Consider the following 264,693-nt stretch of genomic DNA (forward strand, 5'->3'; position numbering starts at 1 on the left):
TCCCCCTCCCCCTCGTCTTCACGCTGCCCCACGAGCCCCGGTCTCCTCTGCTTCCCTGCACCCCGCGTTGCCGGAGGCGGGAGAGGCCACAGGCAGCCCTGCTCTGGCTGGGCAAACCGAGGGAGATCCCGGCCCTGGCAGCAGGAGCTCATTTGAGTCGGGTGTCGCAACTCCCAGAGCCAAAGCTTGGCCCCATTTGATGGGGGTGTTGCCCTGACACCAGTGCCAGGGGTGGGAGAGGTGGCCGTGACACCTGGGGAGGCTGAGGCCAGCTCAAACTAGTGCCAGGGTCTGCGGACAAAGGGAGAGTGAGCTCAGTGCCAACATTTACAGAAATACCCAGATTTTTGGTGTCACGTGTTCTGCACGAAGCCCACGCAGCCTGGGCTGCGAGCACAGCGGAAGATGGGCAGCGTCGCGGTTAAGGACGAGGCTTGCTCGTGGCTCAAAGGCCAGTTTTTCTTAGTGCAGCCATTTAGATGTTCCTGAAAACCGCTCTGCCTTGCGAGGCTCTGCAGCCAGGCTAGCAAGTCAGACAGGGCCTTCTCGCGCACGGCTCCCCGTCCTGCCAAGCCAGGTGCCATCATAGAAGAGCCACGTCGCTTTTTGGTGCACAGTGTGGGTGGATGCAGGATTTTGAACAGTGGGGTGTGACGCACGTTTGTGTCTAGTTAAAGAAAAACTAGAGGCTTAACTAAGATGAATATACCTCCTCTGCTCGCACTTGTAGGGAGGCAGTTAGGCGGGCCAAGGCTACCATGGAGCTGAGGATGGCAACCCAAGTAAAGGACAACAAGAAATTGTTTTTTAGATACATAGGGAGTAAAAGGAAGGCCCAGGGAGGAATAGGACTGCTGCTAAATGGGCAGAAGCAATTGGTGACAGACAGGGGGGACAAGGCTGAACTCCTCAACGAGGTCTTTGCCTCAGTGTCCCTAAGCGAGGGGCACGACAAGTCTCTCACTGGGGTTGCAGAGAGGCAGCAGCAAGGCGCCAGACTGCCATGCGTAGACCCTGAGATGGTGCAGAGTCACTTGGAAGAACTGGATGCCTTTAAGTCGGCAGGCCCAGATGGGCTCCATCCGAGGGTGCTGAAGGCACTGGCCGACATCACTGCAGAGCCACTGGCGGGAATATTCGAACGCTCATGGCGCACGGGCCAAGTCCCGGAGGACTGGAAAAGGGCTAACGTGGTCCCCATTTTCAAGAAGGGGAGGAAGGAGGACCCGGGCAACTATAGGCCGGTCAGTCTCACCTCCATCCTAGGCAAAGTCTTTGAAAAAATTATCAAGGCTCACATTTGTGAGAGCCCGGCAGGGCAGATTATGCTGAGGGGAAACCAGCACGGGTTTGTGGCGGGCAGATCGTGCCTGACCAACCTAGTCTCTTTCTATGACCAGGTTACGAAACGCCTGGACACAGGAGGAGGGGTGGATGTTGTATACTTAGACTTCAGGAAGGCCTTCGATACGGTATCCCACCCCATACTGGTGAACAAGTTAAGAGGCTGTGACGTGGATGACTGCACGGTCCGGTGGGTGGCGAATTGGCTAGAGGGTTGCACCCAGAGAGTCGTGGTAGATGGGTCGGTCTCGACCTGGAAGGGTGTGGGCAGTGGGGTCCCGCAGGGCTCGGTCCTTGGACCGATACTCTTTAATGTCTTCATCAGCGACTTGGACGAGGGAGTCAAATGTACTCTGTCCAAGTTTGCAGACGACACAAAGCTATGGGGAGAAGTGGACACGCCGGAGGGCAGGGAACAGCTGCAGGCAGACCTGGATAGGCTGGACAAGTGGGCAGAAAACAACAGGATGCAGTTCAACAAGGAGAAATGCAAAGTGCTGCACCTAGGGAGGAAAAATGTCCAGCACACCTACAGCCTAGGGAATGACCTGCTGGGTGGCACAGAGGTGGAGAGGGATCTTGGAGTCCTGGTGGACTCCAAGATGAACATGAGCCAGCAGTGTGACGAAGCCATCAGAAAAGCCAATGGCACTTTATCGTGCATCAGCAGATGCATGACGAATAGGTCCAAGGAGGTGATACTTCCCCTCTATCGGGCGCTGGTCAGACCGCAGTTGGAGTACTGCGTGCAGTTCTGGGCACCACACTTCAAGAAGGATGCGGATAACCTGGAGAGGGTCCAGAGAAGGGCCACTCGTATGGTTAAGGGCCTGCAGACCAAGCCCTACGAGGAGAGACTAGAGAAACTGGACCTTTTCAGCCTCCGCAAGAGAAGGGTGAGAGGCGACCTTGTGGCTGCCTATAAGTTCATCATGGGGGCACAGAAGGGAATTGGTGAGGTTTTATTCACCAAGGCGCCCCTGGGGGTTACAAGAAATAATGGCCACAAGCTAGCAGACAGCAGATTTAGATTGGACATTAGGAAGAACTTCTTCACAGTTCGAGTGGCCAAGGTCTGGAACAGGCTCCCAAGGGAGGTGGTGCTCTCCCCTACCCTGGGGGTCTTCAAGAGGAGGTTAGATGAGTATCTAGCTGGGGTCATCTAGACCCAGCACTCTTTCCTGCTTATGCAGGGGGTCGGACTTGATGATCTATTGAGGTCCCTTCCGACCCTAACATCTATGAATCTATGAAGATGCCAGGGACCTAGCACTGTGTTATTCTGTTTAAGATTAAAGCAAAAACAAATGTCATTTTTCCATGATTTAAATGAAACACCACTAATATATAGGTAGCTATATATTAGTGGTGTTTCATTTAAATCATGGAAAAAATGTTGATTTGGGGGTTGGTTTTTTAACCGAAAATGGGGGATTTTTTTTAAATCAGTGAAAACCAGGATCCCTGGTCATTAGTCTTGTAGCTTTTATAGTTAAATATGCATTTCTTACCCAGATTTGTAAAACAACATGTAGTATCCCTGAGCATCTTAACATCGTCTCCAGTACTTCACTGTGTCAGTCATTTCTAGACAAGTCAATCGCACTACCTCTGAGTTAAAATTTTCAGCTTGAACTAAAAACAGCCTACAGGGCTGCAAAATGGGAGAGAAGTTCCAGGAATGGCTAACAGGCATCAGTGCTGCAGAAGGAAGGAGAGTTTGAATAGTGAAACCTCAGGACTGTTCACAGGGAGAGAGTGGTTCACACCTGTGGAATGAAGAGCTATTAGGAGAGTATAATGGGCCATGAAGTCAGTTGATTCCCTCAGCTCTGCCAGAGGAGAAATGCCTCTGAGCTACCTGCAGCTACAGCCCTCCCCGGCCTTGCATCAGTGGAGGCAGGCTGGGCTCACTTAGTCCAGAGGCAGCTCAGATGCAGCCCCCTCTGCCCAAGGAAGTGACTGGGGAAAGCGCCACTCTGTGCCACGTACGTGCTCTGGGAGCCCAGCACGATGGTGCTGCCAGATGGGACAGGGAGGCTGGTCTCTGAGGTCATTTGATTTAGTGGTTCTCGGCCTTCTGCTATGATCAAGTATGACTGGGGGCATCCGATCCCCAGGCCTCCTGGCTCAGGACTTGTCTGTAGCTTGGCCACCTGGATACGGGGAACATCTAGACTCCCAGGTCTATGGGTCTGGGGGAGGTTGTCAGTGGGTGGCCCATGGATCTTTGCAGACAGTTACTGAGACGCAGAACTGAATTGGCACTTGGATTAGATTAAGAACTGGATTCATTTGCCCCCCCCTCCCCCCCCCGACACACACATTACACAAGGTCTCTGATGCAGGCGCCTGGTGCAAGGTTCTGCAGTGTGGTTGCAACCAAGGGGGTGTCAGATCCAGCTTCCTCATTGGGAGTTGATTTTCTGGTCACCTGTGCCTGGTGAGCCAGTCTGGAAGCTGGTCCCCCCTCCATGGGCTGGGTGGGGAGAGTGGGTTGGGGGTGGGAAGGAGGCAGGCCATGCTTCTCAGAGCACCTCCGAGCCTCCCGGGAGATCAGAGCGGCATGTGCTCTCCGCTGCAGAACCTGTGTGTGCCCCTCCCACGCCAGGGAAAGTGGAGGCTGGGGCTCCTTGGCTGGTTACCAGTCAGTGTTTCCAGGTCCCCCGGACTCCACGTGCTGACTCAGGCTGGGGCACTGCCTCGTGGCACCCTTCCCCCATGCCCCGTCCGCCCACCCACCCTCATTCCCAGGCCCTTCTGGCTTCACCGGGGGCTGAGGAACCAGCTGTGCCTTCTAGTCCTGTGCTGCTCTCACCTCTTCCCAAGGCACAGGGGAACTGAGAGCCCAGAGCCTCGGTGAGCGCTGAGCTCGGGTGTTGAGCATGGCTTTGCCCCCCAGGGCAGTCAGGGCACTTGGATCCCAGCACCGGAGCCAGGAGCTCTGCTGCTCTCTGCTGTGCCAGCTCAAGGCAAGAACGGCCTGCCGCGGCTCCCTGGACAGGTATCATGGGCTGCGGCTGCGGTGGGCACGAGGCTGCCCTGACCCCCAGCTGGCTACGTCTGGTGTCTGCTGCCCCAGGGACTGCGGGGCGGCCAGGCGTTCCCAGCCCTGCTGACACGGCCCTGGGGAGACGCCGCCTGCACTGGGCTCCGTCCTGCCGTGCTCGCAAGGGCCCACCGCTCAGCCCAGGGCACAGCCTGTGTGTGCCCCGTGCCCGTGTCCGTGTCCGGGCTCGGCTGCCCCATGCCCTGCCCAGGGCCAGGGCACAGCTGCCCCGCTCCCCGGCGTTCAGGAGCTCCGGCCCGGAGCCCCCGGCCCCGGCGGCCGTGCATCGGGCTCCGGTTCCCCTGGCGCGGGGGCGCGAGGCTGCGGCGGCCCCCCGGGCGCGGGGCTTTCCCCGCCGGGCGATGAGCTCAGCGCGGGGCGCAGCCAATGGCAGCGGCGGCGGAGCCGGGGATTTCCAGCGCCGCCGCCTCCGCGCTGCCCCCGGCGCGGCCCGGCGCGGCCCGGCCCGGCTCGGCGCGGCACGGCGCGGCGCGGCGCGGCTCGGGAGGCGATGCGGCAGCCCCGGGGGCGGCAGCAGCGGCGGGAGCGGGGGCCTCTGCCGCCAGGTGAGGCGCGGGGCCGCTGGGCGGCGGGCGCGGGGCCGCCCCGGGCAGGCGCGGGGTAACGGGCCTCGTGTCTCCGCAGGAGCCGCCGCCCCGGACCGCGGCCCGGCCATGGCGCAGGCGTCGCACGCGGACGGTGAGGGCCGGGGGCTCCGCTTCGCGCCGCGCCGCGCGGCCCCGTTTCACAGCAGGGGGGACTGAGGCAGGCAGCTCCCGGGGCGGAGGAGCTTTTGCTCCGGGGCCGCGGGCATCTCGGGCCCTCTGCATGCCCCCTGGCCCCCGCAGCAGAGGGATCCTGGGGGCTTCCTGCGCTGCCCCACGACAGCCTCAGCCCCCGTCCCCAGGAGCTCTCCCAGAGCAGGGGCAGCGCCGGGCGCTGGGCTTGGTGCCCGGGGGCTCCTGCCAGCCCTGGGTCCTGGCGGGTGGCTGGGCTCCTGGGCAGGGGGAGGGAGAGCAGCCGCCTGCGCCAAACTAGAGCCAGCCTCTCCTTTCTCTTCTGCAGAGGATTTAGGTGAGTGACCTCTGGGCGTGGGGGTGCGGCAGGAGCAGGTACGTGCAGCCCTGGGGCTTGCCAGGGCGGTCGCAGCCTGCGGGACCCGCTGGCTGGCGTGACGGTGACAGGGGACGGCGGTGCAGTCTGTGGGGTCGGGGCAGCTTCCAGCCCCTGCGCCCCCCTGCCCAGAGCCCAGGCCAGGGGACCCGTAGGTGCTGCCAGCTGCTGCAAGGCCATGGAGACGGGAGAAGCTTGCCGGCCCCCGCGGAGCCCTGGGGTCTGGGCAGGAGTGATTCCCCCGATGCGGCTCCACCTCTGCCTTCGGGCCTGTCCTCTTGGTGCCATGATGCAGGAGCTGGGCTGGGGCAGAGGAGCCCTACCCTAGGCAGACACGGAGCAAAGGCCACTCGCTGGCTGCCGCAGGTGCTGGCAGCGCCCTTTGCTGGGCGCTCGGGGAAGCGAGGCTGTGCCCAGCCCCTGCCCCTTCTCCTTCCACATCCACCTGGCAGCAGAAGCCTTGGCCGACTCAGCCTGGCTCCCCTGGGCTGGGTATGCCCTTGCCTGCAGTTCAGGCCAGCGACCCTGGCGCGCAGTTACTGACTGCTGTCGCAGGGCTTCATCTACACTAGGGGAGGAGTGTCCTGCTGGGAGGTGTTGGGTGGGGCCCGGGACTACTTCTAGCAGTGCCCTGGGCATGCCCATGCTGCAGCAGCCAGGCTGGAAGATGCCCCCCTCCCTCCCTCCCTGAGATTGAGTCCCTGGATCAGCTCCCCTGCTGCAGGGGCTGGGTGGTGCTGGAGCTCAGGCCAGCGGCTTTGCCCACATCTGTTACCTGGCAGCAGGCACGTGCCGGGAGGAAGGCGGGCATTGTGGCAGTGTGTGCAGGGCAGGGCTCAGAGGCCAGGGTGGGCAGCCCTGTGCATGGCTGTGGCTGGCAGAGGGCTCCTGCCACCACATCCCAATGCTGCCTGTGACTCGTGCCAACCCCTGGCTGCTCCCGCTGCCCCCGGGCAAGTCTCTGCAGCTGTGCCCTGATGGTGCCCCCCCCACCACAGAGATCATTGAGGAGCTGATGAAGGAGGATGGATTCCAGCCGGATGCCCCGTCCTTCCTGCCCAGGCCTATGCCCAAGGGCCCGGCCAAGTTGGTGCCCCGGGGCTCGAGCCCCATGGTGCCCACGAGATCGCTGCGCCACTCACAGCCTCTGGGGTCCGGCTCGCTGCCAGGGACTCTGGGGCCCTTTGGAGACTCCCCCCTGCTGCCACCTGTCTCCCGGGGCCCCCAGCTCACCCAGAGCCTGGGCAACCTGACGCTGTCGCCGAGGCTGGTGCCACGGGGGACGCCGCTCCCGTCCACCGCCGCGCCCGCCCAGCACCACTGGTCCATGCCCACGGCCAAGGAGCAGCTGGAGGACATGCTGGAGCCGCCCAAGCTGGTGATCACAGAGCAGCCGAAGCAGCGGGGCATGCGCTTCCGCTATGAGTGTGAGGGCCGGTCAGCTGGCAGCATCCTGGGCGAGAGTAGCACTGAGGCCAGCAAGACCCTGCCAGCCATCGAGGTGAGGAGGGGGCAGGGCACTGGGCAGGGGCCCTGTGCTCACCCCCTGCCCCCAATAGCTCCTGCTGGACAGCCAGGCAGGCCTGGCTGGGTTACCCCTCCTCCCCTCCCACCCCCACGATGGGGTAGGACCCTGGACCCAGGCACCATCACATCTCCCCCAGCCAGGGGCAAGTGTGGGGGCACCTCTGGACCCTGTGCTCCACTTTCTCGTACAATGAGAACTGGACTTCCCGCTGGAACAGGGCTGAGCTGTTTGGCCTGGCCTGGCCGCAGGGGACCCAACCTGCCCTGGGAGAGGGGCTGGGAGCCCCCTGTCCAGGGTGGGGGCCTGGTTTCTCTCCCTGTTATCCCTGTATCAGCCTCCCCCACCCCATCCCCCTGCAATGAGCCTCTGGCGTCTCCCCAGTTGCTGAACTGCCAGAAGATCCCAGAGGTGAAGGTGACGGCCTGCCTGGTGTGGAAGGACTGGCCGTTCCGTATCCACCCCCACGGCCTTGTGGGCAAGGACTGCAGCAATGGGCTCTGCGAGGTCACCCTCAAGCCCCAGACCAACCCCAAGCACAGGTACCAGCCGCGCAGCCCTGGGGGTTGGGAGACTCCTCCACATGGCCCCGTCCCGGGGGTGGCCTAGGCTCGGTATCTGGGGCCCTTGGACAGTCGTGGCCTGACAGCGATTTCCCAGTGCTGTGGCTTCTTCCTCGCTGTTCCCTGCCCTTGGGCTAGAACGGAGCCCCTGGCACCCCAGCCCCTGTCTGCTGGAGGAGCCGGAGCTGCGGTGCCCCGGGCTCCGTCCCGCTGGCTGGGGACCAAGCACCTCCCAGGAGCTGCTGCCAGGGGTTGGGGTGGGAGAGCCAGGTGGTTCGGGGTCCTGGCCCTGGGACCAGAGCAGCCCCTCCTAGGTTGCAGCCTAGGGGCACACACCAAGCCAGGGGGCCCCATGCGGAGGTGGAGGCCTGTCCAGGCAGGGCAGAGGCATGGGTACAGGGTCGGAGGGGCCTGGGGGTGTCCCCGTGAGGCCTTGGTGGGCTCCCAGATCCCCTCAGAGCTCCTCCCACCTGGCCTCTCAGCTGGCTGCCATGTGGGGAAGGTGAAGGGGCCCTGTGGAGCTGGGGCCAGGCAGAAGGTGGGGACTGGGCATCCCCGTGTCTCTCTCTGGGCCTGGGAGAGCTCTGAAGGAGGCAGAGGGATCGGAGGAGGAGCCCCAGGGGGAACCATGCTCAGTAGTGGCTGGACCAGTGGGGCCAGGGCTGGGGCTGGCATGGCCCCTGGGTGCTACATGGCAGCACCCCATGCAGTGGTGCCCCCTCCGTGGCTGAGGGCAGGGAAGGAGGGCAGCTCATGAGCACAACGGAGCTTGGCCAGCCTCCAGCCCATGCCCTCTTGGCCCTGGCAGCTTCAGCAATCTCGGCATCCAGTGTGTGAAGAAGAAGGAGATCGAGGGAGCCATCGAGAAGAAGCTACAGCTGGGCATCGACCCCTTCAAAGGTGGGTGACCCGGGGGGGGGGGGGGGGGGCACACCCGCTGCCTGCAACCCAGCCCAGCCCAGGAGCTCCGAGGGGATCTGGGAGCCCACCAAGGTCCCATGGGGACACCCCCAGGCCCCTCTGACCCTGTGCCCTGCATCCCAGAGCTCCTCTGCTGGCCTGGCCCCACCCCGGGTTTGCAGGGGGTGTTGCGCACCTGGTTCTGGAGGCAGGATGTGGAGCGGGTGGGTGGCACAGTCGAGTCGTAGCTCAGGGCTTGCAGCTGTCTGGATTGGGACCATGGGGCTGGACAGTCTCACTCTCCTGGTCCGGAATTGCTTTTTCCTTTGCGGGGAGGAGGTCCCCAGGCTCCAGAGGGACCCACGGCCTCCCCTCCCACTGGAAAGGGGGCAGGGACGGTCACGTTGGGGCCATCCAGGGTGGGGGGAGACCCTGTGCTGCAGCTGGGGGTGGGGGCACTCACTCAGCAGCCCCACTCGCTGCGTCTCCCCCCACAGCTGGCTCCCTGAAGAATCACCAGGAGGTGGACATGAACGTGGTGCGGATCTGCTTCCAGGCTTCCTATCGCGACGCCAGCGGGCAGACACGGCACTTCAGCCCCGTGCTCTCCGAGCCCATCTTTGACAAGAGTAAGTGGCCAGGGTGGGGGCTGGAGGGTGGCTGGGCAGGCTAGGGGCTGTGGCCGTGGCCTGCCTGGTACCTCGGCTTCTTGTGTGGGTCCCACGCGCAGGCAGTATCTGCTCGCCTGGCTGGCAGCTGCTTTCCTGTGTGTCCTGGCCCCCATACTGCTCATGGCAGACAGATGCTCCCATGCACTGGAGCACAACCTGGGGGATCGTGGTTCGCCACGGGTTTTGGACAGGCCTGTCCTGGTGCGGCTGGGGCTGCTCCCTCAGGCTAGGCTCCCATGCCATACCGCTGCCTCTGCTTGAGCCTGTGTTGGTGCACACAGAGTCCACCAACACGTCGGAGCTGCGCATCTGCCGCATGAACAAGGAGTGCGGGCCCTGCGCGGGTGGGGAGGAGATGTACCTGCTCTGCGATAAGGTCCAGAAAGGCAAGTGGGGGACTACAGCTCAGCCTCGCTGCCCTGGGTGGGGGGTCCTGGCGGAGGGGACAGCTCCAGCTGCAGCTCAGAGGAGGGGTGGGAGCCCGTCGAGGGGGCCTGGAGCTGGGGTCAGGAGGGTGGTGGGGTGTGGGGGGTGAAAGGGGGTCCCCCAGCTGCCTGTGAGGGACTTGGGGACTGCAAAGCCCCAGCTACAGCTGGGCGCAGGGAAGAGACGGGAGGTGTCCGAGCTGCCTGCATCTGGTGCCCAGGCCTGGACCCGTTCCTGGGGGGGCCGGGCCAGCCCCATCTGCTGGGAGGGGTGCAGAGGTCCATGTGCCCCTGCCCAGCCTGGCCCTGTTGCCCCCTCACCCCACACCCCCTGCAGAGGACATCGCTGTCATCTTCCGGAAGGATACCTGGGAGGCCAAGGCCGACTTCTCGCAGGCCGACGTGCACCGCCAGGTCGCCATCGTCTTCAAGACACCCCCATACCAGCACCTGGACATCCCTGAGCCTGTGGAGGTGGCCGTGTTCCTGCAACGCCTGACTGACAGTGTCTGCAGCGAGCCCTTCCCCTTCACCTACCTGCCCAAGGACCACGGTAACCCCCGCCCTGGGATCGGCACCCCAGTCACGGCCCCCTGAGAGTGGGAGAGGGGCACAGAGCCCCCGTGCAAGGGTGCTAGCATGCAGTCCCTGCGGGTAGCAGCCTCCTGCACTCGGGCAGGGGACAGGCTGGGTCTGGCTGACACCCTGCTCGGCTCCGTCTTCTCTGCAGATGCCTACGGGGTGAATGTGAAGCGGAAGCGGGGGATGCCTGACGTGCTGGAGGAGCTGTCTGGATCCGGTGGGTGCCACGGGGGCTCTGGGCTGCCTGGTGGAGGCTGGGACCCTCCCCTGCACCCAGCAGGGTCCCCTCAGCTTTCCCCTCCCTGCGGAGGCATCGCACCACCCGGGCCCCTCTGCGGAGCGGTGCTCCCAGCCCACGTGGGGCCAGGGGCTCTGAGGCTTCCTCTTCTCTCTCCCTTAGACCCTCATGGGATCGAAGCCAAGCGGCGGAAGCAGAAGCCAGCCTACATGGACCACTTTGTCACGCCCCAGGTTGCAGGTCAGTCCAGGACCAGAGGACGTGGTGCCCATGGGGCCTGCCCGGAGCCCCTGGCCAGCTGTGCCGGGCACCAGAACCCTCCCCTCTGCGAGGACGCAGCTCTGCCATCCCGCTCTGCTCTGCTCTGGGGCGCGACCCGACTGGGTCTTTGTGCTCTGGCTGCAGAGGACGCGTTCTCCCTCCTGGCCCCCGCGGAGCCCATGCCGATGCCGATGCCCGAGGCCTTCGAGTACTGCCTGCCCCAGGACTACCCCCCCTACGGCTGCCCCAGCCTGCGGGACGTGCTCCTGCCCTCCTGCGCTGTCACAGACTTGCCCGCTTGCCTGGACCCCGAGTTCCCGCCGGACATGTATGGCCCCCCGGCCAGCAGCGCGGCCCCATTTCTGGTGCCCAGGGAGGTCCCTGCGGGGGACACCGAGGGCACGGCCAGCCTGGTGGGAAGCAACATGTTCCCCAGCCAGTTCAAGGAGGCCTGCGAGCGGGCGGAGCTGGAGCTGCGGCTGGGGGATGCATGAAGGTGGACGAGCCCCAGCTCTGGCCTGGCCGCGGATGGACTGGGAATGGTCTTGGCATCAGAGCAGGGAAGGGAAGGTTCTCCCCGTGGTGGCTGCGGTGGGGCAGGGGGCGCTCAGCTCCGGCAAGGGGAGCGGGGAGGGAGTGACACCCCCAGCTGTCCCCCCCACCGCCGGGGGTGGGTGAAGGCCCCGGCCCCGCAGCCCTTCGGTTGGAGCCCGGCCCCAGGCCGCGGCGCCGGCTGGGTGCAGCAGTGGGGCGCAGGCCCCGGGGTCATGCTTTGCACTATATTTATGGGGCTGCGCAGGGCCCCCGCCAGGGGAGAGGGGCCGCCCCCACCACCCCGGCAGCAGGGGCTGGTCCCGGATGGGTCGTGCCAGGAGCCTGCGGCGGGCCCGGAGCAGCCGGGTGCCAGGAGGGGCCGTCCCGGCGCCTGCTCCCGGTCCGACTTCACCTCGTGCCTTGTTTCCCGACCTGCAAGACGAAGACACTGCAGCCCCCTGCTCCCCCCGCCCCGCCCCGCCCCGCCCAGGGCGCTGTGATGGGCATGAATAAAACTCCTGCAACCGCTTGCTGGTCCGCGTCGCCGGCTGAATGGTCCGGGCCGCCCGGCGGGGGCACCCGCAGGACCGGGGTGGGGGGAGCCTGGGGGCCGCCCCGTTCCCGGCTGCTCGCTGCAAGCAGCCAGGCGCCGGCGGGGGCTGGGGCGCAGGTCCCGGCCCCGTGCCCGCCCCAGCGCGAGCGGGGCCAGGACTGGCTTTTGCGGCGGTTCAAGGACGAAGCTTTGCGTCCGAAGCCAAACCAGGCAAGGCAACGCCAGAGCCGTGGGCGGCGGCGGCTGCGCCCACCCGGGGCCTCACGTGTCCAAGGCCCATGGCAGGCTCCGAGGCGGGGCCAGGCCCGGGATGCCCCCGAGGCTCGCCCCACGGCCGCAGCAGCCAGCTGGGGACGAGTCTCCCCGGACAGCCGAGACCTCCCCACTCGGAACACGACCCCGGCGGGCCAGGAAGGGGCCACCCCTGCCGCCGGGGAGCCGCCTTGGCGGTCGCGGGGCTTCCCCCGCCACGACAGGCTGGGCCGGGCCGGTCCCAGGGCTGCTCCCCCGAGTCGGGGCGTGGCCCTCGCCGGCCCACGGGGCGGGGCGGGGCTCCTCTCCCCCCGCCCCACGGCGGACACGTGGCGCCCCCTGGCGCGCCGACCGCGCCATCGCGCCCCGGGAGCGGCCGGGATTGGCTGAGCAGGCAGGCGCCGCGTGACAAGCTTCAGCCTATCACGAGGCAGCGCCGCGTCTCACCCAGCGTCCCCGCGCTTCCGGTTCCGGGTCATTGAGCGCGGTGGTTTCCGGTGAGTGATTAATGGCGCCGCGGGTACGGGGCTGTTGTCCGGCGGGGGGCGCCGCGCCGTTGCTTCCTGCCCCGGTTCCCCTCGGCACCGTCCCGCTGCCTGGGTCCGGCCCCTTACGGGGGCGGGGCGACGCCGTGCACTGAGGCCCAGGGCCCTTCCGTGACCGCCTGGCCCGGTCCCTGCCCCTGCCCCTGCCTCCGCCCGGAGCCGCCTGCCCCTCGCGCGGCCCTGGTGCTGCCCGCACAGACCGGCCCGGCCCGGCCCCGAGCCCCCGGGGCGGAGCACTCATCGCCCGCGCCGCGTGTCTCGGCAGCTCGGCGCCGGCAGGATGTGGCACGAGGCGCGGAAGCACGAGCGCAAGCTGCGCGGGATGATGGTGGACTACAAGAAGCGCGCGGAGCGGCGGCGCGAGTACTACGAGAAGATCGTGAGCATCCCCCGCGGCCCCCGCGCGCGCCGGGCAGGGGGAGGCGCCCCGGGGCTCGTCTGGCGCTGCCTCCCTCGGCCGCGAAGCCCTGGGCCGACGCGCCCTGCTTCAGCCGACGGCGCCGCGCGCGTCCCCGGGCGCGTCCCCGGGCGCCGCAGGAGGGCGCGCGGCGGCGTTGTGGGGCTCTCCAGCCCCCCCGGGCGGGACGAGTGACGCCCGTGTGTCTCTTGCAGAAAAAGGACCCGGCGCAGTTCCTGCAGGTTCACGGCCGGGCCTGCAAGGTGCACTTGGATTCTGCGGTGGCTTTGGCAGCGGAGAGTCCTGTCAACATGTGAGTAGCTTTGCCGCGTGGCCGGCGCAGCGGTGCCGGGTGGAGCAGACTCGGAGCCCGCGCTGCCCGGGTTTTCCCCCCAGAAGGAGAGCATGTCCAGCGGCCCCCCCTCGCCCCCTGCCTCCCCTCGTGCAGCTGCCTGGCTCTGGCTCCTTTCCCTTCGTGGCTTTGCTGCTCGAAACAGCGCGCAGGGGCCAGCTGGTACAGGGCACGCGTTCCCTCCTCGCAGCTTCGTTTAAAAATAGAATCAAATCTGGGCCGTTCCCTGCGTGAGGAGCAGGGCCCCACGTGCTGCAGGCTTCTCCCACAGCCCTTCGAAACCAGTCCACGTCTCATCTCCCCGCTGGGGGAGAGCCCACGTGTTCTGGAGGCTTGTTGTGCGAGGAGGAAGGGCGAGGCTCCGGGCAGGAGGAGCTGAGCTGTGGACCCTGGCAAGGACCACGTGGGGCCCCGTTGCGTGCTGTGGCCCAGAGGCAGCTCCCAAAACCTCCTCCCAGGTGCCCAAGGACTGGGAGCGCCACTGGTCTCCCTGGAGCTGCAGAGGTAGTGTCCTAGCCCCTTTTTCGTGCTGCAGCTGTAGCTCCTAACTGCCCCGGCTCTCTCTCTCTCCCTGCAGGATGCCTTGGCAGGGGGACACAAACAACATGATCGACCGATTTGACGTGCGTGCTCACCTGGATTATATCCCCATGTACACCCCGCCACTGCTGAACCCAATGTAAGCCCCCTCCTCACCCTTCCCCCCAGCCTGTGGGGACCAGTGGCTGCAGGACCACCTGCGTGAGGCAATGGGGCTTCAGAGTTCCCTGTTCTTCGTGCCCCTGCGGGTGGAGCTGGCTCCCTCAGGGCAATCGCTGGGTTGTGGGAGAGAAGAATTCCTAAGAGCTCTTACAGCGGAGACTTGCTTGGGGTCTAGGTGGCCTGGCTGCCCTGTCCCACATGTGCTTGTGGTATGCAGTTGGTTAGAGATCTTTGCAGTCCCTTGAATTCCCCCCTGCCCCTCCTCCAACCTGACTTGGACTGTGCAGGAGTCCCCTGGTACGTTCTCCCCGCAGGGCCCCCGGGCATCTTGGGGCTTTCCCAGACACGGTGCCTTGACACACAGGGAGTTGTGCTCCTGCAGGGTGAGAGGACTGAGGTTCTCTGCTCCCCTGGTTCTGGAGTCCTTAGAGCCACCCTTGTGCAAAGTCCGCAGAAGCCAACTGTACGGAGGAGGCTTCCTTGTGCTCATGGGGTTTCCTTCTCTTGGAGCAGCTGCTCTGAATCTGGCACAAGGGGTTGGGCATTGGGGGCACTGCAGCATAATTGCTGTCAGCTCCGTGCTGCCCCTCTCCCCACGCCCTGTGCAGTTGTCGTCCCCCCACTTTCCCCAGCCCCGTGGCAGAGCTGGGCTGATGGGTCGGTCCACAAGGTGCGCTTGCTTGGTAAGGGGCCAGTCATCTTTCTCTTTGCCCGCTGTTCTTCCTCCCGTGGACGTCCTTCCAGCTGTACCAAACCAACAGGGGACTAGAAACTGCTTTAATCAATGGGGGTTAAACTTCCAGCCCCTTTGCGCCCAGGCTGGATGAGAAGTGGGGGCTGTTCCATGCAGTGGCCCCAGGTGCCAGCCTCACTGTGAACTGCCAACATCACCTGCAAGGCTCCAGAAATTAGGCAACAGAGGAGCAGCAATTAATGCTGCCGCTGTTTTCCTGCCTCAGTCTCCAAATCTGTAGGGAGCACTGTGCACAGGGCAACACAGCCCTGGGGGCAGGATCTGGCCCATGGGCTAGAGGTTGAGCACCACAGGCTTTAATAAGGGAATTCCACCAGCCAGGGCCCCCAGTCACAGTGTTGAGCATTTTCGAGCCAAACAGGAGCTGAACCTGCCCCCAGGCGTCCTGAAGAGGTCCAACCCAGCCGGCAGGGCCCCAGTGATGCCTCAGGCCTGGTGGGGTTTCATAGTTTCATAGTAGCTAGGGTCAGGAGGGACCTGAACAGATCATCTCGCCTGACCCCCTGCCACAGGCAGGAATGGATGCTGGGTTCACAAGACCCCAGACAGGTGATTGTCCAACCTCCTCTTGAATTTGCACAAGGTAGGTGTGAGGACCACTTCCCTGGGAAGTTGGTTCCAGATTTTGGCCACCCTAACTGTAAAATATTGCCTTCTGATCTCCAACCTAAACCTATTCTCCATCAGCTTATTACCATTGTTCCTCGTCACCCCAGGTGGTGCAGGGGAGAAAAGGGCTCTGCCTATTTGCTGATGATCTCCCCTGATGAGTTTGTAGGCAGCTACCAGGTCCCCCCTCGGCCTTCTCTTGCTGAGGCTGAACAGGTTCAGGTCCCTCAGTCTCTCCTCGTAGGGCCTGTCCTGCTGCCCTCTCGCCAAGTGAGTGGCCCTCCTCTGAACCCTCTCCAGGCTGGCCACATCCCTTTTGAAGTGCAGCGCCCAGTACTGGACGCAGTACTCCACCTGCGGCCTGACCAGTCGCATAGAGGGGGAGGATCACCTCCCTGGACTGGCTTGAGATGCATCTTTGGATGCATGACAAGGTATGGCCGGCCTTGCTGGCTGCGGTCTGGCATTGGTGGCTCATGTTCATCTTGGAGTCAGTAATGACTCCGAGATCTCTTTCTGCTTCTGTGCTTTCAAGAAGGGAACTCCCCAGCCTGTATGTGTGCTGTGGATTCCTTTTCCCAAGGTGTAGCACCCTGCATTTGTCTATGTTGAACCCCATCCTATTCTCGTCTGCCCACTTTTGTAGTCTGTCTAAATCTATTTGCAGCCTCTCTCTCCCTTCAAGTGTGTCCACCTCGCCCCACATCTTAGTGTCATCAGCAAACTTGGACAGCATGCTTTCCACCTCCTCGTCTAAGTCGCTGATGAAGATGTTAAACAGTGCAGGGTGGGACAGGGTATGTGAGGGGATGGTTTCAACAGCTTCAGTCTTGTTGGGAGACAATTATGGAGTCAATGAGTTGAAAGGACCCTTAAGGGTCACCTGGCCCCATGCCTGGGAATTCCCAGTAGGCTCCAGTAACAGCTGCCTGGGACAGCCCACAGGTGCTTGAGTGACCAGGTCTGTGGATAGCACCACTGTTGCTTTCTGGTCCAGCGTCCCAGAGTGCCTGGGACATCAGACTCACTCTGGGGATGGGCTGGTGGCTGCAGAAGTAGCCTGTGTGCAGCTAGGGGCCCCTGGTGCCAGCATGCGCATTCTCTCCCCAGCTCCCCCGAGCAGGAGTCAGATGAGAGGAAATGTAACTACGAACGCTACCGTGGCCTGGTGCAGAACGACTTCGCTGGCAGTAAGTGGGTGGGTGGGGAGGTCTCTGAGCCCAAGGGAGAGCAGCAGCTCGTGGCAGCGGGGTGAGGTTCCTGATGGAGCCCTGTTCCCTCTATGGGGAAGGAGTGGGTGTCCCTGTGGCCCACCCGGCTCCAGGCCTTGACTGGGATGGGGAGAGTTGTGCTGGATGGCAGCTGAGGGGATGAGCATATGTTTCCTGTGCCAGCTGGGGACAGCAGCGTTCAGCTGCCTCTCCCTGGGCTGCCTCTATAGGACTCCCTCGTTCCCTGCTGGCCAGCTCTGCTGCAGCCTGCAGGCCTCCCCTGGCCCTCACGTGGCTGCCAGGTTGTAACTTTTGTGCTTGTCTGTGTGTGCCTCAGTCTCAGAGGAGCAGTGCTTGTACCAGATCTACATTGATGAACTCTACGGCGGACTCCAGAAGCCCAATGAAGACGAGAAGAAGAAGTGAGTGTGGGCTGGGGGCAGAGGAGGCCCTGGGCGCGATGCTGGGCTGCTCTGTCGCAGGGTTCCCCAAGGGAGCCCCTCAGGTCATGCGTGGCCACAGTCAGGCTTCTGCTCTGTGGGGTTGGAAATGCATCTATTGCTTCAGGGGGAAGCAATTTCCCCAGGGAGCAGTGCCACTGAGCAGTCCATTCCCTTACTGGCCAGGCAGGACGTGTCCTGGCTTCCTCCATAAAGACCAAGACTTTTTCTGTGCCATGGGATGCTCCTATGGCTGTGACAGCTGTGCTTGCTCGAGCACCAGCAGCTCGTGGAAGCCCTTGTTGGGCCTGAGTGGGAGAAATCTCTGCCCTGCAGGATGGGGATTCACCAAGGGGAGGAGAAGGGAAGGAAAATGCCATGACAGGCCAGCCTTGGGCTTCCCTGTGGCTGTGGTGGTCTGTCCTAGCATGGACATGGGTAGGGACAGTAGGTCTGTGCTGAGGCTGGAGGGGGAGGAGGAGGTGACTGTTCTTCTGGAACAGTTCTCTGCTGATTGGCAGTGGTGAGTGTTTGGTGACACGGGGGTTCATCGCCAGCTCTTGGAGGACAGGGGTAGTCCCAGCCTCCAGCTGCCCAATCATGGCAAGCACAGAGCAGCTAGAAAAGGGGGTGCCTGGCACCAGCTGGCTGTGCCCCAGCACCGCGTGGTAACAGGCAGCATCTCTGCAGGCTGGCAGAGAAGAAGGCCTCTATTGGCTACACGTACGAGGACAGCACAGTGGCCGAGCTAGAGAACTCCTTGGAGAAGCGGGGGGATGAGGAGGACTCGGAGGAGGACAGCAACACGGACGAAGACGAGGTCATCCCCGACATTGGTGCGGCTCGACAGCCCTACCTGGGGTTCTACTTAGCCAGGGGAGACTTCCCCTGTGCCTGTGGGCATCCAGCTGCTGGTCCTGGCTCCTGTCACTCCTGACACCTGTGTTGCATGCAAGGAGGCCTGGGGGAGCGCTGTCTTGCAGGATGCTGCCTCTATATGCCTGCCCCAGGAGCCTCTGGCCTACTCTTTGAATTGGGGTTTGTGGGGGGGTCTCAGTTCTGCCTGTGACGCGTCGTCTTTCCCTGGAGTGGAGTAGTCATGGGCCCCATTGCAGTTGCTCCACCCAGCCCTGGTGGCTGAAGCTGCTCTGTTTCAGGGAAGGGGGCTCAGCTGTGCTCCTGGGTCCTATGTGTCACGTCACCTCCTCGGTGCCAGAGACGAACCCCTACTGTATGGCCAGCAGCCTTCAGGCAACGTGCCTTTTCCCTTGGCATGGCATGGCCTGGCAGCCCTCTTGTGTGGTCTGCGACTGTGTGCTGACCCTGTGCTCTGCTTGCAGATGTGGAAGTGGATGTGGACGAGTTGAATCAAGAGCAGGTGGCTGACCTGAACAAGCAGGCAACCACGTACGGCATGGCCGAGGGGGACTTCGTCAGGTAGGGCCAGTGAGAAGGAAGGTTGGCAGCTCCTTGGGCCCCAGTAGTGCTGGCTGGTGTAAAGTCACTGCTGCCTTGTGGGAGTTCAGATGTGCAGGGCCGGACAGGCTGGGGTTGGTGGGAGGATGGTACCACTGTGGCCAGCCCTGCTGGGTTAGCAGGTGCCCTTCACATGGGAAGTGCTAGCTGTGGGGGGGGCTTGGCCCTCCTGGCATGGAGAGGTTGGTGTTACCCCAGCTCTTTGGAGTGCAGCCAAGACCCCACTGCTGCTGTAGGGGCTGTGCTGGGTTGGAGCACCATTTGTCCTGCCAGCACCCAGTGCTTGACCCTGGTGGGAGATCCAGCAAGAGCACGATTCTCCTGTTGAGAAGCCAGGTGCTTGAAGACAGTGGCCAGGACCAGGGAGTTGGAGGCATTTGCTTTCCAGACCTGGGTCAGAAGGAATCAGCCAGCCCAGCTGGGACTGTTCAGGGGAGGCTCTGCAGTCACTGGCCCTGTTCAGCATCTCTCCATTCCTGGCAGGATGCTGCGCAAGGACAAGGAGGAGGCAGAAGCCATCAAACACGCCAAGGCCCTGGAGGAGGAGAAGGCTATGTACTCGGTACGGAAGCCCTGGGGGTGTCTCGGGTGGGCCACAGCCCCAGCCCTGCGTGTCCCGTGCCCAGAGATGCTGTCATCTGCAGTGCCTCGGAGCTCTCTGAGGGGTCCCACTTCAGGAGTGCAAGCAGTGCGGTGGAAAGGGGGCTTGGGCAGACCTGGCTGGAGTAATCAGGCCCACCCCTCACCCATAGCCTGCCTGTGCTGAGCTGGAGCAGATGGACTTCTGCCTGCTGGCTGAGCACAGGGCTTGGCAGCCTTTCCCTTCTGGCAGCTCAGCTCTGGGCCGTTCCCTTCCAGGGCCGTCGCTCTCGCCGCCAGAGGAGGGAGTTCCGGGAGAAGCGGTTAAAGGGAAGGAAGATCAGCCCTCCCAGGTGAGGCTGTGAAGGTGAAATGCTCTCCTAGCAACAGCCCCAGGCTTGTTGGAGAGCAGTCATGGCCTGGCACTGCCTGGGGCAGCCCTTGTGCAACACTGGGGCAGCCTCCTCCATACCCCAAGCCAGGGGCCTCCTTGCTCTGCAAACGGTTACTTCACGCCACTGGCTCAGGCCACGTGGACTGCCAGGGCAGGCTGGCCACAGGGGCCTGGACAGGGCTGTGCTCTGTGCCCCTGGAAGCATCCCGTGGCCAAGGGCTCAGCTGAGCCGGGGCCTGTTTTACAGGTAGGTGCCGCATTTGCTTTCAAAGCTTCCGCTCCTTCACGTTCATCTTTTCCAGTGCACGTGAGGTGTGGTAAAGGGGTCCCCTCAGGGCAGAGTCTACTCTGAGCCCCAGAGATATGCTCCCCCTTTTCCTCTGGTCTTGTCTGGGAGCCTGGTACCTTGCTGTTCTCTTAGTCCTGCTCTTTATTCTTCGGCCAGGAGGCCGACACTCAGGCAGGGGCTCTGAGGGTCCAGGTCTGTGTATGGGGAAGCCGAGGGGAGAGGACTTTCCCATGGAGAGGGAGGGTAGGAACGTACTGCCCCACTTAGCCTCCCTCTGAAGGGAGGCCTCCAGCCTGATGCTGCACCACAGGTTCCCTGATGTGCTTTCTCTTTGCAGCTACGCACGGAGGGACAGCCCCACCTATGACCCCTACAAGCGGTGAGTGGTGGTGGGTGGCAGGAGTGATTTCTTGCACCCCAGGCAGGAGGGTGCAGGGCAGGTCCAAGGGGGCCCACTGGGGTTCCCTTGGGGTGCAGCCTAGGCAGGGCCCAGCTGGGTCTGCACACGTACGGTCAGTCAGGGGCATCTCGCAGTTCCACCCCCACAGTGAATAGACCCTCGCTCCTCCCTTTCCCTGTAGGTCGCCCTCAGAATCCAGCTCGGAGTCCCGCTCCCGGTCCCGCTCACCCTCCCCGGGCCAGGAGGAGAAGATCACGTTCATCACCAGCTTCGGGGGCAGCGACGAGGAGGCGGCGTCTGCACAGGCCGGTGGTGCCCCCGGGAAGGCAGCCCCCCCCGGCAGACAGCGTGCCAGCCAAGCGCAGCCGGGTGGCGCTGCGGCAGGTCATAGCGCCTCCTCCCGGTCGGTAACTCGCCCGCCCAGTGTGCTTCCCCCAACCTTAACTGAGACCCAGCGGGGCCGCAGCCCATCGCCGAGGCCACCTGCCCCCTCGGGCACTGGCCCAGGGAGCTCTCGGCATCCAGTCCTTTCCAGCTGCCCTTTTGCTGTCCGCTCTGCCACAGCCTGGCCAGGCCTGTGCTGGGGGCCCAGTCCAGGGCTCTCCAGGATCCTGAGCAAAGCAAGAGGCTGAGGCCCTTGGAAAGCTGGGCCCAGTCCTAGATTGGACATTGGGGGGAGCAGGGAAGCAGCCTGTCCTGGAGCTGCAAAGAGGGGCTGTGCCCCATTGGGAGGGTGAGCTCTCAGGCCACGTGGGATCCGGCAGCTGGAAAGGGATGCTCTCCTCTACTTGTCCCTCTTTCCTCCAGCCCTGCACTCCCTGCCCTTCCCCTCTCCACCCAGCCCTGAGGGAGGAGCCAGGAGCCCTTGCCCCCCTACCTGATGCCCTGTCTGCTGCAGGGCAGCTGGGGCCAAGAGTCCTTTTTCAGCGCCCCTCATCCTGTGCATGCCTGTGGCCCAGGGCCACAGCACAGGGAGGCGACAGCCCTGGTCCTTGGTGGAGGTCCTGCAGGCCTGACTTGCTGGGTGGGGGTAAAGTGCAGACCCTGAGAGGCCACCCAGCCTTGCTCTCCCTGGGTCTTCCCTTGCGCGGGCTGTGATCTTGAACTGGATGCTTCCCTGTTGGAGCTGGATGTGGCTGGAGCCAGACCCACATCCTCTCCTAGTCAGCCAGAGGCCCAAGGCCTGCTTCCTTCCAATAGGGCAGGGAGCAGTGGCAGTCTCTAGCCTTCCCTGTGTGGTTTGCAACTGAACTGGGTGGGGGGTCTCTCGGGGGTGTGTGGAGCAGTGCGTGGGGCTGAGGTGTGGTGTCACCTGCTCCCCAAGAGAATCCAAGCCCCTGCAGCCTGATCCTCATGGCTCTGAGCACAGGGAGTGGGTGTGTGGGGGAGCTGTGCTGCATCCTTGGGACCATGGTTCAGCCGGACGTGATTTCTAGTCCCAAAGAGCCTGCAGGCAGGGCTGGCGCAGAGTACACTTCCCAGCTGGAGGTGGACAGGACAGGACAAGACAGGGCTCTGGGTGACTGGTGCCAAGTTTGCTAACTCCCTTCTCCTTCCAGGCTGGTTCAAGTCTCTGGCCCCTGCTGTGCGCTGCAGGCAGGACCCTGGCTCACCCACCTGCCTGAGCTGACCCCGCACTGTGTTCTGTCCCCTACAGGAGGCGCTCATCCTCATCCTCGTCCTCTCCATCCTCGACCTCCTCCTCCAGTTCACGCTCCAGCTCCCGCTCACGCCGCGGGGGCCACTACCGCTCCAGCCGCTATGGCCGGTCCCACAGCCGGCGCTACTCACGGTCCCGCAGTCGCAGCCACAGCCGCAGCCGGCGTTACTCTGGGGGGGGCTCGCGGGACAGCCGTCGCCGCTCCCGCTCCTACTCCCCTGACCGGGGCCGCCGCTACAGCTCCCGGCGTCGGTCCAGGTAGCACCACGGGGCGACGGTGCAGCTTGCAGCAAGGCCCCCTCCACCAAGGCAGGGGAAGCAAAACTATGGCACTGCCCTGGGCTTGGGGAGGATGCCAGGTTGGATGGCACTGCCTGTCCCCACCGGGATGGGGCAGGAGCTGAATCCTGCAAGGCTGAACCCATCGTGCCCACAGGAGCCATTCCCGGTCCGGGGAGCGCTATCGCCGGGGCAGCCGGATGGGCAGGCACTGGAGCAGCAGCCGCAGCAGCCATAGTCCCAGTGACTCGCGCAGTCGCAGCAAGTCGGTGTCTCCGCCACGAGAGAAACCGCTGCGGCCTGCAGCGTCGCCGGCCGTGGGGGAGAAGCTGAAAAAGTAAGTGCGGGGGGGGAGGCTGCAAGGCCCTGACAGGTAAGGGGGGTGGTGATCTGTCGTACCTGTGCCATGACTGCTGATCAAGCTCCTTGTTCCCCTCCAGGGCCGACGCTGCTGCCGGTAAAGAGACAGGAGCTGCCAAAGTCAGTAAGAATTTAATCTCACCTGTTTAACTCACATCACTGCCGAACAGATGCGGGGAGCGAGGAGGTGCAGGGCGTGGCCCAGCGGGCGGCCCCAGGCTGGAGAATCGCAGAGCCGCAGGCTCTGCTCCAGCACCTGGGGGTTGAGCCCGGGTAGTGGCGGGGCTGCTTGGAGCAGGCCGTGCTGGTGGCCGGCAGGGACAGTCCCGGGCTGGGCTGTCGGGTGACTGCTATGGGGAGGCAGGAGCCTGGAGATAGGCCCCCCCCTCCTCCCAGCTCTGAGGAGCTGCTGGGGTGGGGGCTTCCTTTGGGGGCACCTGCAGAACTGTCTGCAGGGCTCAGCCGCGCGGGGCTGGGAGGGGTCTGCCTAGCTCGAGAACCAACCCAGTCGTTCTATCTGTCTGTGTCTGACACCTCAGCCTCCGCCCACCAGCTGCTCCCTGGTGGTGGAGCTGCCCTGCTCGGGGACCTGCAGCCTCTGGGGCGCAGGTTAAGGGGAATGTGGAGCTGAGCGCCCCCGGGCACTGCTTCTCCCAGGCCCTGTCTTGGGCAGCAAGGAGCTGCCCCGAGTTGCCAAGGGGGTGAGATGGGGCCAGGGCTCAGCTGCCTGCTAGGCTCCATCGCAGAGAGCAGCCAGGCTCAAGACCAGCCTTGCTGGCTGCTGGGAGCCCTGTTCCTGCGGGGGCATTTCAAGGCCCTGGCAGATGGCAGGTCCCCTGGAGCACGAGGGCTGTGCCACGAATGGCTCAGCCCCAGCTGGCAGGGACTCCCCACCGGCCATAGATACAGGCTACACTGAGGTCCTGGAGCTATCCTTTCCAACGGGTGGGGAGGCTGGGCTTTGTCAGGCTCGGGGCCCAGGCTTGGTAATGTCCAGTGGGGGGTGGAGGTTCTTCCCAAATGCTCTAGGAGCTCGATGCATTGCTTGAAGGGCTGGGCTCCTTCGCACCCTGGAATATCAGTTCCCACCCCTGCGTCTTCCCACTTCTGCTCCTTCTTTCCCAGGGGCCAAATCCCTGTCCTTCATGAAGGAGGATCTGGATTGGTGTCCCTGCTGGGCTATGCTGAGTCTGAGTGGTGGGAGAAGTGCAGAGTGGGCGTGGGGCTGGGGCCAGAGGCTGAACTGCCGCACACAGCAGCTGTTGGCCACGTGCTGCCTGTGCCAGGCTCTGCCAGGCACAGGCTGTTCTCCCCTTGCAGACTTCACCCCCCACTGGTAGCTGGGCAAGCAGAGCAGGCCAGGCCGCAGCACTCAAGGAGGGGCTGAAGCTGTAGTGATGCAGCAGAGCACAGTGCCCAGCACAGGCAGCTGGGATCTCCTTTGCGCCCTCCCTGGGCTCCCTCAGCCCTTCTCTGCTTGCCAGCATGCATGGGTGGGAGGCTTCAGGGGCACGGACTGAGCTCTGCTCCGTCCAGTTTGGCCACCACCTGAGCCCCAGCTCTGCACAGGCTGTGCCCGCTTAACCCCGCGGCTGTGGCTGAGTGCAGGAAGCAGGGCAGGGCCCGTGCAGCTCACAACCTGGCCCCCTGGGCAGGCAGGGCTGGCCCCATCCCACAAAGTGACTCCCGGCCTGGATGGACAGTGTCTGGAATGACCAGGACTTGGAGCCCCAGGGTTCAGGGAGATGGAGAGCTGGGCCCATCCTCCTGGGGGCTGATGGCACTCCAGCAGGGCAGGCTCCATCCCCCCTGTCCCCTCCCGGTGGGAGCAAGGGCAAGTTCCCCAGAGCAAGGAGGCTGCTGGGTGTGTGGGATGCTGCCAAGGGGGTCCTGGGCACCGCCCAGCCGGGTGAGTCTGGTGTGTGTTGCCCAGCCTAGCCCTAAAGGCCTCCACGTTTGCTTCTTTGCAGCCCAAGCTAACCCCGCAGGAGAAGCTGAAACTCCGTATGCAGAAGGCGCTTAACAGGCAGTGTAAGCAGAGTAATCATCCCCCAGTCACTCCCTCCCTCATCTGCCCCACTGCACCTGCCTCACCCCTGCTCTCGCTCTCTCCTCACTCTAGTTAAAGCTGACAAGAAGGCAGCACAGGAGAAGATGCTACAGCAGGAGCACGAAAGGCAGGTACGGACCAGTGCCTGCCCAAGCTGTGGAGCACCCCCAGGGAGCCGTTGGCCTCTGTGGGGCCTGCTGCCCAGTCACTAGGTTGCTGCTCTGGGGTAGGGTGGGGAAGAAGAGCTCAGGAGCATGCACTGAGCTTGGACTGTCTCGCCCCTTCTTGGCACCCTTTGATGGTGCTGTGCACTGTGGGCTGTGTCCTGCCTGGGCAGGAGGCTTCTGAGGCTTGATCCGGATCCATTTTGCCACAGATGAAGCTGACTGCCACAGACTCCAGGCTGCAAAGCTCTGGGGAAGGGGGGGGGCGGGCTCCAGACTGCCTGGAGTGCGGGGAGCGAGAGGTCTGTGCCTGGGGAGGGTGTGGAAGGGGCTGTCCCTGTAGGCAGGCAAAGGCTGAGGCCTGACTGGTGCATGGGTCTTTTTTTCAGGAGCGAGAGGACGAGCTGCGTGCCATGGCACGGAAGATACGGATGAAGTAACTCATCCCTTCCTTTCCTGGGGACCTTATGGGGTGGGGGCTGCATAGGCACCCACCTGATGCGAACTGTTTCCCCACAGGGAGAGGGAGCGGCGGGAGAAGGAGCGGGAGGAATGGGAGAGGCAGTACAGCCGGCAGAGCCGCTCCCCCTCACCGCGATACAGTGAGTACCGGGGGGGGGACTTGGCTTGGTCCCTGGTCCAGGCCGTGCAGGGATGTTGTGGCATCTCCCCTGTCCCCTGCCTGTCCCCTCCTGCATGGCTGCAGCACTCCCGGGAGGGTGCTGGTCTCCAGAGGGGAGGGGGGGTGCGAGGTGTTGCACTTAGCACAGTTTGGCACAGGTGCAGCTCCCACTCTGCAGGCCAGACCCAGCCCTGGCCGCAGCCCTCAAGGGCCCAGCTGGTGCCTTTGGAGCCTCCAGCACAGCTGCCCTGCAGTGCCTGCTGCCTCGTGGGCTCCCATCCGGCCCCCAGTCTGCCTCATAACCCTTGCTCTTTGTCTTGCAGGTCGGGAATACAGCTCCTCCAGGAGGTACGTTCAGTCTTTTGCCCCCTCCTTTCCCCTGGGCAGCGCCAGGCCTAGCGGGGTAGGGGCTGCTCCTTGCTGGGCCTGGGATGCAGCAGTGGTCCAGGCATCTTCTCCCATGGAGCTCTGCCCCACTCTGGTGCTGGGAGCTGGTGGCATAGGCCAGACCTCCCCCCACCCCCGGCTTCTGCTCACTCCCCACTACTGGCTAAAGCTGGGGCAGGGGGTGGAACAGCTTTGCATCCATGGGATGCATCGCAGGAAGCCCCACGGGGGTGCATGGCCTCTTGGGTTCCTCTGTGTTCCTTGCACAGCCTGACCCCTGGCTTATGCCCGTCTTCTGCTGCACCAACCTCCCCTTCTTCCTCCTCCACAGGCGGTCCCGGTCTCGGTCCCGGTCCCGATCCCGGTCACGTTCCCGCAGTCCGCACTACCGCCACTAGCATCAGCCCTGCTGGGTGGAGCTCTGCATCACCATCCTGCTTCCTAGATGCCATTCCTCAATGAAGCAGAACCCTCTGTTCCACGAGCAGCCTGAAGCCTGCGTGGGCAGCAGCCGCAGCTCCTTGACCTCCAGGTGTGGGCGAGAGGGTCTTTGCTTCTACCCTGTGGTATTCCATGGGACTAGAAGCAAGCGGCTCCTGAAAGACAAGGGCCATGTGCCCCAGCTGAGCTGCCCAGCCCCAGGGGCAAGGCCTGTTCTGCCTTTCCTCCACCTTGCTGTGCCCTGCTCTTGTTCCAGGCAGTGAGAGCCTGGCTGCCCTCCAGGTCGTACCTTCCTCTGCACAGGCCTGGCTGTACCTTGGTACCTTTTGGGCCCTGTGATTGTAGAGCTGCTCTGAGAGTCTAGGCTTCCTGGTCTGTGCTCTCAGCCTCAGGCTGTTGGCCCCGTGCCTCTGTCCAGGTCAGTGCAGGCCCCTGGACTGGATGGTAGCCTGTAACTGGGTGCCTTGCTCCTGGTGCCCGCTGAGCTCCAGCTGAGGCGTGTGGAGCCTGTTCACTCCACTCTGGACCTTGCTTAGGCCCCAGATGTGCTGGTCCTGGCCCCTTCCCCTCTTCCCCCCACAGCACAGTACCAGTGGTCCTGGGTGACCTGAAAGGGCAGCGCAGGCCTTGGCCCCAGCCTGGCTCTCCTGTGCTCTGTGTCTGGCTGGGAGAAGAGGGAGAGGCCTGGGCTGTGCTGTGAAGTACAGAATAAATGGGAGGAAGTAGAAATGTGGTGTGAGTCTGGCCTGTTTCTCCAGGGACCCAGAGGGGTGGGGGGCACATGGCTGGACTGCCCTGGGGAGGTGGGGGATCCAGGGGTGCTGTTACCTACCTTGTCTGCATGCCCAAGCCCCAGGTGCCTCCAGGAAGGGCTGTGCACCTGCAGGGCCAGGGTCAGACCTCCTTGGAGCCACTTTGCTCCTCAGGTGGGAGGGATTATGGCTGGCTGGTGCCTGGGGGTGTGCAGCGCACAGGCCCAGGAGGTGCATGTGCCTCTCTGGGAGAGGGCAGAAATAACAAGAAGAGAGAAAATGTGCCCAGTGCTGGCAGAAGTGAGGTGTGGTCCTGGGACAGCTGACGAGAGATGTGAAAGCAACCATAAAACACCAGCAAGGACCAACCTGGGGTGCAAGGAAGCTGATCCCTTCTACTGTGTACTTGGGGCTAAGAGCTGTGGAGATAAGTCTGTGGCCTGTAGGGTGAAGAGGACTGCAAGGGACTGTTCAATAATGAGCAAAGGCAACTGGGGGCTGAGCTGGGGCCAGAGGAGGAAGCTCCATGCAGCAGCGGGGAGGAGGCAGCAGCTGCCAGGCATGGGGCTGAGGAAGGGTGGGGGGGGCCCAGGGAGCCAGTGGGATGCAGGCAGCAGTTTGCCAGCGCCAAACCTGCCAGCTCCTGCGGAAGTGCTGCAGGGTGAAAACCGGACTGCTGTGGCCAGAGGGCTCTGGCCCCCACTGCCCAGGCTTCCCTGAACACAGAGCAGCTCCCTGGGTGCAACGGCAGGGGCGAGACAGACCCTGCCCCAACAGCGCCATGGTTATCAGCGCTGGTTCAACCATGTGGGAGGAGCCCTGGGCCCTGCCTTGTGCCAAGGGGGGCAGGAGCCTCCAGCTCTAGGCCAGCCCTGTGCTCTGGGGTGCACGGGGCAGGGCACAGCATCAGGATCAGGCCTGAGGCCCTCACACAGACCAAGTGGGCAGCGTCTCCTGGGAGCCAGCACCAGGGAACTCACTGGTGTCCCCTGCCCCGAGGAAGAGAAACCCCAGCTGGGACAAGCCCCCAGCAGCCCACGAGCCACAGCTGGCTGCAGAGGGGCCGGTCTGGCTGGGGCAACCTCTGTCCAAGACAACCTCAGCTCGTTAATCCCACTCCCCCGCCAGCACGAGGCCAACCCGGCACCGGCACCGTAACCCGCTCACATGCTGCCTTGGGGCGGCGGGCAGGGGCACACGGGGCGGCACAGCGAGGACTTCCATTTTATTGAGGCAGTCTTGCCAGGCCAGGGGGCAGCAGCACTGCTGTCCTCCCACGTGTCCGGGGCAGGGGCGGCTGTCCCCCGCCTGCGAAGCCGCGGGGCACCGAGCTGCCGCTGCAGGTCCAGGGGTCCAGCGCGTCCTCGGCGGTGACTGAAAGCCAAAGGCTGGGGCCGGGCCGGGCCGGGCCGGGCCGGACGCGGCCGCCCCGCCGGGCTCAGCTGGACGGCGCGGGCAGCTCGAAGCTGTAGGCGATGATGTCGGCGCAGCGCAGCAGGGCCTCGCGCTGGACGCCCAGCGGGGTCTGCAGCTCCGACACCTGGAAGTTGAGGATGTCGCGGTCGGAGGCGCCGAACAGGGCGGAGACGCCGACGCGCTCGTGCAGGGCGAAGCGCACGGGGCGGCCGGCCATGGCCAGGAGGCTGCGCAGGTACCGCTCCCGCAGCGCCACGCGGCCGCGCTGCTCCCGCTCCAGCTCCGCGCCCGCCGCCACGGGCCGGGCCGTGGGGCCCAGCGCCCGGTACCGCGCCGAGCTGGGGTCGAAGCCGCGGCTGCCGCCGTCCGGGCCCCGGGGCAGGCGGGTCACGCCCACGGGCACCGCCATGGCCGCGGCGGGACTGTCCGGTCCGTCCACGTGGCCCCGTCTGCACCCCACTTCCGGCTCCCACTTCCGGGTTCCGGTCCGGCAGGGAAGCGGGTCCGGCCGGCGGCGCGGCGCGTGCGCGCGCGGGGTTCCGACCTCGCCCCTAACCCGGACTCGGCGCCCGGCTCGCTGCCCGGGGAGGACGCGGCGCCGAGCCCCTCCTGGGGCAGCAGCCTCTCTCTGTCTCTCGTCCCACAGGCCACGGGGGCCTTTATCTGCCGAAACCGCAGCTTTCCATCTCCTCCTCCTGTGCCACCCCTTCCGCCAGGTCGGGGCTGATGCGGGCTAGGTCGGGTGCCCTCACGGGGATGTCCCGAGCAGAATGGTTCCCCCCCCTTGCTCCAGGTGCCAGGGGGGGTTAAGCCCCGCGAGGCGCTGGCGCTGGTGCAGCCGGGGCGGGGGCTGGGCTGTGCCCGTGCTCCTGGCACCAGCCCGCAGGGTCCCGGCCCGAGGGTCTCGCCCCTCTGCTCAGGCTGAGCCCCCGCTGCACTGGGCAGGGAGGGAGGGGTTTCCCCCTGCTCTCTGGTGGTGCGGGGGGTTTTGCCGCCTCGCCCTGGGGTCCCTGCAGCGCGTGCTGACAACACTTCGCAGAAGCAGGACGTCGACGGCCTGGTCCCCTGCTTTCCCAGGGCGATGTCTGCGCTGTGTCGGGGTTGACGGTCGTACGCAGAGTTCAGGCGATGGTTTGTCTGGGCTGGTTCGGACGGGGCCGATCCCGCCTCGGGCAGGGTGCACTAGACGTGCCTCCGGAGCTCCCCCCAGCCCCGCGGCTCGCAGAGGCTATGAATAATGCAGCCCTTGGCTACCAGCTTGTCAGGACAGCCGCTTTCTTTGCAACTTGACGGGAGCAATCGTGACGATGCACCGCGTCCTCTGCAAAGTCCTAGAGCTGCCTGTGACCCAGCGTCTCCGTCCCCTCCAGCCCTGTCCCACCTGCCAGCCCAGCACGCCTCGGGGGAGACGCTGGCCCTGGCCCTGGCCCAGCGTGCGGGGAGGCCTGCGTTGGGAGCAAGCCGGCACGTTCCTGAGAGCGGCAATGGTGACCAGCTTCCTCCCAGCCCTGTTTACAGCTCAGCGCTGCGCTCGGTCCTGCCACGTGCTGTCAGCCCTGTGGACCGCGCCAGCCCCTCTCTGGCTTGGCCGACGGCCCTGCTTCCAGCCAGGGCGATAAGGGCTCGGGGCAGCCCTGCACTCGGGCTGGGGGAGCTGCTTCTGAGCGTGCGTGTCCTGGCTGCAGGCCGCGTGGGGCGGAAGCAGGCTTGGTGCCAGGGCTCCCGGCCCCAAAGGATTGTCTCGCCTCGGTCGCAGCCAGAGCGGGGCCGGACGGGCGTGCGCAGCTTCCTGAGAGATAACCCCGCTCTCCCAGCTCTGCTCCAGCAGGATCCGTCCTGCAGGGAAAACGGGCTTGCAGCAGCCAGACAAACAAACCCATCCCAGATAAGCACGGAGGGGACTTTCCACCACGCCTGGTGGGGGCAGGGACGGTGCTGGATGGAGTGGCTGAGACTGCAGGGGCCTCGATGCTGACAGCTCCTTATCAAGGAAAACAGCCCTGGGCCATGGTCTCTGCAGCCCCAGACAGGCCGGCAGCCTCTTCCCCAGCTTCCTCTCTCCCTTCCTGTAGATGGGACCCAGCCCCAGAAACGCCCAGGGGCTGCAGGCGCCAGGACATTGTGCTGCCTGCCTCGATGTCCCTGCTCCAGGGACTGCTTTGGGGGCAGTGTCTTCTGGGTGGGTTTGACAGCCCAGGGCAGCTGCCTGGGCAGCCCAGAGGGGCTGTGGGGCAAACCCAGACGGCCAAGCCTCCTGGAGACTTTGGGCCTGGGGTGCAGCTGAGATGAGCTGAACAGGGCCCAGCCTGGGCTGTTTAGAGCCGCTGTCTCCAGCTGCTTCTGGGGCTGGAGCAGAGGGCAGGCAGGGCCTGGTAGTCAGCCCTGGGCACCTGCCTGGCAGTTGTCCTGGCCAGAGGCAGAACAGAGGCATTCATTGCTCCCCCGGGATGAGGTCCGCGGGGCAGCCGTCTGCAGGCGAGCGAGCGGTTTTAGCCTGGCCGGGCCCTGGCATGTGGGGAGCAGAGCAGAGAGGCCGCGGGACAGTCATGCTTGGTGGGGCCGGGCCAAGAGTGCGGTGCTGCACCGTACGGCTTTGCTGACCTCCATGGCCAGCGGCAGTGCCAGCAGACCGAGTCCTGTGGCAGGCAGCTGGCCTGGCCTGGCCTGTGGACGTCTGCCCTGCTGCCCTATGGCCCCGCAGTCGGGGGGAAGGGTCCAGCCCTGCTGCCTCCGGCTGCCTGTGGCTGCAGCAGGGTCCCAGGGCCCTGTGCCTCCCCGGAGGCCGCGACCGTCCTTCCCAGCAGACGCCAAGGAGCATGACCATGTTTGCCAGAGGATTTGGGGAGTCTGGATCCCAAGACCTGCCTGGCTGCTCCTGGTCTCAGGGGCTTTGCTCCCAAATTTGTCTGGGGCCCAGGGCGGTGCAGCTGGATGGTGCAAAAGTGCCTGGTCCTTTGGAAAGGGGCAGCGGAGGGGACGGCACCTGCTCTCACCCTGCGCCGGGGGGGGGAACAGAGGTGAGGCTGCCTGAGCCCGGCCTGGGGGTAGCAGGGGATCCCCATGCCTGGAGGAGGACCCGGGACTTGGGGTTTCCCCACTGCCTGGGCAGGGTCCAGGAGCCAGGCAGGGAGAGGGGGCAGAGCAAGAGCTGTTTGTTCTGGCACAGGACACGGCGCTGACCTCACGTCCTGCAGCCGCGGGACGCTCCGGGGCTTTGGCTGGTGTCCCGGGGAGGTGCTGCGGGGCAGGCAGGTTCCCAGCGCCAGGGGTGGCAGGGCTGGGCCTTCTCGTGGTGTGGGGGCAGCCCCCAGCACCCAGCGGTGGAGACTCCCTCCTGCAAGGGAAGGGGCCCGCTCTGCCCTGCATCACCGGAGGAAGCCAGAGACTGCCCTGTGGCCCCAGGCTCCGCCGGTAAGCACCTGCCCTTGCCACCCAGCTCCTCGGGGGGACTACATGGGACTGGCAGCACAGACCTCACTGCACCCCATCGCTGGCCCGCCCCTCCAGCCCTTGCAGCCACTGCCCTGCCCCATCCCTTGGACTCCCTGCTGCCCCCAGGAGCCTGTCCCTGCCCCCACCCCTTCGTGCCCCCTGCCTCCCCTCTGGTTCCCGGAGCTCCTGGTCCCCAGGCCGCTGCTCCCAGCAGCTTGGAGAAGGCCTGGGGCAGAGCTCGCTCTGTGCCCAGCCAGTGGCACATGGCCCCTCCGCCTCCAGCGACATCCTGCCCCCTCCGGGGACCCTGCTGCGGGCAGAGGTGGGGTCCCTGCATGGCCTCCCCTCCAGCGCCGTCAGTGTCGTGCAGCCAGGGAGGTAGGTCCTGTTGCACCACGGCATCCTATGAGCCCAAGCTGCCGCATGGGGCAGGCTCCAGGGCCCCGTGCTGGCCTCAGGCCCTCTGTGGTGGCGGGAACCTGGGATGAGCCGCTGCCCGGCCGATCCGAGTCCGCTGGGGCTGGTGGCAGAGGGAGCAGAGACCAGGGCTGCTGCTGAAGGAGAGGTGATGGCCTCGTCCGTTCCCAGCACCAGCAGTGGATGCAGAAACCCAGTCCGGCACGTCCTGGTCCCAGCCCCGGGGCTCCTGTCATTGCAACCAGGGTCAGGCTGACCACAGCTGTCCTCAGAAATAGCGTCACCTTGGGCACTTCACTGGTGCGTCATGTGGGACAAGGGCTTGTAGGGTCCCAGGATAAAAGGCTCTGTCCCAGGGGAAACCTGATGTGTTCTCCCCTGCTTCCTTCCTACTGCCCACCCAGTCTTTGGCCAGCTCATCGAGTGCAAATCAACCCTGCTTTATCCTTGTAGGCAAGGGACGGTGATGTGGCTGCAGAGCCAGGAGACCCCATCGCCCGCCCACGCCAGCCTCCCCCATCACTACCGCAGTGCGTGTCCAGGCCCTGGGGCGGCGCAGAGTGGCCTGGGGGGGGGAAGCCCCCGACAGGGGGTCGGCGTCTCACCAGCTGCTCCCTGCCCCGGCTGCTGCAGCTGGCTCGGGGGGCAGCCTTGGCTCGGGGAGAACTGCGCGGAGGTGCCCCCGTCCAGGCTGATCTGAGGAGGTGCATCCCCCCACGCCCTAGCCAGGCTGATCTCTGTCTCCTGCAGCTCCATGATGGTGCCCGCTTGCCTGCCTCTCCTCCTGATTCTGCTGGTGCCACCCATGCTGCTGGGGACCGAGGGCACCCCGGGTCCTGGGACGGCTTCTCCGGGTGCCGCCAGCACGGCTGTCCAGCCGGTCCCACCGCCCATCCTCGCCTGGGCCCCGCAGGCGTTCTGGGGGAGACGCCTGGGACCACACGGCTGCCCTGAGCTGCGGCCTGCCCGGGCTGTGCCCCAGTACCTGCTGGACCTGCACCGGCACCGGCACCGCTCGAGGGCAACCCCCTCCCTTGGTGGTGGATGGCTCCCATTCCCGGGGGGGCGCGCAGGGAAGGCCAACACCGTGCGCGCGTTCCAGCACCGGGGTGAGGCCCTGGCTCGGCTTCCCAGTGCCCTCCGGGGTCTGCCGCGTGCAGGGCTGCGTGCTGGGACAGACCTGCTCTGCTCGGCCCTGGGGAGACGCGTCTGGTTCTGGGCCCCACGTGTCCCGAAGGAGTTGGACAGGCTGGGAAGAGTTGGGCGCAGGGCAGTGCACGCGATTGGGGGTCCGGGAACCAGGACTTGCAAGGAAAGGCTGAAAGAGCCTGCGGGGGGGAGAAGAGTGAAGGGGGATTTGATCCCAGCCTTCAGATCCCTGCAGGGCTGTGGGAGAGGGGATGGGGACGGCCGCAGGGGACAGGACTAGGAGCACTGGCCTCAAGCTGCAGCAAGGGAAACAGGCTGGAAATGAGGAGGGACGTCCTGGCTCTGAGGTGGTCCAGCACTGGAGCAGGGCCCAGGCCGGACTGACCGGTGGCTGAGATGGTTGAGTCAGGGCTGATCCTGCCCTGAGCAGGGGCTGGACCGGACGTGACCTGGTGGGTCCTTGCCAACCCGATTTCCCTGATTACCACAGGCGCTCGCCCAGTCTGCAGCCAGGGGAGAGCAGGGAGGGAACAAGCAGGTGCTGGGATGGACCCGAAATCAGGCCAACTGGGGGGCAACGCTGCATTGTCGAGACAGCGCCGTCCGGCCAGGGAAGCTGGCCCCGCTGGGTAGCGCTGGGGACAGCCCGCGCTCGCCTGCTGCGGCCCCGACTGCCGCTAGGAAATGGGCTCAGGGGACGCGAGCTCTCTGGACACACGGGGCTGTCCAGGGACCCGTGGCAGCTCCCCCCTTGCTCTGCTTCTGCTGAGGGGGTTTCTCCCGGGGCACACGTGGGTGACTCACCCGCTCCGGATGTGGCCTCCCATGTCGCACGCGCGGCCCCAAGCTGCAGCTGCGAGTTCCCCTCCAGCCCGCGCTGCTTGTGTGCTTTGTGCAGGTGGGCAGCAGCGGGGCCCTGAGGACGGAGGAGCGGCAGGATGGTCCTACGTCTTGTTCAACATCTCGGGCCTCCCCGACGAGGAGGAACTGCTGGCTCTGGAGCTGCGCTTCTCCCGCCAGGAGATGGTGGCCCAAGGCTCTCGCATCAGCCTGTACCACGCGCCGGACCCCTCCGAGGTGGCTGGGGGCCAGCACTGGCTGCTGGAGCACCGCGTCGTGGCTCAGGACCAGCCGAGGTGGCAGAGCTTTGACGTCACAGCTGCGGTCCGAGTGGGGAAGCGCCAGCTCGGGTTCCTGGTGGAGGTGGTTCACAGAAACAGCAGCTCGCTGTGGGACCTGCACCTCCGAGCAAGACGCTCCCCCAGGGAGGCCGAGGGGCGGTGGGCCCCAGAACGGCCTTTGCTGGTCACCTACAGTCACGACCAGAGGAGCAAGGCCCTGAGTGCCTGGGGCAAGCGGAGCAGAGGTCAGGCCACCAGCCGAGATGGGAGAGCAGGCAGGAGGTCTCCCAGGCCCCGGAGCAAGCGGAAGAGCCCAAAGACCAAGAAAGGCCCGGCCTGGTGCCACAGGCACCCCGTTTGTGGACTTCAGGGACATGGGGTGGGATGACTGGATCGTGGCTCTCAGTGGCTACCATGCCTTCTACTGCCACGGGGAATGCCGCTTCCCCCTGGCCGCACACATGAACTCCTCCAGCCACGCCATGGTGCAGACGCTGCTCAGCTCGGTGAATGCCAGCGTGCCATGGACCTGCTGCGTCCCCACCATGCTCAGCCCCGTGGCCCTGCTCTACCTGGGCCAGCACGACGTCGTTGTCCTGAAGACCTATGAGGACATGGTGGTGGACGGCTGCGGGTGCCGCTAGAGAGGGCAGGGAGCCGTTGCAGGCAGAAGGGGCTCCCTGCACGTGGGCCCGCATACTGCCCACCCCAGCTTTGCTGCACCAGCAGCACCCGCACGGGAGCAGGGGCAGGCAGGCGGGGCTGTGCGGCCGTGGGCCGGTGCCAGTGGGGAGCATTCGTGGAGCTCTGTGGCTCCTGCCTGCGCTGAATGAAACGAGTGGAGAGAAGTGGCTGCCCTTTTTGTGGGGGAAAAGGGTCTAAGCTAGAACCCAAATACGTGCTCGTCTCTCCCCGAGCCGCGCTCCCCCCAGTTTGTGTGCTTCCTCCTGGCCCCAAGTGGGTCCGATTCAAGCAGGCTGGAGAAGAGCCTGGCAAATGTGTGCCCTCCAGCCTGGTGGTCCGAGGGCTGTGCTTGAAGTCAGAGACGCAGTGAGGAGCTGATATAGACCCTGCATCTCGCAGCTTCTGGGTGAGTGCCCAAACCACTAGGACAGGGGTGTCCAACTCAAAATGAGCTAGCAATGCGGATCTAGACTGCCGGGCTTCTTGCCACAGCCACCAGCCCTGCCGTGTTGGTGCCAGCAGCCAAGAGGCTAATGCAGCATTTGAGAGGCCTGATCTCATGCTCAGGTCTGCACATGCACAGCCCCGTGCACACCCAACAACGTGCAGCCTCCTGCACGTGCTCCATGGCTGTGCAGACCGATACACGTTTGTGCTGCACGTGTAACAAAATTGGAAGCCAGGCCTCGGTGCTGGACATGCTGCTCATGCAGCTGGAAAGCTGCATTTTGGGTGCATTGAGGGTAAGAGAATTCCACCGTCTCGCTACTGAGCGCGTGCCAGCTATGATCCTTCCAGGCTCGTAACCCGGCCAAATCTGAGCAGGTTTGGACGGGGACGGCAGAAGACACATCCCCGAGGCAAAGTGCACCCTGCTTTCAAGACCCTCCTCTCACGAATGCAGGTGCTGGAGTGCTCCAAAACCCCCATTACCGCTGCTTTTTATTTAACAGGCAAAAAAACCTTATTTCACCCTAGCCTCATGCTCAGAAACAGCTGTTGTAATTTAGGCTGTAATTTTCTACAGGAAATCACAGCCCGAGCAGCTACGGCTCGACAAAGACACAAATCACTGAAATCAGGGTCTTATAATGGGAACCTCAATAGCGGGCAGCGCAACCAGCCCTGCCCGAAGCCACAGCAAGACACAGCAATTGCTACGGCTTAACTCAAGGATGGCTTGAACACTTTAACGGCACCTGTGTGTGGATTTGTGTGTCGTAGAACTAACCGGGAATGCTGAAAAACCAGAATTATTCCATTATGAAGGTTATTCAGGAGAGAAAAAAGCCACCTCATGGTAGCTTTCCTGAGGTATTCAGTTTTTAATTACTTATAACTTATATATAAATCTGCTGTTGATTTCTTGAAGTTCTTTATTAATCCATTCTCTTTACCCAAAGTGCAGTAAGTTTGAGGAGGCTATGCCATCATTTTTAATCAAAACCAGCAGGATGAATCCCAGTTTTCGGTGCAAAATGGAATTAATTCACTCTAAACTATAGGGTTGTGACCAGCTGCTGGAATTTCTGCACCAGGCTCGCGGGCTTGCTAGCAGGGCACAGGTGCCAGGCAGGTTTTTGCAGTGCTCTTAACAGGATGCATCTCCCTGGATGGGTGCTGCGGTTGTGGCGATAACGTAACCGCTCTCTATTTTGCAGACTGTGTTTGCGGGCTGAGACCAAAAACACGCCAGGTCAAGGCAGATCTGTGCGCCAGACATGCTTTTGGTGTGCCACTTTGTAGGACATCAAGTTAACCCGCCTTGTTCTGGTCTGATGTGTTCTCCAATGTTATGATGCAGCTTCATGGCTCGTGGGTCACACGTGATAGGACCTAGCCATCCCGGTGCTGGACAAGTGTTTCATGTGGGGTGCACTGGTCTCTGCATTTTCCAAATTGCAAAGTGGCCAGCTGAGACCATTTCTGGCTCAGCCTGTTGTTGCGGCCAGCACAGCCCCTTACCGAGGAAGCTGGAACAGAGCAGGAGCGGAGAGTTTGTGACCAAAATAGCTTTAATCGCGGTCAGGCAGCTGGTCCGACTGCTGCCTGGGGGATTAACACTGGGATACGTTAATTCCAGCGTCTCTTACACAAACCAGGGATTTCATACATTTTACCTTTTTAAGTCAGAGCATGGTCGGATGACGCAGAGCTGCGCCGCGCGCCCCCACAGCTAGCAGTAACCCCCTACCCTCCTGTCCCAGTAAAGCCTGGCTCCGCACCCAGAGCAGCCTGTAGCTCTGCCCGTTCGGTTCCTTCGGGTTACTCCTGATCCTGCTGGTGACCGATTCCCCTCATTACTGTATTCACCTAGTTTGCTCCCTTTCAGGGCTCGGTCCGGTTTGCTTCGACGCCATCAAGCGGGCCGTCTTCTTCGAGGGTATCGGGCCTGTTGGCTTGAGCAGCTTTAGCTGATTCCAAGTTTGGGAGGAGTTTTAGCAACTGATCTGTTCCAGGCCAATCGGGGCCATCTTTCAGTTCAAAGCGAGGCCTTTGGCTGAGACAACCCCTCTCATTTCATACAAGACATCAAGAGACTTCCCCCTCCCTGCTCAACGGACAACAGGCTTGGTGACCCAGTTATGCAATTGTCCCGCACGTCCCCTCGCGCGCACACGACGAAGGTTGACGGGAGCTCACGTCTAGTCCAAGCCCCGCTCCAAGCAGGCCAGCCCCGACAAGGCTTTGTTGAGCTGGGTCTTCAACGCCCGCGAGGACGGCGATCCCACCGCCCCCTGGGCGCCTGCCCCAGCGCTTCCCCACCCGCCGCGCCAGCAAGCTTTCCCTAAAGTGCAGCCTGAACTCCCCCGGCCGCGCCGCCCCAGCCGCCGCGCTTCGTGTCCCGCGACCCGCTTCTTCCGGCCCCGCTTCGCGAGGAGGAGCTGGGGCTGGCCCTGCTCGGCGCAGGGGCCGGACTAGACGTGCCCGCCGAGGTCCCTTCCCTCCACCCGGCCCGTGCCCCCGCTTCATCCCCTGGAGCCGCATCTGCTCTGCGGGCTCCCGCGTCGCGGCGTGCGGGGCCGGCCGGCCAGGCTTCGCCTCCGGCAGCGGGAAGCCTGGTGACCCCGGCCGTCACCAGACCGGCCCGACGGATGCGTTTATTTGTCGGGTCTCGGCGGCTACAGCTGTGTGAAGTCGGAACGGAAAGGACTCGGATGCAGCCGGTGCCGGGGCGACGCGCGGGTGTTGGTGCCTTCGGCTCTGCCCGGAGAGGGGCACGTTCACGGCGGGAGCGGGGACGCCCCTCGCCCGGCCCGCGCACCCCACGTGGCCGCCCAACCCGGAACTGCCGCCCCGGCCCGCGCGACGCATGCGCAGAAGAACGCCAGGCACAGCCCCGCCCCCTTCCTTAAAGGGCCCCTCCGGCACCCGGCGTCGGCGTGCGTGACGTGTGCTTGCGTGAGGCCGCGTGTTCGCGGCAGCGGATTCGTGCCTTTTTTATTTTTTTTCCCTTCGGAGCGTTGCTGCTGTCGCGGGGCCGCCTCGGGCCTGCCCCCGCGCGGACAAGCGGCGGAGCCCTCCATTCGCCTCCGCGGGGCGGCAGCGAGCCCCCGCCTCCGCGGCGAAAGTGCTGTGCCGGAGCGCTCGGCTGCCGCGCCGGGCGATGGCCGCCGCCAAGGGCTGAGCAACCGCCGCCGCCGATTCGCCACCAGCCGCCTCCGCTCCCCGCGGCCGTCGGGCCCCGGCCCCGCCCCGCCCCGTCCCCCCCCCGTCCCCCCGGGGCGCCGCCGGCAGCAGTGCGGCGGGGCGCGCGGCGGCGCGGGCCCGCGTGGAAAGTGCGGGCGCGGACGGGCAGGCCGCTGGCGCACTCGCTGCGGCGCCTTCCCGGGCCCGGTGCGGACGGGCCGCCACCCGCGAGCGCCGCCCCGCGCCCGGCCCCGGCCCCGCCATGCCGCCCGGGCCCGCCTGAGCGCGCACAGCCGGCGCCGGCCATGGAGGGCGCGCGGGGGCCCCCCGCGCAGGGGGACCGGGCCCTGGGGGACGCGACGGGCCCCGAGGAGCCCGCCGCCGCGCCGCCCGGCGACGACTTGCTGCTGCTGCCGCTGCCGCCCGGGGAGGGCGAGGCGCCGGTGCGGGGCCCCGGGGGCTGGCGGGCTCTGGGACGGGGTCGGGGTGAGGGGGCTCCCCCAGGGGGGTGGGGGGGCTCTGGGATGGGGTCGGGGGTGCCAGGGGGTGCGTGGCCCCAGGCGGCTGCCGCCGAGGGGTGCCCCGAGGGTGAGGAGGGAGCTCGGTGCCAGCCCCTCCGCCCCGTGCGTCTCTTCCCCCCAGAACTGTTCCCCGGAGGCGGAGAGCCCGGGCGCGGACCCGGCCCAGCCGGCCCAGGCTTCTCCTCCCGCCGAGGACGGCAAGCTCAAGCCTGGCGCGAAGCGGGTGACGTTTCCTTGCGACGAGGACATCGTGTCGGGGGCCGTGGAGCCCAAGGACCCCTGGAGGCACGGTAGGGTCCCAGGCTGCCGAACCCGGCTCCAGCGCGTGGCTGCTGCAGCCCTGTCAGAGGCTGCGTTCGTCTCCGTGGTTGGGTTCAACGCACAGCGGGGCACGAGCTTCCCAAATTGTTTGTTAGAGCCGGAGACTTCGCCGGGGTGCTAGAAAACGTTGCAAGCGCTTTGTTGCTACACGGGACGACGCAGCTTGAGGCTTGTTTTAGCTGGTGAAAAAACGGCCGGGTTTGTTTGTGGGGCCGCGCGCAGGCTTTGTGCAGGTGTGCCCAGTCGTGCGGCTTTAGCAGTCCCAAGTGCACGCCGAGCTGGTGTTTGCTGGCGGCGTGCTGAGCTTTTAAACAGAGGTGGATGTTTTATAAGTTGCATTCTTGCGTCCGGACAGAGTTGTCCAACTTCTGTTGTAACCGGTGGCTTGTAAGAATAAAACCCCTTTCTTAAGACCGCTCATGCCGGTCTCTCTCTCTCTCTTCCTGTTTTTCTTTATTTTGCTTAGCTCATTTGCAGAAAAGCAAACATCTCACTGACCTTCCAGATTTATAGTTATTGAACTCAGTCAATGCTACAAAAAGAGATACTGCTACCATTATTAAAAGCCAGTGCACTTACCCAACAGTCACTGCTAATACCTCAGTTTTGTAAATTAGTTTGAAGTCATGTAAAGCTAATGTTACCTTCAAGTAATGTGTTGCATGGTTTTAACTTTTAAAATAATTTTTGTCAACTGGATGGTGTATACGATGTAGTCGGTGCCCTTACTGTTTGCTTCCTGCATGTGCTCGGTGTTGAAGGAATGTCAGTCTGTCTGACCAGGATTACTTCACCTCCTTGTTCTGGGAACGGATTTTGAGGGAAGCTGTTGAAGCAGAGGTGCAAAAGATCAGGGTGTTGCGTCTGAGAAACGGTGGCATTTTGAACCGGTTACAAAGAAGTTGTATTCTCTTCCTACCTTTGCTTTTTAAAAAGCAGTCTTTCTGAAATGCTCTTTACCTTTTCTGTTGTTGAACACTGACGGCCTCTGGCTAATGAATCAGTATTTCACAAGCACCAGGTTTATTTCCCCAAATTAAATGGGACTGCTTGGTTCTTGATGTGCTCAGGTATGTTGTCCTGTGCTGCTTGTTACTGGGCATGCTCCGTGAGGGAAGTGCACCAAGCAGCGCCGCTTAGAGAAACTCTGTCAGCGTTTCTAAATGTAGGTTTAACGAGAGAGGGACAGAGACGGGTCATCCCGTACAGGGGTGGTACTAACAGTACTGAATTCTGCTAATCTCTGTTGTGTTTGCAACAAAGAGGTGGATTGGTTCCTAATGGCCTGAAACTTTATTTCACCATGTATGTAATTTTATTGACATTCTTTGTATTCTTCTGCCATAGTATGGAGGAGAGAAATGTTGAAGACTTATTCTTCCCTAAATAAAAGTATTACTTGCCTTTTGAAAATTGGGTCAGATGCTAGGAGGGGATAATGATACTTCAGGCCTGAAGATATCTCTTGCTTTTCATAAATCCTGCTGTATTTACATAAATGTGAATGGGTAACTTGCCTTTTGAGTGACAAGCTTGCATTTACAGATGAAGTATTTAATTTCTTTAGTTACTGCAGCAGCAGGCATAATTATGAAGAACTGCAATGGGGGGGTGAGTAATGCAATGATCTTAACATTCTTTTTACAACAGAAATAATCAGTACATTTTAAGTGACCGTTCCTTTTAATTTACTGTGTATAATAACTGTATTCCTGGGAGTCATGTTAAAATGAAGGTTTTGTTTCTGCTAACTTCTGTCGTGCTCAGTAAAGTGGTGAACAGGAAACGGATGATGGTAGAGTACAATAGAGCACGGGGTGGATGGATATGGAATGGCCAGCTGTTCATTTCCCAGCTCTTGTCCTGGCACGGTTGGGTGGGCAGCACTGCGATAGGGATATGATGCTTGCACTGGTGCCACTGTACTGATAGCGAGGGACTAACAGTTAAGTTTAAAATGATGTCAGAGCATATGGTGCAAGAGACCTACTTAGGGCAGATAAGTTGTCTTTGGCTGGCTGAACTCCTGACAGTCATGGGGCAGGTTGGAAACACGTGCTCCCTGTGTGTCACGGGCACAGAGAGCCAGGTTCACACAGTGATCCGGAGTGTTGCTGCCCCAGGCTCTTGGGTGCCCGGCTCTAGGACTGTACAGCGAGTAGGGAATGTTGGATGCTTTAATCAAGGGTGAAATGCGTGAGGAGGCTTAGGGGCCAGGCCAGAACCCAGGACTCCTTCCTCCCAGAGTAGTGCCCTCGTTACTGGTGAATCGTGCTCCCCTTGCTGCACCGGCTGGCCTTCTGAATCTTGCGTTCCTTTCTGCACCACGGAGCAGCATCAGTCAGGAGAGGTGGAGCGTGGCTCATCCCAGCCTACCCTGCAACTCATAGGTTAGAGGCCTCCCACTGCAGTTTGACCTCCCGTTGGGCTGAGGGTCTCTATTGAGGGGCTGCCACTTCCCGGGGAGCACTCAAATCCTCAGGCTGTTATGTGCAAAGGAGATTCTGCTGCCACCTTGTTTTGTCCTAAATGCCAGTGCTCTCAGCAGGTGCTAAGCTGTTCAGAGGATGCCTAGTGGGTCTGATCCTTTCGGAGACTTAGGCATGGGGACACAGTTTGTGAATCCAAACAGATGAGAGAGGTACGGAAACGATCTGCTTGGCTGAGGGGACAGGACCTCTGAGCATGTGCAGTAGCAGAATCTTTCTGGCAAAAATGTAGGTGCATCAGTGATTAGACAGAGGTTTGGTGGATCACTTGTTTGGATTTAGGCACTTGTATTCTGCCTCTGTGCTTCCTTGGACCTGGCCTGTAGCGCTGGGATGCAAGGGAGGGAAGGAACCCTGCTGATCTGAATGTGATGGCTTGTATCTTTCAGGCCTGCTGTGATTATGCACAAGTGTGCAAAGCCTCTTTCCCTGCTGTAGTCTCTGAAGTGAGTTAGGAGCTAATATAGAGGCTTTGGATTTGCTCACGACTCCTGCATCCAGCTGACAGGTGCATTCCTCACACCTTTCACTTCTTCCCATTGCCTGTGCAGCCTTAATGAGCCGAAAAGTCGAGGGAGGTCTGAATTGGGAGGGGGGTGTATCTTGATCCACCCTTGCTACCTGTTAGGAGGGTTTAGCTCTGCCTCTTCCAGAAGTTGCAGAGTAATGAAAGTGACAGTTCTTCTGGAGTTACTGCTGTGTGGGAGGTTCTGCCTTTATTGGCCAACGTCCCAACTATTCCCTGTCAGAAATCATAGGACTGTATCCTTCCTTAGCATTAGAAGGACGGTGAATCCTCTCTCAGTAGTGGGAGGAAGCGTGGGGAGTGAACAAGAACAGCATAAGGGAAACTCTAGAGCCCTGTCTTGATTAGGATCCAACCTGAAGTTGGGCTGGGCTTAGCAAATGCAAGCTGGATAGGTCTGACCACTGTGCAGAAGTGGGATGATGTTTGACAAGTTGATGGCTTTAGCGCTGGTTCTAAAGGATCCCGTGGCACCCGGTAACGTGACTGAGCGCTGTGGTGTTTCCAGGTAATGAGCTAGCTGACTGGCATCTTTACCAAATGGTCACTGAACCAACAAAAAGGCAGTGCAATTTTAGGAAACAGTGAGGATTTTATAGAAAATCTGGCTATAGAAAGGGATCTTGGATCAAGTGATCATTAGGTGAGTCAGTTAATTTAAAATGGATGCAGAGACAGAGAAAGGTCTGTAACTAGGGTCCATGAGTTCAGAAAAGCAAACTTTCAGAAACTGCGGGAATTGGCTAGGGAGGGTGACTGGACTGAGGAGCTGGCAGATTTGAATGTGAATAAGGCATTGAATTACTTAAAGTCAACAGCATCAATTTTATCAGGAATTTGCATCACAAGTTAGAAGAAAAAACCTGGAAGGGAAGGGCTGTCACTCTGCTCTGCTTGGATAAATATGCCTTTCGGACAGGATGTGGAGAGCAAGTGGGGAACCTGCAAGGAACAGACAAAAGGGCCAAGAGATGAGGAGAGCTGTGTCCTGTGGGCCATTGGGCCTTGTGAAGCTACCTTTATGAGAAGAGGGGCTTGTTTAGTCTTGAGGGGTGTGAATAATGCCAGAAATATGTCCAGGGGATAAATGTTGGGGTGGGGAGAACTGTTTAATTTGATAGGTAGATCTGGTATGGATGGAGCCTGCTGACACAGAGCAAGGGTAAGGGGAGCAGAGGCTACAGTTGGGGGGTGGGTGGGGGGGGGATGGGGCAAGAGGACTGGGGTGGGGGAATGGGGCAAGAGGGTGGTGCGGTGTGGAGGGAGGGGGGAGGCAGCAGCTGCAGCTATGACCCCAACCCTGGGTAAGGGCAGCCTCCTGCCCCACCACTCTCGTACTCGATTCGAAGAGGGGCTTTTCCCCCTTGTTAAATGGGAGCCAGGGGCGTATGTTAAAAACGAGTAAATGCAGTGTTTAATGCTGCGTTTGGCTCGTGATCAGACCTGAGGAAGAATGTCTTGTATTCAGAAGCTTGTCTAACTCGACCCCAACTACGTAGTTGACCCAATGAAAGAAATCGGCCTAAGAGATCCTTGCCTCTGGCATTGTTTCTGGACCGTCCTGGCTACATCGCTCTTACATTACCGTTTAAAAAGTGTCCTGTCATCTTTTGTTGCTTTGGCTCATTGCTGAATGAGTAACTTGCTTATCTGTACATCTCCTGGATCTTAAATGTTTGTCTTTCCTGCTTCCTCCACTCCTGGTCTTCTAAGAGCAGCTGTTTTTAAGTAGTAATGATGTTGAGAAATTCTTATCCTCCTAGAGTGACTTTTCCTGTCTTATGATTTTCTTCCCTCTTTCCACCTGCTCCTCCTCCATAAGTACTTGATACCAAATTTACTTAAACTTTCTTAATTTATTCTTTTCATGACATTCTGAATTCTGTGGAAGGATCTTCTAATCTGAGGCATGGTGCAGAGTTTGTATGGGGCAGATTTTCCCTGCCCCTGTGACACTTCCCTTTCTGGGTGGCTTGTCGGATTAGAGCATTTTTGTTTTAACTTAGATACATCAGCAAGAACAGAGAGATGTTTGATTTAGTGGATATGTAGGCAGACCCTATCCCTCTTGCCCATAATCAGGGACACTTGTGCTTTCCAGAACAGCATGACCGTTAACCAGCCTTTGTTTCCTTACTTTATTCTGTTTATAAATACCAAGATGTGTCCACCCCAAGCTGTAAAGTTGTGCATCTGAAAAATGGTAGATGCCCAAACAGGCACTATCCGTGAGACTCTTCCACTACGCTGGCAATAATGACCTTCTCTAAGCCAAGACAGCGGGGAAAATAGGTCTTTCCCTCCCACTGGGGATCTTTACAGGGAAGCTCTGTAACCATATGGCCAGCGCCACTGAAAAGAGTAGTTTTAGGCATTTACTCTGTGTCTTCTGGACTGTCCTTGCGCTATTGGGGAATACCAGGCTGTCACTTTAGGTGTTTATATGAGAGGGTTGTACTGGTTTAACCAAGTAGGAAAGAGAGAGACTTGTGCTAAAAGAGCCGTCAAGTGTCCTTGAAGTGAAACAAATAGCCGTAAGGCTTTTTTGTTCTCTTTTTGCTTGAGAATACCTGGTGGGCTTGTTTTCTGATCCCAGCCATTAAGAAGTTCTCTAAGGTTAAAGGTTATCCCAGGAGATGTTCTCTTAAATGCCAGTTTGTCTAAAATAAGCTCCTTGAGAACAAAGATGATTGGAATTGATCAACATACCTGTTTTGTACAAACACTTGTGTCTGCCAAAGTGCCTGTAGGTTACTGCAGGAAAACGACAGTAGCAAATGAAGGTACCTTGTGAGAGCAGGCCACTGGGTCTTAATCTTTTCTGACCTTCCTAGCAGGCAGCATGTCAGCAAGAGGGTTTGGTCTCTGGTGTCTCCTGTCAACCTTTCCCAGCCCCTCCGGTATCTTCCTGTCTGGCAGCCTTTTCCAGGTTCTCTAACACGTCTTTATTTTACCGTCTTACGGCTGCTTTCTGTGTACTCTTGTGTTTCAGTCCTTGGGAGGGATTGCTTGTTTCAGGCCATGTCTGTGGAATGTGTTGCAAGTTCTTCATTGTTATAATCACTAATTTGGTACCTGAACTCTTGCATGCATTTTTCTGCAGATGTGCTGCATCCTACTTCCGGGTAACCACTCCCTGCATTCTGACTCCTGCTTGTTCTAACCTATTAATTATACTTCTGTGATATAGCTGTCCTGGCTGGAAGAGTTGAGATGAAGGCTAGCTTATTCCCAGCTTCGCAGGGCTCATAACTTTCTTGGTATTCTGCTCTAAATAAAGATCAGTGCTAATTTGACAGATCACACACCTCTGTTTCCAAAATTAATTTATGTCTTAGCTGATCACATCTGCTTTGTATTGCATGTGTAGAGGTGGCCTTGTATGTAGCTAAGGAACAGATTATTTGGTGCTTTATAGCTCAAAACCAAGACTTTGAGTTAAACTAGCTCCGTCTTGTCCAATGTTATGATGCAGCCGAAAGGTAGTTAGCGATTCAGGTCAGTGTAAAGGCAAACGCTTATTTTCATGCTGAATTCAACAAGATAATGCCATCATTGCAGTAAACACCTTATGTTCTATTGCCACAGTTTTCCCCTTTCAAACTGTGCATAACAGTTTGTTTTGTGCATGGTCTTATAGAAGTTTAGCTACTTTGGGGGCTTTGACACGCCTGGAGATGTAGGAATTTGGAAATACGGAATAAGCATGAGGAGGGTGGTGAAGCACTGGAACAGGCTACCCAGAGAGGTGGTGGGATCTTCCATCTTTGGATGTTTTTAAGACCTGGGTGGACCAAGCCTTATCTGGGATGATGTGGTTGGGGCTAGTCCTGCTTGGAGCAGGGGGCTGGACTAGATGTGACCTCCGGAGGTCCCTTCCAGCCCTTGCTTTCTGTGATTCTATGAAATGCCAGCTCTTAATTTTCACTTTTTTTTTTTGACCCTGGAAAATTACAAAACAATTTTTCTGTTTCAGAGTACTCGGAAAACTGCAACAGGTCAGAGTGCTTTTAACAATAAGGATTCCCCCTTGAAATCTCTGGGTTATCTCAAGGTGTCATGGCACCCTGGTTGAGAATCACTGCTTTAAATCTAGTCCTTTCCTGGTGTTGTGAGAGTGCCTGTACCTGTCTTGCTATTCTTCAGGTAGTTTTTCCTGTATTTGAATTCTGTGGGAGCGTAGGCTACTGATATTTAGTTAACATCTTAGGAAATGAGAACACTAAATGAGGGGGAGAGGGGAAAAAGGTGGGAAGAGAGAGGTCACAGGTGGGAGATAGTTGAATGAGATGTAGAAGAAATGGTAGACCAGTTAGTCTTTGCAGTGTGGCCCCACCATCAGATGTTATCCAGGAGGGTCTTACGATATGAAAACATATCACTGCCTCAAAAACAGGGCTGGAAGGGATCTGCGGAGGTTGTCTAGTCCAACCCCTTGCCTGAGGGAGGATCATCCCTATCCAAACCATCCCAAGCAAATCCTCTATTTCTCTAAACTATTATTAAAACTACACGGGTGCCCCTGTTGCACAACCACAAGGCATAGCACCCCAACCTGCCACGGGAAGCCAAGGGAAGACGGTGGCCAATGTCCTGTTGTTGCAAGGATTGCTAAAATACCCTGGAGTAATCCGAGGAGGAGGGCTACTCCCCCCAGCTACGGAGAAAGTACAAACCCCTGACTGTCCCTGGCAGTCTGACCGTGGGATAAAATTCCTTCCTGCTTGTATCGGCTTGTCTTTTACTTTGGCATCTCCTCAGACAAAGGCTGCCTGGCACAGTCAGTCCCTGGTGTCAGGGAACCTGGGCTGTGCGTCGGTACCCCGCAAAGAACTGGATTCTGTGCCTCTGCCATGGAGTAGCTGTAGGAACCTGAGCACGGTGCCCCTGGGGAGGTCCCTGCTTGTCATTCTCAGTGTGGTTCCCAGCTTGAGGTGGGGTGGAGCGTACAGTGCACTGTCAAGTGCTATCTCTCCGTTGGGCGTGACAGGGTGTGTACCTCTGCCAGTAAGGGTGGACACAAACCTCGCCTCTGTGCTGCCATAAACATAAGCATACAGATGTCCGTGCCCCTTGTTGCGCCACAGATGTGGCCGTGACAAGCTGTATCCGTTTGTGTTGCTGTTCAGTGGCAGGTGTCTGTTTACTTCACGGTCCCTCAAGGCCTGGGAGGACCTGGCACCCCTTGTCCTGCAGCATCAACAGGTGAGACAGCAGGTGATGTGCTTCAGTGTTGGAAATGCACATCTGCTGTCCTTGGGCATGTTTGGCCACAGCTGATGCCACTTCAGTTAGCACATCTGTTTCTGCCTTCAGACAGTTCTCCTGCAGCCCAGACTTTCCTCCAGACTACACCAAGGCAGCAGCCACACAACCAGTGGCTAATGTTGATAAAAACTGATAGCTGCTTTACCGCCTGAACAATGTCCTCACTGAGCACCGAATGAGTATGTGATTGGGCAGGCTAGAAAATACTGTTGTACCAGAGGGAGCAGAGTCAAGGTGGTACAGCTGGCCTTGAGAATGTAGTTCTGACTCTCGGGCCCTGGGCTTTGAAGTTTGTAACTTGACAGATTTTTTTTTTCCATATGTCACTAGAAGCATCTCCAGTGTGACTCCAGCTCTGGGTGGCATCTTTATCTTCTGTAACTGATCGCTTTTAAAGTCACAGTTGGCTCTTTTATGGATGTTAGGGCAGGTTGTATCTGAGGAGGGCATTCAGGGGGTGTGGAGACATAATTATCAAGTAGTAGTTAAATTTTATTTTGGTTGGGAACACACTTTTTATTTGTAAACTTTGCTTCGAACCATTAAATTCCGCCCTGTGGAGTAACATCACTCTTAAATCACTTTGCTCATTTTTCCTGGCACTGTTTTATTTACCTACCTGGTCTATAAACCAAACCAGAACACACCCTTAAATCTGACTCCTGGTTTAAAATCAAAGAGTTTCCCCTGGGGTGCTAGCTCTTAATTTTTTTTCCTTGTTTCCTGCTCTTTACACTGATAATATGGCTGTCTCTGTACTTTATTTTAATTTCCTAATGGACGGTGGAACTGTTATTGCTTGATGAAGGTTTAATCTGGGCTCAGTATGAACATCTGTCTGGACCACCAGTGTAATGCAAACTGGAAAACTTCACCAGTGACTTTGTGTCCAGTGTTGCTCAACCAGGATGCCACTGCACGCTAGGGTGCCTTGAGATCCTTTCAAGGCTGCTACAAGGCGCCACGCAGTGTCAGCACTGTTAGGTGTACAAACATGATTCACCCTAGAGATGCCTTAAAATCCATGGTGGTAGGGTCCTATTCTGACCTGCTGTGGTCTTTCTGAGTTATTTGCAACAGAAGAATTGCTCTGTTGTTTTTTCTACGCTCAGAAAAACGAGTGAAAACTAAGAGCTGGCATTTTCTGAGGGGTGCCTTAAGTCTAGCAAGGAGTGCCTTGAGTCTAAAAAGGTTGAGAACCACTGCTGTAGTCCGTCACACCTGAGCTCCTAAATAAACAAGTAAATAAATAAACCCGGTATCTTTGGGAAGGGGTAGCCCATTTTGTTTCTCTCAGCCTCAGTATGCCTGCCTACTTCGTCAAGAATACTAGGTGCATCAAGCTGCAGAGACTTCTTAATATAGGTTTCATGCTTCATGCTCACGTACTCTGAAGAGGGAAGTCTAGGGCCTCTTCGCTGTCATTACTCTGAGAGTCCTACAGAATCGTTAAGCAAATAGTCCTTGCTGTACTTGGTAGCCCCATGTCCTGTTTCTCACTGCAGTGGTACTTGCAGACCACGATCCAGTTGCCTCTCTGGTCAGTTGAGTAGACTGGGTGCCTCCAGTTTCTCGCTGTAAGGCCTCGTCGTTCTGTGAAACCCCACCACTTCACCATCTTGCTGAAGCGTGGACAACAGAAGTAGGCATAGTGTTCCAGGCGTGTCCTCTGCAGTGCTGTATGCAACTATACTGTCATCACCCTCTTTCCTGCTCAGTATTTTGGCGCGTAAACAGGACTGCACTAATTGTTGTAGCGACTACATTGTGCTGGGAGTTCATGTTCAGCTGGGCATCTCTAATGCTCTTAAAGTCCTTTTCAGTTGGTTTTTACCAAGACATTGCCCCCCATTCTTCGTGGATGTTATGTCTCTCCTTTCCTAGATGCGTTCCCTTGCACTTGACTGTGTTACAATGCATACTGTTTGATTGATCTGAATCGATGTATATTAGTTGCCTGACCCCCGTCAATTTGTCACCTATTGACTTGATCAGTGAGGTTTTTCTGTTAGATTGGTGGAGAAAAAAATGAACAGAGCTGGGCTACAAACTGGTCCTGGAATTGTTGCTGGAGAAATACCATTCTGAGATTCATCAGCCCCCTTTATCTTCCTTTTTGTGGTATTGATTTTTTTTTTTCATGGTACAGATTCATTACTCACTGTCATGTGATTCTGTCTCTCAAGTGCACTGTGTCAGCACAGTAACCTTTTCCTAACCAGATGTAATCTTGTCAAAAGAGATCATTTTCCATGAAACCTTGGCATTAATTATTTTGTCCTTTAATTGTTTATTGATAGACTTTGGTATCACTGTTCCATTAATTTGTCTAGGATAGATGTCAGGCCGAATTACAGGAAAGCTTCTCTTCCATCCACTTTTTCTCTAGCAGGCATATTCAGGTTTGACCTAGAAAGATTGCTCTTATGCAGCTGGAGGTCTAGTTTAAACACTGTTGTCTCTACCACTGGCTGGCCTCTAAAATCTGTATTTCACGTCTGTTTTATTAAAAAAAACATAGCGCTGAAGTCTAGTCCCTGTTGACTTGGGAACGAAGATGCAGTTAATGATGTAGTCTAAGAACTTGGAGATAGAGATTTCCATGTGCTGCCTGTGGAAGAATCTCCCAGAAGTCGGGGAGCTTTCTGGCTCCCTCATTTCTAGATTTTTGGTGTGATGCAGATTAAATTAAGGTTACTCAATGGTTTTTCCTTTATGTAAGACTCTACTTTCAGTTGCTTGTAATGTTGAGACACACGGTTCATCTGGACTGAATGTTTTTTGAAGACTCGGCTGCATGTGTGGACACGTTGTTTGTTTTTTTTGTTTAGATGTCCTCACACAACGGCGTGGGAGCCCATGGGTTTGCAGCTGGCAGGGGGGCAGGAGTTGGTTGAATCTCCCGAACCAGCACTTGCAAAATGCACACCTTGGGGTTCCTGCACTGGTGGTTTTGTTACTAAGATCTGGTTTCCGATCCCGTTGTGCCGTTAAATGAACGTTTTTGCCAGTGCCTTTGCTGTGTCTACTCAAAGTTCCTTTTTCAGCACCTTGCTTTTGCTGGTGATTGATGCCTGTGCTTCCTAGCAGCCTGCGGCAACTTCATCTGAGCATCCTCATAAGCGTGGAATGTGTGCTAGCAGGTTTTAGGATGAATGACTTGGTCTTTGCTGGAGCATATCTGGCATCCAGTGGGGACCCCTCTGGGGATGCCTGCTGTACGTGGAAGCATCATCCGTGCAGCTGGATAGCATGGTTTCAGCTCTGTTGGTAGACTGGGGCCAGCTTTCATCCCGATAGGTGAGGTGCCTTAGCTGTGGTGATGTGAAGGCCTCGACTTTGGCGTAGATGAGCTGCCCCAGGATCCCTGTGCTAGCCATGCTGGAGCTGGCATTGCTGTTTGGTACCTGGGCTTGCTCACATGCAGCAGTTGTGAAGAATGCTGCCTGGATCTGAAGACATGACAGGGCAGGCTTGGACATGATGCAGTGACCTGCTCTGGTGAGGGCAGGAGTTTGCTGGTCTTGGGACACACTTCTCTCTGAACCCCTTTTTCCTGTCCCCAAGTGAAGGATGTGGAGCTGCTGGTGATTATCTTGCAGTATTGTGTGCACCTTGCTACGTGACTTTGAAGGGTTGATCACTTCTGGAGTGTGCCCCACACCCCAGTCACCAGCACCTTGCTGGCAGAGCTGGTGTTGTGGCATTTCCTGTCCTGTTGCTTTGATGCCAGGTATTTTCTCTCTCCTTTTTTCAGAATGAATTTCTGCCTTGGGCTGGTGCAGTTTGCTAGGCAAGTTTGGTCTTGCAAGATGGCCAAAGGGAAGCAAAGAACTGGAGTTGTGACCACGTGAGTCACTGCTTCTGGCTTTTTGGGTGGGGACAAATGTTGTATTTGCCCAAAGTTCACTGTTGATCCCAGAAAGTCTTGTCAGCTTCTGCAACTTCTTATCTGTCCCTTCTACCACCAGGCAGTGCCTGGTGCAGGACTGGCTCGGAAGGAGCAATACCAGTTAGTTGCCAGCCGGTGTCTTTAATAGGCTTGCTTGTTTTGTTTTTGCAGAGAATAAAGTAACTTTTTCCTCCCCAGAGAAGTGCTGTTCCTCTTGTGTGGGAAGGCAGTGCCTTTATGCTTAGCCTCTTCAATGTTGACTGGAATAAGCTGTTGAGCAGTGGTCCTTTGTGGGATACCCCTGTCCAGAATAAGTGATGTCCTCCTAGCTCCCTGAGTGTGGGAAGTATTATAACAGGTTGCTTGCTCCATGTACAGGCTGCATTTGACAATACTTTTTCCTGAATACATTTAATTTGTGTAGTGCGTAAGGAACTCTGCTATTGTTTAAGTGGCAATCCTGGAATTTGATATGTTTGATAGCTTCCAGAAGACCAAATGGGACGGCCTTCCAAAATGTAGCTTTCCCATTTCATGTTTAACCATTAACCTTGTCGACAGGCTGTTTCCCTGTAAAATGATACCCAGAAATATGTGATTTAAAATGAAAACCAAGTTGAAACCATCTGGCAGCTCGGGATTACTTTGCAGATGCTGTGCCCAGAATGGCTTGCTCCTTGTGGCAGGCCTCTGAGACCTGTTCCTGGCTACCTGCTCCTACGTCTTGTCCTCCCCTTCCATCTGGGTGTGTGATTTGCTGCTTCTGCTACATTGGTGGGTGGCTTGTGGCTTCTGACTTTATAGCTTGGGTTTTATGGAAACCTTAAATACCTCTTGGAGACGTGTCTGTGCTGTACTTGCACTGTGAAAAGCCTGCGCTTGCACTTGTGAATGAAAGCTACGAATTTCCTTAACAAAATGAGAAGCAAAATGTGCATGTTCAACATCTGGCTGCTTTGCATTTTTTTAGATAACTCCTGGTGCAAGCACTTTTCTGCAGCTTTGATTCCTGGTTATTCTCTGACTCTGTAAAGATCCACAGAGTTTAAGGTCAGAAAGGACCCTGAAATCCCCCAGTCTAATGGCCTGCGCTGCTCAAATTAGTGTCCCCGAGGCACAGCTCTGGGCCTAATGATCTCGGATTTGGGTCCTTGGGAGGCTAAATTGTTCTCTGCCTGTGGCATACAGGAGGGGCTGAAGTGATCAGGGGACTGAAAAGGCAAGATGTGCCCAGATGTGGGTTGTGAGGCATACCCAGTGTTGCTCAAGGATGGTGACCAGTCTCAGCAACAGCTGCCAGGCTGATCGAGGGTGGGAATTCCTTCCCAACCTCCACTCGGACTGGTTCCTCTGAGACAGCCAGACAAGGACATCTCTGTCCTGCTTCAGAGTGGTAGTCCGCCCCCTCAAGTCTCCTTTCTCTCCACAATCATTATATCCCTTCACCCCCCACCTCCACCGTCTTGTGAAGCATCAGGGAAGAACACATCTGGAGCCATGCAAGTGACTGGCTGAGGCTCTGAAGCGAGACTAGATTGTAGCAGCTGTCAAACAGCAGAGTTTGGATGTTCTCCCAAGGGCTCAAGATTTCAAGGCCAGAAGACTATCGGGGCCACTCAAGGCTTCCAAGCCATGTACACGGGCTGGAGAATTTCTCCCTTGTTAAAGAGTAATAATCCAAAACGCATCCTAGTAAAGCCAAGGGCAGGTAACACCTGCCATTTCTCCCCTGCAGGTGTACTGTCTAGGGAAGTGGTAACTGTCTGCTGCCCATCCTCCTGCTTCTGCTCGACTTTCCAAAGTGTGGAGGGCCAGAGGAAGGACATGGGGTCTTGTAGGAAGATCTCTTTGAGGGTTTTGGAGGAGGAGAGGGTATTTGGGGGAAAGGCTTGGTTTGCAGCCATTGCGATGGTGAGTCTCAGGAGTGAATTTCAGGCTGTGGAAAAACTTCCTTTGTTTGTTTAAACTTTCTTTTGCCAGGCTTGTTTGCATTTGTGTGTCCTTGTATGTCCCCTCTGTTCAGCAAGGTGAGAGATGGCAGCTAGTGGATTCTTCTTTACTTTCTCAATGCCACCCATGATTTTATAGACCACTAATATCTCTCCCCATCTTCCATGAGCTGAAAAGTAGCTTATTTAGTCTCTCCTGGGTATGCCATTGCTTATCCTTGTCACTCTTCTCAGGCCCCCCCTTTCCTACTTTACTGTGTCCTTTGAAGTTGTGGGGGAGGGATCAAAACTGCATGTGATGATATTAGAGGTATGGGAGAGGTTTCTTTGCCTAATGACTTTGGAGGAGTAGGAATTTGGGGAAAAACTCCATCTTTTTTATATGTTGCAAACACGCATGCCTGCCACATTGAATAAATGCAAGCTGCTTCTTTCTTCCTTGCATCATTTTTTTTCTAAAGGCTTTCCAAACATGCTCTTCCAGTTCTGTAAACACCCTTCCTAACTGAGCCTGCCAAAAAAGAACCTTTCCAGAATTAAAAGGAAATACTGCATAGGTTTAAGCCTCAACAAAATTTTTTGCGTTGATCCTCAGAGTAGACTTTGTGTTGCAAACATTCAGTGGTTGGGAACATCTAGCAGAGGGAGATCAGCTTGCAGGAGCTGTACCTGGCCGTTGGCCCAGAGCGGCTCAGCCACACAAAGTAAAGTACATCTGGGAGTATTTTATGATCCAGAGAGGATATGTCATGGTAGAACTCTCCTGACCATCACTGCAACAGGTGTACAGGGACTTTACAGCCATCCTTGCACTTCAGTTTCCCAGTGCTGTCTACTGCACAGCTTTTGCATTATGATTTTTTGAGACGCTCCAGTTTTGCAGCAGGCCCTTGGAATCCCTCAGGCTGGGGAAATGCCCTTTCTCAGCCCCACAAAATTCCTTCTGGGATTTTCCGAGTTGTCAAATGTTGCTGTTTTCCTTATGCTCCTTAGGAAGGTTGTGGTCGCTTGCTACCATGTGTGAGGCTTCTAAAGTCAGGCTTATGCCAGTGCCAAAGAAGGCAATGGACCAGGAGCTTCCAGATTATCTGTACCACAGGGTGACATGGGTAGCAGAGCTAGGATGGGTTTTCTGCGTCTCAGTTACTGCTGCATTTCAGTTTCCATCACATGTATATTGTGTGGGCCAGGAGTTGTCCCCATCCCCTTCCCCTCTGGGTAAGTTTTCCCCCCCCCCCCGCATTTGTTCTTGGATCCAGGAGTGAGCTCTTTCTGGGATGACACTTGTCTCCTTTTGGCAGATGAGGTGCCTAGTCCTGGAGCTCAGGTGGCTGAGGGTTGTGCTGCAGTGACAAAAGTTGTTCCCCATCATGAACTCTCCTCCAACATCTTGAAAAAGGGGAGAGGCTGTTTCAGTGGAACATAATGCAGTTGAACTTCTTGTTCCTTCAACACCCTAAGAAATTGCATTCAAAGAAAGTTTAAAAAGAGACCTCTTTACATGGTAGGATCAAGCCCTCAAGAATTAGGACATGGGGGGGCTGAAATGTGCCTCCGTAACCTCACCACGTGGGGATGAGCTACCTGAACTGCAAGGGTGGACAGTTATTTGATCGCACACTGTTTCCACAGAACACCTGCGTCATCCAGTGCACACGAGAGGCACCTGCGGGTGCACAACCAAGGTTCCCCTGGCAACCCCGGATCTGGCATTTCCTACCTCTGAATGCTTGACTTTTTTGCAATCTGCAACGTAGTCCTGCTCTTTCCTCGCTGACCGCTTGACATACTTGCCTGATCTGGCTTTTATTTACCTTTTCCCATAGAAAACAGAATTGCAGACTTCCTGCTAACGTGCTTTCTAGTGTTCACATCATTTCAACTGTTGTGATCACCCAGTGGATTTACTGGATGGGTCATGACAGGGAGCAGTACTGCAGGCCCCTGGGGGTTCACAGACTCTGTCTAAGGGGTCCACAGAAGACATCTGTGATCAATCAGAAGTATGTGAGCACCCGCACTTACCGTTCAAAGGGGTCTGCACCTCCATTCAAAATTTTTTTGCAGTCTACAAATGAAAAAAGGTTGCAAACCACTGCTCTACAGAACTAGAAAAAGAGTTTCCTGTCCTGAGATTTCTTCATCTTTTCCTTGATGCGCAGAGTCTTTGGACATCAAATCAGGCTGGGTGGTTTGTCGTCTTTCTTTAACAAGCTGCAGCTTCCCAAGGCAGCAAGGAACTCTCCTTCACCATGTGCTTGTCACAGGATCAGCCGTGTCCTTTCAGGGACAGCTGCATTTGCTCTGGGAGCTTGTTTGAATAGTAGAAACTCTCATGCATTAAAAGCAGCAGAAAATATGGTGAATACAGCCTTCTTCTTGGGGCTTAGAGAGGTTGGGCCTGCACGTTTGAAATTCACTGGAGCAGAAGACTGACAATGATTGCTGCAGTCAGTCTCGTCCAGCGAAGGTCGGTCACATTCAGAGTTGAATTTACCTTGGCCCTGCCTGGGCTGGAGCCTGATCAGCTCTAGCTAAGGCAAACAGGGACCAAGGTGGGCTCTTGAATCTGCCTCTAATCAAGCCTGTGCTTCTAATGCAAGCCCTGCAGGCTGCAAAATGGGGATTGGCAGGATGCCGGGATCTATGAAGGGGCAGCCTATATGGGAGCTAGCAAGAATTTAGAAAGAGCTTAGGGCCAGACTTCAGAGATGTTTTCCTGCCTTAAGTGATGAGTAGATGGGATGGGCTCTTAGTTTCAGCTGTCTTCAGCTTTGTGGAATTGGGAATCTACTGGGATTTTACCAAAGCACCTAGGCAGACCAGGTACCCATCTGCATCTTTGTGTATCTAAATGTCTTGGGGTTTGGCCTGCTGGCTCTGGTTCTGACCAAAATTAAATATCTGGTTCCACTGACAGTGTTGTGTAATTATTTTCCTTTGCAGTACCACAGGCACCTGCTCTCTCCATATGACTTTTAACTCAACTGCATCCATTATCTTTTGTTTCCCCTTAAAGAAAGGCAATTCTTAAGGAAAGGTTTATATGAGTGAGGGTACTTGGCTCCTTTTCTAGTTCTGTCTATGCCAGATTTTTGTTACAGGAAGATCAGAAGGTTAAAGGTGATGATGCGCTTGATTGTTTTCAAGCCTCTCCATACACGGGGATTGGATTTAGTCTGTTTAGAGTTACTGAACGGGGCGGGAGGGGGGAGCAGGGTCTTTCCCTCCATCACTCTAAATTCCTGTGTATCGACATAACTTAAAACCGAAGGTGGCTGAGAAATGAAAACTGCTGTAGACCTTGATCTTGCAAATTAGTTGATGTGGCCAGATTCTTGTGTCCCTGTGAGCCAGTTCACTTCCTTGAAACAGTAATGGACGTGCCTTGTGAAGTTTGAGAGAGGCGGTAGACGCATCTAGGGCTACAAAGAGAAACCAACTGCTTAACCGTGTGCTGTGTTTCTCCTTAGTATCTCGTTACTAGTTGAGGGCTTCGTAATACCTAGATAAGTTAGAAATGGCAATGCAGGCTAATCTTATTTTTTAAGTTGGCTTATGAGTAGTGAGTGCCCTTCTTTTCTTCCTATAGAAATGTGTTTTCAAAAGTTGTTCTTGTGCTACCGTGGTAAGAGGTTGAGGGGCTGGTGGAGTCTAGGTCTTTGAGAGAGTACAGGCATCTCCCAAAGAACAGCTGCTTGCTAATGAGAAGGTAGAGGTTGCTCCTAGCACCCCTGGGCTAGGAGGATCTTCATCGGAAGACGCTTCTGATCACAGAAGGCTCCTGCTTCTAGCAATGAGGCACGGCAAGATTGGGTGGAAGCTAATGCTAGACAGCTAGAGCTAAGTGAAGTTCATTGCAAGCTAGGACTTGAAATCTGCCACCTGAAGCCTGTGTGGTGTCTGGCAATGGACCTGGCACCCAGGGACATGCTAAGATATACAACAGGTTTCCCAAATGCATGTAACTTTTAAAGGGATGAACATAGCGTGTGTGATGACTGTTGTGTCAAATGCCATTGACTTGCTGAAGTAATCCTGGTAGCTTCATTCTATTATTTAGTTCCCCGCCCCAATCCTAATAGACATTTGCAATGACATTTGCTTGTTTTGTTTTTCCTTCCCTGCAAATGCATTGCAGGGTTTAAAAACCTTTCTCCTCCTCCCTGCTATTTGTACTTGGGCTTTTAATTTGTTGACTAAAAGGGCTCTTCATTTCAGGAAGGATTTTCCCCCCTTCCCCCCTCCCAATGTGGTGCCTTAAATAATAAGGGACTTGGATGCAGAAAATCATAATTAACTCTGGTTTAAACTGAGGTACAGAGAAACCCTCAAACCTTTAAAATGTTGCATCTACTTTTTATACATGTTAATATTGATATTAAAAACAAAGCAAAACAGCTTGCTCAGCAGTATGAACCTTTTCCTGCTAACTGATGTTAATCGGTAAATTTGTTTGTATTGCGTCTTGCTAATAATTTAAGGCATTCCTAGATTAAAAGGGATCGTTAGGAAGCTTTAGTCCAGTAATTATTGCATCAGTGCTTAGTGATATCTAGTACTAGACATCCGCAACACTTCCAGAGTGAATTTGTCTCGATTAGTTTCGAGCCACGACATCGTTCTATGCTTCTGTCAGATGGTTTCAAGAATCTTCTGCTTTCCATCCCTTCCTTGTGCAGAGACTTCTAGCCCTGTCCTGGTCATAGGTTGAGTAGTGTCAGTGCATTTACATTTCAATTTACCTTTGAAAAAGAGAAATCTGCTCTCGCTGAGCCACAAATACCGTACAGTTGGCTAATGGCAATGGGGGGCCCTTGGAAGAACTGCAAGGACTTTCTGAGATTATTTGTCACTGAATCGGTGGCGGTGCCTTGCTCCCAGTGTTTCTGAGAACTTTAAAGCTGTAGAATCATTGTTATGATCGTGGCAAATATTTGCCATTAAGCCACAAGACTGAATGCAAGCAGGAAATGTACTTGTCAATATTGACATTGGGCTGCTTTGCTGCAGATAAACTCTCCTTCGGTTTTGCATCTAGAGAGTAGCCCTTGGCAGGGAAGGGAAGGAGTGAGCAAACCCTCCAAGAATAAACAGGTAACTGAGCTCTGTCCAAGTAGCTCTGCCTCAAATAAAAGAGAAACTGCTCATGTACTTCAGAGACTCTTGCAGTGTTTTCCACAGCTCCAACCCAAGTAGACTTGCTGTTCAGACAAATGCATTTATTTTCTTCAGTAGCTCCTTGATGCACATTTGGGTCTCAGAGAAATGAATGACTTGGCCTTGAAATGAACTCTTAGCCTCGTCGGAAAAGAAAACACTACTCCAGTGCTATAGTCTTTAATTTCTTAAAGCATTGGTTAACTGGAATGAAAACGTAAGCTAAAATCCCAGCGGTTTTGTAGCAGGCAGTTGCTTAGTCCTCTCCTGGATTATGCTTCATCCCTGGGTAGCAGAAGGGCTGCTGCAGTGTCATTAAGAGATTCACAGAAGGCAACAGTATAAGCACATCCTATAGTCTGAAAATTTGAGGTAAAAGGATCAAATACTTGGATTTAAATGGGCAACTGGGAAGAAGCTGCAGTGATGATGAACTGGAAGCAAGTCTTCTACAACTGGTACAGAAGTGCTGGTCTTTGTATGAGCCAGGTTTTTGGCTGTTTAAGAAGTGAGGTTTGTGGAGGGTTCCCAGTAAGGTAGATGGGGAGGGATTGCCTCCATCCTATCTGTGATCTGCAGATGGAGATTGGGCATTCACGCACTGCAGTTCTGCTCCGCATGGTGACTATTGCTGACCTTGGGATTGCTCTTTTCGGGCAGAAAATTTTTGAAAAACCAGTTTGAACAGGACATTGCAGAACAAGAAATAGCCACAAAGTGGGCGGTGCGGAGTGTGGATTGAGCAGGACTGCAGATTCTTATCTCACACCTGGGTTGGCTTTTGCAATTCCTCGGTTCTCTGCTTGCATACCTCCCTCAGCGCTCCCCCTCCCTCCCTCCCTCTCCCTGGCGCTTTCCTACCTATTGTATTCGAATTCCTCATTCCTCTTTGTACTCTGCTCTGCTCTGTCCTTTCACAGCCTCTGATGAAGTGAACTTGGGGTCACTAAAGCTTGTTATCTGTCCCTCTACTTTTACTCAAATGTTTTTAAAATACTGGAACAATACCATCTCTATATTACATAGATAGCATTGATTCAGTCCTTATTAATGGCTGTGCCTTCATAGTAATTGGAATGACAAGCACTTTATCAGTAGTTACAACTGGGCTAGCAAGGGAGATTCTAGCTGCCCCATACTGGCTGGCGCCAGCAGATCAGCTCACGCCAGCACAAAACACCCTCTTTTTCTTGCTTCATTTTATCCCTTCACATTTCTTTTTGTATCTTCTTCTGATTTCAGATCCCATTGAAACCTTCTACACATCCATCTTATTCCCAGTACACAATCGTCTCACTTTTTTTATTTATTCTTGGCTAGGAGGAAACCCACCCTCTAGGAGCCAAAAAGTATGGGATACCGATCTCGTCCCTGCTGTACTGACACACTTTTTCTCCTATATTAAAGTGTGGTGAGCCACCAACATGCTGTTGACATTAGCATTTTGTACTTGTATTTATTTTTCTTGGGAGTCTGCAGCTGACTCTCCTTAAAATAGAAGTATTTAGTTCAACAGCAGGGAGAAGACATGTTGCGAAAACTGGATTGTAAAGCAGTCTGTGTGCAAGTACCTTGATGGTACCTCAGCTGGCTTAACTGCTTCAGACCTCCCTCTTCATCTGGTCTCCTCAAACAACTCCCTTCATCTTGCAAGGCAAGAAATACTTTTGAACTATTATAATCCTTTTGTTCAGTCTTCCTGGGCTGTGCCTCTTCTGGACAAACTGCTGGTAGTTTGCAGTTGGCTAGGGAGGGCATCAAACTTGCAAAGCAGACAGTTCAGTCATTGTCTCTTGACATCTCCAATGGTTGTGAGTTTGCTGGCGAGGCGCTGAATCCGTGGAAAAATTTGGGAGCTGTTTTTGTTTGGCATTTGGAACAAAGCTGGAGGATGTATTCCTCCTCCTCCTCCCTCCCTTTGTGTGAGGATATTGCCAGAATAGAACATTTGCCACCTATAACCAAAGGAGGATGCAAGGCAGAATCTGTTGTAACCTTTTTGAAGAAACAGACCCAGGTCACTTCTACCCAAGAGTCATAAAGAAACTATCGGAGGAGCAAACCGAACCACAAATGCTAATAATTAACGCATCTTGGAAAACTGGAAAATTCGAAAAGCTTGGGTGCCTGCCAGCGTTACAACGTATGTAAGAGCAGGATGACTTGGAGCACTGTAGGCTGGCTAACCTGACATGGGTCCCAGGTGAAATAAAGGAATCGTTAAGCCAGGACTCTTATCAGCACAGAAAGGCCAAAAGTATAATCAATGCCAGCCCACATGAAACGGTGGAAGGTGGAATTTGTCAAACAAGTCCAGCCGCCTCTTTGATAGTGCTACTGGTCTGTTTGATACAAACAGCTGTGCTGATACTATGGTACTTGGATTTCTCCAAGCCATTAGTTTTAGTACCATGTGACATTTTGATTTAAAATGCTTGTAGTATATGGAGTTACCCAAATAATCAGATAGCTTGAAAGCTCTCCAAGTGTAGTTGCTGGGGAGTCCTGTAAGGACTGGCTCTTAGTCCTCTGTTTTAATAAATGTATCTTCTTAAATCAGTGATTTAGGAACCTCTAATGTCTTTGGGAGAGCAAATAGCCACCAGTAATACTTTCTTCCCTTGCTGTCTGCATCGCTTGCTTACACGGTCACAAACCAGTAGAATGCATTTGTCGGGTAACGCGTCTGGAAAGAGTGCAGCTTATCCCCGCAGGCTGGAAGGTGCGGTCTTGGAAAGCAATGACTCCAAGATTTTATCATCAGCCGTAAGTCCCTTCTTAGCTCTCTTTGCAATGCTGTGGCAAAAGTGGCTAGTGCAGTTGTTGATTGTATTACAGCGATTCTCAACATGCTTAGATTCCAGGCACACCTGGTCAGACTCGAGGCAGCCCCTATAGCTTGTGTGAATTGAGCAGCACCCCATTTTAAAAACCAGTGAATGTATTACTGTGCTTATGTCCTTGCAGAGGGGCCTGGCAGTGGAAGCTGAAGAGCAGCCAGGCATGGAGAGCCTGAACCTGCCCTCATCTGCTTTTGCATCATTTATCTCCTGGTGCTTCCTGAGGCTCCCTTCAAAGGATCTTTTGGCACCCCAGGGTGCCTCAGCTCCCTGGTTGTGATTCACCCATGTATACGATGGAAGATAACAATTAGAGTGTTGTATCCAGTCTGGGGATCCGCACCTCAGGAAGGATGTGGGGAGTTCTGAGAAGGGCTGCAGAAATGATTCGAGTGAGCTCAAGGAGCAAAACTTTATCAGAGGGAAGGGAGAGGTAATTGGACAAATTAAATCATGAAACGAGAGGCAGTTTCTCAGCAGTGAGTGTAACTAAGCTGTAGAGAAGTCTTTTTAAAACGGGATTGGAGAGCTCTCTAAACGCATGTTCTGCTCCCGCTCTTGAGACGCGGGACTTGCGGGCATGGGTGGGGAAACTTTGCAGGACAGTGATAGGACCTCAGCTGTGATGCAGGAACCTAGCTGTATCCAGCCTGCCCTTGTCCTGCTAGGTGGTAGGAAAGGCAGGGACCTGTGTGAGAGGGAAGCCCCGGGCAGTTGTAGTGGGACAGACGAGCCCAGGTCACCAAATGGCTCTACCTGTGCCTCAAAGAAGGCTCATAATTCCAACAAACTTCCTCTCCTCTATCTCCCAACTCTGTGCAATCTCTCTGACTCCTATTGCCAGGTGCTTCTCCTTGCTCTTAAGCTGCTGGCAGTCCCCCACCTTTGCTTTAGGACTCTTCAGAGACCCCAGCTCTGGGAACAGGGCTCTTCAGTGGATGGGTAGATTCATAGATGCTAGAGTTGGAAGGGACCCCAAATAGATAATCGAGTCCGACCCCCTGCATAGGCAGGAAAGAGTGCTGGGTCTAGATGACCCCAGCTAGATGCCTATCCAACCTCCCCTTGAAGACCCCCAGGGTAGGGGAGAGCACCACCTCCCTTGGGAGCCTGTTCCAGACCTTGGCCACTCGAACTGTGAAGTTCTTCCTAATGTCCAATCTAAATCTGCTCTCTGCTAGCTTGTGGCCATTGTTTCTTGTAACCCCCGGGGGCGCCTTGGTGAATAAAACCTCACCAATTCCCATTTGTGCCCCTGTGATGAACTTATAGGCAGCCACAAGGTCGCCTCTCAACCTTCTCTTGCGGAGGCTGAAGAGGTCCAGGTGCCCCAGTCTCTCCACATAGGGCCTGGCCTGCAAGCCCTTAACCATACGAGTGGCCCTTCTCTGGACCCTCTCCAGGTTATCCGCATCCCTCTTGAAGTGCGGCGCCCAGAATTGCACGCAGTACTCCAACTGCGGTCTGACCAGCGCCCGATAGAGGGGAAGTATCACCTCCTTGGTACTGTTCGTCATGCATCTGCTGATGCACGATAAAGTGCCATTGGCTTTTCTGATGGCTTCGTCACACTGCCAACTCGTGTTCATCTTGGAGTCCGCTAGGACTCCGAGATCCGTTTCCGCTTCCGTGCCACCCAGCAGGTCATTCCCTAGGCTGTAGGTGTGCTGGACATTCTTCCTCCCTAGGTGCAGCACTTTGCATTTCTCCTTGTTGAACTGCATCCTGTAGTTTTCTGCTCACTTGTCCAACCTATCCAGGTCTGCCTGCAGCTGTTCCCTGCCCTCCGGCGTGTCCACTTCTCCCCATAGCTTTGTGTCATCTGCAAACTTGGACAGAGTACACTTCACTCCCTCGTCCAAGTCGCTGATGAAGACATTAAAGAGTGTCGGTCCAAGAACTGGGCCCTGCGGGACCCCACTGCCCACACCCTTCCAGGTTGATACCGACCCATCTACCACGACTCTCTGGGTGCGACCCTCTAGCCAATTCGCCACCCACCGGACTGTGCAGTCATCCACATCACAGCCTCTTAACTTGTTCACCAGTATGGGGTGGGATACTGTATCGAAGGCCTTCCTGAAGTCTAAGTATACGACATCCACCCCTACTCCTGCGTCCAGGCGTTTTATAACCTGGTCATAAAAAGAGACTAGATTGGTCAGGCATGATCTACCTGCTACAAACCCGTGCTGGTTTCCCCTCAGCATAATTTGTCCTGCCGGGCTCTCACAAATGTGAGCCTTGATAATTTTTTCGAAGACTTTGCCTAGGATGGAGGTGAGACTGACTGGCCTATAGTTACCTGGGTCCTCCTTCCTCCCCTTCTTGAAAATGGGGACCACATTGGCCCTGTGGGTAAGACAGACCACAGGAAGCTGAAATGTTTCCCAACAGTCTGGGAAGTTCTGGTGTTGCTAATTCCAGCTGGGAATGATTGAGAGTCATGATATTTGGTGGCTTTTTTCTTAAGGCCCCTGCTCCACAAGCATGTGATTACATGGAAATCTCAGCTTTCGTTTATAGAAGAAGAAAGCCTGGGGAAACGCCTGGTTGCAGAGGAAAACATGTAAACCCTTGAACTTAAAGGCTTTGAAAGGAGAAGGCAAAAGGAACCCAAGCTTGTTTATTAAAGTCGATTTTTTTTGGAAGTGTTACAGACTGCAGGTTTTGTTGTGATATTTCTGTGGTAACTGTGTTCATGTTATTGCAGGATTGTGTGATTGTTTGCCTCCTTAGCCTGTGCTCAAAAAACATAGGAGTAAGTGCAGGGCTGGCTGAGGGGTGGTGGTAGATCTTTAGCACCAACAGTCTTGAATGGCTTTGACGTATCAACAGAAGTGAGATGCCCGGTACCCAGGAGGTCTCCAGAGAAGAACGTGACGATGGGAGAGCAGGCTGGGGAAGCAGCCTATTCAGTCCTGGGGAAAAGAGCCTGGGGGACTGAAGTGGAGGAGTTTGGGGGAGCTGGACAGCCTGGAAAGGGAACGGCTGAGGATCTTCAGCAGAGCTTGAGCTGTATGGGCTGGACTGGGGGCAGAGGAACTGCCTAACTCCTTTGGAAGGGACCTAGAACCTATGGCAGTATGGCTTTTGTTCCAGTAAATGCCCTCATTGAAGAGACCTGTTGTGGTGCTCGCTACTTTGGGTTGTCCTCAGTCCCCGCCCCAGCCCCCAGCAGGAGGTGACGCCCCTCTCGGGAGCAAAACTAGATGCTAATTCATGGAGTCAAGGCTGCAGAGAACAAGGGAAGGTGAGAGCCTGAAAAGCTGGGGTCTCGAGATGAGTGGGAAGGAGCCCTGGGCTGCCCCCCACCCCTGCCCTAGAAGCCTTGGCAGCAGAATAGGGACTGAGCCTGGGACCCAGATTCCTTCGGTTCCCCGACTGCCACAAGACCAGTGCTTGATACCCCGGCTGCCTTTATCTCATTTGAGGTAGCGTTGGAGTGATTTCCCACTGCTCAAGCTGTCTTTTCTTCTGTTAATTGGTTGTCTGCTACCCCTGGGAACTTTTCCCTTCTCCAGTTTCACAGCCCTCCACAGTGTTATTAATCGTTGCTGTGCCTGCTTCTTTCTGCAGACCTATGAAGCATGTTTAGCATTCAGTAGCTTGTCTAGGTCTATCCCACCACGCAGTTGGCCTGAAGGTCCAGGAAAAGACTTCACTCACAAAAATCCTTGCCCTTCACATCTAAGAAAGCACTGCTTCAGACTAGAAACTGATCTTTCAGAGAACTCTGACCAACTTAAATCTAACCCAAAGTGAAGTCCAAACCTGATTTCTTCTGCTGTTTGAATAAAATAACTTGTTTTTTTTAACACGTGTCTGGAAAGTATGGGTGTGCATGTGTCTCCAAATTGTGTGCAAGAATGCCAGTCCTCTGTGAAGGCACCTTGACTTGTTCAGGGTTGGGAGACATGTAACATGAAAACCAGCAAGCTGCCTGAGGCTTTCATCAGCGGATGAGCAATCCAAACCATGCTAACGGCAGTCTGGGGAGAGGGGACATGTTTACAGTACATGGGTTTAACCTGTGCGAACACTGATTAGATGTTGTTACAAACATCTTTACTCTCTGTGCATGTAGCAGTCTACTCTTGCTCAGTCACGAAGTCGTGGAAATTTTGGAATATAAATAGTTCATTGTGGGGGAAACTGAATCCTGAGCTCTCCGGATATGTGTTGTCATTCAGGCTTTAGTCTTGCTCTCTCACTGCAGAATATCTTTAACTCCCTGCTTGTTTTGGGCAGTGATACAAGCGTAATGTACCATGCCACTGCTGTTATCACGATGCTGTAAAATGACTTTTTTGGGCTCTGGGGAAATGTATTTGAATGTGCATGGCAGATGTGACTGGGGATTTCTGGTGCTTTCTCATAATTGCGTTAGTGGTGGAATTACTCTTTTTATAGCCGTGGTTCATTTTTGCCCTAGTAATTCACAGTGGATTAATATCTTGTAATTGGATCCATGCAAAATAACTGTTCTTTAATGCAACGCTCTTGTTCAGTAACTCCTAGTGCGTCCAAACCTGACGTACATTTGCTGCATTTTTAAGAACTGAATCTTTTGTCCATTATAATACTTGTGCTGGGGCCTGTGTTCAGCCACGCTGTCATTTAATCCCAGGGTTTTGAGAACGTGCGTGAAATAGCTCTGCTCGGCTCTTGGTGCCTTATTAGGTTACCCTTTCAGTTTAATAACATGCCCATAATTGCTGCCTGCCCATGAAATGACCTCTTGAAAAGCATCCTTTGCAGATAAGGGCTAGTAAGAATCCTCCTAACCAGCCATTACTAGTTATGTAATTCCATAAATGTTTATGTTCATAAACTGTGGTGAGCCTTGCTGCAGTATTTCATCGGGAAGATGTCCCTTCTTATTTTCGTGTTTGGCTGCTGCTGTCCGTGGTTAAGTTGTATTACCCGAGACAGTGAGATTTGTGCACACCACTGGGTGTCATTAGATCAATTGTTATCAAGTTCTAGGGATGTTCTATTCCCCAGGCATACGAGGGAGCTGTTTTGACTATTGGAGACAGGGGCGAGAGCATTTTGGGCTAGGCAAATGATGTTCTTCTTGGGAACTTTACAGTTAACCTCACTGATAAGAGAAAATCCACAAGTGGACAGTTATAGAAGAGATGTGGGCAAAATTCAATGGCCTGTACTATACAGGAAACTAAATGGGTGCATCCAGTAGTTCATTATGGCCTAAACAATCCATGACTGCTACACAAACCTGGCCAGTAACTCTGTTTTTCTCTAAGAGAGAAGTGGCGGATGGCATTTGCTCTTGTTCTTGCAGCGAAGTTACTTAGGCAGTTGAGGCTTTGCAGGGCAATGAATTTATTGTAAACCACCTGTAGCATTGCAAAGGGAGGGACAGAATAACTGACATGGAGGTAATCAGCAAATGGGATAAAATGGTATCAGGTTCCCCCAGGTTTGTCTGGCATGATCTTGCTTCACTGTTCAATGTTTTGATCACCACTCTACAAGGATAGATAAAAGCATGGCTGAAGTGCAACTGATAGACGGAGCATGGTAAAAATGGGGGAAGATTCTGACTGGACACCTTTTGTAGGGTGCATGCAATCAGACACATTTCGACGTGACACACTGGTAGGTCTCAAAACCAAGGATAACGGTTGCCGTACTTTATAAGATGGGCGCTAGAAAGCAGTTCCCCCGAAGATGACTCTTGATGGCTGTAGATTGGCAGCTGAGCTAGAGTTCCCCATGTGCTGCTATCTCAGGAAGGGCCAGCATTGTTTCTGCATCTAATAATAGTGAAATACTGAGCAGGACAGCAGCAATGACATGCCTTCTCACTGCTAGTAGTGAGAGGCTGTTGTGCCTGGCTCTGGTGTCCCCACTTTAAAAAGGAGATGCAATCCTTAAGGGGGTTTAGAAAAAACAGAGAGATTTGTGGCCTGTAAAACAGGCTTAAGGAGCTTGGCCCGTTGAGCTCAGTGGTTCTCAACTGTTCTAGACTCAAGGCATCCCTCAGAAAATGTCAGCTCTTCTTTGTGGCTAGAGAAATAATAGAGCGTTCTTTCATTGCAAAAAGCTCAAAGTCTAAAACAAACATTTAACACCAGGAATTCCTGTTGGAAGTCTCTGGGTTTAACTTGGTTTGGCGGCACCCTGGTTGAGAATCGCTGATTTAGCTTATCAAAGAAGAGGTTGGGGCAACTCCCAGGCTGTCTTCAAAGAGATTTCTGATAGCAGAAGGCTCCTCAAGTGGAAGACTTGAGATGGTGAGGAGCTGGAGTCTGCTGCATTCACAATGAAAAGCATACGAAGATGTGTAACTCTGGGGTAGCGACCGCGGGAGCAGCTTGCTTAGCAATGCCTCGGGTTCTCTCGCTTCCTCTGTTTAATGGTGGCTGTCTTGGTCAAAGGTGGGCTCTCCTTCCAGTCCAGGTTGTTGTCCAGGTACGTCAGTCACTGCACAAAGTTCTTTGGCTTTTGTTCTGCAGCAGGTCACAGCAGATGACCACGAGGACTGTCCTTGCCAGTGGATCGGACTAGCTTTGCTCTTGGGAGCATTTAAAAAATCTTCGTTAGCTGAGCCTTTTAGCCTAGCTGCCATCAGGAATTTCCTCTCTCTTTTTTTTTTTTGGAATTACCTTCAAGAGTTCTGCCACGCAGCTACCTTTTGCTGATGGTGTGAACTAGAAGCAACTAGGCTGTACTCTGTTCTATTTTTTAATCATTTAAAAATATTTAAACAACCTCATTGAAAAACAGATTTATGAACAAACGAGATGGTGCAGAGACAGCACTTGGCGGGTGTACGGGGTTATGCAATTATCAAACACTTGGCAGTAAAATAGCAAGTGACATTCCTGTCCTGTGCCAGCCTCAAAGTGTCCAATTTTCATATTGCTGCCACTTGCAATGGCTCCAGGTAGGACGCTACATGACCCTCATGCTCAGATTGCCCATGTATGCGCCTGTCAAATAGTAGAAGCTTATGGAGGAGTTTGATTACATTTATTTATTAATTTTTGGTGAATGTAAATGTAACCTGAATTTTTACTCCTTACATTTTTTTCAGCTCAGAATGTGACTGTTGAGGAAATTATCACTGCCTACAGACAAGCCTGTCAGAAATTAAACTGCAAACAGATACCCAAACTACTGAAGCAGATACAGGTATAGTGCCTATTTTTCCATGGGCAGCCCACAAGTTTAATGCTACCGGTTCTATAAGTGACGTGGAAACATTAGACAAGTCGGTTCGAGTCCATCCAGAACTAAAAATATAAATCTGCTTTATATGCTATGCTGAGACTTCTGGAATAACTCGACAGTGTTTTGCATGCCAGGCAAACGGGAGAAAAAACAAAACAAAACAATAGCATTGCTTTCTGCCAACAGGAGCAGGTTTTCTAACAGATGAAATAGTGATGTGAGGTGATAATACCCGGAGAACAGTGTCATGCATATTTAATAAAATATTAACAGTCTGGATATTTCCTTTTAATTTGTAGTGTTTTATTTCCTACACAGTGCTCGCAAGCAAGTCTCCCCTTGTGTTCAGTGTCAGTAAGATGTGTTGAACATCTCGCATGCAGTTTTATGTCACTTTCTACTGCAAGTTCCTCTTTAGAGTTGTTTTTAAACGTCGTTTCAGGGAGACCATTTTCATGCTAAAATTGATCATGGTCTGCGGGAGTGAACCACAGAGTGATTAGTTGCTTGCATTTAATGCTGGACTAGTGCAAACTCAGGTAAACTTCTTCTGAGACTTTTGGCACTGTAAGGATAAGGAGAAGAGTCCGTGCCCAGAGAGACTTGCTGACTGAATAACTGATGTGAGAAGCAGAGGAGCCAAGGGAAATGACAGGCTGCCCTTGAGGGAGTGAGATTGCGCAGGGGGGTGCTGCAGAAGTGTCCTAGTCTTTCCAGGGCAGAACAGCTCTAACCCATCAGCTTGCGTTCTTGGGAGCGTTTTGTGCAGAGGGGAGTTTATGTAAGTCTTAAGTAGTACTGCACAGAAGAGGCTGCTAGACTTACGTTGTTGTCTTGTGGAAATTCGGCACGAAACAGAAGACCGGGCTAGATTTGTGTCCTAGACCAAAATATTTAGATATTTAAGTCAGTTTTCTGTTCTCCAAACTTGCTTGCGCTGGTATGTGTGAAGAGGAGAGAATGTGACTGCTTCCAAAATAAAAATTACTCATTTGAGACTTTCTGAACATGCTCATGAATTACTGAGTTGATGTGCTGAGGGTGCTCAGTCTCTTGGTAAAGCTGATTTTTAAGCTACCCTTCCAAGAGGCTTGCCCCCTTGACAGGGTAACAGTCCTTCTGATCAGCAAAAGTGCAACTGTCTTTAAAAGAATTCACTCTCTCTTTTTCGTTTGACAACTTGGGCCTCCCATGTGTTTCTGGATCTGTGGGAGCTTAGGGGACTTGTTCCACAGGCTTTCATTTTGCAAAGACAGACTGTTCTTTCCAAGGTGCCCTAGACCAGTGGTGCTGAACCTTTTTGGCCCCATGGGCCTGATGAGTGGTGTAGGGTCGGTCTGTGGGCTGGATCTGCAAGGATGGTGTCCAGATCCTGTGCACCTGGATCAGGCCCCATGCCTGATCCGGTGTGCTGGGCCATGCTATCCAGCCTACAGAGCTCCCTGTGGGTCCAGAAAGTTGGCAGCAGGGGAGTGGCAGTTAATGCTGCCATTGCTCCCGCTCTATTGCGGGGAGGCCTGCTGGCTGGATGACATGGCTCTGTGGGCCAGATCGCTGGGAGTTGAGCAGGGTTGCTCTAGACCCCGGGCAGACATTACATTTATTGTGCAATTAACACAATGAAGTGTACCATGCCACACATTCAACCAGTTTATCAACTGATAATAATGGCAAGCCAGCCGCAGATGTTCTGCATTGCATGTGGAATGTCTTTGTTCCTGGCTTGTATCCTGCTGTGATTTGAACGTGCAGCATAATAGTTGAAAGGGCACCTGGGAGCCTCTCTCTGATGCTGGGCTCCCTGGGCCCTGGCAAGTTTGAAGGGGATGCATGGGAACCTGGCATCAGGGAGCTGCTCACTGGAGCTGGGTTCCCTGAGCCCCATCAGATACGTGATGGGGTCTGAGCAAGCTTTTCCCAGATCCCAAAAGTCGCATGTCCTGACATGGCAGGCTGCATTAGTTTTGGCACCTGGGATGAAATTCCTCTGATCCCGTTGCACGATTAATGTCTGCCAGGGGCCCCAGCGTATACTCTGCTTTAGGGTTTTTCTCTAAAATGCATCGACTTCTCATGCCGCATTCTGATACCCAGATGCAACTACACTTCGTATGGTGGGCCAGGCATGCTGAGCTGAAGGCTTGTGCTTATAGGTTCTTCTTGAAGTAATTAAAATGTGAAGACTTCAGAAATTACACCTGGTATTTTTAAGCTTAGAGTCAAAGCAGCCATCTTACTGATGTCTGTTTTGCAACAGTTTCTTTGGGTGACCTAAGAAACCACTTTCTAATCTGCATTGATCATCATCCATCAAAATAATTCTCCTTACTAATTTGAGCGCTATCAAATACAGACCCTACATTTTTGGAGCAATAAAACCCTTGACGTTACCATAACTGTTGCCTGTGTATAGAAGAATGTAAATCCACTGTTAGCAGAGCAGTTGGATAAAAGCTTTGTGGCTTAATCGGTCTTTCCCTTGCATCTCCTTTTCAAAGCAGCCAGAGTTCTTCCTAACTGGCCACTTGTTCTTGGGCATATTCCCTCTGCATACCTCCATCTACAAAGACCTGCCTCGCTGCCTTTAGAACACAGTAGGGGATGCCACAGGCCCATGCCCTTTCCCTTTAAGATTTCAGTGATCAGAGTTGAAGGAGAGAGTAATTCCGCTGCACCTCCTGCCTTAGTCCCATATGGCTCTACTCTAGGGGTTTTTAAGGAAAGGGGGTCCATTGCACTGAGCAGTGGACCGAAACTGCAGTACCCTCTGCGCCTCTGCTCCCACCCCCAAGTATTTACAGCATGAGTGGACCAAACAGACAAAGGGTGAAGTGAAAAGGGATAGAGGGGCTGCTGTTGTGGTGAAAGCTTTCCCCACTCCAGCTTTCTCTCAGTGCTTTGAGTGGGGCTTTATTTGGGAATGGATTAGTGCACAAGTAAGAAGAGGGCTGGGCCCAAGAGAAATGGGCATGGGAGTGTAAGGATGGGTGCAGTGAGGTTGGGCAAAGCCCCAGTGAGGAAGGGGTTGCGCAGAGCTGCCAGTAGACACTGGGGAGAATAGCCAGGGCTAGAACTGCACTTGTGGCAGGACCTGCCCTGGCTACTTTTATGACTGGCTCCTTCCTGGAAGCTTTCTTCAAGCTGCCCATGGTTAAGGGCAGGGATTTGCCCCTGGTGCAGGAGCAAAGAATTCCTCTCCTCACAGATAGCAGATGGAGGGAGGGGCTCAGATCTGACCTGCCCTTTCCACCCTCCCATGTTTGTCCCGTGATACCTGCTGGGACTGACCGCTCTGTCAGATGTGAGTGTCTTTGACATGGTGGCTCCATTGAGCCAATCCCAGCCATAAAAATGTGCTCTGCTCCCCCACACCTCCCTTAGCATCCCTGGGAGGGGGTTAGCACAGTGCTGTGGCCTTCTGCTTCTCTGTTACCTTTCTTACTCCAGAGTATAACCTGATGCTGTTTCTTTTAACAGGAGCTTAAGGATCTGGCTCCCAGGATAGACTGCTTGGACCTCAAAGGTAAGGCTCTTTCTCATCACCTGCATGACTCTGTGTATGTTCAGACTGGTGGCATGCTGGGCAGAGCTCTCGCTCCTGCACTGATGTGCAGCCCATTTCCTGTGCTAACAGCTCATTAGAGCATGAAGCAAGGGGAAAAGTCATACAATAATCTGCATCTGTCAACATCAGACTTCAAGTTCCCTCAGGGTGCTGCTGCATCTAGCTTGATTCAACCCCTCCTCATACTGCTCTCATTTTGCGAAGGTGACTAACCTGAACAACTTGTCCATTAGATAGCAGCAAATCCTGTTATCTCAGTTCTCAGCCCTCTTTCCAGGAGTTTAGTTCAGTAAGCAGTTGTGTGAGGAAAGAATGTACTGAAGCCATTTACTAAGGCAGGAGCTCTATCAGGAGTAAAGAGCTGATTATTCAGCAGTTGTGTGGTGATTGTCTGTCTCTGCTAATTCAGCCCTGACCTCTACCTGCTCTTGAAGGCTCTTCCCACTTGTCACTTGTGTTCTACATGCGGCTCCTAGAAGCTGAGACTAGCATTTTTCTTATGGATATCTTGCTGTTTCTATGGTCAGTTTTTACATCTGCCATTCAAAAGTGGCAGGAGAAAAAATCTAATTATCCAAAGAGATTGCTGTTGATGGATTGATCTTCTTGGTTGTGGTGTGGTTATCAGAACAACAGCCTTACTCGTGTGTGTGCACAAAGGTGTGTTCCCAATAAAAATGTTCAAATGAAAGTAACTCAAAGCTCTTGCTTTTCATGCTTTTTTGCCAGGAGATGGAGGGTCCTGGGTTAGGAGTCCTGTTTCTCTTCAGTAGCTCTTCTGAGCACAACAAAATTGTTCATTCCAACTTTATAATTAAACAAAGGACCAAAAAAGCTCACGGCACAGCCACTCCCTCTCTGACCTCACTATCCGTGTGCCCAAGGGAAATCTACCCAACAGCTTTATAAAGTGCAGTTGGGAACAAAAGTTCATAAGCTGGAGACTTGGAACCAAAGGGTGAGACCAAAGGCCCCTTGACAAAAGTCTAGGTAGTGGAAGAAACATTGCAACCTGTGAGCAGACAGCTGTAGAGCTGAGCAGCTGCCTTGGGGAATGGCATGTCACAAGGTCAAAGGTAGTTTCCAAAGCATCTGCTGACTCGGGGAATCAAGTCCCATGTTTTTGTTTTCCTAAGTCACTTAAGGCTCGTTTAAAAATTCCTCTGCACAGTCACGACTGCCGTTTGAATGGGGCCCATAACTGATAAAATGCAGCCAGAAACCACGCATCTAGATGAGGCTGAAGAAATTGAAGGGCGTATCCCCGAGCTCTTTTAGCCAAGTAGATCCAAGACCATTGCTTGAGGAGAAACCTAGCTAAATGAGCAAGTTTTGTGGCTTTTTCTCATCAAGACCAGGTGACTTCCTGAAGTGACATGTACCACTGGAGAGGTGCACACCTTGCTGCTTCTCTGGGCCAAGCCAACTTCCCCATAGTCTTCTGTGGCTTCTAACGTAGTCTCTCACCCTTCCTCACAAGCTCCCTGGCCCCCTTCCTTGCCCTCCACCACAGTTCTGTGCCACGCTGCTCCCCACCGTCTTTATTTCTTTTCCTTTCTTTCCATCCTAAAGATAAGTCATTGTCAGTGTCAGCATTGCCTGCACTGGAGGAGATTTGTCATGCTGGAGATGTTTGCTGCTGTACATCACCCATTCCTTTGGTTCTAGACTATCACAGCAGGGAGTGAAACTGCTGCTCACCTGGTGCTAGGGTCTCCCTGGTTCCTCCCCCACCCCCAAAGTTTTCAGGCTTGTCACTGAAATCGGTAGGATCAGTCCCACTCAAGCCCAGACTGTTTCCTGGTACGCTGGAACTGATTAGATGCGACATGGGAAAACCAGCACTCTAAGCAGTCAGGCAGAGAAACACCATAGCTGTGAGTAAAATCTTGCTGGGTCTTTGATCAGAGCGGAGCAGACTCCCTGGCAAGGCAGACCTACCTTCAGGTCAGCAGGTGTAAGTCACGGAGAGCTCTCCCCATGTGACCTGTCTCTTGCCCCGCTCCCAGGATTTGTTGGCAGCTGGTCTGCACAGCTGCAGGTTACACAAACAGTCAGAACCCTTTGGTTGACACTGCCTGTGGTTTTGAGGACGGGTCCCAAGAGAGATGTAAATAAGGAAGTGGCAGTAAAGCCAGAAGCCTCAGAAACTGCATTAAACAACTGACGGCAGCAGTTCTGTGAACTGAAACACAAATCATGTGCTGAATGGGGTAAAACCTCCCATGTGTATTTACAGGGCTCGTGGAGAGACAACTGAAATGCATGCTGATTTATGCACCAGAGAACTGGCCAGGAAATTCGTCACTAGAGAGAGCGCTGTAAATGCACCAGAATGCCAAGCACTGCAAAGCCTGCTTGGCTGCGGGGCGGGGCTGTATCGTTTGGTACTGGGAACCGGAGCAAGGGTTGGAGTTTAGATAGTCGAGGCATGTGGCTGGGTGGGAGGTAGAAGATGATTCATGCTTTGTAAACTCCTACATTAGTTTTCAGTGTGTCCCCAGGGTGCCTCTAGCTTCTGTTAACATGGGTTGAAGTGGAGCTCCTTTTACACCGAATCCTTAATGTTCTAGCACAGTGGCTTTCAGCCTGTGGTCCATGGACCCCTGGGGGTCCGCGGGCGGTCTAAGATGACTCTGAGCAGTCAAAAGTATGTGAACACCCACACTGACGGTTCAGTTTTTTTAGGGGTCTACAGATGAGAAGGTTGAAAACCACTGCTCTAGAATAGACCACGCTTGCATCAAAGAGCATAGGAAATTAGTGTTTGAAAACTATGTGGCCATACAGTCATTTAAAAGCTGTGAACATAAAGTATAATTACCAGGCAGCAGTCAAGGCAGATACTGTAGTCTTGACTTCTTTTTTTTTTTTTTTAATGTCCAGTATAAGTGTTTTGCCACTCAGCCCTCAGTGCTGTGGTTTGTTTAGGCCAGTATTTTCTAATGTATAAATGAGGCTCTCTGACTTTCTTACTGGGACCTTTTAATTTCTTCCTCTCCCAACTATTACCTGGTTTCTCGTGGTGCCACATGTATCCCTTGGCCTTCCTGTGTCTTCCAGTCTGCTGGTGGTAGTGGTTCTTGTCTGCTCCCTGCTTTGCTCCTCTCCCCTCCCTTCCCCCCGCCCCTTGGTGTGGTTGATTTTCCTCTGCTTCGCTCTCCTGCACCTTGTTTCTTTTGCCTTCTCTTCTGTCTGGGTTTATTCTCCCATCTCGCAGCCCTGGCTCCTCCCCGAGCATTGAATTTTTCTGCTCCGGCCTGCACTCTGAGGAGCATCTTTGGTAGAAGTCCCATGACCAGACTGATTTCCATTGCTACCTGTGGTTCTCCCTTTTCAGTTCTGCCATCTTAGCATCTGACACCATAGACTATAGCCTGCAAAAGCTCATACCTCTCCAAACCAGCTTGTCTCCAAGGTGCTCCCCCACTGCCCCACCCCCCATGTCCTACCTTCTGCCTGACTTCAGGCTAGCCTGGTGAACTACCTCTCTGCCATCTTTCTGGTATGTGGCTCTATCTGCTGTTTAATCCAGTCCCAAATGTCTCTCCCTGCACAAGTTCTGGCAGGATTTTCTTCCTGGAGAAGAATGACATAATATGATGTGAGCTTCTGTCTCCTCTCAGCCAGCCTTGTTCTTCTGCATTTTTCTTCTTGGATAGAGAGGATTCATAGATTCATAGATGTTAGGGTCAGAAGGGACCTCAATAGATCATCGAGTCCAACCCCCTGCATAACCAGGAAAGAGTGCTGGGTCTAGATGACCCCAGCTAGATACTCATCTAACCTCCTCTTGAAGACCCCCAGGGTAGGGGAGAGCACCACCTCCCTTGGGAGCCCGTTCCAGACCTCGGCCACTCAAACTGTGAAGAAGTTCCTCCTAATGTCCAGTCTAAATCTGCTCTCTGCTAGCTTGTGGCCATTGTTTCTTGTAACCCCCGGGGGCGCCTTGGTGAATAAATACTCACCAATTCCCTTCTGTGCCCCCGTGATGAACTTATAGGCAGCCACAAGGTCGCCTCTCAACCTTCTCTTGCGGAGGCTGAAAAGGTCCAGTTTCTCTAGTCTCTCCTCGTAGGGCTTGGTCTGCAGGCCCTTGACCATGCGAGTGGCCCTTCTCTGGACCCTCTCCAGATTATCCGCATCCTTCTTGAAGTGTGGTGCCCAGAATTGCACGCAGTACTCCAACTGCGGTCTGACCAGTGCCTGATAGAGGGGAAGTATCACCTCCTTGGACCTATTCGTCATGCATCTGCTGATGCACGATAAAGTGCCATTGGCTTTTCTGATGGCTTCGTCACACTGCCGACTCATGTTCATCTTGGAGTCCACTAGGACTCCAAGGTCCCTTTCCACCTCTGTGCCACCCAGCAGGTCATTCCCTAGGCTGTAGGTGTGCTGGACATTTTTCCTCCCTAGGTGCAGCACTTTGCATTTCTCCTTGTTGAACTGCATCCTGTTGTTTTCTGCCCACTTGTCCAACCTGTCCAGGTCTGCCTGCAGCTGTTCCCTGCCCTCCGGCGTGTCCACTTCTCTCCATAGCTTTGTGTCGTCTGCAAACTTGGACAGAGTACACTTCATCCCTCGTCCAAGTCACTGATGAAGACATTAAAGAGTATTGGTCCAAGGACCGAGCCCTGCGGGACCCCACTGCCCACACCCTTCCAGGTCGAGACCGACCCATCCACCACGACTCTTTGGGTGCGACCCTCTGGCCAATTCGCCACCCACCGGACTGTGCAGTCATCCACGTCACAGCCTCTTAACTTGTTCACCAGTATGGGGTGGGATACCGTATCGAAGGCCTTCCTGAAGTCTAAGTATACAACATCCACCCCTCCTCCTGTGTCCAGGCGTTTCGTAACCTGGTCAAAGAAAGAGACTAGATTGGTCAGGCACGATCTGCCTGCCACAAACCCGTGCTGGTTTCCCCTCAGCATAATCTGCCCTGCCGGGCTCTCACAAATGTGAGCCTTGATAATTTTTTCAAAGACTTTACCAAGGATGGAGGTGAGACTGACTGGCCTATAGTTGCCCGGGTCCTCCTTCCTCCCCTTTTTGAAAATGGGGACCACGTTAGCCCTTTTCCAGTCCTCCGGGACTTGGCCCGTGCGCCACGAGCATTCGAATATTCCCGCCAGTGGCTCTGCAATGACGTCGGCCAGTGCCTTCAGCACCCTCGGATGGAGCCCATCCGGGCCTGCCGACTTAAAGGCATCCAGTTCTTCCAAATGACTCTGTACCACCTCAGGGTCTATGCATGGCAGTCTGGCGCCTTGCTACTGCCTCTCTACAACCCCCGTGAGAGACTTGTCGTGCCCCTCGCTTAGGAACACTGAGGCAAAGAACTCGTTGAGGAGTTCAGCCTTGTCCCCCCTGTCTGTCACCAATTGTTTCTGCCCATTTAGCAGGGGTCCTATTCCTCCCTGGGCCTTCCTTTTACTTCCAATATATCTAAAAAACAATTTCTTGTTGTCTTTTACTTGGGTTGCCATCCTCAGCTCCATGGTAGCTTTGGCCTGCCTAACTGCCTCCCTACAATCACGAGCAGAGGAGGTATATTCATCTTTAGTGATCTCACCCTGTTTCCACTTTTTATGTGCTCCCCTTTTGTCCCTTAGGCTGCCCTGGATTTCTCTGGTCAGCCATGGAAGCCTCCTGGCCCCTTTCCCTTTTTTGCCTCGCATCAGGATCGTCTTGCTTTGTGCCCGAAGGATCGTTTTCTTTAGGCACAGCCACCCTTCTTGGGCTCCCATCACTTCAAAACTCCTACTCTGCAGTGCTTCCCTGACTAATCGCCTGAGTGCATTGAGATCAGCTTTCCTAAAGTCTAGCACTTTCACCCTACTAGTTACCTTACCCACTCGCCGTCTTATGTTGAACTCTATTATTAGGTAATCACTGTCTCCCAAATGGCTACCGATCTGGAGGTCCCCTATCATGTCATCCCCTGTTGCCAATACCAGATCCAGTATGGCATTCCCCCTAGTGGAACTGTGTACCTCCTGTGTCAGGTGGAGGTCCTGTACACAGGTTAGAAACCTGCGTGAGCGATGGGACCTTGCTGTCTGCGTCTCCCAGCAGATGTCCGGGTAGTTTAGGTCCCCCATGACTACCGCCTCTTTAGCTTTTATGGTCTCTGAGAGTTGCCTCAGGAGCCCCGCATCTATTTCTTCCCCTTGGTGTGGGGGTCTGTAGCAGACCCCTACCACCAAATCCCTTTCTCCTTGCCCCCCATGTAGCCTAACCCACAATCCTTCTACTTCCTCAACCTCAGATTCCGTTTTGATGAGGGTTGATGTGTATTGCTCACTGACATAAAGTGCAACCCCTCCCCCTTTCTTCCCCACCCTGTCCTCTCTGTACAGCCTATAACCCCCAATATGTACCGCCCAGTCGTGGGATGAATCCCACCAGGTTTCTGTTAGCCCCACTAAGTCATAGGTGTTTAGTGCAAGCAGGAGCGCTAGTTCATCCTGCTTGTTTCCCATGCTCCTAGCACTAGTATATAGGCACTTGAGCCCTGCGACTGGTGCCTTTGCTGCCCCCCCGCTCCCAGTCCCATGGGGCCCATTGTTTCTTACCTTCTCGTTTCTTACCTGTTCTGTAGTGCTGGCCTCCCCATGGCTTTCAGGTTCCCAATGTTCTCCTTCTTCAGGCTGGGCTGTCCTTGTGGGTGCCACATGGTTTGGTGGTCCACAGCTTCCCCCGCCCTCGTACTCCCCTCCCCCCGACGAGCCTAGTTTAAAGCCTGCCGGAGGAGATCCGCCAACCTAGTAGAAAACACACGCTTACCTTTGGGGGACAGGTGAAGCCCATCCCAGCTGAGCATGTCCCTCGTCGTGATGTACGGGTCATTGTCCAGGAAGCTGAAACCTGCCTCGAGACACCACTGCCGAAGCCGCCAGTTGGTCTCTCGGATGCAGTTCTCCTGCCGTCTTTCTCGTCCGGTCACTGGTAGGATGGAAGAGAAAACCACCTGTGCACCGAACTCCTTCAGCACGCCGCCCAGAGCACTGTAGTCCGCCATCAGGTGATCGGGGGTTCTCCTGGCCGCATCATTAGTACCCACATGGACTAGGACCATGGGGTAGTAATCGGTGGGCTTGATCCTGGCCTGGATTACCTCCGTCACATTCCGAATCCTTGCTCCAGGGAGGCAGCATACCTCTCGTGCCGAGGGGTCCTGCCGACAGATGGGTCCTTCCGTACCTCTCAGGAGGAGTTATCTGCTCCATTTCACCCCTTCCCTTGTCTAGGTCACTCTGTTCCACTTCTCTCCTGATCTAACACTCAAGTCCCCTCCTTACTTTCCTCCTCAACCCTTATAACATGCACATGCTTTAGCCTCCTCTGTGTTTTAATAACAAACCCCTGAATAGTGCTTCCTTCTCCTTTTTACCCCATACCTGCTAGAAGTGCTGTCTACAACTGCTGTCTAGTGTGCTCTATGCCAGCTCCATCCTGGGGCCTGCCCTTTGTACGCCGTTGAAATAGTCCTTCCCAAACCAGAACCAGTCCCTTCTTGACTCCTTAGTTATGGTATTTACTTGAACACAAGATGAGGGGCTCTCTCCCATGCTGATTGGTGGGGGAAAAAAAACCTCATCTGGTAATTGCATACAAGGACAGTCTTGCCTGCAAGCACAATTCAGCTTCTGTCTCTGCAGGTATTTTGCAGACTTACCTGCCTGTGTGTAGCCAGATTGGAATCTGGGCCTGTTTCTGACCCTGTGGTTTGTAGATGTGTCTAGCTGTCAGCTCAAGGACAGCATGGCTCCTACTCACTCCTTGTTATTCAATTTCTTGATTTGCTGCGTGCAAGCACCACTATCCTGCTTGTTGCTCAGATCCGTAGCAGGCCTGGATCCTCTTAACGCACCCTCTGGTCAGAAATGAAGTCTTGCAGGTGCCTTTCACTTGACTTCTGGAAGGCTCAGCGCTGTTTCCATCCAGAGAGGTGAAACTCGAACATAAGCTGCTCCTTGTCCTCTCTGAGGCATTTCAAGGTCCCTCTGCCTGCTGTTTCTCACTCCATCAAAGAGCAGATGCCCACAAGCTGCATCTCCTCCTGCCTCCACGCAGGAGGGAGGAGCTTCCGTTCACCTCTGCAGAGCTTACGCGCTTCCCTTCAAATCCATTCTTGCTGCTCAGGTTTTCTAAGGCAAAGACAACAGGCTGCTATTATCCTGAGATTGGCCTGTTTTACCATGTATTCCCTGGTCTGCCTACCTTCATCTGTCATCTTTTGTCAGCCCCGGGGAGCAGGATCTGTTTCATTAGTTTGGGTAGCACCTTACCTGGTACAGTGGGACTGTGATTTGTGGCTGGGACTCCTTGCCACTGTGATGATATGCATATCAGTGGTGTGGAAATGTTCAGCTACTCCAGTAATCAGGCCATGGTTTTGTGACTAAATATGGCTTTAGGAGTCTGACTTCAGACTTCTATTTTTGAAGCACTCGGCCACGTGCATTTTTAACCGTAATTGGAGTTCTGGCTTTTTCTGCCTGTTCAGATTGCGTGAATTGCGGTGTTGATGGCTTCCTCTTATGCTGCTGCGCGTCCTGGTTTGTATTAGATCCAAAACTAAAAATATGAATGAGAGGCCTTGCTGCTACACTTGGATGTGAGCTGTGCTGCTCAGTGCATGTGTGCCAGGTCATAATGCAGAGAGTCAGATGATGGGATTACTAAAAAAAATGACGTGGTTTTGCCTACCTCCTTTGCTTATGATGACCCGACCAAAGGATCCTAGGCATTGGCAGTGGCAAACATGTCAATTCTGTGTCCCTGTCAGTGGAGGATGATCTCTAAGGAATATTTGTATGTTCAACCTGTATGGTGTGGCCTCCATTGATACCTTTGAAATGTATTCAACAGTTGGTCAGGGGTGTTGCTGTTCCTTGGTCTAAAATCAAGAAATGAATGTTTTTGCGTTATGCTAATGAGCCAGCATAAGCATTCGTCTTGTGTTCGTTTTCCCCAACATCTGCGTAATCTGTAGAATTCCGGGTTGGTTGGTTGGTTGGTACATGCAACGTATGCTGTTGAGGAACGGAAAACACCTTAAAGAGTTCTCTAGTCCTAGGTGTGTTTCCATTTATGTTTATAATAAAAAGTCTTTTTAATACTACTTTAAAGTCTTATCTGGACAAACAGTAGCTGGCTAATCTCAAATGAAGGAAGAGGAGGATCAGTCTCTCCTACCGGTCCTTGCCTTCTGCGTCCCAACAGTTCAGAGTCGTATTGTGTTTGGTGCTGTTACATGTCAGTCTACAAAAAGCTTACCGTTGGATCTTCTAATCTTTGGTTTTGTTTTTGGGTTTTTTTCCAGGAGAAAAACTAGACTACAAAGCCTGCGAGGCGCTGGAAGAGATTTTCAAGCGGGTCCAGTTCAAAATTGTTGATTTGGAGCAAACAAACTTGGATGAAGATGTAAGTTACAGTTCCCGTTACCTCACTTATCATAGCCTTTTGTCTCCAAGCCTGAGGGAAGTCTGCCTCCTTTCTCTGTGTTGTCCAGCATTGTCCGGTTCTGAGCTCTTATGCACACAGGTTAGTGAACAGCTGGATGGGAACATCCAAATTAAGACCATCACTTGACATTATATTGCGCTTGGTATTATCCCCTTTCCTGTTCTCATGTACACATTTTCTTGTTCTTGCTGTCTCTATGCTTCCAGAGTCCAGATGGCCAGGATTCAAGTGGAGCTCAAAGTAAGATCCCAAATCATTGTGAATTAGGGATAGGTATGAACATTCTTTTCATATGATCAAAGGTGACTGGAAGGCTCTTTCCTGGCTGGAAGCTGAGTTCAGATTTCTCATTCCGACCTTTTGTGCTGCATTAGCTTGCAGAACAAGCTCTTTGTTCATGGTCTGTGCATTGTCTAGGTGTGATTAGGAGATGCCCCTCACTGCAAAATTATCCTGTAGGTCCCAATGGGTAAGTGAAGGATGGATGCATCTTTAGCTGCTTTGGTACAGTGGGACCATGCTGCAGTAACCCTTTAAGGTCAAGACCTGGGCTTATGCTCTTAGTAGCTTATTTCACCACTGACCCATTTGGTAATTTTGCTCTTAAAGATTGGGGATCGAGTCCAGCTTTGGGCCACTTGGGTATACTTCTGCTTTGGGCCACTTCTTATCTCTGTGATCACTCCACCCGACTCTTCTGTACAGATGTGCCCAAAGTTCATGCCAACCTCGCACCTCTTAAAACAGTGAGGCAAGTGAAATCTCCCAGATGCCAAGCTGCCGTCTCAGCCTTGTTCCCTCGAAAACGGAGCTGATTCTTTACTACCACTTCAGTCCTTTGCATCTTTTCTCTGTAGTCATTAGTATCTAATCTCCCAAAGCTTCCAGGTTACCATGGGTTGTATTTGGGGTTGGGGGGGAACTAATTATAGGTCCCCTCACTTTATAAGTGGCTTTTCTTGCGAGTTGAAATTTTACTCCTGTTGGTCACGATGAAGCCTGACTGACTATGGAAAAGTGAAGATGTCCAGAACTCTTCAAAGTTGGCTGCTACCAAGGTCTTAAATGGTTAAAGGAAGGGTGGGTGTTAATATTTCATTGTCTTTAGAAGTACAAATCATCTTTATTAGAGTATTTAGAGTATTTTTTTTCATGCTCTAGATGCTTAGGACCAGTGATGCTTTCCTGTATCTACTAAAAATACTTCTGATGCAGTCTAGGATTACATTGGTCTCTCTCTTCATGGCTGTGTCGTGCTAGCAGTTCATACTCACCTGTGATCAACTGGTACATCCAGGTTTTTCTCCTGCTATTCTCTCAAATGGATTAGTTCCCAGTTAAGACGAGGAAATTATTGGTTTTAGCCTGTGTAAATGACCTTGCACTTGGTACCATTACACTTCCTGTGGATGGGAAGAACAGAAATGAGATGATCATCCAATGCTTCTTGCGGTGTATGATATGAATGCTGTAGACTGGTTGATTGGTTTTTCAGGCTAGTTACTTGGCATACTATGTTTCTGGCATATTTCCTCATAAGACAAAAGGGGGGTCATTTAACAGTGTTTACATTACTAAGAAGCTTTTGCTGGTGCGTCATGCTTCCTTGGAATCCCTTCTTCAGCTGTGACCAGCCTTTTTATCTCCATGGTGGATTTCTTAATATAGTTTAGGCTACACGTTAGGTGACTTTCTGATGGAGGTTGGTTAAGCCATGAGCTCCCAAATGATGTGCTTAGAAACATTGTATTCATCATCCTAAAACTAAGCAAAATCCACCTAGCTCTCTAGGGAATCCTCCTGCCTTGTTTCTTAGGTATGGACCAAATGAACTCGTAGATGTTTTCGGTTTCCAGTTTACATATGTGGGTGGTGTTGATCCTTTGGCCTCTTGGTGTGATGTGGATGAGGGATAAACTCAACAATTTTTGTTTCAGTTAGGGCAGGTGTTTTGTGAGAAATCTTTCTTATTTATAAAGTGAGAGCTTACTACAGGGTGTTGGCTTTGCCTGTAGCTGATTTGTCGGGGTTCATACATGTTCTTGTGGGCTAGAGCTTCCAGCCCATAGACGTCTAAGTAAGTCTTTCCTCGCCCTTCTTAGCTGCTGTGGACAGAGTCTGAAAGGAAACAGCCAACAGCAGCTGGTGTCAAGAGGCAAGGTGAAAGAGAGAGCCACATCCTACTGCAGGCTACCGCAGCTGGCCCAGAGGCCGTTCTGCCTCCTTTGCTATGGCCATGCTTGTAGCCCTTCATGGATATAGAGGGAGTGTTTTTCTGTGCTGGTCAAGCTCTCTTAGTGGGGACACGACAGCTGTGCTGAGTGAAACTGTTTTGTACCAGTCAAGTAAAGATCTCCCCATGAGCAAGTTACGTGGTTGAGCTGTGGCTTTGCAGGCATAACTCTGCTAGTGCTACAGGGAGTTTGCTGACATGGTTCTGTCTGTTGGGGTTCATAGCTCTGACATGAACTGCCAATATAGCTGTGCCAGCAGACAGCTGCAGGAGAACCCTGGCCACCGTTTTTCTTCTGGGAGGTGGGATGTCAGAGAGCTATTCATTTGTCAATGTTGCAGTGGGTTTATACCAGGATATTCCGTTCTGGTAATTGGCTGAAGTAGCTACACTTGCTGTAATCCAGTTAGATCAGTGCAGGATTTGCACCAATTTTAACTCAAACCATTTTAAATCAGCTTTTTAATTAAATTGATGCAACTCCCATGTTTAAGCAAGGCTCCAACTCTGAACACCTCCGCTCAGTTTCTGAATGAAACCTCCTTGTTGGAGTCCCCACATATAGTTTTTGGAGGAGAAAGTAGTGGCAGTGAGTGCCGTGTGTGCCCCATGAAACTGAGGAACTTTGTTTCGTCTGTAATCGGAAGAATGCATTAACCGGTTCACTTGCGTCTGAGTTTCCGAAGTGGACAGGTTGGAACTCTGCACTGCCTCTGGAGGTCAGGCTCGTTGGCAGAAGACTGATAGATGGCACGTCTGTGCTATTTGTTGCTGGTCTGTTCATGTTCCCTGGACAAACAAGCTCCACGTCTGACATTGTCATTTGAGTAACTTTCAACAGGACACAACACTTTCCCCACATCCCTCCAATTAATTGGACGGAGTAACCCCATCTCTCTGGATGAAGCTGACCCAACCCCAGCCCCTTCTGTTGTTCAGTCCCATGTAATATCCACAGGGCTCAGTCCTGTTCCCTTTGCAGTCACTGAAAATTTTGGCTTTGTCATCAATCCCACCCAGAGCCACTGGAGCCTGTACAGCAAGGTCATTTCATGTTTGCATTGGGCTCCACTAGCTTCTTGTCCATACCTAGGCCACTTACTTGAATTTGAGTCTCAGCTGAGGGGTCAGAGTGTCTTGAGCTTCCCCGAGCAGCCTGCCCAGGGGCCGAGGGGAAAAAGGAAACGAAGTAGAGCAGTGTCAGATGGCCCAGACCCCAGCATGCTGGAATAATCCACATGAGCTTCAGGGGAGCTGCAGAAAAGTGTCCCAGGGTTTTAGAGGAATAATCAAGTGCTGCTCGTTGCTTTTCAGAAAGGAATGGCTGAGAAAAGTGACCTAACCACAGGATTAAATCCCTTGTGTGCGTTGGGGGTGGGGGGGATTCTCTTCCCAAACGTCCGTCAGTATGAAGCCTGCTTACTGAATGGATCATTTCTAGGCAGGTCACTTCCTGGAGATAAAAAGCTGGCACTTGTCTGCCAGCCTTGCTGCTGTATCGGCTTTGCTGTGCTAGCCCAGCTCTATGTCAACTTTCTTGTTCTCTCTCCACCCCCTTCCCTCTTGTTTTCCAGGGTGCCTCGGCGTTATTTGACATGATTGAGTATTATGAGTCAGCAACGCACCTCAACATCTCGTTTAACAAACACATCGGCACCCGAGGCTGGCAGGCAGCCGCACACATGATGAGAAAGGTTGGTGCTAGCTCGAGTATTTTTAGTATTTGTTTTTTAACTCATTGCTTGGGATTGTCCATAGAGACTAACACAGTGGGTCAAGAGAGGAAACCATTATGGTACTTTGGAAGAGGCAGAGGAGGCTTACAGCAGTCCATCTGGGTGTGTGACAGCTGCTTCCTTCATCTCTCTAGCCTATCCTGTGATGAGCAGAAGATGAACCAAATCAGTTTGTCTGTGTCATTCGCCCCATTTAATTCAGCCATACATTTTATAGCAGTTCAGCCTCACTTGCTGTGGGATTGAAGCAGACAAACAGAATGGTTAAAATGGACCAGCTGACACAGGCTGTAAAGTGGGAAAGTACCTCCCTCAAGACCATATCATTATTTGCTGGTCCATGCACATAGCTACAAGTCATTGTAGTGCCAGACTTCAGTGCTATTGAAACTTGGTTGACCTGCCAGTTTCTAGTGCGTGCACATAAAACATTACAGGTCTGGTGTTGAGCTTTCCTGGGAAGTCCTATCTGATATTTGCAGAGTTGTGGGGAAGGCAGAAGATTTGTATCATGACTAAGGCTCTGCCTTGTGATTTGAAAGACCTTGGCCCAGCTGCCAGCCTTTGTGTCATCTGAGCATACCTTTAATATCTGTCCACTGACACACTGAATGAGATTAGTCTGGGAAAACCCCAGCTCTGCCCCCAGGGAAAATATTGTGACCACATGATGCAACCTTTGAACCCAAGTAAAACTACTCTAACCCCAAAAGCTTAACCCTGATTCCAGCTCAGGGTGCCTCCCTTTCCAGTCAGTTGTTAGCACACAGGCCATCTCCAAGAAGGAGTGTCCTTGTTTTTATAGCTGAGCTATTTAAAATGGCTTCCTTAAAGTCATGAAGGAAATGTGTAGCAGAGCTCTCGAGTTTATGGAGCTCTGCACCCTAAGTGATCTTTCCTCTTAAAACTCCTGTAAAGCTTGAAGCCAGGTGACAAAGACTTTGTTCAAAACAACCCATGAAGTATTAATAGTGCCCCCCACCCCCAGCTCAAACACCTTTCTTAGCAGAGTAACTGATATACAGCAATGTGTATGGAGCTGTTGTGTGAAGATGATGCAGTGAGTAGTGAAAAGCTTCTCCCACGCTAACCTTGCCTGGGTGTACTGTACAAGGTTAGGTAACAGGGACGATGCATGCCATGCTCGTTGGGCAAAGTATTTGTGTTCACCAAAATAATGTGCATGTTTCTGTCATGGAGCCGGGCTCCTCGACAGCCTTCAGCTCTTTGGGTAATGGAGACCGGCAGGAATATTCTGTGCAGCATTCTGTTATGGTGTGCAAGGGATCTCACTACCCACTCACCGCAGTATCACAGCAGCACTTGGTACCTTAGAGCTTCGCACTTTCAGAGCGCTCTACAGACACCAATTCCTTTTGACATTTATGACTCCACCTTGTTTCTACTCCTGTAACATGATAACATGAGCAAGTAGAAGTCTGCTCGCAAAATAAGATGAAAGTAGAACTGAGGCAAATCCTTCTACAGTTCTGTTACAGCGCAGCAGAATCACGTTGTGCCCATGGTTTTGGTCTAATGAGTGCCTGTGGTAAACATCAGGACTCTGGAAATCCAAATTCCAGCAAACAGGGTTAGCTGGTATCTGATACCTATCCTCTCTATTACTCAGGCTCTGATGTGAGGACTGCTTTCATAGCAGGGTACTTTGCAAAAGATTGTTGTTCTGCCACCGCCCCCTCTTCCCAGTCACTTTTTGCACCATGCAACTGAAGTGAAATCAGGACTTGGTGAAAGGTGCCATGGTAATTGTGCCAGAAATACTGTTTACAGATCTGCCCCTTTTCACACTTTTTTTTTTTGAGCTTAATATAGTTTTAAAAATCCTATGAAGTTTTAATTAGGTTGCAGAGTCAACATTCGCATCGGGAGATGCCAGACTTCACTGTTGCCTTAGTTCTGCCCCCTGTGCGTCCAGCCTCTGTGTGGAGTGAGGCTGAGGTCCTGTGCGCGCGATGGTGTCAGTGTAAGGTCAGTGGAATGCACGCAGGTCTAGAGCAGGATTAAGGCTGCACCAGAAATCACAGGCCCAGCATTTCTTAAATTCCCTGAGCATTAGTGTATTGATGGATGGGGTGTGAGCCACAGGTACTGTCTAAGGGTTATGTCCTGTCTAAGGCCAGAGCAGTTTGACACCCCTGCCCTACTGCCTTGCTTTTGTATCAGGAAGCAACTAAGAAGAATCCATATTCCCTCCCCCATCCCATCCCATCCCATCCCACATTGTTTCCTGCCTAGGCAGCTCCTGATGCAGTGTCTGGTGCCATGTTTGCTGGTGCTCTGGACCCATCTCCTTGGAATGTTCCTATCACCATATTTTAGCTTGTGGCCAAAAGATCCATGAGACACGAATAACATGAGGGAAATGTCCCTGGTCTTCTCTGTGCCAGGGACTCATCTTCAAAACAACAGTATGCCTGGCTGCTTTTCTTGTGAGCATTCAGTAATGTTTATGGCGTACCTTGAGGCTCGTTGATCAAGGCAAGTTGGACAAAGGGTCTTCAAAGCTGATCTGCAGTTGGATTTTTCTGTTGGAATATGTGCCTGCTTTGATGGCGTGCAATGGCTCTGTGATGTGGCTGAATAACAACCATCTCCCCTCTGCCTTTCTTTTCCAGACCAACTGCCTGCAGTACCTGGATGCTCGCAACACGCCTCTGCTGGATCACTCAGCACCCTTCGTGGCTCGTGCTCTACGCATCAGTAGCAGCCTGGTCGTGTTGCACTTGGAGAATGCCAGCCTGTCTGGGCGCCCGCTCATGTTACTAGGTGCATAGCCCGAAGAGATGCATTTTGAGCCATGGTCCTGGCCCTACTCCTAAACTGACCGCATGTTCTAGGAGGCTGCACTTGTGCCTCTGGGTGCCTTGTGCCACGGTGCCATAATTCTGCCTCCATGGAAGTACAGTACAGCCTTTCCCATCCTTAGCAGCCTCGGGGCAGGGGTCATGGCTCTGTCAGGTCGCAGAGTTTGCAGGGCCCCCTGAGGAGGTTTGCCCTGTGGGGACCTGATTGCTATGCTCTCCCAGGTGAGACTGGCCAAGCTGCAGCATTGCAACAGTCCAGCTGGCTTGAAACATCTGTGAAAAGGTTTTAGACTTACCATACTAACAGGTCTCATGATGCTGCATGCTGACCTGGTTGAAAGGGGTACAGCACTGCTCTCTTAAGATTTGCGTAAGCGAGCAGTGGAAGGAGGGGAGGGGAAGGATAGGGGATGGATGGGAGTCATCCACACACCTGCAGTTCTGAGCGTTCAGAGGTGTGCTCAGACTCTCTCCTGACAAAATATTAAACCACTTGGAGCAGCCGTGGCTGTTTGGGCAGCGAACCGTCATGGGCTGGAGCTAGGCCTTGTACTGAGAGCAAGCATGGGTTGGTCACAGAGGCAAGCCAAGAGGTGGCTCTCAGTAATAAGTTGCTGTAACTACCCATGCAACTGCTGGCATCAGAGCTGTGTTCTTGTGTATCTGATGGGTTGGACAGCAGCTCCCATGGTAAATAGCTCCTGGATAGCCATACAGGTGTGATCTTGATGTGAAATATTGAGCTTTACCCTGCCTGTAGTACCCCTGCTGGCCAGGGGATCTCTAGTATCAGGATTGCCCTGGTTAAGGGTGTGACTGCACAGCCCTTCAGCTAAGTGCAGAAATGGGGGAGGGCATAAGGGGCAGAGTACAGGTTCCCTGCCTCCAGGAAGCCACAAGAAGCATCCTGGGATGCATGTCCCAGGTCCAATGTCTCCTGAGCAGAGCCTAGGCTGGTGTGCTGCAGCTCTGCTCTGCTCTTGCATCAGTGGCTGCCTTTCAGACATGGAGCTCTGCCACTTTCCAGCCTCAAGCATTTAGACACTCAATGCTCGAGCTCCTTTCCTGGAGGTTAACTGTATTGTTGTCATCCTCTTCCCCCTCCCCCCCCCCCCCCCCCCCAGTTGCCTTCATTGTTCTCCTGATTACACCCTGATGTTTCAGGAGAAACACTGCAGAACATGGTGTGGTGCTAAGAATGGGCTGTAGGGACTATTTGCCTACAGTGCATGGCCCTGCACACCATCCAGAATGAATTAATAATCAACTGGGAGCAGTAGAAACTAACAGGCCCACAGCAATAATTTATGAAGCTTCAAGTCTTGTCATCTCCTGTTACATGCTGTCCCAGGCGTGCCGTGTTTCTGTGCACAGCTCCCCTGCTCCGTGTGGTCTTTTGTTCCTTTATCTGAAGCTTTCTTTTCTGCTCTCTTGTTTTTTAGCAACAGCTCTGAAAATGAACATGAACCTTCGGGAGCTGTACCTGGCTGATAACAAACTGAATGGCCTGCAGGATTCTGCTCAGCTTGGCAATCTGCTGAAGTTTAACTGCTACATACAGATACTGGACCTGCGGAACAACCACATCCTGGACTCAGGTGCAGAAGCCTTGTCTTTCTGCTTTCCCTTCTCAGACTTGTTGCAGAGAATAAGCTCCATTGGAAGTTCCGTGCGAGATGTGAGAGCTTGTCAGCTCCAGTGTCGTGCTCCAAGCTGGCTTGAAATATCTGTCCTTTAAAAGCACGCTAAATCTTCCTTCCTCTCTGTCTGAATGTTTTTCCCCAAGCCATCGTTCTAACCCCACTCTCCAAACAGGGAATGTCTAAATCCTCAACTCTTTTAACAAAGTTAGTTTGAGCTCTCGCTTGAGTCAGAGCACAACCATGGAGAAGCGAAGCCAGGTGGAATGTGCTTGGGGAAGACCAGGGCAGATGCTACCTTAGGCAGTTGCTGTCAAGGCAGCGCTCACTATGGTAGAATCCTACGGTTGGAAGGGACCTCAGAGGAGTGCAGGTAATGCCCAGTGTTATGACCTGAGCAGCACCAGTCAGTAGAAAGAAAGAGTTGTAGCTGCTAGGCGACATCACATCTCGATAAGTGCAGTCTTCTCTTTCCACAGGCCAGGAGTTAGTTTGAGGTTTTGAGCAGCAGAAGAGGCCTCAGGCCGGGCAGATTTGACAGAGGTTTGTGGAAAAACCTTTTCTGTACTTCACTGAGAACACCTGTAGCAGGCAGCACCAGCACTGGCACCCAGTGGAAAGTGGAGATGAGCTGCGTGCTTCCAATTTCAGAGTTGAAATAAGTGTCTTTGAAAGCAGCTTAAGTGTTTTTAAGGTATTGTAGCAGTCTGAGCCACGTAAACCTCTCCAAGTGCTTAAGGGAGCTTTTGAGCTGCCTAGATCCCATTAAGGAACCTGTTATCCTGATGGTGAAGTGTCACTTCCCCATTATACAAAAGCCAAGATGTTGCAAAACATCTGCGTAGTTCTGTAATATGGGGACCTGTTCCCTTCTTGGTCAGCTGAGGTACCTCTTCACATCCCTGGGCACTTGAAATAGCTGTGACTTAGTGTTGCTGAAATAGCTTTCTGAATTTCCTGATTGGAATCTGGCCGTTCTCAATGAGACCTGCTGACCCTTTCCAAGATGGTTACCCAAATGCTGTTTGCTAACGCAGATATTGTTATTGCCCATGTCTTTTGTGTGTGCGCATGTTTTTCCCGGTAGTGAGATAATCCTTGGACCACAACATCTATGTGAAAGGCAAGGATTTTGGGGGGCGAGCCTTTTTCTTGAACTAACTTCCTTTTTCAGACCTGATGAATACATCCCTGTACACACATCCTCTACAAAGCAACAGCAGAAATATACCTGTGCTTACATTCTGCTGTGTCCTGACCTGGCCCAAGCTACTTTAAAATCATGCCATTTAAAATTAATATGTAACCGTCCTTTGGACGGGTCAGGCCTGGGCATTTGGCTCTTAGAGGCAGGTTTTAATTCTGATTCAGTGACTATGTTAAGGGCATCTTCCCCTGCAGATGCCTTGCTCCCTGAAACAAATGAGAGCACCGCATGCCTGCTGCAGCAGTTAATATGATATCCCCTTGGTGCTGCGCAGTATGGGAAGTTCCATTTGTGTTGCTTGCCTCCTGCAGCAATCGAAGCCTGAGCAAAAGACTGGATTAGATGAGGCAAGAAAAGTGCTGTTCAAGCCTGTTAGCATCAGGCTGCTGGCACCGTGACTCCAGAGGTACTGGTCTGCAAGTGCTGACTGGTGCTTGTTCCCTAGGTTTGGCGTACGTCTGTGAGGGGCTGAAGGAGCAGCGAAAAGGTCTGATCACTCTGGTTTTGTGGAATAACCAGCTGACTCACACCGGCATGGCTTATCTGGGGATGACACTGGTGAGTGGAACTAATGGTGTTGGCATGGCCTTGCTGACAGAACAGCCTGCAGCTGAGCTGGGGTGGGAGGGAGGTGGGTGTAAGCTGGCCCATTTGCTTTCCCCGTTGTCTGGTGTTTGGACCCAGACCTCTGGAGTACCCGAATCAAGGAACTGGAGATCAGCAATGGGCAGGGCAGAGCAAGTATAATGTTCCCAGAGACCTGTTTCCATTGTCTCAAATCAGAGAGAAGCAGCGCGCCTGTGGCAGAGGGGTCAGGGCAGACGGGGACACTGGGTGGAGCAGAGAGCCCATTTTGGCAAAAGGATGAGAATTGGTGGGGGTGAGAGCTGGGGTCTGCTAAGCAGAGGATCCCCTTTACCTCCTGCATGCCTTTTGCTGCCTGCCCTGACCCTGCTGCTGCTCTGCTCCCCCTGGTCCCTGTCTGGATTCCTGCCTCTAGCCTCTCACTCCTGGGTTTTCCAGTCTTCAGTTTTCACTCGCTAGAATTTTCTTCCAGTTTCTCACCTTCTCCTTTGCTCGTCCCCGTCTTTCAGCTGCCTTCCGTTACTCCTGTCACCCTCTGACCCGCTGCCTCTTCCTTACAGAGCAGGCTTGCTTTTGCCCCCAGCCACAAGCTAGCAGCCACTTCCTGAAGCTGGGAAGGTGAAAGCTGTGGCTTCTGGCCTCAGCCTGGCCAGCAGCCACTCTCACTAATTATGCCATGGCTGAGCTGCTCAGGGCTTTAGTGCGTGGTATTCTAGGCAAGACTTTGTGCAGGGAGAAGGTCTGACAGTCTGGGGGCTCACACGGAGCAGAGGGGTGCTGGCAGTGTAGTGATTCAGCTTGTGACAGGTCGAAGGAGTGGGCTGGGAGCTGGGCCATGTTTGCACTCTATCATCCCAACGTTGGTTTCACCAGGTCAGTGATCCAGGGCCCCCTTCAGTCTGCAGGGGAGATTAAACTGCTAGTGTCTGTCAGACCTGGTGATCCAGGCTCAGCTCAAAATTGGTCTCTCTCCCTGACCTCCATGATGTAGTTGTGATTGCCAGAGTCCGCTCCACAGCAGAGGCATCGTACTCCTGCCTTCCTGCTGCTATAACATACTGTTTGGCTTCACTTTCCTGTCTTGCCTGCAGCCCCACACGCAGAGCCTGGAGACCCTGAACCTCGGTCACAATCCTATTGGGAATGAAGGGGTTCGCAATCTGAAGAACGGACTCATTGGAAACCGCTCCGTCCTGCGGCTGGGCTTGGCATCCACCAAACTCACGTGTGAAGGTAAAATAGGTGTTTGTTATGCTAAGTGCGTGCTGCTTTTAGGGCTATCCATCTGCAGGTCCCAAATGCCGTTGCAGCGGGTGGTGGTATTTCATTACCGTCTCTCCTCTCCACTGAAATCCTTTCAACTCTAGGCAACTAGTGACTTTGCTCCCCTCTGCTAACTGGATAAGCACATCAGTGGTGACTGCCCTGACAGCCGGATTATGGAAGAGACCTCGGCCCAGCTTTCTCAGCCCATCAGGTTTTATAACTGCACAGGGGTTCGTTTTATAGAGGGCACTTGCTTGCAGCTAAAGTGATTGCTGCTTCTGAAATCATTTTATCCACAGACCAAGCCAGGACTTCAATTCAGGCACTTAACACTGATCTAGCAGGTTGTTTTGAAGCTGTGCTGCGCACGTATTAAAACCAATTCCTCACAGGAGAGTCCATGACATGGACCTTTACCAGTATGTCCATTTTAGAGGAGGAGAGGACAGGTGATTAGGCTACACCTCCTCCCAGCAAGTGGGACTGGAGGTGTGAAGCCTTACTTCCAGATCCTCTTTTACCATACTCGCGCTGTGTATGAACATTTAAACATTGTTCTTAGTTAAGATTTGGGAAAACCCACAGGGTGTTTCATAAAAGAAATGACAGCTGACATGGGAGATCCATGGGCTATTCTTTTTCTCTTCCTACATGACAAGAAAGTTTCATTTGTCCCTTAATTTCAGCAAATAACCCCTCTGCGTCGCACTGGCTTCATGGCATCCCACACATCCAGTGAAGCTGCCAGCAGCTGCAGCCTCAGCAGCAGCATTCCTGCTGCAACACTCCTGTGGCTGCAGGGAGTGAAGATTAGGCCAGGAACAGCATTTCTTCTCCCTCACCAAACGGCCCAATTCTTCTGTAGTTAATAAAGTCTATTTGTCGTAGCCTCTTTGTTTTCAGGGAGGAGGGTCACACTGGAGTGGCCCACAGCCACATTGTTTAACACCCCCTCTGCAGTGGGAGAGCTGAAGCTACCTGCCCTTGCTCGTTGTCAGTGGCTGACGTCCTGCCTGTACAACAGCTGATCTGGGATTGCTGTGACTTCCCACTTGGAGTCCTTGCACTTGGTGTCTCTCCTGCCCCCCCACGCCCCATAGCCCTGGCTGGTCCAAGGGAATCTCTGCTGTGGTTCCTCCTGCAGGATGTCTTGGTAATCCCTGGGCTTTCTACAGGAGAAGTGACTGGTCTGTCAGCACCAGTGGTTGAGAGGGGCCATATTCCAAGAGGGTACTTCAGTGGCTGAAGTACCATGAGGCACTGCATCTAGCATGGAAAGAGCAGAAGCCACCAGTCAGCCTGGGCTCTTGTGTGCTCCCAGGCCCTCTCCCTGCCCTGCAAGCTTCCCTCTCTTTTGTTTCTTGTTTTAACAATCTGGCAAGTCCAATCAAATGTGAGGAAAGTAAAACCCCAGAGGTGCTGCCCCTGCACACAGCCCAAGCCCCTTCCATAGCTGGCTGTGCTCCTGCTTCCCATTCCCCCTCCCCTGGCGCTTGCTTTGGTTACAGCCTGCTGCAGGGACTGCCCGCAAGCATGTTCGTGCCCAATGTGGACCCTGCTGCCAGGTGGGAGCCACAGGGACCCTTATGCCCACGCAAAGCCTTGATGAAATCTGGTCTCTGCATCACCCCATCCACCTGTCTGGGTAGGGCAGAGCTGGGGTCTAGGGCTGGGGTCTCGAAGGTCTGGTCCCTACTGCAAAGAATCTGTGATCTCCTCGCTTATTAAGTGCCTACATACTGTAACATGCATGTGGTAACTGGTGTGGGGGTGAGGAGGAGGAGCAGCAAACTTGCAAATACTTGGCTAAGGGTATACAGAATGAGCAAGTTCCTTGTGAGTTGTACATTGTCTGTCTGTCCTCTCTGTCTCACTTTTACCATGTCTGTTTTATGTATATTGGGAATCTGTTGGCCCACATCTGAAATGCAGATATTTCTGATTAAGAAAATGTGTTTATAAACGCATGCGAAACAATACATAAAAGCATGCATGTGTTAGGACAAGGAGTGGAGAAACCCCTCTGGGGTATACCCACTGGTGGCGTGATGGATGCCAGAAGGGGGAGTATCTGAACTGGAATATACTCAGGGAGCAAAGTGAATCCCCTCGCTGGGCAGACAGTGCTGTGGGGGGGGCAGAAGGATTTATTACAGGTGTCCAAGGCGCCTTTGTCACACTGAAGACAAACGGAGCTAATGTGCATAGAGCAGAGTCCCCAGGTGTCAGACTTTCCCTGGACAGCCTTGTGAGCCCTTCTCTTTGGTCCACACACACACTCATGTTTTTGCCATTGTTCAGGGAGAGCTTGCTATGAGCTGTTGTCTTTCATGGCTCATCAGAGGCTTTTTGTCCCCTGCAGGTGCTGTGGCAGTAGCGGAATTCATCGCAGAGAGTCCCCGGCTCCTTCGACTAGACCTGCGAGAGAATGAGATTAAAACGGGAGGCCTGATGGCGTTGTCCTTGGCCCTCAAGGTCAACCACTCACTGCTCAGACTGGACTTGGACAGGGAACCAAAGAAAGAATCGGTGAGTGGCCCTGCACAATTGAGACAAGCTGCCCTGCCCTGTCTGCCCCCTTTGCACTGCAGTGCTCCAGTAGGAGCTTCCCAAACTCGTGCCCAATGGTGGTGGGCAGAGGTGCTGCCTGAGGTGGTTGTGCCAGGCTGCCTCAGCAGAAGGTAGAACAGCCCCCTGGCTCGTTCACTGGGGCTGTGGCTTTTGAAACCTTCCAGTTCCAAGCTTGCTGTGTCATGGCACGTTAATGGGAGTCTTGCTGTGCTGACAGCAGCTCCTCTTAACTGCTTGAGGCGTTCTTGTTCCAGTTTCCTGCATGCAGGCTCGCTTCCTGGTGCCGCTGACTCAGCTTGTACCGGAAGGGAGCAGCCTGTGGCACCTCGAACTACATGGATATGCCCTCCAGCAGGCTATGCCATGATGCTGGCGATAGGATCTTGCCATCCTCTTTTCTTCCCCACATACCTCTCCAGGAGATTCTCCTCCTAAGCTGCCACAAGGGTTTGTGATGCAGAGGAAGAGCTTGGGCAAGAGCTCTTGTCTTGCTTCCTGCGAGCTCAGTAGTTTTTGCTTTCCAAGGAAGCTGCATGCCTAACTGGCTGCAAGGTGAAGTGTATGGCACAGATCCGCTCCAGCATTAGGCTCCTGATGAGGTTCCCCTAGCTGAGCTGTAGATCATTGCTTTCTCTGGGCTGATGCTCCCCATGGCAGTGCTTCTTAACAGATGCTGTTGTTGCCTTCGCTGGAGGCTGGAAAAGGTGCTGCAGCAAAACGGTAATTTCGTACCTGTAACAGTTCTTTGTGACCATATCCCCAGTGCCTCGTGCCCACCAGGGGATTCCCAGAGCTGGTGCATTGGGAAAGTGACTGCTGTCAAAGCCCTACATCTGCAGGCCGGATCCAGTGGCTCCATGGGCTTGGATCCAGCCTGTGACCTGTAGGTTGCCGATCCTTGATCTACAGCCGTGTGCAGCAGAACAGTGAGAAACAGATACAGGTGAAAGTTCTGACTGCACTCGGACGGGAAGCTTCAGAGAGCATCTACACTGGTTCTCAATCCTGTCTATCCATAACATCTATGAATCTATGGATAGACAGGATTTAGAACCAGTGTAGATGCTCTCTGAAGCCTCCCGGATACCCGTCCGAGTGCAGTCAGAACTTTCACCTGTATCTGTTTCTCGCTGTTCTCTGCAAATTGGAAAGCCTATAAAATTGGTAGAAAAATAGATACTAGAGCACATTTTGCAGCGATCCAGGATTCTAAGCCCTGCATAGGGAGAGGTGTGAATATTGCTGCATGCATCATTTTACCACCAGCTGCAGTTTCAACAGTGGTTTTTCTCTACCTGACAGGTGAAGAGCTTTATTGAAACCCAGAAGGCTCTCTTAGCTGAAATCCAGAACGGCTGCAAGCGCAACTTCATTCTGGCCAAAGAGAAAGAGGAGAAAGAACAGAAATTGCAGCAATCGGCCTCTATGCCAGAGATTACCATTACTGAGCCTGTCGAGGAGGGATTGGTGACCAACTGTCAATCTGACAGCACATCACCCCCGCCGGAAGAGGGAGAAGAAGTTGCGGAGACGTTGATGTCCAAAGAGAACGGGGATACAGATGAGGCCGCAAACAGCGACAAGGACGGAGTGACGTATTCGGACTCTGACACAGACGAGGAGGTAGAGATTGGGTTGGTGACTAAAGAGTTTAGTAAACCAGAGAGCCCAAAGGGTTCTGATTACGTAGCTTACTCACCTCAACCGCCACTTTCTCCTGAGAAAACTGAGGAAACTCTTAGCTCAGGGGGCAGAGCGCCCCCTTCAAACACTGCAGAAGAAACACCATGTGACCCCAAAGGTGTGGGGAGCAACCCAGGGACCCCAGCACACACTCAGTCTCAAGGGAACGAGAGGAGGATTTCTGTTTCCAGCCCAGGCCGAGGCCATAAGATCTTCGTGGTGACACGGGTGGAAAGTCTGCCAGAAAAGCTGGGCGAGAACACTACAAGCCAGGAGAACCCGGTGAAACCTGCTAAGCCCATAGCCCAGATCCTGCTGGCAAAGACTGAGTTCTTGGACTCGCAAGCGAATGGGACGGTTTCCAAGCTAGCAGCCAACTTGGAAAATGCCGTGTTGTGCGGAAGCACTGGAGCCAGCTCAGAGCGGGTCTCCCCTGGGCAGTGTGAGAGCACTGTCCTGGACACCCTGCTTCCCAACGGGCTCAAGACAGAGTTTGTTCGTGCGCTACCAGATGCATCCTCCGGTGGCGACGGGAAAATGGGGAGCTGTGCCGTGGAGCATGGTAAGAGCGCTCTTCAGTCCTGCGTGCTGAGCTGGGGTCTCCACAGGCGAGTTTCCTCTGACCCCTGTTTCCACAGCACATTCTCTAAAGACGGGGGAACAACCAGGGTTATGAGCCTCTCCTAGGGGGCAGTGGCAGGCTCCAGGGCTGCTCAGTCCCCCCTCAGTCTTCTCTTCAGACTCAGTAAGCCCAGTTCCCTCAGCCTCCCCTTGTCAGTCCTGTGCCCCTGTTCTTGGAACTCTGCAGTGCATCCACATCCTTCGTGTGGAAGCCACCAGTGAGTGACTGGCCAGAGCACTTACCCCATGCTAATATGGCCACACCTCAATGGGAGTAGCCTGGTGCTGGTCTGGGTGGAGCTGGCCACTCCTGGGGCAGCAGTGGCTGAGTGTCCTGTGTGGCCGTCCACATGGCTGCTGCTTGCTTTACGGTGTGCACCTTGCTCCGCGACGGGAGGGCCTTGTTAGCTCTGCCAGGGAAGTCTCCTGGATGGTGCCCTCACCCCACTTCTGACCTATCGAAAAGGACGCGCATTTTTTCCAGTGCGTTACTAAGAAGGCCGGGAGCAACCAGCTGATGAGAGCTCAAGCATTTTTTTTTTTTTTTTTAATCTTGTAATAACTCATCTGCTGATGACTCTTCCACTGATGGTGGAGACAGTTTGTTCAGCATGGGAGATACTGACTGCAGGGGGAAGTAGCAAAGCTCGCTGCACACACGTGTCAGATGAGATGCCCCTGGTGAAAAACCTCGTTGTCTCAGTTGCGGAAACATTGTCCTGAGCAGACGCGCTGAACTTGGAGGCTCGTATGCTTCAGGGTAAGGGTGCGTGAGCTTCACAGGCAGTGCCGCTTGCTGTCACCTGCAGTGTCGTGGTTTCAGTGATGTTCCTTTAGCCTGAGCTCTCGCAGCATCCGATGAAGTGAACTTGGGTTCATGAGAGCTGGTGCTCCATATGCATCTCGTCTAGTTAGTCGATCTAGGGACCCATCGGCCCTGTCTTCTGACAGCTTTGGAGGAGACGGTGGGAGCTTGTTTGTTCAGCCGCTGAGCTGGCCCTCCCGCGGGTGGGCTATCTGAACAGAGAGATTGTTGTAAGCATTCATTTATCTGTGGGGACTTGACGCGTGGTTGGAGTGACAAACATTTACTGGTAGGACTATCGGCTCCGCGTCAGGTGACCAGGCAGCTGACGTTCACGTGGCTTGTTCCTGCTCCCTGCTGGCATGACCTACCGCACAGCGGGAGGGGGAGTCGGTTTTTCTGCTCGCGAGTTGCCCACAGATGTTCGGAACTGTTTGTCTCCTGAGGAAGTAATTCTGGGCCTTTCAGCAGGTGAAAGCTGTGCAAACAGTCCTTGCCGCTTGTTTGCTCAGTGCGGTGCCCACAGCTAGGCACGGCCCTGCACCGCAGCTTCCCTGGCGCGGAGCCGCGGGGAGGAGTGACCTTCAGGTCTGGCGAAGGACGCGCTGCTCAGCGCATCTCCGGAGGACGTTTGCCCTTCTCACCGCAGCATCGCGTTGGTGACTGGCACGCAGATCTGCCACCTTGTCGCTGTTGTGCCTTGGTGGGCCCTGGAGTGTGGAGCCGGATGCCCAAGGGACCTCCTCCGGCCAGTGCTGTGCAGGAGCTGAGCCAGGGAATCAAAGTCTCTTTGCCCTTAAAAAGCTGCTAATTCTTCCTTCTTTTTAAAGAGTATTAACCCCCTCGTTGCATCCTAGTGTGGGCAAATTCCCCATCCCGAGCTAGCAGATGCATGAGGCAGGTCCCCTGGAAGGAGGTTGGCCATCTGAGATGAACTGACGTGACAACGAGACCCTTTTCAGTGGCAAAAACATGGCCTCTCGGCCCCTCTGGCCTCGCTGCCTGCAAGTGTCTTGTTGCTTGGTCCCGTTGGCTGTCTGTGATCTTTCCCTAGAGTACTTGACATAAGACAGCTGCGTCCCACACACGTCAGACCAGAGAAGGTGCTGGGGGCTCCAGGTAGAGAAAGGATCGCATCCCAGCTGTTTTCGTGGCCCACAAGATGTGAGGCTAGCAGACCAGCCCATTCCACCCTCCAGGTCCCAGCCTCCAGGTATCCCCTGCTAAAGACCTGGGCAAAGAGCATGATGTGGCCTCCTCATACCAGCAGCCACATGGCAGGAGCTCCTGCTCGGCCTGTCTGATTCTTGGGTGAAGAGGCAACGCGCCCAACCTGGAGGAGAAGCAGGAGAGGCTTGGGAGTGAGCTGCGCCCACAGATCCAAGTCCCTTTGGAAGCACTGTACAGATTTCCTGGGGCTGGAGCTTTCCCTGATGCTGGATTCAGGAGGTGTTGGGGGAGAGAGCCACGTGTGCACACAGGAAAAGGTGTCCTTTGGGATAGCAGCGGAGAACGGACATCCTGACCCAGGGGGAAGGGGCAAGCTAGATCCAGGCTGCAGAAATCCCCATGCTGGAGACGCTGGTGTGAATGCCTGGGAGTCTAAGAGCTCTGCCGCCGTGTTGGACGCACGGTACCTGTTCCAAGTGCTGGCACGTGGATAGCTCCGGTCTGCTGTAAGGGAGACCAGACTGGAAGTTGGGTCCCCTGCTGCTGCAGCAAACACACCCTGTAACACCTTCGGTAGATGCATTAGATGGAGCTTCACACGGGGGCTGGCTAGGTTTCTTCTCCCTAGGACTGGCTGCAAGGTGGCTTCAAAGCCTCCATCTTCTGGCTAGAATCTCTTTCCAAATTTCCAGCAGCGATTGGCAGTAACTGTACGTAACCTTTGAACACAGAGTCTGGGAGCCCCTGTCTCAATGCGTGTGGCGTGGAACTTGCTAGGCGTTCTTCCTTGCACAGCTGGGGAGAGCTTGCAGCGAATGGTTCTTACGGCCACTGGTTACTGACTTTCCCTGTGTCTGTTTTCAGAACTCAACTGCTCCAAGAATGAGAAGGAGCTGGAGGAATTGCTCCTAGAAGCGAGTCAGGAGACCGGGCAGGAGCCACTGTGACACTTTAGGTAAGGAGGCTTTGCTCTTAGTCCGGGAGCAGGGTACAAGGAAGCTGGAGACTGCACAAGCTGTTGTTGTTGCTGTGCCGAAGCAAAGAGATTCCTCCTCCCCGCTCCAGGATCTACAAACCCCTGGTCACCAGGATCATTGCAGTATCTGTGCTGGGTTAGTGCCATGTCAAGCATATCTGTACTGGACTGGTGCTGGCCTTGTGCACGCTCAAAGCATTTTCCCAACAGAAACCAATATGTGATGGTGTGACGAGACTGCCCCCTCGTGCACGCGCACTGTAAGACACGTTTGTGGGTGTGGAGGCATTTCTAACGGCAGAGCTCTTCTTCCCAAGCCGTCCTGTGGGTCGTAGATCAGTACTCTACGTGCAGGGTTTGGTTTCGAAACGAGCAGGCAGCACGGCTGCAGTGGGTGCAGGCCCCTGGAGGGAAGGGGGAGGCTTTTCAGATGCAGATGCGGTAGATTCGGCGGGGCGGGGGGGAGGGGAGGGGAGGGTGCCGAGCGACTGGCCGTGAAGCCAGCAGCAGTGCTTTGTTCTGAAGCACAGCGTGCTCCATGTCTGCAGCTTGTGCCCATGTGCTCAGGAGCACGTGAGATCCCACTGTCCTAGGCGCCTCTTCGACGCGTGCGTGTGCTGCACTCTGAACTCACCAGAGCAGTGCACTTCAGTAGCGGGTAGACATTTTCTCCAGAGCTTTGGATCCCAACGTTACTGAGCAGCTGCTGTGTTCAGACCCAAGCATGAGGGATACCAAGTGCAGGGCACACAGCATCTAGGTGCTGCTTGTGGTTTTGTTTCAGGAAGGTTTCCTAAGAGGAGCCATACTCGGGTCCGTGTGTATCTGTTCTCAGACAGATGCGGGGGAATGGGTGGCTTGGCCAGCTGTCTGTTAAGCACGCGATTGAGGGGGGATAAGAGGCCTGTGTGAGGTTTGGGCAGAGCGGCAGCTGCTCCGATGCCTGGATGTGGAGTGCTGTTAAGATGAATGTTCTCTAAGGAAAAGAAGCCTTTCGCCTCGGGGCGAGCTAGTTGGTGACTGTGGGAGTCGGCATGGCCCTTCCCTCCGGGGCTGACTGTTTCATTGGGGTCACGGCCCACAGGGACCGTTGGCACGGTTCTGGGGAGGACGCAGTGTTGGCACTACTGGACGCGATGCCAGGTTGCTCTTGTTCTGACTCGGTTTTCTCCTCTCTTGCAGATCCTCTGGGTCGTTCTGCGTTGAGCTGAGATTGCCCTGGGAAATGCCTGTGTAGCTTTATTCCTTCCCCACTCCACGTGATTAAGAAAAACCTTGCTCTGCAGCACAGAGGTTATTTTTTTCCAAACCATTGTGATATTTCCTGCCCTAGACACTCTCCCGCACTCTTGATCCATCTTTCCTGTGAGGAAGGGCTCTGAGACCTTCAGGGCAATTTGGGAAGGGAAGGAGAGCAGATAAGAATCTGACCAAGAGCAATTTCCTGGCTGGACTCCAACGTGAGCTGTGGCACTTGATGCCAGTGGCACCTACGATTTCATTCTCTGACACTATCCGACACTGTGCTTTTCTGTCTGTGTTCCTCTGGAATCACCACTGTTCCTGAGAGGGGAGAGACCCACGAGTGGGCAGTGGATAGGAATAGCTTCCTTGGTCCCATGGGAGACTTGCAACCCAGTGCCTTGTAGGTCAGGCCTGGGTTTGCTTTCCATACACTAAAAGTGCCCCGTGTTTCTGAAGGACAGCTTGCAAGAACTGTCCTCTGGTTCACATGGAAACCCAAAAGGGGAACCATTGCACACGACAGCGTCCCCAAAAGAAAGGCACTGACAAGCTGTTGAGGAACTGGTATTGCTAACCAGACTGTCCAAGACCGGCTGCATTTGCAGCCATGATGGTTATTTATTTTAAAGTCCCTCTTTCCATATATATTTATCATGAGCTTGCAAAGTACTGAACAGGATCTAATGTAGACAACAGTGGCCGTCTCAGTCCAACCCACCACCTTTTTGGAACTCCTCCTAGGTTGGAATGCTCTGCTATCAAACACTGTCAAAAGTCCCCTCCCTTGCAAGACATGTGCAGACCTCCACAGTGAGACAGCTCCTCTGTGCGCGTGCCCTTGCGGACCTACATTTCAGGAAGCTCCCTGCCTCTGTGCTGGAATTTTTGGATGACAGTGACACCGATAGGCAGAGTTGTTACCCTCAAGGAGCATCATCGGTGGGAAAGGAGTCACTGTGGTGCAGAGTAGTCCAACTTCTTGACTGTGAAACCTTCAAACAAAGGTAAATGGGACCTTCTGCAAGGTTTTTCAAAGCCATATAGCACAGAGCTGTCAGTGCGAACAGGAGGGGATGGGGATGGACATGCTCCAGAAGACATGGTCTTCTCCTTTTGAAGACTCGCCCAGCAGTCTACTGTGGAGCAGGGGGCACCGGGGCAGAGCAGCAGCTGGATCCGCTGTAGCGTGACACACTAAAGGAATTGGGGGGTTGCCTCATTCAAGTTTCTGCCCTCCCTCTGTGTGGGGCTTTGACCCGCATGCCCTTGGCCATGAGGAGGCTCCGGGGGAGAATTGAGGTAACACGTAAACAAGAATTTTACTTTTGGGACTAAGTAGCTTCTGTTAGCTGGTCAGCCATCCCTTTGATGCTGTAAAGCCTCACTTCATTCAGAGAACCGCGCCTGCCCCTTGACCAAAGTCTTTCCTTTTGGATATGTTTTCAATTCCTGCTGAAGCCCGCTGGGCTGTGCTCCATCCCGTAGGCTGGCTGCCGGACCGTTTTGTCGCAGACTTACCGAGAGAGGTGCCTTTCCTTCACTCTTCATGCCAAGGGAAGGAGTCAGGTTGTTTGGAAAAGGGGTTAAATTTCTCAGGGAGGGGCTCTTGAGGCGTCCCAGGGCTCTCATGATCCTGCTGGGCAAACACGCTGGCACGGGGGAGTCTGGAACATGCCCTGTCCCATGGGACGCGGTGCTGGACAGGCTGGCACTCCGAAGTCGCTGCTGTGGTGGAAGCCGGGATGTGAAGCACCTTGTCGTGTCTTAATCCAGATGAACGGAGAGTGCTTCCTGCTCCCCTTGCCAGGAAGAAGGGCCGGCGAGGGCCCAGCTGCTCTGAGGGGACACGGGTGGCAGGTAGCGGGCTTCACCAGAGCACAGCACATACAAGAGGAACAATCACAGAAGGGAAACAATTATGCAGTAATTTTTTTTTATTGTGTAGCAGGACATGTTCGTACACAGTCTGCCTGACATGCGCCAGGCAGGATTGGACCACTGCTGTCCTTGCTAGCAAGGGGCCTGAGCAGGATTGAATAGCTCCTGCCTGCCTTGTTTGGGATCCCTGAGGAACGGCAGCCTGCCCCCGTCGAGAGCAGGGAGCGCTGTTTCTGTCGGGCACCACCCTGCTGTGAAGAGATCTCTGGCAGAGATAACGGTACTAGTCTGTAACTTAACACACGAACTGACTGGAGGAGCAGCCTGCCGGGGGCTGCTGCTGGGGACAACTTAAGCTTCTTTTTCTTAAGTGCAATAAATCTATCAGGGAGCTATGAGGGCACTTCACTGCGTGGGAACCCAGGCTGAAGAGGCAGAACCGCGAGCTCTTCATGCACTGAAACCGAATCACATTGGGAGCTTGCTGCATTGACACTACGTACAGAAGATGGTGATTTGTTTGCTAACGTTCGTCATGATTCCTTTCTGTTGTGTATTTTGTTCACACTTTTCTATTAAATGAGCGCTGCATTCATCACAGACTCCTCCATCTATTTGGTACCTGCCTCTCGTTTGCTGCCTCCATGGCAGAGAAGATGACGTGAGCTGTTGCAAGAGCCGAAGCAACACCCTTTCGTGGCACCTGTGCAGGTCTCTGGCTGTTGTGGGGAGGCAGAGGTGTCGAGGAGCGTGGCGGGGTGCCTGCGGGCTTGAGTACAATGGCACAATCGCTGTCTGAGCCCCCCTTCCACAAGAGCCCCATTCAGAACCTTCCTGGGCTTCTGCTTGTTTTGACACACACAACCCTGCAAAGCAAACTGGCCAAGCGACGCCAAGCAGCAGAGTACCTGATGACGGGACCCCTGCTACTCTGTCACTTGGACACTTCTGAAGCGTCCCACCTGGTGCCTGGCAGCAGGACAGTGCTCCTAGAGCGCCCCGGGGCTTTGGAAACCCTTCTCATTGCTTCCAAGAAGCAAGTCCATACCAAGGGATTACTTGCAGGAGGGAGATGCGGGAACATCGCAGGTCCCACGGATCTTCCCGACTGGGGGTGCTGACAAGGACCAGCTGTTCGACCACAGTCTCTAGGCTCTTGGTAACAGGCTAGGGCCTAAACATCTTGGAACACATTTCTGCCCCTCTCCCCTACTTATGCTGCTCCTGACCTGGCTTCTCCCCCAGCAGGCACAGGGCCCGGCAGTGCTGGCAGCCTCCAGCTTGCTCCAGAAGGGCTGTGGCAAACCCTTCCAGCAGAAACCTCTTCGACCGCATGCTGTGTGCACTGCCCTCACAGGTGGAGCTGGGCTTCCCAGTGCCTGTGCTGCTGTCCTAAGAAGAGGAGCGCCAGAGAGGCTGAAAGGCGAGGTCCCCTGGTGCAGGGCGGCTTGGCGGTGCCCTGCTGCTGTCAGACGTCCACCCCAGAGGCAAGTTGAACCTGCCAGTGAGGAGGCCGCAGCCCTCGACTGAACACTACTATGGCTGTACAGCGAAGACACAGCCGTGATACCGGACTAGTTCACACCCACTCCTCAGGATTTCTGAAACCAGCCCAAGCACCTGACGGCATGGAGCCAGCAGCTGGGGGCTCTCACTTCCTGCGTGTGGAAAACCAGGTGCGTCCATTGAGTTGAAAATGTCGTCCAGCATCCGACCCAGTTAATGACGTTGGACAGCTGGATGCAGATGCTCTTGCCCACAGGAGATGCGATGCAGGTCACAAGTGAGAAGCAGTCACCTACCAAGGTTTGGGCTGTCCTTGAATGAAGCCGTGCCGTCAGCCATTGCCCTTCAGGGGTAATAGGAGTTCACCTGTACTTCTACATAACACCAGCCCCTTTGTCTGTTCTCGTAGGAGACCTTTTGGAGCCGAGTCCGAACATCCCTCATGTTGCTTTGTCATCTGCGTTCTTGTCTAGGGAACATCCTGGAGGCAGCTCTCTGCTTCCTGGCAGCTGCCGGCCTGGACCCTGCGTGGTCACATCCTTCTGTGGTGACTAGACAGGAATCGCCCCACAGCCAGGGGCAGGGAAGCTTGAGCATCTGCGCTGAGATGGAACGATGGTCTAAGCGCTCTCCCGGGTTCATTGCCACGTGGAAGGTGACTGCTGTAGAAGAGGGCCTGGCTGTCCGTGCTTGATGTGCGGGGGCAGTGCTGTAGCAACAGCCTGCATGTTCCTTGGTGTCACCTCAAGAGCGTCTTGGAGGGCACGGACAAGACAGGTCTTCCATGTCATCTCAGGGCTGCCCTGAAATCACAGCGGCATCTTAGCTCCTGCGGGGTCTCTGAAACAGCAGCGCTGGCCCTGGGACAGCTGCTGGGCCTGTTGCTGGCCCTTGCCTGGCACCACCTCTTCAGTCCCTGGGCTAGTGCTTGAACCCAAGCAGGGCTTTGGGAAACCCATGCCTCTTCCTGCAGGGAGCCGCTCCAAGAGGCTTCCATCCAGGCACCAGTCCCCCCACCTGGCACTTGCCATCCTGGTCAAATCATGGCCCTTGTCCGCAGCGAGGGTTGGTAGCATGCCTGGTCTCTGAAGATCAGCCCCTTTTATTGGGGTGCTCCTCTTCCAAACTCCAGCTGTGAGACCACTGCATGTGGGGTCCAGTCACCATAAGGCCTGAGGGCTTTCTGCAGGGATCCCAGGAGTACCGGCCACCTCCAGCTTGGGACTCCCACGCTCCATCCGTCTTTGCGGGGTCTCGGTGGGGAAGGCACGTTGCAATGAATCTGCGAGAACCCAGGTGAAAACTAACGCAGGGCAGCACAGACCTCCAGAGACTTGCTAGGGCCCGTGTCTTGTGTCTACCCCCCACTCTTCATTAAGGAAGAATAGGGGAATACAGTCTTCCTGCGTGCCACCACAGTGCACCGTACCATGGACCGGCACCTTTCCATAACCTGTCCTCCAGCGTGGAGTGCACCAGGGATCGCAGGGTGGAGGGTGGCAGGTCAGTAACTGGCACGGCAGAGGGGAGCCGGGACCAGGAGCCAGTAGGGAATAACCCTTCTCCTGCCCCACTGCCAAGCTGGGAGCAGTCGCGTTACCCTGCCTACGCTGGGGCAAAGCCTGGTTGCCCGGATGTGCTCCCAGCGCCTTGCTGGTAGTGGTGTAGGTACCAGCAGACCGTGTGTGTCCATTATAACCTGCCTTGAACAGACTGTTGACATCTGTCTCCTGGCACTTGGGGATTATGAGTTGATATATCCCATTTCTGTTGATTGGGAAGGTGTGTCCGGGCCAGTACTTGCTCTGTTATCAAACCCAAGAGGATTTGGACGTGTGTTTTACGCATTCATGGACTTATTGTAATACTCTTGGTTTGAAATAAAGGATTTCCTAATTTAGTCTGGGCTACCCCTGGCCACTTCCTCTTCCCCATCCACGGAGGGTCCCTGTGGGTTGCCTGATGCAGGCTTCTTGCCTCCCTTCCTCAAGGCCGTGTATGTGTGGCAGTTTGTGGGTGCCCCTGCCCACGTGTGCAGAGGATGAGAGCAGGGGTGACGCCCCGTTAGGCTGAGGATGTGAATGGGGACATGGGCTGGTGGTGCTGCCCCAGCTCAGCCAGCTTGGGGAGGACTTCCCAGAGGAGCCTCTGTCCTCATCCCTTGTGCGGGTGGGAGGCAGGTGCCGTTCCCAGGCCACAGGAGCCGGCTGCACAGCTGGGACCCCTCGACTTGCCCCACCAGCGCAGGAGGGGCCCCGGCATGATGCGCTCCAGGCCCTGCTCTTGCTCCCCATGAGCCCTGGGTCCTGTGAACAGCAGTGTGGGGGGGGACGCCTGGGCGCTGGCAGGGGCAGACAAAGGGGATCGACGTCTGGCTGTACTCTCAGCTAGAACCGGCCCTGGCCCCGGCGCAGGGGCCTGGTCCAGACCCACGGAGCTGCTCTGGGCAGCGTCTCCCTCTGCCGCAGGCCCCGGGGGAGCTTGGTGCACGCGCAGAGCTGGGTGGCTGCGCCCAGGGGAGCTGCGGCAGGCCAGGTTGGGCCCAGGCCTCCCTCGGGAGTCGGGGAGCTCTGTGCAGAAGCCACCTCCTTCCAGCCACTGTTTGGAAACACTTCCTTGCCTCGTTCCAGCTCTGCTCTGCCCTTCATGGGGCAGGGGCTGGGGGGAAGGGGGCAGGACTGTCTGGCCTGATGCCCCAGGTGCCTTGTACCGGGAAGCATTCCCTGCTCCATGGGCTTTATACACTTCCCTCGGAGCAAGCCCACGATCCCAGACCTCTGACCACACTAACACCTGTGCCCCCCCGGGGCAGCGGGGGTCTGGATGCTGTCCTAGGAGCCTGGCGAGGGAGGTCCCACACCTGGAGGCAGAGGGCAGAGCTGAACCTGGGTCTCGCCCATCCTCTGGCTGTGTCTAGGGCTGGAGCCAGCCCATGTGCTCTGGGGCAGGCTCCTGCGCCCTGCAAAGGGACGGTGGTGATGGAGCCTCGCTTGGCCCCTCTGGCACCAGACCGGGAAGCTGTGCAGCTGGGCCAACACAGCCTAGCGCAGGGTCCCCACGGTCTGGTTTGGCGGGGTGCTACCAGCACTGCTCCTAGGAAGCCCGCAGAGCCCAGCAGCTGCAGGGCACAGTCCCAAGGGGAGCACCCACAGCCCGGAGGGGCCCCGTCTCCAGCCATCACCGTGAGTCTACAGCTGCACAGGGCTGGGGGCTGTCGAGCTGGGGGCGGCTGCCGCTGCCTCCTGGAACCCGGGGGCTGCAGAGGTGGGTGCGAAGCTGGAAAGGAGGGGCTGGGGGGCAGCCCAGCCTGGGGAGAGGCCCGTGGCACTGCAGAAGCTGCCAGTCTTCCCTGCCTGGCAGCCATGGCCTCCCCCTGCCGCAGGGAGGCTCCATGGTGCTCAGCCCCGTGCCGCAGCCAGCCTCTGCCCACGTGGGGCTTGCTCTTCCTCAAGGAGGGCGATGAGGCCCTCCCTGCCCAGGCACGGACAAGGCGGCCCCCTAGGTCTGAGCCTGTGACCCCCCGCCCCCACCCTGTGCTGCAGAGCTGACGAGACCTGAATCACTGACCAAGCGAGATGTTAACTCATTTATTGTTCATCAGGGATGGAGGCCCCAGCCTTGACCTTCCTCCCGGGCACCCATCACCTGGATGTGCTGCCCCTCCCCAGAGAAGGGCAGGCGGGAGGCACCTCTTCCTGCTCTAGCAGGGCATTTTCCCAGCTCCCTCTGCAAAGCGTCGGCGGGGTGCTGCTACAGCGGTTTGGGAGCTCCTCAACACGTGGTCCCCTCGGCCGGCTCTGTCCTAGCCCACAGCAGCCCTGGTCCCACACATCGCTGCACTGCTCCCCCAGGGTCAGCTCAGGGCCGTGCCCGCTGCCTGGCCCTGCCCTGATGCCCCCTGCAGCGAGGGCCGCGCTGCCCTGGAGGGACTGCTGTTTCCTTGGCGGCCGTCTCTCCAGGGCCAGCACCCAGCTCAGCTTTGCTCTGCCAGCGGCTGAGCTGGCGCCCGTCCGTTGTCTGTGGGCGCAGAGGACGTCACGCTCGCCGCACTCAGACCCTTCCTGATGGCTGCGTGCGCCGCGCCACCCCCCAGCTCAGCGCCTCTGATGTAACCCAGCGACCACTGGACGCCTCAAGCTGCAGCCCTCGCGTGGGAGCTGCTCGGTCCTTGGCAGGCAGGTCTGCTCCATCGGCGTCGTCGTAGGCGCCCCGTGGCAGCGACGCTGGTGCTGACGGAGAAGCAGGTACAGACGCCCGGGGAGGGGGGGGGGGAAGAGGCCCTGTGAGAACGCAGGAACCCAGCCCCAGCGATCGGGGCCCACGGCCAGCACGCCGCCCTGCAGGCCCCAGTCCGGGCAGCACGGCCTACGCGGGGTGCCGGCTGCAGGCTGCCCTTCTGCTGCGGCCAACCGAAGGTATTTAGGATCTCGCTGGTGCTGGCAGGCAGCGGTAGGAGCTCAGTGCCCGCAACCCCGGCCCTCGGTTCCCGAGTCCTCTTGCCCCGCGGGCAGTGGGGAGCAGGCGGTGGAGCCCCAGCGCAAGCCGGCTCTCCCGGCAGAAGCGGGGTCCTTCCTCCGGCCGCGCTCAGAAGAAGAGGCTGGCGCAGGCCACCTTGTTGCAGCAGGGGCAGGTGTAGAGCTTGTCGCCGGCGTGCGTGCGCTGGTGCTGCGCCAGCGTGGAGCTGCGGGTGAAGCTCTTGCCGCAGCGCGCGCAGCGGTAGGGCTTCTCGCCGGTGTGGGTGCGGCGGTGGCTGGCCAGCGTGGAGCTGAGGCCGAAGGCCTTGCCGCAGTCCGGGCAGGCGTAGGGGCGCTCGCCCGTGTGGCTGCGCTGGTGCCGGGCCAGCGTGTAGCTGCGGCTGAAGCGCTCGCGGCACTGGGGGCACTGGTAGGGCTTCTCGCCCGTGTGGGTGCGGCGGTGCGTGACCAGGTGCGAGTTCTGGTGGAAGCGCTTCCCGCAGACGGCGCAGCCGTAGGGCTTCTCGCCCGTGTGGATGCGCTGGTGCGTGAGCAGGTGCGAGCTCTGCGCGAAGCGCTTCCCGCAGGCCGCGCAGGCGAACGGCTTCTCGCCCGTGTGCACGCGCCGGTGCTCGGCCAGCGTGGAGCTGCGGGCGAAGCGCTTCCCGCAGTCGGCGCAGGCGGCCGGGCGCTGCCGCTCGTGCGCCCGCTGGTGCCGCGCCAGGTGCGCCGCGCGCCCGAACGCCTTCCCGCACTCCCCGCACGCGCCCCCGCCCCGCCGCGCCCCCCGCGCCCGCTTCCCGGGGCCGGGCGGGGGCGGCTCGGGCTCGGGCTCGGGCTCGGGCTCGGGCTCCGGCGCGCCCGGCGGCGGCGGCGGCGGCTCCTCCTCCTCGCTCCCGCTCATGGGCCCGCACCTGCCGGCGAACGGACAACAGGCCCGGGCCGCCGTCAGCCGCCCCGCCCCGCCCCGCCCCGCCCCGGGCCGGCCTCCGCCCGCCCGCCCGCGGACAGCCCGGCCCGGCCCGGCCCCGGCCCTGGGCAGAGGCGGAGGCGCGGGGGGGCCGGCGAGTCCCGCCTCCTCCGCGGGCCCCGAGCGGGGGCGGGGCCGGCGCCATTGCACGGGGGGGTCCGCCCCTCCCCCCGCCACTCACCGCTGCCTCCGGGCCTGGCGGCGGCGGCCGGACCCCGGGGTGGGCGGACCGGAAGTGCTGGCGGCCGCTCTGGGCCGCGGCGGCTCCAGGACTCGATGGTGTTAACCCCCGCGGGCCCGGGGAGCGGAGTGGGCAGTATCCCCCGGAGCGGGCGGGCTGCGGCCCCGGGGCAGTGCCCCCCACTGCACCCCCCGGACTCCAGCCCCGTGAGACCGGCGGTCCCGGCGGCGGCCCCGCCCCGGTTCAGGAGCTGACACGTCGGCTGGAAGTTCCCACGGGACATTTAATACTTGCGCGGCGCGGCGCGGCGCGGCGGGACAGTGCCGCGCTAGAGAGCCCCGCGCCCCGCACTGCATCGGCACTGCACTGCACCCCGCCCCCCCCCCCGCTGCAGTGCCGCTAACACCACGGACCTGGTCCGGCCCCCCCGCTCCGCCCGGGCCGCGGCGCGATGGGCGACCCCGGAAAGCAGCGGCGCGAGCTGGGCTGGGCGGTGTGGGCGCCGGGACGCCCCCGAGCCCTGAGGCCCGTGCGTGGGGAGGCGCCGGGACAGCGAGTGCCCGCCTCTGCCCAGGCCCTAGGGCTGCTGGGCCGCGTCCGGGGGCTGCGTGGAGTCCCGCGCCTGCTGCAGGGGGGTGGCGGAGCACTGCACGCCCCTGGACACGGAGCTGGCTCGAGCTAAGGTCGGCTCCTTCGCGGCCACGGCGAGGGTGTTCAGCGCGCGGATGAGCGCCAGCTTGTGCTTGATGGAGTGGTCCAGGTTGACGGTGTTCCTCAGGAAGGTGTCGGCCTCCTGCACAGTGAAAGGGAAGTCGCCGGAGAGGAACTTCTGGAAAAGCTCGGGGTCGGCGTCCAGGTCCAGGATGTTCTTGATGTCCTTGTGCATGGCGTACAGCTCGGCGCAGTGCTCTGTGAAGACGCTCCACAGGGTCTGGTGCCTGAAGTCCTCCGTGGGCTGGAGCTGCTCCTTGTCCTCGACGCACTGCAACACCCAGCTCAAGCGGCACGGCCACTGGTTGGCCAGCACCACCCAGGCGGCGACGGCCCTGGGCGCGATGGTGTGCCGCGTGATGCTGCGGTGCATCATGAGCCGCAGGGTGATGGGCACGGTGTTGACGATCCGCCGCATCTGGGTGATGCTGTCGGGGATGTAGCGATGGAGGCAGTCCGAGTCGTCGTGCACGCAGTGGAAGGCTTCGTGGATGTAGCGCACCGCTTGCGCGTCGAGCTGGCTCAGGTCCGTTTCGCCAGCGGGCTCGGCGCTCTCCACCATCTCCACCCTCCACCTCACCTTCTTGACTTCCCTTTCCACGTTGCGCGTGATGATTTGGTACATCAGGTCTTCCCGCGTCTGCACGACGCTGTGGAGGCACTGCAGCTTGGACTTGATGCCCATGAACGGGACGGAGAATGGCAAGGTCACCGTGCGGTTCAGGAAGAGGTACCCGTTGTCCGCGATGCCCTTCATGCAGGACGTCTGCTCCAAGCACGGCACGATCACGCTGGGGTCCACCACCAGGATGAAGATGAAGGGCGCGTTGGTGTCCGAGAGCAGGGTGTTCATGGCGTTCAGGACCCCGGTGATCCTCTCCGGGCAGCACGTGTCCAAGCAGGTGATCTCCATCACGATCCGCAGCCTCCGCCTCTCGTAGATCTCCATGAAGTTCATGAAGCCGGTGAGCGACTCGATTTCCCTCTTCACCTTGCTCATGAAGCCCAGGTGGCTGCTGAACTTGTTGCTGTCCGTCAGCTTCTCAATCCTGTGCTTCTGGGTGACCACTATGTTTTTAATGACGTTGAAGGCGGTCAGCACGGCTCCGGACCCGGAGAGCGTGGCGAAGGAGCCGCCGGCCACCTTCAGCACTTTGCTTTCCCGTATCCCTGGGACAAAGGCGGCCACGGAGAACAGGCTGATCCCCGACACCAGGAAGAAGAGCAAGCCCCACAGCTTCATGCACGTCTGGCCCTTCAGGTACCACTCCTTCTGGCTGAAGCCCGAGGCAAACTGGGGCCTGGTCCCCACCACCTGGTAGAAGCTCAAGGGCAGGGCGCCAAAGTGGCTGCGGATGCTGCCACAGAGGGTGGTGATCAGCCCTGCCCACAGCTTGTCGCTGCCGGCATACTGCCAGGCGCTGAAGCGTATGAAGATGGAGCGCAGGTTCTTGCGCCGCAGGTTGTACTCGGTGATCACGGGCCGGTAGAAGATCAGGTACCACAGCAGCACGATCAGGCCCCAGCCGTGAGCCGACCGCGGCTTCTGGTTGGATTTCCTCAGCTCCTCCTGCTCTCGCCGAGCACTCTCCTCGTTCATGCAGGCTGGGGACGAAGGAGAAAGAGGGGCCGTTACCAGCCGCCACTTTCACACCAGGTTCGGGAGGAGGGGACTGATGGCAGAGAAACTCACTGCTGATGGTGAGAGCCCTCCATGCCTCGGGCCTGGGCCCAAAGTCAGAAGTGATGTAGGACGCGCCCCCCTGGCTCTCCTGCAGGGACTGCCCCTATGTGCCCCCCCGCCAGGGTATCTGGGTGCGGTCCAGCTTGGGGAAAGTGCCTGGTGTGTCCTGGCCCCGCAACCCGGGGGTGGAAGTCGACCTCCCTTTGGGAGCCTGAACGTGGCTCCCAAGACGTGGGAGCGGCCCTCTCGGCCCTGCTCTGCGGGTCCCGATTCCCCTTCCCTGTGGCACGGCCGCATCGGTGCGCACACGTGAGCTGAGCACACGCTACGTGCAGGACAGGTGGGTATAGGACTATGTGCGTGCACCCTGTGGACATGCGTAGCGTCACGGGCAACGAGGGCTGGAAGGGACATCAGGAGGTCACGTCTAGTCCAACCCCTGCTCCAAGCAGCCCCAGCCCCAACTCCGTCCTGGGACTCTTCAGCCTGAAGAAGAGAAGGCTGAGCGGGGACGTGAGGAAAACCAGGAGCAGTGGTCACAAACTCCTGGAAGACTGTTTCAGGCTTAACATTAGGAAAATTAGGGTGTCCTGTCTGTGGAATAAGCTCCCTCCAGAGGTGGTGTCGTCACCTACCGTGGAAATCTGCCAGAGGAGACTGGACGGTCAGCTCGCTGGGGTCACCTGGCCCCAGTTGTCTTCCTGCTTGGTGCAGGAGGCTGGACCCGATGATCTCCTGAGGTCCCTGCCAGCCTCACAATCTAGTCATCTAATCTATTAATCCCAGCCAGCGCTTTGTCTAGATGGGGCTTAAACACCTCCAAAACTTAAGAGACAGATGGAGACTCCACATCCTCTCTGGGGAGCCTGTCCCAGCGCTTCACCACCCTCCTCATGAGACAGCTTTTCCTGCTATCTAACCTCAACTTCCCTTGCTGCAGCCTGAGCCCATTGCTCCTTGTTCTGCCCCCACGGAGAACATCGTCTTTGCACCCCCCTGCAGGGAGCTGAAGGCTGCTATCGAACCCCCTCACTCTTCTCTTCTGCAGACTAAACAAGCCCCATTCCCTCAGCCTCTCCTCACCAGCCACGTGTCTCACCACCCCGACCACATTCATTGTCCTCCACTGGACTCTCCAATTTGTGCACATCCTTTCTGTAGTGGGAGGCCCAAAACTGGGCCCCAAACTGGAGAGATTCCCCAGGGCTGAACAGAGGGGAAGAATCGCTGCCCCCCATCTGCGGGCACTGCTCCTACCGATGCAGCCCAGGATGCCAGTCGCCCTCCTGGCACCCAGGGCACGCTGCTGGCTCCTGTCCAGCGTCTTGTCCCCTGTCCCCCCGGTCATAGATTCATAGAGTCGTAGATTCATAGATGTTAGGGTCGGAAGGGACCTCAATAGATCATCGAGTCCGACCCCCTGCATAAGCAGGAAAGAGTGCTGGGTCTAGATGACCCCAGCTAGATACTCATCCAACCTCCTTTTGAAAACCCCCCAGGGTAGGGGAGAGCACCACCTCCCTTGGGAGCCCGTTCCAGACCTTGGCCACTCGAACTGTGAAGAAGTTCTTCCTAATGTCCAGTCTAAATCTGCTCTCTGCTAGCTTGTGGCCATTGTTTCTTGTAACCCCCGGGGGCGCCTTGGTGAATAAATCCTCACCAATTCCCTCTGTGCCCCCGTGATGAACTTCTAGGCAGCTACAAGGTACTAGGTACTCCAACTGCGGTCTGACCAGCGCCCGATAGAGGGGAAGTATCACCTCCCTGGACCTATTTGTCATGCATCTGCTGATGTACAATAAAGTGCCATTGGCTTTTCTGATGGCTTCGTCACACTGCCGGCTCATGTTCATCTTGGAGTCCACTAGGACTCCAAGATCCCTCTCCACCTCTGTGCCACCCAGCAGGTCATTCCCTAGGCTGTAGGTGTGCTGGACATTTTTCCTCCCTAGGTGCAGCACTTTGCATTTCTCCTTGTTGAACTGCATCCTGTTGTTTTCTGCCCACTTGTCCAACCTGTCCAGGTCCTTTTCTGCAGAGCTGCTGCCCAGCCCGTGCCCAGCCTGCCCCGGTGCAGGGGATCGCTCCCTCCCCAGCACAGGACTTTGCACATGTCCTTGTTGAACATCAAGGCGGGGGCACCCGGACATGCGTGTAAGCCTGGCAGACGTAACATGCCAGAAACCGCCACCCAGAGGCGTTGGGCCACGGACCTGTGTGCTACTCTCAGGAGCTGCGTGGTCCGGCCCTTGCTGTGGAAGGGGGGCACCCTGCCTGGGTCCCACCTTCCCCAGGGGGGCTTGAGCCACATTACCCAGCACCCCGTTAATCGCCACACCGCAGTCCCGGGCCCCCAGCTTCCTTCTGAAGACGGCCCCCACTGTCGTCTTGTGAGGCTGGGAGGACAAAAGCAGCCAGAAGCTGCGGGGCTGACTAAGGTGGTGGCTGCCCGGGTGCAGGGGGTCCTGGGCTCCAGCCTGGGCCCTGGCTGTGTGCGGGACGAGGGGACGTAAGAGCTGCCATTTACTGGGTCAGACGCTAGGTCGGTTGTGCCCAGTCTCCTGGGTCCCGCAGGAGCGGCGAGCGGCGGTGGAAGGCAGGGGGACGGTCTGAGCAGGGTTTTGCCTACTCCTCTCCCTTGCAGCCACTGAGGGTCCGGCACGTTGTGGTGCGGGGGCCGTGCCCCGCTTCCCTGCGCCCGATGCCCCTTGGCTTCAAGCCCGGGCCCAGCCCTGAGTGGATGTGGTAGCACTCGGCTTCCCCCACATCTCGTGCCCACGCGCTCCCTGCGTTTCTCCTGTGCTCGAGGAAAAAACTTCCTTTTCTTGGTTTTAAACTGATGACCTACTAGTTTCATTTTGTGCCCTTTGTTCTTGTCTGGTGAGAGAGAGTCCAGAATAAATCCCTGTGACTTTCTCTTCCCCATTTAGTATTTCGTAAACCCTTTCCCTGTCCCCCTTCAAGCGTCTCTTCTCTACACTGACCGGGCCTGGCCTCGCTGCTCTCTCCTCCTAGGGAAGCCCCCCAGCGCTCATCCTCCTCGCTGCCCTCTGTTTTTCTTCTCGAGTTTTTCCTTCTCCTGTCAGAGGTGCGGGGACCTGGGTGCAGCGTTTGGGGCACCGAGGGTTTGCAAAGGGGCATCATGATGCTTCAGTTTTGTTTGCATTTCCTGAAAGTCTCCCTGCCCTGCCTGCTTCTTCCCCAGCACTAGTCATTGCAGCCCCAGAAAGGGGATGTTGGGGGCTGGGTAATGCCCGACCCGGGCACGGTGGGCTGAGCTGTGCTGGGCAGCAGAGAGGCGCGCCCGCACCCCTCGGGGCAGGGGTAGGACTCGGGGCCGAGTGACCCTGGCACTCAGCTACTGGGGCGAAGACAGGGAGGGAGCGGCTGCCGGCCTCCCGGCCCCACTGGGCCGTGCACGCAGAGGGGTGCGTGCCCACGCCCGTGCCCGTGCCCGCGCAGCTGAGGGAGACGGGCTGCACCCAGCGCCCTGGGCCCGGTCCCCCGGCCCCGCGCCTGGCAGGCCCGGCCCCCCGGCCCACCTGTGATCTTGTCCAGCATGGAGTGCAGGCGCTGGCCGCAGGGCGCGTAGAAGCCGACGGTGACGGGCGTGGAGGTGTAGCACAGCGTCTTGGACAGGCACCGGCAGTACACGTCGTCCTCGGTCAGGGCGTCTGCTGTGGGGGGGACAGCAGTGAGCGTGGGGCCCCGTGTCCCCCCGGCTCTGCCGCCCGTCCGAAGGGCATTACAGAGTCGGGCTGGCAGGGACCCCGGCCCCCGCTCAGGGCAGGACCAGCCCTGACTAAACCAGCCACGGGGCCGTCCAGCTCTGGGGACAGAGACGGTCCCACCTCCCTAGGCCTGTGCCAGTGCTCGCCCCCTCCTCCCTCCAGCCTCAGTCTCCCCTGCTGCAGCTGCAGGCCGCTGCGCCCTGTCCTGTCCCCGAGCCCACAAAAACGTCCCGTCTCGGTCCTCTCTGCTGCTGGGATCAAAGCCTTCCCCCCATCTGCCCTTCTCCGGCCTCAGTCCCCCGAGCTCCCCCAGCCTCTCCCCTCGGCCCGGACCCCCGGCGTCTGTCACGCTGCGCTGGGCTCTGTCCAGCCTGTCCTCCTCCGTCTGGAAGATGAAGCTCGGGGGTGACGAGTCTGCTGGTCCAAGAGTGCGTGAACCACTGCGCTCTGCCGTGTCACAGCTAACATTACTCTCCACGTGAGGTCCAGGGGCTTGACCGCCGCCCCCGCTTCAACTGGCCGGTGGCAGCCCTACCCTGGCAGATGTCTGAGCTTTGTTTTCAGTGCATAACCTACATCCAGCCAGCTCTTTTTCTGGATAACTGTGGAAATAAGTCGTTGTTGAACGCTTTTTCAGGTATCTCAGGATTTGTTCAAAATGTATCCCACTTAATATCGACCTTTGTCCTGAGACATTTGCTTTCAAAAAGCATTTAGACATCTGTCTATACCTGCGGTGGACTTTAAGCTTTCATGCTTATGTATTAACATGAGGAGAAAGAATAATTATAGCTTGCTGCGTAGGCCAGCTTTTTTTTTTCCAGTAGTTGAACCTTGTTTAAGCAGTTAAATGCTTACCTCTGTGCCAATTTGTGACATGATTTCCTCTTGGATAGTCCCACTGGTTTGTATGTTATTGTATGTTAGGGGTTCAGTAGGTAGATAGATAGATATAGCACAAGCTTTTGTGGGCTGAAGCTCTTGTCCTCAGACGCTGAGAAAGGATGTCCAGAAAGCAGAATATAAGGAGAAATTTGAGTGTGAAAGACAAGGGAAGGGGAGAGAGGCGGGGAGTGCAGGGAGAATAGGGATAAGCCCATGAAACTTGTGCTCTGTCTATCTGTCTGTCTGTCTGTCTGTCTATCTATCTATCTATCTGCCTGTTCATTTGTCTGGCTGTCTATCTCTTTTCTGTAGCCGTTGGTTAAACACCAGCAGTCAGCCTGCAGCAGGATCCAGCCAGGGGCTCAGACCACACTGGACCCTTCACCTGTCCTGGCCCCACAACGACCCGCGCCAGGCGTCATGGCACGAAGCAGCTGCAGGCGGCTGAAGAGCTGCTGCTAACGGCTCTGCTCTTGCAGGTGACCTCCGGGGGATATAAAGTCGCCCGGGTTTTCGTAAGACCTGCCGTTCCTTGGGCAGATTTCATAGATTTCATAGACATTAGGGCTGGAAGGGACCTCGGAAGATCATCGAGTCCAGCCCCCTGCCCAAAGGGCAGGACGTCAGCTGGGGTCATAGGATCCCAGCAAGATAAGCATCCAGTTTGCTCTTGAAGGTGTTCAATGAAGGCGCTTGAACCACCTCCGGTGGCAGGCTGTTCCAGACCTTGGGGGCTCGGACAGTAAAGAAATTCTTCCTTATGTCCAGCCTGAAACGGTCTTGTAGTAGTTTGTGACCATTCGACCTCGTCATCCCTTGGGGCGCTCTGGGGAACAAACGTTCCCCCAGATACTGGTGGTCTCCCCTGATAGACTTGTAGGTGGCCATCAGATCACCCCTGAGCCTGCGCTTTTCCAGGCTAAAGAGCCCCAGGGCTCTCAGCCTGTCGTCGTAGGGTCTGCTTCCCTGACCCCTGATCATGCGCGTGGCTCTTCTCTGGACTCTCTCAAGCTTCTCCACATCCTTTTTGAATTGTGGAGCCCAAAACTGGACGCAGTACTCCAGCTGCGGCCTCACTAAGGCCGAGTACAGGGGGAGAATGACGTCCCAGGATTTGCTTGAGAAGCATCTGTGGATGCAAGCCAGCGTTTTGGTTGCTTTAGTAGCCGCAGCATCGCATTGCAGGCTCATGTTCATCTTGTGGTCAATGATGACCCCCAAGTCTCTTTCTTGCATAGTGCTAACCAACATAGCACTGCCGAGCCTATAAGGATGCTGCGGGTTTTTCTTCCCAAGGTGGAGAACCTTGCATTTATCGGCGTTGAACACCATCAGATTCTCGTCCGCCCACTTGCTGAGCCTGTCCAGGTCAGCCTGGATCACCCGCCTGTCTTCTGGTGTGGATGCTTTGCCCCAAAGTTTGGTGTCATCGGCGAACTTGGCCAGTCCGCTTCTGACTCCAGTGTCCACATCATTAATGAAGATGTTGAACAGTATGGGTCCAAGGACAGAGCCTTGGGGGACACCACGATGAGTGACTTCCATCAATTACTACCCTCTGGGTCCGACCCCGGAGCCAGTTTTCCAGCCAGTGGATCGTGGAGGACCCAAGGCGACAATTGGCCAGTTTCTCCAAGAGGCGATCATGGGACACCAGATCGAAGGCTTTTTTGAAGTCAAGATATATGACATCAATCTCATCTCCCCTGTCCAGGTGATAGGTCACCTGGCCGTAGAAGGAAATGAGATTGGTCAAGCAAGACCTACCCGCAACAAACCCGTGCTGGCTATCCCTTAAGATGTTGGCGTCGGCCAGTCCATTAAGGATGGCCTCCTTAATAAACTTTTCTAAGATCTTCCCCGGGATAGAAGTCAGGCTGATGGGCCTATAGTTAGCCGGATCCACTTTCCTCCCTTTCTTGAAGATAGGCACCACGTTGGCCTTCTTCCAGTCTTCGGGCACGACACCAGAGCGCCAAGAGTTTTCAAAGATCCGTGCTAGAGGCTGGGCTATGATGCTCGCCAGCTCCTTGAGTACCCTGGGGTGAAGATTGTCAGGGCCGGCTGACTTGAAGGTATCCAGCTTCTCAAGATGTTCCTTCACAAAGTCAGCATTAATGGAGGGCAGGGGATCACCCTCACCCGGACTTCCCGGCCCTGTAGCAGGCATGGGCGTCCCATGGGGCTGATGAAAGACCAACGCAAAGTACCTATTTAATAGGTTGGCTTTTTCCTGGGCGTCAGTTGTCAGTTGCCCCATCTGGTTCAGCAGGGGTCCAACGTTGCCCCTGCTTTTCCTCCGGCTCCCCACGTATCTGAAAAAGGACTTTGTATTGTCCTTGATGCTCAAAGCTAGCTGGAGTTCAGTTGCAGCCTTGGCTTTCCTGGTCAGCTCCCTACAGGACCGGACCAGTGCAGAATAATCCTCCTTGGAGGTGACTCCCATCCTCCATCCTTTGTAGGCCTTTCTTTTTAGCCTCAGGAGGTCTGCTAGGTCCCTGGAGAGCCAGGGGGGCTGCTGTGCTGCCTTTCCTCCGAGATGGAATAGACTGAGTTTGTGCTTTGAGGATCGCTCCCAGACCTCGGTCCATCTTGCCCAGTCTCCTGTGTCCCGTGCGGGCAGAGAGCAGGGCGGGAAGGGAGAGCGACTGGGTCTGAGCAGGGTTTCCCCTGCGCCTGTCCCCCTGCCCCGGCCAGCACCGAAGGTCCGGGCAGCTCTGACCCAGAGGCTCTGGCCCTTGCTCCCCTGCTCAATAGCTCCTAATTCCTCTTGTCCAAACCCTTTGTAAACTCTCAGCTTCCACCATGTCTGGTGCCGACAGGTTCAGCGACACGATGGGTGACAAAGAACTTCCTTATATTAGTTTTAAACTATCTAGTAGTTTCATTTTGTGACCCCTCCTTCCTATCTGGTGAGACCCTGGTGACTCCGTCTTCCCCGTTTAGTGAGTCGTAAACCCTTCTCCTGTCCCCTCGCAAGCACCTCTTTTCTAAACTGAACTAGCCTGGCCTCTTTAACCCCCTTGCTCCGTGGCGCCGATCCTCCTCGCTGCCCTTCGCTGGACTGTTTCTAGTCTCCTCGCTCCTGTTGGAGGTGCGGGGTCCAGACCTGGGCAGAGTGTTTGCGGCATGGACACACCGTGGGTTAAGAAACGGGTGTTGTGATACTTTGGGCTGTGTTCACAATTCCCAATAACCACTGACGTTACACTAGCATTTTGGATGGCGGCTGAGCCAGAGCTGAGCGGCTGCAGTGACTCCCAGCTCTTTCCTATGCGGGAGCAGCTCCTGCAGAGCCCGGTATCATGCAGCGACAGCTTGGGGAGGGTTGCCCACATGCATCACTTTGCACTGATCCACACTGAATTTCACCTGCCGTTGAGCTGCCCATTGGCTCAGTCATGCCACTTCCCTGGTCCCCAAATTAAATGGAGGCCTGGCCTCCCAGCCACGTACCTTTGCCATCTTCCAGGTCAATGGCATAGGTCTCCCCCCTGGAGTACAGCGATCCCGGACTGAGCGGCTCCTCCGGGTGGTTGAGGTAGGCGGCTTCTTCGCTGCTGGAGTGCATGATGGCTGGGGCCGCGGGGGCGCTGGCCGGGTTGCCCAGATAGGCTGCGGCCTGCGGGGAGAACAACGGGACGTTAATGGCTCAGTTCTGAGCAAACCCCACTGCACCGGCGGGAGGAGACGGGGGTGGCTGCCGCACGCCCCGGCACTCGGTGTTACTCCCACCACGGCCAGCGGGACTGGCAGCATGAATCTGGAGTGACGAAGCATTGCCACGGTCTGTTAATTGGCTGCAAAGTCACACCATGACAAGAGCCTGGCTGGGGAGGGGCTGCAGCCATGGCCCGAGTGCGGCGAAGCGCAGCAGGTTGGGAAGCCGCTGCAGGTGCCCTGAGCGTGTCCCAGCGGCACCGCGCGGAGCAGGACCGTCGGCTCGCCGGCCGTGCCGGTCAGGGCCGGGGCCTTCGTGCTCCCTGCGCTGCCGCCCGCCTGGCTCTTGTCTTCTGCTGTGTTCACAGCACCCAGAGACCTGGGGCTCGTCTCCATGTGCAGCCTCCGGATCCTGATCCTAGTCCTAGCTGGTTACATTTGGGAGTCTTTAGCCCTTGATTCTGCATCCCATAGATGGTCTGGGCGATGGTCTGGGGGCTGGCCAGGGCAGGGATCCTGGACCACAGAGGCTACATGAGGTGGGGGACCCTGGACCACCCTGGGGAGCCCAGCACAGTGCGGTCCAGTACGCGCAACTGGCCATTTGGAAGAGGATTTTTTTCTGGGGGGAAAAAGCCCTTCATAAGACCTTTCAAAAACACAATGCATGCTATATTTTGGGGCGTGTTATATGTGAGACAATGCAGCAGCATCTTATGGTCTCTTAGTCTGCTGGGAAAGAAACTGGGGAAATGAAGCTTGGAGAGCAAGGACGAGACGTGCCTGTCAGAAACGGCCTCCGGATGCCGGGGTCAACAGCGGCCGGGACCCAGAGCAGCAGAAAGCCAGAGGCAGAAAGAAGTCAGCGCTGAGCTGAGCTGAGCTCCCAGGCGCCCTGCCCTCGCAGCCGGGAGGAAGACAAGGGCTCGCGGGCGCAGTACGGGCACTCCCAGAAAATAAAATGACTCCCCCTCCCTCAAAACCAGCAACGACTGGGCAGCAGAAAAGATAACGAGGTCCACAGTTGAAAACCACAACTTCTGTGGTGCTGAGATACAGTTAGAGAAGCTAGGGCAGCTTTCTCTCAACCCCAGGAGATCTGCCAGTGGCAGTAGCCACGCACGGCGTGGGTGACACAACGGGGAGCAAAGGCACAGCTCGTCAAAGCAACGACTGGAGAAACGTCAGCCGCCTCTAACCAGGAGGAGGCTGGAGAAGCAACGAGAGAGGAAGAGCCCATCTAGGGTGTCTGCGGCGCTTGCGGAAGAAAAGCCCAGCGACACGGTCCGAAGTGATTCCCTGTGCTTGTCCTGCCTGCAGAGGAGTCTGCTCAGAGGCCACCCGGAGCCACGTTCCCTTCCCCGCAAAGGTGGCTGAGCGTTTCCTAGCTGCACTCGGGGTGGAGACCAGTGGTTCCCAGCCAGAGTGCCCTGGGGTGCCCGGCAGTGTTAGCACTTTTACGTGTGCAAACAGGGTTCACCCAGAGACTTCAAACAGGGCCCGCGGCGTTAAAAGCCCTCTGCCCTGCTTTGATCTTTCTGGGCATATCTACACATGCACTGGTGCGCCGTGGTTCTGCATTAGGTTTAGTACCTGTAATAACGGGTACTAACTAAATGTGCAGTCACCGGCACTACTGCACAGCAGCGCCAGCGCGTGCCTTTTACACGACACTAATGCGCAGTAGACTAAGTCTACAAAACACTGGGGATGTCCAGACCCCGTGCAGGTCACGGCCCTGGGGGCAGACAGCAGGAGCTGACCCCCGGCTGCCCCTAGTCACTGCTGGGCTCTGCCAGGGCGCCGCACGCCGGGGCTGTGGCATGGGCTGTGATGGAAACCTTTGCTGCCCTGTTTCTCACCACTTGCCCTTGCCATGATCCTCCACTAAGAAGGACTGAGCTTTGCTGTGCAAATGCCCAGCATCACCCAGCCCCCTGCACGGCTGAGCTCACTGCAGGGAAGGGCAGCGTGAGCGCCGAGCCCGGCAAAGCCTGCAAGGACCTTTTCCAGTGCCTGCACGGAGGGGCCTGGACTAGACCTGGTGCTGCTGTGACTATCGACAAGGGCCACGGCGTCCGGACCCTGGTTGGGAGGTGATGCCGGGAGCTCTTGGCGCAGAACACTATAAAGGAAATGGCTCTTGTACAAGGCAGGGCTTTGCTGAGGAAAGAGCTGAGCAAACATGCTTGCAACAGCTGAGCAAATTCAGATTTAACCACAAAACCACAAAGAACACAGAATCATAGAAAATGAGGATGGAGGAAGCCTCAGGAGGTCACATCTAGTCCAACCCCTGCTCCGAGCAGGACCAGCCCCAACTACAGCATCCCAGCCACGGCTTTGTCCAGCTGGGGCTTAAACACCTCTAAAGGTGGAGAGGCCACACCGGATCTTGCTAAAACCATTCCCCAGCTCAAGTTGAGCGAAGCAGCTGCAAGTCTGGTCCCAGAAGAAACTTCGTCAAGGGCAGCGAGGAGATGATGCTCAGAGACAGCCTGATAAGACAAGTCTGCCCGTCTGGGTGTGTTCGTGCATACGGGCGTAGAAAAATTCAGTACTCAACAGTGACATCTTAGTTATGCAAATAACCTATAAATGGACAGTTGTCGTCATCGCCTCCTCCTCCCGCGTCCTCACCCGGAGGGAGACGTTGTTCCAGCCGTGCTGCAGCGGGGCTCTCCTTCGCACGGGTCGCACCGAGCAGTTGGTAAGCGAGCTGGAGCCCCGGGTTTGTGCTTCGCCGCGCTTGCGCGGAGTCGTGTCATTAGAGAAGCCCCGTTGGATCGTGTCTGTTTGGGATGTCCCGGCGCACAGGCAGTTCAGGGATTGCCACGCTGGCCGTTCTAGGTCTGCCCCCTAGATCTGGCAAGGTCCTCCTGGGCCTCCAGGTCCCTCGTGGCGTGCGATCTTTCCTTCCATAACCTCAGTTGTGCCTTGTCAGGCACTGGGTCCAATGGCACAGCACTGGCACGGTTCAAGCCACGTAGTTACTTCTGTGTGACCGCAGAGTGGGCGCCTGGGGTCTGCTGCCTGCCCCAATCTTTCTTTTTGACTCGCTACCCTTCTCCTGATGAAAAGGCCCGTAGCATGGTAAAAATGACAAACGTGCAGGTAACAAAGGGCATGAAGCCGTTTGGAAACAGAGGGACACTGAGCTACTAGACCCCTGGGCTGCTAGACAACACCCTTGACTGTCCCGGAGAGAGACCCTGGACTGCTGATCAGCAGGATAGGGAGGGAGCCTGGCTTGCAAGGCACCTAGCGCTGTCTAGATGTGGCGCTCTCTCCTCAATGCACCTGCACCGCGCGAATGAAGACCCTCCCTTGGACCTTCACCTTCCCCAGTCCAAGGTTTTGAGGGAAACGATGCTCCAGGTCTGCACAACAACACAGCTGTGGACGTCTGGGGAAGAGAAACCCAGGGTGGAGACCGAGAGGGAAAAGCAGGTAAAACTCAACCTGCTCCATGCGCCCGCACGAGCAGCTTGCAGTGCCCCGTGGCAGGAGAGAGGGGCCGTTATCCCAGCTGGGATCGCATGCACAATCATCACGGCTTTCCTGGGACACCAGCACCATACCTAGATCCTTATTCATTCCCGCTCCCCATTTACATTAAATGAGGGTGTTTAATCTTAGGAGGAGCCAACAATTAGAGCCCAGCGATGCTGACACAACCCTTTAGCTTCCCAGAAGAAAAAAAAAGGGGCTACTAATTAATTCCTACCATTTAATAAGAAGGAACTTCCTGCAATTATCACTAGCAGTTTTGCCCCAGCTCCTTTGATTCACCTGAGTGGCAAAAGCAGCAACACGACTGCTGCTCCCCGCCCCCCCGGGCCAGACCCACAGCTGTCACAGGGGAGACGATGCTCGGATGCAAGCGTAAAGGGTCCGGGCCCCGGCCCGGCTCTCCACAGGCCTCTGGAAGTGGAGGCAGCGTCGTCTTCTGGCCGCGTTCCTGCGGATCTGGAACCAGGCTTGGAAATTCACAGCAAAAACGTGCTGCGTCCCGGAGGCCTTGGGGACACCGGTCTGAAATTCAGGGTGTCCTGGAGGGCTCAGGAAGGTCGGTCCCTTTACAGTACAGTGAAACCACGAGGGGAGGCAACCCGCCCCGCGAGTCCGACCTTCGGGCAGGTCTTTCCAGGCCGCTCAATTCAGCAATGCCAGGCGTGAGGCTGGACAGCGCAGGGCCGAGCGGGGCCCTCTCGCGTGGCTGATGGGGCTGCACGACCTTCGCGGGCGTGTTTCTGGACCCTTCCCCTCCCAGACCAGGCCTGGGTTCATTCCAGCGCAGGCTGCGTCCGGAAGCTGAGGGCTGGAGCCAGCACCACGGAGAGCGAGGGCCGGGCAGGCTGGGCGTGTTGCACCGCCTGTCCCCGGGCACCACCAAACCAGGAGATTTAGACACAATAGAGGGAAAGTCTCCTGGAGTCAGGGAACAAGAATGCAGCCCGTGCCTTTCCTTTCCGTCTCGACTCGCCGCTTCCGCGTGTCTCGTTGTTTCCCATCTCTCCTTCCGCCACTGCCTGGGGAGGGCCGGCGCACACGTGTATTCCGGGATTGTCAATCAAAACCCGTGTTCGATTAATCCCATTTCTGTTTTATTCCTCTTAGGAACCCAGCCGAGCTCTCGTCTCTCACCTCTGTCTCAGGGCTGGACTTTGGTCCGGCTGGATGCCATGCTGCAGCGCCGGGCCCGAGGAGGGGCTGACGGCGCCTGGCTGGGCTGGTGGAGGGGCCCTGACCCTACAACTGTCCCCGAGAGAAAAGTAAAACCGCCTGAACGACTTGTGACAAGAGCTGCGGAAATGGGGGGTAGGAAAGCGAGCGGGAGAGACTCACGGCAGAGGGACGCGGGAGCCACTGCTCCTCCGCAACGGGTGGTCCTGGATTTGTGCGCTAACGGGCTGCTGGAGTCGTCAGAAGTGTGTGTCGAGAGGGAAGATGGAGGCACAGAAGCGACACGCTGATAATCCCTAGCTCCAGCGCCCGAGGACGTTGGGAGCTGGCAGAAGGCCCCGCGGTTGGGCAGCAGCCAAGCAGCCAGTCGGAGACAGACAAAGGTGCTGCAGAGGCTTGCCGACGCTCCGCCGTTGAAGCTTGGCGTTCACGTCTCCTCCTGCCTGTCTCTGCTGAACCCAGCGAGCCCCGCACGTCGGGCAGGGCTGGAGGTGCTGGAGGGCCGCAGCGTGGGCCGCGTGGACACGGTCTGCTGGGCCCCGCGCTTGTGATATGCTTAAATACCCAGTGGGGCCGGTTCCTGCCGCCTAGATCTCGACAAACCTGCCCGGTGGGAAGCAGCCAGGATCATCACCTCCACCCACGCGCCGCGCGTGATTTGGCACGGCATCCTGAAACCTCCCCGGCGGCTTCCTGTTGTGCTAGCGCAAGCCGGGAGGAGCTTGAAACACATTTTTCAGAGGGCTGAACGGGGCCAAAGAAGGCCGTCGGCCCAAGCCTTTGGCTGGAGCGTTACCCAGAGCCGCCGCTCCCAGGACCGTGGTCCCGGAGAGCTGAGCTGGCCACCATCAGGGCAGAGGATGGGAATCCCCCGCGGACGACAAAACCCCTCGCTGGCACCGGGGTCCGTGTCTTATGCTCCCCTCCTTGGTCCTTAAACCACTTCACAAACAGCGGCGGACTGGGCCTCATCAACCCCTGCTTCCCCACAGGGAAGTAACGCAGCAGCTCCAGGGGCCGCTGGCAGCCCATCAAAGCCCCTGGAGACGGGGCCGGCCCTGCGACTGTCCCTGGCTGCAGTGGGAGCCGGGTCCTGCCGTCGCACCGAGCCCGGCGTAGCCGCGTGGGCACCTACCTTAGACAGCGCTGTCTGGGCTGGGGCTGATGTGGGCTGCATGTGGTGGTCTTAGCGTCCCCTTGGCCTCTGCGCGCTGCTCACACATTTGGGTCCTCATGCTCCCCGTGCCCATCTGAATTTATACACAGTCTCGTGCTGGTTTTGGTCCCCCAATTCCTGTCCCGCCTTCTTTGCCTTTCCTCTGGGAAGCTGACACATGCCCAGGCCCTTCGGAGAGGAATCCTCCGCCAAGGCAGTAATTAGCTGGGGATGAGGTCGAAATTCTGGCTGCGCGAGTGGCAGCCACGGGGCTGAGCACATGGGAGGCGCCGCCTCCCCGCGCCTGAGTCACCTCCGAGCCGCGCTCCTGGCCTGGAGCCAAGCGTCACCCGAACCCGCTCCTGGCGCCATTCGCCCGCGCGCCCTCCGACGCTGTCTGCCCGCGTGGCGGGGCTGGGCCTGGGCGCCAGGGATGCTTCAAAATTGTGCTTCTTAAAGCTGGTCTCTTCTTTGTGTCCGTTCTTGGCACCGGGCTTTGCCCCCCACTAACACGCAGAGCGGACGGGGCTGGATGAATGGCATGGGCCGGATTGGACCTGTGAGCCAGGATTGGGCCCCGCGCTGCCTCTCCCGGCCTCCCGCCCCGGCAGGGCCCTGTGCCGCTGGATTAGGCCTCACTCTGTCTCCATCGGCCCCGTGCCACAGGATCAGGCCCCGGGCCACCTCTGCCACCTGGCCTGGGGTCTCCCTGCAGGTCTGCAAACTCGGCAGCAAGAGCCGTCGCTCCCCCTGCACCACCCCATCTTCAGACCCGCAGGACCGTGCAGCCAGGGGCACAGCTCCACCGGCAGGATCTGGCCCACGGGCAGAGGCTTGCGCCGCGCTGGGCTCGACGCGCCCCGGGTGCAAGGGAGGCACGTGATCTGAGCCAGCCACGGCCACCATGTTTCCCCGCCACGGCTTCTCCCACAGGCACAGGCGAAGCCGGGACACCGCCAAAGTCCCCTGCCGCCAATACATGACAAGCCCCCTGCTCCACAGCCTGGATTCACGCCTCCGCGGGCCAGAGCCAGCCAACAGGCCCTACGCCCCTGGTCTAAAGAAGGGGATTTCTGTGACGCGTGGGCTTCAAACACCAGCAGAGATATAGCGCCGACATCAAGGAGGCCACTGAGAGCCAAGATCTCCCTCCCGGGGCTCCAAGGCGCTACTCACCAAGGCACCCCCGGGGGTTACAAGAAACAATGGCCACAAGCTAGCAGAGACCAGATTTAGACTGGACATTAGGAAGAACTTCACAGTTCGAGTGGCCAAGGTCTGGAACGGGCTCCCAAGGGAGGTGGTGCTCTCCCCTACCCTGGGGGTCTTCAAGGGGAGGCTGGATAGGCATCTAGCTGGGGTCATCTAGACCCAGCACTCTTTCCTGCCTATGCAGGGGGTCGGACTCGATGATCTATTGAGGTCTCTTCCGACCCTAGCATCTATGAATCTACGAATCTATGAGTCCCTTGAAGAGGAGGAAGGCGGTGCGGGGGCTTCCCGGTGGCGCTGGGCTCTGGTTCTGCAACGCCCCTTCGCTCCGGGCTTCAGGCCACGCTTGCTCCTCTGTGCAGTTACGTGGGCACGTGGTGGTGGCTGAGGCAGTGCCCCTGCCATGTCCCCGCGTCTGTGCCAGTGCTGCACCCCCCAGGGCCAGACAGCCCTCGCTGAAGATGCCCAATCGGCTGGTGCAGGAGGGGGCAAGCCCTGGGAACAAGGGCAGAGGCCCTGGCTCCTGTGGGCGGGAGGACGGGGGGGACCTTTGGCTTTAGACACAGGTGCTGTTCCCGCTCCTCGTGACATGCGTCTGGAAGGGCCCAGCCCATCTCCGCCTGGGTCGGCCTGCATGGGCAGGAGTCCAGAGTCCCTTAGGCTCGTAGACAGCGAGGGCTGGAAGGGACCTGGGGAGGTCACATCACGTCCAAGCCCCTGCTCCAAGCAGGACCAGCCCCAACTCCATCATCCCAGCCAGGGCTTTGTCTACCTGGGGCTTAAACACCTCTAAGGATGGAGACGCCACCACCTCGCTGGGTAACCTGTCCCAGTGCTTCACCTCCCTCCTCGTGAGAGAGTTCTTCCTAATATCCAACCTCAACTCCCCTTGCTGCAGCTTGAGCCCATTGCTCCTTGTCCTGTCGTCTGCCCCCACTGAGACCAGCCCCGCTCCATCCTCTTTGCAGCCCCCCTGCAGGGAGGTGAAGGCTGCTATTCAATCCCCCTCGGTCTTCTCTTCTGCAGACTCAATCAGCCCATTTCCCTCAGCCTCTCCTTGCCAGCCCTGTCCCCCAGCCCCATTTTCATTGCCCTCCACTGGACTCTCCCCAATGTGTCCACATCCTTTCTGTAGGACAGGGGGGAGGGGGGACATGCACAGCTGGACACCAGACTCCAGATGTGGCCTCCCCAGGGCTGAATAGTGGGGAAGAATCGCTGCCCTCGACCTGCCGGCACCGCTCCTGCTCACGCCGCCCAGGATGCCGTTGGCCTTCTTGGCACCCAGGGCGTCCTGTTGGCTCATCTTTAGTGTCCGGCCCTGGGCCGGTGAAAGGCAGGACTGCGCTGCCCGGCCTTGTCACAGTTAATAGCTCTCTGATGGCTTTGTTTGTGCCGTGGCTTTGCTGCCAGGACGCCTGCTGTTTTGTCACGCCCATGCCTGGATTTTCCTGTGGTTGCTCCCGCTCCCGCACTGCAATCGGGTGTAGTGGGAATCTCGCCGAGCGCCCACGACGCAGGTGCCGGCTTCAGGGCACCGTGGGAGTCGCTGGGGTTTAGCTGCCAGCCCGACTGGGCTGAGCCCTGGCTGCTGGGGCCGCGTGAGGCGACCCCCGGCAGCATGTCCGGCAGTCGCAGAGAGGAGGGGGTGCCAGCGGCTTGTCCCCACCGCCCGGGTGCCTGGAGCCCCCGTTTCATGCCATGGCCGGCGTCCCCCGTTCCCCTTCCCCCATAGCAGGATCTTCATCCTCCCCTTTCCCAGAGGCCTTCATCTGCCCCGTGCGCTCGGCCCCACATCTGCCCGACATGCTGGGCTCCCCTGTTCCCCCCCCCGCGGGAGTGCCATTAACCCCCATGTCCCCTTCCCCTCTGTGGCCTGCTCTTTTCCCCCGTGCCAGGCTCTGCTGTTCCCCTCGGGCCGGGGGCCCGATCCTTCCTGGTCCCCTGCTCTGCGCCTGCCCCCTGCCCTGTGGACCCGGGACGGCGGGCAGGGTGGTGCCACTTGGCACCACCGCAACCTTGCCCGGGCAGGAGCAGCTGCTGCGCTGAGTCACTGCAAGGGACACCCTGGACTCTGCCTTCTTGTTTGCTGGCACTGATAGCAAAGCTGCCGCAAAGCCAGCTGGTCCCAGCTGCACCGGGGACCGTGGTGAGCTGGGCATCGCGACAGCCCCGGGCAGGCCCTGGAAGGGGCAGCAGGGACGGGGCCGTCCCAGTCGAGCTGGTGCAGAAGCAGCACATGCTGCGCTCTCCGAACAGGGCAGGGATCCCCGCACAAGAGCCCTGAGCCCCGGGGATGCCGGCTGAACTCGGCCCCTGCGGCTCTATCCAAATGAAGCTCCCTCCTGGCCCAGCCCGGCGAGACCAGCCCTGTCTTGCAAAACCTGCAGGAAACGGATGTGCCGCGCGCGCGCCGCCTGCCTGCAGATGCAGCCTGGCAGAAGCTCACGGCACGTGCCGCAGGGATCTGAACACGGAGCAGGGATTTGGGTGCTTGGAGGCACTCGGTGCTGGAGGGGAAGGGCCTGGGTTATTTAAGGGCTTGGGTGAACCTGCCCCCACCCTCAGGACTGGAACAGGGCGCGGCAGACGTGCATGCGGGCCAGGCCCCGGGAGGTGGGACACAGTCAGGCCCCAGGGTCCCGGCAGCATGGCCGGGGCGGGGGTCGCGCCACAGGATGCCTGTTCTGTGCCGCACGGCAGTGCCCGAGGGCCAGGCCAGGCCGGCTGGGGCGGTGCGGTCACCGCCCCGGCGCCCCCAGGGATGACGGCGCCGTGGGGCTGCAGAGCTACCGGTTCTTGCCCCGGGACTGGCCCGTGCAGCCTCCGGGCCAGGGAGCACCCGGGGCCTGGGGCAGGGGAGAGAGCCCTGGCAGCCGCTCAGCTGCGGCTGGGAGCAGGTGGCTCCGGTCCAAGCCCTGAGAAGGGGCAGGAATCGAGGTCTCCCGTGCCCAGGCGAGCCCCTGCCCCGGTGCTGTCTCGCGGCTCTGCGTGCACGGAGCCAGGCCCGCCTGGGCTGCACCTCCCAGGGGCCGCGGCCATGTTTCGGACACCTGGTTCTGAGCACACTTTTCTGCCCGTGCCGGCCGGCTTGGTCGCAAAGCAAAGGAAGCAATCAGCCGGTCACGCTACACCAGTAATGAGAGCCAATTAGCAGAGTAGGAGGCTGCAAATTAGACAGTCCAGTGAGGCCACATCATAGCTTTGGCTTGATTAGTGTCACCAGCTGCATTAGCTGCTCTGTAACGTGCATTTTTCTCATTAAGATTCTTGAGTCCATTCTTAATGCGAGGAAGGCGGCCACGGCGCCGCGCGCACACGTACGGGAGACCGAGGCCGGCGCTGAACCGCGTTCCCCGACCGCGGGAAGAAGGGGGTGAGGAACCCTCCCTTTCCCTTTCCTAAGGACGCGGCTCCCAGCTGGCTCATGCCTCGAGCCCGGGTCAGCCCCGTCCTCAGCGCTTCAGCAAGAGCGTGACGAAGAAGGAAGGAAAGAAAGTCTTTTTTCTTTCTTTTTCTAAATCTGCTTTTACTATTTATGAAGGAAGGAATGAAGGAAAGCAAGAAAGACTTTTATTTTTACTTTTTAAACCTGCTCTTAACATTTTAGGGAGGAAGGAAGACTGTTGATTTTTTTAAACCTGTTAATATTTTTTTAAGAAGGAAGGGGGAAACAAACTTTTAATATTTGTAGAAGAGAGAGCGAAGGGAAAAACGGCGGCAGACATTGAAACAAGACCGGTCCGAGGCCGTTGTCTGGCTCGCGGCAGATAACCGCCAAGCTGTGCCGGCAGGGCCTCCCGAGGGCACCGCCGTGAGTCCAGCCGCCCGCTCTGGCCCGGCCCCCCCCGGACAAGTCCTCATGCAGCCCCTTGCTGCCCCCGCGCCAACTGCCCAGCGGCCCAGCTCGGGGGCAGGAGCGGCCGCACGGGGGCTGCGGGGGCCCTTCTGCTACCCGCCAGGCTGCGGTTGGGGCCCCGGGGCCGAGCTGGGCCGGGCGATGCTGCAGCCGCGGGGCCGAGGTGCAGGTGTCGGCCCACGTGCCCGCTGGGGCTGCTGTTGTGGCAGGTGGGCGTGGGCGGCGCGGGGAAGTGTGTCAGCCTCCAGGATCAGCACATCCGCTGGGAACGACTCCAGGGCCCTGGCGGGCGGCTGGGCCCAAACCGCCCCTGCCTCGTCCTTCCAGGGACGGTGTCCGCAGCAGCCTGCTGCCGGGCTGCCCCGCCAGGGCCATTCCCCAGCCGACTCCATGCACGTCGCACAGGCTTGTTACCCCTTTGGCCCTGAGTCCAGCCCTTTCCCCCAGGGCTGTGCCCATGACCCGGGGGCCGCCGGGCTTTGGAAGGGCTGAACCCAGCAAGGCGTGAAGGCTGGAGGGCTGGGCTTGGACCTCTGAGCTTTCCATGCCCCTGGCCTGCAGCCTGGGTTGACTTTGGCAGGTCAAAGCTTTGCTGTGAACTGTATTTTTTACTTAAAATTAAAATTGCTTTTACTGGCATGTGGATTATGTGTGTGAAGTCAATGAGTCACACATTTAAATGCATTTAAATTTAATCTTTTTTGCATCAAGTCAGCGCCTGAGCAAGCCTGTCCCTCAGCCAATTCCCTACCCTCGTGCCAAGTTCCTGAAAGATGGAATAATGCAGGGAGCAAACGAAGGGTACCATTAACACTGATGCAATAAAGTAATGCAGGAAAATTACCCCAGGTGGTGTCCGGGCAGGCCGCGAGGACGGGACGAGGGTGTAGGGCTGGCAGCGATGGGCGGCGCGGAAACAAACCAGCTTGGTATTGCCCAGCGGTGCGGAGAGGCATGCGGCTGCCGCACGTGAGCTCCCTGTTGGCCAGGACCCCTCCCAGTCCGCCCAGGACACCACCAGCTGCAGGTTTTCTGGCAGAGGCTGGGGGAGGAGGTCGGTGCCTCGGGCGACCGTGTCTGGGGAGCTGGAGGCAGAAGCGAGGCCGCAGGGCTGCAACGCCAGGCTCGCAGGGCAATGCACACATGCCAAGGGCTCCCCTGGCCCAAGGAGTCGTGCCCTGCCCTGGGCACCCCTGGAGGTGGGAGCCGATGGGGGGCTCAGATGGGAGGGGAGTTGCAGAGCGGGGCCTGGGCATTGCTGCCGGGTCCCCGCGGTGACAGCTGCCACCCTGCTGAATTCACCCCTTTGCCAAATGACTGAATAACGAGGAGCCTGCTGGGGCTGGACTCGTTACCATGCATCGTCAGGGAAAGGAGCTTGCCGGGGAGAAGGCAGGCGTGCTGCTGGCCCCTCCGCCTGGCACAAAGAGGGTGCGGGGTACCATCGGACACACACAGGACGGGCAGCGGAGCTTAGTGACGGATAACAGGGACAAGGCAGAACTCTTCAGTGAGTTTTTTGCCTCTGTCTTCTTAAATAGGAACCTGGACAAACCCTCAATGTGCATCACGGACACCAACAAGGGGAACATCAGCGACCGACGGTCAGTGCCGACACGGTGAAGAGACACTTGAGGGACTGGACGTGTTCAAATCACCGGGACCGGAGGGACTGCACCCACGAGTAATGAAGGAATTAGCGGGGGTCGTGGCTGATCCACTGGCAAGGATATATAAGCACTCGTGGTGCTCGGGTCAGGTCCTGGAAGATTGCAAGAGGGCTAATGTCGTCCCAGTCTTTAAGAAGAGGAGGAATGAGGACTTGGGGTACTATAGACCAGTCAGCCTCACCTCTTTCCCTGGGAATATCCTAGAAAAAATTATCAAGGAGCACGTGTGTGGGAGCCCGCTGGCTAATGTGACGCGGAGGGGCAAACAACATGGGTTTATAGCAGGCAGGTCCTGCCTGACTAACCTAGTTTCCTTTTACGCCAAGGCCACCAAATGTTTAGATGCAGGAGTCGAGGCGGATGTTATCCATCTGGACTTCAGGAAGGCCTTTGACACGGTATCCCAGACCATCCTTATAAATAAACTAGGGGATTTGCCTTGGACGATTACGTGGTAGACTGGGTAGCAAACTGGCTCGGGGTCGCACTCAGAGGGCGGTGGTGGACGGGTCGGTGTCAGCCTGCAAAGATGTGGGCAGTGGAGTCGCTCAGGGCTCAGTTCTGGGGCCGGTGCTGCTCAACATCTTTGTTGCCCAAACGGCTAGTTTCGTTCCCCTGGAGGCTTGTTCAATCCACCCCAGGAGAGTCACACACACACACACACAGGCTGGGTTCATCTCAGATTTATTGTTTGCAAACAGTTCGACCCAGGAGCTGAGCTCAAATCAGAGTTGACGACAAGTTTGGCCTGGAATTACATTTTTATAGCTTACATTGAACATAGAGTTTTAACGTGTTAGATGTTTATTGGCAGCATTACCGTTTCCTAGTTGTTACGTTTTATTTTGTAGGCTGCACTTAACTTATTATTGGTTAGTGTGACTTATCAGGGTTAGTGCATGCGCACTCAAAAAGCAGAACTGCAGCCAAATCTTTTGTCGCATGCACAGAGGAAAAGAGGAACTGCGGCAAAGTTAGTAAATTTTAGTAACCTCTTATCTTAGCGTAACCTTAGGGCATTGGGCAGGGATAACTTTAAGATGCAAGGCAAGCAGTAAGAACAGCGGACCACAGCTAAGTTGTTAGACCTTATGATCTTGCACAAGGGTTATAAGATGGTTATAAGACACTTCTATTATATAGTTGCTGCTCAAGCATTATTTTAAAATCATGTAGTTTAACCTATTTTTACTATAACTCCCCCCTCAGATGCTTTCTTACTCTAAAAATTTTTATAAGTGTTAGCAATAGCCAATCTTTGATAGTGTACAAGCATTTCACGGTTAACAACTGACTGAACAGTTTGTTTCAGAAGGGTTATGATGCACGGTAGCATACAAGGAAGCAAGCAAAGTGTTGACACTAACAAGCATAAGGCCATCAACACACCCTTCAACCATCCAGGCTGAGGAAGCCAGGATGTGAACCAGTTAAAGTTCCACCCGTTCCATGTCTGGACTGGGACATGTGCTACCTTTTCCATATTATTTGCTAGGTCCTTTATCAATTCACCATTATCATCAATTTTAACACAACAGTTTGATAAATTCAACTTCCTGCACCCCCTCCTTCACTTGCAAGTAAGTAATTAAGAGCTAAGCAGTTTTGCAGTTGTACTGAACCTTACTGAGGGTTGCAAGTTTGTTTTGAGAACAAGTATAACAGGTGGACATAACTTTTGGGTTCGAAATACCTAAAAGGGACAAGAGTCCCAACAAATAGACTAGGGCCCACATCTTTGCAAGCATAACTTCAAATCTCCAGCAGGTTCACTTTTCCACCTGTTGGCTTTTTGTTCCCGGGTGTTATCAGGTTTTGGAGTGACCACACCCTGGGAGTTGGCGTCCTTCTGATGAAAAGGCTTTATCCTCGAGCAATGGGTCCACTTATCGCTGTTTGATAGGCGGACAGCTGTGTGTGTAGTCAGCAGCACCTGGTAGGGTCCCTCCCACCTTTCCGCAAGGGGATCCTTCTTCCACTTTTGTACCAAAACTTGGTTACCCGGTTTGAAGTTGTGGATTGGTGCATCAAGCGGGAGGCTCTGGAAGGGTGCAGCAAACCTGTGTAGGGAAGACAAAACAGACTGCAAGGCGATAACATGTTCTCAAATTTCAGATTTTTCTAAATCTACAGTAATCTGTTCCCTCTACCCCGCTGGCAAGACTCTGGGAGGCATACCAAACATTAATTCAAAAGGTGACAATTTAATCCCTCTACGTGGTGTGCTACGAATACGCGTTAAAGCCAGTGGGAGTGCTTGCAGCCATTTCAAATGAGTTTCAATACAGATTTTCGTTAGCATCGCTTTCAGCGTTCTATTCGTGCGCTCCACCTGACCTGAACTCTGGGGTCTCCATGGAGCATGGAGTTTCCATGTGATATCTAAAGCTTTGGACACTTCCTGTACTATTTTCCCCACAAAATGACTTCCTTGATCTGACTCAATAGACTCAGGCAACAGAAATCAGGGTATTATCTCGTGGAGTAGTACTCGTGTTACTGTGGATGCGGTAGCCGTTCTTGTGGGGTACGCTTTCACCCATCCAGTTAGTTGATCAACCAATACTAGCAGATAACGGTAACGACCAGACTTTGGAAGTTCAGCGAAGTTAATCTGCCAAGCTTGTCCAGGATAATGGGCCCACGGTTTTCCTTCCATCTGTGCTGCCTCTTTGGCTGCTACATCAGCCTTTGCATTTCCCCTTCTCTGGCGCTCGTCTGCAGCCTTGCCATGGGCTTTAACATGCACCACGGCCACCTCTTTTGATAGCCGGAGGGCTTTCAATAGCATTACAATCTGTGGCCCATTTGCAATCTTTTATCCAGAGGCCGTGATGAACCCGCGTTCTTTTCATAACGACCCATGGGCATGTACAGTGCCAAAGGCATAGCACGAATCCGTAAAAATGTTTACTTTTTTACTCTTTTGTCTTTTCCTAATACCAATGCACGGGTCAGGGCAGTGAGCTCCGCTGCCTGTGCTGACCAGTTCGCCGGGAGCTTTTCTTTCCACACCGTCTCAGCCAACGTTACCACAGCACATCCCGTATGCCGCATGCCGTGTATCACACTACTCGAACCATCTACGAAGAATTTCTCCTCTGGGTTCTCAAGTGGGTTATTTGTTAAATCAGGACGAATTAATACTGTCTGTGTTAATACCTCTAAGCAGTCATGGCACGGAGGTCCCGGTTCTGGCAGGAGGGTCGCTGGATTTAAAGCAGTGGTGTGCTTGAAGGTAAGGCCTGGATTAGATAGGAGAAAGATTTCATATCTGGATTGTTTGGAGGGGTTTAAAAATTTTCCTCCCTCTCCTCCAAGGATTTGGGGAACTCCATGTGGTATGTACTTTCATATCAGCTCCCATAACAATCTTTTGAGCCTCCCCCACAAGGGTAGCTGTGGCAGCGACAGCCCTTAAACATGCAGGCCATCCCTTCACTACCGGGTTTCGGACCTTGGAGTAGTAGCCCACGGGCTTCCAAGTTGGGCCTACTGGTTGAGTTAAGACCCCTGAGGCCACCCCTTTATTCTCACGCACATACAGTCTATAGGGCTTGCGCCCATTTGGAATCATCAGCGCTGGGGGTTGCAAGAGGGCAGCTTTCAATAACTCAAATGCACGTTGGTTTTCCTTAGTCCATTTCCAATTTGTGAGACCCTCTTTTGTGAGGGACTCATATAGGGGTTTGGCTTTTCCCCCATAATCAGGAATCCACAGTCTACAAAACCCGGTTAGTCCCAGGAAAGCTCGCAGCTCTTTGGGGTTTTGGGAGTGGGCATATCCTGTATTGCTTGAATTCGATCTCTACTCAGAGCCCGAACCCCCTCCTCAATCTCATAGCCCAAAAAGGTGACCGTTGGCTGGCAAATTTGAGCCTTTTCCCATGACACCTTATACCCTTTCTTTCTCAGGGTATTCAGCAAGGATTCTGTTGCTCTCTTTCCCATCTGCACATCGGGACTTACTACCAATAAATCATCAACATACTGCAACAACGCCATCTCAGGGTGTCTTCCTTTTCAATGCTCCAGGTCTTTTTGCAATACTGTTTTAAAGATATGGGGGGATGAGACAAATTCCTGGGGTAACACTGTCCATAACAATTGAGTCTTATGATACGTGTCTGGGTCCTCCCATTCAAAGGCAAACAATTTCTGACTATCTTCGTGTAGCAGAATAGAGAAGAAAGCATCTTTTAAACCATAGAATGATCCACTAAATTCTTTTGTTTGCAGTTCTCAGGTCTTATACCAATCCTGAAGGAGGTGCCATCTGCCCATATACATGAATCGACATTCTTTAAAATCTCAATTCCTTTGGCTTTCACGGAAGCTTGTAGCTTTGTTAGCAAATCTCGCCCCTTCAGCTTGAACCTTCCCCCGAGGAGTTCACCCTCATCTGGCGGCCCCCCCGCTGATTTTCCTTTTGTTTGTCCTTCAGCTTAGGGCAATCCCTCTTCCAGTATCCTTTCTTCTGCCCCCCCTCAGGTTTCTCCTCTCTCCTCTCTGCCACCTGATCACGATTCCCATAAACTTCATACGCAATCTCTACGAGTTCTGAAAGCAGCTTACCCGCTGCCCCCTCAGTCTTTTGCAGCTTTTCCTCATACGGGGGAGGTGTTTTAGAACGGCTTGTGCCAGCTATCCCTTCCCGATCCGTTTGGTCTGTGTCCGGTGGCGTTTTAGCCTCATCCCTGCACCTTAACCCTTGAGTCAGATCTTCCCTTACTATCAGAATTAAAGAGGACCCAGGGCTTTCTCCCAGCGTCCTAGTTAATTTACGACAAGCCCGACGTGTTGTCGGATAAGGGCGCTTTGAGCAGTTTTTCCCCGAATACAACGTATGTTCTCAGACACAAAAAAATAGGATCCTTTACCAGACAAAATTCTAGCCAGCAGTAAGATTTTAAACTGACCTGTATTTAATAAGGTTCGGATCCAGTCACCATGATTTTGAGCACACAGAAAGACACAGGAAAGGCTTATTTAGGATGTCTGGGCTGCTCAGTGCCTTGCCCCGCAGTCCTTACTGCCCAGACTCAAGGCTACTGACGTGACACCGGCTCATACAGTGGAAGGAGGGAGGGAAACACAAAAGGGACACACATTCATTCAGTTAGACCTACCTCCTTCCCCACACTGCCTTAGCCAGATTCACATCAAAAGAACCGGCATCCGGCCACTCCAACTGACAGAGAGTAATTAATCTATCTTTTAACATTTCTACCCCGTAACTCCCTTTGAACTCACTAAAGTTTCTTAGCACGCATCCTAATGGGGTTGTGGAGTTTTCTTCTCGGGAGCTACCCGAACCCATTGTGTCAATCAAAATTCAGACCTATTTGCTGAACACTAAAACAAAATCACTCAGAACAAAGTCCCCGGGGCTAATGTTCAGACTTATATACTGAACGTTCCAAAATTCCAAATTCCCCGAGAGACCACTCAACAAAACAAACTACCCAAGTGACACAAGGCAAATGAATACTTTCTCCGTCAACACCCTGGCACCGTCTCTTCGGACCCACTCAGCCTGGGTGACTCATTCAAAGGAGAGCCTTTAACCTTCCGGGTGCCCCGACTCACGTACCCGGGGATCGTGACAGGCTCCAAGAGCGGTCTGGTGGCGCCACTTCACGAATCCCCTTTGCCGGTCTCGTCGTGGCCCCGGAGTGGTCCAGAAGGGCTCCTGGCTGGCTCGCCAAATTGTTGCCCAAACGGCTAGTTTCGTTCCCCTGGAGGCTTGTTCAATCCACCCCAGGAGAGTCACACACACACACACACACAGGCTGGGTCCATCTCAGATTTATTGTTTGCAAACAGTTCGACCCAGGAGCTGAGCTCAAATCAGAGTTGACGACAAGTTTGGCCCGGAATTACATTTTTATAGCTTACCTTGAACATAGAGTTTTAACGTGTTAGAAGTTTATTGGCAGCATTACCATTTCCTAGTTGTTACGTTTTATCTTGTAGGCTGCACTTAACTTATTATTGGTTAGTGTGACTTATCAGGGTTAGTGCATGCGCACTCAAAAAGCAGAACTGCAGCCAAATCTTTTGTCGCATGCACAGAGGAAAAGGGGAACTGCGGCAAAGTTAGTAAATTTTAGTAACCTCTTATCTTAGCGTAACCTTAGGGCACTGGGCAGGGATAACTTTAAGATGCAAGGCAAGTAGTAAGAACAGCAGACCACAGCTAAGTTGTTAGGCCTTATGATCTTGCACAAGGGTTATAAGATGGTTATAAGACACTTCTATTATATAGTTGCTGCTCAAGCATTATTTTAAAATCATGGAGTTTAACCTATTTTTACTATATCTTCATCGGTGATCTGGACGAGGGGGTGGGAAGCACCCTGCCCAGATTCACAGACAACACAAAACTATGGGGTGCAGCTAACACCCTGGAGAGGAGGAGCCAGATCCAGGCCGACCTCGACAGGTTGGGGAAGTGGGCAGAGAGCAACAGGATGCAATTCAATAAGGACAAGTGCAAGGTGCTGCACCTAGGGAGGAAGAACTGCCATCGTACCCACAGGCTGGGGGGCGACCGTCTCAGCTCCACTGAGGCAGAAAGAGATCTTGGAGTCACGGTTGACCCCAGGATGAACATGAGTTGCCGATGTGATGAAGCAGTCGGCAGAGCCAGTCACACCTTGTCGTGCATCCGTAGGTGCTTCACAAACAGGTCCAGGGAGGTGATCCTCCCCCTCTCTACGCGGCACTGGTCAGGCCGCGGCCGGAGTACTGTGTCCAGGTCTGGACGCCGCCATTCAAGCGGGACGCGGACAACCCGGAGAGGGTCTAAAGACGAGCCACTCGTCTGATTAGACACCTGCAGGGCAGGCCTTACGAGGAAAGGCGAAGGGACCCGAACCTCTTCAGCCTCCACAAGAGGTGAGAGGGGACCTTGTGGTGGCGTACAAATTCATAAGGGGGAGCAACATGAAGCAGGAGACGATGTGTTCCCCAGGGCACCCCTGGACCCACAAGGAGCAACGGCCATAAGCTACTGGCGAGCAGGTCCAGGCTGGACATTAGGAGAAGGCTCGTCACGGTCAGGGTTGCCAGGATCTGGCATGGGCTGCCAGGGAGGTGGTGCTCGCCCCGTCCCTGGGGGTCTTCAAGAGGAGACTGGACAGGCGCCTGGCTGGGTTCCCGTGACCCCGGGTGGGTGACCCTTTTCTTGGCTGCCCAGGGCAGGGGGCTGGACTGGACGGCCCACGGAGGTCGCTTCCGACTCGATGACTATGACTCTGGTCGCATGCTGCTGTGGGGCCACATCCAGTTCTGTTCCCCAGCTCAGCTCCAATGGCCGGGGGCAAAGACCCCAGGCAGGGGGGTCGTTCTGGTGCCCCTTTAAGCTGGTGCCTGGGGCCGGTGCCCCTGTCCCCCTGCAGTGACTGTCGGGAGCCCCGTGGCCATCAGGCAGCGGAGGTGGCGGGAAGGTCCACACGGGTCGGCCCAAACAGCCGTGCATGCACACGGGCTCTGGTGTCCGGCGCGCCCCGCGGGCAGGGCCGGCACCGGGGGCTGTCCCACGGGAGACGTGCAGGGGCCATCTGCTCTGCCTCCAAACTGCAGCGGGCAGCTCGCTGGGGACACCCCTGCACCCCCGAGCGGGGCACGGGGCCGGGGCCCAGCAGCAGCTCCGGGGGCTCAACAGGGGCTCCAGACCCGCTCTGCGCCCCTGCAGGCAGGTTGGGGGCCCGGGGCCACGGCCCCTGCTGCAGGCCCCGTGCAAGGTCAGGGTCCAGGCAAGCGGCAGTGATTGGCGCCCCACCCACGTCCTGGCCTCTGCTCCAGAAACGAAACTCAGCCGCTGCAGCAGCCGGTCCCAGCTCCCCTCACTTCCACCTCCCGTGCCGGAGGAAGCAGGCAGCAGGCATGGCTCTCCAGCAGCCCATCATGAACCCGGTGAGTGCCCGGGGCTCCTGGCACCTGCCCCCGCCAGCCCTGGGCCCTGTGCCCCCAGCACAAGGCTGGCTGCCTGTGGGGGGGCCCAATGACCTGGGGGAGATTTTTTCCAGACCATCCCCTTCTCCGGACCCATCTTTGGAGGCCTGGTGGAGGGCAAGATGCTGCTGATCCAGGGGCAGGTTGGATCCCAGGGGAAGAGGTGGGTGCTCGTGCTGCTCTGGCACCCGGGGAGAGGCGTCACTGGAGCTCCCGGGCTCAGCGCCGCCTGGCCCCATCCTGCATCCTCTCGCAATCCCTCCCGCCCCTTCCTAGGACTGCGCCCCCAGCTCCGAGTCACCGCCTAAGGGTCCCGGTCCCCTCCTCATTAACCCCCACTGGGCTCCTTCGTCCCCTCCACCCTCCCCTGACTCCCCCGTGGCCACATGGAGCATCACGGGGACCCCCCCTTCTGCGCTGAGCCCCCCTGCCTGGCTTCATCAGACCTGCCAGAGACCGTCAGGCCCCGGGTCCCTCCTGTCCAGCTCCCGCGCCCCACGCAGCAGAGAGCAGAGTGGGTCTGCGCGGGGCTTTCCCCTGCTCCTCTCTGCCTTGCAGCCCCCAGAGCCCAGGGAGCTCCATTTCAGCGAGCGTGCCCCCACTCGCCTGCGATGCCCCTTTCCTCCAGCCACGTGTCCAGCCCCATTGCAAACCTGGTTAAACCCACACTGCACATGGTAGCCCTGAGCTCTACCCTATCATTACACCCCAGGTGAAATGAACTTCCTTATGGCCGTCATAAAGTACCAGCCCGCTCCTTTCGTGCCATGACCGTTCTCGTGCGAGATAAGAAAGCTTTGCTTCCCTTCCCGTCTCCATTTAGTTCTGTAAACCCTTCTCACGCCCCTCTCCTGCCGGCCCCACGGCAGATGCAGCCCCACGTTTCTGGCAGGAATGGGGGCTGCTCTGCCAGCACTTTCCTGGGAGAGCCACGCTGATGCCGCTCTGAGCATGGGCAGCAAACGCTGCTCCTCCCGGCACAGACCGAGCCCAAGGGCTGCCTGTGCAGGTCGTGTCCAGCCCCCACCTCGCCAGAACAGTGCTGGAGAGCTGCTTTGGCCCTAGAGACCCCGTGGAAATGGGCCCGAGGTCCTGGCACGGCAGGGTCTGAGGTGCTGCGCGTGTCCCTTCATGCCTGACCCGCGCAGCCCCTCGTCTTGCAGAAAGCAGCCGAAGCCTTGCTGGGACCCTGGCCCAGTGCTGGCAGCCGGTCACCCTCCCACGGAAACATTTGTCTGCCTGTCTCACGGGAATTCCTCTGGCTTCCGCTTCTGGGCATTGTTCCTGCTTTGCCTTTGTCCCAGAGCTGCAACAACTCCAGTGCTTTCTCTCGGGGAGCTTTTCTCCCTGGCCACCTTTTCTATGTCCTCTGGGAAGCGCGGGCCCCGTGCCGGGGTGCAGATTCCAGCACCGGTCTCGCCCCGGTGCTCCTGGTTCTGCACCAGGCGTCAGGGTTTTCCTTAAGCCTTCGTCAGAGGTGTTGGGGTGCATGGCTGCTTCGACAGGGACAGCCCCGCAGGGTCCTGGCGGGAGGGTCTTGCCCCTGCACTCAGGCTCAGACGGACGCTGCACCGGGGCAGGAAGGGATTTCCCCCCTGCTCAGACTGGGCCGGCCTGGAGGGGTGCCTCCCTCTGCCGCGGGGGCACGGCCTGCGTCTTTGAGGCATGTTGACAACTTCTACGGCAGCAGGACGTGTTTGCTGCAGTCCCCTTGCTTTTGCTGCGCCAGGCTTGGGTGTGATGCCTTGTGTTGCATCAAGCTGGGCGGTAGCTTTAGCAAAAGGTTCGATGCTGCGTGTGTCTGGGCTTGTTTGGACGGGGCTGATCCTGCTTCGGGCAGGGGTTGGACTGGATGTGACCTTGGGAGCTCTCTCCCAGCCCCGTGGCGCTGGATCTGGAGAGCGCAGCAGGGAGCCCCACGGCGGTGCGAGCGGGGAGGCCGGCCTCGTAGTGAGCGGCTAGAGGAGATCCGTCTCCCCGGTTTGGCCAAAGGAGGCAGCGGGGGATTGACCTGAGATGCAAACACTTGGGCAGGGAGGAGACGAATCCAAGGAGACGAGGCTTAGCGGTGGCAGGAAGGAACCATTAGCACGACCGAAACAGCCACAAACACTTCTGTGCGCATGCACACATGCACAGGAACACATGAATGCATGCAAGCACAAACACATGCACATGCCTGCAGGCACACGCGCACACAGGCACGCGTGCATATATGCACACACTTGTGCGCGCACAAGCAGAAGCACATAGACACATGTCCGTGACCACATACATAGGCTGTCCCACAAACATGTGAGTGGGCACATCCCCCCCACCCCACGGGCCCGTGCACATGTCTACTCCTAAGTACACACAGGCACACGACCCACCATCTGCCTGCCCCGCGTCCCTGGGGGCTCCCTGCGTGGCGGGGGTAGCCCAGTGCCACCTTCTCGTCCTGCTGCAGGTTCGCAGTGAATCTGCGGTGTGCGAACAACGACATCGCCTTCCACTTCAACCCGCGCTTCGACGAGAGCCGCCCCGTGGTCGTGTGCAACACGGAGCAGGGCAGGCACTGGGGGCCCGAGGAGCGGACCTACATTATGCCCTTCCAGCATGGCACCTATTTTGAGATGATCACCAAAGTCCAGGGCCACTGCTACCAGGTGAGGCCGCGGCTCCTCCTTGTGCCCCCCCCGGGGCCGGGGCCCCTCGCGCTGGTGACCCAGGCCAGGGCGCGTGACGAGCGGGACAGCGCCGGGGCCCACAAACCAGCCCTGCTTCGCTGGCGCGGGCGGTCGGAGTCTTCGACGTGAGGACCCGGACCTCAGCCCGCGCCCGCCCCGCTGCAGGTGGCCGTGAATGGCCAGCAGTTCCTGGAGTACAGGCACCGCGTCCCCTTCCTCAGCGTCCAGATCCTGGAGATCAGCGGGGACGTGACCGTGAACTGCATCAGCTTCACAGGTGCTTTGGTGAGTATTGCCCCCGCGCTGCCCCACGCCACAAGCCCCGGGCACAGGGCTCTGACGTGCTGCATTTCCATGCATCCAGGTGACCCCGGCGTGCGCCCCTCCACCATACGGGATGGTCCCCGGCAGCGTGAGTACCCCCAGGGCTGCAGGGCTGAGGGGCACTGCTCCGTGACGGGGCCGCGTGGCAAGTGTGAGACGCGTGGCTTCGGCTCCCGGCGCGGCGAGCCGTGATGCTCACTTGGCTTCTGTCCCTGCAGGCCTCCGGTGTGATTTTCCATCAGATGTTTGGACCTCCGGCTCCCGGCGTGAGTACACGCAGTGCCTGGGGCCGGGCAGGGGGAGCGGCTGGTGGGAGGCCGTCAAGGCTGCAGCCTGGGGAAGGCCCCCAGTCCCAGGTCGTGGCGTTCGCTGCTGCAGCCTGTGCTTGGAGAAGGGCTGGGGCCTCTGTGTGCAGTGCTGCATCCCCAGAAAACTCACTGGATCACTGCAAGAGACCCGCAGCAGGAGAAGCTGGAAACAGGGATGGCTGCCCCATCCCTGAACGCGTCCTCGCTGCCCCGTCCTGTCCTCCCGGGTCTCTGCTTGCCGGCCCGGACTCGGGGTGACTTAGGGAAGCGGGGGGATATGGAGCTGGAGCCCTAAAGTCAGGGGCAAAACACCCACGGATTTCCACGTGACCAGAGCTGTGCTGGGGGGTGAAACAAAGCGAGAGCAAAGCCCCCGCCCAGCCCCGAATTGGGAGGTCAGGGAGACGGCCCCGGGGGCTGGCCAGGCCCTCGCTGTCTGTGCTGTCCCCGCCGGGCGGTCTCGGGGGCTGGCTGCCGGCAGAGGCCGGGCGTGGACCAGGTGGCTTGTCCGGGGGTCCTGCAGGCCGCGGGCGCGTTCCCCTCCCCGTCGGCGCCGTGGTGCTGCTGCCCCGCGTGTCCAGGGCCACGTCCCGTCACAGCTAACCTGCCTGCTGCTGCGCTGCCCCCCGCCCGGCCCTGCCGCGCTGTAACACCAGACGGACGCCCCTTTCCCAGGCGTGGCAGTCGCACCCGTGGTGCACGAGTGTGCAAGCATGTAACACGCCGCTAGAGCAGAGTGGATTTTCCTTGGCCGAGCAGCTCCGTCCGGGGCGTGAGGTCTTGGCACGGCGGAGCGTGGGAAGCGAAGGGGGCCCTTGGGTCACGGCAGCGCTTCCCTCCCGGGCACCGGGATCTCGTGGCCGCGCAGCCCCGGCTTTGAGCTCTTTCTGTTTCCACAGAGGAAGAAGGGAAAGCACTGCCTAGGATGGGCCCCAGCGGCCACGGTGCAACACCCGGCCTGGCCCCAACCCCCCTGCCACGTACGGCTTGCTCTAGTGCTGCATGGGGTGGCTCCTGCCTGTGCCGCTTTGGGGCACGTCGGGGAGCCCGACCCCGGACAAGCTGCGGCGGCAGAGCCAGGGGCGCGGGTCCAGACAGCCCCGCTGCGCTGGCGGTGTGCGGGGAGGCTCGGGGCAGGGGCCGCTTGCTGGGCGGGCTGGCTCTGGTGCTGTCCTGGCCCAGGGCGGGGGGTGAAGCCCCGGCTAGGAGCTGGCCTGCATGGCTGTGGCTGCTTTCCCCTCCCTGCCTCCGCGCTGCCCTGTCCCCTGGCTCCCAGGACATCTTCCGGGCCTGGGTTCGGGTCCTGCAGGCAGTGCCCACCTCCTGCCCCCAGTCGCGTCAGAGAAGGACAGGGCCAGGCCGTGGGCATCCCCCAAAGGTGCAGGCCCCAGGGAAGCTCGGTGGCAGCCCGCAGGCATCTGAGCCTCCCATTGCCGTGAGCCTGGAGTCACGGGATGGGCTCGGTCAGACGCCGGCGCCCGGGCGCAGGTGCAGGAGCCGCCAGAAGAAAGGGAGCATAGGGCAGGATCCATCCGCGAGGCCGACAGGATGGTGGTGGGAGCATGGTGGCAGGGGCAGGCTTGGCCCCATGGAGGTCTCAGCTCCGTCGGCGCCGTGAGGGCTCACCCTGACCCCTCTCCCCTTTGTCTCCACAGCGCAAGGGCCCTGTGACCGTGTCCAACCCGGTGAGTACACAGCTGGCCGGGGCCACGGTGCTCGCCCGTGGGAGCCTGACAGCGCCCCCCATCCCTGAGACGCTTCAGGTCCTCTCGCCCCGCCCGCCTCCGGGGCCAAAGCTCCCGGCTCTGCGTGGTGGACGGTGCCGGGACGGGCGCACGGCTGCCCAGCGAGCGCTGCTCCAGCGCCCAGGGGCCCGGGGAGCACGAAGCCTCGTGTCTCAGCTCCCACGAGCCCGACGCGGCGCCTGAGCCCCCTTGCAGGGGCTGCTCACTTCCCGGTGCCACGGCAGGATGTGGCCCGTGGCCAACAGCCCGAGCCCGTTGCTGAGGGCCTGGGCCAGCCCGGGGCGGGTGCCAGGGCTCGGTGGCCCCTGGTCAGCGCCACGTGGTCTGAGACCCCCGCTCTCTCCTCAGAATGTCCCGTTCCAGGCCGCTCTCCTCAGGGGCCCCCACACCCCCCTCAAGATCACGATCGTGGGCAACGTGCCCTCCAACGCCAACAGGTGGGTGCCAGCGCCGGCGCGTGCCCGGCTCAGCCCGGGGACAGGCTCATGCATGCCTAGTCTGTGCCGACGGGGGACGCCGGGCTGGCCCCTGGAAGAAATGACGCTGCGGGCGTCCGAGGAAGACGGGCCCGGGACAGGCGCTGCCAGAAGCCGAGGGCAGGAACGCCTCAGCCCCGGGGCCGGGACACGGCCCCTCCGGCTGCCCCCGGGAACAACCCCGTCCCCTTCCCCAGATTCCACGTCAACCTGAAGAACGCCCTGACGGGCAACACGGCCCTGCACATCAACCCCCGGCTGCGGGAGGGCGCGCTGGTCAGGAACACCCAGACCAGCGGGTCCTGGGGCTCGGAGGAGAGGCACGTCTCCACCATGCCCTTCGCGGCGGGGCAGGCCTTCCAGGTGAGCTGTGGGGCCCCGGGGGGTTCAGGCCCCCACGAACAGGTGGAGGGGGAGAGGCGTAGACGCGAGCTCGGGCGGGCTCCAGAGTGGGCAGCGTCCTAGGGGCACAGGCCCCCCCCAGGATGTCACCAGCATCGAACCTCCCTCCGTCAGATGGAGATCAAGAGCACGGCCACCTGCTACCGGGTCATGGTGAACGGGCGGCACGCGTTCGACTACAACTACCGCATCCCCGACAACCAGGTGGATCAGATGGAGGTCGATGGGGACGTGGGCCTCTCCTACGTGCAGTACTGACGGGAGTCCCCGCACGGGGAGGCCTTGGCCCCGTCCTGCGACCAAACCCGCATGGCCGGGCCGCAGACCTTTGCCCCGCGGCTCGCGCCATCTCGGTGTGGGGCTGCAGGGGCAGGAAGGGCTTGGTCGCCCCTCGCCTCTTCCTCCCACGTGAATTCTGGTTCGTAGAGCAGCTTCTCGCTCTCCCTGCTTGGCTTTTGGCCGCGTGAGCACACCCTGTTCTGCGCCGGCCGTGTGGGCCTCACGCAACCCTGCTGGCAATAACAGTAAAGGACATCTCCACTCTGCGTGTGGTTAACAAACTAGCCCGAAATCATCTAGAGAAGAGGAGACCGAGGGGGATTTGATAGCAGCCTTCACCTCCCTGCAGGGGGTTGCAAAGAGGATGGAGCTGGGCTGTTCTCAGTGGGGGCAGACGGCAGGACAAGGAGCAATGGGCTCAAGCTGCAGCGAGGGGAGTTTAGGTTGGATAGCAAGAAAAACTCTCACTAGGAGGGTGGAAACAGAGAGGTGGTGGGATCTTTATCCTTGGAGGTTTTCAAAGCCCGGGTAGACAAAGGCTTGGCTGGGATGATGTAGCTGGGCTGGTCCTGCTTGGAGCAGGGGTTCGACTAGCTAGTGGCCCCCGCGGTCCCTTCCAGCCATCACTGTTTATGACTCTGTAATAGGTGCTGGACCCAGTCCGGCAGGCAGACCGGTAGGCCGCAGGGGATGCCGAGTAGGCACATCACCCTGTGCTAATGCTGCCCACGGGGGTCCGGCAGGGGTCTGCCGTCGGGTATTTTTACTAATCACCTGGAAGAAAATGGGAGACCAGCAGAGAGAGCAGCACGGCACGGGGAGAAGCACTGGAGACAGGTCAGGGACGCGGCGCCATCAGCACCTGCCCACCGGGACAACAAGCAGTTTGGAGCTAACCCCAGGACGAGGGAGGTTGGTTGCGGGTGCAGGGAGCAGGACGGTGCCTAGACGTAGCCGTGTCGGGGCCTGGCCGAAGCATGGCCCGGGCCCCCGCGACACCAGCGATGGCCGTACCCGTGCCCAGGGGGGTCTGCAGCGCAGGGCTGGGTCCACACAGGCTGCGCCGGGGAAGGGACTTCTCGCCTCTTGCCAGGGCGCAGGGGCCGGAGAGGGGACGCGCACGAGCAGCCCCAGGGAGGCCAGAGCCAGGACGTCTCCCGTCCCCGGGCCCCGAGCGCTGTGCGGAGGAGCCGGCCGCGGATGGATGGGAAACGACTGCCGAGAGCCCTGGCCCGGCCCCGGGGGTCACTCGCGAGGGGCTTGCCCAGCCCCTGGGAAGAAGCTCAGCTCCAGGCTCAGCTCCCAGCTGCGCCTGGTCTCTGCCGGCATCTCAGGCCCAGCCCCGCTGTGCGTCCCCCCCGCTGCTGACCGCTGCGTCTGCCCCACGGCTGCAATGGGGGCATTCCTCGCAGCTGGGCCGGAGCCGCTGCATCCTCTCCCCGGCCCAGCCCCGGCCCCTCCGAGTCTGCCCCGGCCTCCAGTCCCGCCCCGCACGAGTCACCTCTCGCACAGGGGCCCGACGCCTGGCCCCGAGCTCAGCCTGCTGGGCCCCCTTCCCGCCCGGGACAGCCCCAGCATCCCGCTCCCCCCCGGAGCTCGGATCGACCCCAGCGGTCGTGAGCCCGGCCCCCGGCTCCGGCCCTGATAAAGGAGCTGAGTCCGGGCCAGGACTATGGGGCACCCCAAAACGTCCCGGGCACCGGAGGCCTCTGCTGAAGGAGCCTGGGCAGGTCCCTGCTTGTTTCCACGTGGTCAGCAGCCACCTGGGTCCATGCGTCCTGGCAGCCGGTCACCCCCCGACACACCCAGCGTGCCACGTCCTGTCCCAAACCGGACTCCCTGAGCGGCAGGTGACAAACCGGGACCCCAGCAGCACTCGCCGGGAGCCCTGACTCCTGCGATCTCCTTCCCGCTTGGACTCTGGGGTGACCTTTGCCCTTTCCCTCGGGGGCAGGCGTGTGCCCCGCGCGTGTGCCCCATGCCCCTCAGGGCTTGTGCAAGGAGGAGGGGGCTGCCAGGCTGCCTGGACTCCGCCAGCCTAGCGCCCTTTGGCCCCGGGGCACAAAGGTCTCTGGACCCCAACCTGCCTCTGCCCCAGGGGCACCCCTGACTTGACCAGCCCCCCCAGGAGCCTGTGACCATGCCCCATACCCTGGACCAGGGTGGTCAGCGGGTCCTGCCTCCCCCCAGCACCAAAAGCTGTGGCCAGGGTGGCGCCACGACAGGATGAGCCACGTGCCGCACCCATGGCGGGGGGGACACGCAGCCCCCAGCCCCGGCTGGTGTCACAGCGGCCTGGCACAGCACCCACTGCCTGCGGTGCTGGCAGCACACCCCTGGCACCCACAGCACGAGTCTGAGACTGGGGGGGGTCACAGCTGCTTTATTCATGGTGGGGTGTTGGGGTTCTCCAGCTTTGTTCCCTGCACCTGGCAGCCCCCCCACATACCCACGGGCACAACAGGGCACTGGCCACCCCCTGCCCCTGCACTGGAGCAGCTGGATCACGGGAGGGCAGAGAGCTGGGCCCCCCCTCACTGAACCCAGGTGTCTGGGCACACACACACTACCCAGCATCTAGGATACACTCCCAGAGCACACCTCAGAGACATGCACATGTGCACACACACACTACCACGTACACACACAACACTGTACTGCGTGCACACGTTCCCACACACACGCTCACAGACACTTGCACAGCTCACTTACATGCACGCCCCCTGGGTCCATCCGCCTGCCCCCCCCTGCCGCCCCCATCATCCCACAGAACCAGGCACCCTCGCCCAGCCCCACCTCGTCTGCATCCCATTCACACCTCAGGGGTGGGGGGCACCAGGATGTGCAGCTGGAGCTCCAGGTCATCGCCTGGCGTGGGGGCTGGCACGGGGGCGCCGGCCTTCTTGCCCGCTGGCGGCGTGTCCAGCGTGAGCCAGGCACCAGCCAGGCCGCGGCGGAGGCTGGCCAGGGCCTGGGCCATGTCATGCCGTGCGCCCTCGTGGGCCAGGCAGTAGAGCACGGGGTCGGCCAGGCAGTTGAGGCTGGTGACAGCCAGGGCGCCGTGGTAGGCGGCGAAGACGCGCTCCTCGAAGCCGCAGTCGCAGGGCCGGCCCAGGGACATGGCGCTGCGGCCCAGCAGCGCGGCGTGGTAGGGTGCGAAGCAGACCAGCGCGATGAGCACCAGGCTGCGCGCCAGGCGCCGGATCTTGGCCTTCTCCTGCTGCTCCGTGGCCACGTTGGCGCCCACAGCCCGCAGGATGCCGCGGTAGCACAGCAGCATCACGGCCCAGGGCACCAGGAAGCCCAGCACGGACCGGTACAGGTTGAGCCAGGCCAGCCAGGCCTCCATGGGGTAGCTCTCGAAGCAGAAGGTGCGGTTGCGGCGGTCGCGGAAGAGCTCGTCGTGGAAGAGCGGCGCCGAGTTGGCGCCCAGCTCCAGGGCCCAGACGCCGGCACTGACGGCCACGGCTGTGCGCACGCGGCGCAGGCGGGCAAAGCGCAGTGGGTGAGCCACGGCCACGTAGCGGTCCAGCGAGACGCAGCACAGGAAGGCCACGCTCACGTAGATGTTGGTGTAGAAGACGAAGCCGAAGAGCTTGCAGGCGCCGGGGCCGTGGCTCCAGTCGTCGTGGTGCAGGAAGTAGTCGGCCCAGGGCGGCAGCGCAGCCGCGTACAGCAGGTCAGCCACCGACAGGTTCAGCAGGTAGACGCCCAGCTCGTTGCCCTGCCGCACCTGGCGGCAGGCGGCCCACAGCGCCGCGCCGTTGGCCGGCAGCCCCAGCACCAGCACCGCGATGTACAGCGCCGGCGGGAAGAGCTGGTCCAGCTGCGAGCCCACGTCGCAGCGCGGCTCGCTGCGGTTGCACATCCTGGCGGGCGGGGTTGGGGGTCACAGCGTGGGCTGGGGGGCGGCCATGGGGCACGGGGTCCTGGGGGACACGGGAAGGGGGTCAGGAGGGTATGGAGTGGGTGAGCACACCCTGCTATGCCAGGCTGGATGTAGCCCAGCCGGGGCCTCCTTGCCACACGCAGCTGCTGTGCTCGCACACACCGATCCCACCATGCGGCTCACACCAGCACACGGACCCCGGGTGGCGCTGAGCCGCCATGCACATGTGGGCCGTGTTAACACGTGTGCTCACACATGGAGCCGGGGTGGCGGGGTGCCTCCAGCTCAGACCCCTGCGTCCACATACCCACAACGACACGCAAATGCTCACGCCTGCCCCAACAGCTGCCCATGCCCCTCAGCCCTGTGGAGCCCCCCCAGCACACGCACACACACGCACATGCGTGCTCCCGCCTTGCCCCTCCATGCGCCCCACATCCGGACATGCCTTGGGCACACGTGTGCACTCCCTTCCCCGCCTCACATGTGTGTTCCTGGAGCCTGTCTCCGCCACGCACTTCCACGCCTGCCCTGAGGACTCCCAGCTGCCCCCCACCCCCCCTCCCCCCGCTGGTGCCCCTCACTCCCAACCTGCAGCCCCCCAGGGCCCCCGCTGTAGGGGGTAAATGCCTTGCCTGAAGAGGCCCCCCTAACAGTGGGGGCAGAACCCACGCAACCGGGTGCCATCCCTGCTCTCCAGGCAATGGGGGCTTGGGGGGGAGTGGGGCCCAGTGGTGAGGGTGGGGGGCGTGGTACCAACACGACCTGGGTGCTCTAGAGGCTCGCTCCAGGAGGGGAAGGAGTCTCGTGGGGTACAACTGGGGGGGTGGGGGGGGCAGGTCTGGGATCCCAGATGCCTAGGCTCTCACTTGGGGAGGGGGGGGGCAGGAGGAGGCTGAAGGCTGGGGGGGCGGGGCAGGCTGGGGCAAGCAGGAACCCAGGCGGGCGGTTGCCATAACGACATGGGGGAGGCAGAGGTGACCTTTGCAGGCCCCAATCCCTGGGCACCCCCTGCCAGGCGCCAAAGGACACGAGCCAAGCACACGGCTCACATGTGCACACCAGGCTCACATGCGTGTGCACACAGGGTGGGGGGAGAGTGGCATTTGGAGCTTCCGGCCCATGGAAAATTCCATGCTGGGGGGGACGTGGAGGCCCCCGGGGTGGGAGGGGACCCAGGTGTCTCGGGAGGCTGAGCCGGCCGTGAGGACGGGGTCACCCCAGGACCTGGGGTCAGGCCTGGCCTGGAACCCAGGCGTCCGGGGTCCCTGAGCCTGCCTTCCCGGAGCTGAGGACAACCCGGGGGCCTGGGCACCCGGCCCCCCACCCTGCTCTCGCCTCCAGGCTCCAGCCAGGGGGGGTCCTGGGAGGGGAGTGGGGCCCAGAGGTGAGAACGGGGTGGGTGGGGGCCCCAGGACACCACTCCACGAGGGGCAGGTTTGGGGGGGGCAGGGAGCCCAGACACCTGGGTTCTCCCCAAAGCTGGGAGGGGCGTGAGGCCTAGCGGCCAGAGCCGGATGTCCTGTGCTGGACACGCCAGGCCGGCTCGGAAGGGACGTGACTTCACGGCGGTTCTGAGACGGCGCAGGAACGAGGACCCTGGCGTGCGTCCGTCCGGGCTGCTCCAGACATTCATCGCCCCGGGCCGGAGCCAGGGAGGAACCCAGGCGTCCGGGTGGGGGCTCCCACCCGCTCTGGAGCCAGGACGGGATGGGGGTTACTCCCGGGGGTCCCAGTGCCTGCCCAGCCCCTGCCCCCTACGGGTGGGGCTGGACCCATGGACACACCCATGGGGAAGGGGGTGATGGCCGCCCCCAGCAGAGGGGACCTGGGCATCCGGCTCCAGCCACGTGGTCAACCAAGGAGTCCCCAGAGCTGGGGGAGGACCCAGGGGTCTGGGCTGCAGCAGCGGGTGGGGGGCAGAGAACCAAGCATGGTTGTGCCCGGCCCTGGAGCCTGGCTGGTGCCCCTCACTCCTCACCCGCAGCCCCCCCCCAGCCAGGGGGGCAGAGCAGGTGGTAGATGAGTCCCAGCCACCCCCCCACCCGCCCCCTCCTTCGCAGCTCCCCCTTCCGTCCATCCGGCGGGATCCAGCTGCAATGAGATTAGCCCAGGCTGGTGCCGCTGCCCACCTGCTGCCAGGGCAGACGGAGCCGAGACACTGCTCACCCCCCCACCCCCTTCCCCCGCATCAGGGCCCCTCACTCCCGACCTGCCACCTCTGTACACCCCCAGCCCTGCTGGTGCCCCCCACTCCTGACCCACAGCCCCTGCCCCCCAGCCTGACCAGTGCCCCTCACTCCCAACCCACAGCCCCTGCCCCTCCAGCCCTGCTGGTGCCCACTCCTGACCCACAGCCCCTGCGCCCCCCCCGGCCTGCCCGTGCCCCTCACTCCTGACCCCGCCTTCCCCCAGCCCCACCAGTGCCCCTCACTCCTGACCCACAGCCCCCGTCCCCCCCCCCCAAGTGCCCCTCACTCCCGACCCGGATCCCCTGCCCACCCGTGCCCCTCACCCCCAACCCGCACTCCTGCCCCCCACAGCCCTACTGGTTCCCCTCACTCCTGACCCGCAGCCCCCTGCCCCCCAGTGCGGCCGCTGCCCCCCACTCCCGACCTGCAGCTCCTGCCCCGCTCCGGGCGCGCTGGGATGCGTCTGGCCCGGCGCAGGTAATAACCACGTCTGGGCTCGTCTGGGGGCTCTGGCTCGGGTCGGGCGTGCGGGGAGGGGCCGAGGCAGGGATGGAGCCCAGCAGCCCCCGCACCTTCAGGGGCTCCAGCCCGGGGGGGGGGGGGCTCCCGCACCCCCACTACCCGGGTCCTGTCTCCCCCCAGGTGCTGCCCCTGGGCTGGGCGATGCCAGGTGGCTGGCAGGGGTGGGAACCTGTGAGAGGGGCTGCGACCTTTCTGCCCCCCCAGCCCTGCCGGTGCCCCTCACTCCCCACCCACAGCCCCCCAGATCGGGGGTTCTCCAGCCTCGCCCCCCCATTTGCCCCGGGGAAGTTATACCCCGCCTCACTCCCGCCCCAGCCCCCCCGGTAATTGCCCCCCAGCCTGGGGCTGGGCGGGCTCAGTGGGTCCCCGGCAGCGCCCCCCCCCCAGGGGACATGGGTCGGCGCGGGAAGGGTTAACCGGGGGGGTGTTAACCCCTGCGGCGCCGGCCCCGCACGCGACTCCCCAGAGTTAACCCTCTCCTTGCTGGAGGGCCCGGACCCCTACCCCCCTCCACTCAGCCTGGCCCCGCCCCACAGGGAAAGGGGCGTGGCTATGCAAAAGAGCTTAAACGGGACGTGCTTGTGGCCGCGGGAACTGGCATCCCCCCAGCCTGGCGAGGGGGAGACCCCCAGGCACCCTCCCCCGTTGCTGGCGCGGCGCGGCGCTGTGCTGCGGGGGCTGTGCCCTGAGGACGTCCCCGGCCCGGCTCCCGGGTTAGGCCCCCGCCGGCCTGGCCCAGCAGCTGCGGTGCTCGGCGCTGCACTGGGCAGCGCTGCCGCTCCGGGATTGGACGCCGCCGGCTCCGCCCCCTGCCCCGCCAGCCAATCCCAGCCGGGGCGCCAGGCGGCTCCGCCAATCCCCTGCCCCAGGGCTGCGGCCACGACCGAGGTCCGGCGTGGGGCTCCGGCCGGGGCCGGGGCGGCCCGGACTCCTCAACTGCCTCCTGGTCCCGTGGGGGTTAATGGTCCCCGGGGGGCACGCGCTGCGCGGCTGTGGTGTGACACCCCTGTCGTCCTCCCCCCGCTCCCCGGGGGATCCAGCCCCCCGCCCGGACACACACGCACAGGCCTCGGCTCTCACGCACGTGCTTTATTGGGTGGGGAGGGACCCCGCACCCTCTTTGGAAAGGCAGGGCCCGCATCCCGCCGCACAGCCCCCCCCCAGTGCAAATACAATCAGCTGGAGCCAGCAACCCCCCAGGGGACTGGGATCAAGGGGACCCCCCCAGCTCCACCCCTGGGGACACCCCAGGCAAGGGGGGCAGCAGGATTGCACCCCCGTGCCTCAGTTTCCCCCCCATTCCCCATTACTTGCAAAAAGCAAGGGAAGCACGCCCACCCCGGCTGCGGGGTGGGCGGGGGGCCCTGCCTGGGGTCGTCTCCCCCCCCCACAAAGTGCTGCAGCCCCCCCCGCACCCCTGTGCAACCTCAAGCGCATTGAATACAGCTGTACTAGCCCCGCGGTGCAGGGCCGCGCGGGCCCCCCCGCCTAGACGAGGCGCCACTGCAGGACGCTGGTGTCGGAGCCGCCGGCCGAGAGCAGCCCCCGGTCCCCGGGCAGGAAGGCAACGTTGGTGACGTGGCTGCTGTGCCCCTCCGCCGCGTGGCTCGAGGCCTGCGGGGACACGAGGGTCACGGGGGTCTGGGGGGTCAGCGCGGGGCGGGGGAGTGGGGGGGAGGAGTGCTCTGCGGGGGGTGCGCAAAGGGACAGGGGCGGTGGGCGGAGCGCCCCGGCACAGGGGCGGGGCTCACGCGGGGCTGGCAGCAGGGGGCGGGGCGAGGGGCGGGGCTGGCAGCAGGGGGCGGGGCTCACCCGGGGCTGGCAGCAGGGATAGCGGAAGAGGCGCACGGTGCCGAAGTCGTCGGCCGAGGCGAGCAGGGCGCCGTCCCGGGAGCGGCTCACGGCGTTGATGTCGGTGCCGTCCGCGCCCTCGGGCCAGATCCCTGCGGGCAGGGGGTCAGAGCGGGCCGGCCCCGCCCCCGCCCCCGCCCCCGGCCCGGCCCAGGCCCCGCCCCCTTACCGAGCACGCCGAAGCCCAGCACGCAGGTGACCGTGGCCCAGTCCCGGTTCCGCACCGCGTCGGCACTCGTGATCTGGCGGCAGGTCGCGGGGTCCCCTGCGGGGAGGGGGGCGGGGTTCAGAGCGGGCCCGGGGGTCCACCCCCCATCCCCCCGCGCCCGGCACTCACAGTACAGGATCTCGTAGTCGCCCGAGTTGGTGACGAAGCAGCCGCCGTCGGTCGCCCAGTCCAGGTGCGTGATGAAGCTGGAGTGGCCCTGGGGGGGGCAGCGGGTGAGGGGAGCATGTCCTGGCCCCGCCCCCGCGGGAAGGGGTCCCAGAGCCCCCCCGGAGCCACCTACCGAGCACCTGCCCACGCGGCTGTAGCGGCGCCCGCCCTCGGCCACGGCGTAGACGTACACGAAGTTGTCGTGGGAACCCACGGCCAGGTACGCGCCGTCTGGGGGCGGGGGGCGGGCAGTGACCACGGCAGCGGTGCCCCTCACTCCCGCCCGCAGCCCGTGCCCCCCCAGTGCTGCGCCCCTCACTGCCAACCGCAGCCCGTGCCCCCCCAGTGCTGCGCCCCTTACTCCCGCCCGCAGCCCGTGCCCCCCCAGTGCTGCGCCCCTTACTCCCGCCCGCAGCCCCTGCCCCCCGTGCTGCGCCCCTCACTGCCAACCGCAGCCCCTGCCCCCCCAGTGCTGCGCCCCTTACTCCCAACCGCAGCCCGTGCCCCCCCAGTGCTGCGCCCCTCACTACCAACTGCAGCCCCTGCCCCCCAGTGCTGCGCCCCTCACTCCCGCCCGCCCACAGCCCCTGCCCCCCCAGTGCTGCGCCGCTCACTCCCGCCCGCAGCCCCTGCCCCCCCAGTGCTGCGCCCCTCACTGCCAACCGCAGCCCCTGCCCCCCGTGCTGCGCCCCTCACTGCCAACTGCAGCCCGTGCCCCCCAGTGCTGCGCCCCTCACTCCCGCCCGCAGCCCCTGCCCCCCCAGTGCTGCGCCCCTCACTGCCAACCGCAGCCCCTGCCCCGCAGTGCTGCGCCCTCTCACTCCCGCCCGCAGCCCCTACCCCCCCAGTGCTGCGCCCCTCACTCCCAACCGCAGCCCCTGCCCCCCAGTGCTGCGCCCCTCTCTCCCAACAGCAGCCCGTGCCCCCCCAGTGCTGCGCCCCTCTCTCCCGCCCGCAGCCCCTGCCCCCCAGTGCTGCGCCCCTCACTCCCAACAGCAGCCCGTGCCCCCCCAGTGCTGCGCCCCTCACTCCTGCCCACAGCCCCTGCCCCCCAGTGCTGCGCCCCTCACTCCCAACAGCAGCCCGTGCCCCCCCAGTGCTGCGCCCTCTCACTCCCGCCCGCAGCCCCTACCCCCCCAGTGCTGCGCCCCTCACTCCCAACCGCAGCCCCTGCCCCCCAGTGCTGCGCCCCTCTCTCCCAACAGCAGCCCGTGCCCCCCCAGTGCTGCGCCCCTCTCTCCCGCCCGCAGCCCCTGCCCCCCAGTGCTGCGCCCCTCACTCCCAACAGCAGCCCGTGCCCCCCCAGTGCTGCGCCCCTCACTCCTGCCCACAGCCCCTGCCCCCCAGTGCTGCGCCCCTCACTCCCAACAGCAGCCCGTGCCCCCCCCAGTGCTGCGCCCCTCACTCCCGCCCGCAGCCCCTGCCCCCCCAGAGCTGCACCCCTCACTCCCACCCGCAGCCCGTGCCCCCCTACCCGGCGAGTAGCTGACGACCGAGATGGGCTCGTTCCCGTCCGTGTGGATGGTCACCAGGTCCCGCGTCTCCGTATCCAGCACCAGCCACCTAGAGAGACAGCCGTGACCCGGGCCCCCTCCCCACCCACCCTCCTGGCAGCGTCCTGGGAGCGGGGGGGCAGAGGAGCCTCATCTGGTTCCTCGCTAAGGGATTCCCCCCTCCAAAGCTCGGGGACCAGCACCGCCACCAGGGCCCCCCCACATGGGGACAGACCCCCCCAGCCCCATTACCTGCCGGTCATTGTGCCCACGGCCACCACAGCGCCATCGGGGTGGAAGCCGACCGAGCGGCCCGGGTCCTGGAGGCAGAGGGTGGGGGGTCGCATGGGCCGCCCCGGCCACCCCTAGCTCCTGGGCAGCCCAACCCCGCCAAGCCTCCCCCGCACCTCAATGGCCTTGCTCCAGAGGGGCTGGTGGGTGGTCGCGCACCAGAGATGCACTTGCTTGTCTTGCCCGCAAGTCAGGAACTGGTCCAGGCTGGGGTGGGCGGCCAAGCCCCACAGCTCCTCGGTGTGGCCCTGAGGAGATGGGCGTGAGCCCCCACTGCACCCCCCACCCCGCAGGGAGCTGGGAGAACCCAGGAGTCCTGGCCCTCAGCCCCCACCCGCCCCCCTGCTCTAACCACTGGACACCACTTCCCTCCTGGGGCTGGGACGGAGCCCAGGTGTGCAGGCTCCCAGCCCCCTGCTCCCCCCACTGTCAGCAACGTGGAGGGCCACGGTAGGGAAAGAGCCCAGGTGTCCGAGCTCCCAGCCCAGAGCCAGGCTGCCTCCACCCCACTATGCCCCCCACCCCCACCCCCCTCTGCAGCACGGTGCAGACCCCCCGTAACGCAGGGCCCAGGAGGCGGGGCTAGGCCGGCCCCGAGCGATGCAGTTGGCTGCTGGGGCTGCCAATCAGGCTCACCTGCACCAGGAGGGTGAAGCCGGCGGCCAGGGAGCCGAGCAGCACGGAGTTGCGGGTCGTGCCCACGAACAGGGTGTCCCCTCGGCCCTCGGCGATGGTGCGCACCGGCCCGAAGGCCTCGGGCACCTGCAGGGGGGGGCGCAGGGTAACTGAGACGGGGGGGGGGGGGGGGGCTGGCTGGGGTCCCCTGGGCAGTCACCAGCGCAGGCATGGGGAAACTGAGGCACGAGGGGGGCAGGCCTCCAGGGCAGTCACCAGTGCGTGGGCATTGGGAAACTGAGGCACGGAGGAGCCAGGGCGTGGGGGGGGGGGAGCTGGGGCCGCCGGGGCAGTCACAGGCACGGGGAAACTGAGGCACGGAGGAGATCTGCCCCAGATCTCGGCCAAACCCAGCAGCGCTGCCCCCCCCCCCCCGCTCCAGCCCAGGGGCCCGCACACCCACCCAGAATCTAACCCGCGCCCGCACCCCCCCGAACGGGATAGACCCCGGCGTGCGGGGGCCTAGGGGCACCTGGCTCTCCTGCAGGCGCTGGTAGTCGCGGCCCCAGAGCACGACGCGCCGGTCCCGGCCGCCCCCGGACACGATGGTGCCGTCGCGCCGGACGCAGAGACCGAACACGCCGCCGTCGTGGGCCCCCGGCACCGCCTGGCTGATCCGATTCCCACCTGCGGCACCCCCGCGTCAGCCCCGCCCGGCCCGGCCTCTGCTCCCAGCTGCGGACCCGGGCTGGGGCCAGTCCCGGCGGCCGGGATCGGGGCCCTGCCCCCCCACCCCCCCGGACTGACCTTTGCCCCAGATGTAGAGGTTGCCCCCGGAGTCCCCGGTCACCACGTCCCCGTTCTCGGTGAAGGCCACGCACAGCAGGTACTTGGGCTTCTCGTGCTTCTGCGGGGGGTCTGCAGTGGGCCCCGGCCCCCCAGACTGCCCCCTACACGGGCTGCGAGCCCCGGAGCCCGGCCCTGTCCCCCCCAAGTTCCCCCCGCCTGGGGTGCAGCCCCCCCACCTACCAGGGACCCCAAACCGGGGTCCAGAGCTCCCCGACTCTTGCCCCCAGGGCCCAGCCCCCCCAGACAGAGCCCAGTGCCCCGGCCCGCACCTCGAAGATGCCCTGGCGCTTGCTGAGCGAGGCGCCCTCCAGGGCCCAGAAGTGGACGTGGCCGCGGCCGCAGGTGACGAGCAGCGCCGGGTCCGTGGGGTGGAAGGTGGCGGCCAGCACCGCCTCGTTGGAGCACTGCGGGGGGCTGGGGGTCAGCGGGGAGGTGCGGGGGGTCAGCGGGGCGGCCGCAGGGGCAGGGGGCGGAGGGGCTCACCTTGACCTCGGCCACCTTGTGCTCGCGCTGCCAGTCCCACACCGACAGCACGTGCTCGCTCGACTCGTCCACAGCGCACAGCAGCGCCCCGCCGTTCTGCGGGCAGGGCTCATCACGGGGGGCACCGGGGTCCCCGCCCGGCCCGCGAGGGGCTCGGGCCCAGGGAGACCCCCGCGCCCCCCGCCTGGCTGCATCCCCGCCCCCTTCCCACAGGGGGCGGGGCCGAAGGGGCGGGGCTCTTACGGCCTTGGAGAAGCCCACGCAGGCCACGGCGCGCTCGAAGGGCCCCGGGCCCAGCACGTGCAGCGTGTGCAGACTCACGGAGTCCCAGACCCGCACGTGCGGGGGCAGCGCCTGCGGAGGAGGGCGTCAGTGGTGGGGGCAGCTCCCCCGTCGCCCCCCCCCCGCACAACCCCCCTCACCTTGCCGTCCTTGGAGGTGCCAGCTACCTGCCCAGTCGCTATGGTTACCATGTCGGGGTGCACCGCCAGGCTGGGGGAGAAGCAGGATCACCCCCCCACGGCATGAAGTTTCCCCCCCCAACACACACCCATGTCCTTGCGGGTTGTGGGGAGGCCCCGATCCAGGGGCACGAGAGGGGGGGCAGGGACTTCCTCCCCACGGGCGCTGGCCCGAATCCTGGGGTACCGGCTGGGCATAACGCCGGCCCAGAACCGGGGACATGGGGGCACAAGGACCTTCCCCCTCCAGGGGGCCCGATTGGTGGGGGGCAGGAGCCGGCCCTGATTGGGGGGTATGGGGGTGGAAGAGACATTCCCCCTCCAGGTGGCACAGGCCCCGATCCGGGGAGAATGGGGGGGGGCAAAGACCTTTCCTCTCCAGGGGGTCTGGGCCCGATCCCCGGGTACGAGGTGGGGGCATGCCGCTAGCCCCGATGCAGAGCTATGGGGGTACGAGGACCTTCCCCTTCCAGGGGTCCCTGCCTGCTGGGGTAGCGGGCACAGCCCCCCCGGGCTGTGCTCACCACTTGATGTCGTCGTTGTGGCCCAGGTAGTGGCGCTGGCGCCGCTCCTCCACGCTGTACAGCACGGCCACGGCCGCCACGAAGTACACGATCTCGCCCGTGGGCAGCAGGAAGAGGTTAGCACGGCAGTCGCGGCCCCGGTAGCCGTAGCTCGAGGCGCTGGTCAAGGAAAGTGTAGGGGAGGGGAGCGAGACCCCAGAGCCCGGGGGAAGCAGAGGAGGGAAACTGAGGCATGGCCCGCCAAGGACCCCAGGCGACGGCCCCCAGCCCCCTCCCGCCGCAGGGCCCGGGACCCAGGAGTCCCCCCGGGACGCCCTCTTAGGATACACCCAGTCCAGCTTGGGGCGCCGCGCGGGCGGGTCCAGGCGGGCGTCCAGGCTGTAGGAGCCCGCGGCGGCGTCAGGCACGAGCATGGGCACGGGCCGGCCCCGCAGCAGCATCTTCACGTAGCCGTCCTCTGCGTGTGCACGGGTCAGCGCCGCGCCCCGCCGCGCCTCTCGACCACCCCCCGCCCCGGCACCCGGGGGTGCCCCCGCCGCACTCACCAGCGCTGAACGTGGCCTCGCGGGGTTTACTGCAGGTGGGAGAGGGGCGGGTTATGGGCGGAGATGGGGGGCAGCCCGCCCCGCCCCGCCCCGCCCCGAATTGCCCCCTGCCCCTTCCCTAGATATAGCTCACAGGCCTCGGCCCCCCATGGCAGCACAAAGCACTCCCCCCCCCCAGCCAGAGCAGGCGCTGCGGCAGGGAAAGGGTTAACCTCCCCCCCTCCCCCCGCCGCCCGGTCCAGCTGTTATCTCTCTGCTGCCAGGGGTGCAACAGTTGGCCCCGCCCCGCCCCTGCTGTCACTCCGGGCGGGGGGAGCTGTAAGCCCAGCACCCGCCGGGGGGGTTGGACCGGGACCGGGACCGGGACCGGGCGCGGCCTGGCGGGGCGCGGGGAAGCGAGAGGGCCCCGGGCAAGTGCACGGCGCTGCAGGGCCGGGGTGGGGGGTGTTACCTGGGGGGTCCCCCGGGACCCGCTGCCTTGCTCATGGCGGCGATCGGGCACTTCCCGGACACCGGCTCCGGCTCCGGCTCCTCCCCCCCGCCCCGATCCACCCCCGGGCCGCCCTGGCTACGATCCTCAGAGCCCCGCCCCCCGGGCCAACCTCGGCGGGTCCCGGCCACCCCGGACCCCTCCCCGCATTATAGCGCGGGGGGCACACAGAGATGCCCCCCCCCCTCCGAGATGCCCCCTTGAGGGTCGGGGGGTCTCTGCCCTGCCCCCGAAACCGCCTGGCGCCCCCTAGCGGCGGCAGGGGCAAAGCAGGGCCGGAGTCTCCGGCGGGGGGGGCGGGCATACAGAGCTCGGAGCCCCGCCCCCTGGGCCGTACACAACCAGTAGCCCCGCCCCCAGGGCCATACAGGAGCCCACAGCCCCGGTGCCCGCAGCATCCCCAGGCTCACCTCCTGCCGGGCGCGGGGGGGGCCTCCTTCTTGGGCGACGACGGGGACGTGGAGCAGCCCCCGGGGCGCTTGGGGGGGCCCGGCCCGTTGCTGACCGCGGCGCGGCCCGGCGGCCCCTTGGGCAGCGCCCACCCTGCGGGGTGGGGGGCGTCACCGCGGGCCCCAGGGCAGGATGGGGCCCCTCCCACGTGCCCCCAACTCATGGGGAGCCCCTGGCGGGGAGGGGGATGAGCAGCCCGGTGGGAGGAGCCTGGAGCCCCGCCCCCCGCCCCCCCCAGTACCTCGGGGCCCCGCCCGGCGGGGGGGGCCGGGCGCGGGCTCCTCGCAGGCCGCCAGTCTGCGCAGCGCGTCCGCCAGCGCCGCCTTCAGCACCTGCAGCTCCTCGTCCTGCAGCTGCAGCCGCTGCTCCAGCGCCGCCACCCGCTCGTCCAGCGCCATCGCCGCGCATCTGCGGGGGCCGCCGCTCAGCGGGGGACCCCAGCACCAGGCCCCCCAGCGGCCGCCACCTCGCGGCATGTGGGACCCCCCCGCTCCCAGGGACTCCTCCAGGGCCCGCCGTAGGAGCCGCAGGACCTGGGACCCCTCCAGGAGCCAGGGAACCTCCCAGCTCCCGGGCACCCCCCTGCATTCGAGGACTCCCCAGCCCCATCACAACCCAGCCCCCCCCAGCACACAGGGACCCTCCAAGGCCCCGGGGACCCACCCAGAGGCCAGCAGCTCCTGGCATGTGGGACCCCCCCCAGGGATGCCCCCCTCCCCCCGCTGCATCACCCGCTCCAGACCGCCCCGTCGGGGGATGGGGGGGCATCAAGGGCAGAGCCAGCCCGGATCGGGCCCCTCATTCCTCCAGGGCAGCCTCGGGATCCCCTCCAGGACCCAGAAATCCTGCCCCCCAGCCCCAGCGGACCCCTCCCCCAAGCGCCTCGGGCACCCAGCAGCATCCAAGGACCCCCCCCGAACCTCGGAAGCCCCCCAGGACCCAGGGATCCTCCCAACCCCCCGGGCACTCCCTGCACCCAAGCACTCCCCCACCCCCAGCAGCCAGCACCTCCAGGCATGTGCCCCCCCCAGCACCCAGGGACCTACCCCAGCGCCTTGGGCCCCCCCCCTCCCCATCATCCCCAGCACTCAGCACCTCCCAGCATGTGAGAACCCCCGAGCACGCAGCGACCCCCTCCAGGACCCGGGGAACCCCCCAGGACCCAGGGATCCTCCCAGCCCCCTGACACCCCTCTGCATCCAAGGACCCCCCCAGCAGCCAGCAGCCCCGAGCATGTTGGAACCCCCAAGCACCCAGGGACACCCCAGCACCCGGGGACTCTCCCCCCCCCCGACTGAGAGATGCTCTCAGACCCCGGGCACCCCCCTGCATCCAAGGACCCCCCCCCCAGCAGCCAACACCACCCAATATGTGCCCCCCAGCACCCAGGGACCCCTCCAAGGGCCAGGGGACCCAACTCGGCACCTCGGGGACCCCCCGGGGGGGCGGGATGGATCTCCTGCGGGTTCTGGGGGGTCCTTGGATGCTGCTGGGTGCCCGAGGCGCTTGGGGGAGGGGTCCTCTGGGGCTGGGGGGCGGGATTTCTGGGTCCTGGAGGGGATCTCGAGGCTGCCCCCCCCAACCCCCCAAAGCAGCCAGGCACCTACAGGCCAAGGTGCCTGGCTGCACTCAGGGAGGGGACCCAGGAGTCCGGCTGCCCCCCCCCCAACTCCAGCTTCCGTAGCCCTGGGGCTCAGTTGCACCCCCCCCCCCGGGCCCTGTGAGGGCAGAGCCCCCCCCGCGGCCCAGCTGCGGGGGCGGGGAAGGGAACCCAGGAGTCCCGGCACCCACGTGAGGGACCCGGGGGCTCTGAAGGCTGGGTCCGTCCGCCCCCCCGTGTGACCGTCCCCAGCACCAGCTCTGACCCGCCAGGAGGGGTCTGTGCCGGGGGGTCTCCGGAGACCTCTGCCTTGTGAAACCCAGGTGTCCTGGCCCCGCCCGGGCGGCTCCCACCGCACCGAGCGAGCCCCAGCAGGTGGAGCGGGGTTTGTATTTAAATGAGCTCCAGTGTGTAGATTACCCCGGGGATGATTTACATGCGGGGGGGGCAGCGCTGCGGGGCCCGATCCTGCCCTGGAGGGATGAAGGACCCGATCCGGGCTGGCTCTGCCCTTGAGGCCCTCCCCTCCGTCCACAGGGGGTCTGGAGAGGATGATGCAGCAGGAAGGGGGGCTGGGCAGCCCCGGGACCCCCCGGCTGGAAATAGGTGGGAGAGGGAAGAGTCTGCCTTGACCTACCTCCTGCCGGCCCCGCCCTTCCCGGACACACCCCATCTGGCCCCGCCCCGCCACACCCCAGCTGGCCCCGCCCCTCCCCAGCAGTCACTCAGCCAATCAGCTGCTGCCATCCCAAACTCCACTCTGACCCCCCACAGTGCCCCCCAGGGGCCACGCCTCCCGAACCCCCCTTTGGTCACACTCTACCACCCCACTGCCCCCAGCCCTCGGGCACTGCACCCCCCCTCCCTCCAGGGCCGGGGGGTTCAATGGGCGGAGGGCTGGCGCTGCCCTGCATCTCCCCGGGCTGTGCCCCCCAGGACCCCCCAAACCCGGTCCCCCCGTGCCCCCCGGGTGGGCACCCACCTGCGGGACCGGTGCGGGTGGGTGCGGGGCCGGTGCCCGCGCGCGGCTCCAGCCTCTGCAGCAGCCGCGTCCGCCCGCTCCTCCCCCCGCGCCGCCTCCTGCCGCAGCCCGGCACCGCGCCAGCCCCGCAGCCGGGCCAGGGGGCGCCCCGCGGCTCCCCCCACCCGGCGGGGCCTGCACGGGGGCCCTCGGGCTGGACTGCGGGGGCAGAGGCGGGCAGGCGCTTGCCTCCAGAGCCCGGTGGGCCCGTGACGTCACTGCCAGTGGAAGGAGCTGGGCTGTGACATCACTGCCAGGGCAGAGGGGTTGTGCTGTGACATCACTGCGGAGGAGAGGGGCTCTGCGGTGACATCATCGCCAGGGCACAGGGGCCATGCTGTGACATCTCTGAGGGGGAGGGGGTCTGCTATGACATCTTTGCTAGCGTAGAAGCATAGTGCTGTGACATCACGGTGGGAGGAGGGGGTATGCTATGACATCACTGCCAGGGTACTGGGGTCGTGCTGTGCCCACTCTAGGGGGAAGAGGGTATGCTATGACATCACTTGCAGGGTAGAGGGGTCACACTCTGACATCACTGCTGCTGGGTTGGGGGGGGATAAACTGTGACGTCACTGAGACGGAGGGGCTGCGCTGTGACCACGGACAGCCGCGGGGAAAAGAGCTGCGCCCCACTCGCTCCTCCCGTCTTCTGCTCCTCCCTCTCCAGCCTGACTCCTCCCCTAAGGGGCGGGGCTTCCTGCCCCTCAGTGGCTGGGGGGCAGTTACCGCGGGACAGCTCCTCGTGTGTCCGTTCCGTGACCCCTCCCCCTAGCGCTCGGTCTTCCCCCAGCTGGGGCAGCCCCAATGCGGGGGGGGGGCGCTCCTCCCGCGCACCGAGCTCCGGGCCCGGGTCAGGTCCGAGATCCCCTGGGCCGCCCTCCCCAGAGCCGGCTGCATCTCGGAGCCCGTGGCAGCCCCCAGGGCCCGGGCGGGGGTGGGAGCGGGGCTTCCCCCGCCGGCATCCTGCCAGGCCCGGCGGCGCCGCTAGCCCCGGACAGATGCCACGGCCGGAGCCGAGGCCGGCTGGCGGGCGCCGGGGCCGAGGGCGGCAGCGGAGCGGGAGTGAGGGGCAGCGGCCAGGCTGGGGGGTCCTTGCCCCCGCTGACTCACCGCCACAGCAGGGCCGGGAGGCGGCGCCGCTCCGGCCCCCGCACCCGGGATCCCCCCGCCCCGCCCGGTCCAGCCGTCCCTGCCTCCTTCTCCATGGCAACCGCGCTCTGCATCACCCGGGCGGCGGCGGGACATGCCCCCCCCCGCGTGCCCCCCAGCCCCGGAGCCACGGGGGCTGACAGGGCAAGGTAAGGTGCGGATTGGAGCAGCGCTGCCGAGGCTCCGCCCACCCGGCCTCCCGGTTACGGGGGAGGAGTCAGGGATTCAGGGGCGGGGCGAAGTGCTCGGGGGCGGGGCCAGGGCCTGGGGCGCAGGGGCGGAGCCGGCTCATACAAGGGGGGCAATGCGGGGGGCAGGATCCCCCCGAGGGTTGGCGGGGGCTGAGGACAGACCAGCTCAGTGCATGGGGGCAGGGCGGTCCCATGCCCCCTCCAGGCCCCGGGATTGGGGGTGGGTCTGTGCGGGGGGCGAGAAGGCCGCGTGGCCTTGCCCGGGCCCCACGGGTGTGGCCGTGAAAGCGGGCTGGGAGGGGCCGAGGGGCACCCTCTCGGCTGCCACAGATCCTCCGAGGACACCAGCCCACCATGCCCTGCGCGGGGGGAGGTGCCGATGCTTTCTTTGCGCTCCCCTCCCGGCGTCTATGGTTCTCCGAGGAGCGGGGGGGGGGGTTTGCTGTGCGTTTGTGCATGTGTATGCACGTGTGCGTGTGTGAATGTGTAAATGTGTGCACGTGTGTGCGTACCCGGGCCGGCGTCACGTGTGCGTGCGTGTGCCGAGCCTTGTCCGCGCTTCTCGCTCTAAATGTGACTCACCCCCGCCCCCCCATTACCAGGGAGCCCCGGGGCAAGCTGTGCACCCGGGGGGCGAGGGGGGACAGAAGCCCCCACTCCGCTACCCCCCTAGGGTGCCCGCGGGGGAGCGGGAGCTGCCCCTGCCGGTGCCACCGCGGGGGCCGTGCGTTGCGGGTTGGTCCTGGAGCAGCTCCGGCGCTACCACGGGGTGGGGGGGCAGTCCCTGGGAGCCCCAACCCCCAGCCCCCCTCCCCCCGGCTGCGCCCCCCCCCCCGCGGCTGCCATGTGCAGGGCCGCGTGGGCGCGTGTCTCCCCGCTCCGAGCTGCAAATAGACCCGGGAGCCGAGCGGAGCGGAGCGCCGGCGGGTCCCAGTGGGGCTCCTGTTTACTGCGCCGCGGCCCCCGGGGAGCCTGTGACTCACGTAGGAGGGGGAGGGCTACGTGCGGGGTCCATGCCCCGCGGTGCGCCTCAGTCCCGAACCTCAGCCTCTCCCCCCCCACCCTTAGTCCGTCCAGGTCCAAGGGATTTCAACCCGGGGGGGGGGAACCACAGCAAACCGGGGTGGGGACCACAGCCGCGTGCGCATGTTTCTGTGTCCTAGACCCTCTACTGCCCCCTGCCAAGGGGATTCTCCCTCCTGGACAAGGCCTCCAGCAGCTTTCTCCTGGAGCCTACCGCTTATGCAGCTGGCAGGGAGCTGGGAGGTCTCAGCGCCTGGGGGAGCAATGCCACCCCCCACCCAGGGGCTCTTTGTGCGGGTGATGCTGTGTCTTGGGGTCTCCCAGGACCTTGGTGCAGGCGGTTCTCAGCTTCTGGGGCAGCCGGGCCCGGCACATGTTATGTTTATGGCGCTGTTCCCATGGATTCTAGCATGGCCTGCAGTCCGTTAAGCCACAAAATGGTGAACCAGCCACGAGGACGTTCCCTAGTGAATGTGGAGCATCTTTGTGGCTGGTTCACATTGTGCCTTACATCAGACCTGCCCCTCCCACCCTGTGAAACCCCCCGGGAGGGGGCACGTGGAAGCCCTGGGGTCCCAGTTCAGCCCCAGTTGGTGCATGATTGGCACCAGTGATGTGCCAGGCCTGCCCCTGGGCCAAGATTTAGCTGGCCCTGGGGTGCAGCTGTTACCCCTCGCCAGGCTTCCTGGTGGTTTGGGATAAGACCTGGGAGAGGGAGGGGCAGGCTAGCACCTGGCCCCTGTACTGCCCTGCGGATGGGAGCAGACGTGCCTGGCACTGCCCCCCCCACCCTGGCCTTGGCCCAGATTGTCCCCGGGGAGGAGCTGCCCTGCCCAGTTCCTCCTGCCAACGCTGGGGGCAAAGGGAGGGGACATCGATCGCGGCCTGGTGTGGGGCCCACGGCCTCCACCTCCCCCAACCCAGGGTTCCTGCCTCAGTTTTCCCCTGCACCCAGTGCCAGGGCCCTCCCCAGTGTCAGTGCCAGCCCTGCCTCAGTTTTCCCAGGATGCCAGCTCGGCCCTGCAAGCCCCTGAGGGGCAGAGCCAGGCCGGGATCACTGCCCACGAGGCATTGCAGGTGGGGTGACGGGGGTCCTCTCAGCTGCTCTCAGCGCCCCCACTCAGGGCTCTGGGGCGGGGCCAGCCGCCCTAGCCCCGCCCCCAGGGCGGTCCCGCCCGGACCGGCACTTTAAATCGGGGTGTCGGCGGCTGGGACCCAGACGTGCGGGGAGCCGGGCTGAGCTGCCCCACCCCGTCCCGTCCCGTCCCGTCCCGTCGCGTCGGTCCTCCCGGGGGCTCCGTGCGCCGGATCCGGCCGGGGAAGGTACCGGCCCAGGGGTCCCAAGAGAGGCGCCCGGCGCTGGACGCGGGGTCGATGCAGCTGAGTCTGGGGGAGACCCCGGGTGCAAGGGGTGGCTGGGGGCATCACTGGCGCAGGGAGGACCTGGATCCCGCGTGAGGGGGCGGAGGGGGGGGTGTCCTATGGGGGCCCCCAGCCCCTGAGAGGAGCTCAAGCTGAGAGGGTTGCTGCTGGGGGGGCAGCCCACCCCATGCAGACAGCAGGTGAGACCGCCCCCCCCCACCCCGGGGCAGCACGGCACTAGCTGGAACCGGTGGTCACAGGTAAACTGAGGCACGGGGGGGGGGGCTCCGTGACTTTCCCGGGCCCTGGCTGCCCTCCCGGGGGGGGGCGGGGCTTCCCCGTCCCTGGGCCTGTCTGTGGGGACCGAAATGGGGGCGCGCCCCCGCAAGAGCTGCCCGGGGAGGGGGGGCAGCGGGGTGGGAGGGGGTGGAGGGTTACAGACGAGAGGGGGAAGCTGGCATGGGACCCAGGCGTCCGGGCTCCCTGCCCTCTGACCCCCTGCCCCGAGCTGCTGTGGGGGGCTCTGGGCTGCACCCCGCTCCATGGGGGGGGCAGGGTTTGCCCCGGGGGGGGACGGCGGGGGGCTGACACCTGCCGGGCCCCAGGCGCCCCCCCGCACCCGGCCCGGGCGCTGTGGCAACGGGTGACGTCACTGCCGGGCCAGGCCTCGCTCCTTGCTCCCTGGAGGGCTGGGCGGGGGGGGGGGGGGGAACGACGCGTGTGGGGGGGGAATCCCCGTCCTCAGCAGCGATGGGGGGGTAGGGGCGCTTCATTTCCTGTCCCAAAGCAGGTCCTGGCCCCAGTGCCGCGTCCCGCAGCAGGTAAAGCCTCCCCCGGGCCCACGGGGGGTTGGGGGTCCCAGGGCAGGTCCTCCAGACCCCTGACCACCCCCCCCCGACTTCTCCCAGGCTGCCATGGAGGGGGCCCCTGCGCCCCGCCGGCCCCCGCGCCCCTGAGCCCCCCGGCATGTGGCTGGCCGTGGCCTTGGCCTTGCTGTGGGCCGCCCTCATGGAGGTGAGACCCCCCCCCAACCCCGCCGGCCCTGCTCCCTCCACTGCCCCCCCTGACTTGCCCCCCCCACCCCAGGCCGGCGGGGTGGAGCGGTCGGCGGCGGACACGGTGGTGGCGTGGCGAGAGTATCGGCAGGAGTGCGAGCGACGCCTGCGGGACCAGCCCCCGGCCCTGGGTGAGTCCCCGTGGGCAGGAAGAGACCCCTCCCTAACCGTCCCCCCCCATCCCCCAATCCCGCCTTAGCCTTGGCTCGGGTCTGGGCGGCGGAGCCTCGTCTGCACTAGGGGCGGCTCTCCCGGGAGAAGCCGCAGCAGGGGCAGGACGGGGGCTTTGTCCCTGCTACCCCTGGGGAAAGGCCATTGTGCGACACACGTGTGGGTGCAAGGGCCTGTGTGAGCGAGCACCAGGTCATGCACACGTGGGCATGGGGCTGTGGACACACCAGTCTCACTGCATGCCTGGGAGCTCTTTGCAACTACACTTCGCACACACGCGTGTGCCCTGCTCAAGCACTGGCCCCTGCATATGGGGGTGCATGACCCTGTGACATGGGCCAGCGAGTCACTCACACGAGTGCATGCAAGGTGCGTCCGAGGCAAGGCTGCGGGGACCTGTGGCACCCCGGTCCCATCTCACACATGCCGGCTCTTTGCCGTATACGAACACGCTTTGCACACGTGTGTGCGGCCTGCTGGTTCACCCACGCTCCCTGCCTGTGGCAGGTCTAGCCTGCAGGCCCCTCTCTCACACGTGGGCATGCAGGTAGTGCAGCCGCCAAGGCCTGTGCAAGGCTGTCATGGGCCAGCTCACACAAGTGTGCTCCCCTGCCCCGCAGGGCTCGTGTGCAACCGCACGTTTGATATGTACGCCTGCTGGGACGACGCCACGCCCAACACCACGGCCCGGGTGCCCTGCCCCTGGTACCTGCCCTGGCACCACCACGGTAGGGTCGCAAACGCTAGTGCCATGCGGGCCCCTTACATGCTCCCCGGGGTGCCAGGGGCCCCGGCCGGTTCCGTGCCACCCCACGCATGCCGTGGAGCCCAAGACACGCGTGTGCCCTGTTCTCCGCAGTGCGGGACGGATCCGTGCTGCGCCGCTGCGGCCCCGACGGGCGCTGGGTCGCGGAGCCGGGGGGGCCGCCCTGGCACGACAACGCGCAGTGCGAAGCCCCCGCCCCCGAGCTGCCCCTGCAGGTCAGTGCCGGACGCCTCGGTCCGCCCTGGGCGCCGGGAGCTCGGATGCGTAGGTGTCCTCCCGGCGCGGGGCGCGGGGTGCAGGGTCGGGCCCCCTCTATTTCGTGGGGCAGGGCCCCAGGGTGTGGGCGGGGGGTCCCGTTCTGGCCACCCTGACCCCCCTCCGCCCCCCAGCACCAGGCCTGGCTGCTGGAGCGCGGGCGCCTCGTCTACACCGCGGGCTACTCGCTGTCTCTGGCCGCGCTGCTCCTGGCGCTGCTGCCGCTGCTCGCCTGCAGGTGGGGGCCCCGATTCTGTCCCCCCAGGGGCCCCGATCCTGCCCTGGAGACACGGGCGGCGGGATGCTGGGGGCCGGGGTTGATTCGGCCTCTGAGGGCCCCGGACTTGGCTGCGGTGGAGGGGGCTGGGGTCCAAGAGCGGCCCCGATCCTGGCTGGGATGGGGAGGTCGATTCAGCAAATCCTAGGGGCCCAGATCCCGGCTGAGAGGAGGGGCTCGATTCGGGCTGCGGGTTGGGGGGCGGGTCCGAGCGGGCCCCGATCGTGGCTCTCGGAGGGTGGGGTCCGAGCGGGACCCTGATCCCGGCCCCCGGCCCCGCAGGCGGCTCCGCTGCACCCGCAACCGCATCCACGCGCAGCTCTTCGGCTCCTTCGTGCTCCGCGCCGCTGCCGTCCTGGCCCGCGACGAGCTGCTGCGGCGCCTCCTCGCGCGCCCCCCGCGGCCCCCGGGCGCCCCCCCCGCGCTGCCGGGCCAGGTGCAGTCGGGCGGGGGGGGGCCGCGGTGATCTTCCCTTGACAGTGCCCTGGGGGGTCCCGGCTGCCCCCACAGCCCGGTAACCCCCGCCCGCGCAGGCCGTGGCCAGCTGCCGCCTGGCGCAGGTGCTGACCCAGTACGGGGTGGGCGCCAACCACTGCTGGCTGCTGGCCGAGGGGCTGCACCTCCACGCGCTGCTGGCGCTGCGGGGCACCGAGGACGGCCGCCTGCCCGCCTACCTGCTGCTGGGCTGGGGTGAGTGCCCGCGGCGGGCGGCGCGTCTACACCAGGGCCGCCCGCGCCGGCCCAGCCCCGCACTCACCGCCGCCCCCGCAGGGACCCCGGTGCTGTTCGTGGGCCCCTGGGCCGTGGTGCGGTACCTCTACGAGAACACGCAGTGAGTTGGGGGCGGGGGGGGGGACGGGACGAGCCCGGCGGTCGGGGCCGGGTCGTGCCCCCCGTGCCTGGGGCGGGACCTGGGGGGCAGTGACGCCGGGTCTGCGGGGCAGGTGCTGGGAGCGGATCGACAACCGCGCGCACTGGTGGATCGTGCGCTGCCCCCTCCTGCTGGCCGTGCTGGTGAGCCGGGGGAGGATAGGGGGGCGAGGGGAGGTCGGGGAAAGCTCCCCTGCCTGGCGGGGCAAGTTGGGCCGGGTCTGACTGGGCCAATAATGGGGAGGGGGTAACTGGGACCAGCGGGGGGGGACGGGCCTGTCCGGGCGGGGCGGGGCGGGGCGGGGCGGGCCCGGCTGCCCCCCAGCCCCCCCCGCCCCCCCAGGTGAACTTCGTGCTGTTCGTGCGCATCCTGCGGGTGCTCGGGGCCAAGCTGCGGGCGCCGCACGGGCGCTGCCCCGACTACAAGCTGCGGTGGGTCCCGGGCCGGGGGGGCCGGGCCGTGCCGTGCCGTGCCGGGCCGTGCCGCGCCCCGGCTGACCCCCCGCGCCCCCCCAGGCTGGCCCGCTCGACGCTGACGCTGGTGCCGCTGCTCGGCAGCCACGAGCTGCTGTTCGCGCTCCTGCCCGAGGCGCCGCGCGGGGCCCTGCGCTTCGCGCGCCTCTTCCTGCACCTCTTCCTCAGCTCCTTCCAGGTGGGCGGGGCCGCCGGGGCGGGGCCAGCGGCCCGGGTGGGGGCTGGAGCTGGGCGGGCGGGGCCAGTGCCCCAGGTGGGCGGGGCACTCCGGCGCCGTGACCCCGCCCCGCTGTCCCCGCAGGGGCTGCTCGTCAGCGTCCTCTACTGCTTCCTCAACAAGGAGGTGGGTGCGCGGGGGTTAACCCCTCAGCTGCGGGGGGGCCGGGGGCTGCCCCCCGCTCACGGCCCGTCGCCCCCAGGTGCAGGCCGAGCTGCGGCGGCAGTGGCAGCGGTGCCAGCTGGGCCGGAGCCTGCAGCGGGCGCGGGGCCGGGGCCGGGGCTGCAGGCACGGGCCAGGCTGCGGCTGCGGCCGCGGCCCCGGGACCCCGGCCCGGCTGCGGCCCGCGGGGGGCCAGGAGGAGCCGGCGCCCGGCGCCGGGGGCCCGCCCGGGGCCGAGCTCTCCGAGAGCACCTGCTAGCGCTGGCCGGGCCCCTGCTCCCTGCCCCGGGGCGGCTCCGTGCCTCCTCGGCCAGGCCCGCCTGGGGGGCGCCGTGTGGGCCCGGACTCCCCGTCGTTGCTTGCATTCATTAAACCCTCCGTTGAACTCTGCCCGTGTCCGTGTGCTGGCGGCGCAGCGCTGTCTACGCTAGGGCAGCCTGGGCGCATGGGGCTGCCGCGCCTCGGGGGAGGCTGGCACGATGCCCCCCTTCCCCACGGGTCTGCCTCTCCCAGCTCTGGGACCGCAGTGGGGGTACCAGTAGTGGTGGGATGGATCTAGGATCCCCCCCCCCCAACACGATTGTGTCTGGACACCCCCGTTGCTGGGACTGCAACTCCCAGGATGCCCCGCGCTGGCCAGAGGGGGCGTGGCTGAGCTGCGCAGGCGCGGGGGGCCGGGAGGCGGAGCTGCGGTTGCTGCGGGGGGAGGGCGGCAGCGCCTGGCACCTGCCCGGGGTAAGCGCGGGGGGAAGGGTTAAGGGTGCAGGGGCGGGGGGTCCTGGGGCCCTGCCACCCCACTGCTGCCTGTGTAGGGGGGTCACACGGACCCCAGCAGGTGCCCGCGGGGGCTGGCAGGGTCCATGCCCGCGAGGCCAAGTGTTGCCTCGACGAGGGGGGCAGAGCCGGACGCCCGGGTTCCGCCCGCCGCTCCAGGGGCCACAGCTCCGGCTGCTCCGTGCCTCAGTTTCCCCAAGTGCCCCCAGGCCCGTCTCCTTCGGCTGGGGGGGCAGGGAGTGGGGGGCGTGGCTTGGATCCCGGGAAGGGGCGGAGCAGGGCTCGGGGGTCTGCCCCCAGGCCAATGGCAGGGGCTGGAGCAGGGCTGTGCGCCCATTGGTTGCGGGGCGGGAAGCTACTTTGCACAACGGCTGGGGTGTAGGCTGTAGCCGTGTTGGTCTAAGGACACAGGCAGACAAGGTTCTTTGGGCGAATCTGATATCTTTTATTAGAACCACCTAAATAGTTGGAAAGCTCCCCACGTCCTGTGCCCGCAAGAAACATGGCTGCCAGGCACCTACCCTTCCTTGTAGCTCCCCATCCATGTGCCCGCAGCAAACATGCCTGCTCTGACTTCAGGCACCTACCCTTCCTATAGCTTCCTTGTTTTCTGTGCCCATAACAAACATGGCTGCCCTGACTTCGGGCACCTACCCTTCCTATAGCTCCTCGTCGTGTGCCCACAGCAAACATGGCTGTCGGGCAGTTCCCTAGCCATGTGACCACAACAAACATGGCTACCCTAACTTCGGGCATCTGCCCTTCCTATGGCTTCCTTGTTCATGTGCCCACAGCAAATATGGCTGCCTCTGCTTCTGCAGCCCTTGTGACCCCCCGGCCCCCACCTGCCCCGCGTGAGCGGAGCCCCCGGGGGGTGCTCTGCCGTGCCGGGCCCTGCAGCCCTGCGCAGCACTGTGGGGCCTGGGCTGCTCCAAGTGCAGGGCACTGGTCCGGGCCCCGTTCCCACGTGCAGGGACCTGCCACAGGAAGTTCGCAGCCGCCTGCGGGCTCCGGCCTGGGGCAGTGCCAGGGCTGGGGGTGCCGCCCGCGCTCCTGCTGCCCTCCCCCCCCCCCGGGCCTGGGATGCCCCCACTGTGGCTGGGGGGGGGGCGGAGCTGGAGGAGGTCTCCGCGCGCGGCCCTTTAAACGCGGCCGTCCTTCCCCCGACGCCAGGGACCGTCTCGTGGTGTCAACCCCGCTGCAAAGCGAAGCGCTGCGCGGAAGGGTTCTCTGCCACTCCCCACCCCTAAGCCGCCCCCTCGTCTTGGTGTGCCCCCCGCCGGGAGGTGCAGTGACCCCGGGCCTGGCCGTGCCGGGGACCCCCCCCGCTCCCCGCGCCCGGTCCCGGGGTGGGAACATCGCCCGGTCCCTGCCGCAGCCCCCGGCAGGCCTGGGCTCCACTGTCATCCATATATGGGCATGCCCCAAACGCGGCCTCCTGATTGGCTGCCAGCCCCATGCATCTGTCTGTCAACAAATGGCCGTGGCGGGCGGGGCCCCCGCGATCGAGCCCCTGGCGGGAGGGCGCCGCCGGCCCGGCCCTGCGCGCGCGGCCCCTTTAAGGCCCCCCCCCGCCAGCTGGGGGGGCCAGGGCCAGGGGCCTCCCCCGCTCGGGCGCCCCCACTCGCGCCGCCCCGGCCCGCCCCGCCCGCTGCAACCTGTGGCCGGGCTGGGGGCCCCGCACCCCCGGTAAGGCACGGGGGGGCAGGGGGCTGCGGGCATCGCAGGGCGGGGGCAGCGAGACCCCGCCAAGGCCTCGCCTGGCCCCGAGCCCGGGCCCCGGCAGCCGGGGGAGGTGCCCGCCCATTGCACAGGCGGGGAGACCGAGGCGCGGAGGCAGCGATGCCCCAGGTGGGGGGGCTGGGGTGCAGAGGGCCGTGCCCCCCCGCCGCCCGGCTTCTCGGGGGGGAAACTGAGGCCGGGGAGGAGGGGCTGCAGGGAGCACAGCTGGGGCAGCCCCATGGGGGGGGCAGGCGGCCACGCTCCTGACCCCAAGGTCGGTGAGCTGCGGGGCAGGATCCAGGGGGACTTGCCCCACGCGGTCCCTGCCCCAACCCTGCCGAGTCGCAGCGGTGCCCCGGGGCGCTGGGCCGTGGGCCCCGACGCCTGGATGCAGGGCTCTGTCCTCGCCCGAGCGGGAGCGGCCCGGGCGCCTGGGCTCGGCCCTGCACTACGCTGTGCTGCGCCGCGCCACGCGAGGAGCCGGGGGGCGCCTGCCCAGAGCGACGGAGCCGGGGCGCAGGGAGCGGGCGGGGGGTCCTGGGGGGCCCTGCCACGCTCACCCCCAGTGCCTCCCTCCCGCAGGCCGTGAGGACCCCGCCAACGCCATGAGCTGAGCAGACCCCCCACGGGCACCATGGACCCCGGCGCCTTCCCCCACATCCAGCTGTGGTGCCCCCGGCCCTTCGGCACCTACTCGCAGAACAAGCCGTGCCAGGCGGCTCCCGCCCGCAGACCCTTCTGCCGTGCCAAGGAGGACGGGGCAGAGGCCGAGTCCTGCTCGGAGAACACCCCCCCGGCGCCCGCGCCTGCGCCCCCGCCCGGCTCCCCGGGGGCCGGCCCGGTGGAGGAGGGCCGGGTGCTGCTGGACACGTGGTACGTCATCAAGCCGGGCAACACCAAGGAGAAGATCGCCTTCTTCGTGGCACACCAGTGCAGCAGCAGCCGCGCAAGCACCATGAAGGTCAAAGGCCACTGGGGCAGCGACAGCTCCAAAGCCAAGCGCCGGCGCCGCTCCCACGACCCCAGCAAGGCCAAGGCCACTGAGGCCACGTGCCCGGAGCCGCCGCCACCACCGCCGCCTCCCGAGCCCGGCACCGCTGACACCGACCTGCTCTCGGTGGCCGAGATGGTGGCGCTGGTGGAGCAGCGGGCGGCACTGGCCCTGCAGAGCTGCCCGCGGGCCTGCCCACCCAGCGTGCCCGGCCCCATGGTCTTCGTGGCGTCGGAGCAGGAGGCAGGCAGCGCGGAGCGGCGGGCGGGCACTGACTGCCGGCGTGTGGCGGAGGCCGTGGCGCGGCTCGAGTCGCGCGAGCGGGAGCGGCAGAACGGCTGCGGCCCCGGTGAGGTGCGCATCGCCTTCCGCATCTCCAGCACCCGCGACCCCCGTGCTGCCCCGGACCAGGGCGCCGGCGCCCGCCCCAGCTGCATGTTCGTGGGTTGCAGCGCGCCGGCTGCCCGCGCCAAGGACAAGATCACTTGCGACCTCTACCAGCTCATCAGCCCCTCCCGCGATGCACTGCCCACCAACGTGGACTTCCTGCTGGCCGCTGCTGCCGCCTCCCCTAAGGCCGAGGGGCCGCCTGAGGCACCCAGCGGGGATGCAGGCGGGCGCGAAGCCCCGGTGGGGCCCGGCAAGGCGGAGCTGGGCGTGGGTGAGAAATCGGTGGGCCGGGACTGCATGGCCGGCTTCCACGTGGACGTGGTGGTGACAGGCGTGGTGGACGAGTGCGTGTTCTTCGGCAAGGACAGCACCAAGAACATGAAGGAGGAGACCGTGTGCCTAGTGGCGGGACCCGAGGCGCTGGGCGAGGACCCGCCGCCCGGCCAGCTCTTCTTCCTGCACTCGCCTGAGGACACACGGGCGCCTGACGTGGGTGGCACGGACGGGGCCCCGGAGCGCGGCAGCGGTGCCGGTGCCCCCGACTCGGCGCCACCTGGCGACCCCTCGCTGTGCCGCCTCTACCGCCACGTCTCACACGACTTCCTGGAGATCCGCTTCAAGATCCAGCGCCTGCTAGAGCCGCGGCAGTACATGCTGCTGCTGCCCGAGCACGTCATGGTGAAGATCTTCGCCTACCTGCCCACGCGGTCGCTGGCCGCGCTCAAGTGCTCCTGCCACTACTTCAAGTCGCTCATCGAGACCTTCGGCATCCAGGCCACAGACTCGCGCTGGACCCGCGACCCGCTCTACCGTGACGACCCCTGCAAGCAGTGCCGCAAGCGCTACGAGAAGGGCGACGTCTCGCTGTGCCGCTGGCACCCCAAGCCCTACCACCACGACCTGCCTTACGGACGCTCCTACTGGATGTGCTGCCGCCGCCCCGACAAGGAGGCGCCCGGCTGCCGCGTGGGGCTGCACGACAACCACTGGGTGCAGCCCTGCCTGGCGCGGGACCGGGATCGGGACCGTGGGGGCGGGCACCGCGAGGATGCCAGGTGAGGGGCGGGGTGGGGCTGGGCCAGGCCCCACCCCCCGCAGCTGACACGACTTGGGGGGGGTTATTGCCCCCTCCCCCTTTGGGGGTTTTTTTTTGCCTGTGTTTGATGTTGAGATTTGGGGGTGCAGAGAAGGAGTGGGTGCAGCAGGGGGTGCTGGAGGAAGGACCGCACCTGCCCCTCCCAGCACCCGGGGCAGCCCCAGCTCCTGGGCTGGGATCAGGACCCTCAGAAGGGCTCAGCTGGGCACGACCCTCCCTCAGGGGTGGGGGCCGGCTCCCCCGTCCCTCCCCAAGACCCTCACCAAAGACCCCCCATCTCCGTCCCCCCGGCGAGGACACCTGGGTTCTTCCCTTCTCTCCCAGCCACTCCTCAGTGGCTTATGGGGGGCCCTCAGCTCCCAGCCGCCACCACCACCATAAGTGGCCTTGACCCCAGCCCGGCCCCTCCATGCCCAGCTCGTGCCCCACAGCACGCCCATCAGACTCTGGGCCTGCAGCCCCTCCCATATTTATATGCCTGTCTTCGTGCATGTGTGACATTGCAAACGACTGTTGAGTGGGGAAAAAACGATTAAAGAGGAAAAACCCAGGCAGAGCGCTTGTCCCTTCCTCGGCGCAGCAGCGATCACCCCCTTCCCCAGGGAACACCTTAAGGTCAGTGGCAGCACCACGCCAGGGAAGGGAGGGGCACAAGCCAAACGGTCACCCATCCAGGGGCGAACCAGGCCAGACCCTGCTTAGCTTCTCAAACCAGACGAGACGGGCAGGAATTCAGGCTCTCTGCAAAGCCAAGTAGCTACAGCCCCGGGGCCTCCTGGGAAGTGTGGGCGGGTCTCAGGCCAGGCTGGCGGGCGCGTTACCTATCCCACAATGCACCGCCCCAGGGCGCGCCGATGCTTCCTCGGCCTACTGACAGGTCCGCTCCACCCCAGAGGTGGCTGCACCTGCCCGGGGAGCCCAGAACGAGGCGGGGAGGAGCCTGGAGCTTTTTCTGGGGTGACGTGTCCCCGAGTGCCCCGCCCCCAGTGGGCGTGTCCCGTTCGGGTTCGCCCCTATGGGAAGCCACCCAATCAGAGCCGGTAGCGCCGTTCATCATGGTATGACGTCTCATAAAATCGCGTCCCTACGGGCGGGAGCAAGCTGGGGGCCCCGCCCCTTTCCTGCCTGAAGTGGGCGTGGCCATGTAGCGCCCTGCCTCACCGCGCGGCAGTCCTCGTTGGGGGCGTGGTCCCGCCGGCCACGCCCCTGGGGCGTGGCCGCTGCCCGGCGGCACCATGCGGAAAGGTTCACGCCGGGCCCGGGCTGGCGGGCCCGATCCGGGCCCCGCGCCGTCCCGGCGCCGCCTCGCGCTGCTGCTGCCGCTGGCACTGGCGCTGGGGCTGGCGGGGCTCGCGCTGCTCTGGGCGCCCGGCGGGGACCCGCACCGGGACCGCCCGCTGCCGCCCGCCGCCCCGGTGAGCGGGGAGCACGTGGGGGCAGGTCCGGGGCGTGTGGGTGCAGGGTGCACGTGAGGAGGGGGCGGGGTGCAGGCTGCGCATGAACGGGGTGCAAGGTGCATTTGGGAGGAGGTCTGGGGTGCAGGGGGTGGTCGCAGGGTGCCCATGAAGGGGGAGGTCCCGGGGGGGTGTGCGGGGGCCCAGGCCGGGCAGCGCCCACAGCTGCATGACGCCGTGCCACCCACAGCCGGCCCCGGCCCCGCGGAGCGTGCCCAGCGCAGAGCTGCGGCGCGTGGCCGCCCTCGTGGACCTGCAGCGCCTCTGGACGGACTTCCTGATGCCAATGCTGGTGGAGCGCACCCCGGGCAGCCCCGGCAGCCGGCGCGTGCGGCAGGTGGGCGCGGGTCCGCCCCCGGAGCAGAGGCCAGGGTCTGCCCCCCACGGGTGCAAAAGGGCCGGGGGCCGCAGGGCTGGGCGGGGGGGTCCTCTGTGACGCCGTGCCCTGACACCCTCCCCCCAGCACATTGTGGACAGCCTGCGGGCGCGGGCGGCCGGGTGGCACGTGGAGCTGGACGCTTTTGAGGCGCGCACGCCGCGCGGCCGCCTGCCCTTCACCAACGTGGTGGCCACGCTGGACGCAGGCGCGGGGCAGCGCCTGGCCCTGGCCTGCCACTACGACTCCAAGGTGCTGGCGCCGGACGCCCGCGGCCGCCGCTTCGTGGGCGCCACCGACTCGGCGCTGCCCTGCGCCCTCCTGCTGGAGCTGGCGGCCGCCCTGGACCGGGACCTGCAGCGCAGCAAGGAGCAGGTGTGGCTGGGGCTGGGGCTGGGGCTGGGCCGGCCCGGAGCCTGGGTTCTCTGGGGTGCTGAGCTCCGGCTCGGCCCGGCCCCGGTGCCACCCCCCGTGTGCCCGCAGGGTGCGGGGGTGACGCTGCAGCTGCTGTTCCTGGACGGCGAGGAGGCCTTCGGGGCCTGGAGCGACAGCGACTCGCTCTACGGCGCCCGGCACCTGGCGCAGCACATGGCCACGGCCCCGCTGCGCCCCGGCGCCCGCACCACCCAGCTGCAGGCCATTGTGAGCAGGGGGTGCACCAGGATCAGGCCACCAGGAGTCTGGGCGAGGGGCACTGGCCCAGCTCGCGTAACCCCTTGTTGCCCCTTCCAGACCCTCTTTGTGCTGCTGGACCTGCTGGGCGCCCCCGAGCCCTCCATCCACAGCCACTTCGCCCAGACGGCCGCCTGGTTCGAGCGCCTCGTGGCCGCCGGTACCGCACGGCGGGGCGGGGCGGGGCGGGGCGGGGCGGGCCGCTCCTGGGCTTTCCCAGCCGGGGGAGTGGGGGATTTGGAGCAGGGGAGAGCCCAGGAGTGCCGGCCCCCGGGTGCGGTGGGGGGGGGGGATGCCCCAACGCGGCTCTGTCTGCAGAGAAGCGGCTGCACCGCCTGGGGCTGCTGCGCGCCCACCCGCGGGAGCAGCTCTACTTCCTGCCCGGCGCGCCCCACGGGCCCGTGGAGGACGACCACGTCCCCTTCCTGCGCCGAGGTAGCGCCGGGCCCGCGGGGGAGGGGAGGGGAGGGGAGGGGGCCCGGCCCTGCCCGGCCCGGCGGCGTGCCCCGGCACCCGCGTGGGCCGGCGCCAGGGTCCCGAGTGGGGGGGCGGGGCGGGACTGGCGGCCGGTCGTGTGCCCCAGGCGTGCCCGTGCTGCACCTCGTGCCCACGCCCTTCCCCGCCGTCTGGCACACGCTCGAGGACACGGCCGACAACCTGCACCCGCCCACGGTGGAGAACCTGGCCCGCATCCTCGCCGCCTTCCTGGCCGAGTACCTGCGCCTCTGACCCGCACGGCACGGCCCGGCACGGCCCGCGGGGCTCAGCCGGGCCCGGAGCCCCGCTGCGACCCGGCCCCGGGCGGTGTCCGCGGCGGCAGACACGTGCGGGGCGCCGAGCCGGGGCTGCAGCCCGGGAGCCCCCGCCTATGGCTCGGGACCGCCCCGCCCCGCGACCCCCGCACCGCCGCCGTGCCGCCGGGGTGCTCGGCGGGGCGGGGCGGGGCGGGGCCGCTGCGGGCCCTCCTGCCCCCCCCGCGGGGCCTCAATTAAACTGGAGCCTGACCGACCCGCTGCGTGTGCTGCCGCTGTTGCTGCGGGGGGCGGGGGGGAGGGGCCCGGGACAAAGCCGCCAAAGGCAGCATCCCAGGAGCGGGGCGATTGGCTCCGTGTGCGCCTGCGCCGCGCCCTCGGGCCCGGGGTGCGCGCGCACGTGACCCGGCCTGGCGGACGTGGGCGGCCGCGGGGCGACCTCGGGCCAGGAGGCGGGGCCCGCCAGCGCCCTGCGGCCGCCCCATTGGCTGGCGCTGCGCCAGGCCCCGCCCACGGAACGCGCGGGTCTCGCCGGACCGCCCCCTGCTGCCTGAGGGGAGCGCCCCCCCGCGCCCCCCCGCCACGGTACCCCCCGCGGCCTGAGGGGAGCGCCCCCCGCCACGGTACCCCCCCGCACCCTCCCGCGGCCTGAGGGGAGCGCCCCCCGCCACGGTACCCCCCGCGCCCCCCCCGCGGCCTGAGGGGAGCGCCCCCCCGCGGCCCCCGCCACGGTACCCCCCGCGCCCCCCCCGCGGCCTGAGGGGAGCGCCCTCCGCCACGGTACCCCCCCCGCACCCCCCCCAGGCCTGAGGGGAGCGCCCCCCCCGCGCCCCATCCATGGTACCCCCCGCGCCCCACCCCGCGGCCTGAGGGAGCGCCCCCACCACCACGGTCCCGCCCCCTGTGCCCCCCCTCGCGGCCTGAGGGGAGCGCCCCCCCGCACCCCCCCCGCCACGGTACCCCCCCGCGCCCCATCCATGGTAACCCCCCCATGCCCCCCCCGCTGCCTGAGGGGAGCGCCCCCCCACGGTCTCGCCCCCTGCGGCCCCCCCCCCCCCCGCCCGGGCCAGGGTGCGGTCAGTGCGGGGAGACCCCGTGCCGAGCGCCGCGCCCCGGGGGCGGCCCCCACGCCCCACCTCGCCCCTCTTCTCCCCGCAGATGTGGGACGTGGCCCCCCCGGACCGGCCCCCCCGCGCCAGCGCCTGCCAGCTGCACCCCCCCGGCCGCGGGTGAGCACCGGGGTGGGGGTCCCGGCCGGTTTGGGGGCCCCGGTGTGCCAACATGGGGGGCGCAGAGGCCACGTGCGGGGGCTGCTTTGGGAGGCGGGGCGCCGTGGGGGCGACCAGGAGCGTGTCGCGTGGCGGCTCTGACACGCTTCATCCTGGGACAGAAACGATCCGCTTGGCGGACCTGGCATCGTTAGGGCTCGTTAGCGCTGTCTCAGTGGCGCTACCCCCCCCACCTGGACGCGCTGAAGTGATTCCCGCGCCGGCACGAGGGCGCCCTGGCACCGAGCTCGCGCGCCTCGCTAGAGTTCGAGAAGAGCTGGCCGGGGCGGCTGCGAGCGCGGAGCTGGCAGGCAGCCGCGCCGCGAAGCCCGGTGCAGAGGGCCAGGGCCGTTCCCGCCCCGCAGCGCAGCGCGTCGAGGCGTGGGGCGAGCCCGCGCGGCCCCGCCGCGAGCGCCTGACCGCTCGCTCTCGTCCCCGAGCAGGCGCCGACGCGGCAGTTACACAGCCGTGCTGCGGGACCTGGCGCAGATGCTGCCCGTGCCCCTGGCCTCCGGCGACAAGAAGCTCACCAAGGTAAGGCTGGCGGCTGCCCTGGGCACGAGGGGCAGAGCCGTGTCCGGGCTGGGGGTTAGCGGTCCGGCCCGATCCTGACCGCTGCCCCCTTTGCGCGCGGAGGGGAGGGAGGGGAGGGGAGGCTGCGCTGCGGCTCCTCTTGCCAGCGCTTTGCCAAGGGGAAGTTCGCTGCTGGAGCAGCTGTCTTCAGACACCGCGGCCGAAGGGAGGCCGTGGGCGGTGGCCTGGTACCAGGCAGGGCGCAGGGGAGGGCGGCACCTGGGACACCAGCTGAATCCCAGCGCCGCGGGGCTGGAAGGCAGCTCCGGGGGTCACATCCAGGCCAGCCCCGGCCTGAGGCAGGATCAGCCCCGTCCAAACCAGCCCAGACACACCCGGCACCGAAGCTCCGAGCAGCACGACCGCCGGCCCTGACACCACCCGTTCCTGGCCCGGGGAAAGCGGGGGGCGCGGAGGCAATGTCCTGCTGCTGGAAGAGGTTGTCAATAGACGCTGCAGAGACCCCAGGCCCAGGCCGTGCCCCGCTGCAGAGGAAGGCAAAACCCCCAGTGCACACCAGTGTGAGCAGGGGGGAAACCCCTTCCTGCCCCAGTGCAGCGCGGGGCTGAGCCTGAGCGCGGGGGCAAGACCCTCCCACTGGGACCCTGCAGGATCGGTCCCACAGCTGCATTGGCACAGCCCAGCCCCATCCCCAGCCTGGGCTGCAGCAGCACCAGCGCTTGAAACCCCCCGACACATGCAGCAGACACGGGGAGGGGGTAACTAGCAAAGCCCAGACACCTGGGACACCCCCGTAGTAGGGGGGTGGGTCCCCAGTGATGGGTGGTGCCAGTTCAGACAGGGAAGGGAGCTTCGCCGTGGGTAGGCAGCGTGGGTCCAGACCCCCTGCAGTCACGTGGCTGGGATGCCTGGGAGGCTGTCCGGGCTTTCCCGGGCCGTGGCCGGGGTTTCTGTGATGGGAGGCGGGCGGGAGGTGGCAGTGCGGGGCCAGAGGGGCTGGCTCAGGCCGGGGCTCAGCTGCTCTGGGTTGAGAGGTGGTTGTAGTGCGCACACACGCATGCACACACACAACCCAGATGTCTGGGACGTGCAAATGCACCCCCCCCAGGACAGACGCATGAAACCCTGGCATCTGAGACGCACATGCCCACACAGAAAACCCAGATGTCCTGGACACACCCGCACACACACACCTGCAGCCCAGATGTCCAGGACACACACACAGAACCCAGGCATCCAGGGTGTGTACACACACACACACACACATAACTCAGGCATCTGGGGGACACGTGCAGAACCCAGGCCAGGCATTTGGGACACGCACACACATGTGCCTGTGCTCCCCCCACCCTGGGCGCGGGCAGTGGAGCGGCTCCCAGGGAGGAGGAGGGCAGAGGCCCGTGCCTGGTACTTGCCCTGCCCAGGCCCTGCTCCAAGCTGCAGGCCCGGGCAGGGGCTCCATGTCCCCAGCGCTGACGCTGAGGCCATCCTGTGTCCCACCCCCGTGGCAGAAGGAGATCCTGCTGCAGGTCCTACGTTACATTGAGCACCTGCAGGCCAGCATCAGCACTGCCAAGGCCCTGCTCGAGCTCCGGCGGGCAGACAAGGAAGGTGAGGGTCTGGGGAGCAGTGGGTGCTGGGCAAGAGCAGATGGAAGCTGGGTGGGAGCAGATAAGCTCCCAGCACCCTCCGTGCACGGGGCCGCACGCACACCCACTCGTCCCAGCCCCGCTGCTTCTGGCTCCTTGTACCTCCCGCCTTCTTGTTGCCCAGCCTGTCCCAGGTGCTGCCTCGTAAGAGAGAACAGCCACGTCCGGGGTCAGACCCTGGGTCCCTCTTGCCCAGTCTCCTGCGCCCCGCAGCAAAGGAGGCTCTGACTGGGAGGGTCCCCGGGGACTGCAGGGCAGCTTTCCTCGCCCTGTTTTCCTCCCGTCTCTGAGCAGAGCAGAGCATCACTGGGCAGCGTCCCTGGCCCCTTGGACTCGTTTGCAGGCCAGTGGGCTCTGTCTGGCATGCCCTTGGCACTCTCGTTTTGAACCTTTTGACCAGAACTCCCATCCCTTTTCTTTATTATTTGTCCCAAGGAATCTGTTGCCATCTTCTCTTGTAGCCTCCCCGCCGGAGGGAAGCCAATTAGAAACTTGGTGGGCTGGGCCCACGTGACTGAAGGACGACAAACGGGCCTGTGTGCCGTGGCGGCTGGAAGGGAGAGCGACGGGGTCTGAGCAGGGTTTCTTTCCCCTGCTCCTGTCTCCCTTGCAGCCTCCAGCAGTGAAGGTCCAGGCTGCTCCAGTTCGGAGGCTGTGCCCCTCACTCCCGTGCTCAGTAGGTCCCAATGCCCCTTTCCTCCAGGCACGTCTCCAGCCCCGTTGTGAACCTGGCTGAACGCTCAGCGTCCCCCACATCTGGTGCCCACGAGCTCGCCCTTCCATCCCGTGCTGGGGGGAAAAGAACTTCCTTGTGTCCATATTAAACTGCCGGCCTGCTCGTTTCATGCCGTGACCCCTCATTCCCACGTGGTGAGAGAGTACGTCCCTCTCAACTTTCTCTTCACCTTGAAGTATTTTGCAAACCCTCGCTCCGTTCCCCCTCGGGTGTCTCTCTCTCCTGAAGGGAACAGGCCTGGCCTCGTAGCCTCTCCTTCTATGGAAGGCCCTCCAGACCGCCAGACGTTCTTGTTGCTCTTTCCTGTAACAAGGATGATTCATGGTAGGAATCTCTGCTAATGAGGCCAGGCGTGCTCAGTTTAGGGGGACGCGATCAAGGTTAACACGGCAACCGCTGCCTCCCTGGGGCTCGTAGGTCCCTTATTGCTAGGATCGGTGCTGTGAGCTGTGCCGTTCCCAGCTCTGCACTGGGGTTCCCAACTGCCTCTTCTCTCCCCGGCCGTGCAGGGTCAGGGCCCACGGAGCCAGGGGCCCACAAGCGAGGCCACTGTGATGGCACCCCACACCGGCAGAGGGCCCACGGCCTGGCCTCCTGCACCAAGCCCCGCAAGAGGAAGCGGGCTCACCCCCCAGGTGAGGGGGACGGGAGGGCAGCCCCTCAGCTGGGAGCCCGGACCCCTGCTTATGCGGGGAGCAGAGGGCAGGACTCTGGTTCTGCCCCTCTCCGTGCCACCACCATGTTGGCACCCATCCCGTGGGCCTGTTTCCCCAGCTCATCCAGCTGACCTTGTGGTCGGGGTGGGCGTCTGCCTGGGGTCCTGCCCCTCCAGGTCCCTTCCAGCCCTGGGGTTCCTGGGTTTGTGGGGATTTGGGGGCAGTGAGCCCATGACCCAGGCCAGTGCCTGGCACTCTGGGGCTGCGTCCTGCCCCCGTGCCTTTGCCTTCGCAGAGCGGAGAGTGCCAAGCACGGCTGCACGCCAGCTCCTGGTCCAGGCACCGCACCCGGATGCGGGTGAAGCCGATGAGCAGCTCCCGCCATGGTTTGACAACACCTTGGTGGAGATTGCTGAGGACGGGGTTCCCTTCTGCGCAGCAGGTCGGACTTGCGCCAGCCCTGGGTGGGGGATGTCCTCTGGGCTTGGGTGGGTGGTGGGGGGTCTTACCCCCACAGCACATTGCCAGCACGAAGGGGTGTAAACCCACCTATGTCAGCGGGGCCAGGCTAATCCAGCCGTGTGCCCAGAGAAGCTGTCAGTGGGTGGCATCAACCTGGCTGGGCTGGCAGTGACCTTAGCACCTTGTCACAGGCTGGCATGTGAGCCGTGACCCCCAGGGAAGCCGGGACGCTGACCTCTGTGCCACCTGCGAGGCCCAAATGGCAGGCAGTGAGCAACTTCGGGACCAGGACAGGCCACAGCTCTCAACACTGGGGTAGGCGTTTGAGGGGAGGGGGGACCTTACCCTCTGGGGCCCTGAGAGCAAGCCAGAGATGGGCCCCACAGCTGAGTGCAGCCTGTGGTGCATGGGGGGCTGTGGGAGGCCTGGTAGAGCTGCCATGGGGGCTGTCTCCCGCAGGCAGGGGCAGCAGGAGCTGGTGCACTACCATTCCTGCTGCGAGGAGGAGGACACGGAGCCTGACGCCAGCCCCTGGCTCTCGACCCAGTCCCCTGCGTGGAGCTCCTGCGGTAAGTGGCCGGGGCACCCCCAGTCGGTGCTGCCCGTGTCCCCCCTGCCCAGCTCAGCACTAGCGGCTCCATGGGGAGGCTGGGAGTGGGGCAGGGCAGGGTGGGAAGGGGGCACCTGCCCCATGGACACCTGTTCCTGTGTCTGCAGGGAGCTTGTTCCTGTGCTCCCCGGGCAGCAGAGACACCGGCCGGGCCGGCTCGGACCTGGGCTTGAGCCCCTCACTCCTATCTTCGCCTGGACGCCTGCTCCCACACCACTTCTTGCAGGCCAGCCCCGAGGAGCTGTCTCAGGGTAAGGGGTGCAGGCAAGGGTAGCCCTGGGGGCAGCCTGGAGCTGGGCCCTGGCCCTTCTCCCTCCCTGCTGTGATCACGTCATCATGGGGCCCCCTGCTTATGCCTCTGTGTGCCGAGAAGGGGCAGCCCCACGATGCTCCCCTTCCTGGCACAAGGTATGGCCCCATGATTGGCACCCCAGTGCCTTCCCTCCCTGAGGCCATGGGCTGGGGTCTCCCAGGGAAGCACGGAGCAGGCCCTGTCTGGATGCCCCCTCTTGTGCCCCTGCAGTGCTGTTCCAGGACGTGGTTCTTAGCCCACCGCCCGCCCCAGCCTCCCGGAGCCTTGCAGGGCCCCTGCAGAGAAAGGTAGGTGGGGGAGGAGCCCCCACTCTCCTGGGCACAGCCCTGGCTCAGCTGTTCTGGGCTCGGGGCCTGCGGCAGTGACATTACCTGGGCTCCTTTGCTGGCCGTCCCAGGGATGCTTTCCCCATTCCAGCCCCCCACTGACCTCCCTGTCTTGCCCAGGTGGCGATCTCGCTGGACCACTGCTACCTCTCATATGGTGAGACGAGTAAAACCAGCTCCAGCCCCAGCCCAAAGCTTATGTCCTGGAGCAAGCAACTCCTGCAGGGGGTGAGAGCGGGAGGCAGAGGGCAGGGGACAGCTACAGGGTTTAGGACTCTCCCTTTGGGGCCAGCGTAAGGGACACAGCGGCTGGGAACAACTGGCTGGGACTGAGGAGGGTGCCCAAATGCTGTTCCCTTCCTTGGGGCCCAGCTGGCCTGGGCCAGCCTAGCCAAGCCTTGCCCACATTTCCCCTACAACAGCTCCACCCCCCCAGCTCTGCATCCGCAGGGCCCCTCTCCGTGTTGTCAGGTCCCGCCAGCCCCATCTTTGCAGTCCCCAGCCCCATCTCTGTGCCCCCAGGATTCCCAGCACGGGCTGGACGGCTCCGAGTCCTCCGGTGATGAGGCCGACGATAGCACGTGGACCCCACCCAAGCGGACCAAGGCGGCGCAGGCCCCAAGCCGCAAGAGGAAGAAGTGGGTGAGCGGGAAGGCACCAACGGGCATGGAGAAGCCCCGCTTGCCCCTGAAGAAAAAGTGCGTGAATGGCTTCATCATGTTCTGCCGCTTGAACCGCAAGCAGTACATCCGGTGAGTGGGGGGCCCTGGCCCTGGGTGCACGGCCCTTTACTTCCAGCCCTCCTTCCAGCGGCAGGGCCCAGGCAGGGGAGGGGGACCCCTCTGGCATCGGGGTCCAAGGGGATTGCTGACGAGCCCCGGTTCCAGGTCGGCTGCCCGTGCGTGGAGTCAGAGCTCCGGGGACAGCAGAAACCTGCCTCCAAGCGGGACGGACACCCAGTCACTAGGGGAGGGGAGCGATGGGTGCAGACACACGAAGTCGTATGGCAGGGGAAAGCGGGGCCGCTCCCGCTACATGCTCACTGCCTCTTTCCACGCGTGGGCTGGGTCACCCCGGCCTTCTGTCCGTGGGGCTCCCAGCCCCCCACGCCAGCTGGCTCTTGGCTGGCGGAGGAGTGGCGGGGAGGCGCCCACAGCGCCAGGGTGGTTGAACCTCATGGAGGGCAGCAGGCTGCTGGCATCGGGGGCACCTGGGGTCAGCGGCCTGTGTCTGCCATCCCGCAGTGCCTGCCCAGGCCTGGCGTCCACCGCAGCTACCAGGGAGCTGGCGCAGCTGTGGCGTGCCATGAGCAAGCAGGAGCGCAGGCCGTACTGGTGAGCGGGGCCCGACCGGGGGGGTGTCACACCCTGGTACCGCGAGGGGAGACGGATGCGGGGGCCCTCCCAGGCTGGGCTTGTGGGCAGGGCCGGCCCTGGGGCCCTTCTGGGACCTGGGCGGAGGTGCGTGCGGGTTACACTAGAGCCCCTCTACCCGGCTCTGCCCCTGCAGCGTGCGAGCCCGGAGATTCAGCCAGCTCAACAACCGCATCGTGCGGCCCGACTCCGCCAGGGCCGAGGCCGAGGCTGAGGACACGGAGCCCCCGAAGCCGCTGCACGTGTTGCTGGCCGAGAAGGCCTTGGGGTCCTGGGCCCCCTCGGCCTGATGCGGTCGCAGCCCCGCCATCCCCCCCAGTGCCTGGGCCCTGCGGGAAGGACTGGGGCTTGAACCCCGACCCTATTTATTCTGCTCGTTTGCAGCCCCCTCTCCCTGCGACCCCGTTAGCGCTGGTATTGCCACAGCTTGCAGGGCAGCAGGCTTGGGGCGCCTAAGGCCTCTGGGCCGGTGCTAGCCCCCTGCCAGGGGCTGTGGGCCTGCGCACCCCGCGGAGCCTGGCCAGCGCCCCCAGGCCACGCCCTGTTGGTTTTGAGCAGTTCCCGGCTGCCACGTTGAGCTATTTATTGGGTTTCGAATAAAAGTGAGCGGGATCTTGCCTCCTGTCTGAGCTTGCCCACGCCTGGGCCCCGGCAGGGAGCCGCTCAGCGGCACGCTGCTCTCAGGGTAACGGCTGACCCAGAGCCCCAGGCAGGGCGGGGGGCACGCGCCGCCCCAGCGGGGGCTGCATTGTGCAGGGCTGGGCCCGGGGACTGCTGCACCCTTGGGGCTTCCCCAGAGCCAGGAGGGAGAGGAGCCAGCGGTCCCTGCGGGGCAGGGCGGGGGCAGCGCGACCGGGGGCAGAAGCCGGGCAGTCTTGCTTGCCGGTGGGCGCCCACAATGGCTCGGCCAGCGCGGGTGGCATGGGGAGCAGAAAGGCCGTGGGGTGCGGGGGCCGAGGGACTGCCGCAACGGCAGCTGCGGGGCAGGCGCCTAGTGCCGCTCAAGATGCCGGCCGTGAGGGGCTGGGGAGGAGCTCCTTCCAAGAGGGGGCAGCGGCGGGCGCGGCGCAGGGCAGCAGTCGCGGGCGTCCTGCGCAGCTGCTCCGGAGAGCGGCCTGTCCCGCGAACCCCGCAGCCACGAGGCCTGGTCCCTCGCGAGCTCCCACGATGGCGGCCGTGCGGGGGCCTGGGCCCATGGGCCCCGTTCCCGGCAGGGCCCAAGTGCAGAGTCCTGCCGCGGACACTGGGGAGGGGAGCTCCAAGCAGCAACCTCGGAGCCTCAAACCGGCAGGATTTCCCCCAAAACGCCACTTCCCAGCACTTCGGCGCCCAGCAGGCCGCAGTCGCCCTCGCGCCGTCCCAGCGTCGCGGCAGCTGCAGGCGCCGGGCAGTTTATATAGAATATAGATATATTTATGGATATATAGACTTCGTACAGTACCGGGATGGACAGACACAGGCGAGGTTAAAATAAAACAAAAACAACAACACGGGGACACGACCAACGGAAAAACCTTGTAAAAAAAATGAAAATTAAAAAAAAAGAACGAAAACCATCGGGTAGGAATGATTGTTCTCGACACACAATGGTGAAAAAATGACCGTGAAATGCACGAGTACCTGGAGAGCAGGCCGGGCGGCCGGGACCGCAAGTGTCCGGCGGGGCCGCGCCAGTGCTGGGCCGCGAGCGCGTTTCCGGGGCCGGCGGCTGCTCCTCGGGCCAGGGCGAGCGCTGCGGGCAGCACGTGGACGACGCCACAGGCACGTGGGACGACGGCCCTGGGCACAGGCCGCAGCCGAGAGGAGAGCGACGGCAGCCGGTCGGTCCCAACAGGGGCTCAGCCCGTGGCCCCAGGGAGTGCGGGTCCCTCGCGGCGGGATCCCAGGCTGTCGGGATCGGGCGCCAGCCGGTGTCGTGGGGCAGCCCCGCTAAGTCTCTGCCTGCCCGGGCCCCGCGGCTGCCCCTTGTAGTGGAAGTTAAAAAAATAGTTAAATACAATTTTCATACAAAAAAGGTCCCGTTTCCGGGGGGGGTTGATCCGTGGAAAGTCTCGGGCTCGGCCATCCCGACAGCGGCTGCACAGGCCGTCCGGCACGAGCGAGCGGGCGGAAGACACGGCCCCGCGGGGCCTGGAGCTGCTGGTGACCAGAAGCGAAGGCCACGGGGAAGGGGAGCAGTGACCCCCGCCCCAGCCAGGGGCTGGGGAAAAGGGCCCTGCTCCCGGTGCAGGGGCGCAGGCTGGGCAGGTGCACGGCGCTGTACGTTCCCCTGCCCACGGTTGCACCGGCCCAGGGGCAGGCAGGGTCCAATAGATGGGGAGCAGGGGCCTGGCAGGCCGCAGCCCCAGAGACCTGCTCCCCTAGCACCAAGACCCGCGCCCCGTGCAGCCGCCAGCCCGGCCCCCTGCTCGGGGGTGGGCAAGACACTTAGTGTTTTAAGGCAAGGGGTTTGGGGCGTCTTCGGCCCGGGTAACAACCGGGGGCAATAGGGCGCTGCTGCCCCCAGCTCCGTAGTGTTTGCAGGCGGGCCGCCCCGATGCTCCGTCCTGCCCCGGGGCCGAGAGGGGCTGTGTAGTGTTGGGGGCAGGGGCCGGGTCTCCCCAGCCCTGCCCAAGGCACGTGGGGTCTGGGCCCCTCCCCGGAGCCCTCACAAGTCCAGGGGCTCCTCCACAGGCACAGCCTGGAGCTGCGTCAGCACCTTCTCGCCCGAGTCCAGGGCCTCGGGGTCAAGGGGGTCGGTGCCTGCGCTGCCCAGCAGCAGCCCCTCGCCCTCCGGCAGGCGCAACAGGCCGCCCTGGCCCCCATCCAGCACCTCCACCGCCCCCTTTTCCAGCTCGAACAGCCCCTCGGCACCCGGCTCCATGCCCGCCGCGCCGGGCCACACCACCATGCCCTCCTGGGTGAAGCTGGAGAGCAGGCCCGGCTGCTCCGCCCCGAACGCCAGGTCGGCCGGGGGCCCCGCCGCGCTCTCCGCCTCGGGCGCTGCAGCCATGCTGGAGCCCTGCAGCCCGTGGGCAGGGGTGGGGGCAGCCGCCGGCAGTGCCACGCCGCCGTCCGCGGGCAACGCCTCCTGCTTGACGGGCACGGCCAGGCCGGGGGCAGGCGCAGGGAGCACCGGGGACACCAACATGCCGGCCGGGAAGGTGGCGGTGAGGATGAGCTTGCCCTGCTGCAGCGTCACGCCCGTGAGGATGGTGCTGCCCCCAGGCACCGGGTTCGTCAGCAGGAAGTTCCCTGTGGGGAGGAAGGAAAGGAAAGAGCGTGGGGGTCAGGCGGGGAAACTGAGGCAGGCTCCCCTCTGCAACCCACACAGCCCCCCAAGCCCTGCGGGAGCAGGCGTCCAGGCTGCCGGCCCCCAATGTGCCCTCCTGCTCCCCCCTTTCGCCCCGCCAGGTGCCCGGCAGGTACCTGGGCTGGCGGAGGGCAGCTGCAGGGTGGTGACGCTCACGTTGGCGTTGATGAGCTGGACGCTGCCCTGCCCGCCGGGTGCCGCCGGGGCCCCCACCTTGAGTGGGGCAGCACTGGCCAGGATCTGGATGGGCCCCACGCCCTGCTGCAGCGTCACCACCTGCGACGTGGGCACCACCTGGGGCAGCGAGAGCAGCTGGGAGCCCTGCGCCAGGGGGGGCAGCGAGACCAGTTGGGGGGCAGCCGCGGGCCCCGGGCACACGGGGGCAGGCGACAGCGGCACCATCTGGGACGGCGACACCTGGGACAGGGGCAGGTGCACCACGGCCGGCGCCGGGGCCGAGAGCGACAGCACCTGGGGGGCGGGCGGTGGCGAGGCCACGGCCAGCGCAGGGCTGGGCAGCGCCTGGGACAGCGGCACCAGCTGGGGGCCGGGCTGGGCCGGGGGGCACGGGGCCTCGTCCCCAGAGGGCACCACCTGGGGCACCCCCTTGGCCTCGGGCGCCTCGGCCAGGCCCGGCGCCTCCTCTGCCTTGGCCTCGGCACCGACGGCTGGCAGCTGCTCCCCCTTGGCCTTGGGGGGTGCCAGGGCGGCGGGCGGCGGGGATGGGTGCCGGGGGCCGCCGCTCACCAGGGCGGCACCGTTGAGCAGCACGGGGGGGCTGGGGGCCACGGGGCTGAGCGTCAGGGCCTGGCTCTCGCCCAGCGCCAGCCCGTTGAGGAGCACGGGCCCAGCCGGTGCCCCATTGAGGAGCACAGCGGGGGAGCCGCCCGTCAGGAAGTTCCCGTTGAGCAGGATGGGCGAAGCGCCCGCGCCCGCCGGCAGAAACAGCCCCCCCGCCGCGGCCGGCGCCCCCTCCGCCACCCCCCCGCCCGCCTCGCCGTCCTCGGGGCCCCGGCTTGACTCGTCCTCCGTGCTGGGGTTCCCATCCGACTCGCTGCAGGGAGAGAGAGGAGGGCGATGTCAGGGGTGGGCACTGGCCGCGCTGCCCCCCACCCCCGTCATCCCCAGCCTGGGTGGGCAGGGACTCCGGAGACCCCGAGACGGGGAAAGCAACGGGGGTAGATGTGGTACTAGGGGCCGGGCTGCACAGGATGGGGGGCGGGACCGTGGTTCTGGGACCACACCGAACCTCAGCCGGGGAAGGGGGTGCATCCATATAGGGTCCCAGGGCTGTATAGGATCTGTGGAAGGGGTAGGATGGAGGTGAGCCTTATGTGGTCCTGGAGCTGTGAAGCATCGGGGAGAATGAAGTATATACAGGACGGGTCCCTATAGGATCTGGAGGGCCCCAACAGGGGTGGACTCCCGGGCCAGGAAGGGGTTACCCAGCCAGGGCTGTATAGTATCCTGGGAGCGGGGGGAGGGCATGCAGGCCAGAGCCCCTATAGGCGCAGAGGGCGCACAGGAACAGGGAAGGAGCATGCAAGACAGGCCCCTATAGGGGCTGAGGCCCTCCAGAGATGGAGGAAGATGAAGTGCCAGAGACGTGTTCCCTACAGAGCTCTGAGGAGGGGGCGGGGGGCTGGGGCCCGAGAGGGGATACTCAGCAGGGGCGAGTGACCAGGCCGGGGCCTCCGCAGGGACCAAGGGGGCAGGGCATGAAGTTGCCCATGTGCTCATGGGCCCCTATAGGCAGAGGGAGTGGAGCAGGATGGGGCTCGTGCCCTATAGGTGATACTTGGGGGCTGAGTGACCAGCCCAGGACTTCCAGAGGAGCATGCACGGAGCCCCTGTAGGCAAATGGAGAAGGGGACTGGGGTGCTATAAGGATACCCATGTGACCAGGCCGGGACTTCCACGGGGACGATGGTCAAGAACCTATAGGAGCCCCTATAGGCATGGGGGGGGCTGAGTGCCCTATAGGAAAGTGGGGAATGGGACTGAGGCCCTGTAGGGAATACTGAGTGGGGCAGAAGGACCAAGGGGGTGGGAGGGCAGAGCCCTGGGGGCAGGGCTTGTAGGTTGCGGGGCCTATAGGGGACGCTGAGTGCCACAGGGACCCCAGGGGGTGGGGGGCATACGCTCGCGGGGCCCCTATAGGGGCGGGGGGCAAGGCTGGAGTCTATAGGGGATCTTCATGGGCCGAGTGACCGGGCCGGGGCTTCCACAGGGACGAGGGGTGCGGAGGCCCCGCAGGGGTACTCGGGCGAGCGGGGCCAAGGGGGCTCCCGGCCGACACCCACCTCTTGCCGGCGGCGCCGCTGCGGTCGCGCTGGCGCCGGTTCTTGAACCAGTTGCTGACCTGCGTGAGCGAGAGCCCCGTGTCCCGCGCCAGGCGCCGCTTCTGCTCGGGGCTGGGGTAGCGGTTGCGGCCGTAGGAGGCGCGCAGCGCGGCGCGGGACCGGCGCTTGAAGCAGTACACGGTCTCCTCGCCGTCCCAGATGGTGCGCGGCAGCGGGAACTTCTTGCGCAGGCGGTACTTGTCCACGGCGCCCAGCGCCCGGCCCCGCGCCGCCTCGGCCTCGCGGTAGCGGGCGCGCAGGTAGAGGTCCTGCAGGAAGGCGTGGTGCGGGGCGCCGAAGGGCCGCGAGCGCACCAGGCGGTACAGCTCCGCGAAGTCCCCGCGCTCGAAGGCCAGCAGCGCCCGCGCCTTGGCCAGGCTGTCCCCCGCGCCGCCGCGCTCCGCCCGCGCCGCCTCGCCGGCCGGCAGCGAGCCCACGAAGCGGCCGAGCCGCGCCGGGTCCCCGGCCTGCAGCAGCGCCTCGCACACGCACGACACCTGCTCGGGGGAGAAGCGCGGCGCGGGCGGCGGCGGCGGCGGCGGGGGCGCGGGGGAGCGCGGGGCGGCCGCGGCCCCGGCCCCGGCCCCGGCCCCGGCGCCCTCGGCCCCGCTCGGCCCGGCCTGCGCCGCGGGCTCGGCGGGGAAGGAAGCCATGTTCAGGGCTCGGCGCCGCCTCCCGCCCCCGGCCCGGCCCCGATCCCGCCCCCGCCGCCGCCGCTTCCTCCCGCACCCGGCGCCAGGCCCCCCGCACAAAGGGGCCGCGGCCGGGCACACGCGTGGGCACGCGCACACGCACACGCAGCCAGGCGCGGGGCTGCGCCCGCTCCCCCCACGCGTGCACGCGCCTCCCCCCGCCAGTGCGCGCGGACACGCCAGCTCCGTGCGGCGCCGGGCTCCCGTCCACGCGCGTGTGCACCCACCCATGCGCAGGCATGTGCCCACGCATCCCCACGCGCACGTGGTCGTGCTTGCACACACATGCTCGGACACGCACACTCCTCGCCCCCACATGCGCCAGCAGGACCCCCAACCCTCAGCAGCCCCGCGCGGCCGGGGGGGCCTGGGGCTGCGCCCGCGGAGACCACGAGGCCCGGGGCGGTGCTGGGGACACGGGAGCCCCGGGGCTGGCATCTGGGCTGGGCAGAGCCCAGAGGGGACGGGCACCAGCACCGCGGCCCCTGCCCGGTCCCCGGGGCTCGGAGCCCCGGCAGGGGCAGGGCGGGGAGCGGCAGCTGCTGCCTCGTGCCCGCGGGGGGCTCCAGGGCCCGCTGGGCTCAGCCTGAAGGTCGCAGGCCCGGGGCGCCCTGGGCAGGGGCTGCGGGCACGAGCAGGCCCCGCCGCTCCTCGCGGGGGCAGGGGCCGAGGCCTGGGTCCTCCCCGCGCTCTGGAGGGCAGTGCGGCCTAGGGGGGGGAGCAGCCCCGCAGCCAGGCGCGGGCGGGGGTCTCCGCGGGCCGGGAAGGGGGGGCTGGGGGGACGTGGCTGTAACGCGCAGCCCCCAGAGCCCGGCCGGCCCCGCGTGGTGCACGAGCCGAGCGGGGGCAGCAGCGAGGAGCCCCCGGCCCGGCCGTGTCGACTCCCCCCACCCACACAGCAGAGGAGGCGGGGCTAGCCGGCCACGCCCCTTCCGAGCTAAGCCACGCCCCACGTCGAGGGCCACAGGCCCCGCCCCGTGATTGAGGAGTCCCGCCCCTAGGGGCGGGGCCAGGCGGGAAGGCGGGCCCGTCCCGCGCCGCCCAGCTGGGGAAACTGAGGCAGAGCCGAGCCCCGGGGGGGGGGGGGCAAAGCGCGCTGCCCCCCCGCACGCCGGGGTCGCGCCGCAGTCCCGCGGGACCTCAGGGGTTAACGCGGCCCACCGGCCCGGTGCGGCAGGGCTGGAGCGGGGCGCCGGGTCCCTCCGCCGCCGGCCGGGGCCAGGACGCCGGGGATCCCTCGCCCAAGTCCCCCCCGGTTTCAGGGCTAACGGGGGCGGGGCAGAAGGGGTTAACCCCCCTTGCCCCGGGCTTCCCTTTAAATGGGCAACTCGTGTCTGCGCCTGCGAGGTCCCCGCCCCCCCGGCACCGCCGCCGCCCGCAGACCGGGCACGGCCGGGGCAGGCGCCGGGGCCGCGGGGCAGCCGCCGGGGGGCGATGTCGGCCGAGGTGCGGCTGCGGCGGCTGGCGGCGCTGGCCCGGGACCGCGCGGCGCTGGGGCTGGAGGCGCTGCTCGACCTGCTGCTCTGCGTGACCCACGAGCTGGGCGCGTCGCCGCTGGCCCGCGAGCCCTACATCGCCGACTTCCTGCGCTGGGGTGAGGGGCGCGACCCGGCGGCTGGGCCGGCCACGGGCAGCCTGCGAGCGGGGCCGGGGCCGGGGCCGGGCCCGGCCTCGGGCCCCTGTGGGCATCGCCCGGCTCTGGCAGGGCAGCGCGGGGCAGGGGTTAGAGCCGGGCGGGGGGGGTCCAGGGCCACGCACCCCGCAGGCCGGGCAGGGACCGCGGGAGTCCTGAGCCCCGGGCCCGGGGTACCCCCCGCCGCCCCCGGTGCGTGGGCAGACCGGGCAGGGGGCTGCGGTGGGGAGCGAGGGGCCCCGGCCCCCCCGCCCCGTCCTGCGGTCACGGGTCCTGCCCGCCTCGGCCCCCCCGACGCCGCGGGGTGGGCCTGGCCGCCCGGACGCCTGGGGCCCCTCCCGCCGCGTCACTTCTGCCCCCCCGGCGGTGCTCGGAGCCGCGATGCCCTACAAGGCCGGCTGCGCTCGTCCCCCGCCCCCGCCGCGCCCAGGCGGGCACCGGCCCCTGCCCCCGCGCCCGGCCGGTGTCCCCCGCTTCCGACCGCAGCCCCCTGCCCCCCACTCCCGACCGCGGCCCCTGCCCCCCCCACCCGGCCGGTGCCCCCCACTGCCGACCGCAGCCCCCCAGCGCCCCCGGGAGTTGGTTCCCGGGGCTGGTGCCGATGGGGCGGGGGGGGCCGCTCCCGTGGATGCGGGATGGAAACTGGGCCCGCGGCCCGGATCCTCCAGGGACAGGAGCTGCCCCCCCCCGGTCCCGAAATAGCCCCGTTTATTCCTGTTTATTCCCAGCGCTGGAACTGGGATGGGACCCAGGCGCCCGGGCCTCGGCAGCGGCTGTTTCCATGGTGGGCGGAGAGCGGGCACTGTTGGAGGGCGGCCGCAACCCCGCCCCGAGCTCCGGGCCCAGGCTGGGCGCGGGGGGGGGGACACGCGCGGGGGGAGGTAGCGAGGTTAACCCCTTCCCTGCCGCGGCCCGGGGGGCTGTCCGAGGGGCCCCCCGGCCGGGATCCGGCCCTGACCTGCCCCCTCCCCGCAGCGGAGCCGCTGACCACCCGCATCAGGGAGCTGCAGCTGCAGCGCGACGACTTCGAGGTGCTGAAGGTGATCGGCCGCGGCGCCTTCAGCGAGGTGAGGGCGGGGGGGCTGCGCCGAGCCCCCCCCCCCCCCCCGCGGGTTCGTTAAAAAAAGTGAAAAAAGTGAAAAAACTTCAAGGAGTGAAAATAAAAGAAGGAAAAACAGATGGGGGGGGGGAGGCGGGTATGTGAAGACCCCCAAAGCGGGTGCGGCAGGTCCCAGCCCCCCGTCACAGGGGTTCCTGTGCGGGGGGTGGTCCTGGCCGGGGGGAAGGGGCTGTCTTGGCTGGGGGGCGTTCTGGGTGGGCCTGGCTGGGGAGGGGTCCATCCCGCTGCCCCCCCCCCAGGTGGCCGTGGTGCGGATGCTGCGGACGTCGCGGATCTACGCCATGAAGGTCATGAACAAGTGGGACCTGCTCAAGCGCCGCGAGGTGGGTGGGGGCACCGGGGAGGAGCTGCCCCCCGCCCCCCAGCCCCCCGGGGTCTTGCGGGGGCTCAGCCCCGGCTGTGCGTCCCTGGCCCCCAGGTGTCCTGCTTCCGGGAGGAGCGCGACGTGCTGGTCCGGGGCGACAAGCGCTGGATCACGGAGCTGCACTTTGCCTTCCAGGACCACGACTACCTGGTGAGCCCCCGGGACGGGCCCCGGAGCCCCCGCCCGGGCACCGTGGCACTGGGCCTGGCTCCCGGGGGAATCTGGGCCCCTGGGCCGCTCTCGGGGGCCCGAATACACCCGCCGTGGGCCCGGGGCGGGGCGGGGCGGGGCGGGGCGGGCGCTGAGGCCGCGCTCCCGCAGTACCTGGTGATGGAGTACTACGCGGGGGGCGACCTGCTGACGCTGCTGAGCCGCTTCGCGGACGGGGTGCCGCTGGAGCTGGCGCGGTTCTACCTGGCCGAGCTGGTGATGGCCATCGACTCCGTGCACCGCCTGGGCTACGTGCACAGGTACCGGGGCGGCGGGGGGCGGGGGGCTGCCGGGGGGGCGCTGACCCCGGCGCTGTCCTTGCACAGGGACATCAAGCCGGACAACGTGCTGCTGGACCGCTGCGGCCACCTGCGCCTCGGCGACTTCGGCTCCTGCCTCAAGCTGCGGGAGGACGGCACGGTGAGTGCCGCGCGCCCTGGGGGCCCCGGCCCGGCCCGGCCCGGCCCCGGCGCTGACCCCGGCCCTGCCCTGCCCCGCCCCCAGGTGAGCTCGGCGGTGGCCGTGGGGACCCCCGACTACCTGTCCCCCGAGATCCTGGCGGCCGTGGAGGCGGGGGCCGGGTCCTACGGGCCCGAGTGCGACTGGTGGGCGCTGGGCGTCTTCGCCTACGAGCTGTTCTACGGGCGCCCGCCCTTCTACGCCGACTCGGTGCTGGAGACCTACGGCAAGATCCTGCACTTCAAGGTGGGCGCGGGCGGGCCTGGCCCCTCGGATCGCCTCGCCCCGCCCCGGGCCCGGGCTGACCTCCCCCCGCCCCCAGGAGCACCTGCGGTTCCCGGCGGGGCCGGCGGTGCCCGAGGCGGCGCGGGCGCTGATGCGGGGGCTGCTGTGCGGGCGCGAGGCCCGGCTGGGGCGCGGGGGGGCCCCCGACTTCCGCCCCCTCGGCCTCTTCGCCGGCCTGGACTGGGACGGGCTCCGCGGCAGCACCCCGCCCTTCGCGCCCGGCTGCGGCGCCGCCACCGACACCTCCAACTTCGACGTCCTGGACGAGCGCCTGACCCCTGCCGTGAGCCTGCCCCTGCCCGGGGGGCCTGGGGGGCAGGATGGCCCCGTGCCCCCGCACCGAGCTGGGGATGGGGGTGGGACAGCCCGGCAGGGCCATAGCGGTGCCGTTGGCCAGGCTCGAGCGGCCATGTGCACGGGGCAGGGCTGCGGGTGGCAGGCGGGGGAGGGGCTGCGTGCCCGAGGGGGGGGTCTAGACGGGCGTGACCCCCCCCGCAGGAGACACTGTCGGACGTGCTGGAGGGGGCCCCGCTGGGCGTGCACCTGCCCTTCGTCGGCTACTCCTACACCTGCTCTGCCCTGCAGTAAGGACCGGGGGGGGGCCTGGCCCGGGCCTACCGGGGCGGGGGGCGATGCGGGTCTGTGCATGGGGGCTGGGGCCAGGGGCTGAGGCCTTTCGCCCCCGTAGACAGGATGAGACCCCGGACCAGGCCCCGGACGCTGCCGAGGAGATGGAGTGTGACAGGGGGGCGCCCCCCCAGGGCCCGGCCCCCCCGGAGGAGCTGGTACGTGGGGGAAGGGAGATGGGGCGGGGGCTTGGGAGGCCTGCCCCAGGGAGGGGGCTGTCGGGCAGAACCCCTGCTCCTGGGGGGGACAAGGGTCTAATCCCCTCCTCGCCCCGTAGCCCGGCTGGTTCCCCTCGCTCTCGACCCACACCCCCCCAGCCCCCGGTGCCCTCACGCCCGCCTCCCCCCAGGCCTGCCCCCCGCCCGACGCGCCCGCCCTGGACCTCGCCGCCCTCCTGGAGCTGCAGGGGTGCGAGGGGCTGGAGCCCCCCGGGGCCGGCCCGGCCCTGCCCAGGTGAGGGGGGTCCCGGTCGGGGGTGTCGCTGCTCTGTGCCCCCGCGGGGGGTGGGAGGCTGCCCCAACCCCCCCACCCCCCTGATGCTCCCCGACCCCCCCGCAGCCGCCCGCAGGAGGCCGAGACCCGCAACCGCGAGCTGGAGGCCGGGCTGCGGCGCCTGGAGGCGGAGGCCGAGGTGGCGGGGCCGGCGCAGCCCGAGGAAGGCGAGTGCCCGGGGGCGGGGGACACGGGGCCGGGGCCCTCGGGCGGGACCCGCCGCGCTCGGCGCTGCACGTCGGGGGGGCAGGACCCAGGGGCCCCTTCCACGCCGCGGGGCATCGGCTGCCAGCACCACCGCCCCCGCCTGCTGCTCACACCGGGGCTGCGGGGCGGGAGTGCGGCGCACCGGCGGGGCACGGCTGGGCGGCTGCACCCACGGGGGGATGACGGGGTGGGGAATGGGCCCGTGCTGACCGCGGTGTCTCCGCCAGGCCGGGCCGGGCCCCCCCGGTGCCAGTACCCGCTGGTGGTGCCCCTGGCCCGGCACCTGCTGCTCTTTGCCCGGGTAGGTCCCGCTCCCCCGCGCTGCGCTGCCTGCTCCCGCCTCCGGGGGGGGTCTCTGCTCTGTGCCCCCTTAACGCCGCCGGGGGGGGGGGTCTGGGGCACCAGGCCCGACCTGGCACCTCGGGGGTGTGCCCTGCAGGGCCCCCATCCGGGGACACTGGTTGGATCTAAACCCTCTCCTTGCAGGTCCCTAGGCCATGCGTGGTGGAGGCCGGGTATCTGCTGCTGTGCACTGGGGGCCGCAGCCCTCCCACCCCACGCGCCCCAGAGCCCTCCTGAGCCCCTGGGGGGGCCGAGGCCTGGGTTCCCCTTCCCTGCAGGGGAAACTGAGGCACAGAGCAGGGGCAACTGCAACATGAGGCGAGGGGGGAACCCAGGAGTCCTGAAGCACCCCCCCCCCAGCCTACAGTGGGGGGATCCAGGCATTCAGCTCTGTGCCCCCATGACCGCGCAGCCAGGCGCGGAGGGGCCCCCCTGCCCTCGGGACGGACCCCCCATGGATGGATGGCAGTGTCAGCACCTGCCTCTGCTCCCCCAGAACTGCCCCCAACAGCAAGAGGGGCTGAGAGTGTAACATGGCGGGACAATAAAAACTGAACAATGGAGCTTGGCTGGAGCCTCGTTTGTGGGGTGGGGGGGGCAGGATGGAGTGCGGGAGCCCAGACCCAGTTAGCCGCTGAGGGCTCATTTGCATATGGGGGGGGGGGCAGACAGAAGGACCGGGGCAGCACCCGCCGTGCCTCAACCACCTTGTGCGCCCCTGGGCTGCGGGTCAGGAGTGAGGGGCATTGCCCTGCCTGCTCCAAGCCCCCAGCAGGGATCCCCCCCCGGCAGCCCTGGACCCCTCCAGCCCCTCAAACCCCCTTGCCACTGAGTCCCAACCCCCGCCCCAAAGGCAGCACCAAAACCTTGTGAAAATCGTGTCTTTAGTATAAATACGAGTGTGCGGCGCCTGCTCGGGGCCCGCCCGGCCCAGCCCCAGGGGGGCCTGTCCCGCAGCTCCTCGCGCCCCCCACGTGGCTTCCTTGTGCGCTGGCCGATGCAGGGGGAGCAGGGCCCGGGGGTGCCAGGCGATCCCAGGGCGAGGGAGGGGCCGGCCTGGTGCCCACAAGGGCCTGGGATTGCCATCACTGTCTCTTTAAATAGGGGGTGGGGGGCTATGTACAGTTGTTCTCAATATATTAAACCTCTGTTAGTGGGGGGGAGCGGGGGCGCTACACCACGGTGCCGCTGGGGGAGCCGCCGTTCTGCGAGGTCACTGCCTGCAAGGCAAAGGGACAGCGTCAGCGCAGGGCCACGACCCCAGAGTCAGGGGGCAGCAGGGCTAGGCCCGTGCCACCCACCCCCAGTACCAGGGCCCTTGGGCATTCCCAGCCCCCTGGCGATGCCCCCCAGGTGTGGTGTCAGCCAAGGCAGAACCCGCATCCAGGGGGCCACGCTCCCTGCCGGGCGCTGGGGCGAGTGCCCAGGAGTGCGGCTGGCCCAGCTGGGCAGGGCAGCACTCACCGCCTTGCCGGGCCGGGCCCAGGCGCAGATGAGCCCCTCCTGGCAGGCGGTGACGATGCAGTCCTCCAAGAAGAGCAACACGGTGAGGCGCTCGTGCGCGATCTTTTTGCACACCAGTGGCTCGAGCAGTGGCACCTCGTGGATGCGGGGGCACAGCGCCGTGCCCAGCACCTTGGCTGTGTCCAGGCGGGCCCGGGCCGGGGCGGGCACCAGCTTCTCGCTGCTCTTGCTGATGTTGCCCAGGCTGTGGTAGCGCTTGTGCTCCTTCTCCGCCCCCTTGTCCCGCTGCTCCTGCAGCCCCAGGGTGGCGAAGCGCCCGGCCCCGTAGCCCGCGCCCGCCTCGGCGCCCGCCCCCTTGCCCGCCACGGCCCCGCTCACGGCCGGGTGGGGCAGGCTGTTGGAGCGCGACAGGGACCGCGGCAGGGCTGCGGCGCCGCCCCCGTCCGGGGGGGCCGTCAGCGTCCGGGCGCGGGGCAGGGACGGGCGGGGGAACAGCACGTCCTCGGTGAGGTCCCACAGGCAGAACTGCGTGTCCTGGCCGGCCGAGCCGAAGCGGTAGCTCACGGCCGGCGCCGCTGCGCCCAGCCAGCCCTCGTCCTCATCCTCGTCGCTGCCGCTCAGCTCTCCCGACCCCTCGGTGCCAGCGCCGCCTGCGTAGGGGTCGAAGGCCACGGCGTTGACCCAGGACTTGTGGCCGTGGCCCCGCGCCACCACGCGGCCCTCGGCGAAGGACCAGACGGTGACCAGGTCGTCCTCGCCGCCCGTCACCACGTAGCGCCCGTCGGGGCTCCAGCACACGCAGAGCAGCCCCCCGAAGTAGCTCTTCATCATGCCCTGCAGCAGCATGGAGTCGAAGTGGAAGACGCGCAGGCAGCCGTCCTGGCTCACGCAGGCCAGGTAGCGCCCGTCGGGCGAGAAGCTGAACTGGTTGAGGGCGCCCTCGCCCACCGCCCACTTGGCCAGTGGGTTGCGGGCGCCCTTGGCCTTGCCGGCGTAGACGGCGAAGCCCTCGCCCGCCTTGAGCAGGCTGTAGTGGGGCGCGGCCGGGCCACAGGGCTGCTCCGCGTCGTACAGGTACAGGTGCCCGCTGGCGTGCGCCGCCACGAAGAGCCGCTCCGTCTCCGGCACCCACTTCAGGTGCGTCACCTTGGTCTTGTCGATCAGCCGCTGCGGGGGAGGGGGAGGCCGGCAGCTGGGAGTGGAGCGGAGCCGCGCCGCGCCGCGCCGTGTCCCCCCCGGCTGGCGAGGGCCCCGCGGCGGGCGCGTGGGGGGCTCACCTCCTCGTTGAAGAGGCGGCTGGTGTCCTTGCGCACCAGGTCCAGGTACTGCACCTGCCCGGCCGAGAAGCCCACGAGCAGCGCGATGGTGTCGGGCGCGGCCGTGCGCTGGTTGAAGTCGTGGCACGTGGGCTGCGTGCCCTTGTAGATGCGCTTGTCCACGGGCTTGTGCAGGTCCAGCGCCTGCGCGGAGCGAGCGGCGTGAGCGCGCCCCCCCCGCATCCCGGCCCCCCCCCGCCGCCGCCGGCCCCCCCGCCCCGCCCCGCCCCGCCCCCCCGTTACCCGCCGCCCGCGGGCCCCCGCGTAGAAGTGCAGCTCGCGGCCCAGGTTGCAGCAGACGCGGCTCCGCTCCCCCTCGCCCGGCTCGGCCGCCTCCGCGTCGTTGGGCAGCGCGAGGCGCACGAGGGAGAGGCGCACGGGCGGCGGCGCGGCGGGGCCGGGCGGCGGCGCGGCGGGGCCGGGCGGCGGCGGCGGCGGGGAGGGCCCGGGCCCGGGGCCGGGCGCGGCGGCGGCGGCGGGCGGCGGCGCGGGGCGCGCGGGCAGGAGGCGGTAGGAGCCCTCGCGCGTGCGGAACTGGCTCTTCAGCTCGAGCGGCCGCGCGGGGGCCCCGTCCGCGCCCGCCGCCGCCATCGCGCCGCCGCCGCCGCCGCCGCCGCCGGAAGCGCCCTCGGACCCCGCCGCCGGAAGTCGGGTGCCGGAAGCCGCTCGGGGGCGCCTGGCAACGGCTAAGGTAAAGGATGCCCCGCCCACCCCGTGGCTACCCAATCGCGGCTCGTCACGCCTCGCCAGGGACGGACACTGCGGCCGCCCAGTCCGCGTGGGCCCCGCCCCCAACGTCTGACCGAATCCCGTCCCCAGCCTGGCCCCGCCCCTCTGGACGTCCATCACCGGCCGCCCTGGGCCCGCTTGTCGCGCCCCCGCCCACAGCACGGTCCGCGGGCCCATGTGACATCATGCCCGGCTGCCCAATCACTAGTGTCATTCGCACCCCACCCACACCAAGCCCCGCCCCCCACGCGGCCGTGGCGCCCCGCCCCGCCCCCGCGGCGCAAGGGACGGGCAGCACGGGACGGGCACGGGCCAACTCTTTATTCGCTCCTGGCCCCGCCCGCCCCCCTCAGCTCTCCTTCGCCTCGGGCTCGGCCGGGGCCTCGGCGGCGCTGGCGGGCGGCTCCTCCGGCACCAGGGTGCCCGTCTTGCCTGCCGCTCCGTCGCTGGTGCCCGCGGCCTCCTTGCCCTTGGGCTCCTGCGGGCAGAGGACGGGGGTTGGGAGGGGCCGGCGAGACGAGGCCTGGCCCGACCCGACCCCCCAGCGGGGCTTGGGGACGTACCTTGGCGGGGGCCGCAGTGGTGGCATCGCGCGCAGGGGTTGGGGCGCTGCCCGTGCCCTCGTCCTCGCTGATGAAGATGGCAGGCGGCTCCGCCTCGGCGCCCTCCTCCCGCAGCTCCATGGGCTCCTCGGGGGGCAGCGCAGGCGTGGGCGCAGGGGGCGCGCGGGGGGCAGCACCCACTGCTGCCGCTGCCGCCGCCTTCAGCTTCTGCTGCTCCTCCTCGGCCTGGCGCTTCAGCGCCTTCTCCTGGGCCAGGCGCAGCGCGATGGCGTCCTGGGGGCCGCGCGGCAGGGCCGGGGGCTCGGGCTCCTCCTGGAGGGAGGGGGCAGCTGGGGCTGGGGGCGCTGGGCACAGGAACGGCCCCGTCCCTGCCCGGCGCGGCCCCGCACTCACCTCCAGGGGCTGCACGTCCTTGGCCTCAGCCTCCTGCTTGGTGCTGGCCTCCAGGATGGCCATGGTGGAGTGGGGCACGTGCGCTTGCTGCAGGGGCAGGGAGAGGCAGGGTGAGCGCAGCCTGGGGCCGCCGGCGGCGGCAGGGGGGGACCCGGGGCGACGCGGTACCTGGTGGGGGGTGAAGGAGCGGACGTGGGCCAGCAGTGGCTCGCGCAGCTCGGGACACTTGTCGAAGACGGCGCCGAGCTGGGGGGGCGGCAGCTGCAGGATGACCTGGAAGGACTGGGGCTTGGTGCGCTGGCAGCACTTGATGAAGCCTTCCCACACCTTGGGGTACTTCCACACCTGGGGGGAGGGGGGGGCAGTTAGGAGACATGGGGAGCCCCTGAAGTGCCCCCGGAGTGGAGCAGAGGCACCGTGAGAGCCTGCCTGTTATTCGGGCTTTTAATTCTCGGGGATGCCCGGGCTGCCCAGGGCAAGGGAAGGGTGCCCTATCCCCACCTGTTTCATGATGAGGCGGGAGAGGATGTTCATGACGAAGCCGCCGAGCCGCGGGTACATGGTGAGTGCCTGGATGACCGTGCGCATGAGCAGCATGGGCAGCGGGCTCTGCTCCATCAGCTGCTGCATCACCACGGCCAGCACCTCCGACGTGTACACGTTGCGCTCCGCGAAGCACAGGTTGGTGGCTGGGGGGGCACACGGGGCTGTCAGGGGGGAGCCACAAGCCTGGGTCCCCCTGGGCACCTGTCTCTGGCCTGGAGCCCCCCCCCCATAGGGCATGCTCCCCCAAGCTCCTGCCCCCCACCTTTGATGATGGACTTCATGTCGCACTTGGCCGAGTCGATGTTGTGCAGCGCGATGAGCAGCTCCCCGGGGTTCAGGGGCGACACGGCCGAGTTCCCCTCACCTGGGGGATGGAGTGGGGGGGTGAGCCAGGCTCCGGGGGGGGGGGGGCCCAAATCACTCGCCAGACATCCAGGCCCCCCAGTAGCCCCCCGTCACATCATACCATGCTGGGTACCCAGGAGCCGGTTGAAGACCTCCTTCACCACGATGGGGTTGAGCTTGATGAGCTTGGGCAGGGCCTGGATCACCTCTTTCTGGGGCCAAGAAGGGAATGGGAGTCACAAGGGACCGCCCCCCCCACCCTGCCAGGGGAAACTGAGGCACAGTCAGCAGCCAGCTCCCAGCTGACTCCTCCAGCCCCGTTACCCACCAAGCCAAGGTGCAGTCCCTTCTGGAATGAGAACCCAGGTGTTTGGTCCCCCAGTTCCACCCTCTTTCTTCCCAAACCAACACCTGTCCACAGTGTGGGACCCACGAGTCTTGCTCCACTCCCAGGAGGGGCCCTGAAGGTGGGAGGGGGGGCAGGGGACAGTACCTTCTCCAGGCCATTGAGCACAGGGATGAGGAACCGGACGTCCGGGAGCCGCTTGTGGTAGAGGTCACGGACCCGCTTCACCAGCTCAGGGGAGGGCGGCACTATGGCGAGGCAGGAGGAGAGGGGAGCATTAGATCTGGGGTGGGGGCATCTACCCTCAGGGCTGCAGGGTACTGCCCTGCACTGGGCTTTCATGGCGAGGCCCCCGGGCCAGAGCAAAGAGGCCGGGAAGAGAACCCAGGAGTCCTAGTGCAGCCTCTGGACACAACACCGGCCCCCAAGGCGGGAACAGGACACAGGCATCTGGCTCCGGCCTGACCCCGGCCCCTCGCACCTTTGTCGGTCAGGCTGTGCAGGCAGCGCGTCACTAGCGTCTCGGCACCCTTGGGGCAGTTCTCCACCAGCAGCAGCAGCTCAGGCGAGTTCATTCCCATCCCACGGATCTGGGGGTGGGAGCAGGAGGGCGTGAGAGAGCACATCCTAGTGCCCCCCCATAGCAGAATAGCATGGGTGCCTCCCTGCCCCTCCCCTCTCCATTATCTCATGAGCCAAGATGCTACCCTTAGGACCCAGGAGTCCAAGCCCCCCGCCCTCCATCAAGGGGAGGGGCTCTCAGGCCCTGGGGGGTGCTGGCAGCCCAGCCCTGTGGTGCTTGGAGCTGTACGAAGACAGCATTGGGGGGGGGGGAGGGCGGGTTGGCTGAAGTGTCACTGCCTCCCACAGACAATGCCCTCTCCAACAGCCCATGCCCATGTCGGTGGCCCCACTCCCCCCTGCCATGGCTCTGGTACCCACCTGGGTGCTTCCCCCCCCAGGAAGGAGCCTGCTCCAGATGCATTGCTGCACCCCCACATGCTGCGGAGGGTGGGTAGAATCATGCCCTTACTCCCTCCACCCCCATCCTGTGCTCACCGGCTGCTCGATGACACGCAGCACCGTGCGCTTGATGTCAGCGATGGCCTCGGTGTAGACAGATGCCAGTTCATGGATCAGCTTGTGGTTCTGGGGCAGCAGGGCCAGGTACAGGTAGAGGCACTGCTTTATGGTCTCCTCTGTCCAGGGTGCTGCCACCTCTGCCAGAGGGAGAAGGGGGTGGTCATGGGGCTGCAGCAGGCACGAGCCTGGGGAAACCCCAACCAGCACCATGGCACAGCCACCTTTGGGGTGGGACCCGGCAGCTGCGTGTCAGTGACCAACAGGCCCCCCCCGCCCATTACCAGTGTCCTTGTCGGCCCCAAAGAGCACAGACGGGGGGTTGGGGTGCACCAGGAGCTGCAGGTAGTTGAGGGCAAACTTCTCCACGTACTCCCGCAGCTGCTCCTTTTCATACATACGCTTGATGAAGAGCAGCGCTTGCTGCCGGACCTATGGGTGGGGGGCAGCGGTCACTGCCACAGCCCCTCCGGGCAGGGCTGCCATGCACCCACAACCGTAGGCAGCACCACAATGCAGCCACCTCTGGAGTGGAGCTGGCAGCTGTGTACATACCATATTCACTGAAATCTAAAACAACTCTGAATTTAGACAACCCTCAGATAATATACAGGACCCATCCTGGGCAGTAACACAATGTGGCCACCTCTAGGGCGGAGCCAGCAGCCACGTATGCACCATATTCACTCAAATCTAAGATGACCCTTACTCTAAGACAATCCTCAAATCGTTAGGTTCCATCTCTGGAAAACGTATGAATTCATTACGAGTTTCCAGGTAGAGAACCTAATTATTGGAGGTTTGTCTTAAATTTGTCCTTTTCTCCCTGCCTTGCTGTCAGGTCCCGCTTGGCCTCAGAGCATGCAGGGAAAGGGGCGGGAGCTGCAGGCAGTGAAAACCAGTGCGGACCAAGAACACATGGACTTTGAAACCAACACACCTGTTCTCATTTGCATAGATGCAAATGGCTACAGGAACCTCCAGGCTCAGTGCATTGAGCATTGATGAAACACCTCTGTGAGTGGCGCTCTCATGCCCTTACACACATGCGCAAGACCAGCCCAAAGCCAAAAGCCTCATCATTTATCCGCAGCAGTCAACACCACCCAGCCCCGCTCAGCACCACCCCACAGACAACCCGTGTGTGAATTACACCCCTGCGCACACAAACTCGTGACAAACTACTTGTTCCTGTCACAAGCCCTGGGACCTTCCAAACATTTATATGTAGATGATGCCGGGCTGCTTGGCCTGGCTTCACCTCATCATAGAGGGTCTCAGGGCTATGACAGACTGAGAGGGGGTGGCAGCCTCTTGTCTACAGACACCCGATGCAGTTTGCCGGACGTTTATGGCTGGGGAAGAAACGGGAATCGGGAAAGGCGGGTGCTGCTCTGCTGCAGGAAGGGGAGGAAGCCCAAACACATCTGATGTTGCAGCTCATCGTGAGCTGGAAAAGGGCGGGCGCTGAGCATCACCATCCCTACAGCCTCAGATAGGCTCAAAACCTTTCACCGCAGCTCAGCAGCCAGCCCAAAAGGCAAACAAGTGGTTAGGGATTATCATGGGTTTGACTGGGCTGATCCAGCCTCAGGCAGGGGTTGGCCTGGAGGTGAGCTACAGGAGTCCCTGCCCGCCCCGCAGCTTGGGGATTCTGGGATTAAGTGAACTGTGAACAAAAACAGGAAGTATCACGATGCCCCTTCATAAATCCACAGGGCGATCTTGGACACTGTGCCCAGGCCTGCCCCTGCACCCCCAATGGGAGATGGAGGAGCTTGTGTAAATGCAGAGGGGCAGTGAGGAAGATCAGTGCTGGGGGGCTTCCCTAGGACAGGAGAGCAATTAGGCCAGGCTCAGTCAGGTCAGAAGAAGCGCATGGGACAAGGATTTAGACTGTACTAAGAGAAAGTCCCAGGGACCGACCCCCAGACAGACAAGGATGAGGGGTCAAGGCAGGAAACAAGCAGGCCAGCCAGCAGCGTAACACCGACACTGAGATGGTCGTTTCCCCCTGCGTGGGGTGAAAGGGGGGAGCTCATGGGCACTGGGTGTGGGGGGAGCCAAGAGTTCAGTCAGATCCACCTTGGGACTGGGCGCTGGGGGGTAGCGGGGACTGTGGGGCCTGGGGAGGCAACCCCCAAAATCGGAGCTGCCTGAACCTTCAGTGGCCACAAGGGAGAGAGGACGAGCTCCGCTCTCTGCTGCCACGGGACCCAGGGTCTGACCCAGGATCCAGCCACACAGACCCAGCCCTGTGCATTTCCCCAGTGTGGCCGCGTGCGTCACCAGTGTGCTCCGCGCTCCCATGGGCTCCTCAGCCAGCTCCACGGTGAGCGCACGGAGAGACGATGCGTCGAACAAGGAGTTTCCTGTGGGCACATACAAGAGGAGGGGCTTCTTCCCCCCCATCCCGCCACCCCATGCTGCTCAGGGGGGAAAAAGCCTTGTCAAGTCAGTATGGCATCCAAGACCCACCCCAGGCACCACCATGATGTGGCCACCTCTGGGGTGCAGCCGGCAGCTGCATATATAGGACCCCAACCACAGCCAGCACCACAGTGCAGCCACCTCCAGGGCAGGGCTGCACAGCTGCATGCATCAGACCCTCACACAGACCTGAAATACAGCCACCTCTAGGGTGAAACTGCACCCTCAACACCCACCCAGGCACCCTCTTGCTCCCGGGGCCACACCTTGTCTTTCTCGTGGGAGCTGAGGTCCAGCAGGACGTGCAGATACTGAAACTTGCGGGCCGGTCGCTTGAAGATGAGGTCACGCAGCGTGGACATGCCCAGGTAGGTGCGACTCTGCAAGGCACAGCCGTGAGCAGGGCACATGGGAGACAGGGGTGGGGGCAAGGGCAGGGGGCTGCGGCACACACCTCATCCTCGCAGTACTTGCGGATGACCTCGAGGGCACCCTCCGTGATGAGTGGCGCCTCCAGCACCACCTTGGTGAAGAGGCTGCAAGCACACCACATGCACATGATCAGTGCTCACAGCTCTGGCTGCCACACAGGGTGGCAGTGGTACGGTGCTGCTGGAAGGCAGCTGGGATTGGGGGGGCCCACGGCCCAGCCAGCCATGCCCCCCAGCCAGGCACCCCCCCACACCACACCAGACCCCACCCGTCCTTCTGGTCGGGTTTCTCTTGCAGACCACCGAGCAGGCCGAGGAGACAGCGGTCGTAGGCGTCGGGGGCGCCAGGGGGTGCGGGGCGGGCGCTGTACTCGCGGTACAGCCAAGCAAAGGCCAGGTCCAGGCGCCCCCGCACATCCTCCAGGATGTAGGGCAGCAGCTCGGCCCGTGGTGGCACATCCAGCCGCGTTGCCAACGCCGCCACAATCCGCACCCGGTCCTGGGGGGCCAATTGGGGCATGAGGAGGGCACAGCAAGGCCTAGTCCCTCCCCAGGGGACCACTTGCCACCCCCGCCCCACAATCCTGCTCCCTTCTCCCATTCCATTGTCCCCAGGGCAGCTCTGTGGCCACCCCCTCCTAATGCTGGTGCCCACCTACGTGCTCCCCCCCAATCCCCACTGCCTACCTGGGAAGCCCTGGTGCCCCCCTTCCAGCAGATACCCCCTGAGCCCACCTGAGCAGCCCCGCTGCAGGCCACAGCCTTCTCGGCATGCAGTACGCGGCGCCCCGCATCCAGCTTCAGCTTCTCCATCTGGGCAGGGGAGAGTGGCTTGACCACGTCGCTCAGCCGGAAAACCTTCTTGCGCCCGCCCGCACCCACCAGCCTGCAGGGATGGGGGGGAGGTCAATGTGGAGGGAGCTCACGGAGATGCCCCTGGGGCCAGTGCTGCCCCACCCCCACTGATCCAGCCTGGGTGCCCCCCCTCCCTGCCAGGCCCAGCCCCTCCTCCCCCAACCTGGGCTGGGTGGATGGGATGATGGGCTCAGGGCGCCGCTTGGCCTGGGGCGCCTCCTCCTCCAGCAGGCTGGTGCCAGCGCCCTGTGCCCCCAGCACCGAGATGGCCTGGCCCTGGGCCGAAATGCGCCGCTTGATGAGCACACTCTCCTGCCTGGCCAGCTTCTCCTCCTTGCGCTCCTCCTTCAGCAGCTTCGTCTGCTCCACGCCTGGGGGAGTTCGGGGGGGTCACACACCCCCAGCTCTGCTGGTGCCCCCCACTCCCAACCCGCAAACCCCTGCCGGTGTCCCCCACTCCCGACCCGCAGCCCCATTCCCCCAAGCCCTGCAGTTGTCCGTCACTCCTGACCCGCAGCCTTCCATCCAGGGCAAAAGACTCCTGCAGAAGACCCTCCCACCCCCTTCCCCGCATCACTGAAGGGCAGAAGCCCCACACCCCCCTATGCCCCTCCCCACTACCTGGGCCCAGCCCCGCAGCCGTCATCTGCGTGGCCATGAGCCGGGACAAGTGCTTGATCTGGGCCTCAGTGCCGGCTGACTCCACGGGTGTGTAGGTGGCTTGGAAGGAGGCAGGCATGGCCTCGGGCAGGTACACCATGCTGATCAGCACCTGGCACAGGCCGGGGGGCTGGGGGTCAGTCTCCAGAGACCCCCAAGCTGGTCTCCCCTCTGCCTGCTGACCAGGCCTGGCCCTGCTTAGCTTCAGGAGCCCCCTGGTTGCCCAGCTCCCAGCCTGCCCGTGCCCCCACTCCACCCACCAGGTTGGCCACATTCTCGGGGGTGAGCAGGGGCTGCAGGAACTCAGCCGTGATGTCAATGTCCGACTGGGTGCCTGCCGCACCCGCGGCCTTGGGGGTCGCCACTGCCACCGGCTCCAGGTCCTTGTCTTCATCGTCCTCCCCGAGGTTCGGCTCTGGAGAGGGGGAAAAAATGGGGAAGTCAGTCTGGGGCCAGCTCCCAGTGCACTGACCTGAGGTCTGGCAGTTCCTCCTGGCTTGGGGGGACGCTCCCAGTGCAGCCCCCTGCCCCAGGGCCCATCCTCATCCCCCAGCCCCTTCATACCCCTAACCTCTGCCCCTCACCCCCCCTGATCTGTCACCTCCTCCACTCCTGCACCCCTCAGGCCCCAGCCCCCAACTCACCCATCTTGATCTTCTTGAGGGGATCAGGATCATCGCGGGGGCGGCGCCGCAGGTCGCGGGGGCTAGGCGTGCTGCGGGCAATCTCAGCCTGCGGCGTGCCCAGGTCCACAAGCAGCGTGGTGATCTGGGCGTGGAAGCCCAGTGCCGCCGGGTGCCGCAGCACACTCAGCAGGTGCAGCTTCAGGTTTTTGCGCACACTGCTCACCTGTGACTTGGCCAGCGTCGGCGGCAGGTTGGCTGGGGGGTATGGGGCTGTTAGGGGCTGCGGCCAGGGCCAGGCCCAGGGAGAAAGGGAGTAGGAACCAGGACTTGAGTGCAGGGTGGGGAGCTGTCAAGGGGCCAGGGCCAAGTCCAAGCCGGGGGGGCGGGGGGCGGCGCTGGAGCCTGGAGGGGTAGAGCGCCAGGCCAAGGGCTGGGAGTGCCTGCACTTGGCCTGGGAGAAGGAGGGGACAGGCAGGGCTGTGGGCACCGGGCACCCGACTCCTGGGTTCCAAGACCAGCTCCACGTAGGAAGCAGGATCATGAGGTAGGGAGGCCAGACTCCTGGGTCCCCAGCCTGGCTCTGGGTGGGGAGGGAAGCAGGAGGACGAGGAGACAGGGCTTCACTTTCCCGGGCTCAGGCTGGGAGCCGGGACACCAATTCAGCTCCAGGGACGGGCGGGGCTTCCCCGAGGGGCAGGGCTTACCGTGCAAGGTCTCGTAGGCCTGGATGACCTCGGCCATGAACATGGGGCGCTGGCGGGCAATGGTGGCCAGGGAACCCAGCGCGGCCGTGAGGTTGATGCTGGAGATGGCCGGGTGTACCATGAACTTGAGCAGCTGCTCCAGTGCCGCCTTGCCCTCATCCCACAGCATGTCTGCAGGGCAGAGGAACCAGGTCACCAGGAGAGTGGATGGAGGGGGTCGTGCCAGGGGCTACAAGTCATGCTGGGGCACCAAGGGGGGGGCACACAGGGTCCTGGCATGGTTCAGAGAGGACCCAAGGGTCATGCCATGGCACTGGGTGGGCACAAGAGTCACACTGCACCAAGCGGGTGGAGAACAGGGATCATGAGGACAGCACGGAATTCACACCAGGGTCATGAGGGGGGATAAGGGATGCTGTCAGGGTCTGGGGGATCCTGAGCCAGGGGTCACACCAGGGTTCCCGAGGGGTCTGGGGTCACACCAGGGTCTCCACTGAAGTGAGACTCACTGTACTTGATGTAGGGGTGGTCACGGGGCACACGGTCCAGGCTGACGTCACCCTCGTGGCGCCGCGGCACATCCGAGTCGGGCAGACGCGGTGAGAGTGTGATGATGAAGGCCTCCACAAACTTGATGGCGTGGGTGCGCACGCCATCATTGTCTGAGTCTAGCAGCAGGATGATGTCAGCCGCCATGACCGACACCATGTCCCAGCAGGCCTCCTGCAGCTCATTCAGCGCCCGTGACTTCACCATCCACTGCCGGGACCGTGGGGGGTGGAAACGGGGTGTCAAAGCCCCCAGGGGCAGGCTGGAGCCCCTCTCCGGCCGTGGCTCACACAGCAGACAACACCCTGCTGTCAGCTCCTACCCTCACAGCTGGGACCAAAGGGGCTGGGAGACCACCCCAGCACTCCTGCTGGGAGACGCCCCCCTCCCCCCTCAGGCAGATCCTACCTCTGAAGCACCCAACATTGAGAGGACCCCCCTGCCCAGGCAGATCCTGCCCCCCAGCACCCCCTGCTAGGAGACCCCCCCCCAGACAAATCCCACTCCCCCCAATCAGCAGCACCCTACAATGGCCATACCTGCAGTGCCACCTTGTAGAGCTGGGTCATGGTGAGGATGGCCTTCTTCACCACGTTCACGTTCTCATCCTTCAGCAGCATGTTCAGGTTGGCGATGAGCTTCAGCAGCAGCTCAATGTCACGCTTGCTGAGGGGTGGCAGGTTGGGGGGGTGGGGGGGGAGGCGTCAGTGCCTACAACTGCCCTCCTGCAGGTAGCAGGGTGAGCCTGGACCTCAGGAAAAACTTGGGCAGTGTCCGAGCAGGGAGGCAGGGGACAGGCGCCAGGACAGGAGGGACACTCAGTCACTGCAGGGCTTTGTGGGGGGGGCAGCTGCTGGTGTGGGGTGATCCAGGCAGAGTGATGCCCATGCTCTGCTCTGGGGATGTCCCAGGCTTCTGGGCTCTGCTGATTGTTGCAAGGGGCTGGGAGGGCACTTAACCCCCTTCCTGTTGTTGCTCTAGGTGTCACGGGGTTTTTAAGCCCCCCCACCCGGAGGTGCTGGGTGCAGGGCTGGGGACTGGGCTGTGCCAATGTTCCTGCCGGCACCATCCCCACAGGGTCCTGGCTGGAGAGTCTTGCCCCTGCACTCAGGCTCAGCCCCACGCTGCACTGGGGCAGGAAGAGATTACCCTCCTGCTCAGACCAGTTCGCACTGGGGGTTTTTGCCTTCCCCTGAAGCAGGGGCACAGCCTCGACCTCGGCTCTGTAGCATCCATGACCCCCTGGAGGCAGCAGGATGTTGGCAGCCACAGCCCCTCCTGCTTTCCTGAGGTCAGGGGTGGGGGTGAGGTCCATGCTGACGGCTGTGTTGCTCCGAGGTCCGATGCTGGGTTTGTCTGGGCTGGCTTGGACGGGGCTGATCCTGCCTCAGACCAGGGCTTGGACTAAATGTGACCTCAGGGGGGTTCCATCCACCCCCAGTGCTCTAGGATTAACCAGCCTCACAGCAGCTTCCCCCTAGACCCCTGGGACTTGGATGGAAACTGAGGCATGTGGTGCTTGAAGGCTGAGGCTGAGCCAGGAATCCAGGCTCCCAAGCCACCTGCTCTCTCCCCAGACATGTCCCTAGCCCCCTGCCCTCACTGCCCATGCAGAGCTGGGGTCTTAGCAGCACCTCCCCTCCTCCACCTCCACTGCCGTCACTAACGAGCATGCCAACCTCCAAGCCCAGACTGCTAGCTTCCTGGCTGAATTCCCAGGGGAATCGCAGCCTGGGTCCCCCAGTCCAGTGCCACTCGTCCCTTACCAAGCCTCCTCGATGAAGCCCACGACGAACTTGCGCACCTCCACGGACTTGTCAGCCTGGAAGGCGATGATCTCCTGCGCGGGGGGGAGGGTGCAGGGGGGGGCTGTTGGTGGCACGCGGGGGGGTGCCCAGAGCTGCCCAGCAGGGCCGCACCATGTGGGGGAGAGGGGGCAAAGGGCCGAGCTGCCAGCTCTGTGCTGGGCAGACACCCCACAACCCCGGGACAGTTGCAGGGCAGACTGGCGATAGCTGGACCCCCGTGGTACCCCCCGCAAACACACAGCGGTGATGGGGCCATGGGGCATGGACACGCCAGGCTCCTCAGGCCTGCCCAGGGTGCCTGGCGACTCACGTCCAGGAAGTTGTCCAGCAATGTGGGGTCCTTGTTGATGATGAGCTCCTGGACCTGTAGGGAGGGGGATGGGGACAGGGACAGTGGGGGGCGTTATACAGCCAGCTGGGGCAGGCACCAGTGCCACCCACTCCCCCACTGCACACGGGTCTGCCATGATGGGCTGGGGCCTTCCAGTCCGGGAGAAGGCCTAGGACTAGAGCCAAGGAAGGGGGGGGCATCTTCAGGAGAAGGAATACGAGACCCCCCTCACCCCCAGGTTGAGACCCCGGGCTCTTGTCCCCCAGGCCGGGGCGGCTCTCCACACACCTGCTTGAGGATGCTGATCTTGGAGTCATTGCCAATGAGGGCGGCCTGGTTCAGCAGATCCACGACCTGCCAGGGACAGGGGCAGGTGAGTCCCGGGCACCCAGAAGCCCTCCTGCCACCTCAAAGCTGGGGGCTTGCACACCCACCCCGCCCTCGCCTGGGGGAATGACCCTGCGCCTCCCCCGTCGTGGGTGCTGGCAGCAGCAGAACAGCAAGGGCTCCACGCAGCACCGTGCACGGGCACGTAGACACCGGGCCCTGACACCACGTGTCCTGCACCCCTGTGGCCGGGCAGGAAGGGGGGCAGACTGCACGCGTGCCCAGGTCCCCCAGGTCGGGGGGCCGACTGTCGCCCACACGGGCTGCCGCAGTCCCACGCTGCCGGGGATCGTATCGGAGCCCACGGGAGCGGGCCCGGCGCACCCGGAGCTGCCCGTGCGTAGGCCGGGAGTCCGGCTGGCTGGCACAGGCCCCCGGCAGAGCAGGCCGCGGGGCCCAGCCGCAGGCGTCAGGGAGGCACCGAGCCGGAGCCGGAGCCCGCGGCCGCGCACCCGCTCCGAGGTGGTGGTGCTGTCGATGCCGCTGCCCTCCTCCTGCGTGAAGAACTGCGAGGCCACGCTCATGCGGGCCGTGGCACCGTCCCCAGAGCTGCTGGTGCTGGCCATGGCGCGGGGCTGGCCCTGCGAGCCTCTCAGCTGAAGCTGCTAATGAACCAAACCAATTAGTGCCTGGCCCTTGCCCCGAGACCCCGCGCCCGCGGTGGAGCCCAGGCCTGACCCCCCAAGGCCCCCCTCCCCCAACCCGGGGCTGCCCCTGCCCCCACTATGCCCCCAACCCCAGCCCAGCCCCCCACTCCACACTCTCGCCCCCCAGGCCGCAGCCCCCTGCCCCTGCCCCTGCCCCCACCTCCACCTCACGCGCCCTCGCGCCCAGCGCCGCCTCCCGCCGCCATCTTCCGGCCCGGCCCACACACACTGCGCAGGCGCGCGCCGCGCTGCCTCCTGGGAAATGTAGTCTTCCCGCTCGCTCCTTTGCCCCGCCGCGCTGCATGCTGGGATCCGTCATCCGCGGAACTGCGGGGTCACGGAGGTGCCCTTTGACCCCCGTCTTCCCCTGCCGCGATTGGCTTGGACACCCTCCCCCCACTTTGATGCGTTCTCACCCTAGCCTTGACCCCTGACCCCAGTGCCTCTCCTGCCGCCAGCCCCTCCGGTGGCACACGTAGACTCCTGCACATCCCCCGCCCCGTGACACACGAGCCCCTCCCGTGGCACACGCACAATCACGCACACGTGTGCACCCCCCCACGCAGGGTGGGATTTCATGGCTGGCACACGCGTGCACTCGGGTGTAGACACGTCTGCTGGACGCACTCCCGCGCACGCCCCCTCCCTGGCAGCCCTCGCCCCAGCGCCGCGTTGTCTCCAGGCCTTGGCCCTCGGCTGCTCCCGCCGGCGGCAAACACAGCTGTCATGTCCCGGCTCCGGGCAAAGTCCACGCCTGGCGTCTGCTGGGGCACAGTGGGGGAAAGGTGCCTCCCGCCCCCCGGGGCCTGGGGCCGCCCCAGGGCTGGGGGCGCGGCTCCCCAACCCACCGCGAGCGCCGCCCACCACAGGGGAAGGGGGCCCGGGCACCCGGGTCCCCCCGCGGCCGCGAGAGGGGTGATGTCGAGAGCCCGGACGCCCGGGTTCTGTGAGCGGCACCGCCGCAGGGTCCTGTGGGACCGAGAGGCCTCTCGCCCCGTGCCTCAGTTTCCCCTTTCTGTGGCCTGTGTGGGCGGGGTCGGTGTAAGCTTGGCCCAGGTGGGGGCACCCTCACCTTGTGCTGGGAGAGGGGGAGCAGGCCCCAGACTGCCCTGCCCCAGGGCGGAGCAAGCAGGCAGGAGCTGGGGGGGGTGGGGAGGTGCAGCTGTATCAGTGAGGCCCTTGCAGCTAAGTGAATGAAGGCGTGCCAGGTGTGCGAATGTGCGCACAAGTGTGCGGGGAGGTACAAATGATGGGACACAGGGACTGGGGTGCAAAGCATGCGTGGGCACAGGCATGCAAAGCAAGAAGGGGTGTGCAAAGGTGTTCAAGGATGCAAAAGTGTGAGTGTGCACAGACAAGCGCGCAAAACGAGTGCGAGTGTGCATGGATGTCCAAGGGTAGGTGTGCAAAATGAGGGTGACTGTGTATGGGCATGTGAGGGCAGGTTTGCAAAGCAAGCGTGAGTGTGCACAGGTATGCAAGGAGAGGTGCACAAACCAAACATGAGTATGCATGGGTGTGCAAGGACAAGTGCCTAAAGCGGGTGTGGGTGTGTATGGGCATGCAAGGACAGGCGTGCAAAGCAGTGGTAACTGCATGGGCAGGCAAGGATGGGGGTACACACGTGAGTGAGCACAGATGTGCAAGGACAGGTGTGTGGAAGTGAATGGTGGTGTGCCCAGCTGTGCAGAAGTAAGTGTGAGCATGGCCAGGCGTGCAGGGGCGTGTGTGCATTGGGGCGTGTAAGTGCGTGCAAGGGTGAGAACAGCATAACAGGCACAGGTGTGCAAGGTGAGTGTGCATGAGGGCGGGTGGAGGTGTTCACTGAGCCCAAGCGGAGGGCGGGGGGAAGGCAGCAAAGTGCTCCAGCGAGCTCCCTCCTGCCCCCACCAGGGGGCGCTGCTGCCCCGTGGGGCAACTCCAGCGACTGGGGGAACCATCCGGGGGCATTTGCTCCAGTGTGGCCTGGGCCGGGGCCGGGGCCGGGGCCCGGGCCGGGGCAAGGGCCCGGCCGGGGGATTGAGCCCAGGGGGGCGGCGCGGCTGGCAGTCATGGGGGGCTCCGGGCGCTGCGGCCGGGTGGGGCCGCGTCCCACCGCCGCCACCGGCTGCTCCTTATCGGGCGTCCTTGGCCCGCACCTGCCCGCGGTGCCACCGGCTACTCATTAACCAGGACTTCCTGTTGGCCCGGGGGGATGCACCAGGAGGGGAGGAGGGCGCCAGGGCAGGGGGTGCCTGGGGGGCCTCTCCTGGCACCACAGGCACCAGTGTGGGCGGGGGGAAGCAGAAAGGGCCCGGGGCACTGGTGCCAGCCCCCCCACGCCGTGCCGGGGCCCCGGTGCCGGCCGTGGCTCCCCAAGGGCCGCGGGGCGTAGCAGCTCCTTCCTGCCGGCCGGGCCCGGCTGTAAAATCATCACAAACAGCTTGTAAACGTCGGAGGTGTTTCGGGCGGGCGGGTGGGGGCCGGCTCCGCACAAAGAGCTCCGTGTGCCAGCTGCCCGGGGGGCATCGATCGGGGCAGGGGTCTGGCCGGGGTCCCTGCTCGGCCCGGGGTGTGGGGCCCACAGCGGCAGGACTCGCTGCTGACACCAGGGGCTTTGGAGGCAGCGGGGTGGGTCCCGCAGGGGCGTGGGGCCAGGCACAGCCCCTGGGGTACTACCCCGCCAGGCTCCTGGCCCCTTGCCAAGGGGTCCGGTCACCTGCACCCCGCTTCGGTTGACCCGGGTGGGACAACATGGCTGCCCCGGGATGCAAGGGATGCTGGGAATATCGGGGGGGGGCGGGAAGGGTCGTGCCAAACAAAACGGTGGTGACAACTCTCCAGGCCCCAAGGGACTCTGGGAGGAAAAAGACCCCCCCCCGCCCCCCCCAGGATCATGGCTGCTGGTACAAAATGGCTGGTTGCGGGACCCCAGGGGATGGCAGGGCCTGGCCTGGCCCAGGGGGGCAGCTCCAGGACAGAAGGGACCCCCCCAGTTCGTGGGGGTGGCTTCCGGCCATGCTGCCAGGGTGCGGCCCAGCACTCGTTAACCATTAACCCCCGGGTTGGCTAAGCGCCGTCCTGCCCCCGGCTGGTGCTATCCTCCCTGCCCCTGGGCCAGGCCGGGGCCGGCACTAGCTGGGTTCGGTTCCGACCCGGCCTGGCCGGAGCTGGGCTCCCCTCCCCGCCTGCACGCACAAATGTGCGGCCGGCCGCACCAGGCGCTGTACGCACCGGAGCCAAACACAGACTCCTGCTCCGGGGGGCTGTGGGGGGCGCAGCTGTGGGGCAGCCTCAGCCCAGAGGTGCCCCCCACCGCCCCTGCACCCTGGCTGCTCAGACCCCCCCAAGGCAGCAGGGATGGAGCAGGGCCTGGAAACCCAGCTCGGGTGAATCAACGCCGCCTTCTTCTCCCCGCGCCCCCCCCACCCCGGGGCCGTCTCAGTGTCCCGCTGTCTCACACCTCGGGAGGAAGCTGGCAGGGCGCACAGGAACACCTTTATGCTCAGGGCCGGGCCGCGCTCCCCACCGCCGGCCCAGCGCCCCGGCCACAAAGGCCCGAGTGTTCGGAGCCGTGCCCCCGCCCCGCGCGCGCGGCCGGCCTGGCAGCCCCTGGGCCCCGTGTTGACTCAGGGATGTATGGATATATATAACCCGCCGGGCGGGCGGATGTTTTCAGGGAAGCCGCGAGGATGTGAGGGCGGCTGCGTCGGCAGCGGCCCAGCGCTGCACACACGGCGGCTTGTTCCCCCCCAGCCCTCGCCTCTGCTCCAGGGCTTTTTCCCAGCTCAAGGTGTTCCCCAGCCCTTTCCCGGAGCCGTGGGGGCAGGGGTCCCGGCAGGGGGCAGGTCCTTGCTGAACCCGAAAGGAGCGGGCTGGTTGCCCCCTCCCAGTAGGAGGCGCTGTTCTGCCCCGTGCCGGGGCAGTAAGAGGTACTGCCTCCCCCAGCCACGCTGGACAGACATCCTGCCACGTGGATGAGCGGGATATCACCAGCGTTGCCAAACCCAGTGGGGCTTGGGGGCTCCCCCCCCCGTGCCCCTGCTCCGCTTTACGGGTGGAAGGTGGGGGTTCCTGGGGGGGGAGGGAGGCGGGCGGTGACGGGGCCGGGGTGGCAGTGACGGAGGCCGCGGGCACTGGGAGCTGCAGCCGTGTGTGCCGGTGTCAAAGGGGCCATTGTAGTCTCGCCCAGAGCCGTGGCCCCGGCGCGCCAGCCGCGGGGCGAGGGCAGGCTGTCGTGCCCTCCTGCTGGTTATTTATAACCTCCAGCAGGTATTCCACGTCCCCAGCCCCCCCCCGCTGCCCGGCCCGAGCAAAACTCACCTGATCTGCCTGGCCGTGCCCATGCCAAGCCCCCGGGAAGCTGGGGCTGGGCTGCCTGGCGCTGGCACGGCCCCGCCACCTGCCTCCCTCCAGATGCCCTGGTGTGGAGCACAAGGGAGACCCCAGCTGGGCCCTGGGGTTGGGGTCACGGAGCCCCCTCTGCATGCCTGGCAGGCGTGCGAGGGTGTGAGGGATTATGCCTCCATGTGCACACAGGCAGCTACATGGGTGAATCTCAGCATGCCCGGGACTGGGTTTGTGTGCATGTCTGGAATAACATGCAAATGTGCAGCTGTGTGATGAGATGTGTGTGGATGTGAGTGTAAGCCATGTGTGTGCTGAGCAGGGTGTGACAACGGGGGTGGCTTTGTGTGATGGCGTGAGCATGCAGACATCCCTGGGGAACTCGGGGTATGCACATGCGCACACATACACACACGTGTATGTGCCCGGATGTGCATGAGCACATGAGTGGGATTACAGTTGTGTGTGACTGCATGGAGGCATGCAGATGTGTGCATGACCACGTGCGTGTGTGTAAGCCCACATGCCTGTCACTCTATGAGCGGGTGTGTAGAAGCCCACAAGCGTGTAGTGGGGCCACTCTGCACAGGTGTGTGTGCACAAGCACGTCCATCTGTGAGGCATGGCACCCCAGCTGCCAACCCCATGGCCCGTGGCAGCCCCAGGGGTGGGCATGGGGAGCTCCCTGGGCACCTGCTGGGGCTGGCGTCGTCCTGCCCCACAGATCCGGGGCGGACCCGGGCGGGCGGGTGGTGGGGCTTGATGCAGCTGGCTCAGGCGCGCCCCAGGGCTTGGCTCTGTCCCCATGGCAGGCGGGGCCCGGTCACACGCAGGTTCCCTGGGGAGCGGGGCCAGGCGTGTCCGGGTCCCGGGCGTTCCCCAGGATCCCTGTGTTTGCCCTCGTGCCTGCGGGGAGGGGCCTGGCAGGGAGCAGTCAGCTGCGGCTGGGAAGGCCCTGGGGCACAGAGCCCATGGGGCGGGGGAGGATGGGGGGGCATTCCCACACCCCCCTTGGATAACTGTGGAGGCAGGGCAGAGACATGGGCACCTCCACCACTGTCCTGCCCTGTCCCCCCCAGCTCAGACCAGGAGGGAAACTGGGATGACCAGCCCAGGGCTGGGGTGGGGCACACACTCTGGGAGCTGCATGTCCCAGGGGCCTCTGGGCGTCCGTCATGGTGTCACAGCACAAAGAAGGTCAGGAGTGCAAGTGTGGACGACTGTCACTGTCCCGGGGCCTCTGGGCACCTATCATGGTATCACAGCACAAGGGTGGGGGTGTTCATATGTGTGCATGTGTACATGTGTGCGTCATTGCCCTGGCTGCCTGTCACAGTATCCCAGCAGAAGGGGATACACATGTGTGTATGTATGCGTGTGCATCACTGCCTGTGTCCGAGTCCCAGCTGGTGTATCAGTGTCTTGGTGTGTCTGTTTCACAGCAGGCGAGTGTATGCGTGTGTGTCTGTGAGTGCTTTGCAGCATGCATGTCGATGTCTCATGGCATGTGTGTTGGGTCCCAGCAGGTGTGTTGGGGTCTTGCTGTGTGTGGCTGTGGGTGTAGCTGTGCGTGTCGGTGTCTCTGTGGGTGTGTCAGAGTTTCTGTGGACCGGTGCCAGTTTCTGCATGTGTGTGCTGGTGTCTCACGGGGTCCGCAGGTCTCCCTGTCCCATGGGGTGTCAACGTGCATGTGTGTATGTGCATGTGCAGGTGCCAGTTGGCGCGGGGGGAGGGGGGGGTGTCAGTGTCCCCGTGCATCTTTCTGTAGGGTGTCTGCATGGCTCCATGCCTCATGGTGCGTCACTTGCCCGTGTGTGCGTGTGCCCCCTGGGGAGGGGGATGCATCTGTCTCTCCACGTGCATGTGCCCCCAGGGGTGTCAACATGTGTGTCTGCATGTTTGCATGCATGTGTTTCAGTGTCTATGTCTCCATACACAGGTGTGCTCTTGGGGTGTTGGTGTCTCAGAGTGCATGCATGCATGTGTGTGTGCCAGGGTGTCAAGGTGCATGTCTATGTTTGTCCATGTGTGCTGGTGTCTTAGTGTGTGGTGGCGTGTTTGCTTATCTCTGTGGGTGATCCATCTGGTGCAATGTCCATGTCTCCATGTGTGTGCCCATGGGGTGTCAGTGTGTCCAGGTCTCCCTGTGTGCACCCCTCCTGGCTGCCAGCACGCATGGGCACATGCCTCTGTGTGCATGCCTGGGGGGGAGGAGGGGTGCTGCACGTCTGTGAGTGCCCAGGGTTGTGCCTGGGCGCTCCGCTCCCCCTGGCCGGCGGCGCTGCTGTGTCCCAGCCATGCCCGTCCCGGTGCCCTGTACTTTTCCACTCCTGGCCGGGGTGTGTTTTCCTTTCCAGCCGGGCCGCCGGCCCCTCCTCACTGGCCCCCGCCCACCCCAGCAGGCCCCGATGCTGCCGCGGGCTGTGGCGAGCAGGCTGGCCCGGGGCTGCAACGCCCGAGGGGGACTGCGGCCGGGCTGGGTGGAGTGGGGTGAAGCCAGGTCCGATAAATTTAGCAGCAGCTCTGACCTGGGGGGATTGTGGGTGGGCTGGGATGAAGCTGGCAGGGGGAAGAGGCAAGGCTTGGGGTCAAACCTTCTCAACCTCCAGGGACATCTGAGCCAGACTCCATGCATGGGCATTTGCACTAGTGCAAAGCGAGTGTGAAACACGATCAGAGCCGCAGCACAGCCTGGAGCGTAGTCGCACCCCTCACAGCCCCTCCCGCGGGGGTAGCACCCGGGGGCACCCCATGCAGCTTTGCAGAGCCCCGGCATGGGCCCAGCCTGCAGTGACCTGGACCCCTCTGGCAGGGGGTGCCGTGCCCGCCCCGGGCGTGCCCTTGGCTGACGGCAGGGGCAGGTGGGGCTGGTCTCGCGCCCGGGCGAGGCCACATGTCGCAAGCGCACCAGGATGCCGGTTCCTGCTCAGGGATTTACAGCTCCCAACCGCAGCCCTGCCAGGTCGCAGCTGCCCCCCGCCCCCGCCCCGCAGCCCAGAGCCTGGGAACAGCCGAGACGTGCCCAAGCCTGCCAGGAAACGGGCTCGCCGCACCGACCAGGGCAGGGCCTGGTGCCAGGCGCTGCATAGGTGCGAAGAGAGCTCGTGGCGGGAAATTGAGGCACAGAGCAGGGTGGCGACTTGCTCTGGGTGATCTGGGGGCCCGTGGCAGTGGGTAGGCCCCTTGGATGTTGATGCAAAGCCCCGAGCCATGGCGGGGTGGTCCTAGCCAAAGACCCCCCCGTGGGGCACGGGGCACCTACAGCCCTGCTGCTCCAGCCAGGCTGGGCCCCAGTGCAGAGCTGTGTGCCCACCTCCAAACTGCCCCTTGCTACATCTCCTCCTGGGGAGAATTGAGGGGCTGGGGGCTGTGTCCTGCCCCTGGCCGGCTCACTGGAAGCCGGGAGGTGCCTGGGATGGGCTCAGCCCAACCTTTCTAGCCTGGTAGCACTGACACCGCTGAAACAAGCTGGGCAGCGTGTGGGAGGGGGGCTTGGACTTTGGGTATGGGAGGGGGCAGTCCCTACTGAAGGGACAGCCAGGGGCGCCCCAGGAGGCTTGAGCCAAGGGTGCGAGGGGTGCACAGAGGGCATCCTCAGGTGAGCTGGAAGGGCCCCCTGTGCAAGGAGGTAAGACTCAGGCCGCGGAGCCAAGCAGAGCCTGCCACCCGCCAGGTGAATCCCTCCAGGACACCCCAGGCCTCCCCCGTGCCCACCTAATAGATCCCAGGCCGTCTACCCCCAACTGCAGATCTCCAGCTGTCACCCCTCCTGATATTAGATCCCTGTCCCCTGCAGAACCTACCCCCTCGCCGGCGGACCCCGGATCAGGCCGGCCGAGCTGTGGCACCCCACCCCGCCGGCCCCGCAGCCCCAGCCCTCTGGAAGGTGATGAATGACCTTTTCAGGCGCCGGAGCGCAGGAAATCCATGTGCTGGGAGCCGGGGGAGCTGGCCCGCGGAGGGAGGGAGGGAGGGAGGGAGGAGGGGAGGAGGGGAGGCCGAGCGCGGAGGGGCCCCGCCGGAGCCAGGCCCAGCAGCACTGACCGCAGCCTTCTGGCGATGCCCCAGCACCAGCACCAGCACCAGCCAGCCTCGGGCCCTGCCCCGTGTGGCAGAGAGCCCCCATGCATGCCCGCCCCACGCCAGCGCAGGGGCCGGGCTGCTGGGCATACCCTGCAGTCAGGGAAACTGAGGCTCCCCGAGAGCAGCGTGGTGCTGCAGCCACTAGCGGGCAGGGGCAGAGCCAAGGGGAGAGCCCGGGAGTCCTCAGCTCTGGTTTCCCCTCCAGTATACCCTGGTCTGCCGCCCTGCTCTCACCATTAGGTCTCATTCCCTCCCTGCCCCCCCGGCAGCACCCCTGCCCACCGCCGCTCCGGGGAGCTGGTTCTTCCTGGCCCCGACCGGGGGGCCGGGGGAGCCGGGCAGTATCTGGAGGCCGTTGTGGGACCCATGTTCACTCCCGGACCCTTCCCCCAGCTCCTGCAGGGACCCCCACCTCATTTCTAACCCTGCTCCCCTTGCTCTGTGTCTGCGGCACCCTTGCTCAGGGGGCTCAGCTCTGCCCCCCAGGCCGGGGCGGGGGACACCCGAGGGGCAGCAGGATGCCTGGGGAAGAGGCCCGGGGTGCACCCCTGGGGGTGGGGGGCTGCAGGGCCGCTGTCCCTGGCAGAGCAGCTGGGGCCGGGGGGGTTGGTCCGGGGGGGCGGCCGCGGAGCCGCTGCGTCACAGAGGGGCTTTCTGCTGCCGTGTTGTTTTTTCCAGGAATGCGTGGAATGGCAGCGTGGCCGACGCGGGCGCACACTGGCCCCATTCACGGAGCCGCCACCGCTGGCACCCCTGCCCCCGCCCGGCCCCCCCACCCCGCGGGCCGGAGGGGACCCCAGACGCGCGGCGAGGGGGCATGCGGGGATAGCTGGGCGCAGGGGCGGCTGCGGGGGGGCGGGGGGGTGCACAGACAGACGTGCAGCGCACAGGTAGATGGACAGGCGCACGTTTCTGCACCGGGCCAGCGAGGGCGGATCCAGCCCACGGGGCCCATGACTGAAGTGCCCCCCGGCCGCCAGACCCCCCCCTCCCCCTCCTCCCCATTGCCCCCAGCAGCTCCTCCAGCCCCCGGGTGCAACCCCCAGGCCCTCCGTGCAGGCCCGCACCCCAGGGGAGAGCCCGGGGCCCGGCTGGGGGTCCGCTTGGCAGCCCCCTTGCCCCGGGCGGGCGCGGGTTACTGATTAACCCGTGGGGTCTGTGTGGGCGCCGTGCTGGCTCCGCAAACAGTCCCCGCGGTCATGACCCGGAGCAGGAGGGGCGGCGGGGGCAACGGTCAGTGGGGTGGGGGCCGCGCATCACCCCTGCGGCCCCCAAGGGTCGGCCCTGCGGGTCCGTGCAGCGCCCGGCTCGATGCAGCCCTGGCCCCGCGGCGGTTTGGGGTGCCACGACGCATGGCCGCCGTGCCAGGCCGTGCCCCGGCCAGCGACGTGGACGGCCGGCTTCACGGAGCAGAGTCCACCCCGGCCGGGGACACGCAGGCCCGGGCAGCTCCCCCGCCAAGGGCAGCGGTACCCTCGCCTCGCCTCGCCGCGCCTGGGGCGGCCCCGCCCGCGCCCGCGTGCCCGCCCGCCCGCCATGCCGTCCCGGGGGGCACGCGACGGCAGTGGAGGGAATATGCTACTTCTGAGGGACACGCGCAGGGGTGTTTTAGGGGAAATACCGTTTGTGCTTTTTTGGGAGGGAAAATGTTGTTTTTGAGGAAGAAATTTTGTTTCTAGGAGAGAAAGCTGTGGCAGGTTTGCAGGAAAAGTGCAGCTTGAGAGGAAAAACGCTTTTTTTCTGAGGAAAAAAGATGTTTTCTGAACGGAAAATGCTGTTTTTGAGGAAGAAATGGGGTTTTTGAAGGAAAAGTATTACTTTGAGGGAAAAAGCTGGGGGGTTTTTTAGAAGAAAAGCTGTTTTGAGGGGAAAATGCTCTTTCATGAGGAAAAATTTCTTTTTTTAGGGGAAAAATCTCTTTTTTGAGGGAAACGTGCTGTTTTCATTAGCAAAATGCTATTTTTGAGGAGCAAATGCCCTTCTTTGCTGATCTTTTGATCTTTTCTGCAGGAGAATGCCTTTTTGAGGAAAAGTGCTGTTTTGTGAGGGAAAATTCCTTTTTTTAAAGGAAAAAGTCTCTTTTGTTGAGGGGAAACATGCTGTTTTCATAAGCAAAATGCTGTTTTTGACGGGAAAATGCTCTTTTTCGCAGATGAATGCTTTTTTGAGGAAAATCACTTTTTCCTGAGAGAAAAAAATTGTTTTTGAGGAAGAAATAACTTTGTGAAGGAAAAAAAAGTCTCTTTTTTGAGGAAAACCAGTTTTCTGAGGGAAAAAAATTGTTTTTGAGGAAGAAGTAACTGGAGGAAAAAACCCTGTTTTTTGAGTAAAATTGATGTTTTCTAAGAAAAAAATTGTTTTTGAAGAAGAAATATTTTTTGAGGTTAAAAATGCTTTTTTTCTGAAGGAAGCAAGCTGTTTTTTTAGGAAAGCCTGCTGTCTTTGAGGGAAATTGCTGGGCTTTTTAAGGACAAAATACCATTTTTTTCAGGGAAAAATGCTCTTTTGTGATGGAAAGATGCTGTTTCTGAGGAGAAAAAAAAAAAGTTGGTTTCCCCTGGGGAAAATGTTTGAATTTTGCCCAAATTCCTTGGGTTTCTCCTCAGGACAAGGCAGCGGGGGCCCGTGGGGCGCTGTCATGGCCGCCATCTCCCTGCTGGACCGGCCGCGGTGGGGCTGAGCCCTCGCCCTCAAGGCCCAGGCCCCTCACGCGGCCACCGTTCAACATGGGAACCGCCTCGCGCTTCCCCCAAACAGCCCCCGTCTCCCCGACGAAACCCCCTCGGCGCAGCCCGCGGGCCCTCCCGGGCCGGGTTTGGCCCCGCTCAGCGGGGTTGACAAGCACGGCAGCAGCCGCCCCTTCAGGTGGAGAAACGTAGCCCCCAAATGCTTCATTTTAATGATCTTTAATACCAAAAAAACCAAAAAAAAAAAAAAAAAAATCCAACCATAGACACGCACAAAACTACCCTGTGAGAACCCAACCCATTGCTACGGTACCATATATTAACCCGTCTCTACAACGCCCCGTTCCCAAAGCAAATATTTAAATATCGAGCCATTTACAAAACGAACCAAGAAAATTAACCCAGCCCCGAATGGAGAAGGGCTCCCCGCTGCCACCCCAGCTCCGCCCGCCGGCACCGGGCCCGTGAACGTAACAGTGGGTCCTGCCGCGCGTGGACAGGACACCTCGGCGATCCCGGCGCGGGGGCAGAGAAGGGGCTGGGGCGTGAGGGGCCATTCCTGGTCCCCCGCGGGGTCTGGGCCGGGTGTTGAGCCGCCCGATCCCACGTGGCCCCCGCCAACCGTGGGGCCCCTTCCGCTGGGGCTGGCCTCGGTGGCGGCATCAAATGGCACAAGACAACAGAAAAGGGGCCATGCCCGTGGCCAGGGCCGGGTGCGGGGAGGAATGGAGGACAGGGGAGAGGGACGGGCATGTGTCATGGCGGGGCAGACGGCAACGCCGTGGGGCCGCGTTACGAGGCGTTGAGGAGGGAGCGGCTGTAGAGGCTCTGGTAGTAGGGGCCGGTCTCCGCGAGGGAGGTGGCAGGCTCGTAGCCGTGCTTGCTCTCGGCTGCCGGCGAGGAGCCGTAGCCGTTATAGGCCATGACTTGCTCGTAGGCCTTGAGGTCGACCTTGTGACTCTGCTCAGAGGACATCAGATTGGTGATGGAGAAGGGGTGGTTGAAATTATACTGCGGGTCCATTTTGAGGTCGCCCGGCAGCTCCAGGCTGGCGATGGAGGGGGGGAAGTAGTGGCTAGTGATGGACGGCGAGATGGGCACCGGGGAGGTGGCGGAGCCCGGGGGCGAGCCCTGCACGCCCGAGCAGTCCAGCTGCACCAGGCCCCGCTGCTCCTCGGACCCGTGTGAGGCGTCCGAGTGGCCCGACTCGGCCCCCTCCGAGCCCGTCGGCGGGCTCCGGCCCTCGGGGACCCCCTCGGGGCGCTTGGGGGCCTGATCCTGGGTGGCGGAGCCCTTGGCACTGGGCTTCTTGGCCTTGTCCTCGATTTTGAAGCGCTTCTGGCGCCGCAAGTAGCAGCCGTTCTCGAACATGTTGCCCGAGTTGGGGTGCAGGGCCCAGTACGAGCCCTTGCCCGGCTTGTCTGGGGACCGGGCCACCTTGACGAAGCAGTCGTTGAAGGAGAGCGAGTGGCGGATGGAGTTCTGCCACCGCTGCTGGTTCTCCCGGTAGTAGGGGAAGAGGTCCATGATCCACTGGTAGATCTCGTTGAGGGTCAGCATCTTGCTGGGGGCCTGCTGGATGGCCATGGTGATGAGGGAGATGTAGGAGTAGGGCGGCTTGGCGTGGGTCAGCGTGCGCCGGTACGACTTGCTGAGCTCCTTGGGCCGGGCGATGCCGGCGGCTGGGTACCCCAGGGGTGCCGCGGACGGGCTCACGCTCTGGTAGGGGGACAGGGCGTTGATGGAGGGTGCCTGGGCCCCCAGCGGCGTCAGGGCTGGGCTGACAGGGGAAGCCACGCTGCCCAGGCCCATGGCGCTAGCGGTGCCGGGCAGCCCCGGCAGGGAAGGGCTGCTGAGGCCCCCGCTGGGGTAGGTCATGTTCATGGAGCCAGGGGAGCTCAGGGAGTTGAGGGTCATGTAGGAGTTGATGGTGTTCATGGGGCCCAGGCCGGACGTCATGGTGCTCACAGAGGGGTAGACCTGGGGGAGACAAGAGAGCGGGAATTAGCCTTGCTGACGGGCTCAACCGGCATCATCCCTGGGGCTCAGGAGCCGCGCGGGGCGTGAGGTGCCGGTCTGCATGGGACCCCACCATGCTTGAATGGACCCAACAGGGTCCACAGTAGCAGCAGGGCCCTGGAAATGGGAATCTGGCCCCAGCCTCTTTGCCTTGGAGCGACTCCACGTTCACGCCCGTGACGTGGAGCCCGGGACCGGGTGCAGGGCTGAGCCGCCCCCCTCCCCCAGCCACCTTTAAGCTGCAGCGAGCGGGTTGAACAAACAGGGCCGCGCAGTTCAAGCCGGGACCGGCAGCCGCGGGGCTGGAACAGCAGCTGCTGTTTGCACAAGATAGAGGAGAAGGGCACGAGCCCAGCGCCGATCGATGGGGCTGGTGCCACCTGCCCCCGCCTGCCAGATGGGCCCTGCCGGGTTGCTAAGGCGGAAAGCTGCCCGCTGGCGGGGAGGCGGCCGCAGGCCTCAGTGGACAGGTGTCAGATCGGGGGGCAGGACTCCTGGGTTCCTCTCCCCCAAATTGCTCAGACCCTTTCCCCACTTGCTAAGTGAAAAGCTTTGGGTTAGATGGGGGAGAGTCTGGTCCAGCCTGGGGGCCAACAGGGCTGGGGCGTTCTGCATGTCTCACGGACCCTCCCCGGACCACAAGTTCCCCCCACAACCCAGGCTGGGTCACCCCCTCTCTGTGCCAGACAGGCTCTGCCTCCCAGGCAAGCGTCACGGCCTGGTGCTGCACCTGCACCTGCACCTGGGGCAGGGCAGCCTCATGGGGCAGGGTGAGTGGCCCGGCCCTGCTCTCCCAGGCAGCGACTGCACCTCAGGGGAGTCCCCGGAGCAAGGCTGATGCCCCAGGGGTGCGTGCGGACAGGGCGGTACTTATGCAGACCACACATGCACGCTCTCTCTCTCCCCCCACTCTCCTTTGCATGAGTATGGGGAAACTGAGGCGAGAGCAGGCGCGTGGTCGATTGGGGGCCATAAAACCCCGTCCTTTGCAGGGCCTTTCCCCGTCAGGCAGATGCTCGTTGTGGGGCAAAGCAGGGCTAAAATGGAGGTGCAGGGATGGAGCTGTGAGGGGAATGAGGATTTCTGGGCCTCGGAAATCAAGGGGCCTCTGAACTATGCAGAGTTCTGGCCTTTTAGCCCCAAATCCAAAGCCCCCTATTCATGATGCTGCTACATAGCCTGGCCCCTGAGCCTTTCCCTCCCCCCAGTTGGACTACAACTCCCATGATGCCCTGTGGCCTCCCCTCATAGGGCAGGGAAAGGACTGTGGCTGAGAGCATCATGGGAGATGCAGTCCTGAATCCCAATCCCATGAGCCCCTGGGGCAAGACAATCCAATCAGAGCCTCCTGTCTGCCTGTTTGGGGGTACTCTGAGTGGAAGCAGGGAGGCTCCGGCCAGGAATGCAGCCAGCTCTGGGGCGGAGCACGCCTGCAGGCAACGTCCTCAGGGAGGAGCGGAGGATACAGCCCCCTAGAAAATCAGGGGAAGGCACACACACAAAAATAACACCTTGGGTCCTTTTGTCAGCCCGGCTTGGGGCCTAGAAGGGCTCCTTCCTGCATCCCCGCACAGGGCTGGCAGGGGCAGGAGCTGTGACATGCCCCTCCCAGGGCTGACCTTGCACTGAGAGCCTCAGGCAAAGGCCAGAGGGGGCTTGGCCCACATGCCCACACAGAAATAAAGCCTGCTGGGTCCTGGGTGGGCAGGACCCATGATGCCAAGAGACGCGGGTCTGTGCTCCTGGTCCCCGTCCTGACAGCCCACAAGAAGCCAGTTTCTTCCCCTCCCTAGTTTTGCCCTCCCTTCCTTGATGCCCCTGGCTCTCACCCCATCGCTCCCTGGGCTGAGGGGACCCCCTGTCTGCTCCCAGCACGCCCCAGCCTGGCACGGCTGAACTATTGCCACGGGGGCTCATCCACCAGGCAGCGGAGGGGGATCTAGGGGTGGCGAAGGGGAAGGGGGAGAGATGGAGATGAGGGGCAGGGGGATAGACAGACAGACAGCGGATAGGGGGACAGACAGACAAAAGGATGGCTCGACTGGACAGGTGGCGTGTTTGGGGGTAGACAGACGGAGACGGGATCCTGTGTATGTGGGGAGAGGGCAGGTAGAGAAATGGAGCTGACGGAGAGGGGGGCAGATGAATGAGCTGTACGTCAGCGGTTCTCAGCCCTCCTGGACTTGCAGCCCTACCTCATTAGATCCAAGGCCCCTCTCATTAACGCTACCATTGGCACAGCTAGCAGGGCTAATGTAGCACCCCCTGCAGCGCTGCGTAAAGGATCTCGTGGCACCCCAGAACCACTGCTTTATGTGGACAGGGGGTCTGCACGAGGACAGTCAGATGGGCACAGGGCCAGGTGCTGGCAACACCCATGATGTGGCTTCCGCCCTCTCCCTGGGCCTGGTCCAGCTTTGGGACCCACTAGATCATGTCAGATCAGATCAGGGCTACAGCCACAGCAGCCCCTGCTCGCCAGCCAAGTGCATGACAGATCCCCCACATGTGTTACATGTTTGCCAAGCAGGATCCAGCCCCGAGACTTCTAGCTGTGGGGAGGACCCCAGACATGGGCCCAGCTGGGGCAGAGGGTGACCAGCACCATGGGGACTGTCCGCCCCCACAATCTGAGACCCCACAGAATAGGGCTGGACCTGCAGGCCAGCCCTGTGCTTGCCAGCTGGGGTGGGGGTTTCAAGCCCCTTTGGGGGGCAGGACGTGGTCACCGGCCCTGGTGACTCATGCGCACGCAGCAATTGCAACACAGCGGCCAGGTCCAGATAGCGCCAAAGCCTCGGCAAACAGGGCCAGGTTGTGCAAGGCGCCTTGGACATTCGAACCAGCTGGATTATGTGCGGGGCAGGGGGCGGGGGCAGTCCGGACGCTGGGGTCCCCCCTGCATTGCACGGGACTCTCTAACCCTTGGCTGAACAGGCTGCCTACAACCCCCACACCCTGTCCAGACCGGGGAGTCGAACCTGGGACCTTGAGATGGCGGGGCTCCATAGCCGCCTGACGCGCCCAGCCCTCCTCCCCACTCTGCTCATCCTGCCTACACCAAAGCCCCAGCACGGACACAGGAGCCTCTGGTCCTACCCCCACTGCCTTGCTGCTTGTGCCCCCAGCCACAGCCTGCCCTGGCCCGTGGTCGTTTCAGGGTCAGTGAGACCCCGCGCGACCTCGACCTCGGGACCTCGCAGAGCCTCCGAACATGGGCCAGAAGCTGGTTTCTGGGGTGTGGGGGAAGTCTCTGCCAGCCCAGCCTCTGCCCCCAAACGGGCCCGATCCCCTGGGAACACACTTGGGAAATGGTTCTGGGGCAAACAAGCTCCTGCAGGGCCTGATCCGCCCCCAACCCCAGCTCTGTGCCAGGCACTGGCTACGCAGCAGCTTTGTACAGTGCCTGGCGCGAGGGGCCCCGGGCACGTCCGTGTGGGCAGAGAGGCCGTATCACTGCCAGCAGGGCTGGTTTTCAGGCAGAAGCTGTTGCAAGCAGCAGGAGCCGGACATGGGGGCTGTGCCCAAGAGCCCGACGGGCGGGCAGCGTGTGGCTGCCCCGGCGCAGGGATGGGCAGAGATGGCCAGAGACCAAACACACGAACGCAGCGCCTCTGAGCAAGGCTGATTTCCCCTCCAGGGATGCAGAGCTGCCTAGCAAGGGCTACGTTATTGCTGTTACTATATTATTACTATTATTATTTGTTGTTGTCAATAACAATAATAATATAATCATGTTATTATCATTCTCATCATTAAGTCATATTATTATTATTGTAACTATCACCATCATCACCTAATCATCATAATAATCACATTCTCATAATCATCACATCATTATTATCATCATCATCACCACCACCTTAGGGTTGGCAAGCTGCTCGATTGACTGGTCAAATACTGCCAAGCGTCCCATCAACTGACTGCATATTTTTTGACTAGTCAAAGATGACAGCAATTTTACTAAAAGAACACTTTTTTTTGGTAGTTTTTCTGACAGACATATGATTTTTAATTGTTTTTCGACACATTTCTTAACGGAAACATTTGTGCTTTTCCTATGTATTAGCTGGACATTTTTTTTACAATTTTTGCCCCATATATGAGCAGTCAATTCACTGAACTTTTTTTGACCAGTCAAATACCGAACCCTATTAACACTATCATCATGTCATCATTGTTCTGTCATTGTTGTCATTATTAGTGTTTGCTGTTGTTTTATTATATTATTATTATTATTATTCTGTTATCATCATCCTCATCAGTATTATTGTTGTGTGTAGTGAATTCCTTGCTTTATCATGATTATTAATCAAATATGATATTTGATCAGACACATAACCCTAAATAACAATATAGATGGTAAATGAATAACTACAGCAGCCGCAGCCACGGCCGGCGCCCGCCGTCTGTTCCAGCTCGGTGACAATACACGTAGGATCTTTGATCCTGTTTCCGGCCCGGTGGATAAAAGTGAGGACCCGGTGGCTCTGAGTTCTCCAGCGGGTGCCCGCTCCGCTGGGCTCCCACACATTAGCCCCGTGCCTTAGTTTACCCAGGAAGAACCTGGATGGTTGTTTGCTCAATGGGGAGTTGGCAGAGGCAGGGACTCCCCATGTCAGGGCCGCGTCACCACAAGGCGCCATTGTGGTCACCATGCGTGTGTGCCATGGGCCCACGTCCACCTGCCGAGCCCTGTCTCTGCAGCTTCCCTCCCCTGCCCGGCTCGGGTACACACAGCGTTTGTCTGTCTGTGCTTTGCCTGGTGGATTCAACCCGAAGCCCACTCTGGTCCAGCACACCTCGGGGCTGCAGGCAGGTGCCACAGGGGTAGTGGGGGCAGCATGGGATGGAGGGACCCAGGAGACGGGGGCTAGTGGTATTTTGTAGCTAGTGGCCCTGTAGACGTGGCGACCCCTGGTCAAACCCTGGTAGGGACGGGGGGCTCACACTATGGGCAGGCATATGAGACACCCCAGCTGTGCCAGGGGGGGCCTGGACATGGAGACCCCAGCCGGGGCTGCGTAGCAAATCCCTGGCCAGAAGGGGAAACTGAGGCACAGAACAGCCTGGAGCAGGAGCGGGCAGAGAGCCCCTCTGGACGGATGCCAGGTCCGGTGCAGGGAGGTGGCCTGACCCCAGCCAGGCTTGCACCTGGCCCTCCTGCCCCGTGTTTGCCCAGGAGTGCTTGGCCCTGGGCCCTGGGGGTGACGTCACTGGGACAGGGGAGGGGGGCAGGGCACTGCCACGCACCCCCCCACCTGCTGCGGCCTTGGACCCAGGGCTACCCAGCAGTGACCAGCCCCTTACCCTGCCCCAGGCACCTCCATGCGAGGGGGGTGGGGTTCCTGAAAGAGCCCCTGTCCCTGGTTGCAGCTCCCACCACACCAGTACAGACCAGTCTGAACTGGGGGAAACCCAGCCCCAGGGCAAGACTAGGGTCACTTCCAGCCCTGTTCCCCAGTGTCACCCCCACCCCACAGGTTCATGGGTCCTGAGTGAGGTGTGTGTGTGTGTGTGTGTGTGTGTGTGTGTGTGTGTGTGTGTGTGTGTTGGGGGGGGCTCTGCTTTGCCCCGAGCTGAGTGCACGGCCCTGAGGCAAATCCCAGGGGCAGGAGCCAGCGCAGTGCAGCTGTCTGGGTCCCCCCCCCCACCTCACGGTGTAAATCCAAAGTAGCCCCAGAGTCTAAGACCCTTCAATAAGGGCCCCGGGGGGGGGGGGGGGGGGTAAGGGCAAGGGCCTGATCCTGGGGTGGGCTGTGTTTGCCCTGCCACCTGCCCTGCCCCCCCCGCCAGCTTCCACCTGCACCACCCAGGGAGGACGCCTGGCTGGGAGAGAGCCCATGCATACACACACACCAGTCCAAACTCTTGTGCCCTGTTCACTTCCCCCCCACCGCCTGCACCCGAGCTCCCACCAAGCACTTGCACACGGACCGCCACACCAGCGCACACGTACATGTCTACATATGCCAGGTCCTCTCCGCAGCTGCCTGTGGCAGGCCACAGGACTCTGCACACAGGAGCCCTCTCACCATGCGGATACAGCCATACGTATGCACACTTGGGGGGGGGAAAAGACACTCAGGTAGGCACGCGCAGGTGTGTACACGCTTAGGCTGAAACACATGCACAAGCACATGAAAAAAGAACGTGATAACTCCCCATTTACCAGGTCGGACATGGGTGCATCTTGCTCGGTCTCCCGTAATCCACAGAGGCACTCCCATGTATGGGGGGGCACACGTATGTATGCACACTCCTTACTCTGGAGCTCACAGCCTGCCCTGAACCCCTCGCCCCCAGACACCCTGCACAAAGCGAGAGGCCTTGAAACTACCACTGCCGGCTAGAAACCACTGCAGGCGACTCCCCGCACCCCTGCCTGGGGAAGGGGCCACGGCTATGCCAGGGGGCCACGAGGCCCAGGCACCTACCTCTGCGGGCTCGCTGTAGTAGGAGTTCCACTCGGCCAGGTCGTGCGTCTCCATCTTGACGGAGCCCAGCATGCCAGCCCCGCGCCCCCTTCGTCCCTCTGGGACCCTTCCTCCTCCTCCAGGTCCCAGGCAAGGTGGGGGCAAGGGTGTGCAAGCCCCCGAGATGCCACAGGCCGGGGGAAGGCTCAGGGGGCCAGGAGGGTGTCAAGGGGTACAGCCATGCAGCGCAGCAGGCGCTGTGGGGCACAGGTGGCTGTGGCAGCGTGGACCCCAGCGCTGTGTGTTCTCCCTGGGCTCACTGGGTGCCCGGAGCTGCACTAGGGCTTTATAGGGCTGGCTGGTCCCACCTCCCGCCCTGGCTCCCCCGTGGACCAGCCGCCCTGGGCCCAGCGCGGCGCTGCCCCCTGGTGGCCCATGTGGGGCTCCACTAGGTGTCCACTCCAGAGGGGTGCAGATACAGCTGGGGGGCTCAGGGCAGACAGCCCTGGCATGGGGGGGGGGCACTGCTGTGTCCCAACCTCACCAAGGCAGAGTTAGGGCAAGCCCCCTTCACCTCAGGGTCACAGGGGTCCACATGTGTGCCCACATGTCTACAGGCTGTGTCCCCACTGGGGGGCACTCTGGGGTGTGCAGTTGTGGGGGGTGGTTCTGTGGGATCACAGTGAGGGGAAGCACATCTGGGCCTGCCCTGGGGCGGGGGGTGATGAGCACCCTGACAGCACCCAGCTGTCCCAGGCCCTCCCCCTGGCCACCCGGCACCCTCTGGCACGCACCTAACGTGCCAAGTCTCAGTCCCCCAAACACCATGGCTGGGGCATAGTGCTGGCGATGCGGGGCCGACCCGGACCTGGGGTTGCAGGAGGCCAGGGGGGCCTGCTCCCCCTGCAGACTTGTGGGTGGGGCTGGAAAGGTGCAAGAGTGTCCTGGTGGCAGGGAGGGGCAGCCTTTATCTCAGCACCTGGCGCTTATCAAGCCGGCACCTGGTGCTGCCCAGCCCAGCCCGGCCCGGCCCGGCCCGGCCCGGCCCGGCCCGGCCCGGCCCTGCCCAGCACACCACCCCCCCAGCAAGGCCCAGCCTCTGCCATGGTGGGGGGCAGGGGGGGTGCTAGCAGCTCAGCAGGGGCTTAGGGAACCCTGCCCGCAGTTCCCCTATGCCCCCTTCCAAGGGTGCAACGACTTTGGTAGCTTTCAGCAAGCCCCAGCCCAGATACCAGCTGCCCAGGGCAAGCGGGGGCAGGCTGCACCAGGGGATGCCTGCTTGGGTCTGGGGGGGTCCATCCCACCCTCAGGTCAGGGGGGAGGAAGGGGCCAGGACCCACCCCAACAGAACCCAGACATCGGGAGGGGCCCTGACCATTGCCATGTAGCGCCCCTTAGTGCTGTGGGGGGCTGCAGCCTGCCAGGGGAGGGGTGCCCCCAGCTGGGCTTGGCCTCCCCACAACCCAGGCCCCTCCCCTCCAGGCAGATACGCCCCCCGCCCCCGCAAATGACATGACCAGCCAGGAGTCAGCGGTAACCAAAGCCAAACAGAAGTAGAAGTTTATTGACAAAAACCAAGAGAAACACAAATGGAGAAGACCCCCCACCCCCATTATAGCCCCCAGAGCGTATTGTGCGCCCCCCCCCCCCAGCCCTGGCATCATGAGGCTGTCCCCCCACCCTGGCTCTGCCCCCCCTGCCTGGGGCCCTTGGTTCAGAGACCAGCCCCCCCCACAGGCCTGAGTCCCATCATGGGAGCTGTGATGCCCCCCCCCAATTCCAGCTGCCCCCCCATGGGATTGGGGGGGGGGCACAGGTCCACAAGGACTCTTCAAGAGGCCACATCCAGCTCAGCCCCCCCTCCCCCCCTACACACACACGGTAACAGGGGGCTGGTCTGCTACCCTATGGCCCTGGAGGAGGTTTGCAACCCCCCACCCCCAAGTCCCCCACGGAGGGCTCCCCCACCCCCCCAGCCAGGCCGAGAGAAACTGAAGCAGGGTGGGTCTAAGCCCTGCCGCCCAGCTCCACCCACTAGGCCACACTCCGCCAATCAGAGCTGGGAGAGACCCCCCAGCCCCTCGGGTGCCCACCATAGCGATAGCGGGTCTGACACCTGCCCCCCAGGAGTCCTGGCTCCCACCTGCTCTGGAGGACTGAGGGGGCACGAGTCAGGAGGGAGGGGCTCCAGATGCCCCAACTGAGCCACTACCCTGTGCCTGCCCCCAGCTCCCGTTTTCTACCCACCTCTGTACCCTGGGGGGGGCACAGGGAGCCTCCCCATCTGGCGGGCTGCATCCGGGGCCCCCACATCACTCCCCTGCATCCCCGCCCTGGTGGCTTGACATGAGTTCATCCATTCTCAGCCACGATGCCCCCTCCCATTGCCCCCCCATCGCCCCCCCCGCATCAAGCTGCTACGAAGCAAGCCCCCCCACCCCTGGTTATGCTGATATGGCCTTCGATATAAGATTGCTATGGGAATATTAAAAAATAAACTATGTACAGGGCCCCGGCCGGGGACAAAGGCAATAAGTTAGCGGTGCCAGTCCCTCCGGCCCCCCCGGCGCAGGCAGCACGCGGGCTCCCCCTGCCACAGCCCGGCGGCGCTCAGGGGTCCCGCTCCTTCTTGACACGGACGTCGCCGGCCAGGATGGTGGCGATCTCACCCTGCATGAAGGCCCAGGGCACGCTGGAGCCCACCAAGGGGCACTTCTCGCCGCTGGGGCAATACACCTCGCCTGCCGCGCCCTGCGCCTTGATGAAGTCGCGGGAGCAGGGGAAGCAGAACTTGTGGCCAGGCACCGAGGGGCACTGCACAAAGTGGGTGTCCTCCAGGCGCTCGTGGCAGATGGTGCAGCACAGCGGGGCGCTGGGGGGGCCCCCGGACGAGTCGGGGGTGCTGCCGCTGGGCTCGGGGCCGCCGGAGGAGTGTGCCGCCGAGGAGGAGGAGGAGGAGGAGGGGGCCACGGCCGTGGCGGCGTCACCGCTGCGGGGCACCAGGCGGTGGGGGCCGGTGGCGGCAGGCGAGGCGGGGCTGGCGCTGCTCTGGCGCGTGGTGGAGTGCACCGGGTTGGCCTCCTTGGGCGACTGGCCGGCGCCCAGCGCATCCGCCACGTTCTTGAGCGCGGCGATGGGCGAGGGCTCGTTGCGTGGCGCCGCCTCGTAGGCCCAGTGCTGCCGCTGCTGCTGCTCCTCGCCCGTCAGCTTCCCGTTGCCGCCGCCCTCGTCCGGCTCCGGGGACGCCTTGCGGCGCCGCAGCAGGGCCCTCGGCGGCACGGCCCGCAGCAGCGCGCCGGGCAGCACGGCGCAGGCCCCGTCCAGGTGCTGCTGGGGCAGGGCCTCGGGCGCCGGCGCGTCCCGGAAGAAGCGCACGCCCTCGGTGAAGAGCTCGCCCAGCAGGCGCCAGTCGCCCGAGCCGTGGCGCTTCTCGTACTCCAGGTACTTGTAGCCCGAGGAGATGACCTTGCCGGGGTCCTTGACGCAGTCCTGGAACATCTGCTTGGCCAGCCCCAGCGCGCCGGCGTAGACGCTGCCCGAGCCGCACGGGTACTCGGTGAAGAGCTTGAGCTCGAACTCGTAGCCGGGGCGCGGGCTGGCGTCGAAGGCGAAGACGCGCCCCACCAGCGCGTGGTCCTTCTTGAAGCGCACGTTGAAGGGCGCGCAGCCCACCAGCGCCGCCAGCTGCTCCCGCACCGCCTTGGGCTTGCCCAGCCAGTCCTCGGCGCGGCCCCGCATGGCCTCGCTCAGCTCGGCCAGGCACTCGGCGTTGCGCTGCCGCTCGCGCTCCTTGGCCTCCAGCCCCGCGCGCCCGCCCAGCCCCGCCACGGCCGCCAGCAGCCCCGCCGGCGCGCCCAGCAGCCCCAGCCCGGGCCCGGGCCCCGCGCCCAGCAGCGCGCGCCGCGCCGTCGGGCTGCCGCGCTCCTCCTCGGCCCGCGCCAGCCCGTTGGGCAGCCGCGCCAGCCCGAAGCGCTCCGCCTCCTTGGGCGGCTTGGGCGCCGGCGGCCCCGGCGAGCGCCCGTCCGGCAGCGCCTGCGAGCGCCGCAGCTGCCGCGCGGCCTCCAGCAGCGGCTCCACGCGGTCCGCGCCCTCGAAGTTGACGCAGCCGCGGCACACCGGCTCGCTGAAGTCCCACAGCATCGCCCACGGCATCTTGGGCAGGTCGCACAGGTAGCACCACTGCCGCCGCGCCGCGCCCGGCCCCGCCAGCGCCAGCGCCACCGGCCCCGGCCCGGGCCCCGCCACCGGCAGCGCCATCATCGCCCGGCCCCGCCGGACCGCCGCCGCCGCCGCCCGCCCGCCGCGCCGCCCCGTTACATAACCGCGCGCGGCGCGCCGGGACATGTAGTCCGCGCCTTAAAGGGGCCCGCGCCGCGCCGCGCCGCGCCGCGCCGAGCACTGCGCGCTCCGCGGGGGACCCCGGCGTCCTGCCCCCCCCGCTCCGGACCCGTGCACCAGCGCCCGGAGCTGCGGATGGAGCCCAGCGACCCCCCATAACCACTAGCTCGCACTCCCCCCTGCCAGGGGTCCGACCCCCCAACCACTAGCCCCCACTCCCCCCTGCCAGGGCTCTGAACCCCCAAACCACTAGCCCCCACTCCCCCCTGCCAGGCGTCCGACCTCCCCAACCATTAGCCCCCACTCCCCCCCCTGCCAAGGGTCTGAACTCCCCAACCACTAGCCCCCACTCCCCCCCCGCCAGGCGTCTGCCTCCTCCACCCAAACACTAGCCCCCACTACCCCCCCTCCCCTGCCAGGCGTCTGACCCCTCCACCCAAACCACTAGCCCCCACTACCCCCCCTTCCCTGCCAGGAGTCTGCCCCCTCTACCCCAACCACTAGCCCCCACTTCCCTCCCCTGCCAGGCATCTGCCCCCTCCACCCAAACACTAGCCCCCACTACCCCCCTTCCCTGCCAGGCATCTGACCCCTCCACCCTAACCACTAGCTCCCACTTCCCTCCCCTGCCAGGCGTCTGCCCCCTCCACCCTAACCACTAGCCCCCACTACCCCCCTCCCCTGCCAGGCATCTGCCCCCTCCACCCAAACACTAGCCCCCACTACCCCCCTTCCCTGCCAGGAGTCTGCCCCCTCCACCCTAACCACTAGCCCCCACTTCCCTCCCCTGCCAGGCATCTGCCCCCTCCACCCAAACACTAGCCCCCACTACCCCCCCTCCCCTGCCAGGCGTCTGACCCCTCCACCCTAACCACTAGCCCCCACTACCCCCCCTCCCCTGCCAGGATCCAACCCCCCCCTAACCGCTAGCCCGCACTCCCCCTCCCCTCCCCTGCCAGGCGTCCGATCGCAGCCACTAGCGGGCAGAGAACCCAGGCGTCCGGGCCGGGCCGGCGGGGGGAGCAGGACAGAGACCTCCCCCGTGGGAGGGGTGCGGCAGCGAAGGGGTTAAGCCGGCGCACTACAACTCCCGGCATGCCCCGCGCTGTGCGCGCACTTCCCCTTCCCGCTACTCCTTCCGCTTTCTCCCCCCCCCTCCCCGCGCTGGCTGTGCTGCGTCACGTGGTTTCGCTTGCCGCCCCGCCCCCCTGCCGCGGATCGCGCGCGGTCCGAGCGCCGCCAAGTTCCCTCCCGCCAGCTCGCGGCTGCGGCCTTGCGTCTGGGGGCGGGGCCAGGCCAGGGGCGGGGTTCTGCGTGTGGCTGAATGTGGGGGTTGGGGCGAGGGGACACGCGTGGGGGGAGGCAGCGGGGTGGGGGGCCGGATGGACGTGACCCGTGGGTACATTTCAGAGCACACAACACCGCCCCGTTCCCGGGCAGGCCCCCAATCCAGGACTGCACCCCCCTCGCCAGCCGGCCCCTGGGCTGAGGCCAGCACTGCCTCCCCGCCCGCTGCTGCTTAATGCCCAGCCCCGAGGGGGGGTCCCTGCACCCCGCGTGCGGCCGCCGGGCTCCCCGGGGGGAGCGGGTCCGTGCCCAGCCTCCCCGCCTCGCAAGGGTTAACCCGGGCCGGGCTGCAGTCCCCGCGGCAGCCAGCAGGCGGCGGCCGAGCCCTGCGCGGGGGGGCCGCGGGGGCGACCTGCTCTAACCACTAGCCTCAGCTCCCAGCGCTGTGCTGGGGAGCCCGGAGTCCTGCTCCCCCCTTGCACCGTCTGGCCGACATTTCCCCTGTGACATCACAATAGGACCCAGGTGTCCGGGGGCAGTGACCCCCCCGTGGAGGTGGGGCTGGGGGGGCCCTGGGCACCGACCCCTTGCAGGGGGCGCAGGCCTCAGCCCCCCTCCCCCCGTACACCGGGGTGGACGGACATCCCGTGCTGGGCAGGGGGTACGGGCCCCCCCGCGGGGCAGGGCTGGGGGACCCCGGCGTCCCGGCAGACAAAGGGGGGGCGGGGCGCGGGGCCCAGATGTGCGGCCGCGGACAATGGGCGGCGGGAAGGGACAGATGGGGCGGCCGCACAATGGAGCCGCGCGCCGCTCGCCCCCCCCAAAGGGGCCATCTGCTCCCCCCCCTCCTTCCCCCCCCCCCGCGGGGCCCAGGCCGGAGCCTGGCGGGGCCGATCTGCGCTTCCAGGGCCTGGGCCTGCCCCAGGCCTTTCTGGGGGGCTGGAATCCCGTGCCCTGCAGGGCCCGGGGTGCCCAGACGGGGTCCCAGGGCCGGGTCTGGCGTCCAGGGCAGGCAGGCAGATGTGGCATCTGCGCCAAGGCCCCTGGGCAGGTCCAGGCTCCTGGGTCTTCCCGGGCCTGGCCCTGATTCCTGCACCATGGCCTGGAGAGACCCCAGGTGTCCAGCCCCCCTCCCCACTGACCTCTGCCCCCAACTGCCCTCTCTGAGTCGGGGAAAGAGCCCCAGCATCCTGATCTGCCACTGCCTGCTCCAGCTCCCTGCCCACCCCCAGCCCCCCATGGCGGGACAGAACCCAGGCACCCTGGCCTGGGGAGCACAGGGGTGGTCTGAGCCACTGCCCCCCCAGCCCTGTCCATCTGTCCAGCCTCAGGACTCCTCCTCCCACGCCAGGAAGCCGAGCCGAGGCCACGTTTCCTCCCTGTGGCTGCTTTCCGCCTCGTGCGGGGGCGGGGGGGGGGCGCTGTGGCTGTGTTGGGTGCCACAGGCCTAGGTTGCCCCCCCCCCGCTTCTCCGCACTGGAGAAACTGAGGCACAAAGGGGAAGGGCAGTTCTGCAAGTCCCTGGCCTGCCAGTGTGTGGGGGGAAGGGTCTGGAGGGTGGAGTCTTAGCCCCCCCCACACCAGGACCCTGGGACCCCTAGCTAGCAGGCTGGCCCCAAGGGGTGCAGACCCCAGAGTGGAGCTTTTGACCCCACCATTGCCCAAAAGAGGGTCCAGGTGCTGGGTTCCCTCCCTTGGCTCTAGATGAGAGGGGGCTGGGGGGTAAGAGCGAGGGGCTTCCGGGGCAGTTGGGTGCTGCCCCCCAGGGTCCTCCCACCCCCTCCCAGGGGCGCTCTCACCCCTCCCCACGTGCCCTGTGCTCCCTCTCCCTGGTGCTCTCATTTCCTCTTGAGCTCAAGGTGAATCGGAGCACTCGGGACGGATGGACGGAGCCCCAGGGCGGACATGGGGTGAGCACGTGTGGGGGTGGGGGGCAGGTAGATGGATAGGTAGGGGTGAAGGGAGGGATGGATAGACGATGGACGAATGGATGGAGAGATGAATGGATGAATGCTGGATGGACAGGTGGGTGGATAGATGGATTGATGGATGGATGATGGATCAATAGATCAATAGGTGGATGGATGGATAGATATGGGAGATGGATAGGCGATGGACAGATAGCAAGAGTGGTGGATAGATGCTGGATGGATGGATGGACAAATGACAGGTCAATACATAGGGATAGATGGATAGGCGATGGATAGAGAGCAAGATGGATGCTGGATGGATAGCTGGGTAAATAGATATATGGGTAGTAGATGGATTGATGGATGCTATATGGAGAGAGAGATAATGGATGGGTGGAGTGGGATGGATAGATAGCAAGATGGGTGGATGAATGGATAGGTAGAGAGATGCTGGGGATAGATACATGAATGGATAGATGGGTGGATGGATAAGTGATAGGTGAATAGACAGACGGATGGACAGATAGCAAGATGGCTAGATGGATGCTGGATGGGTGGATAATGATAGGTGGATAGATGGATTGATCAATGGATGATAGATGGTGGATAGATGGAGGGATAAGGATAGGTCAATAGACAGATGGAGAGGTTGTAGATGGGTGGATGGATAGATATGTGGATAGACAGCAAGATGCATAGATGGAAGGGTGCTGGATGGACATATTTCATAGATGTCATAGACATTAGGGCTGGAAGGGACCCGGGAAGATCATCGAGTCCAGCCCCCTGCCCAAAGGGCAGGAAGTCAGCTGGGGTCATAGGATCCCAGCAAGATGAGCATCCAGTTTCATCTTGAAGGTGTTCAATGAAGGCGCTTGAACGACCTCCGGTGGCAGGCTGTTCCAGACCTTGGGGGCTCGGACAGGAAAAATTCTTCCTTATGTCCAGCCTGAAACGATCTTGTAGTAGTTTGTGACCATTCGACCTCATCATCCCTTGGGGCGCTCTGGTGAACAAACGTTCCCCCAGATCCTGGTGGTCACCCCTGATAAACTAGTAGGTGGCCATCAGATCACTTGCAGATAAGTAGATGTTAGGTGGATACATTGGATGGATGATGGATGGATAGATGGATAGATAACAATAGGTCAATAGACAAATGGATAGATAGGTGGATAGATTGATAGAGAGATCGATGGATGGGTGGGTGCCTGGATGGATGGATAAATAAGTGAATAAAGAGATGTTAGGTGGATGGAGTATAGACAGATGGCTAGATAGTGATAGGTCAATAGACAGATGGGTAGATAGGTGGACGGACGGACGGACGGACGGACGGATGGACGGGTGGATTACAGGGATAGGTGAACGGGTGGGTGGGTGGATGGAGAGCGAGATGGCCAGATGGATGGAGAGGTGGACGGATGGATACACGGATGCTAGGTACCTGGACAGAGATGGAGGGATGGAGGGAGGATGGAGTGATGGATGGATGACGACAGGTCGGTAGACAGGCGGATGCTGGGTAGGTCGTGGACAGAAGATGGAGAGAGCGGGGAAGGACGGGAGGTGACGGGTGGCTGAGCCGGGACATGGCCGGAGGATGGGTAGGTGTCCGGGCGGGGCGGTGCAGGGCGGGGGGTGACAGGTGCGCGGGGCTGGGGCGGGGGGCGGCGGGCCCCCCCGTGGGGCCGGGGCAGGGGCGGGGGGAGCCGCGCGGTGCCGCCCCCCCCGCTCCGCGCCGCCCCCCGCGTCTCCCCGCCCCCGGCGCCGCCCCCCCCGGCCGGGGATCGGCAGGATGAAGATGCTGCCCGGCGGCCCCGCGCCCCAGCCCCAGCCCCAGCCCCCGGCCCAGCCCCCGGCCCCGGCCCCGGGCCCGGCCCCGGCAGCCTTCCCCGCGCCGCCCATGGAGCCCGACCCGCCCGACTCCCGCAAGCGGCCGCTCGAGACGCCCACGGAGGCCACGAGCACCAAGCGCAGCAACACGGGCGGTGAGTGCGGGCCGGACCCCCCGGACACCCCCAGCCCCGGCCCCCCGGCCCCGGCCCCGCCGGCGGGAGACCCCCCTGCCCGGCCCCGACAGCCCCCCGCCCCCAGCACAGCCCCCCACCCCCTCCAGCCCTGCCGGCTGCCCCCGCCCCCCAGGACAAGCCCCCGCTCTGCTGCCCCCATCTGCCCCCCGCCCCACGGCCCCCGCTATTGCCCGTGTCCTGCCCCCCCCGCCTGCCCGCCCGCCCGCCACGAAGCATCTGCTCCCCACCGTCAATGCCACCCAAGATGGAGGCGGGGGTCCGGGGGGGTCCCGAGGCCGGGGGGGACAGCAGGGAACAATGCGGGGCGGGGGGCGGCATCCCTGCCCAGCCGCTCCCGAGCACCGGGCTTGGGGGGGGCATCGCCGTGTTTCCATAGCGACCCCCGGGCGAGGGGGGGCCGGGCCCTGGGGGGTCTTTGTGACGCGGCCGCTCGCATCATCCCCGTGATGTCATCGGGCCGAGGCGATAAATCCCGCGGCTCATCATGGGCTAATGAATGTGGGGGGGGCGGGCGGGGGAGTCGGGCTTCCCCAGGGCCCGGGTGCTCCCCCGCCGCTGGGCGGGAAGAGGTTAATGGGGGGGTCTCTCTCCCCCCCCCGCCCCAGCAGCTGCCAGGGGGGTTGCGGCCTGTTGCCAAGGGGATGCTGGTTGTCAGGGAACAGCATGGGGGGGTCCTCCCACCCCATCCCAGCACTGGGGGATCCAACTGACCCCCCCCCCCCCGCCTGCCTCTGCCCCTGGGACATCGTGGGGTTTTTCCATCCCAGGATGCACTGCGGGAGGGGGAATTTCCCAGAAGCCCCTGCTTCAGCATCCTGCCCCCGCCAAGGGTCCATGGCTCCAGGATGCTGATGCTCAGGGGAGTTTCCCAGAAGCCCTTGCTCTGCAAGGGGGGGGCATGTCCCAGGATGCACTGGGGCAGCTGGGGTGTGAGGGATTGTGGGGGGGGTAGAGGCTGCTGAGTGGGAATGGATGGTGGAGGCAATCCTGCCCCCCAGCCAGGGCAGGAGCTTAAAGGCCTCTGGGAGATTGGGACCTGTGGGGGCAGCTGCCAAGGGCTGGGGAGCCCGGGCTTGAGCCCCCCCCCCACCCTGGGAGACCCCAGCATCACCTGCCAGGGCCCAGGAGCAGGGCTGGGTGGTAGGGGGCTGCAGGTCGGGAGTGAGGGGCACAAACAGGGCTGCGGGGGCAGAGGCTGTGGGTTGGGAGTGAGGGGCACCAGTGGGCTGGGGGGGCAGGGGCTGTGGGTCAGGAGTGAGGGGCTCTGGCAGGGCTGGGGGTGCCAGGGGCTGCAAGTCGGGAGCGAGGGGCACCAGTGGGGCTGGGGGGTCCCTGGGCAGGGCGGGGCTGTGTGCAGCTCAGCCGGGATCCATGGCTGATCCTAATCCGCGCCCGCGTGGTGCCTGTTTAAGTGGATTGGGGGCCGGGGGGGTGCGGGGAGGGGGGCTGTGCCAACCCAGCTCCAGCAGGTGGCAACCGCAGCAGGCAGGAGGCCTGGGCTGGCGCTGGAGCACCTACCCCAACCTGTGGACCCTGGTGTCCGGGCCTCCATGGGGCTGGGGGTGGTCGCAGCAGTAGCCCCCACCCCCACCCCCATAGGCAGAGACCCCAGGAGTCTGGGGACCCAGTGGGGGAGCAGGGGAGCCCTGCCCCCCTCGTGCTGTCCATGGTCCTGGACCAGGGCAGTGGTGCATACCCATCTCCTCCCATTGGTGGCTTTTTTGGCTGTATTTGGTGGGGATAACAACTTACTGCGGGGCAAGGTCTGGTGGGGGCGACAGGGACAAGCAGGGCCGAGCCTGGGCAGAATGGCAGTCAAGAGGACCATGGCTAGGGTAATGCTGTCCAGTGGGGTCTCATCTAGGGCAGTGTTGGCCAATAGAATCGTATGTAGGGCAGTGTTGGCCAATGGGATCATGTGTAGGGCAGTGCTGGCAAGTGGGAGCTCATCTAGGGTTGTGTTGGCCAATGGAAACACATCTAGGGCAGTGCTGGCTGATGGGATCATGTCTAGGGCAGTGTTGGCCAATAGGCTTGTGCCTGGGGTTGTGCTGTGGCCAATAGGATCCTGCAGACAGGTGGCAGTTGCCTGATTGGACCCTTGGCATCCAATAATAGCACAACATGTGGCCAAGTGACCAAAATCTGCAGATCTTAGGTTGTCCCTGTCATGGGATGGAGGCGCGGCTGGGACACGCAACCTGGGGCATGCACAGCACATGCCTGAGCCATGCCTCCACACACAGCACACGCCTGAGCCAGGCCTGCACACACAGCACATACTGAACACACACCTGAGCCACATTTGCACATACCACATGCAGTCAGCACACACCTGAGCCGGGCCTGCACATGCAGCACATGCCTGAGCCACACCTATACACATAGCACACGCTGAACACACACCTGAGTCACACCTACACACACAACATATGCTGAGCCTATGCCTGAGCCATGGCTGCACACGCAACACACAGTCAACACATGCCTGAGCCATGCCTGCATACATGACACCTGCTCAGCACACTCTTGTACCACGCCTGCACACACAGCACATGCTCAGCCCACACCAAGCCACACTTGCACATGCAACACAGAGCACCCACCTGCCCATACAACTCGTGCAGCACACCCCCTGGAACACACATGCACACACACACTGACACACCTCATAGCCATGCCATGGGGGGGACAAGCTGCAATGGTGCCATGGGGAGCAGCAGAGGAGGATGATAATGGGCATGATAAGGGGTACAATGCCGAGCATGGCCCAGTACCCACCCCCAGCAGCTGGGGCACAAGCTGCAGGCTGGTGGGGGCGGGTGCTGGAGCTGCCCTGGGGTATGGAGAGTGAGGGCAATGATGGGGGCCTCAGAAATGCCAGGACCGGGGCTCTCATTTCCCTTGTAAAAGGGAGGAGGGGGCAGGAGCCCGGGTGCCTGGGTTCTCTCCCTGGTTGTGGGAGGGGGAGGCTGGGGGCTAGAGCAGGGGGCTGGGGGCCTGGGCACCTGGGCTGTCTCCCAGGTCTGGGGGGCAGGAGTCAGGCTCTGTGGCTCCCCTGGGCCCCTGGTTGCGCGTGCCTCGGTTTCCCCGGTGGCGCCGGCCCAGCCCCATGGTGGTGGTGGGGGGGGGGCCGCGCAGCCCCTGCCCTGGTGCTGATGACCCCGCGCCCCCAGACGAGGGCGAATACTTCCTCAAGGTGCTGATCCCCAGCTACGCGGCCGGCTCCATCATTGGCAAGGGCGGGCAGACTATCGTGCAGCTGCAGAAGGAGACGGGGGCCACCATCAAGCTCTCCAAGTCCAAGGACTTCTACCCCGGTGAGTACGGGGCAGGGGGATGTACAAGGGGGGTGGGGGTGTCCATGGGGAGGGATGGATGGAGCCATCCCCCTAGACCCGTACAGAGGCATGGACGGATAGATGAGAGATGGGTGGGTGGGGTGCCAGTGGAGGAATAGGTGGATCCATGGATGGAGGGAGGGAGGAACAGGTGGGTGGATGGATGGATGGATGCAGGGATGAATAGAGGGGTAGTGGATGGGTGGATGGATGGAGGGACAGACAGATGGATGGATGGGTGGAGGGGCAGAGGAGGATACATAAGTAGGTGGATGGGTACGGGGATGCAGAGATGGATGGATGGATGCGGGGCTAGTGGAGGGATAGGTGGATCCAGGGATGGAGAGAGGGAGGAGCAGGTAGGTGGATGGATAGGTAGATGGATGGATGGGTGGATGGATGAAGGGATAGAGGAGGATATGTGAGTAGATGGATGGATGAGGGAGAGGAGGAGGGATGGAGGGAGGGGTGGATGGGTAGACGGATGCATGGATGCAGGGATGAGTAGAGGACGGGTGGATGGAGGGAGGGATGGATGGATGGGGAAGGAAAGGGATGCATGGGTAGATGGCTGGAGGGACAGAGGGAGGGATTGATGGGCAGACGGATGGAGGGATGGGGAGGGTGGATGAGCCATGGCTGGATCTCGGGAGGGAAAGGACGGCAGGCCGGCCGGATGCAGGGCTAGAGGGACAGACGGGCGGCAGCCGGGGGCGGGGGGAGGTCACACCCTGCTCCAGCCTCACCCCTTGCCCCGCATGCCTTATGTCCACTCCCCGCCGCCCGGCTGCCCGTCACGGTGCCCGGCCGGGGGTCCCCGGCCCCCAGTGCCCCTGGGGTGGAGGAGCGGACCCCTCCCCGGCCCCGACGCCTGGGGTCTCTCCCAGCTCAGGAGCCGGGCTGGGATCTCGAGGCCAGGAGCCCTGGGGTCTCTCCTGGGCCGGGGCCGGGGCCGGGGCGGGGGCGGGCGCCGGAGGGCTCTGAGGTTCCGAGCCGGGGGGCAGCGAGCCCGGACTCCTGGGTTCCTGCCGCCGGGCTGAGCTCTGGCTGGGGCGGGGGCGCTAATCCGGCCCTGCTGCGGCAGGGAAAGCTGCCGCTGCCCCCGCCCCGCTAAGCGGCTTTCCCGGCTCCTCTCTCCCGAGCCGGGATTAGCAGCGGCAAATCCGGTGGGGGGGCACGGGGGGGGCTGGGCCCAGCTGCCGGGGGCACGTGGGATGCAGGAGGGCTCTGCCCCGGGGGACATGAAGGGGTTAAAAGGCTCTGGGCTGGGCTGGGTTGGGCTGGGGAGCCCGGGCGCCTGGGCTCTCGGGGGCTCCCCAGCCCTGGGGGGCAGGCCTTGCCGGGGGGGCTAGGGCTGCCTAGGCTCTCGGGGGTGGACAGTGGGGGGGCACGTCCGGGCGGGGGCAGGGCCGGGAAGGCGGCAGGAAGCGGCAGGGCGGGGGCAGGAAACGGCCTCAATAGCAGGAAAGGCTCCGGGACCGGCCAGGCCCCCCCACCCCCCAGAGCATGTGCAGCGCCCTGCACCCCCGCCCGCGAGCAGGGAGAGCCCGGGCGTCCCGCTCCCAGCCCGCCCCCCCCCCGCTCGTCTTAGAATCGGGAGAGGACCCAGGCGTCCCCCCCCCCCCCAGCAGGGAGAGAAGCCAGGCGTCCGGGCTGGTCCCAGGGGACCCCCCCGCGGCGGGGGCGGGGCCGCGTCTCCATCCACGGACAAAGGGTCCCCGGTTGCCGCGGTAACCGGCGGATGGCGGATGAGGGGGTGCCGGTTGCCACGGCAACGGGCCCTTGAGCCCTTGGCTCGGAGCGGCCGCTGGGGGGGGGGGGCCGCTGGAAGGGGGCCGCCGGTTGCCATGGAAACCTGGCCAGGGCCGGTGAGGGGCGGAAGGGGAGGGAAATCCCCCCCACCCCCCCGCGCAGGGTCACGGGGTCAGAGCAGGGAAACTGAGGCACGGGACGCCTGGGTTCTCTCCGCGGCTGGGAGGGCGGGGACCCCGTGGCGGGGTTAACCCTTGCACACTCAGGCTCCTCTTGCACCAGCCCTTATTTGCACTCACTGCTCTGGGATCCTTTGCACACCTTGCACATACACCTCCTCTTGCACTCTCAATGGCATGCACACCCCTCCTCTTGCACACTCAGTTCCCTCTTGCATACGCACTCCCCCTTGTTTGCACAGTCCTCTTCCATGCTTACTCGATTGTATGCACACACCCCTTTGCACACTTGGTTCCTTCTTTCACATGCATGTAATTGCATGTACACCTCCCCTTGCATAGTGACCCCCCTTGCACACGTGCCTCTACCGTACACTGTTTCTTGCACACTCGGTGCCATGCTTCCTTGCATGTTCAGGTCCCTCTTGAGCACACACATTATTGCATGCACACTTCCCCTTGTACCACCGCCCCTCTTACACACCTCTATCTTGCACACTCTCTTGATGGCAGACACCCCTTGCACACCCAGTTTCCTCTTGCACACACAATCGCATGCAGTTCCCTTTGCATCCCCTCCCCCTCTTGCACACTTGCTCCTCTTGCACCCTGCTCTTTAGTTGCATGGACACACCTCATCACACACTGGGTTCCCTCTTGCACACACACACACACACTACCTTGCACCCCTTTACACACATACCCTTCTTGCACACTCGACTGCATGCACACCCCCCCTTTACGTGCTTGGCTCCCTCTTGCACACACATTCCCTTACCCATACCCCCTTGGAGACATGCCCATCTTTCACACTCATTTGCACACACATCCTTGTGCAACTCCCCTTGCACACTCAGTTCCCTCTGGTGCATGCATTGAATTGTATGCCTGCTCCCCCTTGTGCACACACCCCTTTTTGCACTTCCCCCACTCCCCCTTCTTATATATGTGCCCCCTCTTGCACATGTGCGCCAACATATACATGCTTTCCCTCACACCCCCACCTCCTCCTGCACACTTGCCCCTCTTGCTTCCCCTTCTTGTGCATGCACACACACACCCTTGCACATGTGCCCCCTCTTGCATACACCCACCAGCACATACATGCTTCTCCTCACACCCCCACCTCCTCTTGCACATATGCAGGCCCATCCTCATACACCCCCCTCCCTGTGCACACTCAGCTCCCTCTCGCACACACACACCAGTGCAGACATGCTTCCCTTGCACGCTCAGCCCCGTTCTTGCCCTCGGGGCTGTGCCGGGCGCTGACACAGCGTGTTCCTGCAGGCACCACGGAGCGCGTGTGCCTGGTGCAGGGCACGGCTGAGGCGCTGGGCGCGGTGCACAGCTTCATCGCCGAGAAGGTGCGGGAGATCCCGCAGGCCGCGGCCAAGCCCGACCCCGTCGGCATCTTGCAGCCCCAGACCACCATGAACCCTGACCGTGCCAAGCAGGTGGGCCGCGGCAGCGTGGGGGGCGGGGGGCAGGGACCCCCGGGGGGAGCTGCGCCAGCCCGAGGGTACCTGCAAGGGTGAGGGGGACCAGCGCCTGGATGCCTGAGGGGCCTGGGCCTAGAGGGGCAGGGGCAGAGCAGTGGCAGAGCAGGGGGCTGGATGCCTGGCTTCCCCCCTGGAGCTTGGCCCTGCCCTATTGGTGGGGGAGGCGGGTGACCTCCAGCTCTGGGGGTTTTGGGGGGCCCTGGCCCCAGGAGATCAGACTCTGGCACGTCCGGGGGGGCTGCAGCTGGGAGGTGCAAGGTGTGCACACGTGTGTGTCAGGGTGCACGTGTGTGCATGTTTTCACGTGTCTGTGCACCAGGCATGCATGCATGTGTGTGTGCGCGCACATGTATCTGCATGCACGAGGTGTGTGTCCACACGTGTCTGTATGCCAGACATGCGTGTGTGTGTACATACATGTCTGCATGTGCCAGGCATGTGCATGTGTTTGCATGCATGAGGCGTGTGTGTGCGCATGTGCCTGTGTGCACCAGGCGTGTGTATATGTACATATGTCTGCGTACACGAGGCATGTGTGTGTGCGCGTCTGTGTGCGTGAGCCACGTGGGTGTGCATGTCTGCACGTGTGTGCATGTGCGAGGTGCATATGTGGGTGTGCGTGTGTGTGTGCATGGTTGACTGAGTGCACCGGACGTTTGTGTGCGCGCGCTGGTTGCTGTGTGTCCGTGTCTCCGCAGGTTGGGGGGTGTGCGTGTGTGTGCACGTGCGTGTGCCCGCCCGTGCCTGGCGCTGCGTGTCCGTGCTCGTGTCCGGCGGTGCCAGGCGCTGTCGCTGTCCGCGGTGCTGAAGCCCCGGCCCGGCTCCCCCTCCCGTCCCCTCCCCTCCGGGACCGGCGCCAGCTCCGAGCTCCGCCCGCGGGGGCGGCCCCAGCCCGGAGGTGGCTGCACGGTCGGGGGGGGGGGCGGGATAACCGCCCCCCCACCCCGCATCCGGCTGCATCTCAGCACCGGTGTGTCACCACCCTGCTCCACCCCAGAGCTGGCTGCACTTGGGCGCTGGGAGAGGAGTCACTGTGTCACCAACCCGCGATCTCCTCCCCGGCCCAGAGCTGGCTGCATCCTGGTGCTGCTGCATCGCCAGCCCTTGATCCACCCCAGAGCCAGCTGCATCGTGGCAGTGGGAGAGAGAGCTCATGCATCACCAACTCCTGATCTCCCTTCACCCCAGAGCTGGCTGTGTCTTAGTGCCCGTGTGTCGCCAGCCCCATGCCCCACCCCAGAGCTGGCTGCATCTTGGCAGTGAAAGAGGGGTCCCTGTATCACCAGCCCACAGCTGCCCCTCTCCAGAGCTGGCTGCATCTCAGTGCTGCTGTATCACCACCCCGATCCACCCCAGAGCTGACTATATCAGCACCAGCATATCACCATGCCCCACTCTGGAGATGGACACATCTCAGCACCAGTATATCACCACCCACGCCTGCTAGACCCCAGAGCTGGCTGCACCTCAGCCCCAGGCGAGGAGGGAGGGCCCCTCCAGCATGCAGCCCCAGCCTCCACTGACCCTCCTCTCCCCTTCAGGCCAAGCTGATCGTGCCCAACAGCACGGCGGGGCTCATCATTGGCAAGGGCGGCGCCACGGTCAAGGCCATCATGGAGCAGTCGGGCGCCTGGGTGCAGCTGAGCCAGAAGCCGGACGGCATCAACCTGCAGGAGCGCGTGGTGACGGTGAGCGGCGAGCCCGAGCAGGTGCACAAGGCCGTGGGGCTCATGGTGCAGAAGATCCAGGAGGACCCGCAGAGCAGCAGCTGCCTCAACATCAGCTACGCCAACGTGGCCGGGCCCGTGGCCAACTCCAACCCCACCGGCTCGCCCTACGCCAACGCGGCCGACGTGCTGCCCGCCGCGGCCGCTGCCGCCACTGCCACCGGGCTGCTGGGCCCCACCGGGCTGGCGGGCGTGGGCGCCTTCCCCGCCACCCTGCCCGGCTTCTCGGGCAGCGACTTGCTGGCCATCAGCACGGCGCTCAACACGCTGGCCAGCTACGGCTACAACACCACCTCGCTGGGGCTGGGCCTCAACTCCGCCGCCGCCTCGGGGGTGCTGGCGGCCGTGGCCGCGGGCGCCAACCCAGCCGCCGCAGCCGCTGCCAACCTGCTGGCCTCCTACGCCAACGAGGCCTCGGGTGCTGCCGGCACGGCCGCTGCTGCGCCCGCTGGCGCCTTCGCCCTGGGCTCGCTGGCAGGCGCCGCCAACGGCTACCTGGGCACGGCCGGGCCGCTGGTGGCCGCCGGGTCCTTCCTGGCCACGGAGAAGCTGGTGGAGAGCGCCAAGGAGCTGGTGGAGATCGCCGTGCCCGAGAACCTGGTGGGCGCCATCCTGGGCAAGGGCGGCAAGACGCTGGTGGAGTACCAGGAGCTGACCGGCGCCCGCATCCAGATCTCCAAGAAGGGCGACTTCATCCCCGGCACCCGCAACCGCAAGGTCACCATCACCGGCTCGCCGGCCGCCACGCAGGCCGCGCAGTACCTCATCAGCCAGCGCGTCACCTACGAGCAGGGCGTGCGCGCCACCAACCCCCAGAAAGTGGGGTAGGGCGGGGGGCCGGGGCCGCAGGCGGGGTGGGGGGGCTCTGCGGCCGTGGCCGACCGACGCAGGGACAGAAAAGAACCCCCCCCTCTTCCTCCCCCTGCCCCGCCCCTTTTTTTGCCCTGTGCTCTGCCCCCTCCGTGGGGGCAGGGCCGAGCTGGCGGGGTCGGGGGGAACCCCGCCAGCGCTGTCTGATATGTATATATTGCAATTTTTTTTTTTTAATAGAAAAAATAAGGACCTGGGTGACGTCGGCCTGAGATTTGCCCTTCTTTCCCTCCCCCACAATGCCCCAGGTGCTTGTGGCCCCGCCCCCTCTGCCCCCGCCACCCCCCTCCTCCCAGCCGCCCTCAGGATTGGGCCGTCAGGTCTTGTGGGGGGTGGGAGGGTGACCCCCCTAATGTAGGGTCTCTGGGGGGGTCACGTGACATGGGGTGGGGAGGCAAGGGGGCTTGGCTACATCCTGCCGTGGGGGAGGCTGTGATGTCAGGAACTGCTTCCTGTGATGTCATCGTTGTGGGGCGGGGCAGCTGCTTCCTGTGGTGTAGGCGGTGACTTCCTGCGCCGGCGGCGGCCATTCTTGTGAGCAGGCGGAGTCTTCCCGGGACGTGGTGGCGTGTTGCTGTGAGGTCACAGGAGAGGCCTGGTGACCTTGGAGGTGACTTCCTGTGACATTCTAGGCAACTTCCAGGGTGGCCATTGGTTACTTCCTGTGATGTTGTAGGCTGCTTCCTATGAGGTCATAGGCTACCTCCTGCTAAATTGTAGGCACTTCTTGTGAGGTTGTGGGCTACTTCCTGTGAGGCAGGAAGTTACTTCCTTTGATATAGGCTACTTCCTATGAGGTCATTGGCTACTTCCTATGAGGTTGTAGGTTACTTACTATGAGGTCATAGGCTACTTCCTTTGATGTGGTGAGCTACTTACTTACTATGTGGTCATAGGTTGCTTCCTGTGAGGTCATGGGCTACGTTCTGCGGCAGGTGGTGAGGGTCTCACCCGGGTGTGGGTCCTCACGATGCCGCAGTCGATCTCCCGGGGGGGGCACGTAGGTGCTGCCTGGTGCCCGGGGGGGGAGGGGGTGCCAGCCCCCACCTGCCCCACCAGTGTTATGTCCCCATTCGCTCACCACGGTGACCACCCAGCCCCTCCTCCGCCCTCTGGAGCGGGGTTAACCCCCCTCCTGGGGGGGCCAGAGCCCCTCTCCAACATTGAGAGCAGCAGGGGGATCGAACCCCACATATCAGTGGGGGGGAGCCCCCTCCTTGTTTACAGCCCTCCCCACCCCAGTCAGAGGGACCCCCGGCGGGGCAGGGAAACTCCGGCCACTAGAGGGTCTCTTGGTCCTACTGTCGCTCCGCCCCCTGACCTCTGACCCCTTCCCCCATCATGGGACCCCCTTCTCGCCACCCAACCCCCCCCACCCATAGCATCAGCACTTACCCCCTTACCCCCACCCACGAGGGCACTTACCCCATAGCCCCCCGGACACCGTGCTCCCCCCGTGGTGAGCTGTGGATCTGTGCAATATTTTACCCCCCCACCCCGAGCACCAAGCAGGGGCATTTGCCCCTCCCCCCAGCTGGGGTCAGACAGAGTGGGGGGGGGTGTCCTCGTTAGGGGCCGAGATCAATCACTTTCCGTTCATTAATGGGGGGAGGTTTTAATGGGGGGGTGGGGGGAACCGAACAATGTGAATCTCTTTGACTGCTGTCGGGAAGCAATAGCCCCGCATCTTGCACTGACGCGAGCGGGGGGCAGGGGTGGGGGACCAAGCCCCCGCCGGGGCCTGCATATCAGTCGGGGGGGGGGTTGGGCCGGGCTGGGGGGGGGTCGTGCCAAAATCTTTGTCTGAGTCTTTTTGCCATAAAGTCAGGAGGGGCCGGGCAGCTCCCGGGGGGCTCCGGCACCAGCCCATAATACTCCACCACCAGCCCAGGCTGTTCTAATAACATCCCATAATACCTTGGTAACAGCCCATAATACTCTATCCACGGCCCACAGTACTCCAGTAACTGCCCGCGATACTGACACGCCGGCAACAGCCCAGAATACTCCACCAAGCCCCCGGTATCCTAGCAACCGCCCCGAGCACCCCGTGACCTGCCCCCACTGCCCCAGCACCGCTCGGTGTGCCACCCCGTGACCCCCAGTGTCCCATAATGCTCCAGTGCCCGCCCCTAACCCCGCCGGACTCGCCCTGCACCCCCCGCCCAGGGCCACGCACTAAGTGCGACGTGTGACCCCTGTGGACAGGCCACGCCGGGTGCTCGGGCCGGAGGGCGCCGTAAATGTCACGTGCCCGGGCCGCGGGCAAGGCCTGCTGGGAGCTGGGGCACGAGGCTGTTACTCCCCAGGGCTGGAGGCCAGGGGGGGAGGGGCCCTGCCTCAGTTTACCTGACTGGCAGCGCTCGTGGGGGCAGACGTGGGGTGAGGAGCCGCCTGGCGCCTCAATCCCCTGGGCCGGGCGCGTCCATGGCCTGAGACCAGACGGTTTTCGTTGTTCTTTTCTTTCTGGAAGTGCCAAATTCCTGTTTCTAGAGACCGGGCAGCTACTCCCGCGCGGGTCGGGGTCGGGGTCGTTAAACACTGATAAGAATTAAAAAACCTTTCAAAAAAGAAAAAAAAAAAAGGTGGGGGCAGGGGTGGGGGTGGGGGGAGACTCGGGGGTTTTTAGAGGATTTAGAGACGAAAAGAGAAAAACTGGGGCAAAAAAAGCTGAAAAAGGCCACAAAAAAAAGCAAAAAAAAAAAAAAGACATAAAAAGAGGCCGAGGCGGCTCCGCCCGGGCTCTGCTTGTCCCCCCCCCCGTCCCCCCCCCCCGTAGCAGCTTTTAAGGGAAAAACTAATGAAAATAGTAAAAATCGTAACTCTCAGTGCAGCCGAAGGGGCTGAGGCCCTGGGCAGCCGGCGCCCCACTCCCTTGGGCTGGAGGAGCAGGGGGGTCCCCTCCTCTGCCCCCCAGTGTAGCCAGCATGCGGGGGAGGGGGGGTGACAAGCCAGGAGGGGACCCGGGCGTCGGGTGGGGGGGGTTGCCCTAGCTCGCATCTGCCCCCGCAGCCTGCGCCCCTGTACATACCCCGGCAGCCACCCGTACGTGGCGCACCAGCAGCCGCCTGTATATAGCGCTGGAACCCCCCACCTCCATCCCAGTGCCGCCGTGTCCATCGCTGTCGTGGGACATGTCCCCCCCTCCATCCTCCATCGCCCCCCCGCGCCCTGTATGGACCCCCCTACCAGGGGGTTGGTTCTGGGGGGGGCCAGGACGCCTGGGCTCTACCCCCAGGGTGGGGGGTGGGGGGGCGGGGGGCAGGGGCTGGTCTGAGGCGGTGGAGGCCGGAGTCCGGACGCCTGGGTCCTGTCTCCCCGCCAGGCTGCGGGTCCCCCTCCAAATGCCCCCCACCCCCTGCCCCCCGCCCCCCCGGGGTGGGGCCCGCGTGTGCGTCGTGGTGACTCGTGTTGTGGGCGCGGGTGCTAACGATTTAACCCCTCGCTGTCCTGATAAATGTGCGCTCCCATCCGCCGCCTCTGTCGTTCTTTCTGCCCATTTCACAGCTCCTGTAACCCATCGAGGACTAACGGGCCCGGCCCCCCCCCCCGCCCCACGCCCCCTGGGCAGAGCAGGGCCAGGGAGATGGGGGCCAGGGCCAGCAGGAGGAGGGGGCCCAGCTCCAGACGGGAGTGCAGCGCAGCGCAGCGCAGCGCAGTGGGTAGAGCTGGGGGGGCGGGGTGTAGAGCAGGGAAGGGCGTGAGCCTGGACGCCTGGGCTCCCCGGCAGGAGACGGGACGTGGGGGCAGGGGCGCGGGGCGAGTGTTGGGGGCGAGCCCGGACGCCGGGGTCTCTGCCCGGGGCTGGGGCTGGGGAGCCCGGACGCCAGGGTCTTGTCCCCGGAGCCAGGAGGGGAGCAGGGTCTGGGGGTGAGAGCAGGGGCGGGGAGCCTGGATGCCCTGGTTATTGGGGGGGAACGCCCCAGCTCTGCCCTGGTCGGGGGGGGCTCAGCTGGCCCCCACGGGGGGCTCCTCTGCTCACCCCATCGCTCATCCTCATGCTCCTGCCCGAGCCCCCATCGTCTCCATCGCGCCATCCACTGTCTGTGCCCATCCCCGCCCGCCAGGCCCCGCGGCCCCCTCCCTGCTGCTGGGGGGGCTGTCATGTGACCAGGGATTGGGCCCCTGGGGTCTCTGTGGGGCAACTCCAGACTGGGGCGTGGGGGCAGGGACCAGCTCCCGCCCCCCTTTACAGGCCCTGGGGCAGAATAGGGTGACCCCCTGCCCCACATATCCCCATGGCAACCACAGGCTGCTGTGTTGCTGTGGTAACCCCAGGAAGATGGCTGCCCCCCCAAGCCAGACCCCCTGACCCCCTTTCCAGACCAGGAGTTCTAAGGGGTGCTCACATGTCGGGGGTCAAAGGTCAGCCTCATGCAGCAAGGGCTGCATACCTGCCCCCCCCTCCCCCGCATCACCCAGGGACCCCCCCAGGTCATCAGCCCCCCCCCTCGCAGCTGGCCTGGAATGCTGGTGGGCTCTATGACATCACAGATGACAGCACAAGGAGGGGGCAGGGGCAGAGAGGCCACTGGGCCAAGCCAGGAGGCAGAGGCCTGGGAGCAGGTAAGGCTGGGGGCAGAAAAGCAAGGCAGGCACCCCAGGGCAGGGTGGCTCTGCGGGTGACACCCCTCTGATCCTCCCCATGCGGGGGAACAAAAAGATCCCCCAAACTCCTTTCACTCATCAAGGGCAGACTCCTCTGACATGGAGAGGTCTCCCCATCCATGTGGTGAACCAGGCTGACCCTGCTTAGCTTGGGAAGCCGGGTGGGGCCCGAGCCTGCAGTGCAACAGGGGCAAAATGAAAGATGCTGTAGGCCCCCTGGGTGGGGGTGTGGGCCTGGCTTACCCCCCCCCCCCCCGCAGTGCCCGGGCATGGCAGACTGCAGGGGGCGCCTCCTCTCTCTGGAGCGGCGAAACCAGGCACTGGTGAGTGCCCCCTCCCCCGCCGAGGGGCCTGGGGCAACCCCCCCCCCCCCCCCCCCCGCATCAACTGGCCGCCACAAGCCTCCTTCCACCCCTGGACTGCCCCGCCACACACCATGGGGCCTCCCGCCATCACCAAGGCCTCATGGGATTTGGGGGCATCCCCTGAAGCCCACCCTCCAGAGGACCCCCCAGCACCCACCCAGCACTCACTGGGACCCCCATGGCCTGTGGGCTCCAAGCACCCTGCTGGGGGCCAATGAGGCTTCGCACAAGCCCCTTCGGGGAACCGGGGGGGGGGGAAGGACCCGAGAAGCCCAGACGCTGGGTCCATTCCCAGCTGGGGCGGGGGGGGGCGCCGTTTAGGGAAAACCCGGGAGTCCGGTCCCAGCTCAGGGAGGGCAGCGGGGTCCCGTGGTTAGAGCAGGGGGGGCTGGGAGCCCAGATGCCTGCCCTGACATTCCCTGTGCCTCAGTTTCCCCTTGAGATGGTAGCAGCCCGGGGGGGGCGGGGAGGGGGGGTTCCTGCCACCCCCCCCACTCAGTCTGCTCCCCCCCCCCCAAGATGGAGAAGGTCACGTCCCTCCGAGCTGCCAATGCCAACCTGCAGCGCATGGTGAGTGGCTCCATGGGGGGCACGTGGGGGGCAGCCCCCCCACCCCCCCTGACCCCCGTCTGCCTGCAGAACGCCCGGCTGAAGGAGGAGAACCAAGGTGAGGGGGGCAGACCCCCCACAGACCCCTGGGGGTGTCATCCCCTAATTGCCCCCTGCCCTGTCCAGGTCACCCCCGCCCCTCAGGGACCCCCACTTCCTATTGGCTCCAGACCACTTGTGATCTCACTTCCCGTGGGCTTGGGCCCCTTGCGAGGCAACTTCCTGCTGGGGTCCGAGCTGCCCGTGACCTCCCTTCCCGTGGGTTGGAGCCCACTTGTGATGCCGCCCCCTCCCTGCAGCCTTCCCCTGGGGTTGGGGCAGGGCACGGGAGGGGTGACCCCAAGGCCCAGCTGGCTCTGGGGGGCACCGGCCCCATAACGGGCGTCTCTCCCACTCAGTCTTCAGGTCAACGGAGGACGTCCTGCTCCGGTACGCGGGGCCTAGTGGGTAGAGCGGGGCAGGGCGTGTTGGGTGCCGGGGTTGAGGCCGACCTTGACCCCGATCCAGGGACAACCAGCGGATGAAGCTCGAGGTCCAGGAGCTGCGGGAGCTGCAGGAGACGCTGGTGAGAGCCCGGCCCCCCTACCCCCCCCCGGGCCTGATCCTGGCCAGTGCTGAGTGCCCCCCAAAAGCTGAAGGAGCAGGGGCACTTTGTACCCCGGCCCCTTTAAATCCACCCCAGCTGCCCCAATTTGTGAGGGGCAAAAGCAGCCCCCTCACCCCAAGCACTTAGCCTTAGCCGGGGGGGGGGGGGCCTGACCCCTGACCTTGCTCTCTGCCCCCCCCCGCAGCAAGATGACCTGTACGTGCTGGAGGAACAGCTGTGTGAGTAGCAGCCGGGGCCGGATCGGGCCTCTGATGTGGGGGGAGGGGGCAGTTGGGATGCCAGCCCCCCCCCGACTTGCGGAAGGGCAGGAAGCTGGAGGTGGGGGGTAAAGCCCCGTGCCCCAGCTGGGGGCTTGGCCTGGGGTAACCCCCCGTGCCTCCTGGGGGGGGCTGAGGTAACCCCCCTACCTCTGTGCCCCCTTCCAGGCGCCTGCAGCTGCCACGAAGGGCCCAGGTTGGATGTCTCCTTGCCCCCCCATCAAAAGCCGCCCCAACTGGGTCCCCCAAACCATCCAGGGGCATCTCCCCGGCAGCCTCCTGCCCAGGCGGGGCTGGCACTGGGGGGGGCATCTTCCTGCCCCCCTCAGGCCCCCCTTTTCTCTCCGCAGGGAGGGGAGTTCGGAGCCATCGGGGGCATGAGCGGAGCTGGGGGGGTAGCTCCCCCACCCCCCAAATAAACCCCCTGTGGGGTCTGCTCTGCCCCCCATCAATCAAAGCTGCAGGGGGCGGGGCTGGCAGGGCTGTGGCCCCACCCCGGCTCCTGGAGTGGGCCTGAACCTGGCTTCTCCTCCCTGTGGGGGGGCAGGATCAGGGCCCCTCCTGTTGCTACAGAGAGGGGCGGGGCGGGGCGGGGTGGGGGGGCTCTCCTTCAGGCCCCCATGACCTCCCCCTGCCCAGACAGGGCGTCTGGATCCAGCCTGACTCCGAGCCCCCCTGCCTCTGTCTGCAGCCTCCTTTCATGGGGGGGGGCTTTAAGTCTTCACTTGCCGGCCAGACAGAGCCCCAGAGGTGGGCGATGATTGGCAGCAGCCCCCCCGCCCCCCCCATCGGGGTCTCTGGCCCAGTCCGATCCCCC

At 61.8% G+C, this 264,693-nt stretch overlaps 21 protein-coding genes, 3 long non-coding RNA genes and 1 pseudogene across 47 annotated transcripts in view; 14 read left to right on the top strand and 11 right to left on the bottom strand.

The window, feature by feature from the left end:
- Positions 1-4,830: 4,830 nt before the first annotated feature.
- RELB (RELB proto-oncogene, NF-kB subunit) lies at positions 4,831-11,734 on the top strand. Of its 2 annotated transcripts, XM_059719179.1 has the most exons (12): positions 4,831-4,959; positions 5,039-5,092; positions 5,459-5,467; positions 6,505-7,007; positions 7,416-7,573; positions 8,403-8,494; positions 8,992-9,123; positions 9,447-9,551; positions 9,928-10,143; positions 10,321-10,389; positions 10,573-10,650; positions 10,816-11,734. In XM_059719179.1, exons 1-12 carry the CDS (start codon positions 4,905-4,907, stop codon positions 11,163-11,165), a joined length of 1,821 nt encoding a protein of 606 aa, XP_059575162.1. In that variant the 5' UTR covers positions 4,831-4,904; the 3' UTR covers positions 11,166-11,734. The 2 variants fall into 2 exon arrangements, with proteins under 2 accessions (XP_059575162.1, XP_059575163.1); XM_059719180.1 differs by lacking the exon at positions 5,459-5,467.
- A 711-nt stretch (positions 11,735-12,445) lies between these two features.
- Positions 12,446-26,850, top strand: CLASRP (CLK4 associating serine/arginine rich protein). Of its 5 annotated transcripts, XM_059719177.1 has the most exons (21): positions 12,446-12,507; positions 12,821-12,934; positions 13,168-13,265; positions 13,882-13,983; positions 16,480-16,559; positions 16,918-17,002; positions 17,711-17,856; positions 18,361-18,457; positions 18,980-19,058; positions 19,355-19,428; positions 20,096-20,137; positions 20,340-20,561; positions 21,816-22,076; positions 22,255-22,434; positions 22,520-22,577; positions 24,428-24,488; positions 24,580-24,638; positions 25,061-25,107; positions 25,191-25,273; positions 25,617-25,641; positions 26,012-26,850. In XM_059719177.1, exons 2-21 carry the CDS (start codon positions 12,836-12,838, stop codon positions 26,076-26,078), a joined length of 1,965 nt encoding a protein of 654 aa, XP_059575160.1. In that variant the 5' UTR covers positions 12,446-12,507; positions 12,821-12,835; the 3' UTR covers positions 26,079-26,850. The 5 variants fall into 5 exon arrangements, 3 of the variants coding, with proteins under 3 accessions (XP_059575160.1, XP_059575159.1, XP_059575161.1); XM_059719176.1 differs by lacking the exon at positions 12,446-12,507 and having other exon boundaries at positions 12,514-12,934; XM_059719178.1 differs by lacking the exon at positions 12,446-12,507 and having other exon boundaries at positions 12,514-12,934; positions 22,538-22,577.
- Positions 26,851-28,081: 1,231 nt separating this feature from the next.
- On the bottom strand, positions 28,082-28,711 carry GEMIN7 (gem nuclear organelle associated protein 7). Its single transcript, XM_019485855.2, has one exon. It carries the CDS (start codon positions 28,696-28,698, stop codon positions 28,312-28,314), a length of 387 nt encoding a protein of 128 aa, XP_019341400.2. The 5' UTR covers positions 28,699-28,711; the 3' UTR covers positions 28,082-28,311.
- A 2,915-nt stretch (positions 28,712-31,626) lies between these two features.
- On the top strand, positions 31,627-36,463 carry LOC106738073 (bone morphogenetic protein 2-like; annotated as a pseudogene).
- A 2,484-nt stretch (positions 36,464-38,947) lies between these two features.
- Positions 38,948-107,783, top strand: PPP1R37 (protein phosphatase 1 regulatory subunit 37). The gene is made up of 14 exons (XM_019485856.2): positions 38,948-39,165; positions 39,365-39,533; positions 68,755-68,852; positions 72,369-72,414; positions 81,794-81,894; positions 85,744-85,863; positions 88,542-88,692; positions 90,173-90,328; positions 92,023-92,135; positions 93,254-93,395; positions 95,791-95,957; positions 97,302-98,244; positions 101,143-101,233; positions 102,437-107,783. The coding sequence occupies exons 1-13, from the start codon at positions 39,028-39,030 to the stop codon at positions 101,223-101,225; spliced, it is 2,427 nt and encodes an 808-aa protein (XP_019341401.2). The 5' UTR covers positions 38,948-39,027; the 3' UTR covers positions 101,226-101,233; positions 102,437-107,783.
- Positions 107,784-109,455: 1,672 nt separating this feature from the next.
- LOC106737301 (zinc finger protein 239-like) lies at positions 109,456-111,568 on the bottom strand. Its single transcript, XM_019485857.2, has 2 exons — positions 111,489-111,568; positions 109,456-111,251 (listed from the first exon to the last, which is right to left on the bottom strand). Exon 2 carries the CDS (start codon positions 111,239-111,241, stop codon positions 110,468-110,470), a length of 774 nt encoding a protein of 257 aa, XP_019341402.2. The 5' UTR covers positions 111,242-111,251; positions 111,489-111,568; the 3' UTR covers positions 109,456-110,467.
- Positions 111,569-111,654: 86 nt separating this feature from the next.
- Positions 111,655-128,049, bottom strand: NKPD1 (NTPase KAP family P-loop domain containing 1). Of its 6 annotated transcripts, XR_009457594.1 has the most exons (5): positions 127,981-128,049; positions 121,956-122,121; positions 117,426-117,560; positions 111,902-113,804; positions 111,655-111,750 (listed from the first exon to the last, which is right to left on the bottom strand). XR_009457594.1 is itself a non-coding variant. In XM_059719168.1 (4 exons), the coding sequence occupies exons 1-4, from the start codon at positions 128,020-128,022 to the stop codon at positions 112,066-112,068; spliced, it is 2,079 nt and encodes a 692-aa protein (XP_059575151.1). In that variant the 5' UTR covers positions 128,023-128,049; the 3' UTR covers positions 111,754-112,065. The 6 variants fall into 6 exon arrangements, 5 of the variants coding, with proteins under 5 accessions (XP_059575151.1, XP_059575150.1, XP_059575152.1 ...); XM_059719168.1 differs by lacking the exon at positions 111,655-111,750 and having other exon boundaries at positions 111,754-113,804; positions 117,426-117,557; XM_059719167.1 differs by lacking the exon at positions 111,655-111,750 and having other exon boundaries at positions 111,754-113,804.
- Positions 113,373-133,717, top strand: LOC132245900 (uncharacterized). Its single transcript, XR_009457599.1, has 2 exons — positions 113,373-113,460; positions 126,780-133,717. It is a non-coding gene; the product is annotated as an uncharacterized LOC132245900 (long non-coding RNA).
- Positions 133,718-135,410: 1,693 nt separating this feature from the next.
- LOC132245899 (uncharacterized) lies at positions 135,411-140,626 on the bottom strand. Its single transcript, XR_009457598.1, has 2 exons — positions 139,662-140,626; positions 135,411-136,802 (listed from the first exon to the last, which is right to left on the bottom strand). It is a non-coding gene; the product is annotated as an uncharacterized LOC132245899 (long non-coding RNA).
- A 41-nt stretch (positions 140,627-140,667) lies between these two features.
- Positions 140,668-149,170, top strand: LOC102566059 (galectin-9). 2 transcript variants are annotated; one of them, XM_019495528.2, is made up of 12 exons: positions 140,668-141,642; positions 142,552-142,662; positions 142,776-142,864; positions 145,151-145,349; positions 145,536-145,655; positions 145,735-145,782; positions 145,913-145,960; positions 146,902-146,982; positions 147,658-147,687; positions 148,096-148,184; positions 148,421-148,586; positions 148,740-149,170. In XM_019495528.2, exons 2-12 carry the CDS (start codon positions 142,633-142,635, stop codon positions 148,881-148,883), a joined length of 1,044 nt encoding a protein of 347 aa, XP_019351073.2. In that variant the 5' UTR covers positions 140,668-141,642; positions 142,552-142,632; the 3' UTR covers positions 148,884-149,170. The 2 variants fall into 2 exon arrangements, with proteins under 2 accessions (XP_019351073.2, XP_019351072.2); XM_019495527.2 differs by lacking the exons at positions 140,668-141,642; positions 146,902-146,982 and having other exon boundaries at positions 142,536-142,662.
- Positions 149,171-151,272: 2,102 nt separating this feature from the next.
- GPR4 (G protein-coupled receptor 4) lies at positions 151,273-153,599 on the bottom strand. The gene has a single exon (XM_006265797.4). The coding sequence runs from the start codon at positions 152,770-152,772 to the stop codon at positions 151,717-151,719; it is 1,056 nt and encodes a 351-aa protein (XP_006265859.1). The 5' UTR covers positions 152,773-153,599; the 3' UTR covers positions 151,273-151,716.
- Positions 153,600-156,581: 2,982 nt separating this feature from the next.
- Positions 156,582-164,056, bottom strand: EML2 (EMAP like 2). 2 transcript variants are annotated; one of them, XM_059718057.1, is made up of 19 exons: positions 163,896-164,056; positions 162,996-163,024; positions 162,778-162,907; positions 162,451-162,600; positions 161,888-161,957; positions 161,709-161,819; positions 161,466-161,561; positions 161,252-161,386; positions 160,941-161,040; positions 160,666-160,820; positions 160,155-160,280; positions 159,635-159,766; positions 159,480-159,547; positions 159,209-159,297; positions 157,868-157,965; positions 157,696-157,783; positions 157,528-157,623; positions 157,320-157,450; positions 156,582-157,121 (listed from the first exon to the last, which is right to left on the bottom strand). In XM_059718057.1, exons 3-19 carry the CDS (start codon positions 162,888-162,890, stop codon positions 156,996-156,998), a joined length of 1,884 nt encoding a protein of 627 aa, XP_059574040.1. In that variant the 5' UTR covers positions 162,891-162,907; positions 162,996-163,024; positions 163,896-164,056; the 3' UTR covers positions 156,582-156,995. The 2 variants fall into 2 exon arrangements, with proteins under 2 accessions (XP_059574040.1, XP_059574041.1); XM_059718058.1 differs by lacking the exon at positions 163,896-164,056 and adding an exon at positions 163,447-163,530.
- Positions 164,057-171,020: 6,964 nt separating this feature from the next.
- On the top strand, positions 171,021-174,921 carry GIPR (gastric inhibitory polypeptide receptor). Of its 3 annotated transcripts, XM_059718254.1 has the most exons (14): positions 171,021-171,105; positions 171,193-171,298; positions 171,371-171,470; positions 172,131-172,238; positions 172,370-172,491; positions 172,666-172,769; positions 173,091-173,244; positions 173,342-173,498; positions 173,580-173,640; positions 173,753-173,822; positions 174,022-174,110; positions 174,195-174,330; positions 174,454-174,495; positions 174,572-174,921. In XM_059718254.1, the coding sequence occupies exons 2-14, from the start codon at positions 171,251-171,253 to the stop codon at positions 174,788-174,790; spliced, it is 1,410 nt and encodes a 469-aa protein (XP_059574237.1). In that variant the 5' UTR covers positions 171,021-171,105; positions 171,193-171,250; the 3' UTR covers positions 174,791-174,921. The 3 variants fall into 3 exon arrangements, with proteins under 3 accessions (XP_059574237.1, XP_059574235.1, XP_059574236.1); XM_059718252.1 differs by having other exon boundaries at positions 173,342-173,640; XM_059718253.1 differs by lacking the exon at positions 172,666-172,769.
- A 284-nt stretch (positions 174,922-175,205) lies between these two features.
- On the top strand, positions 175,206-180,055 carry FBXO46 (F-box protein 46). Of its 3 annotated transcripts, none has more exons than XM_059718250.1 (2): positions 175,206-175,266; positions 177,610-180,055. In XM_059718250.1, the coding sequence occupies exon 2, from the start codon at positions 177,662-177,664 to the stop codon at positions 179,465-179,467; it is 1,806 nt and encodes a 601-aa protein (XP_059574233.1). In that variant the 5' UTR covers positions 175,206-175,266; positions 177,610-177,661; the 3' UTR covers positions 179,468-180,055. The 3 variants fall into 3 exon arrangements, with proteins under 3 accessions (XP_059574233.1, XP_059574231.1, XP_059574232.1); XM_059718248.1 differs by lacking the exon at positions 175,206-175,266 and adding an exon at positions 176,816-176,994; XM_059718249.1 differs by lacking the exon at positions 175,206-175,266 and adding an exon at positions 177,036-177,156.
- A 639-nt stretch (positions 180,056-180,694) lies between these two features.
- QPCTL (glutaminyl-peptide cyclotransferase like) lies at positions 180,695-182,831 on the top strand. Its single transcript, XM_059718255.1, has 7 exons — positions 180,695-180,919; positions 181,149-181,295; positions 181,422-181,709; positions 181,818-181,976; positions 182,067-182,166; positions 182,325-182,441; positions 182,590-182,831. The coding sequence occupies exons 1-7, from the start codon at positions 180,740-180,742 to the stop codon at positions 182,733-182,735; spliced, it is 1,137 nt and encodes a 378-aa protein (XP_059574238.1). The 5' UTR covers positions 180,695-180,739; the 3' UTR covers positions 182,736-182,831.
- An 875-nt stretch (positions 182,832-183,706) lies between these two features.
- Positions 183,707-191,297, top strand: MEIOSIN (meiosis initiator). Its single transcript, XM_059718251.1, has 15 exons — positions 183,707-183,714; positions 183,917-183,987; positions 184,470-184,560; positions 186,072-186,171; positions 187,174-187,269; positions 187,455-187,580; positions 187,897-188,043; positions 188,255-188,378; positions 188,523-188,632; positions 188,781-188,924; positions 189,197-189,273; positions 189,433-189,540; positions 189,835-190,064; positions 190,557-190,646; positions 190,822-191,297. Exons 2-15 carry the CDS (start codon positions 183,917-183,919, stop codon positions 190,973-190,975), a joined length of 1,668 nt encoding a protein of 555 aa, XP_059574234.1. The 5' UTR covers positions 183,707-183,714; the 3' UTR covers positions 190,976-191,297.
- A 779-nt stretch (positions 191,298-192,076) lies between these two features.
- SIX5 (SIX homeobox 5) lies at positions 192,077-196,972 on the bottom strand. Its single transcript, XM_019495569.2, has 3 exons — positions 196,281-196,972; positions 194,094-195,031; positions 192,077-193,919 (listed from the first exon to the last, which is right to left on the bottom strand). The coding sequence occupies exons 1-3, from the start codon at positions 196,970-196,972 to the stop codon at positions 193,333-193,335; spliced, it is 2,217 nt and encodes a 738-aa protein (XP_019351114.2). The 3' UTR covers positions 192,077-193,332.
- An 869-nt stretch (positions 196,973-197,841) lies between these two features.
- Positions 197,842-202,592, top strand: DMPK (DM1 protein kinase; the record flags this gene model as incomplete). The annotated part of the gene is made up of 12 exons (XM_059719009.1): positions 197,842-198,605; positions 199,620-199,711; positions 200,004-200,087; positions 200,183-200,278; positions 200,450-200,598; positions 200,665-200,758; positions 200,843-201,043; positions 201,120-201,365; positions 201,581-201,666; positions 201,771-201,867; positions 202,059-202,162; positions 202,268-202,592. Coding segments are annotated over exons 1-12 (1,734 nt in total), but the record flags the coding sequence as incomplete, so codon positions are not given.
- An 8-nt stretch (positions 202,593-202,600) lies between these two features.
- Positions 202,601-203,313, top strand: LOC132245599 (uncharacterized). The gene is made up of 2 exons (XR_009457308.1): positions 202,601-202,709; positions 202,895-203,313. It is a non-coding gene; the product is annotated as an uncharacterized LOC132245599 (long non-coding RNA).
- A 304-nt stretch (positions 203,314-203,617) lies between these two features.
- Positions 203,618-206,136, bottom strand: DMWD (DM1 locus, WD repeat containing). Its single transcript, XM_059718247.1, has 4 exons — positions 205,774-206,136; positions 205,492-205,674; positions 204,215-205,381; positions 203,618-203,970 (listed from the first exon to the last, which is right to left on the bottom strand). The coding sequence occupies exons 1-4, from the start codon at positions 206,119-206,121 to the stop codon at positions 203,923-203,925; spliced, it is 1,746 nt and encodes a 581-aa protein (XP_059574230.1). The 5' UTR covers positions 206,122-206,136; the 3' UTR covers positions 203,618-203,922.
- A 429-nt stretch (positions 206,137-206,565) lies between these two features.
- On the bottom strand, positions 206,566-219,294 carry SYMPK (symplekin scaffold protein). 3 transcript variants are annotated; one of them, XM_059718245.1, is made up of 27 exons: positions 219,121-219,294; positions 218,766-218,915; positions 218,215-218,280; positions 217,906-217,959; positions 217,554-217,627; positions 216,327-216,453; positions 215,748-215,997; positions 215,239-215,409; positions 214,553-214,789; positions 214,169-214,323; positions 213,870-214,020; positions 213,412-213,619; positions 213,129-213,279; positions 212,663-212,892; positions 212,417-212,498; positions 212,229-212,342; positions 209,817-209,964; positions 209,512-209,672; positions 208,934-209,042; positions 208,600-208,700; positions 208,228-208,318; positions 208,024-208,125; positions 207,717-207,904; positions 207,384-207,560; positions 207,216-207,302; positions 206,823-207,134; positions 206,566-206,737 (listed from the first exon to the last, which is right to left on the bottom strand). In XM_059718245.1, the coding sequence occupies exons 1-27, from the start codon at positions 219,277-219,279 to the stop codon at positions 206,609-206,611; spliced, it is 3,984 nt and encodes a 1,327-aa protein (XP_059574228.1). In that variant the 5' UTR covers positions 219,280-219,294; the 3' UTR covers positions 206,566-206,608. The 3 variants fall into 3 exon arrangements, with proteins under 3 accessions (XP_059574228.1, XP_059574227.1, XP_059574229.1); XM_059718244.1 differs by having other exon boundaries at positions 218,766-218,918; XM_059718246.1 differs by having other exon boundaries at positions 219,127-219,156.
- A 10,965-nt stretch (positions 219,295-230,259) lies between these two features.
- Positions 230,260-238,796, bottom strand: FOXA3 (forkhead box A3). The gene is made up of 2 exons (XM_006265779.4): positions 238,513-238,796; positions 230,260-232,036 (listed from the first exon to the last, which is right to left on the bottom strand). Exons 1-2 carry the CDS (start codon positions 238,582-238,584, stop codon positions 230,849-230,851), a joined length of 1,260 nt encoding a protein of 419 aa, XP_006265841.1. The 5' UTR covers positions 238,585-238,796; the 3' UTR covers positions 230,260-230,848.
- A 1,461-nt stretch (positions 238,797-240,257) lies between these two features.
- IRF2BP1 (interferon regulatory factor 2 binding protein 1) lies at positions 240,258-242,915 on the bottom strand. Its single transcript, XM_006265789.4, has one exon. It carries the CDS (start codon positions 242,833-242,835, stop codon positions 241,102-241,104), a length of 1,734 nt encoding a protein of 577 aa, XP_006265851.3. The 5' UTR covers positions 242,836-242,915; the 3' UTR covers positions 240,258-241,101.
- Positions 242,916-247,731: 4,816 nt separating this feature from the next.
- NOVA2 (NOVA alternative splicing regulator 2) lies at positions 247,732-257,631 on the top strand. The gene is made up of 4 exons (XM_059718086.1): positions 247,732-248,017; positions 251,236-251,379; positions 254,622-254,788; positions 256,375-257,631. The coding sequence occupies exons 1-4, from the start codon at positions 247,825-247,827 to the stop codon at positions 257,386-257,388; spliced, it is 1,518 nt and encodes a 505-aa protein (XP_059574069.1). The 5' UTR covers positions 247,732-247,824; the 3' UTR covers positions 257,389-257,631.
- A 5,256-nt stretch (positions 257,632-262,887) lies between these two features.
- NANOS2 (nanos C2HC-type zinc finger 2) overlaps positions 262,888-264,693 on the top strand; it is a 3,250-nt gene continuing 1,444 nt past the window's right edge. The window contains exons 1-6 of one of the 6 annotated variants that reach the window (XM_019499531.2): positions 262,888-263,070; positions 263,411-263,441; positions 263,520-263,577; positions 263,804-263,837; positions 264,045-264,072; positions 264,227-264,693. The exon at positions 264,227-264,693 is cut by the window's right edge and continues 910 nt beyond it. In XM_019499531.2, the coding sequence (XP_019355076.2) occupies positions 262,923-263,070; positions 263,411-263,441; positions 263,520-263,577; positions 263,804-263,837; positions 264,045-264,072; positions 264,227-264,257 (330 nt within the window). In that variant the 5' untranslated portion in view covers positions 262,888-262,922 and the 3' untranslated portion in view covers positions 264,258-264,693. Of the gene's footprint in view, positions 263,071-263,111; positions 263,578-263,803; positions 263,838-264,044 lie in introns of those variants that run through there. The other 5 variants (XM_019499528.2, XM_059718207.1, XM_059718205.1 and 2 more) reach the window with 5 other exon arrangements.

Source organism: Alligator mississippiensis, chromosome 15, assembly GCF_030867095.1.
Source record: "Alligator mississippiensis isolate rAllMis1 chromosome 15, rAllMis1, whole genome shotgun sequence".
Classification (NCBI taxonomy): domain Eukaryota; kingdom Metazoa; phylum Chordata; order Crocodylia; family Alligatoridae; genus Alligator; species Alligator mississippiensis.

Coding starts and splice junctions, on each gene's coding strand:
- RELB (XM_059719179.1), top strand. CDS start 4,905: ATGCGGCAGCCCCGGGGGCGGCAGCAGCGGCGGGAGCGGGGGCCTCTG. Junction 4,960..5,038: donor GCGGGGGCCTCTGCCGCCAG/GTGAGGCGCGGG, acceptor GTGTCTCCGCAG/GAGCCGCCGCCCCGGACCGC. Junction 7,008..7,415: donor AGACCCTGCCAGCCATCGAG/GTGAGGAGGGGG, acceptor GCGTCTCCCCAG/TTGCTGAACTGCCAGAAGAT.
- CLASRP (XM_059719177.1), top strand. CDS start 12,836: ATGTGGCACGAGGCGCGGAAGCACGAGCGCAAGCTGCGCGGGATGATG. Junction 22,435..22,519: donor GTGGGGGAGAAGCTGAAAAA/GTAAGTGCGGGG, acceptor CTGCTGATCAAG/CTCCTTGTTCCCCTCCAGGG. Junction 24,489..24,579: donor GAAGGCGCTTAACAGGCAGT/GTAAGCAGAGTA, acceptor TCCTCACTCTAG/TTAAAGCTGACAAGAAGGCA.
- GEMIN7 (XM_019485855.2), bottom strand. CDS start 28,698: ATGGCGGTGCCCGTGGGCGTGACCCGCCTGCCCCGGGGCCCGGACGGC.
- PPP1R37 (XM_019485856.2), top strand. CDS start 39,028: ATGGAGGGCGCGCGGGGGCCCCCCGCGCAGGGGGACCGGGCCCTGGGG. Junction 92,136..93,253: donor CTTATCTGGGGATGACACTG/GTGAGTGGAACT, acceptor TCTTGCCTGCAG/CCCCACACGCAGAGCCTGGA. Junction 98,245..101,142: donor GAGCTGTGCCGTGGAGCATG/GTAAGAGCGCTC, acceptor GTCTGTTTTCAG/AACTCAACTGCTCCAAGAAT.
- LOC106737301 (XM_019485857.2), bottom strand. CDS start 111,241: ATGAGCGGGAGCGAGGAGGAGGAGCCGCCGCCGCCGCCGCCGGGCGCG.
- NKPD1 (XM_059719167.1), bottom strand. CDS start 128,022: ATGCAGCCCACATCAGCCCCAGCCCAGACAGCGCTGTCTAAG. Junction 122,122..127,980: donor CCCAGACAGCGCTGTCTAAG/GTAGGTGCCCAC, acceptor TTCTCCCCGCAG/GCCGCAGCCTATCTGGGCAA. Junction 113,805..117,425: donor CATGCTGGACAAGATCACAG/GTGGGCCGGGGG, acceptor CTTCGTCCCCAG/CCTGCATGAACGAGGAGAGT.
- LOC102566059 (XM_019495528.2), top strand. CDS start 142,633: ATGGCTCTCCAGCAGCCCATCATGAACCCG. Junction 145,350..145,535: donor TCCAGGGCCACTGCTACCAG/GTGAGGCCGCGG, acceptor GCCCCGCTGCAG/GTGGCCGTGAATGGCCAGCA. Junction 146,983..147,657: donor GGCCCCAACCCCCCTGCCAC/GTACGGCTTGCT, acceptor TTGTCTCCACAG/CGCAAGGGCCCTGTGACCGT.
- GPR4 (XM_006265797.4), bottom strand. CDS start 152,772: ATGTGCAACCGCAGCGAGCCGCGCTGCGACGTGGGCTCGCAGCTGGAC.
- EML2 (XM_059718058.1), bottom strand. CDS start 163,481: ATGAGCAAGGCAGCGGGTCCCGGGGGACCCCCCAG. Junction 162,908..162,995: donor CGAGGCCACGTTCAGCGCTG/GTGAGTGCGGCG, acceptor GTGCACACGCAG/AGGACGGCTACGTGAAGATG. Junction 161,041..161,251: donor AGCGCCAGGGCATCTTCGAG/GTGCGGGCCGGG, acceptor GACCCCCCGCAG/AAGCACGAGAAGCCCAAGTA.
- GIPR (XM_059718252.1), top strand. CDS start 171,251: ATGTGGCTGGCCGTGGCCTTGGCCTTGCTGTGGGCCGCCCTCATGGAG. Junction 173,245..173,341: donor CCCCCGCGCTGCCGGGCCAG/GTGCAGTCGGGC, acceptor CCGCCCGCGCAG/GCCGTGGCCAGCTGCCGCCT. Junction 174,496..174,571: donor ACTGCTTCCTCAACAAGGAG/GTGGGTGCGCGG, acceptor CGTCGCCCCCAG/GTGCAGGCCGAGCTGCGGCG.
- FBXO46 (XM_059718250.1), top strand. CDS start 177,662: ATGGACCCCGGCGCCTTCCCCCACATCCAGCTGTGGTGCCCCCGGCCC.
- QPCTL (XM_059718255.1), top strand. CDS start 180,740: ATGCGGAAAGGTTCACGCCGGGCCCGGGCTGGCGGGCCCGATCCGGGC. Junction 180,920..181,148: donor CGCTGCCGCCCGCCGCCCCG/GTGAGCGGGGAG, acceptor TGCCACCCACAG/CCGGCCCCGGCCCCGCGGAG. Junction 181,977..182,066: donor CCACCCAGCTGCAGGCCATT/GTGAGCAGGGGG, acceptor TGCCCCTTCCAG/ACCCTCTTTGTGCTGCTGGA.
- MEIOSIN (XM_059718251.1), top strand. CDS start 183,917: ATGTGGGACGTGGCCCCCCCGGACCGGCCCCCCCGCGCCAGCGCCTGC. Junction 183,988..184,469: donor CTGCACCCCCCCGGCCGCGG/GTGAGCACCGGG, acceptor GTCCCCGAGCAG/GCGCCGACGCGGCAGTTACA. Junction 188,379..188,522: donor CCACAGCTCTCAACACTGGG/GTAGGCGTTTGA, acceptor TGTCTCCCGCAG/GCAGGGGCAGCAGGAGCTGG.
- SIX5 (XM_019495569.2), bottom strand. CDS start 196,972: ATGGCTTCCTTCCCCGCCGAGCCCGCGGCGCAGGCCGGGCCGAGCGGG. Junction 195,032..196,280: donor AGCGGCGCCGCCGGCAAGAG/GTGGGTGTCGGC, acceptor CTCTCCCTGCAG/CGAGTCGGATGGGAACCCCA. Junction 193,920..194,093: donor GCTGCCCTCCGCCAGCCCAG/GTACCTGCCGGG, acceptor TCCTCCCCACAG/GGAACTTCCTGCTGACGAAC.
- DMWD (XM_059718247.1), bottom strand. CDS start 206,121: ATGGCGGCGGCGGGCGCGGACGGGGCCCCCGCGCGGCCGCTCGAGCTG. Junction 205,675..205,773: donor CGGGGGCCCGCGGGCGGCGG/GTAACGGGGGGG, acceptor CGCTCCGCGCAG/GCGCTGGACCTGCACAAGCC. Junction 205,382..205,491: donor GCCGCCTCTTCAACGAGGAG/GTGAGCCCCCCA, acceptor CCTCCCCCGCAG/CGGCTGATCGACAAGACCAA.
- SYMPK (XM_059718244.1), bottom strand. CDS start 219,279: ATGACGGATCCCAGCATGCAGCGCGGCGGGGCAAAGGAGCGAGCGGGA. Junction 217,628..217,905: donor TGCTGGACAACTTCCTGGAC/GTGAGTCGCCAG, acceptor CCCCCCGCGCAG/GAGATCATCGCCTTCCAGGC. Junction 215,410..215,747: donor CCACCCCTACATCAAGTACA/GTGAGTCTCACT, acceptor TCTGCCCTGCAG/ACATGCTGTGGGATGAGGGC.
- FOXA3 (XM_006265779.4), bottom strand. CDS start 238,584: ATGCTGGGCTCCGTCAAGATGGAGACGCACGACCTGGCCGAGTGGAAC. Junction 232,037..238,512: donor ACTACAGCGAGCCCGCAGAG/GTAGGTGCCTGG, acceptor TGTCTCCCCCAG/GTCTACCCCTCTGTGAGCAC.
- IRF2BP1 (XM_006265789.4), bottom strand. CDS start 242,835: ATGTCCCGGCGCGCCGCGCGCGGTTATGTAACGGGGCGGCGCGGCGGG.
- NOVA2 (XM_059718086.1), top strand. CDS start 247,825: ATGAAGATGCTGCCCGGCGGCCCCGCGCCCCAGCCCCAGCCCCAGCCC. Junction 248,018..251,235: donor CAAGCGCAGCAACACGGGCG/GTGAGTGCGGGC, acceptor CCGCGCCCCCAG/ACGAGGGCGAATACTTCCTC. Junction 254,789..256,374: donor ACCCTGACCGTGCCAAGCAG/GTGGGCCGCGGC, acceptor TCTCCCCTTCAG/GCCAAGCTGATCGTGCCCAA.